General features: G+C 41.8%; 6 protein-coding genes, 1 long non-coding RNA gene and 1 other non-coding gene across 13 annotated transcripts; 4 read left to right on the forward strand and 4 right to left on the reverse strand.

Moving 5' to 3' along the window:
- The first annotated feature begins 61263 nt into the window (after positions 1-61263).
- LOC135322509 (uncharacterized) lies at positions 61264-68211 on the forward strand. The gene is made up of 2 exons (XR_010383098.1): positions 61264-61484; positions 66689-68211. It is a non-coding gene; the product is annotated as an uncharacterized LOC135322509 (long non-coding RNA).
- Positions 66588-80376, reverse strand: RBX1 (ring-box 1). Its single transcript, XM_010983527.2, has 5 exons — positions 80220-80376; positions 78212-78290; positions 73230-73300; positions 70278-70363; positions 66588-67550 (listed from the first exon to the last, which is right to left on the reverse strand). Exons 1-5 carry the CDS (start codon positions 80295-80297, stop codon positions 67538-67540), a joined length of 327 nt encoding a protein of 108 aa, XP_010981829.1. The 5' UTR covers positions 80298-80376; the 3' UTR covers positions 66588-67537.
- A 13976-nt stretch (positions 80377-94352) lies between these two features.
- On the reverse strand, positions 94353-140930 carry XPNPEP3 (X-prolyl aminopeptidase 3). Of its 4 annotated transcripts, XM_064491416.1 has the most exons (11): positions 140406-140930; positions 130409-130525; positions 129221-129368; positions 119968-120375; positions 117873-118075; positions 110387-110449; positions 109384-109497; positions 105943-106028; positions 100607-100787; positions 99441-99561; positions 94353-97958 (listed from the first exon to the last, which is right to left on the reverse strand). In XM_064491416.1, the coding sequence occupies exons 4-11, from the start codon at positions 120317-120319 to the stop codon at positions 97792-97794; spliced, it is 1287 nt and encodes a 428-aa protein (XP_064347486.1). In that variant the 5' UTR covers positions 120320-120375; positions 129221-129368; positions 130409-130525; positions 140406-140930; the 3' UTR covers positions 94353-97791. The 4 variants fall into 4 exon arrangements, with proteins under 4 accessions (XP_064347486.1, XP_010981832.3, XP_064347487.1 ...); XM_010983530.3 differs by lacking the exon at positions 129221-129368 and having other exon boundaries at positions 140711-140930; XM_064491417.1 differs by lacking the exon at positions 129221-129368 and having other exon boundaries at positions 140523-140930.
- DNAJB7 (DnaJ heat shock protein family (Hsp40) member B7) lies at positions 134244-135318 on the forward strand. The gene has a single exon (XM_010983529.3). The coding sequence runs from the start codon at positions 134338-134340 to the stop codon at positions 135271-135273; it is 936 nt and encodes a 311-aa protein (XP_010981831.3). The 5' UTR covers positions 134244-134337; the 3' UTR covers positions 135274-135318.
- Positions 140931-140981: 51 nt separating the features above from the next.
- Positions 140982-168939, forward strand: ST13 (ST13 Hsp70 interacting protein). The gene is made up of 12 exons (XM_031463329.2): positions 140982-141514; positions 146916-146973; positions 148864-148939; positions 151017-151087; positions 155128-155194; positions 159093-159177; positions 159307-159417; positions 161523-161625; positions 163061-163177; positions 164448-164496; positions 166045-166178; positions 166639-168939. The coding sequence occupies exons 1-12, from the start codon at positions 141405-141407 to the stop codon at positions 166765-166767; spliced, it is 1110 nt and encodes a 369-aa protein (XP_031319189.1). The 5' UTR covers positions 140982-141404; the 3' UTR covers positions 166768-168939.
- Positions 168940-172191: 3252 nt separating this feature from the next.
- SLC25A17 (solute carrier family 25 member 17) lies at positions 172192-235727 on the forward strand. 3 transcript variants are annotated; one of them, XR_004140357.2, is made up of 10 exons: positions 172192-172376; positions 190917-190977; positions 192787-192853; positions 194257-194408; positions 202620-202736; positions 203661-203806; positions 203892-203987; positions 205625-205707; positions 234727-234969; positions 235076-235727. XR_004140357.2 is itself a non-coding variant. In XM_031463327.2 (10 exons), the coding sequence occupies exons 1-10, from the start codon at positions 172323-172325 to the stop codon at positions 235186-235188; spliced, it is 1044 nt and encodes a 347-aa protein (XP_031319187.1). In that variant the 5' UTR covers positions 172192-172322; the 3' UTR covers positions 235189-235727. The 3 variants fall into 3 exon arrangements, 2 of the variants coding, with proteins under 2 accessions (XP_031319187.1, XP_010981836.1); XM_031463327.2 differs by having other exon boundaries at positions 234727-234881; XM_010983534.3 differs by lacking the exons at positions 234727-234969; positions 235076-235727 and adding an exon at positions 210534-227661 and having other exon boundaries at positions 172210-172376.
- On the reverse strand, positions 223462-223534 carry TRNAA-CGC (transfer RNA alanine (anticodon CGC)). Its single transcript has one exon. It is a non-coding gene; the product is annotated as a tRNA-Ala (tRNA).
- Positions 235728-267121: 31394 nt separating the features above from the next.
- On the reverse strand, positions 267122-270315 carry MCHR1 (melanin concentrating hormone receptor 1). Its single transcript, XM_010983540.3, has 2 exons — positions 269850-270315; positions 267122-268608 (listed from the first exon to the last, which is right to left on the reverse strand). The coding sequence occupies exons 1-2, from the start codon at positions 270118-270120 to the stop codon at positions 267629-267631; spliced, it is 1251 nt and encodes a 416-aa protein (XP_010981842.3). The 5' UTR covers positions 270121-270315; the 3' UTR covers positions 267122-267628.
- Between the last annotated feature and the right edge of the window lie 7298 nt (positions 270316-277613).

Consider the following 277613-nt stretch of genomic DNA (forward strand, 5'->3'; position numbering starts at 1 on the left):
TATGGCGAGCATCCTATACTTCTGAATCACCCCACATTTCACACTGTGTTATATAGTCCTTGCTTCCCCACAGCAGCAGGAAGGTGACCATGTGGTCCGTCTCTCTCTCTCCCCACCACCTAACCCAGACCTGATCCATAGTAAGAACTCAATTCAAACTTCTTGCACAAATTAGAGGACATCATTGATTTGTGAATCTTGTCTGGGTTGGGGGTGTCTCCCTGTCCATTCTCATCTGTTCTACTGCAGCAACAGGGACCTTATGACCCTGAAAAGGACATGGTCTATTTTACCTGTCCATCAAGGTGCCAGCCAGTATTCCTTTCTCCTGGAATCTTGAATATCTTGACCCGGATTATTTATAATTACAACCAAATGAGAATAAGCATTTGCATTCATTAATTATCTGGGAAACTGGGGCTCTAAAGCCAGTAAAATATCCTTTACGAGACCCCCCAAAGTGAGGCAAAGGGAAGGCTTGAACTCAAGTCTTCCAACATCACATACAGACCTCTTACCATTGAACCCTTAGGACAGGAAGCAGCTTCCTCATATCTCTGGCTCCTTGGACAGGAACTACCACAGAATTTACAGCCAATGATTGTGTGTTGAATGAATGAATGAGTGAATAAATGAATAAAGGAAGAAGAAAATTCTGTACAAAAACACACACTCACAAACACACACACTCACAATATCTTTTCTATAAAATAAGAACACAGAGGGCCAAAACACAAAGCAGCCACAGAACTGATCATTGTCCATGTGTCCATGTCCTTAGGTGTGGTGTCCCAGCATCAGGACTGAAGGGGACTGGCACAGCCTAAGGTAACCAAGACCTTGCACTTCTCATATGCTGAGCCAGCCTTTACTGGGCATCTTCTCCGTGCCCTGCACTTTGCTGGATACTGTGGATTCCAAGATGGAAAAGACACGATTCCTGTCCCCTGGGCACACCGTCTAGTTAGAAAGGAACTCATGGAGATAGTTCCTGGACAGAGTGGTGAGGCTCTCTCAAGGCAAACAAAGATGGATAATTGGTGAGCAAGAGCACCTGTCACACTGGTGCACCCGCTGCTCACCAAGGCTGGAGCATATGCTAATGAGAACAGCCAAGCAGCAGAGGACACTGAAAAATGGGCCTGCCCAGGCCACAAAGGACAATATGTGCCATGCTGGCAAGTTTGGGCTGAGACCGAAGTCCCGCTCTTTCGTTTGAGTTTTATTGTCATTTGATCTCTAAATTAGCACATCTGCACAGTAATTCAGTGGAATATTAAACTATGTTAATCATATGGCAAATAAAACTCTGACTGCAAAATAAGAAAAACCATGACCTAAAATTTGGTACTTGATATTCTAAAAGGTCTTCCAAAGGGTGGCAAAAGAGACAGACATGCAAATAAGATGTTTTCAGTGCTTTGTACCCCTAAGCTGATGGTACTATCGCCACAGTGTGTGGGCCTATCAGACTGTGACTCTACCTAAAGGATCTCAAAATAGCTCTGCTCTGCTCGCCGTGGCAGGCAAGCTTCTGCTCTATTCAGCAGTAGCTCATTCTTTACTATTGTTGCTATGTGACAAACTATTGGCTCTCAGTGTTAATCCAAGCCTGCAAGAGAAGGAGGGCGGGCAGAGGGCTGTGGGAGAAGCATCTTTCCTAGAATCTAATGTAACGAACGGATCCTGAGCATTTCTGAGGTACCCCCACGGGACCTGGCCCTGAAGATACAGATTTTCAGATCAAATCAGTGACCATTCATTGACCAGCTCCTGTATGGGAAGCATGGTGCTGGGCTCCGAGGATACAAAGAGAGACAAAATTCACATGGTTTCTGCCCTCAGCTGCTCACTATTTAGTAGGAGAGACAATCTTTTAAACAGGAAACTATAGAGGGAAGGGTATAGCTCAGTGGTAGAACGCGTGCTTAGCACGCACAAGGTCCTGGGTTCAATCCCTAGTACCTTCATTTAAAAAATGATAATAATAACAAATACGTAAATAAGCCTAAGTACCCCTCCCCCACCAAAGAAAAACAATAAAACCCCCACGAAACTACAATCTGATGTACAAGATGCAACGAAAGAGGCTTGGGTGCTATGTGGACACTCATGGTGATGAGCTTGTAGGACACCCAGGGACAGCTGGACAGATAGGTCTGTAGGGAAATCAAACTTGATCCTTGCCCTGGAGGATCTTGTAAAGGAGTGAAAGAAATAGAAATGTAAATATAATAGATCAATTACAGTGCTCTGTAGTGAAGGCTAACACTGAGGTTCACACAAAGGGCCTGAAAGTTGTGATGTCCCTCGAGGAGACAGCCTAGGGGCTGAGTCCTGGATGATTCAGAGTGGTTATCTTGGTTAAAAAAAAAAAAAAAGGAGAGAGAGAGAGGCCTAGGTAAAATAATTGAACAACTCCCCTTTGGCTCTGTAGTCCAGGCGCAGGTTGGGGGGTGCCCAGAGCCGGCACAGTGAACATTATAAAGCCCAGAACCCGGACAACGGTCACAGGTAAAGTGGCTCACTGGGGAGGTGAATGTATGGCATCACCTGGCGACGTAAGATGTCTTGGGGTGCGAACGTCACTGGAGGCAGACAAGGCAGGAAACTCAGTGTTCCACGCTCTGCCAACCTGACAAGCATCTCATTCCATAGGATGCTTCAGGTGCATCCCCAGGAGACTCAGGTGGACTACCTGCCTGGTCATCCTATCTGCAGCCTCTTTACAGGTTTATTCTTTTCAATACTTCTTGGACTCATCTTGGCATAAATCAAAGCCAGAGCAACTTCAAGTCAAGCCCAAGTCAATATTCTCACCCATCCTTGAACATCAATTAAATTCTGTGCTTTGACCCAGCTCAGCTTTCCAGGCAAGAGAAACAGACTCTACAAACCCCTGCTGAAGTCACTGTTGCTGTCACTTAAATTGTGTAGAACAACTAATAGGAGACTCATGAAGTCCTTTATTAATTTATCAAAAATGGTTTGAATTGGCATCGTATGTGGCAAACAAAGGGTTAACTTATTTAATCCATAGGACACTTGCAAATAGAGAAGGAAAAAAAAATTGGGCAAAAGAACTTTCCCACACAATAAACAGTTGTGGCTGACCAACCCTAATGGTGACTCCCAATAATTCCCACCTCCTGGTGCCATGCCTCTGTGTAATTTGCTCCCCTTAAGTATGAGCAGAAGCTGTGACTCACTTCTAACCCATAGAATATGGCAAAAATCATAGGATGTCAATCCCAGATCAACTGCATCAAGAGCAGGCATGCTGAGGGAGCCCACGTGGCGGGGAAATGTGGGTGGTCTCCGGAAAATGCAGGAGGCCATCACCCGACAAAAAGCTGGGGCTCTCAGTCATACAGCCTCAAGGGAAGGAATTCTGCTAACCCTCTGAATAAACATGGAAACAGATTCTTCCTCATATGAGCCTCTGAATGAAAATACAGCCCAGTCAACACCTTGTGCAGCCCTGGGAGACCCTGAGCCAAGGATCCAGCTAAGCTATGCCTGGATCCTTGACCCACATAAACTGTGAGATAATAAATGTATGTGTTCTTTTAAGCCACTAACTTCATGTTAACTTGTTATGTAGCAAAAGAAACCTAAAACAATAGATCAGGAAAGGAATACAAACAGTTGCTGTTGTTCCACATCACCCAGGACATTTGGTATCGCCAGACTTCTTAATTTCAGCTACTCTGGTGGGTATGCAGCGCAGTCTTGGTGTGATTTTAATTTGCATTTCCCTTACTGTCCATTTGGATCTCTTCTTTTATGAGGTGTCAGTACAAGTTTTTGTTCAGTTGTCCGTTGGCTTGTTTGTCTTTGTCTGATTGATGTGATTTGTAATTTCCCACTTTGTTATTTGTCCGTTAACTTTGCAAATGGATCTTAAGTTTATAAGACGCTTGCCCTCAATTATAAAAAGAGATGACAAAACTTCGATGGTATTCTTTTTGTTACTATCAGTTCGCCTATAGAGCAAGGCTTTTGAAAATATTGGCATGAATATGAAGAATGTATAGTAGGATATTATAGATGGGCATGTAAATTGGTGAGCTTCTATAAGATCAGTCTGGCAAAATTAACACACTATGAAATGCGTGTATGGTTTGACTCTGCCATTTCATTTCTAGGAATTTATTCTATGGATATACAGACGGTCCTCAACTTACGATGGTTCAACTTCAGGATGGTGAGAAAGTGATAGTCATTCAGTAGAAACCATAGTTCGATTTGAATTTGGATCTTTTCCCAGGGTAGTGATATTTAAGAGAATACTCTCGTGATGCTGGGTGCTGGCAGCGAGCCAAGGCTCCCAGTCAGCCACACAGTCACCTGGGTAAACAGCCAATACATTTACAACCATTCTGGACCCAGACAGCCATCCTGTTTTTCACTTTCAGTACAGTATTCAATACATGACATGAGATATTCAACACTTTATTATAAAAAAGGCTTTGCATTAGATGGTTTTGCCCAACTGTAGACTAATGTAAGTGTTCTGAGCACGTTTAAGGTAGGCTAGGCTAAGCTATGATGTGCAGTAATTTAGGTGTAGTAAACGCATTTTTGACCTACGATATTTTGAACTTACAATGGGTTTGTGGGGACATAACCCCATTTAAGGTGAAGGAAGATCTGTGTGTGAAGGAACATATGTGTGAAGTGACATGTTCAAGGATATTCAAGGTAACATTCCTTGTAATAGCAAAAGATTAAAAACTACTTAAACACCTAGTGGCTGGTGACGTCTTAAATAATTTATGATACATCTTTACAAAGGACTGTATCAATTAAAAACAAAGTTATATAGGCTGAAAAGGAATATATTTCAAGATACATTGTTGGGTAAGAAAATAGCCAGGTGTAGCATACTGTGTATAATAAGCCACCACACCTACAGTGTATATGAATTTGTGCTTGTATTTGCATAGAACATGTTGGAAGGAGCCTCAAGAAGATAGATACAGCAGGTGATTGGGAATCAGGGTGGAGAGAGACTAACTTTTTCACTCTATGTCCCTTTGTACCTTTTGGATTTTCTACCAGGTGCATGTGTGACCTATTAAAAGTAAGTTTTTAAAAAAGTAAGTTAAATAAATTAAAAATGTATTGAACTCCTATTAGGGGCCAGGCCTGTGCTAAATCCTAGAGATATGGTGAACAAAACAGAGATTTTGCCTTATGGGGCTCCAAGTCTAGTGACAAGTGACAGTCACTGAAGCCACCATTGTGGTGACATAGGATGAGTGCTATATTAGGGACACTGAGGCACTTTAGAGGAAAGTGACACTCAGCAGGGACTCTCATGGAGGCTTGCAGGTGGGCAGGCAGCCTGACATTCACGTGAGGAGCAGAAAGAACGGGGAGCCGGCCTGCAGAGATGGCTTACGGAGCCCACAGCCCCAGCAGAGGAAACGGCGTTTGTGGAGGGAGAGCAGAGCTGTGTCCATTTGAGGAAGTGAAAGAAGTTCAGCTCAGCCGGAAGCTGACATGAGTGAGCTAAGCTGGTTTTTAGAAGAAGCCACACTAGCAATAGGGAGAAAGGATTGAAAGGGGACAAGAGTGGAGGCCAGAAGACCTGTTATGAAGCTTCTGCCGTCATCAGGCAATCAGTGGTAGTGCCTGCCCTGCCTGTGGGGGACTCTGTCGTTCAGGCCTCTCAGTGATCTGGGGAGGGAAGTACTGTCCCGATGAGAGTCTACAGATTTGAAGGAGGTTAAGGACCTTGCTTGAAGTCACAAGATGTAGCAGAATCAGCATTTGAAACCATTTATCTGTCTGCCAAGTTCTTGCCCTTCACCCATCTCTTAAGGGTGACTCCCAGATGTCAGGTTTGGGCAAGTGAGTGGTTGATGATACTATTAGTTGAGAGAAGACACAAGAGAGGGAAAAGATTTGAAGAAGAAAATAGGAATCTGATTCTACCAGTTTAAGATCTGTGTAAGACCCTACCTGAATAGGTTAAGTACAATAGGCTGTTTTATATGCAAAACTAGAGAAAGTTCTGTGCTGGCAATTTGGGCATCATCAGGATGAAAAAATGCCTGAGGTCAAAGGAGTGGGTGAAACTAGACTGTGACAAACTAAGAAAGAGCAAACAGGAGCCAGTACAGTTTCTTTTAAGCAGGGAAGTCACATGATCAAATCTTGCCTGTAGGAAGACAACGGTGGCATCAATGTGGAAGACTGGTTGACTTTGAGAAACAGGGAGTAGAAAATCCAACACAGGTATCTGTGTTTTCATTTAGTCATCTCCAAGCATCACCAAACACTTCGTGCCAGGGCTCCCCAAGCCCAGGGAACACAAAGACAAACTAGAACCTGTCCTTGACCTTGTGGAACTTTGGGGCCAGGAACGAGTGAGATTCGTGAGCCTTGTGCTACGAAAGGGGTAGGTGGACACAGGGTGCCATGGAAGCACAGAGGAGGGAGAGGTCTAAATCCACCTTGGGCAGGGCGTCTGTAATTGATGTTGTGGCTGGAGGTACATCTTGACAGACAGGTAAATGAAACCTCGATGAGTAACAGCCAGAGCATTGCAGGCAGAGCCAGCAGTGTGCATGGAGGTACTGCTGATTAAAACGCCGCATTCAGTAACTTTGTGGGATTCGATAAGAGCGGGGCAATGGGTGCATGTTTGGCAAAGGGAAATAGATAAGGTTGGAGGTCTTGGTAAGCTCCTAAAAAGTTAGGGTGTGCTTAAAAAGGAGATTGCATTTTATTCTGATCTATGTACTACTCAACTTCCTCTAAGTTATGCTATATAACAAAAAAGTTTAAAATCTCATGGCATATGGCAACGTATACTTATTTTTTGGTCCTATAACACGAAGGGTGCAGGTTGGTGATCCCTCTGCTAGACGCAGCTGTCCTTCCCTGGTAGCTTGGATGGAGGCATTATCCTCTATCATTTTTGTGATAAAATTCGCCAGGAGGAAAGCAAATGCATTTTAGGCCAAGGAATTTTTTTTATCATTTCTCAGGGAACATATCAATAGGAGGAAATGGTGTTTTTCATTGGACTAGACAGTGTGGAGTTGGAAGAAATGAATTCTGTGCTGACAAGGTGAGTTTGCCTTTTTGGTAACTGATGAGAGAAGCAGCTACAGCTACTGCTGATTCAGAGATTAAACTGAATGCCTAGATTTTACATCTGTGTAAGAGTCCAGAGCGCCCTGATCGTCTTTGAAGGTGGAAGAAGGCTCCCCTGACATCCAACCAGACTGTGACACAGAAGGGAGCTGGGCTGGGACTGCTCTCCCGCCAGGAGGGGTGGGGAGCCCCAAGGGGCAGGAGTGGGGCTCAAAGTGAGGAGGGGCTCAGGGAGAGGGCTGTCAGGAGAAACAGGGGAAGTGAGAGAGAAGGGAAGGAGGGAGGATTCACATGCCAGAAGTGGGGGGGCCTTCACTCCTCCCCAGTCTCATTTTCTGGGGCCCCCATCTCTGCCTTTAAAATGCTGAGCCCCCAAAGCTTAATCTTTGGCCCTCTTACACCACCCTCTATCTCTGGGCAGGCATTCAGTGTCACCTCTACCTAGGTACAGTAAGTGTTTGTTGAATGAGCTGTGAATAAATGAAGGTGAAGACTTCTGGAGCAAGATGGCGTTATGAGGTCGTGTTCCCCCCACATTCCTAAAGTCCCAGTACCCAGTATCTCAGAATGTAGCTTAGAGATAAGATCCTTAAAGAGGTGATTAAGTTGAAACGAAGCCGTTGATATTGTGATATAAGAAATATAAGAATTGTCTCCAGTTTATGGCATAAGATTCCTAAAACCCTTGTAATTTTTTATGGGGGGAGGTAATTAGGTTTACTTACTTATTAATCTTCAGAGGAGGTGCTGGGGGTTGAACCCAGGACTTCGTGCATACTAAGCATGCATTCTACTGCTTGAGCTATACCCTCCTGCCCCTTGTAATTTTTTGAGTGGTAAGCGTGAGAGGAATGTGATTCATAAGTCCCTTTCAGTCATGTCTGAGTTTATGTTAATGAGGTGACTTGGTGGGTCCCCTGGATGGCTTCAGGATAGGACAGGGGTGAGGGTGGGGTCCCTCACCAGAGGAGCCAGCCATGTGATTAGAAAGTTGGAACTTTCAACTCCATCTTTCCCTGCTCACTTCTGGGGGAAAAGGGAGGGGCTGGAGATTGAGTTGATCACCAAAGGCCACCAATTTGCTCAACCATCCGTAGTGCAGTCACCGCAAAGCCCCTAAATGACCAGGTTGTAGAGCTTCCAGGTTGGTGAACACATCAGGTGCTGGGAGGGCAGCAGAGGGCATGGGAGGTTTAGCACCCCCTCCCCCGATATCCCACATCCATATGCATCTCCTCCATTCGCCTGTTCCTGAGTTGGATCCTTTATAACAAAGAGGATAGCAAGTAAACTTCTTCCTGAGTGAGCCATTGTAACAAATAATTGAACCTGAAGAGAGGGTCATGAGAACCCCTAATTTATAGTCCCTGTCAGAAGTATGGGAGGCCTGGGAATTGTGATTGGTGCCTGAAGTGGGGGACAGTCTTACAAGAATGAGCCCTTACCTGTGGGGCCTGGTGATGACTCTGAAGTTCATTTCAGAATCGATCGAATCCTTGGACACCCGGCTGCTGTCTCAAGAGTTGGAGAATTGGTTGTTGGTGTAGAAAAAAATCCACACATGTGGCATTGCAAAAACAGTTCAGAATGGCCATCTACAAGCCAAGGAGAGAGGTCTTGGCAGAAACCAACCTGCAGACACCTTGATCTTGGACTTCTAGACTCCAGAACTGAGAAAATAAATTTCTGCTGTTTATGCCACCAAGCCAGTGGGATTTTGTTATGGTGGTCCTAGTGAACTCACACCTATGTGATGAAGCCCATGGGACAGAGGGACCTGCGGAGGACCAGGCACCGCTGACAGAGGACAGTTGGATATGTAGGTCTCAGGCTCACAGTGCAGTCTGGACTGGATAAAATGAGTCTGGAGTTGTTGGACAGCAGAGTCTGTTGTCTCTGTCTCATATGGAGACTGTGAAAAGTGAGAAGAAAGACAATCAATCGTCAGTCCCTTAGATTGTCTGGAAGGACACTATTGTAGACTTCCCAGCATCCAGGGATTCCTCCTTCTTCCTACCGGAACCTGAGTTTTGTTCAGCTGTTTGCCCCTTCCTCATTCAGCCCCTGAAAATCTTGAACCGGACCGGATTCCCAGCTCCAGCAGCTGATCCTGTGTAATTTGAGCCAACAGGGCAAGCTCATTCCTCCTGCCAATGATTGCTTCCAAATTTTAGGTTTAAGCTAATCACCCACGGCCGTATCTCTGGTCATAGTCACTGTTCTAGGGTTTGGCAGAGACTGTAAGCAGCTCTCGGTATCCCTTCCTTCCTTAGACCTCTCAGTTTTTAGTTAGGCATTTGCCACCCTCCTCATAAAAACTGTATTTCCCAGCACCACTTGCAACTAGGTGTGGTCCTGGAGTAAGTTTTGACCAGTCAGTTGTAGATATAATTGATGAAGGAAGGTTCTGGGAACATGTGCTAAAGGGGAATGTTTTAATGATGTATTGCTGCATTAAAAATCACTCCAAAGCTGAGTACCTGGAAACAAGAAACATTTGTCTCTTGAAGTTTCTGTAGGTTAGGGATCTAGGAGTGACTTGGCTGGGTGGTTCTTTCTCAGAGGCTATAATCAAGGTATCAGATGGGGCTGCCATCATCTCAAGATTCTACCAGGGGTGTTGGTGGGATTTACATCTGGCTATCAGCAGGCCTCAAAAGGTCCATTTCCAAATTAACTCAAATGAAGCTCTGCATAGGACGGCCTCACAACATGGCAGCTGGATTGCCCCCGAGTGAGCCATCCATGAGAAAGAAAGAAATCCCCCAAGAGAGAACCACTATCTTTTCATGAACTAATCTTAAAACTAACATTCTACCAAATTTTCCTTAGAAGTGAATGAATGAGTCCAGTCCACTCTCAGGAAGAGGGAGGTTATACAAAGATGTGACTACTGGGAGGCAGGGGTAACTGGGAGCCATGATAGAGGCTGCCTACCATAGAGGGAATGTGCTCACCTCTTTACCTTTTCTTTTTGCCTGCTAGCTAGAAGACAGAGAAGGTGGCTGGAACTCAAGCAACCATCTTGTACTATGAGGTGATCTTGGAAGTGCATGGTGCAAATGGCACAGCAAAAGGATAGAAGGAGCCAGGGTCCTTGTCATTGAGAACCATTCTCTCCATGGTGTCTCTGGGTTTTTATTTAGAGAAATAAAAACTCTTAACTTGTCTGAGACATTGTTATTTTGGATTTTCCCATTTCTGCCAGCCAGACCTAATCCTAAGTGATCCAACTTCTCTTTGGTGTGGCCCTAGCAGCAACTCCATTTAGTAAAAGGGGCTAGATTCTTACTATTTTAATATTTTAGATACGATCATTACAAGGACTCACTCTTGATGGCTGTTCATTAAAATCACTTTCAGTCTCTTGCTCCTTTAAGTTCAGCCCCAAACTGTTCTATTTTCCCGTCCTTGACACATCCTCTCTTCCCTGTCAGCTATTTTCCCATTAACAGGCAGATACATACTTGAACATCTTCGTAGAACATTGGAGAAGAAATTGGTGTAGAGAAAGAAATTAAAAATCCAGAAAGGAATGAGGAGTGCCTGGCAGAACAATGCCTTAGAGCAGGGGTCGGCAGACCGCAGCTGCTTGCACTTGTAAATAAAATTTTGTTGGAACACAGCCCCACCCATTCGTTTACCTATTGTCTACAGCCGATTTCTTGCTACAAGGGAAGAAAGGCCAGCAAAGCCTAAAATATTTGCTATCTTGTCCTTTACAGAAAGTTTGCTGACTCTTGCGTTACAGGAGGGGGTGGGGGGGCGAGTGGGAGCACGGCAGTGTCAAAGATGCTGGTGAGGCTGGAGAGATGATGAGCAGTTCAAGAGAGTGACTGCGGGCCCTAGCCCAGGAGGAGAAGCAGCTTGACTAAGGTGAGGCTGAGAGCAAGGAGAAAGATTCAAGCGGAAGAAATGGGAGGGGGGCTGAATGCTTCTAGAAGGCAGGGGGAGTGGGACTGTGGGACAGCCAGCGGGGATGTTAGAGACTAAGATTTCAGAGGCGCTGAGACCCTTGGGACCGCAGTGAGGGGTTTTGACTGGCCCCCACGGTCAATCACAAGCACCAATAGCTCTCCGGCCCCTTTGCCTTCCGCTGCCTGCCCCTGCCTGGGGGCCAGTTGCTGAGTTTCGAGGAATAACAGGAGTGGATAGAGTGACAGGAGAGGACACGAGGAGACTCAGGAATAATGGTGAAGAAGTAGCTGGAGGCTGCGGAGTTAGAGCCCCCAGCCAGAGGAGGTGAAGGAACCAGGAGGAGCCTCTGCTCTTGTGGCTGCTGGGACACGGCCAGGTCCTGCAGGTGCCAGTGAAAGCAAGCTGCTGTCGGTGAGTGTCCAGGCTGGGGCTTTGTTTGCCATGGAAGGGGAAGCAAAGGCCAAGGGGAAAGGCAAGGAGGAGGTGTGATGGGTGAGGGAGCTCAAAATCGTGTAGCATTGAACAAAGCAAAGAAAGTCAAAGACTAGGCTGGATTTCCACAGACTTACTGCAAGATCAGTAACATGTAACTAGCCCTTTGCAAGTATTAAAATAATCAGTGACTAGCTACCGAGAGTACCTGTAAGAATTAGGATTAGAAAACTGCAAAACAAACAAAACAAGAGTTTATTTTTCTCTCCGGTAAAAGTCCAGAGGTAGGTGGTCAGAGGCTGCTATCAGAGACCCAGCTGCCTTCTGCCCCCTCGCTCTGCCCCGTGCATCTTCCTTTCCTGGTTGTCTTGCTTCCAAGATTAGCAGCCGTAATATTTCCATTCCAGTAAGCAGAGGAAGAAATGGAAGCAGGAGGTCCCTGTAAGGGCCCTCCCCAGAAGCTGCAGCTGTCATTACATATCCCACTGGCCAGAACTTGGTTACATTGCTGCCACCAGGCAGCCTTGGAAGTATGGATTTCATCCTGAGTGGCCACATGCACATCTAAATTTTATAGACCAAGTAGAGAACATATACTGGGAAACAATCTTCTCTGCCACATTCTGCCCGTATACAAAAGACGTGTATACAAAGGATGTATACAGAAGATGACCATGTTGCTGAAGGCAAGTTGGTGTGTCCACTGCACCATGAGGCCAGACTGAATCATTGGAGTTTGGAGCAGAGAAAGTTTATTGCAGGGCTGAGCAAGGAGGATGGGGTGGCTCACGGCCAAGAAAACCCCAAACTCCCTGAAGGGTTTCAGCAAAGCATATTTAAAGTCCAGGTTGGGGTGGGGGGTGGTCCACAGGGCATATGATCAGCTCATGCACAATTATCTGTTGGTTAATGTTGAGGGAACAGGAGGAGGTCAACACTATCAACCCCTGGGCGCCAGAAGGTCTGAGGACCACATGCTCTCCATCATCAAGTAGTTAATTTCTTCCCTTTGGTGGTGGTTTTAAGCATCTGAAAAACTCAGGAAATATACATGAGGTACTATTATCTGGGTACTTAAGAGAGGAGCTACAGCGGAGGATATGGGGGAGGGGTCTGTCCCTGGAAGGTCCCACAGGGTCCTGCTCAGTTAAAACCATCCATCCAGTTTGCATGGGAGAGTCATGGTTTACACTGTATACCATATAGCTATTAACAGAATTCCTTTTAACTCACAACTGAAAAAAAGGGAAAAGTGTGCTGCTCCAAAAATTACACATAAAATTATCATATGATCCAGCAATTCTACTTCTAGGTTTATACTGCAAAGGATTGAAATCAGGGACTCAATAGATACTTGTATACCCACATTCATAGCAGTGTTATCCATAATTGCTAAAAGGTGGAAACAACCAAGTGTCCATCAACAGATGGATAAACAAAATGTGGCATATACATGCAATGGAGTATTATTCAGCCACTAAGAGAATGAAATACCAGTACATGCTACAACATGGATGGACTTTGAAAACATGCTCAGTGAAAGAAGCCAGACACTAAAGGACAAATACTATATGATTCCATTTATATGAGCTACATAGACTAGGCAAATTCATAAAGACAGAAAGCGGCTACAAGGGGTTGGGAGACGTGGGAGTTACTGTTTATAGGCACAGGAGTTTCTATTTGGGATGATGAAAAAGTTCTGGAAATGGACAGGGTGATGGTAGTACAGAAATGTGAACGTAGTTAATGCCACTGAACACTTAAAAATTGTTAGAATGGTAAATTTTATGTTATGTATATTTTATCACAATTTTTAAAAAGTGGGGAAAAAAAAGCTTAAGGTATTTACCCAAGAGAAAAGAAAGCATATTGTCCATATAAATACTGGCTGTTCAGAGCAGCTTTATTTGTAACAGCCCCAAACTGGAAACAACCCAAATGTACATCAAGAGGTTAATGGATAAACAAAGGGTGGTGTACCCATACAATGGAATACTACTTAGCAAGAAAAAGGAATAAATTGACAATATATACCACAACATAGATGAATCTCAAAATAATTGTGTTGAGTGAAAGGAGGCAGATAAAATAGTATATGCTGTATTTATATATAAATTTATATTGAATTTATATACATTGTAGAAAACGCAGACTAATTAATGCACAGTGACAGAAGTAGATTGGTGGCTGCCTAGTGGTGGGGGCAGTACAAGGAGGGTTAGGAGAGAAGGATCACTAAGGAACACAAGGAAGCTTTGCTGAAGAGGTGAGATGTTTTCTTTATCTTGACTGTGGTGACAGTTTTCATGGATATTATACAGGTACAGACGTATGTCCAAACTTTTCAGTGTGCACACTTTAAATACATGCAGTTTTTTTGTGTATCAATTATACCTAAATAATGCTATTAAAATAAACATGCCTGTAATAATTACACTAACATGAATAAACAATATTAAAAAATAAATATTTTTTAAAGTGTCCTTGTTTGGATGATAAATGGTCACCCTATATATATATTCTTCCCACTTATCAAACACACTCACTTGCTCCCCAGTAGAGAAAACCCCCAAATCCCATTGTGTCCAGCTCAAAGTCCATAACCTATCCATTGGGTCCAGATATAGGTGCGACCTATAAGCTAAGAGACAAACTGTCTTAAATATATACTAGTGGAGGAGGAACAAGATAATCACAATAAAAATGACTGTTCTAAAAAATGAGAGGATGTGGAACACACAGCAGATGCTGGTTCACTGCAGTGGATAACGTCCTCTGGTCCTCTGACCAGGAACAGAGCAGAGTCCCTCCCCCAGGAGTAGATTGGTTACTGGTGCACCTGTCTGATAACCCCTAGCTCTGCCGTCTGCACAGTTTCCAGCACCGGCTTCCTGCTGGTGCAGGTTTGAAGCCTGGAAATGGCTTCAGGGGTTGAGTAGTCCCAGATTTCTTCAGACCAAGTTGGTGGTTTCTTTGGTAATACAGTAGTCCCCCCATTGTCCACGGTTTCATTTTCACGTTCACTTTCTGTAGTTTCAGTTACCCAAGGTCAAATGCAGTTCGAAAGTATTAAGCGTAAAATTCCAGAAATAAACAATTCGCAAGTTTTAAATTGTGCGCCGTTCTGAGTAGTGTGATGAAACCTTGCCCCATCTATCTTTGTCCCACCAGGGACATGAATTATCCGTTTGTCCAGTGTCTCCACACTGTATACACTTCCCACCCCTTAGGGATTTAGTAACCTTCTTGGTTATAGGCTCCACCATTGCAGTATCTCAGTGCTTGTGTTCAAGTAACCCTTATTTTACTTAATAATGGTTCCAAAGCTCAAGAGTAGTGATGCTGGAAAACAAACAGTAGATGTGTATATACAGGGTTGAGTGCCATCTGTGGTTTCAGGCATCCACTGGGGGGTCTTGGAACATATCCTCCACAGGTAAGAGGGGACTACTGTTTGACTGTTTAATCTTTCCAAACACTTAGCAGCCTTCCACACTGTTTGCTTCACGTGTGAACGACCACAGCCAAAGATCCCACCTAGACATAATTTTTGGGCCCAGATACTCTGGTTTTCTACAAAGGAGCCTCTGTCCTGAGCCAAATGCAGCCACCTTCAGTCCCTCTAAAACAAGATGGGAAGGCAAATTCCTTAATCCCATTTTTGCCTTCAGGCTCATGGCCTCTGGGGGAAAGTTAGTCTTATCTCTTAATACTGCCCCTAAGCCACTCTTCAAAATTGCTTAGGTTTGAAATACCGAGCAGGTGGCTTCTTTCAGCCCAGACAGTCCCCGTGTTCTGGAACTCTTGGACAATTTGGACTGTGGGCCGACCAGCAGAGTACATTCCTTTCTACCTCTGCTGAAGACTGGTGCACTTCAGTCTGTGCCCTGCCCACAGAGGACTCTTGGAAGCAGCAAATAGCACCCCACACACGCGAAGACTGCATTTTCCCTACCAGTTCTCCAGCCTTCCCGCGCTGCTTGTTTGGAAATTGCCTTCCACAGGCGGCCGGCACTTGTGACCCACGAGTGTGGTGTGAAGTCAAATGGCTGTAACCCATTTTCTTTTTTTAGGTAGGCTAGAACAGAAAATATCAGATGCATGCAGCCCAGGGCAGGAATAAAAGCTCCACTCCCCTAAATTCCCTGCTCAGCTGCTCCCAGCTCCCTGGATCACCCTGCATTGCTGGTGGGTGGCCTTCAGCCTCAGGCACCAAGTCAGTATCTGCAGACTGGGCAGAAGTTTGGCGAAAGATGAAAAAGCAGGTAAAGGGTGCACCAATAGTGTCATTTTCTGTTCCTAGAAGCTGCCGTACTTATAACACTTCAACTTATATCACACCAGCAAGGGTTTAGACATTTGGCCACATCTCGTGCAAGGAGGGCAAGAGATGTTACCTTTATTCTGGGTGATCGGGTGCCCATTTAGTTATAGTCCAAAGGGAAACATGGAGAGAGGATGTTAATTATAAGGCAAAGAACAGAATACGTGTGTGTATAGATTCAAGGCATCATGAATGGTAACCAGTTCTTTCTTTTCTTTTTACTTTTTTTTTTAACCAATTATTTCTTTCTAAACTCTCAGAGCTGTTCTCACATAGGAAGAAGATCTGTGTTCTTGGTCTGCCTTTGACCCATTCCTCTTCAACCCCCAGATATAGTGCTTAACCTTAAAAGTGGAGTCAAGATTCCTAGGTTCAATTCCAGACTACCTGACTTATCAGCCGTATGACTTTTGTTCGCAATTTTAACTTTGTTTCAGTTTCCTTGGCTATAAAATGATGGATACCAATATTACTACAGCAGAGTATTTTTATGAGGATGAAGAATAAGTTTGTAAGCAAGGAAGCAGAGTGCCAGGTACATGGTAAGCTCTTAATAAATGATAATTCTTATTTATTATTTAGTTGCTCCTTGATGCCTGAAGGCTTAACTTAGCACGAGAGTCTTCCAGAATGTGCCTTTGGTGCCTCTAGTCTGTCCCTTCCCCATTGTATGGTCCCTCATTTATTTTTTTTTAATAACCTTGTTTCCAATTAAAAAGTAATGCAACTCAACAACTCCACCTCTAGGAATCTATCTTAAGGAGAGACTCCCACGAGTGCACAAAGAGGTACCGGGTGGGCTGCCATTGTTGTAACAATGACAAATTGGGAAACAACCATCAATAGGAGAATGTTTGAAAATTATGGAAGAGCCAGTCTCTGGAATCCCACGAAGCCATTTAAAAGTCCCAGACTCCCCCTGACACTATACTCCTCTCCTGTCTCCAGCCTTCCTGAGGGTCTCACATACTCCACTCCTGTTCCTACCGTGGGACTTCTTCTATGTGAGCCCTCCCCTCAGCTTGGCATGTTCTGTCCCTGGTAGATTTCATTTAGATACGGCTTTCCCTAACCCACCTCTCCCAGTCTAGAGTCCTTCAGCCTATCTCTAGCACATCACCCTGTTTTTTCCTCAATATAGCACTTTTCCCTAATTAATTAATTTGTTGTCTGTCTCTCCCAACTGGAACATAAATGCCAGGAGAGTAGTGCCCTAGGCTTGTTTATCATTCTGATGAAAATCGAGCCTGCTGCAGAGCTGGGGATTCAATAAACATTCACTGAATAAATAATATTAGTTATACTTATTAAGTGCTTTCTATTTTTATTTATTTATTTTTGTTATTTAAAAAATTTTTTAGAAATTTTTATACAATTTTATTTATTTACCTATTTATTTATTTATGAGGGGGAGGTAATTAGGTTTACTTATTTATTTATTTATTTTAGTCTAGGTACTGGGGATTGAACCCAGGACCTTGTGCATGCTAAGCATGCATTCTACCACTGAGCTATATCCTCCCCTCTAAGGGCTTTCTATTTTCTGGGCATTGTCCTACATCCTTTATGTACATTAATGTAACTAGAGCCCTTACAACAATTCTATGAGGCATTTACTATTATTATCATATCATTTAACAGATGAGGCATTTGCCTAAAGCCAAGCAGCTAATAAGTAGCAGGGCTGAATTTCAACCCAGGGAGTGTGGGTTCCAGGTCTTGTCACCTTAACTCCTACACAACATTGCGTCTCAACTGTCAAGGACCAAAGTGCATAGAATGTAGCTAGAGCAGTGCTCAGGGCAAAATTTATAACTGTAAATGCCTATTTTTAAAAAGGAGAAAGATCTCAAGTCAATTACCTAAACTTCCATCTTAAGAAACTAGAAAAAAAGAGCAAATAAAACCCAAAGCAAGGAGGAGGAAGGAAATAGTAAAGACTAGCGCAGAAACAAATGAACTAGAGTCGAAAAACAATAGAGAACATCAGCAAAATCCAAAATTGGTTCTTTGAAAAGATCAACAAAAGTGATAACCTTTTCATTAGGCTGACCAAGAAAAGAGAGAGAAGATTAAAAAGACCAAAATCAGAAATAAAAGAGGGGACATAAACTACCAACTTTACAGAAATAAGAAAGATTACAAGGGGATACCATATGGGGAGAAGCTGGTCAAAGTGTACAAGCCTGGATGAGTAAGCCCTGGAGATCTCTTGCACAGAATGATAACCAAAGTTAATAATACCGTGCTATGTACTTGAAACTTGCTAAGAGAGCAGACCTTAAGCATCCTCACCACACACACATACAAAAAAGCTAACTATCTGGGGTGATGGATGTGTTAATTAACCTGATTGCAGTAGTCATTTCACAAAGTATACATTTGTCAAATCATCGTGTTGTACACTTTAAATACATACAATTTCATTTGTCAATTATACGTCAATAAAGCCGAAGAAAAAAGATAGGAAAAAAAGGAGAACACTCTGAACAACTGTACTCCAACAAATCAGTAATTCAAAAAAAGTGGGCAAATTCTGGAAAAGCACAAATATCGAAGCTGACTCAAGAAAAAACTGAAAATATGAATAGGCCTATTGCAAGTAAAGTCAGCAAATTAATAATTAGAAACTTTCTCACAAAGAAAAGTCCAGTCCCAGATAGCATCACTGATGAATTCTACAAAACACTCCAAGAAGAGTTAATACCAGTTGTGGTAGGCTGAATAATGACCCTTCCAAAGATACCTGTCTGTCACAATCCGAAAAACCTAAGAATGTTTTTATACGACAAAATGGCTCTTTGCAGATGTGATTAAGTTAGGAATCTTGAGATGGGGAGAGCATCCCTGATTATCTGGGTGGGCCTGATGTAATCACAAAGGTCCTCAGTAAGGTCTGCTTGCAAGGCTGGCCCTTGGCTAGTGTCTGGGAACATAGATTTCAGGACTGGTAAGATTGGCTCACTGTGCCTACACTGTTTGTACAGATAATGTGGTTTATGCTAAATATCTGATTTCCTTCTGGGAATCTGGAATTTTGGTACATGGTAGGCAAAGGAAGCCTATGTGACCAGCCTCTATTAAAAATCTTGGGCGCTGAATCTCAAATGAGCTTCTATGATAGACAACATTTCATGTGTTGTCAGGACTCATGGTTGGAGGAATTAGGTGTGTCCTATGCTAACTTTTTTGTGAGGGAGGGAGGCAATTGGTTTATTTTTATTTATTTATCTTTTTACTGGAGGTACTGGGGATTGAACCCAGAACCTCGTGCATGCTAAGCATGCGCTCTACAACTTGAGCTACACCCTCCCCCTCAGGTGTGTCCTATGTTGATTCCACTGAGAGAGGACTCTGGAAGCTTGTGCTGGTTTCCTCTGGACTTTGCCCCATGTGCTATTTCCCTTTGCTGTTTTTGCTCTGTACCCTTTCACTATAATAAAACGTAACTGATTACATACTGAATCCTGTGAGTCCTCCTTGTGAATCATTCATTCTGAAGGTGGTCTTGGGGATTTGAAAACCAATTAATGTAGTATATCACATTTATAGACTAATGGACAAAAACCGTATGAACATCTCAATAGATGCAGAAAAAAATCCAGCACCATTTCATGACAAAAATACTAAACAAACTAAGAATAGAATGGGACTTCTGCAGCCTAATAAAGGGAATCTATGAAAACCCAATAATTTTTTTTTGCTCCTCCTTTCTTTTTTTTCAATTGAGTTATAGTCAGTTTACAATGTTGTGTCAATTTCTGGTGTGCAGCACAATTCTTCAGTCATACATGAATATACATATATTCATTTCCATATTCTTTTTCACTGTGAGCTACTACAAGATATTGAACATATTTCCCTGTGCTTAAAAACTCATAATTAACATCAAAATTAAGAATGAAAAACTGAATGATATTCCTTAAGATCAACAACAAGACAAGGATGTCCACTGTCATCACTTCTATTTCACATTGTTCTAGCTAGGGTAATCAGGCAAGAAAAAGATATAAAAGTCATCCAGATTAGAATGCAATAGATAAAACAATATCTATTACAGATGACATGATCTTGTATAGAGAAAATCCTAAGGAACCCACTAAAAATCTACTAGAATTAATAAATGAGTTCAAGAAGGTTGCAGGATACAAGGTCAAAATATGAAAAATCAATTGTATTTCTATATGCTAGCAATGAACATTCAAGAATGAAATTAAGAACACAATTCAAGTTACAACTGAAACAAAAAGAATAAAATACCTAACTATAGTTTTAACAAAAGATGTGTAAGTTTTGACTGGGACATTGTGCTACACCAGAAATTGACACACTGTAATTGACTGCACTTCAATAAAGCAAACAAACAAACAAAAACTATGTGAAAAAGGAGAGTAAAAAATATGTGTAAGTTTTGTACAATGGAAAGAGCAAAACATTGTTGAAAGATTAAATCAGATGTAAATAAATGTAAAGACATCATATGTTCATGGATCAGAAGGCTTAATGTTTTAAGATTGATTGATTGATTTACAGACTCAATACAATCTCTACCAAAATGCCAGCTGGCTTTTTAAAAAGAAATCGGTAAATTGATCTTAATATTTAAATGAAAATGTAAGGAACCCAGTGGAGAAAAGGGAACCCTCCTATACTGTTGGAATGTAGTTTGGTACAGCCATTATGGAAAAGAGTACGGCAATTCCTCAAAAAACTAAAAATAGACTTACCATATGATCTAGCAATCCCACTCTTGGGCATATATCTGAAGGGGACTTTAATGCAAAAAGATACATGCACCCCAATGTTCATAGCAGCACTATTTACAACAGCCAAGACACAGAAACAACCTAAATGTCCATTGACAGATGACTGGATAAAACAGTTGTGGTATATTTATACAATGGAATACTACTAAGCCATAAAAATAAAATAATGTCATTTGCAGCAACATGGATGGACTTGGAGATTGTCATTCTAAGTGAAGTAAACCAGAAAGAGAAAGAAAAATGCCATATGATATCACTTGTATGTGGAATCTAAAAAAAAGAGACACTTCTAAATAAACTTATTTACAAATGAACTTATTTGCAAAAGAGAATCAGACTTACAGACATAGAAAACAAACTTATGGTTACCAGAAGGAAAAAGGAGTGGGAAGAGATAAATTGGGAGTTTGAGGTTTGCAGATACTAACCACTATATATAAAATAGATAAACAACAAGTTTCTGCTGTATAGCACAGGGAACTATATTCAATATCTTGTAGTAACCTATAATGAAAAAGAATATGAAAATGAATATATGTATGTACATGTCTACATCTAAAATTATGTAATATTGTACATCAAGTATACCTCAAAAAAAATAAAAACCTTTGTGTTTCAAAAGACACCATCAAGAAAGTGAAAAGATATGCCACAGAACGGAAGAAAATATTTGCAAATCATGTATCCAGAATACATAAAGAACATTTATAACCCAATAATAAGGACAAATAACTTTAAAGTGAGCAAAGAATTTGCACAGGTATTTCTCTAAAGAAGATGTACAGATCAACAATAAACACATGAAAACATTTACAACATCATTTGCCATCAGGGAAATGCAAATCAAAACCCCATAAGATACTACTTCACACCTACTAGGTTGGTAACTATCAGAGATAGACACTAACAAGTGTTGGTGAGGATGTGGAGAAGTTAGAATCCTCATACACTGACGATAGGAATGTAAAATAGTGCAGCTGCGGGAAACAGTTTGGTGACTCCTCAGAGAATTAAACATAGAGTTGCCATATGACCCAACAATTCCACTCTGAGGTATATATCCAAGAGAAATGAAAATATCAATCAACACAAAAACATATACATGAATATTCATAGAAGCATTATTCATAAAAGCTAAAAAGTAGAAGCAACATAAATGTTCATCAGTGGATCAATGGATAAACAAATGTAGTATACCCATACAATGGAATATTATTTAGCTATGAAAAAGAATGAAGGATGTGGGTATAGCTCAGTGGTAGAGTGTGTGCTTAGCATGCGTGAGGTCCTGGGTTCAATCCTCAGTACCTCCATTTAAATAAGTAAGTAAATAAATAACCAAATTACCTCCACCCCCTGAAAATAGGAATGAAGTACTGATACACACTGTAATATGGATGAACCTTGAAAACAAAACATCACCACTACAGTCACAAAAGGTCACATATTGTATGATCCCACTTATATGAAATGTCCAGAATAGGCATATTCATGGCAACAGAAATCAGAAGAGTGGTTTCCAGGGCCTCTGGAAGTTGGGGGAAAGTAGGAAGTGACTGCTAGAGGGTGCAAGTTTTCTCTTTATGGTAATGAAAAATGTTGTAAAATTGACTGTAGGAGTGATGGTTGCACAACTCTCTGGATACACTAAAAGCCATAGAATTGTTTGCTCTAAGTGGATGAACTGTGTGGTCTGTGAGTTATACCTCAATACAGTTGTTAAGAAACATCAAGGGGGCAATCAGGTGGGCCCCCTGGGAAGAGAGGCTGGAGCAGAAGAAGTAAACTGGAAGTTATTGGGCCACAGCCAGGGATGGGAGATCTCTTACTGGAGAGATGAGTAGAGGGGTAAGAGGATTTGGGATCAAGTCCTGGAACCTTTCCTCACTGGAAAGAGGAAAGGAGGTGGGGTTCAGGAAAGGAGGCCACATAGGTGCAGCCAGTGGGGTAGGAGGAACCCACGTGATGTGGACTTGCTGAGGCCAAGAGAGGGAAGTGTTTTGAGAAGGGGGAGGTGGCAATTGTGTCAAAGGCAGTGGAGTGGGCAGGAAGGTGCAGGCAGGAAGCAGGGCCAACCCTGGGGTATCGGACAGCTTGGGCAAAAAGCCCATGGTGGGTGGGGCTGAAGCCTCCCTCAAGCAGCAGGTGAAGGTGTGGTTAGGTTAAGGAGCAGGAGAAAAGGCACAGAGTTTGGTGTTCAGCACATGAAGGACAATCTCAGCTCTGCTGCCTTCTGCCTAAGTGACCTTAGGAAAGACACCGAGCCTGCTTCCTCAGCTCCCAAGTAGGGATAGTACTGTCGGCCTTTTAGGGTTGATGAGGAGGTTGAATACGGTGCCCTTTGCAAACTGCCTGACACACACAATGCACTCTGCTGTTAGAAGCATGGCTCCAGAGCAGGCAGCTAGCTGTGTGATCTTGGTCAGTGTCCCTAACTTCCCTGAACTGCAGTTTTCAGGAGGTTCAGCAGCATGTTAGTAAAATCAACCTCCTGGCTTGTTGCAACGAGTTAGATGAGAAAAATGCAAGGAAAGCATTTGGCAGGGGGCCTGGACGCAGCAAAATCTTCGCGAAGAGCTGGATGTTCCCTTCTGCTTTCAGCCCTTGCCCTGGTGCAAGCCGTTGTTGGGTGACAATCAGGGGTGATGGAGAGCAGATCCTTCTAACCAAGATTCCTGCAGGGATGGCCCAGGGCTCCTGAAGAGCCACTCAGCTCAGCCAGCCTGGCATCACCAGGCCACCAAGAAGATTCAGACTGGGAGCAGAGCATTGGGCCTTAGCTGGAGTAGGGTGAGTGTGTGCAGTTCGGCAGGGTGGGGAGCCTGTAGCCTCTCCTAGGCTTGTATTGGCTCCCAGGCTCGTGGCAACATGATCACCGCCTTGACCCCGAGAGGGAACAACTGCACGGGGGCCATCCCATGACTCGAGTCCCTGACAGAAGGCCCCCTTAACTTTGAGCAGCTGCCGCTTCCACGCCAACAGCTGGGCCCCGCGGGCCATAAATCACCGAGGACACGAGCCGAGCCGGCCTGCGAGGTCAGGGCGGCTGCTGGGGGTGGGGGTGGGGTCGCAGGCAGGGGCTCAGAAACCTTACCCCTGGCGCCCAAACCCCACCCATTCCATTCAAGCCAAGGGTAGTGGCTTTGATGCCTTCCTGGGCAAATTTTTCTTAAGTCAGCAGAAGCCTTTCGACACAACAGAAGAGATGAGGACGTCCAGGGGGAGGCTACTTGTATAAGCCAAGCTGGGAACTGAGAAGTCTGACATGAACGTCACTGGATCACACGCTGAGGGGCCGGCGGGGACCAGCAAGCCCGCGTCCCCAGCCGGAGGCCCCGCATCCGTCTTGCCTCTGCCCTGGCTGCCAACCCTGGGGCGCACAGGAAGCCAGCTAATCCTACGGATTCCCCTAACGCGCAAACACACACTCCCCGCCGCCTGGGGCCATCAGGCAAAGGCTGGGGGACCACAGCCCGGGGGCTAGGACACACGCCCCAGGGAATGCTAGTGCAGGACACCAGAAGACAGCCTGGATTTTTCCATTATCTGATGAGAATGCATTCCAGGCAGTTCAGCCACGTGTTTACTTTGCTCCCGTGTGATTTGTCTAGAAATATCTGTAATGGCATTTTCCCTTTAACATCGTAATAGGCAGTGGAAAGGAGAACAGTATTAACCATTATTTGCCATTAGATTCCTCAGGGCAAAGAATAGGCATGTGGTGGAAACAAACGTGGGTGTCAACTACCTTCTGAGAGCAGTCACCACAGTGTCTATATCTTGACAAGAATGAAAGGAGAGAGCAAACATGGAAACAGTTGTTTTAGGGTGCTGGGATGATCTGCTTTTGATTGTTCTTGGCAAACCTGACTTATGGGGTGGGGACGAGGGTAGCCCTGTGGCGTGGCAGTGACTGGGAAGGGCTTCTGGGGGTGGGGGTGATGCTCTGCCATCCATCTAGGTGTGCGTTGTTACCTGGGTGTGTTCACTTTATTCATCAAGCTGCACACTTATGGTGTGTGTGCTTCCCTGTATGTTATACTTCAATAAAGCATTTGCTTTAACAAATGTTTGTGAATGATATCTTCACAGCAAATCTAAACGATAAAGTACTTTCAGAGGTACTGATAGGGTGAAAGGGACGTTGGGGGTCACCTGAACCAATCCCACTGTTGTACAGACGAGAAAGGAAGACTCAGAAAGAAACTGGTCGCTGAGACCCACTGAATCGGAGGCTGAACCAGAACTGAGACCTCAGAGACCCCTCGCGCCTATTCCACCAAACCAGGTGAGACTGCCATAACCCAGATTAAGAAAACCTTTCAAGGACCGTGATTTTACTGATTAAAAAAAAAACATTTTCACATTTTTTTAAATTAAAAGTTTGATATTTTATTGCAACTAGACTTATCCTGTTGATCAATTTGTAAAGTATAGAAATATAGAATCACTATGTTGTATAACAGGAATTAACATAGTGTTTCAGGTCAAGTATACTTCAAAAACAAACTCACAGAAAAAGAGATCAGATTTGTGGTTACCAGAGAGAGGGGTTAGAGGGAAGGGGAACTGGAGGAAGGCAGTCAAAAGGTACAAGCTTCCAATTATAACATAAATAAGTACTAGGGATATAATTTATGACATAAAAATCAGCACTGCTGTATGTTATACATGAAAGTTGTTAAGAGTAAATCCTAAGGCTCCTCACAAGAAAAAATATTTTTCTTCTGTTTCTTTAATTTTCTATGTATATGGATGGATATTCAAGAAATTTATTGTGATGAACATTACAATGTTGTATGTAAGTCAAATCATTGTGCTGTACACGAACTTATACAGCACTGTGGCAATTACATCTCAATAAAACTGGAAGCAGCAAAAAAAGACGATATTTTATCTAGTTTTTGATTTGGTTATATGTGCAAAAGCTACAAAATTCAAGAGTTACAAAAAAGGTATACAATGCAAAGCCTCATTCCCGCTCTTACGGACTCTGTCCCACCCCGGCTCAGGCACCACTGCAGAGACGTCTGCGCTCCTTTCTGGAGACAGTCTGTACGTAGTCACAAGTTCCTTTCTTACTCACACAAAGGGAACATACTACGCACACCGTTCTATATCTCGCACCCATCATTTCATAACACATTGAACCCTGTTCATTTTAATACCCTTAGCCCCTGACACCACCCCTCTACCTACCTTTTTAAAGGCTTTAGAGTACTCCTTTTTATGGACTATTTAAAACAAATCTCTTATCAGCGGACATTTAGATTGTTTTTAACCATTTGGTATTAGATTATTGCTGCAATATATAGATTTTCTAATGTTATTTTATATAAGTATAAATAGATTAGAGGATAAATTCCTAGAAGTAGTCATTAGTGTATGAAGGGTGTAGCCGTTTAAAATTTTAGTAAATATAGCCAAATTGCCAGCCACAAATTGTGCCATTTTATAGTCTCACAAGCAAGGCATGAGGGCACCTGTTTCTCTGTACTCTTGCAACACAGTATTTTCAAACTCTTTGGACTGCGCCGATCTGATAGGTTTAAAAGGGTATGTCAGGCTGATTATGAAGTATGTTTGTCTTATTATGAGGCAGACTGAACATTGTTTCATTTGTTTGACTCATTTGCTTTTTCACAATAAGAACCATCTGTCCATATCCTCTCTCCATTTTCTATTCCATTTTTAATTGGGTTGTTGGTTTTGCATTATCAAATTTTTATTTGGAGGATATACTGTATAGAGTGGAAAAAATCACACCCATTCAGCACAAAGATCACATAGGCTTACATATTTTTACACTGTTACAACTAATTAGTAACAATATCTACCATGTATTGAGTACTTCCTGCGTGCTAGGCGTTGTGCTAAACAATCGTAGGGGTACATGAAATTTCTAGTTCTGCTTTTTCACATAATGTAGCAGGAGTGGTTTTTCATGTTGCGACATTGTCTTTATGATTCTCATTTGTCATGGCCGCTTAGCATGCTGTCAAGATTGTGTATTTCCTATCATGTAATTAGCTGTTCTCTGTTAACTTTCAGTCGCTGCTATTGCCTTATCATTTCTGATTAGTAAACCCTTCAAATCTATTTTAAAAATTAGATTCTTACATGGATGTTAGAAGTTGCATCTTACTTTAACATCAAATAAATATCCTTAAAATATTTAATCATTGTATTTAAAATGTTTGTCTTATGAAATAGAGGGAAATGAAATAGCCAAAGTAACTAGGATTTCTGGAGGGCACACATAAACACACAGGTGTACATCTGCACGTTGCTCTTACTGCCTACCACAGCTTCTTCCATTTGGTGAAAACTTCCCTCCGGATTTTAAATTAAAGATGGGAAATTATATCACTCTACTTGCTGTGAAAAGTTTTCATTTAATACGAACTTTATTTGTAAGCACTTTAAAAACTAAATCAAGACAAACACTTTTTAGTGTGACTGTCTCCTCAATATCAGTATAAAAAGCAAGTGCAATTTCCCTTCACATAACATAAAACTGTAATAAAAAGAATAGTTTTTGCCCTATGCTACCTTTAAAAGTATGGTAGTAAAACTGAAGCAGCTGCCATATGGAAAAGCTTGTTTTACAAAAAAAAAGCTTATTTCTTTTATTTTTCTAAGTGAAAATGCTTTTATAATGATGCCAAGTGAAAAAATAAAAAATAAAAAATTACATGTGCATGATTGAAATCATACTTAGAAAATTAAATATATCTAATAAAAGGGAAAAAAGACTATAAGGAAATACACAAAAAGATTTACAGTTGAATTACCAAATTTTCTTCTGTAAGGTAATACTAGTTTTACAATGAAAACCAAGAAATCTAAAAAAATAATTTTAAGGAAAAAAATCATAACAGCTATTGCATAATAACCTGATTTATGGGCCAGAACATTTAGGGAAGACTTTCTGGGGTCCACATGTATAGTGGCTCATCCCAAACTACATAGCAGGGCATTCATTGGTTGCTTTCACCCAGGCACGGCCGATTCAGAATTCAGCCTGGGCAGGACCTTTCCCCCTGGTAATAAAACAGGGCAGAACTGATGTCAAATGTGGGCAGGGACAGACCTGAAAGGGGCTTCTTCCCACTGGAGCTTAAGGTTCATCTGCTCTGTGGACAGACTTCAAAATGGGGACAACGTAACCGAGCACCACACACACAAAAAATCATTGTATTAAGTGGTTGTGGTTATAGACGATTCTCCGCTTCCATGTTATAGAGCATTTTTTATTTAAAAAGTGGGCAGAGATGAAGAGTTCCCAGAGACAGAGAAGAGTAGAAATCTGAGGAAGAAAGTTGCAGTGAAGGGGAGGGGGCAGGGTAGGCGGACAACCAAAAGAGTGAAGACCTCTCTGGTCATTGTGACCAGCAAGCCCATGAGGGCATGTAACTTGACTGTAGGGTAGGACCACCCCAGCCTACAATCTGTACACCTGGATGGGTTCAGCTGAGACAGACCAAATCCCGCCGGTCCTCAATACCCCAGATTAAAGTGATCTGCCCTTCTGAGCAGGAGCCTAGGCTGTTACGTGGGCTTATTTCTTTGCTGCCCTGGTAAATGGATGTTCAGCACCCCCCGCCTCCCTGCCTCGGGTCCTCTTATCAAAGGGAATCACCCAGCTGCTTCCCAGGGATCCTGTCCCCGAACACCCAGGACTCTGCTTGACTCTTCAAACCCGCAAACAGGTTGTAGGTTGCAGCTTTCCTTGTGCTGTGACTCTGAGGTTTTTATCAGTAACAAATTTGGTTGCCAAGGCAACCACGCAGTGGTTTAGTCTTCTGACACTCATCCACCTAGGCTGGTTTAAGCGGCAGGAATTTGGGGCTGTATTTGGTGTTTTGTAAACTCTATCATTAAATCCCCTTTACCTCAAAAAAGCACATAGAAATGGCCACTCAGTGGCTGTCCAGGTTCCTCTCCCCTCCTAGGTCCAGTTCTTTCTCTTTTCCTCCCAGCCTATCAGACAAGCGCGGAGATGATGAGAAGGAGGAGGGCTTGGTGTGTCCACGGGAGGTTCAGTGAGGATCCTGGGGGTGGCCCTTCACTCTTGCATTGCTCCTCACAGCTGGCTGTACAAACCCCTCCCTTGCTGATGCCACTGGATCAAGGTCACACAGCCAGGGTGGCAGAACTAGACACAAGTTCCAGCGTTCTGGTGTCCAAGCCATTGCTCTTTTTGCTGTGCCAAGAGGGGGAAGCTGGGGAATCACAGAGGAGGAGGGTCTCCGGGGACTATGAGACCAGCAGAGGGTCACTGCTGGGCTACCCCACCAAGGTGCCGGCCTCGCCAGCCAGCTGGGCTTCCTTCAAGCCCCGTGAGAAACAACAGGTTCCTGTAGTTCAGACTCACAGAACCAGGTACCTACCGTGCTGTGCTGAAATAATCCATCATCTGCCTGCCTCCTGGTAGTGAGGCCTGTTTTTGTTTTCCTAGCACCTCTCTTTCCACTGGGGGACTGACCCTATCCTGTCCCATGGTGGGACAGTCACTCCCAGGGCCTTGGCCACCACGTAATTGTGGGAGTGGGCCCCGCAGTCAAGGTCTGGACAATAATGGTGTCCAGTCTCCTGACCAGAGTGACTGGTCGAGGGGCATGTAGCTCAGTCTTGGCCAATCAGTTCTTTCCAGTCCATCTTGCTTAGGGACACTAGGAGGCACAGGGTTCTCCTTGCAGGTTGTGATCTTTGTGGGTGGAGGCTGGAGGCTGCCAGCAGCCGCCTTTCCCACCAGATGGAGAGGGTCCAGCTGTGGCTGGAGGGAATGAGACAAACATGCGAGGAGAAATAGGGACAAGCAGAATCAGGGAAAGGAGAGCCTTGCCCACGCCAGGCCATCTAGCCATGCCTACAGCCATGCCTGCCCTGGGCCTCACTGTTACCGGAGCAGTAAGTTATCACCCACTCTCTACACTAACTCAAGAGGAAGGCCAGGTATATTTCCTCTAGCTGGGTTCCAGAGTTACCCATGATTGGAATTACCAGTCGCTGATTATTATTTGGATAAGTGAAATGATCCAACATCAGTGAGTAAGCAGAGCACAGGGCATGGTGCTGAAGCCAGATTCCATGGGTTTCAGAATCACTTGCAGTAGAAATCTGGCTGTGTTACTTGACACATTACCCCTAAGCTTCATTCTTCTTGTCTGTAAAATGGGGATGACAGATACATGCACCATGGGTGCTCAATACAAGTACGATACAAGTGTGGATGGTTACTATCTCAGGATTGTTACTGTTTTGGCAGATTGTAATAGCACCTGACACCTGTAGTGAAGTCTGACTTTGTTAACTCTCAGTCCTTTTATGTTGTTAATATTTTCATTTGTATGTTTATTATATGCATGTGTGTTACGATTATAATTGTTGGCTACTATCACTTGCTACAGTGAACATTTTTGGAAGGCCCTGCGTTCAGTCCTTTCCAGGGCTGACCTCGCAGCAGGTGTGTGCGGGGTGGGAAGGGATGTTGACAAGCCCTCTTCACATGGCTGCCTCCACAGGAGAAGAGGGCACTTCAGCCAAATGCCCGCAAAGAACATGTCCAGCCTTTCTTCCTCCCTTTTTCTTGCTTCTCCCTAAGGGAAAAGGCGCTAACCCAATAGTCAGAGCTTGACAATCTTTTTTTTAGTGGGTGGGGTCACTCTAAGGTGATGGGCAGGTGCCCAGTCTCCTTCTGTTCTAGCTGCGATGAGCTGCATGGCACAGGTGGCTGGTCTCACTCTCTTGCAGGTTTTTTACCTACACCTGCTGGAATGTCCCATCAGGCCACATCGTGGGCCAGCTGCTTCTATTTCCAGCAGAGCAAGGAGGAAGGTGGACATGGGCCCGTGGCTGACAGGAAGGTCTCGGCATAGTTAACCCAATGGCCTGCACCACAGTTCTAGGTTGCCCAGGTCAACAGAGTACTTTTATCTAAAGTAACCTATGAAGATTCTGTACACGGGCTTGGCAAATACAGAAGAGAGGTTGAGAGAAAAACTAATGATTGAAGTAATGTTGGTTCCACTCACCGCTTACCTGTGAACCTCTGGCCAAGTGGAGAGAGAGGAGACCCAGACCTGCCCTTTCTCTGATCTGCTCAACCCCAGCCTCATTGCCCCTGTGCGTCTGGCCGTCTCACTGCACTAAATGTGGTTCTGCTGCCCAAGGATGGGAACTGTTCGTACAACATTAGCCTTCAGATGCAAGCTAACGACTTCCTCCGGTGCTGACCAGCGATGTTCTTTTCTAAATCAGGAGGGGAAACTGCTTGTGTTGGACTCACTGTGGGACAGGACAGTCCCCCACGTGGCACCTTCCCAGGGAGTCTGAAGAGCAGTTTTAACCCTGACCAACTTTCACCTCAACTACTAGCTTTAGCGTCTGCTCTCCTTTCCAAGGTAGCCTTTCGTGCCTGCTCGGTGTGGGAGCCCTGGAGGGGAGACGAGGTGAGGAGCCTCCCGCACCCCTAAACAGTGAGTTACTTGTGTTCAGAGAGGGTGAAGCCTCCTGCCCGTGGCTGCACCGCAAAATGGCAGAGCCTGGATTCAAACCCAGGTCTGCCTGCAAGCACAGCCCCTGCTCCTAACCACTTGACTGCCTCTGGGGCCTCATGTAGTAGTTTACTCAATCTTGCGCTACAGAAATGGCAAAGCGCAGACCAAGGAAGCTGGAGGGAACAGGTAACCATCCAGCAGAGCCTCTTCCCAAACGTGGCTCCCCTTTTCCCAGCATTACTTTAGGGGCTGGTCAGCTCACCTCCCAGACACCTCCAGGGATGGTAAGCTTTTTATTTCCCTCCAGGCCACCCATCTCATTGTTAGAAATGCTTCCTTCTAATCAATGGAGCTCTGACTGTAAGGTTCCAGCTCTGCCCTCTGGACCCCACCTAACCTGTTTGCCAAATCCACAGGACTGTCTTTCACTTACCTGAGGCCTGTGTCCCCTGGAGGCTTCATTTATGAACATCTGTTGTTCTTTTATATGTCAAATACAGAGACGCACACAACACTCTGACTGCCCTCACGATGCTCCCAGAATAGAGGGGGATCCAGTGGGGAACACAGAGACCAACAAATCACAGGGAAGAATAGAGTTAAGGGAGGCACCACAATGGAGGGGACACATGGAAGTTGCCATGAGCAGGGACTCCTCCACCGATGCAGCCCCAGCACTCCTGGCTCCCATCTGGGCTTCATCAATGTTGAATGAACAGAGGAGCTGGTGACGCCAGGGAAGGGTGTCCTAGGAACATGCTCTCCAGGCTGGGGCTTGGAGGAAAGAATCGTATTGGGCTGGGGAAGATGGAGTCTGAAAACCCCTGGCTTTGCAAAATCTAGATTACTTTTGACATTGAAAACTCAGGAGATTTCACATTAAAAACTGGTCTTGTGGCCTCTCCTGAAAAGCTGGAAGAGCTTGCAACACGGGGCCCCCAATTCCTCCCGGTGACCATCTCTTTCTGCTGAGCAGCGGCTCCCTCCAGGCGTGAGCCACAGTCCCCTCCCATCAGCTGCTCCCACTTACACTCTCCTGCCTGGTCCCCGCAGGCGTCTGTGTAGACTCGTGTTGAACCCGCCCACTTAAGTTTCCTCATTACTCTTATTTAGAAAGCTTTTAATTCCATGATTCTCAACTTGAAGGATGTGGGAAAGATAGCCTCTTACTTACTGGAAAGATTCTAACACAACTCCCTCCTACTGTCCTTCCTCTCCCCACGCACAACAAAGATCACTGTTGGAAGCCCAGCCTCACCCCTGCCACATTGGCAGCGCTGAAGTGTGGAAATTCCACCCACGAAGCTTCCCTGATCCTGCGGGAAGATGTGCAGATTCTCATCGCACACAACAGCAGTTACCCCCTCCTCTCTAATCATCACTAGTTTGTCACCTAGCAACACAGCATCCATCTGGGTAGCAACTGCTCACCAATTCATTCATCCCTTCAGCAGACACTGACTGAACTGCTCCCACGCCTGGGATCGGCAGGGACTCAAAAAAGATTTGTTGCATGAATGAATAAAGATATAGGGATGAATGAAGCCTGAAAGGAGATCATACTTGGAGCAAGTGGAAAACAGATTTTCAAAAAACACTTGTAACACGGGCCGTAATAGATATGTGTATGCATATGTAAATTCCAAAGAGGAAGCCACAGTCCTGTACAGGGAAGTCAGAGAAAGAAGAGGGAATAGTTCAGGTAGGTCTTGAGAGAGTGGCTGGAGTGTGCTAGGACTGGAAGAAAGACCAGGAGAAACCAAGTTCCTGGGCAAAGAAATGTCACAGGCAAAGGCCTTGGGGTATGGAGCTGCATGGCTTGTCTGAGGCCACAGGGAGGTTCAATATCAAGAGAGCAGAGGGTGTATCAAGTTTCCTCAAATCTGCATCCACAAAGGTGCAAGCCAGTCCCAAAGTTCAAACAAGATCAGAGTTCTTTTTAGACAGAGGGCAGACTTGCATCCCTGTATGGCCCACTCTGAGCCAGGGCCTGGACTGCCCCAGGTCAGGAGAATGTGTGCACAGTAAAGCTGAAGATGAAACAGGCAGGAAGGGAAAACAGGAACCATCCACGTGCCAGGCCCGGCCAAGATGCTGCCTTGGTGGTTCCCAAATACTTTCTTACTTTCTCCCCTCAAGGTGTTACACGGCCCCCAGGTCCTTCCTGCTCGGGTCCTGCCGGCCTCCCCTCCTTCAGTGTGTGCTCCCTCCTCACTCTCTCTTCCTTCTTACTCATGCTGCTCTGTTTTCCCTGTTTATTAATTCCTTTGTTCATGTCCAGGCAGGAAAACGGAGACCAAACCGGTGGTTTTAGCAGGGAGAAATTAATGCAGGAAAGCAGTTAAACAGCTATTGGTGGACCAAAGAGGCAAGGTTGGAACTCCTAGGTAACACTGCAGGGAGCAGCTGCCTCCCCTTGGCCTGCGAGGACAAGGGCGGGGGCTGGGGTGTAGAACCACACACCTGGAGGAGGGGACTCTGAAAAGCTACACCTGGCGGTGCTGGCGTCACTCCTCTCGTTTCCTCAAAGTGCTCATTGTTCGATGCACCCCAAGGCCCCCTGGTGCAAAGGCACCAAAGACTCTCTGCCCAAAGGTCTCTCTGCCACGGGAACATGCTCAGCCTGACAGTGGGCAGGATGGACACTCCCCTGGAGCCGCCATCAAATGGTGGGAGGCGGAAGTTAGTGAGTAAATGCCGCGCTTTCCTAACCCTAGAGCAGAACAAACCCGAGGAGTGCCATGCACACCTCCTCCAGGGAGTCTGCCACGGAGTCCTAGTTGCCCACAGCGGTAATACTCATTAATGTGCCCTGTATCTCAGCCACACCCCGTACATCAGCTTCCTCACCTTTCCTGTCTTGCTTTCCCACTACTCTCACTGCGGCTTCCTGGGATCATTTTTAAAATCAGCTACCTGCTCTCAAATTCCTGCCTAAGGCTCTGCATTTGATGGAATCAAAAACAAGATGTTACCTGAAGTGGTTCCGGGAATTAAGCTCTCTGAGTGGGGTTTTGGAGTTGGATCATTTGCCAGCCAGACGGCAACAAGGGCCCTGTTACTGACGTTGAGTGGGGTGGAGGCAACCCCCCAACGCTGGACGTGCTCCTCTGGTAGGTGAGAGCGGGGAACAGGTGGAAGAAGCCGCGGTGCCTCTGCAACAACTTTCTCACTTGGAAAACACGAGGGCAGTGGATTATTATAAGGATATGGGGCTGGTTGGCTGTTTCATCTGACTTAAAAGCTCAGAAGGAAGAAAATAACAGTCTCTTCAGTCAACTATCAACTCAGAGCCTGATGCAAAAGCCACAGAGTCTCCGCGGCGGCGTCTCCTGCAACCAGAGGACAGACGGTGCTGAAAATCAGGCCCAAGGTCTTATTTATGAGCTAACAAAGGAGGCTGAACTCAGCCCCAGCAAGTCTCCTCTGCTAGGAACTGGAAAGGGAAGGAGCGGGGCTCTGAGGCCTGGACGTGACATTTGAGTAGATGCAGCTGAGAACCCTAAACACCCAGATTCGCCCTAACCCTCTGGGACAGTAGGCCTGGCCTCCTCCTTCACTAGGGGAAAGCAGCTCCCCATCACCTGGAGACCAGGTAAAGGCCTCATTAGAGGCAGATGGACTTGTCCTCCTTGAGGTCTGCCCTTTCCTGCCCTCCAGGATTCTAGAACGAAAACTAGGGTCAAGTCTTACCAAAAAAGCTTCAGACCCTGGCTAATATGTTTCAGCAGGAACAAGGAGAACATTCCTGGGAATGGAACCTGTGAGTGATGGACCAGGGAGGGTGATCCCTGGAATCATAAGCCTGGAATGGAGAGAGTTTATTGATGTGGGGGGAGCCGCCTCATGATTCAGGATTTATATTCTGGCAAGGACTTCTGGAGCCAGTGCTGATACCCTCTGGAATGACCCCTTAAATGTTGGAAACCATGAATATTGTACAGAAAATCAGATGGAAATGCTAGCCGTGCTTTGGCAGTGTGAAGAAAGGGTGAAAAAGCTGGGAGATGTAAGCATGTTAGAATGGATTTATTACGTAAAACCAGTGAAGCTGACCATGATCTCTGCAAGACACTGTCTTCACCAAAGCAGCACAGAATACACCGATAAGAGGTCCACATTGTTGAGAAACTCAGTGGTAGTCACCCTCTGTGGGCCAGGGTTTACATAAAAGATGCAGCTAAGTGCCTGGGTTCCCTAGTCCAATATGCATAATGGGATTCTGAAATAGCAGAGGCCGGGTGGTAGCACTTAATCAACAGAGGCACGGTGGGCACAATGACTGGGGGGTGGGGAACAAAATGGGAATGGCAGCCAGGTGGCCTTTGACATAGAGATCTTGTGGTAATTGATGTTTTTTGGCAGATGGCTGTCACACATTAAATTGGAAAAGCCTTAATCTCTCACCTGTTTAGCAGGCATGAGCTGGTTCTGATGCCCAGAATCCATCAAATGAAGGAGAGGCCAAGTCCCCTCAAGAAAGGACCCTTAATGCCACAACAAGTAGTGTATACCTATGTAGCTTCTCCAGAAGGACTTTTAGTCATTTACCAGAGTAATTAATTGTACACCACTGAACAGAGGAACGCCAAGAGCTTTCAAGGGCTCTTAGATACAGGTCTGAGTTGACACTGATACAAGGAAACCCAAATACAAAGAAGTGCAACATAGAATCCTCTGGGCTCCAGACACAGTTTTGCAGCCCCCTTTGAAAGCAACAATTTGATTTGGTAATTGAGGTGAATCATCGCAGCCAATAGATTAAACTCTACCAGTTGGAAAGAGCCCAATGTCCGGATTCCAATTGAATGGAACCATAGCTTTGTCCCCTAATAGTGGGAAATATTCCTCCTTTGGGAACTGAGACCTCCTATCAAGCTTCAAGGTGTGGGAGCAGGAATTGAAAGAAGTACCATTGAGAGAAGCTGCTCCTATTTCAGACCTTCAGACAGCAGCACAAATAGATCACTGGTTGAAAGCACGGGTAAGACAGACCTCCATCCTTTCAGGGTGTTTTTCTCAACTGGCTCCAGAACAGAATCCTCTGTAGGTCATTCCACCATTCTTTCAGGCCAGCTGCTTCTAGGTGATGGGGTACATAGTAATATTACTGAATTCTATGCACGCATGCTCACAGCTACAGTTCTTTTGCGAGGAAATTATTCCCTTTATCAGAGGCATTGTTGTGTGGAATACCATGAAAGTGCAACAAGCATTCCAAAAGCCTATGGATGGTGATGCTGGCAGAAGCACTGCTGACAAGAAAGGCAGATCCTGTCCAGAATGCATGTTTATTCTAGGGAGGAGAGTCACTGTCCTCTCCACGCTGAAAGGGGTCCAGTGTAATCAACTACAGGCAGGTGGCTGGCTGGTCCCCTCAGGAATGATGGCATACGAGGTGAGGGGAAGTCAGTGTTGGTCTCTGCTGTTGGCGGGTTAAATGCTCAGGAATGGCAGTAGCCAGATCAGCTTGTTGAGGTGATGGCCTTGTTGTTGCCCAGGCATATTCTCCATCCCTGCCACACGGACCCACCTGAACCAGGGTGGCTGGGGAAAGAGGCTGACTGACAGCTGCAGAATATGTCATTTTGTCCACTTGATTATTGAAAGCCTCCTCTACAATAGATGTAGATGCCCTGTAGGGGGATTTCTCTTCACCATTGTTTTTCAAGAACGCTCATGATTGGGGTTGTAATGCTGATGGGTGACAGGGGAAAGGCTGATGGAGAACTTTTAATGGAAGGATCAGGCTGAAAACACCTGCTCAGTCACAAAAAGAGACAACCAGACTTTATGTAATGTAACAGGAAGTTCACAGCACTGTTACAATGATGCCATCAGCAAAATCCAGAATGTGGGAAACTCTGAAAAACAAATGATCTGGTTTCTTAAAAATTTTTTTTAAAGAGGGAGAGTATATGTTATAAAGTAAAGAGGCTTAAGAGGGCGGGGTGTGGGAAGGGACAGACTAGGATTTCAAAATTTGTAGATACTGACAGGCGTATGTAGAATAGATAAACAAGATTGTACTGTATAGCACAGGGAAATATATACAAGATCTTGTGGTAGCTCACAGCGAAAAAAATGTGACAATGAATATATGTATGTTCATGTATAACTGAAAAATTGTGCTCTACACTGGAATTTGACACAACATTGTAAAATGACTATAACTCGATAAAAAAAAGTTAAAAAAAATAAAAGAGGCTTAAGAGACATATCAAACAAATGCAATCTACGGACCTATTTGGATCCTGATTTTAACAAACCAACCATTAGAAAAAAATCACTTATGGGAAAATGTGAACACTGGTGAATGGATATTAGATGATATTAAGGTATTACTGTTAATTATTTTTAGGTATGATAATTATGTTTAAAAAAATGAAGTCCTTAGCTATTAAAGATTGAATCCTTATCTGTTAGAGGTCTGAATGCTGGAGTCTGTGATTGAAACAGAATGAATTCTGAGATTTGCTTTGTTTACTTACTTATTTTGGTTTTTTTGTTTGTTTGTTTTGGGGAGAGGTAATTAGGTTTATTTATTTACTTATTCATTTTAGTGGAGGTACTGGGGATTGAATCCAAGACCTTACGCCTGCTAAGCATGTGCTCTAGCACTGAGCTATTTGCTTTAAAATAAGCAGGCAGGTATAGAGGAAACAAAATTGCCTGTATGTTGATAATCATTGAAACTGCATGATGGGCATGGGTTTATTAGATTATTCTACTTTTGTATAAGCCTTAAACTTTCTGTATTAAAAGGTTGTTTTTGTTTTGTTTTGACGTTTCCTGACCTCATGCTCTCTTTGGCCTCATTTCTCTAGTTTCTCTTCATATCAAAATTCCTTCTAAGATTAATCACTCCCTCACTCCTGTTCTTTCAGTCCTCTCTGGTTTGGTTTCCAGCTCTGTCGCTTCTTTGAAATTACTCCTGCCAGGGTCACCAAGGGTGTCCCTGTTACTAAATTTGATGGTCAGTTTTTGTCCTCCTCTTCCTTGACCTCTCAGTGGCATTTCACACTGTTGGTCCCTTCCTGTTTCTTGGAACACTTTCCTCCCTTGACTTCTGAGAGACCACACTCTCCTGGTTTCCCTCCAACTTCGTTAGCCATTACCGACACCAATTCCAGGCCCAGGATTTTAAATACATTTCATGTTCTCCACTTCTGTACTTAAATCTCAAGCCCTGCTCTCATCTCTGGGAATTCTCTTTCAGCACCTATCTTTGTGAGATCTCCACTTGGATATCTAAATGGCAGCTCAGATGTAATATGGCTGAACTTTATTTTGACCTCCCCGCCCCCCATCTGCTCCTTCCCCAGTCTTCCCCCATCGCAGTTAAAAGCACTGCCATCCATTCAGCTTCCCATCCTTGAAGACTCTCTCCTTCAAGACCCCCATCTAATCCGTCCACAAATCTGGTCTCTTCTACCTTCAGTTAGTGCCTGAATCAGGCCTCTTCTCACCAGCTCACTGGCTCCTGTCTGCTCAGCCCTCACCGGGGGCAGCCTGATGTCCCAGGAAGCACTGCCAGGCCTTCACCCACTTCAGTCTTTCCACGCCTTTCACTGTTTAATCTCTTCTATCTTAATCTTTATCTCCACTCCTTTTAAAAAGTTTTCTAAACAAACAGTGGTCTTTTCATCAAAACCCGGTGATTGTTACAGGGGGCACAGCTGAACCTGACGATGTCACGCGTTTGTTTCACAATGACAGGTAGGGGTGGAGATTGAGGAGCAGACAAAACCAGAAAGTCATGGTTCGGTAACTGTATCTGGGTGATGCGCGACTGAGGGCTCATTTTACCATCGTGACTTTCATTTATGTTTAAAAAAAAAAAGTCTCCAAGATAAAATTAAACAGAATATCCAAGATTGCCAACTCCTCTGTAACTTTATGGACGGGAACTCTAACCGGGCTCTTCAGGTCAGACCTGGTTACAGTGATCTCGACAATTTAGTAAGGGTTTACTGTTATTGAGTGCTATTAGTGCCGCACTGATCGTCCCCGAGCTCCACCAGGGCGAGGGGGAGGGCTGTCCAGCCGGCTCACAGCTGCGGCTCCCGCGCCCGGCCGGGCGCCTGCTCCGGGCCGGCCGCCAGAACACCTTTACCGCGGCGGGGCGAGACCGCGGCTCCGCCAAAGCTCCGCCCCGGCGGAGGCCCCGCACGTGCAGCCGCAGGGACCCGGGGCGCCTCCCTCCCCCGCCCCCGAGACACGCCCGGGTGGCTGGATCGGGACTGTGACCGCGGGACGGGGGTCAGCGAGGGTTAAGGGTCGACGCCCGGACGGAGCCCTGGGGTTTGGGTGCGTGGGCCGAGGGCATCTCGAGCTGAAGCCAGAACAAAGGTTGGAAAGAGCAGAGCCGGAGGGCGCGGCGGCCCACCCCGCGCCGGGGCGGGAGGGCGGGCGCGGCCCGGGAGCGGCCCCCTCCGGCGGGAGCCAGGTGTCGGGGTGTGGCCGGCCCGAGCCGGCCCGGGCTTCCCCTCTCCGCGGAAGCGCGCGGGGCGCCAGCGGCCTCTGGACGAGCCGCGGGGTCTCTGGGCCGCCTCCCCGAGCCGAGCCCCGCGTCTCTGCCGCCCGCGGTCGCCTTTGTGTCGGGATCTGAGCGAACGAAACCGCCTCGGGTTTGCTTTCTGGTTCGAGTTCCCCTTTCAGACCCACCCCCACCTCCCTCTGCCGGGGCCCTCGGAGGCCGGAGGAGAGACTCGATCGTTTACAGCAGACGCGGACCCTTCCCGCGCTGCCTCCGGAAATGGCGCGGGCCCCCGACCTCGGCCTGGTCCCCCTGAGGCAGGTGTGCCCGGGCCGCACAGCGAGGCGGCGGGACTGTGAGGGTGGGTGGCAGGGCCCGCGGTCCCCGGCCCCGGGCCGGGTGCTGGATGGTCGAGTCCCTTCCTTCCAACCACAGTACTGATGAGCCCCCCTCCACCGCCACCCCAGTGATTCCGGGCACTGGGGTCGAAGGCACGGGGACAGAATGGACGGGGCACTGCCCGAGGGGCAGGCAGCGCTTGCACACGCCTCTCTGTGCTTCCTGGTCTGCAGACTGGGAATGGCATTTGTGTGCTGCGCCCGCCCTGCTGGGCAGGACGCCCCTCGGCCTCCTCGTTCCCGAGGGAAACGTGCGCACCAATCACGCACCAATCTAGCAAAGGTGTCATAATACGCTTCAGTGTGGGACAAACCCTGTTACACAGGTTTTCGCTCCTTCCTCCCATTAAATATTCTTAGGCTTCTGGCACCAGGCCGGTGCTGGGCGGAGGCTGCAGTGATGAAGGAAGCAGGCTGGGCCTGGAGAAGCCAATAAAAGAGCCGACTCTTTCCCTCCGGCCAGGAAGTGGGCTGTGGAAGCTGCCGGAAGCCAGCCTGCCCGGCCGTCCTGCCCGGGGTTCTTCCGTGTGACAGGGCCCGCACTCTCCAAGTGGTGCCATTCATTTGGCGTATTTGCTCCCTGACATGTTTTTAGGAAGGCCACATGGCCCGAACAGGCTTGGTGCTTCAAAATGTTGGTGAGGCAGTCGGGGTAGACTCTGAGAAGCCGGAACCTGACCCTTCAAGAGACTGAAAGAGCCTGTGTCTCCTCTGTTATGGAGAGCTCTGAAGGGAACCCCTTTCCTCCCCAACTTTCCTAAGTCCTGCGGTGCTTAGTGCTCGGTACCTTCGTCTTTCCCTCGGTTAGTTCCAACACTGTAGCTTCCTTGGTCTTGCCCAGGGCAGGTCCCCAGGGTGTTCAGTAGGTGAATATTGAGTGAATGGAAGAGTACCCCCCACCCCGCCCATGCACCCCACAGAGCTGTAGCAAATGAATAATCCCACCCACCATTCACTGAGTGTCTGTGTTGTGCTAGCTTTCCATGCCAAGTGCTGAGTTCATGCTCTTATAAAAGAGAGGACATACACGGGTCACTTGGGCAGTTCGGCCAAGCCCAAGCTGGACCCTGGCATTATATGGCCTCTGGAAGCAATGGGCTTCTCACCCTGCTCGGCCAGGCTCGCACAACTCCAGTGCAGGGGCTGGAGTCAGCACGGGGGCCTGGGCTGTCATTCTGGAAGCTTGCAAGACCATCACTCAGCCAGGGTCCAGATCCTACGGATTCTACCTAAATGTCCCTCCAATCCATCCAGGTCTCACTGTTTGTCCCCAGATCATCATACAAAGCACCCTTCCCCTCTGACTGACAGTTCTCTCTTTTCAATCCACCCCTACCCTGCACCTTCTAGAAAAACTAAATTCCATCCTTAAAACTCCTGGGAAGCAGGCCTTTTGCCCGATGAATAATCTGCCTTCTTGGGGTGGCTTATGAGGCTCTCGGCTGTATTTGTAGCCTGTTATCCAGCCACCCCACTGCAGGCTTTATGAGGCGGCAAAACCGAACAGTTCTCACTTCCTTTCCTTGCCTCAGCTGGGCCTTCCACCTGGGGTCCCACTGTCCACACCTGCCTCTCCAGGCGGGGCTGAACGGTCTAGATGCTGCCAGCTTGAAATCATCTGTTTGCTCCTCTGGTTCCCCTGCGGGTACTGTGAGCTTCTAGCCAGCAGGACTGTCATTTTGCAGACTCCCTAACATCCAGCACAGCGTGTGTTGGGTGAGTTGAATGAATGACAGAATAAGTGAACGAAGGGGCTGCAGATTGGACCAGCTTGTCCTCATGGGCTCCAGTGAGTTTCCAGGACAAGCCTCAGGCAAATAACCCTAGTCTGGTTACACTCCCACTCAACACAGCAGAGAAGATCATGGGCAGGTTTCAGGTGGGAGCTGCGCCGGCCACCGGTGAAGCTAGGAAGCCCCCGCCTCACCCCAGGGCGCTGCTGAAGCCTGTGTGAAAAGGCCCATGTGCCCTGCGCTTGTCTCAGGCCGCCCACTGATGGTCCCAGAAAACTGTCCTGCACCCGTAATTTCACTGTGTGAGGATGCCTCTAGGTTCCCTGTCAGACTTTTCTGCAGAAGGTGGGAAGATGGGATTTAATATTAGCTAATATTTCCCACATGCCAGGGGCATGGGAGAGGCCTGGTGCATCATCTCGTTTAATCCTCACTTTTTCATTTTACACATGGAGAAAATGAAGCACAGAGAAGTTCAGTAACTTGTGAGCATGCACAGTGTCAGAAAGTGTCCGAGCCAGGATTTGATCATAGGTTGTCTAGCTCCGCTATGGTATGTATTTAGGATAAATGGGAGGGCCTCTCACAACTCACTGCTTGCAGGGGCCACCGGCTACATGGTGATAAGCTGGTCTTCCTTCCCTCTCAGTGCAGTTGAGACCCTGCAGAATCAGAGGGAACCTGCAAAAGCCACCTTGTTACCAAGGCAACACCCCTGTCCCTGCAGCTGCGATGTTGCAGGCAGGATATCAGCCGCACCAGCACATGCATCACCTGAGAAGTTCAGGTGGCACCAAAGTGGCTGCACCTGCTGGGGTTCAGGGAGGCGAGTGGTGCCAGCAAGAGGGTGGGCCCACAGGTGAAGGGCCCTGTTACTGTCAGACTGAGGCAACTTCCAAAATACAAACGTGCAGAACAGTGCCCATTGTGGAACAATTGCTTTTCTACTCAAAAACCTTCAGTGGCTCCAAATGATCTGCCACGGGGGTGCTTTACCCCTTTGGGATGAATAGGATACGGACTGGCTGCAGTGTGTTTTCTCATCATTAAAAACAAACATCTGGATTCTGCCTCTGCAAATCCTCTCCCATCTGGGCTTGTTTCTTTCCCCCACCTACTGCCCCCACCGCTGACCACCACTGACCACCATTGACCCAGCCCAGACCTATTTTAATTTTTGCCTTGACCACTGTAATAATTTCGCCCTTATTCTCCCACTACCAGCATCCATTAGCTCCACAAGTATTTCTTCAACCACTTTTCTTCAACTGCTTGCTCTCAGCTGGAGGCAGTGCTCAGAGCTGGGGACTCCACCAAGTAGACCTGCCCCCACCTCCTGGAGCTGGTGTGCCAGCATGAATGCACACAACCCCAGTTAATGTCACAGCCAGTAATGCTGAGTATAAAGAGGTGGGGAGCTCAGGTGTCCCCCCAGAAGGACAAAGATGAACTGGGGGAGGGATCAGGTGAAGGGCAGAGAGTGGAGAGAAGAGGCTTGGGGCCTGGGCAGCACTGGAACCCAGAAGGCATCATACATATGATACAGCAGGCAATGGATGCCGGGCCCACCGCGGGCAACAGGGAGAGGCAATGAGTTTGTCCACGTTCTAACCTGGCCACCCCTCCTCCCCACAAGCTGACCATGATAGCCCTGGGACCTGATAGCACGCTCCAGCCTTGCTCTCCTTTGTCAAAACAGAGAACTGGGTGAGATAGTCTTTCAAACATTTGAACAAGTTTAAACCCTAGAGAAAGGTCAGATTTGCAACACAGAAAATTTTCTCAGGCTGGAGGACGGCTGCCCCAGGCGTCTCTTGCTTCTCCCTAATCCATCCCAGGGTACCTGAGGTTACAGTAAATGTCCCACACCCCCTCCCCCTTAACTTGGAATGTTGGACTTTCTATTTTTTCCTAGTAAATTGGAAATTGGGGCCCCTTAGGTGATCTGCTCCCTCTCACCTGTTTCCTAAAAGACTTTCCTCTCTGACACTCCTCCATTCACCTAACACTCGAATAAACTTTAGCTCCAGATCTAGAGGCTACCTCTTCTGAGAAGCCCTCCCTGACCACTCCTCTGGGCTTTCACTCTGTGCTGCAACTGTCCCCCTCCTACTGTCACACTGTAGTACCTTTGATTCTCCTGCAGCTTAGGTTCCAACGGAAGGAGACAGAAAAAACAAATAGGAAAATAATACATTATGCTCTGGGGAGGAGGCAGCAGGCAGGGTGGGAGAAGAGGCGGTAGTTTGTGGTAGGGTACTCAGGGAGGTTCTCTCTGAGAAGGGTGACATTTAAGACCTGCAGGAGGAGAAGGACTGGGGAGCCAAGCTCACATCTAGGGGAAGAGCAGTCCAGGCCAGTGCAGAGACCCTGTCTTGAAGGAGTACATCCAACAAGGGATTGGGCAGGGAGGGAGGAGGAGGCCCAGAGTCTGTAGGCTCTGAGACCTTTGTAAGGCCTTGGACTTTTACTCCCAGTGAAATGGAAACTTTGCTGAGACGTAGGGTCAGGAAGGACAGGATCTGACTTGAAGGAACCGCATTCACTGTGCTTGCCTTGGCCAGGCTGAGTCCTGAGGACAGAGAGAAACAGCCCCCAGGGGCTCCCAGGGCAGTGGGGTGCCCCCTTAACCAAGTCAGATTTGCTTTGTAGAAAAGCCACTCCCACCAGCACATGGTTGGACAGGAACACTTGGCCAGGCCTGTTTCCTGTGTCCTGATAAAGATTTATTATGTGTTAATGTGTAAGTTCCCTACCGGTCTCTCCTCCTTTTCTTACTCTTTCTCTGCTTGTCTTGCTTTCTTCCAGAAACATTTATTTCAAAGCCTGTTAGATTAGCAGCAGCACAGGATTATAACCCATAGAATGAAGTGTTCCCCAGATCCATAGTGATGTAAATGAGTGAATGAATGAATACATAAACAAATAAATACAGGGGAGGAAAGGACAGCTCTTTCTTACAGAAGGATTCCAATTAATAAATGCAGAAGGAATGAGGGAAATAGGAACTCACCATCAGAACATCGTAATAATTATCATGGCAGGAAAGATCCACTGATGGATGTGAAAATTAGGGGCAAAAGTTTGAGGAGAAACAGAATATCTGCATTGTCTAAAAGATATTTATTAACTATAAAAGGAAAAATAAAAAATGGACAGTGGAAAAACCTGGCAGACACCATCTTAACCAAGTGATTCAGGTTAACATCCCAGGGATAAGATGCATCACATCATGTGCCCCCTGATGTACTGAAAAACGGGCCACTTCTGCGTTATTCTTCCCACAGAACGTGTCACCTCCCTCTAGTAATGAGAAAATATGAGACCAACCCAAAGTGAAGGACATTCTGCCAAACACCTGACCAGTACTCTTCCAAAGTGTCAAGGTCATGCAAGATCAGAGTGAGGAACTCTTATGGATTCGGGGAAACTAAGGTTCCACGACAAGTTGATTCCATTGTGGGAGCCTACAAATGGAGTGGGGGTGACGGAACACTGATGGAAGAGTTGGTGAAATCTGGATAAAGCCTGTAGTTTAATTAATAGTATTGTGCCAATGTTATTTTCTGAGATTTGATCATTGGACTGTGGTTATGCAAGAGGTTAACCTGAGAGGAAGCTGGGTAAGAGGATATACGGGAAACTCTCTGTGCTATTTTTGCAACTTTTCTGTAAGTCTAGAATTATTTTAAAATAAAAAGTAAAAAGAGAAAAAACTTTAAGCAGCCAGTTATAACCCTGGCACCCAGCTTGTGATCTCTCAACACCATTTCCCTCAAAAGGAACCAGGGCTCCTGAGAAGATGGCTGGTTCTAGAGCCAGGGCCAAACACAAGAGGAGTCTGGAAGATCTGGAAACGTCAGCTAGCCAAGGGGCAGTCAAGACTTACAGGGTTAAGTCACACAAAGACGAGTATCATATGATATCATTATATGTGGACTCTATAAATGATACAAATGAACTTATTTACAAAACAGAAATAGACTCATAGAGAAAATAAACTAATGGATACCAAGGGGGAGAGGGAGGGTAGGATAAATTAGGAATTTGGGATTAACAGATACATACTATTCTATATAAAGTAGATAAACAACAAGGACCTACTGTATAGCACAGGCAACCATATTCAATATCTTGTAATAACCTATAATGGAAAAGAATCTGACAAAGAATAGATATATATGTATAACTAAATCACTTTGCTGTATACCTGAAACTTTGTAAATTAACTATACTTCAATTAAAAGAAAAAAAAAATTCCTAAATTCAAAAATCATTGGGGAGGGGGAAAAAGACTTCCAGGGTGTGGCCAAAGAAGTTAAGAGCTGAGCTGAAGAGATTTCTGCAGACCAAAGATGGAATAATCTGGTTTTTAAAAAAATTTTGTGTCTTTTTTTCTTTTTTTATAAGTTTTTTTGAGGGAGGCAGATAATTAGGTTTATTTATTTATTTTTAGAGGAGGTCCTGGGGATTGAACCCAGGACTTTGTGCATGCTAAGCATGTGTTCTACCACTGAGCTATACCCTCTCCCTCAAAGATGGAATAATTTGAACATCAGTAAAAATAATGTCTTAACAAAAGTACATCAAATGTTAAAATCCACGAATTCACTATGATACTAAAAATAATTTTTTAAAGACTCAATTTGTCTCAAAAAACTAAAACTATGACCCAGCAATTTCACTCTTGGGTATATTTCTGAAAAAAACAAAAACACTAATTCAGAAAGATACGAACACCCCAATGTTCATAGCAGCACTATTTACAAAAGCCAAGATATGGAAACAACCTAAGTGTCCATCATCAGATGAATGTACAAAGAAGATGTGGTATATAAATATACAATGGAATACTACTCAGCCATAGAAAAGAGTGAAATTTTGCCATTTGCAGCAACATGGATGCACCTGGAGGGCATTACGGTAAGTGAAATAAGTCAGACAGAGAAAGACAAGTACTGTATATCAATTATATGTGGAATCTTAAAAAATGCAACAAACTGCTAGTGAATATAACAAAAAAGAAGCAGACTCTCAGACACAGGGAACAAACTAGTGGCTACCAGTGGGGGGGGGAGGTATAGGGGTCGGGGCGCGAGAGGCACACAACTTTGAGTATAAGGTAGGCTCAAGGATGTAACGAGGAATACGGCCAGTATTTTGTAATAACTGTACATGGAAAGTAACCTTTCAATAATTTTAAACATTTGTTTAAAAATGAAAAAAAAATCTTAATTTGTTCTCTTTGGTGGGTGCTGGAGAACAAACTCACTATTTTGAAGTCTGGTTAATAAAGCCAAAGACTGAAACATTTTTCTTGCCCTTTATGATCTGTACCTCAGATGAATCAGACAGGTGATGAGGGGAAGTGTCTCTTCACAGAGGTATTCCCGCTAATAGGAGAAGAGAGAATGATCAAATTTGATGATTTTCATCTTGCAAACCCTTATGAATTAAAGGATGTAAACATTGAACAAGGCTGCTTATGCCACACAAAGAGAGACAGCAAGACATTATCTGCCTCCTAATGAAATCACGCAACACCTCCTCTGAATCAATCTTGTCAAAAAACTCTAATCTGAATCTAATCAGACTCTAGATTACACCATCCATTTACAAGCAATACAAAGGACAGAGAGACTTGTTAAATTATACCACAGGGATGCAATCAGCAAACTGGGGTGTGGTAGGATAAATGTGTTTGCAAAGAAAATAAAAAGAGATGGAGGGGGAAACTGTGGATTATCTAAATGATATCTCAAATTATATATATATATATATATTTAAAGGCCTTGGAGAGTTAGGGGGTAATGGCTCAGTGGTAGAGTGCATGCTTAGCATGCTGGAGGCCCTGGGTTCAATCCCCAGTACCTCCATTAAAAAAATAATAATAAAAACCCCATAAAGGCCTTGATTTGAAAGCTACACACTGAACTATTTCTAGGATTTTCTGCCATGGAATACGTCCTGGAGGGGTGGATGGGGCATTGCTGGTGTGGGTTGTTGGTTATCGGGCTGAGAAAGGTTCACTATCCTATTCTATTTTTCAGTATATGTCCAATATTCTACATAATAAAAAGTCTTTTAAGAGCACCTGAAATCGGCAACTTAGAGATAACAACTATTAACATTTTGTAGTCTACCAGTGCCAATTAAAAAATATATATATACGTGTATGTGCCTGTGTATTTTATAAAATTTGGATCATACAGCGTACATCCTTTGGGCAACCTGTTTCTATAACATATTTCCCTAACAGTGAATACCCTACAGCGGATCATGTTTAAGCCTTTGACGCCCGGTGCTGCAGATGCGGGGTTAAGCCTGATTTCCCACCTCCTAGGCAGCCTGTCATCTCAGGGAGTGAGCAGACTCCTGTGGCTGCGATATGGTTTTCAGTTGCCTTCTGAGCTTCTCTGGCAGACCCTGAGCTCCTCGGCCGCCAGCGCCTGGCAGAAGGTCCCGCACAGAGGAAGCTCTCTAAATACGTGCTGACTAAATTAAACAGGAAAGGAAAGCCACCAGCGTGCATGACAAAGTGTGTATGCGTTTAATCAACCCTCCAAACCAACTCCTTAGTGACTCTTTGGAAATGAAGCGCCAAGGCAGTTGAGGATTGGTTGGCCGAACTGTTTCCCCCTTTCCTCGGGCGGCACAGGAGGAAGAACAGAGGGGGGTGAAACCGGGGGGGGGGGGCTGCCGGGAGGAGGCACAGGGGAGGGACGGAGTGCGCGTTCTGGGCGGGGGAGGAACGCGAGCGGGAGAAGAGCCCCTCTGCCCCCCACCATCAGCTGTGCTCAGTTGAGAAAAGGGGGGAGGAAGCCTCAGGAGGGTGTCTGGGGCTGGCGTCTTCCCCATGTGGCAATCGTGATTGCTCCAGACCCAGCACTCGCCTCGCCCACACTTCCTCCCAATTGCCCCGCCTCTCAGCCTGCGCGGCTCGCGGCTCGGGTTGGCCCTGGGACGGCACCCACACCCACCTCCTCCTCCTTCGGGCTTGTTTACCTGGTGAGGTGCTGGATGCTGCCGGGTGCGCTGCTCTGGCCTCACTCGGCGTCGGGGCCAGGGCTGGCGCATGGGGAGCTGTTTTGTTTCTGCTGTGAAGGAGGGACATCAGTTGGAATGGGCTCCTGTTTAGTGGGGCTAATGAATTGCTGGAGAGAGGGAGACCCCTTGTTCAGTTTACAAAGCCCAGGGGACACTTGCTGCCCAGAACTTAGGACCTGAGCTGCTTCCGCAGGATCCAGACCCCTGTGTGACGGTCCCCAGTCTGCAGTATAGGGCCTGGCTTTTCAGCCATGGAAAGGTGGAGGAGGCTTGGGAAATAGTTACTGAATGAATGAATGAATGAATGAGTGAGTGAACAGTGTTGAATTACAGCTGCAGTGAGCACAGGGCAAAGTAGGAAAGAGCCAGAGTGCCTAAGTCAAGCAGACTGACCTGGGTTCAAATCCTTTCTCTGCCGAGTACTAACTGTGTGACTGGGGACAAGTCATCTAAAAAGTTCTGAAAATTCACCTGGGTTCCTCAACTGTAAAACGGAAGCAAAAAATTCTACTTGTTTGTGAGATTTAAGTGCGATGTTTGTAGAGTATGTGGCACAAAATAAGCTTAATAAATGGTCACTGCTGTTGTTAGTATTGTTTACTAATTCAACAAATATGCCTCAAGCACCTACTATGTGCCAGGTTCTTTCTAGGTATTCAGACCAGATTACTGAGTGAAACACACCAAGACCCTTGTACTCACAGGGCTTATATTCAGGCAGAGGAGAGAGACAATCAACAACAATGAGTAAGTGAAGTAGCAAGTTGAGAAGGTGGCATTTGAGTGAAGACTGGAGGTGAGGGAGGCAGACGTGCCAGGATCTCGAGGGAGAGTATTTACCCAGAAGGCACAGGCCAGTGCAAGCTCCCCAGGTGAGCCGTGCCTGGTGTGGCTGGGGGGAGTGAGTGGGCGATGACATCAGAGGTCAGGCGGCCAGATCACACGGTGAACTTGGCATTTACTTCAGGTGGAGGGGAGCCACTGCAGGGTTTTGAGCAGAACATGATCTGACTTACATTTTAAAAGGAAAACCTGGGCATAGACTGGATGGGGTGAGGGGTGAGGCCGGGAGAAGAGCTTCAGACATCCCGGTGGGGCAGTGGTGGTGAGAAGTGGCTGGATAATGGATGTTATTTTGAAGATGGAGCCAGCTTGGTTTCCTGAGGGTTTGGATGTGGAGTGTGAGGAAGAGAGGGGTCCGGGATGATTGCAGGGTGGGTGAGCCTGAACAAGCAGAAGGAATCAGTGGCTGCCGACTGAGATGGTCAAGGCTGCCAGGGAACCAAGTTTGGGGAGGACATCGAGAGTTGGGCTTTGGGTGCATTAAGATCTAGATGTCAGACGTGCGCACACAGGTATCCAACAGGCAGATGTGAAATTGGGAGTTGGCAGACAACTACGACTATTTCCCTCCACTTTCACACTTAGTCCTCACCCCGGCCAGTGGGAAGGCAGGCCAGGGATTGTTCCCCCAGCCTGACAGAATGGAAATTCTACAAAGAGTATACACCCCAAAATTGAAAACAGGTATTCAAGCAAACACTGGTACCTGTATGTTCATAGCAGCACTAGGTGGAGATAACGTACCTGTCCATCAATGGGTGAACAGATGTCTAAAGTGCGGGGTACTCATACAATGGAGTATCATTTAGCCATAAAAAGGAATGGAGGACCAATACACGCTACAAGGTGGAAGAACCTCAAAAACATTATATTAAATGAAAGAAATTAGTTGCAAAAGACCATGTATTTTATGATTCCATTCATATGAAATACCCAGAATACTTAAATCTACAGAGACAGAGGCAGATTAGTGGTTGCCAGGGGTTGGGGGAGGGGGAAATAGGGAGTCATTACTTAATGGGTATGGGGGTCTCCTTTGAAAGTGATGAAAATGTTTTGGATCTAATAGGGGTGATGGTTGCACAACATGGAAAATGCTCTAAATGCCACTGAATTATATACTTGAAAATGGTTAACTTTATGTTATGTGAATTTAATCTCAATTAAACAAACAAACCCCATATGAGGAACCTAATGCCAGGCTCGTGGTCCCCTGCACCAGGCAGTGGTTCCCCACTGCGATTTTCTCCAAGGCCCAGCAGTCTGTGTCCTGAGAAAGACTCTCACTGGTTCTCCATCCCCCTTGGACCAGAGTAGCCCAGAGAAGCAACAGGATGAATCCCCTGCAAGATCAGTTTAGGGCACCTGGGTTTCCCAAACCCTAAACCAGGAAATCTGGTCTGACAGGCAAGGGATTCGCATCTGAAATCAGCCTTACCCCGGAAAGCCTGTGGCTGAGGGTTGCTGGTGGCCCAGGGAAACTGTGCTTCCGGGTTTGTTCAGTGTTGGGAAGGAAGCAGCAGGAGCCACCAACCTGGCTTCTCAGAGCTGCCATGTTTAACCCTTTAGGGCCCGAGGCTCCCGAGCTGGCAGGGACTTTACAGATCATCTGTGAGGAAATGGAGGCTCCAAAAAGATAAAGACCTTCTCCCCAGTCACACAACCAGTAAACAGGGGAGCTGGGACCAGGAGGAAGGGATAGACGACCACGATATAGCGCCAGCTCCAGGAGCCTCACGGGGGCAGTATCTCAACCACCCTTTGGAACAGGTGTTATTAGCATGCTGGGCAGATGAGATTCAGGGAGGTTTAGGGACCAGGCCAGCCTCACACAGCTATTAAGAGGCAGGGCTGGCGGCTCAGTGTAGGTCTACCCGACTCTTAAACCATCTGTAATTCTTGCTAGGCCTTTGTCTGCCTTGTGCACATGTGTATCCCCAATACCGAGAGAATGGATGAATGAACCAAGCTCTTTCCAGGCTCCCACACCTCAGTCCAGATTCACCCTGCTCAAAGTCAACAGCCGCTCTGGGGCTATCGCATGGTTGCCATGGTAACTAAACTTTTAGAACTTTTAGAAATAACAGCTGCAGGCAATCCAGGATGAAACCAGTGAAACCTTCTCTCACTGAACTAAAGTTAAGGCTTTTCTGTCCAAGCTGACAAGGGTTAACACAAAGCAGCAAAGAGCAGAGACTGCCTACCTTTATTGTTAGTGATCATCCTGTTGACCAAGGACCTTTTGTTTGCTCCACCACCGCCACCTTCACAACAGATCCATGATTTGAAAAATGGCATCTACTGAAGACATCACTAAATTGTAACCTGCTCTCATACATCAGCAGTCACAGAACTTCCACTGGAGGTTCAGACTGGCAGGAGATAACTACCATCCCCCCACAGGGTTGACAGCATTTTAGCCCAAAGTCAGAAACTTGACAGTTTTGCTACATAGTACGTGCCTGTAGGGTTTTGATTTTTTGAAATATGGAAAATAGCTTCTTTAAGTTCATTCTAAACAAAATAAGAAATGAGGGTGAGGAAACAGCCACAGCTACAAAGAATTTTTAAAGTATTGTGATTACTATGCAAGTAAATGAGAAAGCCTGAACTAAATGGATGGTTTTCTAGAAAATCATAAATTACCAAAATCAATCCTTGAAGACCATTAAATTCTCAACAGATCAAAAATCACGTGAGAAAATGAAAATGTTAAAGAACTCTTCTCCCACACGCAAGGGGGAAAAAAGTACCAAGTCTAAACAAGACTTCAGGTGAATCCAACTGAAACTTAAAGGAATGATGAATAAAAATGTCACTCAAATGGTTCAAGACCCTAGAAATAATTGTAATAAAGCTACTACTGTTATTGACACCCCCCCATGTGGCAGATGAAGTTCTAAGTGTCTATTCATTTAACTCTCACAATAATCCTGTTAAGAAGATAAATTATTGTTCTCGTTTTAGAGATGAAAACACTCAGGCAGAAGGAGTGAATGAGTAGTCCAGGGCGACAGAGCTAGTAAGTGGCAGATCCAAATTTGAACCTAGTGAGTTTTGTTCCAGAATTCTCTCTCTTAACCACTATGCCAGGTCAACTCTTCCAAATTTCCTTTATGATGAACATTATGTATCAATACCCAAGTCTGTCAAAGATAGCACAAGAGAAAAACACTACAGAATGGTCTCATTTCTGACTATAACAGCAAAAATTGTAAACCCAATGTTAGCAAATAAAATACAGCAGCATATTAAAAAAATTATATACTAAAACCGAGTAGAGGCATACCAGGAATACAGGATGATTCAATATTAGGAATACCATTAAAATGATTCACCCCATTGACAAATCGTTGGAGAAGAATTGCATGATTATTACATAGATGTTGAAAAGTTAATTGAAAAACTTCAAAAACCCATCCCTGACTTATTTTTATTATTCTTAAAAATTTTTTTTAATCTAAAATTCTTTTGGAGGGGAGGTAATTATATTTATTTATTACTGTTATTTTTTTATTTAACTGACATACTGAGGATAGAACCCATGACCTCACACATGCTAGGCATGTACTCTGCCACTGAGCTATGTACCCTCCCCACCAACCCATCCCTGATTTAAAAGGAAAATTCCTTAATAAGTGGAAGGGAAGGATGCATCCTTAAAATATAATCACCCCCCTGCCCCACATATACATGCACATGCACACACGTACGTATACACCTCAAGCCAATTTGTAAGAATAAAATACTAAAAAACTTCTCACTAAAGTTAGGATGAAGTAAGGATATCTACTACCGTCACTTTTATTTGTAATTGTTGCAGAAGCACTTGTACCAGTGTAATTAAACACAGAGGTCTAAAGATTGAAAAGTGATATAATTATTATTTACAAGTCATATGATTATGTTTTAGAAAACCTACAAAATTCAACTGCACAGAGAGAATTCAGCAAGACATCTAGGCACAAATTTAATGTACAAAACTCAATAGCCTACTAGATGTAAGAAAAGGCAGACTTACATTTTGACCCAGCAATCCCAGTTCTGGGAATTTATCTTTCCAACTTACTTGTGCATTCATTCATTCATTCATTCAGCAATTATTACTGAATTCATGCACGTCAGCTGTAAACTGGGCCTGCCAACCCCGCAGACTGCCGACCCTGCCCTCCTCCTCAGCTCACCCTGCCATGCCCCACAGTGGTTATTTTAGACCCCAGCCTTCGACTTCACCTTCTGTTACACACAGAAACCGGAAGCCTTCCAACAGGATTCTCCCATCATCCCACCACCAATGCCCACCTGATTGCACCCATGATTGCCTCCCGAAGGGAAGATGTGTCTTTTTTCCATCTGCTGTGGTCTGGAAGTTTCTACCCGCCCCGCCCCCAAATTCATCTGATAAATCCTAATGCCTGATGTGTTGGCTTTAGGAGGTGAGGTCTTTGGGAGGTGGCATGGGCATGAGGGCACAGCCCTCGTGGTGGGATTCGCGCCCTATAAAAGAGGCTCCAGAGGGATTCCCAGCCCTTCTGCCACAGGACGTGAGGCAGCACCGGATACGGAGCCTGCTGCTGGACCTCCAGCCCCCAGGGCTGGAGGAGGAAACGTTTGTTATGTATAAACTAGCCAGTCTATGGTGTCTTACTGTAGCAGCCCAGGCCGACTAAGACGCTATCTAAGGCCAGTGCTCCCCACTGGGCGGGACCCCACATCCCAAATCCCACCCGTGGCTCCAAATCGGGCTTTCTGTGGCCTCTCCGACTCTTGCCAAGAGCAAGCAAAAGCCGTCATGTCTCTATCTCCCTCCCTCCACCTTGTGTCCCTTTCTAGCCTTTTCCCTTCCAGCTCTTTCTGAAGGGTTGTCTACACTGGCTGCGTCAGTTTCCTCATACACCACTTGATTCCCCCAAACAGCTTGCCTTCCACTCTCCTTTCCACTGAACCCTTCCCTGCAGGGCCCCACCGGTCTCCTCGTTGCTCAGTCTCACCGGCACTTCTAAGTCCTTAGCTTGTTTTGCTTCTCTGCAGCAGCTGACCTCCCGTGGACCTGCCCCGAGGCAGGCGACCTGCCGGAGGGGTCTGTGGGAACTCATGGCAGTGACATTTGACCTAGGCTGGAGAGGGTCAGAGAGGGCACCCTGGAGGAGGTAGCATCAGGGCAGAGCCTGAAAAGATGGCAAAAAGTTGGCCAAGCAGAGAAGGGGTTGGAATGAACCCCCTCAATTTGTGAAACTGCCAGCAGTTCAATGTCCCTGAAGTTGAACTGGGAGACTGGCTCTGGAGGACTTCGAAGGTCATGTAAAAAGGTTTGCTGTGTGCATTTTATTCTGGAGGCAGTGGGGAACCTCTAAATGACCTAAAGGAGAGGTTGGCGAGCTTTATATGTAAAGGGCCACATAGTAGGTACTTCAGGCTGTTGTAACTTCTCAACTCTGCAGTGCAGCCCCTAGGAAGCCATAGATTATATGTATTTATGCATGCATGTAAAGATTAAGACTTTACTTGTGGACACTGAAATTCTAATTTCATATAATTTTCATATGTCATGAAATACTATTCTCCTTTTGAATTCTTTCCAACCACTTAAAAATGTAAAACGCATTCTTAGCTCATGGGCTATACAAAAACGTGTGGTAGGCTGGGTTTGGCCCGCAGGCTGAAGTTTGCCAATCCTGGCATGACGTGATTAGGGCTGGGTTTTAGAACGATGGAGCAGAGTGGGAGTGTTAAGCTAGGCAAGGAGACTGATGAGCAGGGATCTGGGAGAAAAGATAAACCACCAGGTAAGTGGCCATGAGGATGGAGCTAAGGGAGGCACTCTACACAGAGAGGGCTTGGAAAGCTCCCCGCCACGCCCCACTTAGGGGCGATTAAATAGACCTGGTGCCTGTTTACCTCCTTACCTCACTCCCTGGGACAAAGCAAGATCCCTAATAGCTTGGATTTGGGAGTAGGCATCACCATGGTCTCCACAAAGGGGAATAATCCCATGCTAGCTCTGGACTGGTCCCTCGCGAACAAACGCTGGTGTCTTTTCACTACCACGAGCCCCCTAAGCCCCCTAGGTGTCCAGGGACCCTCTATGCTTGGGGAGTGCTTACATGGGTCGTGGGCTGTTGATGAGGTCTTCGTTCACGTGGATGCTTTGGATGGACCGAGCGAGGCTGCAGGGCAGAAGGACATCGCCAGCTGGGCAGCCAGCGGGCCGCGTGCAGGCAGCGCGTCATGGGAGGCGCTCCTCTGAGGGCAGGACGCACCGCTCCGTCTTCCTGGACACAGGTGGAAGGTGGCAGCTGTGCCCACTCAGGGGTGTGTGTCTGACGGCCCCAGGCATTGGCCCGCTTCCTGGGGAGACCAGGCACCCGGAGAGGATTCCAACTCCTGCTCTTTTCCTGGATCAGGAAGGCACCACCAAACTCCTCCCAACTCTCTTTCTCCACCCAAAACCCCGGCTCTTCCTCCCACCCAAGCCTAACTTTTTATCTCTTTCCAAGCTACTGTTGATGGATAAATATCTCGTCCTTCCCCATTAAAGGGGCTAACCGCGCCTAGCCTCAAAACCCAGGTGGTGCAAATCAGAACTCTGGCTCTGCCTTGGCACTTCCCCCAGCAGGACGGGTGGGCAGCTGTCAGGTCTCCTTGCCCCCGACACCCTCCCCTGTCCATCCAGACAAAGTGCCAGGGATACCAGTGCCAAAAAGGAGGCTGTGCTTAGCACTGATGACTTCCCTACCTCTAAGAGAGATGGGAGAAAGAAAAAATGGGCCAGCATTTCGAGTGGGGGTGGTTGCTGAGCAGGACGGAGGCCCTACTGGAGTTTTGCGTGCTAAAGTCAAAGCGAGAATACTCAGCACGAGGGGTGTTTCTCCCCAGCCACGTTCAGCAGTTCAGCAAGGAATGGGTTCAAACCACGGACCACAGAGCTAATGTGGAGGAGGGGAAAGATAATGGCCAGTTAAAAGACGAAGGGCCAGTGGCTTAGGGTTCCCAAACAAAAAGGAGAATTGTTATATTAGGAGACCAAAAGGAAGGAAATGTAGTTGAAGGGGATGTTGGATGTGGAGGTTCTGGAAGTGGTGCTGTTCTTGCGAATGACGAGGTCCAGGGCATGATGAGGGCAGCGAGTGGCCAAAGAACTGAGAGCATAGGGGTTGGATGGATTGTCTACATGGGTGTAGAATTCATGAATAATGAAGGCAGGAAGGAGTACATGTGGAGAGAGAGAGACAGTGAGCCCTGCGGATGAGGTAAGGGCCTGGGTGGAAGGCAGGTGACTTGCCAGCCAGGGCATCTAAGGGCCTGTGCACAGAAGGTGTCTGCAGAAGGAGAGAGGGACATGGCCGGGAAGAGGCAATGACCAGCAAGGAGGACACGCCTCCAGCCCTTTGGAACGTGGAGCTTGGAGGATGAAACAGCCCCTGTTTAAGGACTGAGGGGAGGCAGTGTGCTCAGGGGAGAGTCAGGCTAGCAGAGAAGAGGAGGGAGGTAGGGAGGGTCTTGCTGATGGCAGGCTGTGGGTCCTGAGGCGTGGTGGGAGCACTAGGCAGGTTAGGAAGAGTGTGAGACTGGGGCAGATTAGGGGATGTTCAGAGTGACATGAGGTTAGGGGTCCAGGTGACAAAGGTGGCCTGGGAGACATGGGCTTGGGGCAGTGGGGAGTGTGATGAGCCCCTACCCTCTGTTCCCTGGACCCCTACTTCTCTACTAAAACTCACTCCATAGGTGATCTGCCCAATCCCATACTCGGAACACTTGTCTATTAACGAGCCCCCAATCATACCTTCACCCCCAGCCTCTGTGTAGAGTGCCTGGCATGCGCATGTGATTGTCTGCTGGACACCTTCATTTGGATGTGTAAAAGACCCTTCCAGATGGAAGGCGTGACCCCGCAAACCCTCTCTTCCCCCAGTAAATGGCACATCGTTCACCCTACTGCTTAGGATGAAAGATTAGGCGTCACCCCAGAAATCTCTATTTGCTTTACTCTCCTCGATACGATTCAACACCAAGGGCTCAAAGCACTGGCTTCGAAGTCCACCCATACCCAGCATAGCTCACAGCCTCACCGCTGCTCTGTGCTGGTCCTGGCACAGCTCCCTGCCCGGCTCCCTGCTGCCACGTCTGCCCCCATGGTCTATTTTCACGCAGCAGCCAGAGTGCATTTTCCAAAACACACATCAGAGCAGGTAACTCCCTTCTTTGGGTCCCAAAACTCTTGGAAGAGTACTCCAAATCCATGACTGTAAGTCCTGCAGGATCCGGCTCCTCCCTGCCTTCCTGTCCCACCAGGCTCACCCTTGCTGGTGCCACCCCAGCCACCCTGGCCTCCTTTTTCTACTCAGACCCTCAAGTCCATCCCCAGCTCAGGCCTTTGCTGGGTGCTCGCTTCTCACTCCAAAGCCACCTTCTTGCTGACCATCCTGCCTCTCCCTCACCCTGCCTCTTATTCTGCTGTTTTCCTTCATATACATCAGTGTACTTGACGTAACTCAGTACTATGCTCATTCATCTGATGACTTTCTCTCTCCACTGGAATGGGTTCTTGGAGGCCTGAGCCAAACTCCACCTTTTCCAATGCTGTATCACCCCGCTTCAACTGCTCCCAGCTCGTAGTAGAGGCTCAGTAAGTATTTGTTGGATAAATAGATAAACTAGAGAAGGCTATTTTCTCTGATATGGGCTTCAGGAGCTCATTTTGAAAACCAGAGCTGGATATTGGCAGTTGCACGGCATGCATTCCTGACATAGCCATTCTAATTCTCCCCCAGGGTAACTGATCCTACACTAGGCAGAAAGTCCAGGAGGAGCAGCAGTGAAGAGCATATCAATGAATATTTTCTTTTTTTGGTTGATACCAGGTCTTGGGCAGGGAGGAAGAAAGAACGTGTTTCTCAGCATAGTAACAAACACATCCTTTTCCCAAAGGGCAGGGGCAACTTTCTGTTTTCTGTGGCATTAGCCACTGTCGTCTCTGAAAAGAAGGAGGAGGCAGGCTTGGAGCACAGACTTTCACTCCCACTGGTCAGGGTGGCAGGCGGAGGGTTGTGACTGCACATCAGCGTTCATCTGGCTGAACCCTGGTGGGGCTCGGGCACCTCTGCTTGAACTTGAACTTGGGGGAGAAGAAAGGTCATTTTTGTTTGAGAAAATTAAATATGGTAGCTTAAGGAGGTGGGCTGGGGATGGAAACTTTCAAGATGGAAAGAACCACATGTGAAAAGGCCTCTGGGAAATAAGGATGAGGAAGATTTGCTCTGAAGGGTGATGTTGCTGGAGAGCTGGGGCGAGTACCATAAGGAGAAAATGGCTCCAGCCAGACCAGGCAGGGCCTTGTGGGCCACGAGAAGAATTTTGGTCTTGATTCTCAGTGCAAGAAGCACCCTTATAAAAAAATATGATAACATTCGTCTGGGTCAAAAAAGATCCTGATAGAATGGACTGGAGGGGACAGAGCAGATGCAGGGAAACCAGGGAAGTTGTTGGCAAGTGTCTGAGAGATGATGGTGCCTTAGACCGGGGTAAAATGGACAGCGATGCATGGATGTGACAGGTATTTAAGAGGTTAAGTTGATGGAGCTTGGTGATAAGTCAGCTCTGGAGGATGAGAGAGCAGGAAAGCCAAAGGAGATGCCACCAAATACAAATGAAAACGCCCATGACCTAGAACTTGGCAATTCCTGTCCTTTCTGTCTGTCATGGAGAAACACATGTGTCCACAAGGGTTGTGAGTAAGAATGTTCTTGGCAGTACTGTTGTGATGGGGAATCCATCCTGTCCATTGGTAGAGAACCATTCATAAAATCATTTGTCTGTTCTCAGGGAGGATTTGCTGTGAAGTTAATGAAGTTTCAGCTTCAGGGCCCCTCACTTGCAGCAGCTCCTTCGAATGCCCAGGAGGGGATCTAGTAATTTCTCAATGTAACTTTGTATTATTTTTCTAAAGAGGTTCCCCCCCAAATGCATGAGCTTCCAGCCCCATAAAACTTGAATCTGCCCCATTATACTAGATAATGCCTGACAAGATGAGGCAGATCACTAGAGAATGGAGAGAGTGGAGGGTTTCACAAAGTGCAGGTTGGAATTCTTGCAGAGCAGGACTGCAAGTGACACATTGACTTGTCATCCAGAAGTTCCTGGTGACCTGGATGGGAGTTTCAGTGGAGTGGGGGGTGAGAAGTGGCAGGCTGCTGGGAGGGATGGTGGCAAAGTGGGGATCATGAATGTGGACAGTCATTTCAAGAAACCTGTCTGTGAGGGAGGAAGTCCCCTGAGGGAGGAAGAGACTTGAGCCACTGTGTTGAGGAAAAGAACCAGATAGTGCTGAGCACTGAGGCTGAGAAACAGCAATCCTGAAAATATTGTTCATTTGGTTGCCCAGCCTCCAAACACTCTTCCAATTTGGGGCATTATCTCAAGCCCCCGTCTCCCATCACAGAGGTAGAAATGGATTAGACATCACCGCCTTTCACCCATCCAGGGCAGCCGGTCAGATTTTTCTGAAACCTTTCATGTCTATTACCACTTGCTTCAACTAGAACTTCAGGAAGATTGGTCTCTGATCTGACCCAGGTTTGTTTGGCACGCTTGCATGGGGTTATTTATTGTGTGTTTAGTACTAACCCCCATCCTGTGCTCTGCTGTCCAGGGACCCCGAGTCCTGAAAGTCTGAGGATTCCTGGGCAGATCCCTTTCCATTGTGAGATAATCCACCAAATAGGAAGATTCTCATAACACTCAACACTTTGAGATTTTGTTCCTTGTGTAAGAGGTAAAGAGATTGGGACTATGTGCAAGTCCAGGCTAGCCTTTAACTAACTGTGTGCCCTTAGGCAAGACTCTTAAACTCTCTGAGCCTCCATATCCTCATTTGTAAAGGAGGATAATCGTACTCCTACTGGTGAGCAATCTGGGAGACTGGGTTGTTGTCACGTCACAGCCCCTTCTGAAGAAAGAGTCAGAAATGGTTCTTGTGAACAAGTTGTTGTTTTATTCCTTGGTCCTCAGAGATGGGGACAGAGGGAAGATGGGGGCCTGCGACAAAGGCAGCCAGCTTTGGAGGCCAGTGCCTGACAGGCTGGGCAGTGGGGAGAGCCTGCCCAGTAGAGGTGGTGACTCAACCAGCCACCCAAGCTTCTCTCGAGGATGAGTTCAGTGTAAGACTTACACAGAGACTTGGGCAGCAGAGTGACGCAGAAACCCAGGGATGCGCGGAGACGAAAGGCCAAGCAGAAGTCTGGGTGCGGGAGTGTGAAGCAGTGAGGGCAGGAGGTGGCTGGTGGTTGGGGTTGCAGAGGCTGCGGGTGCGCTGCCCCGTAGCCCTTGGTCCTTCTCCGCTTACCTGCAGGTGAAGGAGACGCTTCTCTGCAGGCAGTGTCCACCTCCAGCACCCCCATCACCCTGCTTCTCAGACTGCGAGGTTTTTTGGTTTGGTTTGGTTTTGTGTGTGTGTGGTGTGTGTGTGTGTGTGTGTGTGTGTGTGTGTGTGGTTTGTTTTTTGAGCTGCGGGGACTTGCTCAGCCCTTTATGCCGGGCAGCCCAGAAGGGTCAGCGATTTAAAACCTCCAGGGCGGTGGGAGTCGGTGGAGACCCCCCCGGAGCCCGGTGCTGCGTGGGCTCTGCGCTGGCTCCTCCCCGCGGGGCTGAGCCCCGCTGCCCCCGGAGGCGTCCTCACGTCCTTCTCCCTTTCACTTTCTGTCTCGCTTTCCTTCTCCCTTGCCATGCTTCTGGGAATCTCCTCCAAAATAAACAAGGAAGTTCCTGTCTCAGCGTCTTCTTTGGGGGAATCTGAATTTAGACAGTAGCACCAGAAGAGGGAAGCAGAAACGGAGGATCTACTTTGGGTGCTGAGAAGCAGCGGAGACCTGCTCAGGGAAAACCAGGTGAGGTTCTGTTGAGACATTGCAGTCTCCCCAGGCCGACTGCACAGGTAAGGATGATTTTCCACTAGACAAACCTCCCAGTGTGTGTCTCTGTCCTTCCAGCCTGCAGGCACCTGACCAGCCTTCCCCTTGGCATAGCTGCCATCTGTTAAGCTCCTACTATGTGCCGGCTCTGTGCCAGGCACTTCACTTGCAATCTGTCTCATTCTCATGACAACTGGCAAGGGAGGTAATACCCTCTTCTAATGAGCACTGTGCGTGGGACTGGCAAACAAACTACGAAAACGTGGGAAACAGCCTGTGTCCTTGAGGAGGTGAGCAAACTGTGGCACATCCCTGTGATAAAATGGATAAAATGGAACAAACCGTCCATACACAGGACAACTTGTTTAATCACAGAGGCGTTTTGTTGAATAAAAGAAGCCAGCCTCGAAAGGTGACACACTGATGACTGTGTTATAGGATGTTCTCAAAAAGATATCAGGGACCCAGGCTTATTTCCCTCAAAGACTGCCTCCTCTCCACCGGCCTAAGTTGCCTTTCAAGGGCCAGTGTGAAGAAACATGAGATAATGTCACGAAAGCCCTTTGTTAACAGTTAAGGGAGATACACATGTCCGGCCTGCTAATTAATCAGGGAATGTGGCTGTTCCTCTCAGTCCCAATGTAATAGACAGCGTTATTATCATTGGTTTGTACCCTCAAACCTGACCTTCAATATATTAAGAACTGGGGTTCTAAAAAACAAAACAAAGCAAATAAACAATCAAACGAAAGATAACAGGTGGACTCTTCGCTCCTTCTTCCCTAAAAGTCACGTCTTTCAATGAAAAAGAGCTATAAAAGGAATATCTGGGCATAGTTTAAAATAAGATGCCTGCTCTGGGTCATGGATGACAGCATTTCAGGGCGGGCAGGCTTCTGCAAGGGTCAGGGTGAGGTGAAGTCATCATCACCAAAGACCAGGCGAGGGTGGGCTGAACCCCCTGGGTGGGGAGGGGGAGAGTCAGGGTCAACTGTGGGCCTATGGAAGAGCACACCAGTTTGGAGTCAGACCAACCCCGATTCAAATTTCGCCTCTTGCATTCCCTACGGTGAGAACTTACACAGTCACTTAAACTCTCTGAGCCTCCGTTTCTTGATCTGTAACATGGGCCAGTAATAGCACTAATCTTATCCATTCTATTTTTGTGAAGATTAAGTGGATGGTAAAGTTCTAGGGCTGGCGCATCATTCACAGTCAATGAATAGTAAATCGTGATCATGATAAACATCGACAATAATCACCAAGCTTGTATAAAAAGATGACAAACATAATTTCAGGGTGAACCACAACTATCACAGGAATCAGAAAAAAAATACCTCAACACCATCAGTTTCATACCCTTTCCCAGTGGACCACCGAATCCTGATCGGACAGCTGGCTTGGTGGTCATGAACAAAATAAAAGCAAGAGTAGTCCATTTGTTCATTTCTTGGTTTATTTATTCAACCAGGGAAGGCACCATGGTAGGAACTGGAGATTCAGGGGCAAAAAGGACAGATGAGGTTTTTGTTCTCCCGAAATTTCAGAGCCGGGAGGGTAGACAGACGGCAAACAAGCAATCACGTAAGAGACCAAGACAATTTAAATAGCACTAAAAACTGCGTAGACAGGGAAATGGGTTGCTGTGAGAGAGTGAACTGGGTGGCAGGGAAGTCCTCCTTGGGGAGGTGACAGTTGAGGTGAGTTCTGGGACTTGAAGAAGCCAGCCAAGCGGAGATGAGATGTCATCAGGAAGAAAGGCAGGAGTCAGCTCACCTGGAGATGAGCTGCTCTGGGTGAGAAGTTTCAATTTTATTTAAGTACAGTGGGAAGCCATGGGTGGGCTCTTTAAAATTAGACGATGCAGGTACTTAAAGTTTTCGGGGCTAAGATCTCCAAACTGAGGGTAGCTTTGTCAATGTGCTGTTAGTGGTCAGTCTATTGGCGGAGGCTGCTGCTTCTGCAGAAAGCAGGGGTGAGCACTGCCTACTTTTGCTTCAGTGAGGCTCCGGTTTTAGGTTTCTAGGATCAGTCCCCTTTAGAAGTCAACATACTGATTTGGATGTGTTAACGCCCTCAGTCCCCTTACAGTCCGTTGCTGCTTGCCTGGGAGCCGCATTTTCTCTGTCTGTCTGTCTGTAGTCCAAGCTCTGATCTCTTCCATGTTACTGTCAGCAGGCAATCTAATCTTCCTCATTTCTTACTTTTCATGATATCCCAGGTACACCATTTTTATTCTTACGCCTCTTTTACAGATAAGGAACCCAGGCTCAGAACCTTGTTCAGAGTCACCTCATGTGTTGGTAGCAGAGCCAGGATTTTAACCTCAGCTCATTTGACCTCTCATCGTGGGAGGGTACTGGGGATCAAGAAGGCCTTAGGGAGAAATCCGAGCAGAAAGGACCGTGAAAATACACCGATAATGCTGCATACTCGGGAGGACAGGGCTCTAATGAAGCGAGATCTAATGACAGCAGAGGAGGTGCTTGGAAACTCAGGTGAAGCAAAAGCAAGGAGGGAGGGAAGGGCTCCAGAGCCTTAGAGCAGCCCCATCTTTACAGCAACACACAGCGGGCAAGTAATGAACAGTGAGGTGACTGTGACACAAGGAGCTAGGTACAGTCTCATGTGTCTCCACGGTGAGCTGAGGGGGCAGCGGCGATGAGAAGCCCAGCAACTGACTTTGTTTAACAACTCTTTTTTTTTTTTTTGGCCAACTTTTTTTTTGGCAGGGAGGTGGGGGAAGGGGCGGTAATTAGGTTTATTTATTTGTTTTTTAATGGAGGTACTTGGGGTTGAACCCAGCACTCCCACTGCCCTGAGGAAATGAGTGAAAAATGTTAATGATGTTACAATAAAATGGTGGGCCTTTCAGGAATGTTTTGAGAATGAGGAGGAAAAGGCGTGAGCTCACCTGGTAGGGACAGGAGGGGACCCTGGTGAGAGCTGAGAACGAAAGAACTGGCTGATGGTTATATAGCAAGGCGGGTCCGGAAAGCACGCTGGCGAGCTCGCAGCAGCACTGGGGATGCGGGAGAACCAGGCTCCGGAAATGGGCCGCCGCTGGGACCACAGCCAACGTGATGCCGCAAAACTAGTCTGGGAAGGTGTTGGCTACTGAGGCTGATAAACACCGGATGTCATAACTCATTCCGCCGTCTGCGCTGGGCCTCGGGTGTGCCGCCCACGGCCACAGTGGGCGTGTCCCCGGTGGAGGTGAGGGAACCCACCTGCTCCAGCTGCTGGGGAGGTTGGAGGGGCCAGGACTGGGCATGGTGGGACGTGGACTCAGCGCCCATCAAGGTGCGGATTTCTCAAGTAGTGGAGAGGGCATCAGACCAAATTAAAGACTCGTTTCAGGTTGTAGCAGGGAGAGTAATGACAGAGCAGTCGGGGAAGAGGGCCTGGGCTCCGTCAGTGGCAGTGGGAATGGAGGAGAGGGATGGGTTGTAGGGAGCGTACAACCGATCAACAAGAGTTTGAAGATCCCTTAGATGTGGAGGTGAAGGAGAGAATAGCTAAAAATGCCTTCTGAATGGCTGTGGCTTCAGGAGTTGGAAGAGGGGCAGTGCATTAACCAGGTGAGTTCACCCAGGGGGAGGGCTGGCTGTGTTTTGGGAAAATGATAGTTCAGTCACTTTTGATGTGTCGAGTTCGAAGTGTCGCACAGCCAGGGAGGGACAATGGACACATTTGGATGTCATTTTCCTGAAGACAGTGGCTATGCAGTGGGTGTGCTGGTAAATGGCTGGAGAAAAGCTGATTTGTAGCATTTCCCAAGTTCTGCAGTGTAAACACAACCACTCTGGCCAGTTGCAGGGTACCAACATGAGGTTACCAAGAGTGGATTCGGGAAGGGATGCCCACAATCAGCCATCAGGAGCCCACCTGGGGGTCCCGCACACTGTAGTGACTATGAGTGAAGCTGAAGTCGCCCAGACAGAGCAGAACCCCGAGAACAGACTTTTCAGGGGCAGAAGAAAGAGGAGCTGTCGGAAGGGATCTAAGAGAGAGTGGGCACTGCAGGATCGAGCCCAGATCTGGGCCCTGCCAAGCTCTCCAGAACCAGCTTCCACCATTCATTCCTTAAAGATGATCTCCTAGTAGACTGTGAACTATTTGAGGGAAGGGACTTTGTCTACCTCAGCGGTGTCCTCTGTAGCGCATACAGTACGCATTCAGCCTGTAATTCAAAATATTTCAGGGAAGATTTCTGCCCACCAGTTTCATGAGGCAACACAGGAACTGCATCTATGTTACAAGGAGACACTTTGGCTTCCTAGCACGTCTTTACGTAGATACCTCATTCAGTCTGTCCCTCGCCACCCCTACTCTTCTGGGAACTTTCATCCCACATGCCAAAGATGAGGTTCTCTCTTCTATGTGAATCTACCAATTAGTCCAGGGATGGGCACCTGACATGGCTGGGATTTCTGGAATCAGTACTTGGAGTTAGTCCCTCTCACGTGGCAGAAGCCGGCGGAGAGGAGGGGGCAGGAGAGGCGTCAGCAACCGGGCTTTTCCTGAAGCTGTTCTGTGAAGGAGCAGCGGGGAGGATCCCAGCAGCGGTGCCCTGGTTCCACTCGTCCATTCACAGGTCCAGCTCTGTCTCTAGCTCTTCCTTCTGTCCTAGCACACTGCCCCACAGCCCTCTCATAAATTCCCTATCACCTAAGCAGAAGCCGGAATTTGGTGCTCTGCAAGCAAGAGTCCAGATTAACATCCAAGCAGAGCCCGCCAGCTACGTAATGTTGCCTGTGTGAAGAGTGCTGTGTCCTTCACCACTGAAATACTCATGCAGTTTGATCGGTCACTTGAAAGGGGTTTAAAAGAGGGGTTTCTGCCGCGGCTGGGAGACCTAAAATCACCACCACAGCAGCAGCCGCCTCCTCGTGAACACTGGCTCTGCGAGATGAAGTGGGGAGGCTGGGTTTGGTCCAGGTTTGACTTCAGAGGTCTTAATCACTAAGTGAGAGGTTCTCAAACTTTTTAGTCGCAAGACCCCTTCATGAGCTTAGAAACTGAAGACCCCAAAGGGCTTCTGTGTGGGTTCTAGCTACGGACATTTACTGTCGTGGGAATCAAACTGAGAAATTGAGAAGATTATAAAAGAACAAAAACCCATCCCATGTTAACATAAATATTTTTATTTGAAAAGTAACCATTTTTCAAAACAGAAAATTAGAAGAGTGGCACTGTTTTACAGTTTTGCAAATCTCTTTTCTAGCTGACTTAATACAAGACAGCTGGATTCTCACGTCAGCTTCTTCATTCAATACGCTGCTTTGGCTGAAGGACATAAAGACCTGGCCTCACACAGTCATGCAGTTGGAAAAGGAACTTCAGGAGCCTCTCAGTTAAAGCCTAGACAGCCCTTGAATTTGTATTAGGACTGGCGGTTCCCTCCATGGCGAAGGCATTTTAAATAAACTGCTAAGGGTGGTGGTGGGGAAGGAAACTCGAATTCTCCTGTTGACTTAATTTTAAATGACATGGATTGCCAACTTGAGCTCATAGATTACTCTTTTGCCAGCCAAGATTACATATTAGATTTTTTCATGTTTACTTTTCTAAATTAAGAAGAGAAAGCAACATGTCATACACAAAGTTAACATTTGTACAGTGGTTTTACAGTTTGCAAAGCCTCTTTCTGTGACCACGTGACGCCATTTAGTCCTTAGCAGCCACTTTAGAGAGGAGGAAGGCTCAGAGCAGAGTGACTTGCCCCAGACTGCCACCAGTAACCAGGCTGTGGACCCGGCTTCCTCAGGACCAAGCGATGTGCTCGCAGGACGGCTCTGCTATGGTTCTAATGAACAAACACCTCACTTTCCAACCTAGGATGCGGGGACCCTTTATTTATGTTCACTTTTTTCACGTACACAAGAGACAGCATCTGTACTGGAATCCAACGGGACTTTTATTTGACACAGAATACAATACGGATGCAGGAAGAGCAAACTGAAAAGACAAAGCAGAAAAGACACGGTTCTATCTAATTTATAATTAAGTAACAGGAGGGCAAGTCGTTAAATGAATAACGAAACAGTTGAGCTTGATGGAAGAATTTCTTGTTCTAGTGCCCATACCTAAAAGACAAAGTAAACTAATGAACTTAGTATTTCCTGTTTGAGACTATAAAACCTGCTTAAATATATCAGCAAATTTGGTTAAGACTTTGAAAAGTGACCACAGGTGTGTTCCAAGCCTGGGCTGGTTTCATCACACTGACCTTTCTAACATCTTACCGACCACTCACTTCCCAGTGATGGGTCCCCCCCAACAATGCCCTGGGACCCAACTGTACCCCAGGACTCTCCCTCCAGTTACCAGACAGATGCGGGGCAGCAACAGGGAGCCGAGAGGCACAAGTCAGAGCTGCTGGTTGTGAAAGGGAGCTCCACCTGTTGGCCCCAGTCAGTGGCTCAGACAGCTTGAGCTCTCAGCCTCCCCCACCAGCGGAGCGGCCCATTTTCACCTCGGCTCCAGTACTCAGGCAAGTTGAGGGTAAGGCAAATACAGAAAATAGTAATGGACCAGCCTTCAATTTAAAAATCCACCACCAGTTCCAATCATAGCCCTGCTTACATTCAGTGCTGAACTGTGGAACAACTTCGTACAGATTTCAGGTCCAGGTTTCTGATTTCCCCACATGCCAAAATTTGGCTCTAACAAGATTGTAAACAAGGCCAGGAACTTTCTTCTACATATAAATAAATGGATTTCTTGAATACAAACCCTTCATTATTATCTTAGTATTTTGTCATGGTTCTTTTTTGGGCAGTTAGCCTCTGATTAAGATACTCTGTTCTATGAATGGAGACCAGGGCACCAGAACTGTGCGTCACTGCTTTAATCATGCCAAAGGACCACTAGATTCTTTAAGCACTTCTCAGAAGAAATCCACTTAAATATTGTTTAAGAAATTCCTCACAGGGTAGAGCTCCAGTATGTGTTAGTGGGCTGGAGAATAACCCAGAAGCTGCCAATCAGATTAAAGCATGCTGTAATTTGTTTCTCATGAATTTGTCTTCCCAAAGCACTGACAACCATGGCAAAGGCACCAGCTGGATAAAGCGACAGTCCCGAAGCCCAACAGGAGGGAACCCTCGCACCCCCACTCCTGAGGCTCCGCCCTGGGCTGTGTAACGGGCTACGTGAGGCAGTTTAGGTCCAAAGCGGAACCCAGAGCCTGCTCCAGGGCAGAGCCAATTACAAAAGCCTCTTGAGAACTTACGAAACTGCTTCTGCCTTGACATGTTACATGTCATGGTTCCACTCAGAACACAAGCTCCCCAAGGACAGGGAAGGACTGTCTCAGACATCCTTACGTCTCACACGTCACTTAGCACACACTCCGCTGACTGGAGCGCGATGGTATGAGTCAGATGCTGAGTACTTGGCATGTTTCTTAAATAACCGTTACCAATAAGGGATTTCTTAACACTTCACTAACTAAAGATCCCTATTCATTGTTTTTTAAACACAAGAATATCCTATTCGTCAAAACTCATATTTAAGTAAAAATCCCCCTTCCCATTAAAACTTTGACAAAGAAAAACATAAACAACAACAAAAAAAAAGAGAAAAAAAGAAAAAAATTTGATAAAGAAAATCAAGGTTCAACAGATGAAAGAGCATTCCACAGAAAAATACGAGGCATAAAAACACATGAAAAGTAGCCTTAACCTTCCTCAAAATTTTTAAAAATGCAATTGAATACTAATTTTCACCTGTCAGAGTGGCTAAGATGGAGAAGTTTGAGAACTTCTGCACTGGCAAGGAATGGAGAATGAAGCATTCACTCCACTGTTTGTAGGGAGTGTGAATTAGTCCATATTCTTGGGAAAGGAAAGTCTGACACTATCAATAAAAACGCACACTCTTCGAGCAGGAACTCCTCTTTTGGGAATTGGTGCTACAGATATACTTGAACATATACAAAGACTCATGTGTTAGGATGTCCATCCCTGCACATGGTTTCAACAGCGAAAACCCGGAAACCCAACTGTCTATGAACAGGGACCGATTCAATAAATAACGGTAATCTACATTAAAAAAATGCTCTGCAACCATTAGAAAGGAGAGAGCTTGATACGTGTGGGTATGAAAAATCCCCAAAATGTATGAACTGAAAAAGCAAAGTGAATTACTGTATAGGATGCTCCCTATTTATGTTAAGAAAAAAATCCTATGCATATCCACTCCATGCAGGCTAGTACACACATGGAGACCCTCGGGGAAGCAGCAGAGAAGCTGTTGCTGACGGTACCTCTGGGAGAGGGGTGAGGAGCAGGTGAGACTCGTTTTCTGTGTACACCCTTTGACCATGTGAATTTCTGAAAATCTGCCATGTCCAGTTTTATTTACATAATAACAATGATAATAATAATAATTTAGTTGCGATAGCCATAAATGTTACATCAGAACTAATGAGCAGGAGATAAACCAGTGAAACACTGGTGGGCAGAATTCTAGCCCAAAGCGAAGATACCAGACATCAGTTAGCCCCTGCAGCCTTACAATGGATGTGATTTTGGAAATAATTAAGTTTGCAAATCCTCGTATTTCCTACTTTTTTAGACCCTAGACGGTAAGGAAACTTTAGGCTGCAAGCTTCTAAAGTTGGTCTCGCCTTGTGCATTTTCCACACAGACGGGTCCTTGTCAAACGAACCCAAAGCTAGTTTATGACACAAGGCATGTTCTGCGTCTCCATCTTCTAAGACTATGCAGCCTCCAGCCTGAGGTGAGTCAGAGAATGGCAGTGACCACAAAGCCCAACCTTACAACGCCAGAACAGCCGGAGACACTTACTTTTGGAATTCCCACTCTCTGTTGTCCAACGGACACACCTGCCGTGTTTTGAGCCAGCGGGAGATGCAGTGGAAGTGAAAGGCATGCTGGAAGAGAAGACACAGTTTATTAAACACACTTCTGTGCAAGCTCAGCCATCTACTGACTGCGTCTCAAGGGCAGCGGGTGGTCACACTGGGCTAGAGGAGAACAATGGAAGGCGACAAACCACGGGAGACAAAAGGTCCACACCTGGTCACACCTTGGTTACGTATGAGGAAACGTCCAATGAAACACTGGTTGGAAACGTCATGAGTACAAAAGGAAGAAGTTATGTAGGCACGTGGTGGATGTTCTGGCCGTGAGATCTCCTTTTCTCTCAAGGGAAGATGGGTTGGGGCTCCTTGGTCCTGTTCGGCCTGGAGGGGGGTTTACCTTCCTTGGACACATGCAGGGAGGCCCTCGATCCCTGGCAGACTTTAAACGCCCCCCCTTCTTGGTCCCCAGCTGCCCTCCCTGCCTTGGAGAAGAGGAATCCCAGGACTAGAGGCTTCTCCTCGGCCCTTGGGAGTGCACCTCCCCAACATTCCCACACCCAGCTCAACTCTGTTTAAAGGTCTTTACTTCCAGGTTTCTTCATACATGTATTGATATTACAAAAGCTGGGTACTCAATAAAGCCTTTAATGGGTGAGGGGCTCTGTCTTCAAAGGGAAAGAGATTAAAAAATTCGGGTAAAAGGAAGTATTATAATGGGCACGCTGCACACAAGCAGCTGAAAGCACCAAAGGGCTTTATTTCACCATCAAGACAGGAAGTAAAACGGCAGAAGTACCAAGAATACTGGTAACTGGCAGGGAGCGAGGAGCTGGCTTTCAGATTTGGGGAAAAGGAAACTCCACGTGCGAGTTACTGACACGCAGATGCTGATCACAACACCACTGCCCTGGACGTCTGTTCTCCGCCCTTCTGCTCACGTGTCTCAGTCTTACCAAGACAGAAGCAGCAAGCGACCCCGCATCCCATCAAGGAGGAGTCGGCTGAGGTGGGGACAGGGGAGAAACGCTGACACCCTGACAAGACAATGAAAGCTTTGCAGGCTTGATTTGGTAACAGCCTCAAAGTCTGGTCAGTGCATCTCCCAAAACATGCGTGGGACTTAAAGGAGAATCCTAATGTGGATTATCATTTGTGAACTGTCCTTTGACAAAACAAAAATAGAATTCAGTAATGAAGACCAGAATTGCACCTAGCGCACTGGGCTACTCAACAGGACACACGCTCCCAGAGCGGCCGCCTCCTGGAGGATCCCCGTCCTACTGATGCTCATGCAGCTCACTATGAAGAAGAGAAAGAACATTTCCTAAAGGCAGGAAGCTGAGGCACTGCCCCAGGTGGTGGAGACAGGCTCACCTCAGGCCATTTGGGACACCCTTCCCCTCCCAACTCCCCACCAGCTCGGAAGACGGAGGGAAAGGGGGCTGCCAAGAAGGCTGGTGACAGCATCCCCAAGCGTCCTGTTCCCAGCTGGCTCCTGTTAACAATCTAAGACATACCACTGGGTGCACTGAGCAGTCTCTAACTAGCGCCTCACACTTTACACGAGGTCTGTAAACATCTATGACCTCATCTGAGCCTCCAGCAACCCTGGCAAGCCAGCACGACAGGTATTATCTTCATTTTACAGACAGGTAACTGAAACCCAGACGAGCTAAGGGACTTGCCTAATTCACAGAGCTGGTGGAGAAGACCCAGGACTAGAACCCAGCACTAGTCCAGAGGTTTCCGGCCCACCACGCCGGCTCTTCGTGAAGGCAGACTCTCTGAGCTAGACCCCCTTTTCTCTCCAGCACAAAGGGACATGGTTCTTAGTATCCACCTGGATGCCAGGGAGAGCAAAGACCCCAATGGGTTTTATTTCCTATCCCCATAAATGACAAATGCTGTCCCTTGGCCAACACACACTACTGTGAAACTGCCAAAGGGCCTGGACAGCATGAAGAAGGTGCCTCCAGGTGTGGGTGGGGAAGAGAGCCTCAACCTGATGGAGAAAAGTACTGACAGCTACTCTCTCCTCAGGAAGCACCACCACCCCACGTGGATATTTATTTATATTTATTAACAAATACACCTACTACGGGCAGCAGGTGTTCTAACTGCTTCTTAACATAAAATCATTTCATCCTGATTGAACTCTATACAGTCCGCTATCAGCTCCATCTCACATGAGGCTTATAGAGGACAACTCCCTGCCCAAAGTCACCTAGTAAATAAGTCACAAAGCCAGGGAATGACGGTCTGACTCTGGAGTCTGACGTCTCAGGCCTGTGTCATGCTGGGAGTCCTCTGTCCCCCTGGCACAGGACGCCTGGACAGGACAATTTTAGCTCATCTGACTGGGACTATGGCGGTATAAGGATGAATTTTTAACACATGCTAGAAATAACATATTTGATACTTGTCATCCTTCACAGCTGTCACACCCTGTCCGTTCAGTCCAACCGTGCCGCACAAAACATTTCTGGCATGAGCTGTGTTTTAAAAAAAAACCCAATCCTAACTTAGTACATTTGCCACACTTAACACACACATGAACACTCAATTTATTCACCGAACTTCGTTCCACAAGACACCTGGCCTTTAAAAAAAATCTGTTAAGAAAGTAAAGATTTCCACTAACAATATTCCAAAGACTGTGCCATAGAAGGCAACTCCCAAAAATGAACCCTCAAAATGTTGCTGACAAAAGTGGGTACACTTTATAATCAAGACAAACCAGTGCCTCTGCAATAATAATTCTTACCCCATGACAGGAAAATAGTACAATGATTTAAAATCACTTTTAATGTTTGTGTACCCTGTGGGAGAAAGGTGGGCTAGTCATTTTTTTCCCTAGTGATTTTCAAGACTGGTAAAGCAGGGAAAGTGGTAATGTGTTTACAAGCCATGCTGATAGGGAAAGATATTTCCTTACGTTACAGACTCCCCACGCCACGGTGCACTCTTCAGAAGTAGCAGACGCCTGGTTAGCTTGACATTCTATGCCTGTGGGAACAAGAGCAACATGATCACGGGACCCCAGGAGCAACAGCCTCTGAGTCTACAGCCGCCCTAACTGCATAGGCACACGGTAACATAGCTGGGGTGGGGGTGACAGTATAAACCTGAGCAAAATCTCAAGGGGTTAATCATAATTGTTTTTTAATGAACGTGGAAAGGGGTGAAGACAGAGGCAGAGAGTTGACTTAACGTGGAAAGGGGTGAAGACAGAGGCAGAGAGTTGACTTAACAGCATGCTTTGCAATCTTCCTATCCTTGTTCAAAGACAGAGTGACAAAGGAAAAGGCACCTTTTAATTCTGAACATAACCTGACTTGTCCAAATGAAAGTGATTCCTCCTAACTTGGTAAATTTATTAAATTCTTAAAGCCACCACATAACTCTCACTGTTCCAAGAACTGGCATCTTCTCCCTGTTCTTGGTGAATGCTTCCTCTCAGGCCCTCACGACACCCAGGTCTGCCCACAGGAAAGCTCAGCTGGGTGACAAGCTGCAGTCTCTAGAGGAGTCAGGCAGGCACGTGTGAACTGGGACAGAGCAAGTAAGAGGGCGTGAAGAAGCCTGGGACAAACTGCAGCGCATGCTCTGTGTGGCATCAAAACTCAAAGTCCTTAAAACACTGTCAACACAGCAAATCTGTGAGGCCAATGGGTCAGAGATTTGGGGCCCACGACCTAGTGATGCTTACTGCCCCTGTGGTGATTCTGCCTGGTGAACAGAGCAAATTACTGCAAATGTACCCAAACATCAATTTCATAAAGGAGGAAGTGGGGGTGCTGGAGTGAAACAAAAATCTGACTGAGATCAAGAAAGGACGAGTAAAGCTCTACTGGGGATAAATATTCAAAGAACAAGAATTACTAATGTGTAATTTGCTTTCTCTGAAGGTGGTAACTAAATGGAGTCTCCTGTCTGAAGAATAAAAAGCTTCAGGAAAGACTATTTAGGAGACAATTACTGCAAACTTCAATAGGTGAAAAATAGTAAAACTGTACAAAGTATGCTGAGATGTTAACGGGTGTATCTGGAAGAGCTGTCCCATGATTTTTTTTCCGGCCCTTCAGAAGAATGAAAGGCAAAGGGTCTGAAATCACAGAACTTGCTTTTGCCACCCAGGTTCACACTACAAAGAGAATTAACTAATCTTCCTTCTGATAAAGGTGGATAATCCAGGGTCCACGCAGTATATTCAAGAATGTACTGGGGCAGTGAATGCACCATGTTCAAAGAGATGGCAGAGAAAAAGCAATGTGATGTCCTTCAAGTTGGATCCTCTCATTTAGATGAGGACAGCGTATTAAGAAATTAGCTAAATAAGAAGCACAGTAAATAACGAAACACATTATCATGTCTAAATTTTCCTAGGTCTATGTATTTTTAAGGGGCTGTCTTTCTATGCCAAGTGCAAAGTAGGCTTTCAGTACTTGAATAAGCAAACAAAACCACTTCTATAAGACAGAATGGAGGCCAAATATATATGTATTCTTTATCAGAAAATTCCTAACAGAGAACAAAAATATATTGTATAGCACAGGGAATATAGCCAATATTTTATAACAACTTTAAAGGGAGTATAATCTCTAAGAGTATTAAATCACCATTATGTTGTACATCTGAAACTAACATAACACTGTAAATCAACTATACTTTAATAACAATAAAAAACCCCCAGAAACATATGAGAGACAGGACTGCAACCTAGAACGTCAGCTAAAAAGGGACAAAGCTTAAAAAGTTACTTAACACAAGTGTACAACGTTCCCAAGCCAGAATGCTTTCAGGCTTTTGGTGCAGAGAGTGAGTACAGGGTTCAGTCATTAGTTCAAACTGGGGAAGAAACTGTTCACTGTCAGCCTAGAGCAGAAACACAAGCAGCATGTAACAGGTTCCTGTCAGACCCCTGCAAAGACAGACGTTCATTTCATGCGATTTATAAAGCCTGAGGACTTTCATACTTCAACACAAGAGCATTACAACCCAAGGACTCCCAAGGAAGCACTGGCTTCTTCTCAGAAGTGAACAGGTTTCACACTTGAAAATATCGATGGACCTGTGGTTTTAGGAAAAGACTAACTTCTTATGGGCAAAGGCTGAGACTAAGCACCTCTGGCTGCCTCCTTCATCTGGAACAAGATTACCTGAGGCAACAGAGAAAATTACGAGCAGATTGTGTATTTCAGCAACTCTTTAAAACAACCAAGAAATGGGGCAACACAAAATAAGTATGAAGTTACAGTAGGAAATGTATATCAATTTGGATTTCAAAGAGGAAGTCTTCAGACCAAGAATGCTTTGAGGCGAGTCCAACTTGAGTACAGGCATAATCACTCTTATTTATTTACAGCCATGTATGTAATTATGCATTTAATGCCAGACCAGCATTTATTAGAAAATGGCCACTGCTAAGTCATTTTCTTTCTTTTTTTAAATTGAAGTATAGTCGATTTAATGTTGTGTTGATTTTTGATGTATAGCATAGTTATTCATTTATATATATATATATATATATATGTATGTATATATACACACACACTCTTTTTCATAATAGGCCATTACTAGGTATTGAATATAGTTCCCTGTGCTGTACAGTAGGACCTTGTTGTTAAGATTCTTATTTTCATCTTTAACAAAAAGTCTTTTTACAAGAATCATTACTCATGTATTTTTGAAAGGAAGACAAGCCCAGTTGTGGTAACCAGATTTTTCTTTAGTGTCTGTAATAAACAGAAGGATATATTTCTTAAGGGTAAAGACCTGATCTCAGTCATTGTTTTCTCCTGGAGCCTAGCAAAATGCCTAGAATATAAACAATCATCAAATGAATAAAAGATATGACTTGAAAATACTTTCATAATTGTTACAGGAATTCAATGTTCTACTTCTTCATCTGATATTTAAAACATATGATAAAGCAGGCGTCTAACTAAAAGCCCACCCCTATGCCTCAAGCTTTCAACAGTAAGAGAAGACAGAATATCAGTGATCTTTGTCTGTCACCATCTTTCCAAGAAGTGCATTTTCTTGCATCCAGAGACACACAATGACTTAAAACGCAGAGGTTAAAAAAAAAAAAAAGCCAGGACTATATAAAATCATTAATTATTTACAGAAGAGAACCCCAAGAAAGTAAAATTTTCTCTGGGCACAACTCCTTGTGGAAATGCACAGCAAAGAAATTGGCAAGCAAGTAATCAAAAACCCCACCCATGCACATTTAAAACCGTGCATGTGTTTGTCAGTGATGGGTTCCTTCTGTCTATGTTAAACATCATGGTACCTCCTGATCTGCTCTGACTGTTGTGTGAAAAGGTAAACAGGGTTGAAACTCAAAGAAACCAAGGTCAATAAACTGCCAATACACCCCCTGATTGCTTTCCAACACAAAATATTTGATTTGTGCTTTCCAGGTTGCAATGATCACAGACTATTCCCTTATTTTGTGTTTTTATTATTCACTGAGCAAATATCTAGTGAGAACCTATTATGTACTGGACACTAGGCTAGATGCTGGGGATACAGCAGTAAATAACATGGACTTAGAAACAACCAACTAAATTAAGTGACTGCTATAAAGGAAACTATAGGTTGTTTTCTTGGAAACATTTAACAAAACTCTCATAGCTTGTGTCTGTGTGTATGTAAGTATGGTCAGGGAAAACATCATTGAGCAACTTCAAGGTGCGATCTGAAGACCAACTAACGGGTTAGTTCTGCACTGTCCAATAAAGCAGCCTCACGTGGCTATGAGCACTTGAAATGTGGCTACTCTGAACTGAGATGTGCTGGGAGTGTAAAATACATTTCGAAGATTTAGTACAAAAAAAAAAAGTAAAATATTTCACTTTAAAATACTGATTACATGTTGAAATAAAATTATTTTGGATATAGTAGGATAAATAAAATACAAGTTGTTTCATTTAACTTTATTAACGTGAGTGTTAGAAAACTTTAAATTACGTCCGTGCTCGCATTTGTGGCTTACATTTAGATGGGACAGTGCTGGGTCAGACAAAGATGGGGGGAGAAGAGGCGGAGAATATTCCAGCAGAGGGAACAGAATACTTAAAGGCACTAAACAAGAGCACGGACACTTCAAGAACAGAAAGAAAATCAGAGGAACTACCAGAGTAAGCAAGAGAGTGGCTGGAGATAAAGCCGAGGGGGCAGGCAAATGATTTAAAAAATAAGTTATAATTTCAATTCTAGAAAGGTGAAATTTCTTTACCCCATTTCTGATCTCAATTACAAACCATTTTAGTATGTGGGTGAAAAAGTAACTTCAGCTGTTCCTGGTAGGATCAATATTCTTGCCCTTATTGCTACAAGGATACTAAAGTCCATCAACAGCTACAATCAAACCTACTATGTATTGACCACTATGTGTAACGAAATATGTGGAAATTTACATGGGATTTCTTTACAGCAATTAAATGCCTATTTAGATATTGGCAGTGATGTCCTCTTAACTATATTTGAGCCTAACACCGAAAATCCATACTCCTTAGGCTTCTTTTCTTCATAAATCTTCCTGAGCAGAAACTAGTTCCGATAGAATATTTTAGCTCAAGTTAATTTTCTTTCTTTCACTATTTCTGCCTTTGCGTCTGAGATGAGGAATAGAGAAGAGAGAATCAACAGTACCTCTGTGTCCACACTCATTCTAAATGTGGCCTTGCCATCTTTAGACTGAGTAGATTTATTCTGAGATGGGTACGCCTCCCAGGACATCATAAAAAACTACTTTACTTCAAACAAACCAACGGACTAGATGCAGAAGACCCCAAATGCTCTGACTGTACTTTATATCTCCTTGTGAAGAAGAAAATTGGTCACATCAGGATAGCTGCAATCTCTGTAACCTTCTCAACTTCCTCCCGTCCCCCTCCAATTACTTACAAAGATCCATAATGTGGTTCCTGCAGATGGCACAGTTATCAACCACAATATCCCAGGCCCAGAGGGCTACTGCATTCCACTGCAAAGAGAAAAAGGGGAAACAATGCACTCTGCTCTCCTTGTAACACAAGGATCCACATACACATACACACAGTCTCACTCTCTCTCTTTCCAGTTTTACGCTGCAGTTCTCATCTTTTTGGCCACAAGGACCACCAAACAAGAGAGTTTCTGGATATTACATTACTCTTATTTATTATTTCAGACAGCAACAGTAGGCTACACGTATGCTCACCCCCATTCTCCAAATGTCTTAAGTATATGAACACAGAAATGAATGTCATCTTTTAATTTGATTTCTTCCTACAGCTTAATTTAGTCAGTCCTATCAGTGTAAACAAATCAAGAATAATTTATAAGTACCTGTTTTAGGTTTAATAATCACAAACGTGAATTACCGTGTAGGTTACCCTGGCAGTTGCAGAAGAGCTCAATTTCTGCATAAATAAATATCTGCTCTTCAAGGCAACTTTGGAAGCAGAAATGGGGAGGTGAAAGCTAGGAACAGAATGAACTAAGATGATGACTGGATCATAAAACGGGTAATCGTGGGATAAGCTGGATAACTAATTACCCAGTGTCAGTACACAGAACAAGGTCATCACTAAATCTTGTAAGATTACTTCACAACAAACTCTAGAATTCACTAGAATTTTGTTTAGCTCCAACCATCAAATAAACTGATGTTCTCAACTTTTACATGTTCCGACTGTTACATTTCCTTAAGATAATTTCCATAAGTTTATCTAAAAGTGGTTATTTAAATAATTCAACCTTCTGCTTCTGCAATTGTAAATATTCCAAACTCCCTTTCATCCACTGATTTGGTGCCACTTCCCAAACCTTCATCTCCCTCAAGCCTAATTCTCAGTGTCTAGTAACTTCTTCAGCACTTTTCACCCGAGAGCCTCAAGTTGGAGGAAAAAATCCTACTCTATTCTTCAATATGGCTGCTGGCTGAAACTGAGCATGCAGTGCTCACAATGAAACGCCAAAAAGCACTAGCGGGGGAATACTGTCAGGGTTTAGCCAGATGTTCCAGGAAAAACATCTTCACTATTTCAGTCTTCATTTTCGATAGATCTGTTTTATCTTTGGTGGGAATCGACACTTTTCTCCCCATCTTCTGGCAAACCCCTAATAAAGCATTTCTTGTAAAAAAGACACGTTTCACATTTCTGCTTTCCCACTTTTACCAGGTCGTTCGTAACTAGTACTCAACCCTCCCTAAATGACACAAGATTTAAGCTCGCATTTTCTTTTTAACAAATTCCACCATGCCTTTGTTTGTTTTTTTGGACAGGGGCATTCTGGATATGACAACAGGACTGGGGCGGCTGTGTGACAAACCAACAGATCTCTCAGAAGAGACAAGAGTTACACTCGAGATACTTTAACTCGGCAGGGGCGAGGGCCAGACAGGGCTAAAAGGCTTCGATTAGACGAGGACCGGGTCGGGATCCCTCAGAGGGACCCCAAGCTTCGGACAGGGGCGGGGCACGGAGATCACCAGCCCGAGTCCTCAGAAGCCTCCAATGCGGTAGGACCTCAGGATCCCGGCTTTCGCCGCACTGCCCCATCCTCCACCCACCGCAGCGCTCCGACTCCCCGCTCCAACCACCCCACCCTCTCCTTCCCCACCCCTCCACCATTCCAGTGACAGCTCAGGCGCTTGGCTCCTGCAGCCAAGTCGCAACCCCGCGTATCTCAATAAGCACCTCCGTGATTGGCCCCCCAGCCTCCTACCGAAACCAATACTGCCATTGACAGTGGACTGCAGTCACGCCGATCAACCCTAAGACCCGCCCACCGGCTTCCTTTCGTGGTACCCGATCCCAGGAACGCCCTGAAATGAAGCCCTTTCCTCCGCGCCTTGGTCATCCTCGGGCCTGCCAGCCAGATCCGCGCCTCTCTAGCTTCCCTGAGGAAGGCGCTGGCGAGACCCAACCTTTTTCACTTCAAAGCGCTTCTTGCCCGCGCCGCTGTTGGTGCCGCTCGGGGTATCCACATCCATCGCCGCCGCCATTTTGGAAACACACGATCTGTCGTCCGGCCACTGCGCCTGCGCGCCAGCGCAAGCCTCGCTCCCCCGCCTCCCGCCCCGGCGTCTCCTCCCGCACCCCACCCCTTACTGGCGCGCAAGGGGCAGGTTGGGGCGGAGCATGTGGCCACGCCTCTTAAAGGCGCTGGCGCTCGTGCCACCCCCAGCCCCCTCCACCTACCCCGCGTCGGCGGGGAGGAGGCGGCGGCCGGAGCGGCTGGGGCGGCGCCGGGCGGGGCCGGGTCGACGTGAGCGAGTCGGGTGGAAACGTTCGAAAGGACTCGCTCTCGTAGCCCTCCCCCGGGAAGCCCCCGGCCACACTCCCTCGGCTGGGGCGGCGGCTGCTTCCTCTGCCTGGGCCGCGACCTGCAGCCCCGGCCCCGCCTCGCTTTCTCCGCTGCCGTGCAGCTCCCGTGCCCGCGGGTCCTCGTCGCGTTCTTCCGGGGAAGGGGCGAGGGTGGGCGTCCTGCCTCCTGCAGCCGAAACCCAAGACCTCACTCTGGTCTTCCGCAGATCCTGAGCCGCTTCCGAGCCCGGCCCGAGGTGCTAGCCTCCCTGGGAGGCCTGAGGCCGGGAAGAGCCGGGGCCCTGGCACCGTTTGGTTTCCTGATTCCAGTTCGGGAAGTACTCAGGATTCGATGGGGAGGCCGGAGCTCCCCCAGTGCCCTCCGCAGGGCCAAGTTGAGCAGGCATTCTCCAGCTTTGCTTTCACCTGCCCACCTGAAATAGGTGGAGGGAGGAGGCTTAGGAGCCCGGGTGAAGCCATCCCTAGACTATCCCAAATACCAGTCCGACCTGGAATGGCTTTGGGTTAAGGGTCACGATTTCAACGTCACTCACTTGAGCACACATTTCCCATTCATCAGTTGGCCATCTAACTATGAGGTCCTTTCTCCTTAATTTTCGGTCCTCTTTCAGTCGCTGTACTTCTGTTTATGTGTACTTGTATTTATGTGAGGCATTCTGCCATTTAGCCTTACTGGTCATTGCTTCACAGCCAAAGCACTTGAACTTCCTGTCACCTTCCCATTTTTAGATCAGGCCCCCATTTAGAAAAATCTAATGTTGCAGAGGTATGACAGCTAGATCACTCTTAAATCTTGTATTGGCTTATTTGAATTTCGTCTTAAAAGAACACTGAAGAGTAATGGATTGTTGACTCCATTGTTAAAATAGAAGAAGTGGGATTTGTTTCCGTGTCTTTATCATAAACAAGAACAACAAATCTGTGAAAACACCACCACAGCTTTAACTAGACCAGGAGAGAGAAAAATTGTGAGTCCTTAAAGCATTGTAGGAACACTACAAAGTTTTTCTAAGCCCAAGTTTTATTAAATTAATGATTTCATGTTAAGAATTCTGTCATGTAATTTATTGTGTTCCTGCAGGAATACTAGAAACCCATAGTAAATTAAGGTATTGAGGGCATATTTAGCCTTCATTATACAGATTCGTTGAGTATGTACCCGGCCCTTTTATAAACAGGAGAGACAGTGATGAAAGAGTCAAACTTAGGTAGGGAAATAATACACAAGTCAACAAATAAGTACGTCAGAAAATCTCAGGTATCAGTAAGTGCAAACAAGGTCGTGAGACTGAGGGGAGATGGAAGCAACATGAAACTGGGTGAGTAGGTGAGACCTCTGAGGAGTAACATTTCAGCTGAGGCCCTTACAATGGCCGAAAAGGCCCTGTGTGATTTGCTTCCCATTCATTTTACTGTGCTTTTCTTCTTTAATGGTGCATGTACTTTCTAACATATTTTTTCATTTACTCATTTGATAGATTTATTATTTTTTTGTATGTTCCATCAAGAGGGGATTTGTTTGTTTTCTTTATTGATAACAAATACTCCTAGAACAGTGCCTGGTAAATTGTAGGTGCTCAGTGTGTGCTGAAAGAATAAATTTGAAGCTTACTGAGCAAGGGGAGTTGATAAGAGATGTCGGACAGGCAGGCAGGGATCAGATCAGGTAGAGATTTTATTGCAGATATTAGGGGCGGTTCCAAAAGCTATGAAAACTTCATGTACTGACCTCTCCTTTGGAAATGGACCTTGCTATGGTGATTGGACCAGGCATTCTGTATAGTAGATCCTGCTGCATAAACCTAAGAAAACTTTTTGTAGACTCTATACAGATCCTTCATAATTTTACTTAGTTTACAATGCAATAGGTTATAATTTTACTTTAGTTCTATTCCATCCATCCATCCATTCATTCAACAGATATTTCTAAAATACCTACAGAACCTGCTGTGTGTCAACTACACCATGCTGATCTAGATAAAAAAGGCATCTGATATTTTAAGTACTTGCAGAAGTCCCCTTTCAGTTTTGACCTTAAGGTGTGTAGCAAGAGAGGCAATAGTCAGTTAATGATAATTCCAGTGAATTTTAGGAAAGGGGAAGTACAGGGTGCTTTGAAGCAGAAACAATCTGGTGGGTGGGGGAAGTCCTCTTAGAGGAAATAGTTTGAGATTGAAGGATGAGCCAGACAAAAAGAGTGGGTACAGTGGTATGCTGGTAAATGTTAAAAAAAACAAACAAAAGGGGAGGGGATAGCTCAGTGGTAGAGCACATGCTTAGCATGCCTGGGGTCCTGGGTTCAATCCCTAGTACCTCCTCTAAAAATAAATAAATAAACCTAATAACCTTCCCCCTCAAAAAATTAAAAAACAAAACCCCCAAAAAACCCATTATAGATAAGTCAATATGGAATTCTAAAAATGTTTTAAGTAACCCACAGGAAAGCAGGAATACAAAAACAAGAGAAGTAAAAAATAAAGAGAACAAAGAGAAAACAGTAAAATAAAATAACAGACTTATCAGTAATTACCTTAAATGTAAATGGTCTAAATATACCAATTAAGAGACAGAGATTGGCAGAGTAGATGAAAAAATGTGACCCAGTAGATGCTGTCTACAGGAATCTGACTTCAAAAGTTATGATATAGGAAGGGTGCAAGTAAAAGGATGGAAAAAATATATATCATGCAAACATTAATCAAAGGAAAGCAAGAATGACTATATTAATAACATTTAAGTAGACTTTTAGAGTAAAGAATATTACCAGAGAGAGGACAAGTCATTATAAATGTTAAAGAAGTCAATCTACCAAGAAGACATAGCAGTCCAAAATGTATATGCATCAAAAAACTGTGCTGCAAAACATGTAAAGCAAAAACTGATAGATCTGAAATCCACCATACATGTGGATTTGTCTATTACATGTGGTGACTTCACCATTACAGTGGTGACTTCAGCACCTCTCTTTCAACAATGGATAGAACAACTAGACAAACAGCAAAAATATAGAACTCAACACTACCAACCAATGGGATCTAATCAACACTTTCAGAACACTCCATCCAGTAAGAGCAGCATACATATTCTTTTTCATGTGCTGTGGAGCATATACCAAGATACCATATGCTGGGCTGTCAAATGAATCTTTAAAAATTTTAAAGAATTGAAATCATGCAGTATTTTCTCCAACCACAGTGAAATCAAACTATAAGTCAGTAAGAGAAAAGTAACAGAAAATTCTCTAAACATATAGAAACTAAATAACACATATATATGTAATGGAATACAACTCACCCATAAAAAAGAAGGATATTTTGCCATTTGCAGCCCTTCATTCACTTTTTTTTCACTTCACAAACCAGAATTTTATAACTGGCATGAACATTTCCATTGCATCAAAAACAACAAAATACCTAGAAATAAACTTAGCCAAGGAGGTTACCTATACTCTGACAACTGTAAAACACTGATGAAGGAAATTGAAGATGACACAAAGAAATGGAGAGATATCTTGTGCTTTGGATTGGAAGAATCAACATGATCAAAATGGCTGTACTACCCAAAGTAATCTACAGATCCAATGCAACCCCTGTCAAAATACTCACAACATTTTCACAGAACTAGAACAAACAATTCCAAAATTTATATGGAGCTGAAAGATGGCTTCTTTTACCACTTTTATTCAATAGAGCACTGGAACTTCTAACCAGTCCAACGGGGAAAAAAATATGTCAAAGGCATATAGATCAGAAACAAAACTGTCCTATTTTTAGGTGATACATACATAGTTTGTGTAGTAAGTTTCAAGGAATTTAAAAAAACTCTTAGAACTAATATGTAAGATCAGCAGGGTCACAGGATACAAGACAAGCATATAAAAATTAATTGTATGTACAAGATACGAACGTAACAAATTTAAAACAATATGCTTTTTTTTGGTCTTTTTTTGCCTTTAACATTTAAAAATAATTGAAGTATAGTTGATTTACAACCTTGTGTTAATTTCTGGTGTACAGCATAATGATTCAATTATACATATATATTCCTTTTCATATTCTTTTTCATTATAGACCATTACAAAGTACTGAACATAGTTCCCTGTGCTATACAGTAGGTCCTTGTTGTTCAATATGCCATTTAGAATTACCAAAGAAATTAAACTATAAATCTAATTAATGAAACATGTATAGGACTTATATGCTTAAAACAACATTAATGAGAGACATAAAAATAACTTTTCAAATAAATAGACAGTGTTCATGGAGTGAAAGACTGAGCATAGTAAAGATGTCTATTTTCACCAAATTGATGCAGTTTGACACAATTCCTAAAAAAATCCCAGCAAGTGTTTTTTTTTTAGGTTGCAGACAAGATTACTCTAAAATTTATGTGGAAAGGCAAAGGAACTAGAATATTTAAAATAATTTTGGAAAGGAAGAATAAAGCGGGAGGAATTACTTTACCTGCTTTTAAGACTTACACAGCTATAGTTATCAAGACCGTGTGGTATTGGTAGTGGAACAGACATACAGATCTATGGAACAGAGCAGAAAACCCAGGAAAAGACCCACCCAAACTGCCCAACTAAATTTTGATAACGGTATAAAAGCAATTCAGTGGAAAAAAGAACATTTTCAACAAATGGTGCTGGAGCAATTGGACATCCATGGACCACCGAAAACAAACCAACAAACAAAACCTTTGACCTGTTCTCACACCTTATACAAAAATTAACTCAATATGTATCATGAACTTAAATATAAAACATAAAACTATACAACTTTTAGAATAAAACATATGAGGAAATATGCAGGTCTTAGAGCCAGAGAGTTCTTGGACTTGACACTGAAAACATGGTCCATAAAAGGAACAGTTGATAAACTGGACTTTATCACAATTAAAAATATTTGCTCTGTGAAAGTCTGTTAAGAGGAGCTACAGAGTGGGAGAAAGCATTTGCAAAGGTAGGATATGACAAAGCACTAGTATCTTCAATGTAGAAGGAAATCTTAAAACTCAATAGTCAAAAACCAAACCAATTAGGAAATGGGCAAAAGTCAGAGATATTTCATTGATGAGTATGTACAGATGGCAGATAAGCACAGTAAGAGATGCTCGACATCGTTAGTCACTAGAGAAATGCAAATTAAAACCGCAGTGAGGTATCACTACATGCTCATCAGAATGGCCAACTTAAAAAGCTGTGACACCACCAAATGCTGATGAGAATTTGAAGAAACTGGATCACTCATACATTGGAGGTGGAATGCAGAATGGTACAGCCACTTTGGGAAACAGTTTAGCAGTGTCTTTAAAAGGTAAATGTGCAACTCCCATAGAATCCAACAATTGCGCTCCAGAAATGAAGACTTCTTTTCACTTTGAAATCCATACACAGGTTTTAGCAGCCTTATTTACCATAGCCCCAAACTGGAAGGATCCAGATGCTCTCCAATGAGTACTGATACATGCAACCACTAAATGACTCTGAAGGGAATTATGCTGAGTGAAAAGAGCCCATCTCACAAGGTTACATACTGAATGATTTTATTTGTTTAACATTCTTGAAATGACAAAATTATAGAAATGGAGACCAGATTAGCGCTTGCCAGGGGTTAAGGAGGGAAGGGGGTGGGAGGCAAGACAGTGTGGCTATACAAGGGCAACCTGAGAAATCGTTGTGGTGATGGAAATGTTTGGTATCTTGACCATATATCTATGTCAGTATCCTGGCTATGATACTGTACTAGAGTTTTGCAAGATGTTCACATTGGAAAAAACTGAGTAAAGGGTATTGGATCTCTGTATTATTTCTTACAACTTGCAAGTAGAATCTACAGTTATTTCGAAATAATCAGCTTAATTAAAAGAAAGTGCTAGGCATTATTTTAAGCTATAGACAGGAATGGATAAGGCATTATCTCTGCCTTCAGGGATCTCGTAGTCTACTTCGTGAGGGGCTGAGCACATCGCTGCGTTGCTCAAGATACACACAGGGTCCACAATTTTGGACTTCCCGGAATTTCCCAACCTTGTTTTGGTAGAAATGTTGCCTCCAGTTACCCTTTTTCCTCCCTCACCATCCATTTGCAGCTGATCTGGACCAGCTGCAAAATTTGCAGTGCCCTGCGCAAAATGAAAATGCAGGGGTCCTTGTTTAAAAATGATTAAGAATTTCAAGACAGCAAGAGCCAAACATAACCCATGTGCGGGGCCCTTCTGAGCTCAGAGGTCTATGTGACTGACTGCAAAGGTCATGGTCTTGTGGTGCTGGCCCTGCTTGTGATTCTGGTAGGATTACCAATCACCATCTCACCTCCTTTGGCAGGAGGTGGTCATAAATCATGCAGGAGTGGTCATTCATAATATCTCATTGCCCTGGTTCCTTCTACGAGAATCCTTTCAAAGGGGAGTCATATATAATGAAGCAGGGAGAGATCCCTCTTTTTCCTCTGAGATGAGTTATTCACTGAACAAATATTTATTGGGTATCCTCTATGTGCCAGGCCCCGTGTTACATGGCACAATGGTGAACAAGACTGGTATAGATAGTCCTAGCCCTCATGCAGCTTATATCTGACAGGTAGAGGCAGACACAGCAATGAATTACACATTGGGTTAAAGCCAAAATAAAAGAGAAAGTGGAGATGCTGTGAGTGAAGATAACCAAGGTGGCCAGATATCTATGATTCCTATTCTAGAGCCAAGGAAATTGAAGGTAAGAGAAGGTTAAGCAAATTGTCTTAAGATCAGAGAGCTGGCAAACGGCCATGGAGAAATTCTAACCTAGGCGTGTCTGACACCAGCTGCACCACGCTGATTTGGAAAGCACTTTCCTGCACTCAGAAGGGAAGCAGCATAGTGTAGCAGAGTTCTTAAGGGCTCAGGGTCTGAGTCGTAGCTAAACTCAAATGCTGGCTTGGACAAGTTACTTTGACTTCTGTAAAAGTCTTGCTGTTCTCATTTATAAAATGAGGAGTGACAAGGATGGCTGCTGCAGAGATTAAATGAGATACCACACGTGGAAGGCACAGCCTAGCACATCACGCCTGCTAAGTGCTCAGTGAGTGTTAGGTTTGCAGGTCAGTTTCAAGTCCAGAGAACTGAATTCCATCCAGATCTTCTACTGACTCTAGGAAGCTGTGTAAATCACTTCCTCAGGGAGCCTGTTTTCCTCATCTGTAAAATAAGGATAATGGCGCGCCTCATCATCATAAGCCTAAGTGAGATAATAACGTAAGTGAAAGTGTTCTCCAAAGGTGGCAATTCTATTATAGATCTCTTGGGGATCTCCTCTGACCAGTGGGCCTGACTCCCTTCTCGGATGCAGCGGTCCCTCCCTGCTCCACGCCACCGCTATAGCTGGCGATACTGCGTTGTAATTCTTTACCTAATTCTTTACCCGCCAGTGTCTCCTAGCAGACCAGGAACTCTGAGGGAGGGGCTGTGTGTTCCCTCTTCACCGTTGTCCCCTTGGCACCTAGCTCAGTTGCAGGGAGGGAACGTGGAACGACTGAGCAAGGGGCCTGCCCCCTGGGTGTTTGCAAATGGGGCACTGCGCTTGGGGTCCCCCCATCTGACAGCTTCGTGTTGCTACGCCCCTCACGTATTTCACCCACAGCAAAATTTCAGTTGCAGGGAGGCTCTTCTGCCAGTAGTTTGTTTGTAGAGACTACAAATCCACATTTGCTATTAAAAGGAAAGGTCTGTAGGGTTCTATGTTGACCCGTTCTATGTTGCTCCCTACTGCATTAAGATGTCTGTTTATTTGGGATACATTTTGTTATAAATTATTGCATTTTGTAGTTATGCTGTGCTGATGTGTGCTCTTGTGAGATTCTTGAGGCTAAGATTTACTGTGGAGGGAAACGGACAAGTCATCTCAAAACAAGAAGGGCGTTCAGGCCTTTGGTCAACTGCGTGTTCCCACGTTCCCTATGGAGCTGCCTTTTGGGTGGGTGTGGATCTGGGGACTCCAGCTCTGTCCTCACCACTTGCCTAATTCCCTCTGTTCAGGGGCTACACTTGAGCAGTCACCTTTGGGGCAATGCCAAGGATATCTGTATAATTTTCCTTAAAGCTCAGAATCAACACTTTAAAGTTGAGAATGATCATGTCATTCAAAGAGTTTGGGGACAATTTTTTGGGGGTATAATTTTTATAAGTAATATATTGGATGTGAGCTGGCTGGGAATGTAGCTAGATCTTTTACATCAATTCCTATGAAAATTCTTCCTTCTTTTCCTATAACTTGGCATTTTCCTGGAATGTAAGCTTGACATAAAATGATGTCATCCCATCAAAAATTCCAAAGTAAAAAAAAAAAAAAAAGTGAATTGGGGATTGTTTTTAATCCTCTCCATGTACATTTTTAAACATAAATAACTGATGCCTCTCAGAAGATGCCATTTGGTTGTACATTAGTGTGTCAGGGAGTATTTTAGTTGTCCAAAAATGATTTAGGTGAATATGGTCAAAGTGGTTGCCCAGGACCAGAATCAGATATAAGATGGATTCTAAACGGTTCAGAATTAAAAGTTGGGAAGAAACTAGAGAAGGAACTCAATCAAGAACATATTTCATAATTTCATATATGTGAAACCTAAAAAAAGGACACAAATGAACTACTTATTATTTATAACTTAGATGATTGATTTCTTGAATATGTATAAGCACATTTACTGTCCTTTATGATTGGATTACAGCATTCTGTTGATTCTTGTGGTTGGCTTTATTCCTTTGATAACTATGTAAGTTTAAAAAGCTAAAGCTCTAAACTGTTCTTAGAAACAATGAACAGTACATATATGTAAAATTTTAAAAATGTATATAGAAATAAAATACTGTCTATGAAAAAAGCCAAAACAAATAAAAATAAAAAATAAAATGAATTATATAACAAAATAGATGCAGACTCACAGATAAAGAGAACTAGTGGTTACCAGTGGGGAGGGGGAGGGGAAGGAGCAAGACAGAGGTATGGGATTGAGAGACAGAAACCACTATGTATAAAATAAGTGAACAACAAAGATATATTGTACAGTACAAGGAAATATAGCCATTATTTTGTAATAATTTCAAATGGAGTATAATCTATAAAAATATTGAATCACCATGTTGTACATCTGAAAGTAATACTCTAAGTCAGTCACACATCAATAAAAAACAAATAAATAAAAAATGTTAAAAGCAAACTCATTTCATAATTTCAGTGTGATCTTTTGCAAGTTACAAGGCGTGTTGCATCAATTAGCAACTTGATGAAAAACAATAAAATGGTGGAAAAGCTGTTAATTTTTAGATGTTTGAGTCAGGAAGTTATCTAAGCTTGTTATTTTCTTCTATATCAGGAGAGCTTCAGATTTATACCCTGGTCTTGTACATTAAATAAAAAGACTCCTGGACTTGGTTGGAAGAGGGTTTATACACTGTTTGACTTAATTATTTGTACACTCATAAAATCATAAAATCACAGAATCTGTTTGCCTGTAAGGTCTATTCCTCACCCTTTCCCTGTGTTGCTTCCAGAGAGCTCAGCTCCTGTCAGCAGGCGGGCCTTCTGTGGCCTAGCTTCTGCAGTTGACCTGGTTCCTGGTCTTCAGAAACTCCACTTGCTTCCTTCATGCCCCAGCCTGGAGGCAGAGGCTTCCTGCTGTTGCTCATCTTGGGGATGTCTCACCATCCCACTCGGCTGCTCTTTCAGTTCCTGTGAAACCCATTCCTGATGTTACACTTTGTATTTAAATATTTAGGGTAGCTTAGAGGGTTCACAATGAGTTGACATTGCCCTTGAAAATGGAAGGGAACCTATTTAGCTAAGTTTGAGAAGGTAATGATACTGAAGTCTTGAAGACAGTGGAGGAATGGACTGTGGGAATTGACGTGTTGTGATAAACACCCTGATCTTGGAGCCAGGAAACTTCTTCAAAAGCCTGACTGCATCAACCAACTGTGTGATTTCAGGCAGGTCACTCCATCTTTTTAAGACTCCTCTTATAAGGGGGTTGGACAAAGTCACTAACATCCCTTTTACCTCTAAAATTCTGAATCTATGAGAGAGCTGGTTCTGGCCCCACCTGGTAGAGCAATGTAAAATAGGATGGTCTGCATGACAGCTTTTCAGATATTCGGAGCCAGCCATCAGGCTTCCCCTTATCTCTCTCTTCACCCAAAATAGCCTCCCCTCTTTCAACCACTTCTTATAACACTATTTCCTGGTAACTCTCACCTGGGCATGTCTTTTTAAAAATAGGTACCCCAAAATACACACAATTCTTCAGACATTGTCTGATCATTGCAAGGTCCTTGAGATTACAAACTCTTGTTATTTGGTGATAATGATTTAGCATTTTATTAATTCTTATCTTAATTACTTATTGTCAACCTCAGTCTGCCTTTAGTCCTCCTTGCCCACAAGGTAATATAGTTAAATACTTTTTTTATTGTGGTAAAATATACGTAATATTTACCATTTTAACCATTTTGGAGGGCTTAGTTAACCTCATTTTAATTTTATTTCTTAGAAAACCTTTTTTGTTTCAGGTGCTGCATAATTTGACATCTGTATACATTACACAGTAATCGCCACCACAAGTCTAGTTGCCATTTTAACCGTGTTTAAGTGTAAGCTCAGTGACATTAAGTATATTCACATTGTTGTGCAACCATCACCACCATTCATCTCCAGAACTTATCACTGTCCCGGATTAAAATTGTTCCCCTTATACAGTAACTTCTCCTTCCTCCTTCCCCCGGACCCTGGCAACCACCATTCTACTTTCTATTTCTATGAATGACGTAAGTGGAATCATGGAATATTGGTCCTTTTGTATCTGGCTTATTTCACTTAGAACAGTGTCTTAAAGGTTCATCCATGTTGTAGCGTGTATCAGAATTTCATTCCTTTTTAATGTTGAGTAATATTCCACTGTATGGGTATACCACATTTTATTTATCCATTTATTTGCAGATAGACATTTGGGTTGTTTCCATCTTTGGGCTATTGTGAATAATGTTGCTGTGAATGTGGGTGTACAAATATATTTGAGTCCCTGCTTTTAATCCTTTTGAGAATATGCTCAGAAGTGAAATTGCTGGATCAAATGATAACTGTAATTTTTTGAGGAACTACCATATTCATATTTTTGTCAAAAGCAACTCTTTCAGGTTTCTGCAGGACTCTGAACCTGCTCTAACTACTTCATGTGATGTCAAGTATAACTTATTATGCATAGCAATCTCTACTATAAAGTAGAATCATTCACATATAACGTACAGTACACTGCCCAGATTATAATCACTGCAGGATTCAGTTATAGTTTATTAGAGATTTTAATCTATGTAACATGCAGAGAAGCATAATCAAACGCTGAGCAATGAAATATTAAGTAGCATTTTTCAAGATGATTACTTCTATAAACATTTTTGATATACCATTGTAGGCTTCCTAATCTCAACTTTCCTAGGGGAAGAAAGATAGCATTTAATTTAGGCAACTACCCAGAATCACTGGGCTTTAAAAACTGGTGGAAACTGGAATCAGTATTTACATAGTGCCACATTTTTATGTTCAAGGTAGCTCTACTCAGTACAATTCTAGATTTTATAACCCTAAATTAAATACCCTAAGTGATGTGCCTTGAAATTGGTATGCTGGGAGATACTGATCCCTTCTGTCCCTCATGTCCAGATGGATGGAGCTTGGAGCAGCCAGAGCCCCCTTACCTGTCCCCTTATCACCAGGAGCCATGGACTCACTGAAATATGGCCAAGGAGAGGTGCTACCATCTGGTCATATTCAGCACTACCACCTGGTCCAGTTCAGCAGCAGGTGCTGAGTACACTGTTGCTCATTAAAGACAAGGGAGCCATGGAGTTGCTGGTGCAGCTGGTGTTTCAGGTGCCTAAGGTGCTAGGCCAGGGCTCCTTGCAGCCTGGTTTCTGCTTCATGTACACTGGACACTTCTGACCTCTGTGGTCAAAGCTATGGGCTGGGTGACAGTTCTAAAACTTCATGTGCATTCTGCGAATTATAGCTTAACTTGAAATAGTTGACGTAAACGATTTGAATTTGATCGGAAATCCACGTTACAAGAAATTTCACATTGCGTTTGTCAATGAAAGGACGTTATTAGATTCTTTAAATTCAGTTTCAATTGTAAATTAGTGAGATTTAATGCATATACCATAAAATTCCTCTTAAAGTATACAATTCAACGTTTTTAGTATACTCACGGCTGTGCAGCTGCCACTACCATCTACTTCCAGAACATTTTCACCACCTAAAAAGAAACCATACCTGTTAGCAGTCACTCTCCATTTCCTCCCACCTGCAGCCCCTGGTAACCACTAATCTCCATGAACTTGCCTATTCTGGACATTTTATATAAACGGAATCATACAATATGTGTCTTTTATGACTGGCTTCTTTGGCTTAGAATAACGTTTCCAAGGTTCATTCATGTTGTCACATGTATCAGTGCTTCATTCTTTTTATGGCTGCATAATATTTCATTGTATACATGCACATTTCACTTATCCATTCATCAGTTCAATCATAAATTTTTTTTGTGGGGGGAGGTAATTAGGTTTATTTATTTTTAGAGGCAGTACTGGGGACTGAACCCAGGACTTTGTGCATGCTAGGCATGCACTCCACCACTTGAACTATACTCTCCCCCTCAATCATAAATTTTTGAATGACCATAAAAATAGTTTTAAATTTTTCGTCGCAATACATGGGCAAATAAGTTTCTTGTGGATGGTGACTATGAAGACTCTGAAGACACTGTCCCCACAAAGTCTGGATCAGGAATCGTGTGTAGGTGTTTCAGCCTGTTATCAAAGAAAATCATGCTATCAGAAGTAAGCTAAGTCTTTTATAGACATTTAAAAATTATCTTTTGGAAGTGTTACACAAATTGTAAATATTTCTATAAAACTTTGCACAATTTTTTCTTCTAATTACATAAAGGGTACGTAATTTTTTTTCTGTAAGTCACTTGTACACATTCCTAAGTCCCCTTAAGTTTATTCCATTGTGCCATACAAAAAAAATATCTTTCTATGTGTGCCAGGAAGTGAAAAATGTTGGAAAGCATGTCTTAGCTTCAGATTTTCAAGAAGATTCCTAATAGGAAGAGATGGCTACCCTTAGGATTTATATGGCTTCCCATGAAAGTTCACATATTTACAGTTGCATAAAATTCATCTTTCATAAAATCCTCATGGCTGTACTGTACTGTCTGGAGTGCTGCAGGGGCTGTCTGGGGACCATTTTATGGAGAGTCAACCTTTCTCCCCACCAGCTTTCTTGAGCTGTAATTAACAAAACTGCAAAATATTTAAAGTGTATATTGTGATGATTTGATACATGTGTACATAGTGAAAAGATGTCCCCCATCTAGTTCATTAACACATCCACCAACTCACATATTTACCTTTTTTTTTAATTTGGTGAGAATATTTAAGTCCTACTCTCTTAGCAAATTTCAATTGTACAATACAATGTTACTGTCTATAGTCACCATGATATATTTTAGATCCTTGATTCAATCTAATCCAGTTTCTTCCCCTTCTATGACTGATAAAATTATCTCAAGTTTACTATCATGACTTTGTGACAGTAGTTAATAAATACTTTGTAAAAGAAAATATTTTGTAAAACAAAAATGTTGTCACATTTAAAGCTATAAATGCTAGACTCAAAAATAACACACACACACACAAAACCATACACTCTTATATTGTTTTATAGTTTATTTTAAAAATGATAGTAACAAATGCTCTTCCCTTTTGGGAGAATGACATATCTATTCTCAGTCGATAGAGCCTTAACAGGTAACAGCATTTTGTTCAAACTGAACTTATATAATTGCACAAAAGTCATACAAAGCATTAAAAAATGCTCAAAAGATTGCAGTTCTCCCAGATCCTCATGGAGCACATCCCAATAGGCCTTGGCCTCAGTGGGGACCCCTGATCTGAATAATACTGATGCTCACTCCAAGCTCCTCAGTGAGGCACAGGCGGAGGGGAGAGCAGTCGGGAAGACCCACGTGCTTTATGACGGTGGAATTCTGTTCTGCCATGAGGGTTTAATGATGCATTCACCTTCGCATATCAGGATTGTCAAACACTTCAGATTGAAGTATATTTGCGCAGGCTTAAAATTTATCCCTATCAGCTTAAGTTTTGGGCTACAGAGCCCACTTCAGAAAACTAAAATTTAAAAAAATTAACCACACCATGAAAACTTCTTCTAAGCAGGGGCCTTTATGCTGCCATCATCCTGGGCCCTCAGTTTCTAACGGACACACACAAATAAGTTACACTATCATCAATCATATGCCGGGCGAGGGATGACAGATAGGGTCAAACTCAAATCTAAACTGTTTTATGGAAGGCAGTTATTGGAAACACTGTTACAAAGGACCGTGAGGTCACAGCTAGACTGGGGGGACAGTCACTGTGCTGTGCTTGTGATCTGACATGGACACGGGACAGGGAGAAGAAGCACTCCTGCATCATATCTGCAATCTTTCTAAGATTAAGAAAGCTGAAGAAGATGTTGGTTATATGAGTTTTGAAAAATATAACAAAGCCAAGTTTTCTATTTTGAAGAGTTACAATGTCTTTCTACAGGGATTAACTTATTTTACGGATCTTAATCCCGATTAAGATATAATGTCTAGAGCAAGAGTTTTCCATTTCTGACCTTACAAAAATTAATGAAAAGAGAACAATGTTTTGAAAGAAGACACACAAAGAGAACTTTAAGTCACCATGAGAAGTACCTTCCTAACTTGGGGATGACTGTGGGAAGAGAGAGTTATTACTTCATATTTCTACTGCTGTGTTTCAAACAAAAAAGAATCCTGGTTTCTTGATTAGAGGGAAAAATGGCAATTCCTGAAAGAAAACCATAAAAGTACGCAGCAGAGGCCATCCAGATACACTTCTTTCATTTAGATGACATTGTTAATATTTCAGCCATATCTTCCATTCAGGGAGAAAAATTCTGGTGTAACATTTGAAAGATTTTTTAAAGGTTACAGTTTCCACTAGGAGAACCTGGTGTATATGTAAAGTATATATTATACTGAGACCTGGAGGGAAATGTGGGGTACATCTGTGATGTGGCTAAGAATGAATGAGATTCCTGCATTGTGCACAATTATCTGCTCAACAAATCCTGAATACATCAGACAGTCCCCAGACCACTGCTCTGAGGTGTTCACCACGTCATCTCTTGATGGTTCTGACAGTCTGATTCAAATGTTAGCTGCTGTGGTTAATCTGGGACTCAAACGACAATATGGCTGGGTCAGGGACTACAAACCATCAGAAGAATTCCGCAAGAGTCATTCTTGCAACACCTGCAGAACTTGCCAGGAATCTAGCTGGAAGAAGTCTGTTTCATTTCCAAGTAGGCTGTTATACATAAAAGCCACCTAAGCTTTTATCTGGAAAGTTGAAGACACAGAAAATGATTTATAGGAAGAAAAGGAAATACTGTATTTCAGGATTGTAAATCAACAAAGGAAACCCAATTCAAGAGAAAGGTTGTTGGGTCACAGAGGCCCAGGAGCGAGAAGCCGGAGTTGTGGGTTTACTTTCTGTCCTCTCCTTTTAGAAGGTAACACAGGACTGAGAAGCTGGAGGAGGCACCAAGGGCAGGCACAGGGATGACAACTGCAGCCGTGCAGCCATCCATTCCCACAGCTGCTTAGCAAAGCCAAGCGTCTGTGGCTGAGCACTGTCAAGACATAAACTGTATCACTCTGATTTATACCATTACCTTTGCCTCCTGATGCAGTCACTGCCTGTCTGCACTGTGCCTCGGGTTTTTCTGACAAGACAGGCAAATCTCTGGCCCTGCAGGGAGCGTTAATCTCCTATCCAGTGCTTCTCTAATGCAGATACATGCTCAAAAAAACCCTTCAAATTTATGCTCTAACAATCAGAATGTTTTGTGCATCCTGGCATCATATTCAGGTTTAAAGGAGGTGATCACACTATTTCTTAAAACTTCCTTCTATGACAGAAGCTCTCAAATAAACCATCTGCAGTCATCTGGCCCTGTTCACTTTGCAAACTGATTTCTGTATAATGACATCCAATGCCAGGTCGAGAGAAATATGAGCCTTTACCAGTGCCCTCCCAGTGCTAACGTCCAAGAAAGGAAAGGATCACAGGGTGTTTACCGTGACTCGGTGGGTTCCATATTTTGTTTTTATCGGCACTAGAGGAAATCACAGAATGATAACCAGGGTGTCTCTCTAAATACTGGGTACCGTTCCTCTGACTTTAACAGGATAAGCAGAGGATCTGCCCTTGGCCAGGGAAGCAGCCACAAGGGTGTGCTGTGAGGGTCAGTACATTAAGAATCTATACAGAAAGTGTGGATGTCTGGGAAGAAAATCATCTTGAGGTCAAGGACAGATGAATGGGGGTCTGATCTTTAGCAGACACATATATACTTTTCTTTCTTTTCCATTTCCTTATCAAGAGTCTAAACACCTTCCAGGTCCCAGGCAACCAGATAGTAAGAAAGGCTCAAAACGGTTTTGTTCGGTAGCTAGGACTGTTGGACTCTGGCTGAATGGTGGGACCGCAGGACGCCAGTGCCTGAGGGCTCCTGTGGCTCCTGCAGACACATGGGCATCTGAGTAGGTAGGTAGGTGGCTGTTATGGAAGGCATGTACTGGCCACCCACAGTCACTGACAGGTGGCTTCTAGTGCAGGCAAGGACCTTGGTGATTCGCTCAAAATATAAGCATTACAGAAAAATCTTAGATGGATTTTGGCAAAAGTGTAGAAAGGGAAGGACCTGGAGAGAAGGAAGAATTTTCTGTATGTTTAACTGTGCTAACTGGGATGCATAAACATACATAACCAAGATCTTTCTTTACATCTTAAAATTAAACTTGTCTGGGTCATTAATTCTACAGAATTAATGTTACTAAAGTTGCAGTAACATAAAGTCCAAAAATTCAATTTTCCAGATTTCTAGCTACTTAAAACAAAAAAGACCACATAGACAATTATATACACTCATACAGCGGCTGCACTCCCCAGTGGAACACACGGAGACCCCACCGGAAGCACAGGTGCACAGAAGCCAGCGTCCACCCCTCCTGAACCTGAGACGCACATGGGCCGCAATGAAGGTCAAGAGGCCTTACTGCATATCTGCTCAATGTCATTCATCTCTTTGGGACAATCTGCAGAAAGGATGAGAGGTGAGTCCTCAGTCACCACTACATCATCCTCAATTCGTACACCAAGACCACGAAACCTCTCTGGGGCGTCTCTGTCATCCTCTGGAATATAAACACCTGAGAAGTAGAAAAAAGAAGGTGCTGTTCAGAAGTAGCAGCGCCTGGATGATCTGGGGCAAGTAAGTTAAACTCTCTGTGTTACAATTCATCTATAAAGCTGGGATCCTGACGGTACCCACCTAATAGAAATGTGGAGACTAAATGAGATAATATGCATAAAAAAGTCTGGTACATAAATGGTCAGTAAATGCTGCCTACCGTTACTAGAGCTATCGTGACATTACTGTGTTTGCTGGACTACAAGACCTATACAACTGCAGCAATGGTGACCGTGGTTCTGTTGTGTCCCAGTGCCGCAGGCAGGCCGCTGAAGTTACTTAATTGACAAGTATGTAGGTACATATTGGGAACCAGTAAATTATATAAATGCATTCTTTCTCTGCCTAACAGTCCCTTGGAGAAAGGGCACTTCGGTAAAATAAAGACATAATGCATTGAAAAATGTATTTAAAAAATACTATTTAGATATTATTAGCCTCAACAACCAGAAGCTGCAGAAATACTCAAATAAGCCATAAATACAATTGATGTATGTGATGTAAGGAGGGAAAAAGGAAGATTTTAATGAACATTTGAAAAATTCTAAGAGGCCAAGGTTCCCTTTCTAACCATTAAGTCAGACAGACCAGGTTTTTTTATATTAAAGAATGGTAAACTTCCTTCACTGTACTCACAGCTGCTATTCTGTGATAAAAAGACAAAGAGCAGCAAAGGAAAATGTAAAGTCTAAGGAAGCGCCCAGGTGCCAACTAGACTGGATTCAATGGTACATAAGGCTACAGACAGCAACATACGCCTGGCCTCAAAGGGTGGCATAAAAGATGTGTTCCAGCTATAACTTAACATAATTTGGAGGTGAAAACACTTGATATTTGAGATTGAGATCTGCTTTCATGACAAAAACAGCATCAGTGTTTAAAAGTGACTTGTGATTTCCCTTCACACTTCACCACGGCCACCACTTCACTGAATGCTGCTCAACATTCACACCGTTCAAGCCATGGAACCATTAGATCGCCAGCTTTCCCTGAAGCTTAGGAGAAAGGATTTGGATACCAAAAAAGCGGAACAATGAAGGCATTTCAGTGCAGTTTGCAGAGGAGCTGCAACTGAGAACATGGGGAGTCTGAGTGGCCCTGCAGGAAAGCACTGAGCAGCCCACCACTATGGCGTGGGAGACTAGTTCAAATTGGCCCCAGCAGAGGCAGGGTTAAAAAAAGATTTGTTTCTTAATACCTACTTATAGAAAGTATTCCCCGCCTGTTATTTACTGGAGGAATCAAATTAAACAAATTGTGCGATGTTGAAGAAGAAAGCTCAAGAAAAATCAAAAAGTTCCCTTCTACACTGGAGAGATTCATTTTCCTACATCTCCTAATTTGATTGCTTTGGCTCAGATAAAAATAGAGTGTTTACTTTCTATCTGACAGTAGAATTATGTGTTCCAATGGACTGGAGGCTGCCAGCACCTCCCCTTACCTGGCTCCACTGTGATCACCATACCCGGCTGTAGAGGGAGGGAGCGGGGCATGTCTGGAGTGTCATGGACATCCATCCCCAGGTAATGGCCAACGTGATGTGGACAGTATTTTCGAGCAGCCTGGGAAAGAGTATCACAGTGTTATTAGAGCAATGACCCCTTAAGGGGAATGTTGGGCAGACATAAATCTGAGATATGTGTTCATACCCTCCCCGCCCACCCTGGTTCTGCCACTTATGTTTAACCTATCTTTGGGCTGATGCTTGAGACCTGATAAATGGCCACCTCTTGCATGCAGTTCTGCCAACGGCATTCTAAGTAATCCATGTTTCCCTCCCTACTATTGAATATACTATCCACGTGCTAACCGGGGTAACCCCAGTAATGACTATGGCAAATGGAAGTCTCTTTCCTTGGGGGAGGGAAGATAATTATGTTAGAACAGCTTTCTTTTCAATGTGCACACGTCCCTCTCAGGAAGCCTACTCTGGAGACCCTAAGTATCGCACAGCAACTTGTGGAGTAGGCGTGAAACATCAAATAACACAGTAATTATTAGGCACTTGCCAGCCTGGATAATTCTATCTGCTGAAGATTTGTTGGCATGAGCAGGAATCTATAGCTTCTTTTTCTGTTGATAAAAAGAACCCCTGCAGCCTAAACTTGGAGATAGGAGATGCCTTAGTGGTCTGTTTGGCTTGACCGCCTGGCATCTTAATTTAAAGTTGAGGCTTTAAATTTTTACTGAACACCACATTTTGGATGCAGATGAAATTCCTTAAAGACATAGCAATGAGGATATTGTTAAAAGTCTCAACAATGTTACAACAAATATGCTCCCCTGTGACCCCTATCTTTTCAAAATCACTCCAAAAGAATTAAGAGTTAACGTCTCCTTTTTTTGTCCTTTTCCACCCTCTTTGCAACAGACTTCATTTTACGTTTTCTGAAGGTGGAGCTAGTTACACAGGATGCAATGAGCCAGAATGTGCTGCCATCTTCTGGGAGAAATAAATACTGAACTTTTGTTTTACTCTATCAAAAAGTCCCTCTTGCAGGTGAAGAATCACAAACACCATTTCCAAGTCTAATTAGCTTTACATAGGATAGAAACCAAGCGCATGTCAGGTGTTCTTAAGAACAGGGGTCAAAAGGAGTGAAGTACCTTGAAGGCATTACTTTCCTTACTGGTCTTCACGATCCCCAGTTCCTTCAGCTTCTGCCCTATCAGTGTCAGCATCATGCTGTAGATGTTCTCCAAGCTTGTTCCAGGGGAGCACAGGCTCAGGCAATCTCTCTGGACCTCTAGAACAGCTTCATAGAGTTCTGCCTGAGGCGCCGTGAACCTGGGGACAGGAAAACCAAAGAACTTGAACTTGGAATTATCTGATATTGCAGGAAGTTTGCTTATAACTTGATTATAAAAACTTCAAGACAGTGATGATGGGGCATTGTTGATATTTAGTCAATACCAATACATCATTAATGACAGGAACTTAATCCTGCCTAGATGCGCAACAGAAATAGCAATAACCCTTCCAGCTGGGGCAGCAGCCGATAATACATGGGGTAAAGCTAGAAGATGCACCCAGCTATGAACGCAGTCTGAGGGCCACACTGGGCTCACCCTTGATCCTTCCCACTTTTTTACCATTAAAAAAAGACAACCAAGACCCAACCAACCAACCAACCAAACAAACAAAAACCTAGAGCCTAGGGATCCGTTTCTCACAGGCAAAGCAGATGTCATGATATAAACTAGTCAATACTTTGGCTACTAGTAACTTACTAGTTCCTAGATAATCTCAGAGTAACAATTTCTTTAGCAATCATGGGGGGAAGTAAGAAAAAAAAAATCAAGCTGGGGTTGGTATATGATATATATATTTTTTTAATTTTTTAAAAAAATTTTTGGTCGGGGGAGGTAATTAGGTGTATTTTTAAATTTATTCTTTTGTTTGTTTTTTGTTGTTTGTTTTTTTGGTGGTGGGAGGTAATTAGGTTTACTCATCCTGAGAGGAAATACTGGGGATTGAACCCGGGACCTCACACATGCTAAGCATGCACTCTGTCACTTGAGCTATACCCTCCCTCCTTATGATATGTATTTTTATACATTTTTGATGGGATTGTAAATTAGTACAGGCAGTTAAATCAAGGGCCTTTAAGATTCTCATAAAATTTAAGTCTGTAATTCTGCTCTAAGAATCCATCCTGAGAAAACATTTGAAATTCAGAAAAAGCTGAATATACAAAAATGTGATTTTTAAAATAATGATAGCGGATACAGTCTAAATGTCCCCTAATAGTGGTTAAATACAACATAATGGTATAATAAACACCTATGTATCCATCGCCCAGGGTCAGTCACTGGCAGCACTGTTAATGTTTGTATCTTCGGTGAGAGTACCCATACTCCACTCCACCACAGTACTAGTAAACATTTTTTAACAATTCTTTTTAATGTAAATTTCACATACACTGAAATGCACAAACCTGAGCTGTACAAGTCTGACAAATGGATGTGCCGAGGCTGCTGAAGCTGAGGACACTGAACCCCTAAATTTTGCTGAGTCTTCTTTGTTAGTAGCAGCAGCCCTTCCTCCCGTCTGAGGAGGTTAACCTTGTTTTGACTGAGAACCTACAGTGTCTCTCCTGAGGCAGTTGCCTTGGTATTTGCTTCTAAACCTACAACTAGATGCTATTCCCAGCAGGTCCTGAAAAGTTAGGTACAAAGCGTGACCCATGATGAGAGGCATTACAATCCAAAAGGAACTGCATGACTTTCCCTATTTATACAGACAAAAATCTGGGAATATGTGCAGAAATGGGTATTAATGTGTGGGATAATGGTGGAAGAAATACAAAGTTGGATCAAGCTGAAGTTATTGATATGGGTCCACAAAGGAGAGGGTCTAGATTCAATGCTGAAGCTTGTGGAGTCAGGCTCTAATGGTTTATGAGGTTGACTGGCTGAAACATGGATCAGAAGGTAGCCTACACTAAATGAATTCAAATGCCAGCACTACTGTGCTATACTGGAGAAAGAATTCTGCCTCAGGGATGCAGTATCAACTTTTGCTTGAGTTTCCAGCCTGCAGTTCTGCCCTCCAAAATTCAGACATGCCAATCCCATCACTGCTTAATTCCTTAAAATCAATCAACCAATCATCAGTCAGGAACCTAACTACCTACCTATACATACACACATACATAATATATGGAGGACTCTGATTGATCCAGATCCATATCTGATACAGAACACTGCCAACCCCCTAGGACACTCCCCATGCCTGTTCCTAATCAATCCCCCACCTCCAGAGGGAAATGCTGGTTTGATTATTTTTACCTTACTTTTTGCCTATTCTAGAACATCATGTAAATGAAATCATACAATATGTACTCTTCTGTGTTCAGCTTCCTTCATTCAGCACAATGTCCATGGTATTACTTCAATCAGTAGTTTGTTCCCTCTGTACTGCTAAGTGGTATTCCACCGTATGAAGAGACCACAAGTTGTGTCTTCATTCTCCTGTCGTTTCCAGCTTTTGGCTATTGTGAACAAAACTGTTAGGAATATTCTTGTATAAGTCTTTTGTGGACATACGTTTTCATTTCTCCTAGGTCAATACCTAGAAGTGGATTTGTTAGGTCAAAGGACCAGTGTCTATTTAACTTTATAAGAAACTGCCAAAAACTTCCCCAAAGTGATTATAGTATTTCCCACCACCAAGAGCAATGTATGAAAGTTCCAGTTGCACTGCGTAACTGCCAACACTCGGTGTGGTTGGTCTCTTTTATTTAAGCCATGCTAGTGGATGGGTAGAAGTTTAATGTGCATTTTCCTCAATGACTAACAATGATGAATATATATAGTTGTTCACATAGTATTATCCTTTGTTATTTTCAGGTTTTATTGTGATATCCTCTTTCATTCCTGATCATACAGCTTGAGTTCCTACACAACAATTTGTACCCTATCTGCTGAAAATTTCTTTTGCCGCAGATAAAACCTTTGGCTCACACTTTTCTTCTCTGGGCATCTTCAATATGTTATTCTGTTTTCTTCTTGCAGAAAGCATTGTTTTTGAAAGTTTGATAAAAGTCTAATTTCCTTTCCTTTATTAATCATGTGTTCTTTTTTTTCTAGATCTCAAAAGGAATTTTTCTTTTTCTTGCAGGTTCAGAATTTTACTAGACTATGTCTTACTGTTTTTTTCTGGGTTGATATTCTCAGGTACATGGTATGCTCTTTCAAAGGTAGTTTCAAATATTTTTTTCTAATTTCAGCAAAATTTTATTGAATTATAGTTTTTAGTGTTTGTTCTGTCCCCTCGCTCTAGTTTTCTTCTTCAGGGATTCCTTTATATGTATATTCTAACTTCTTTGCCTATCTTTAATATTTGCCATTTTTCTTATAATCTTTTTCTTTTTATTTCATTTTGATTCTTAAAGTTTTCTTTCGTTTCACCATCTATTTAAGGTTTTATTGTGCTTCGTTGCTGTTGGGTACCTTTAAGTCTAGACTTTTTTCTGGAATGATTTCAAATTTTATTTCTAATTCTTTCCTGAGTTTGTCACTTCATTTCTAAGATTTTCTAATTCTGATTTACATTGTTCTTTCATGTTCTGAATGTTCTGCTTAAAAATTTTAGGTTGTTCTGAAACAGCAGGCCACTTTTTTATTTTGTAGCCATGTCTTTGTGGCATGCTTTCATCATCTGTAGGGATGTTATTCTGCTCCTTATTCTCTTTTTGCTTTTAATAATTCTGTGTGAGATTTAACCTTGATGCTTTTTTTACTTGCTTATTTTATGTGAAATCAATTTTCTTGTACTTTTAGAGTGAGGCAGGATTTAGGAAAGATTTATGCTTCACAGAATGTAATCTGCTTTTTTGGTGTAGTGGTAAAACATATGGCAACTGCTTTCTGATTTTTCCAGGTTTAGTTCCTCCCCTCCACTGGGATTTGCAGGATCTCATTCCTTCCTCTCTCTAGTCCCTAACCTACTCAGTTTTAAATCTACTTCCAGCAGTTCCCCTTAAGTCTGAGCCCCTGTCCTAGAAGGGAGCCCAGCACCTTCAGACTTTCTTGAGCCATTGGATTGGCAAATCCTTCCTGTTTTCAGCTTCTGTTCTCAGAATGGCTCATCATCCTTTTAGTGAATAGTTGTTGGGTATTTTGGGGTTCTCGTATCATTCTCATAGCACCCCCTACAATTGCTGCCTCCTTCTGCCTCCCACACAGATACTGATACCACCCAGGCCTTGTGGCTATATGTAGTGTGTTCATAACTGTTTGTATATTGAGGTTTTAGTGACACTCCATCATGTAGTATTTGGTTTTGCTACCTAGTTGCTCTATTCTTATTGGACAATTTGGAGAGATTGAAAAACTATTTTTTGTTGTCATCTCCCCAGTATCCCTGATTCTTTTTATATTTTTTTATTTCTTACTCAGATTCTCCATCTGTTCACACATTACACTTATATCTTCCTTTAATTCCTTGAGCACATCTATTGTTAGCTGCCTTAAAGTCTTTGCGTGTTAATTGGAACATTAGGGTTATTTAGGATCTGTTTTTATTGACTATATTTTCCCTGATTATGGGTCACATTTTCCTGATTCTTCTTATGTCTAGCAATTTTTTAACTGAATATTGGAAATTAAGAATAATACAATGTAGAGACTCTAAAATTCTGTTACGTTCTTTTGAAAAGTGATTTTGTTAACTTGGCTGGATTAAAACTGCAAACTGCTCTTAGTGAGAAGCAACTAAAAGCTCTGCTCAGTCCATTCAAATTCTAGCTGCTGGTATTTTGCTCAGCCTCCTGGGGTCTCTGCCCAACTTATAATGTAGTGATCAGCCAAGGATTTTGGAATATTTTATATGCAAATTTTCGGTCTCACCCTCTCTGCAGAACCCTTTCTTCCAGGATTTCCCCCCATCTTTCTGGTTGTTTGCTAGTACCTAACTCTGTTCTTTGATACCTTATGCCCAAATGCTGTAGCGACTTCCTGCTGCCTAAATTGTGCAGATTGGGGAATGCCCTCAAGCAAAAATCTCTAACATCTTACTCATTATAGCTCTTCTTTCAGGGAAAGAGTTATGCTGCAGTTGCCAGTTTTGGGAAGCTCTCTGGTGCCTCCAAATACTAGTTTTTAATATTTTGTCCAGATTCTATAATTATTACCTGTGGGGGGTTAATATGGCCAAAGTATTCTACCATAATCTAAATATTATTTATATAATCAGAAAATAAAAACTTTAAGTTTATTTTTTTAAAAAATGTGTGTGCAGGTGTATTAACTAGGTGTTTTTAGGTGCCTGATCCTGAGATAAATGAATAAAACACTCTTGAGGAAAATAACCAGGAGTTCTGCAAAGGCAGTTAACCTGAGCTAGAGGGGACCTGTCTATTTCTCTAGTTGTTTATTCCAAATATATCCACATTCCAACTCATACTCCTAAGAAGCAGTGGGATCTGTAGAAGCCCTACCTGCCATTGACAGGCCAGGTTCGAGTGATGTCACTCACGTAGCAAGAAGACTCACAACCGCCATCCAGCAGCACCATTTCCCCATCCTGGAACAAAAGTAAGATAGGCAAAAGCAGGTGACTTTACGACTGTCGGTTGTTTCTTCTTCTAATTTAAACTCTTTATGCCTTTCATTTTATTTATTAAAAAAAAGGGTCTAATTTAAAGTAGATTAATCTTCTCTGATTCCTTCTCACAAGAAATAGCACCTAAGTTTTTCAAATGACTTCACATTGGCTAAAGTAAGACGGCACTGTATAGCAGTTATGTGCATTGGCTCTGGAACCACAGTGCTTGGGTTTGACTTACTAGGTGTAAACATCAGCACAGCATAAATGTTACCATTATCACTACTAATAAAAAAAATTCTATACAAGTTGGTATCCAGGGCCTTTATTCAAATGCAATTACCTTTAACCATTTAACTTTAGAATATCATTTCCCTTTCTGCTCTCCATCAAAATACATGTGGGGGCAAAAAAAGCCCTTTGGGTACATCTCAGTTTTACTACTTGTCATGTTACACTGAAATTTTCTATTTACACCCTTGAAGATAGGCCATATCTTATTCATATCTAAATAAGCACAGAAACTTAGCGCACAGAATAATGGCCAAATAAGTATAAACGTAACAATGGCAACTTCTAAGAATGAAAGTAGCGTTTTTCTGGCAAAATGATAGAATAGATTTTAGAAAACAACTAGATCGTGAATAAAAACATATTTTATGAAATGATGACATTACATCATGTAAGAGACGTCTTAAAGACTTTTTTTTTAATTTTATTTTAATAAAGACAACCCAGAACTGAAACTAGAACTGGGAGCAGTGATATGGTAAGTGTTACAGTTTACAGGAAAGGAGGTGTAGCAAAGTGGGGAAAATGAACCGGAGATCATTGCATTAACCCAGGATGCTCACAGCAGATAACAGGGCCCAGGTCATTAGGACCCACTTCACTTCCGGCTAAAGCATAGGCAAATAACAGTTAAAGGAAGTATCCCCCCAATTTGGGCTTGCATGATTTCCCAAAAAAACCATGAAGCAAATATGAGCTCATAACCAAAGGCTGTCAAGTATATGAGGCAGTAGGTCACTGTGAGTGACAGTCAGTAGGAACAACAAATACCAAATTTAGATATTCCAGGATTTCAGATAATGGAATGATCAGATATCGAATAGCTATTATGAGATGTTTAAATAAAGAATGGAATCACAAAGATTAACAAGAAACAAGAGACCACTGAGACTAGGCAGATTTGAAAGGAACCAAATGGAAATAAAAACACGTGCTGAAATAAAACACTCAGTGGATGGCTGAAGTAGCAGATTAGACAAATGAGGAGAAAATTTAGTTTCCTGAGAGACAGACCTACCAACTAGAGTGTGACAGAGACAGACAAGGCAAATGCAAACACAAAAGACAGTTTAGCTTGCTAAAAACAGAGAGCTCTGCTACATGTCTAACTGAAGCCGCTGAAGGACTGAATGGAGAGGATGTAGGAATGTAATGAAAGTGAGATCTCTATCCTTGAATAACCAGACAAGAAGGAAGGATGAAAATGAATGAGTTTAGCATCCGATTTAAGAAGCTAGAAAAAGAACAGAAGAATAAACACAAAGAGTAGAAGAGTAAAATTAACAAAGGCCAGGGCACCAGGTAATGAGATGATAAACAAAGTCAAAACAGCATTAATGATGTGAAAAGTTGGTTTTAAACGACTAGTAAAAACCAACAAACCTCTAGTGAGATTTCTTTGCACAGATCTTCAGCATACAAATTTAAGTCAGTTTTGTCAAATGTATACAGCCGTGTAACCACACCTCACACCCCTAACCCAGTCAATGCTGCATCAGAAGCAACCACTGATCAAATTTCTATCACTATAGATTAGTTTTGCTTATTTCAGAATTTTATATAAATGGAGTCAAATAGTTTGTAATCTTTTGTGTCTGGCTTATTTTTTTCAGCATAATGCTTTCAAGATCACTCATGCGGTTGGAGTGCTATAGTTTGCTCCTTTTTAGTTTAAGAATTTACCATGTGGCAATATCCTGGTTATGGACCCCTGGATTATTATGAGTAAACTTGCTATCAACATTCTAGTACAAGGCATTTTGTGGACATATGTCTCAATTTTTCTCGGAAAAATACCTATAAAAGGAATTGCTAGTTCATAAGGAATATGTATGTTTACATTTTAAAGAAATGGTCTATTAAGATCTATTAGAAAAAAAGAAAAGGCAAAAATATATCAAGAATGTAAAAAGGTACATAACTACAAACACAAAAGATTAAAAGATAAGAAGACACTATGGGTAAATTAAAATACTTAGACAAAATGGCAGAAAAATATAATCTACCAAACTATCTCAGAAGGAAGAGATATATAAATTGATATAACCACTTTGGAAATGTTTGGTATTTTTTATTAAAGTTGCACATATGCTCATCTGATGACCCAGCAATTCGATTACTAAGTGTCCTTAGACAAACTTGAGAACTTATATACCATGAATAATATACAAGAATGTTCACAGAACATTGCTTGTAATAGTAGAAAAATGTGTATTGTCATACTTGAGTTAAAAAAAAGTTAAGTCCCCCAAACTACATACAGAAGTATATAACTTTCATATAGTCCCTAAACAAGCAGAACTAATGAAGATTGTCTGGGGGAATCATGTCTATAAGATAAAACTACTGAAAGAAATCAAGACAGTGACAAAAAGTTAGGGTATCAGTAAGTGCCCTTTGGGAGAGGGGCTGTAGGATGGCAGAGCATAAGGGTACCTAAGTAGATGTAACATACTGGTAATGCTCTAGCTCTTGAGTTGACTGGTTGGTTCACGGGTATTCATTTAAAAAAATTATGTTGTGTAATTCACACATTTGCTATATTTATTCTTTTGAATTTACTGCATATTAAAATATATAATTAGAAGTAGACTTATTAAAGGAATACACAATTCTCTGTTTATATAGTCACTTGGGGAGAAAACCATAAAAGATAACTTCCCTCACAGCTAATAAGGTATCCTTAAAATCTGCCTGCTTCCACAATGTGCTTGGCCCACTGCTGCCACAAGTCCTTAGAGAAGCAGTGTTATCAAAGGAAATGAGCAGAGGCTTTAGAATAGAATAGATGGTTCAGCACTAATGAATTACCTAATTTTTTAAAGTTTATTTTCTTCATCTATTCAACAAGCATGTTAATGACTGCTCCTACCTCACAGTGCTAATGGAAGGATCAAATGAGATAATGCCTGTAAAAGCATTTTATAAACACCATGATTTATGAATGGCAGTTATTCTGTGAAAGCTGAGGGTGAAGGGACCGTGAGTTTTCTAAGAGGGCATCTGGACCCAGAGGGAGCAGCACTGAAAGCATTTTGTGTACCTTGATGAGTTGATTATTCTTCACATAGTGCAAAGTGTTTGACCGATTACCTCCAGCAACCACAGGCGGGTAGGCTAAGATGTCTGCACCACGGGCCCGGCATTCAAATTCAAACTGAAAAACAACAGCAAAGTATGACTAAAAGTCTAAACTGAAGAAAGGATTTCTTTAGGGCTGTCCCAGCCCAGGCTCTCTTCAATGGCCCATACGTCTACTCAAGTACTGAAGTCATTACTAGAAAACCAGCCGTCACATTTAACTGAAATTTTATGCTATAATTTCAGTCCATTTCTTTTTTTTCAGATGTACAATTTGATGAATTTTGATAGATGTATATACTCAGTCTATCTTTTTCATTCTCAGCCCAATACTGTTATTCAAATCTATTATTAAATCTGTTCTTTCCTTCTGAGTGCTCTAAATTTCCTATGATTTTCAAACTGTTAAGTCAAGAAGAGAACACAGAAAACCTACGATGAAGGCTGAGTACAGAGATAGTCATGTAAAGTTACTGTTTGTTTATTTTTATTTAGATCAACACTGGAATACAGCTTGCATTTTGAACAACAGCTCTCAATGAGCAATTTCAACCTTTCAAAAAGCTACCAACCTACAGACTCTGGAACTATAAAAAAGGATGCTAGGCAAGTGGTAAACTCTACTAACTTCATTATGTCCTAGGACAGAGCTGGCGACTGTTTCGTATCTGATATCTACCATATTGCCTCAGATTCTCTGCCTTTACATTTACTTGAACAGTATTCTTCTTACCTCACATTTGTGAAAGTCTTTCCTTCTGTATCTGTTATACTTTGCAATTTTCTCCTTTAGTTGTGGCTCTTCACATTTTAGGCTCATCTAATAAATTACCTGTGACATTTAAGAACCAAACCCTCTCCACTGATATCCTGCTCACTTCCATGAAAGCCAAATGGATGCCATGTGCAAATCAATGAAATTACATTTGCCTCCAGCAAAACTTTTCCAGCCATTTAAAGCTCACCTTAGCGTAAAGAAAGCCTTCCTCCACAGGGGCTTTACTAGCAAACATGGTCTCTACGAAAGCCTGCAAAGAGAAGGAAGGATGAAAAGAACAGTCTCATTTTAACTATGTTGCTTATTCAAATATTCAAAATACTGGAGCTCAAACGAAAAGCACGTTTCTCCTCAATTTTGTTGACCTGAAGCTGTGACTTTGCAGGCATCATAATATAGATTTCCAAAGAGGAAAAAAGTGCTTTCAGGAATAGTTGACTAGACAGACTTAGTGGCAGGGCACCCAACCTTCCCAGTTAGAATATACATTGTAAGCTAGAATAAGCTACATGGAAACACTTGTCATTTAGGTTACAAGATGTTTCAACAGCCCTGGAATATATGAAATTATGGATTGACTGGTCCAGTCTATAGCAGTGTTTCCCATCGTTGGCACTATCAACATTTTGGGCCAGATTATTCTTCATTTGGTGGCTGTCCTATTCAACATAGGATGAAAGTAGCCTTCCACAACTGTGATAATTATATTGCCAAATGTCCCCTGGGGGACAAAACTGCCCCAGTTGAGAACCACTGGCCTATACAATAAAGACTTTAATTCTCTGTGATAGTCACATTATATGTGTTACGATTTTTTTTTTTTAGTATTTATTTACTTTTAATTGAAGTATAGTTGACTATATGTTTTCTATTTTTATAAATATACATGTTTATAATTCACCTTGTTCTAGAAAGGATTTTGATTAACTTACATGGATACATAAAATATAACAGGAGAGCATAAATTCATGGTAGAGTTAAAGAAAATCAAGGTTTGAGGGTAATGGAGCTAGGAAAAAAAAAAAATGGCACACCATAATGACCTTCACAAGTACTATGGCCAATGAAGACAGGGCACAAATTAATCCCTGAGTTTTCTAGCAGTCAACGTGGAAAGAGAAACTGTCAGCTATATAATTTCCAATGTCTGTGGGATAAAAACAAATCAGCTACACAGAGATATGATTATATGATATTACAACTACAGACTTCTCTTGACTTCTTATTCTGAGAGTAAATGAATTGTGGAAGGAATGTTTTTAATAACTTTTCTCAATACAAGGTAATGACATCATCATAAAGCCCCAGAGAGGAAAAGCAAGTGGGAAGCAATGGGATTATCTGCTTGGCCGCTCCTTTTTCATATTCTGATCTTTCCTTAAATGTGTCATCCTTAGAGAGGCCTTTCCTGACCACCCTATCTAAATCAGCACTTTTCATCATGCTTTATCTCTTTCCATTGCTTTATTTTTCTTCACAGCATTTAATTCCAGCTGACTATATATGTCTTTGAGTTGCAAGAATTCTTTACATGTTGTGAATACTAGACCCATATCTAAAAAATCCACTGACAAATTCAAGGTCATAAAGATTCAATTTTATATTTTCTTCTAAGAGTTTTATATAGTTTTAGCTCATAGGGTTAGGTCATTGATCCATTTTGAATTAATTTTTGTATATGTTATGAGGTAGAGGTCCAACATCATTATTTTGCATGTGGATATCCAGTTTTTCCAGCATATCTGAATTATTATTAATTATATAAGGTTAAGGCATTATTTTGAAAGAAAAAAGAATGATTCTGATAAAGGGGATGAAAATAAACTATGAGCTTAGGTGATTGCCAAGCCACCACTAGCTTGAAGTAGCATTGGCTTTGAAATCAGTGGAGTCTGGAAATGACAGAACCTGAATGTTAGGAGCTAGCATAAAATGGATTGGAAGAGAACTGCAAATCGATGGCAGTTCAGCTAAAAAACTCTGGTGTGGTTGTGGCTTTCAGCATTGGCTGAAAACAAGCTCAGAATCTTCTTTAGATGAGGTTCACCCTCTTTGGGCTGCAGGGGGAGCTCTAACCAAAGGAAGCTGGGCCACTACAAGTTTTGACAAACCAGCTAAGCTTGTGAGACACACTACAACTAAGATAATTCAAGTAGGGCAAAATGATAGATGGAGGACAAAAAAACCACAGAAGGGGTTATTCAGTAAAGGAAATGGGCCATTTTTTAGATTTACATGCAACACCCTGATAAACTTCTGCTAAAAATGGCTCCTAAGAATTTAAGATCAAGGAGCAATGTCTCTGGCTTTAAACACTGTTGAGTGGAGGAGAATGTTAGAGCTCACTTTTGTTACAGGGAAACCCCCAGTTGACGAAAATGGATTAAGGGAGGGGTCCACCATATATATCCAGAGATGGACAACTGCTCTGCCTCTCCCTTGTCTTATAAATGGACCCTGGTCTTCATATCAATCTTCTTCCAGGGTCCCTGGCAGGGGATTCAAGACCTTTTACAAATGTATACGTGAATGACTGGAGGTAGAGAAGAAATTCTTTTAGAACTACTGGGTACAGGAGCATAGTGTACAGTAGTGCTTAGGGCTGAAATTAGACACTTAGGGATGACAGAGTTAATTCAGGGGAACATGGGGATGCTGTGACAGGGATAAAAATTAAAGTCTGGTTAAAAGCTGGAATATATGATAGAACAATATATATTGTGGTGTCTCCCTTACCTGAATGTATAATTGATATGGAGATAACGTTTGAATGGAAATTCCTCCCCTCTACTGAGTAATATACATATATATACATAAGAGAATAACTAGGATCATCCCTTTATCCTGTACTCATCAAACAGGCAACATGGAGCCTTTAGAATTAACCTAAGCCAACTCAGCCAGAAAACCGAAAACTCTACAGGATACCTGGAAGGCAGTACTCCCCTGAATAAAGAAATTTCATGTGCAGTTATATTAGTGTCCATAAACTCACTGAGACAGCCCAGTGGCCTGTGAGGAAGGCTAATGAATCAAGTCACTAACAGTAGGCCATCGGGAGAGGGGGGCTCAATAACACCACATCCTCAAGACACTCAGCTGTCCCCAATATGGTCCAGACTACTCAACGGATACAACAAACTAAAGGAGACCAGTATCCCACACTGATCTCGCTAATGCATTTTTCTCATTATCAGTCACCAGTGAAAGCCTGCAACAATTTACATTCATGTAGAGTGGTTTCCAATGTACATTTACAGTATTACTTCATGCCAGAAAAGCATTCCAATAAAAGGGCAAGGCCCAGAGGCGTTCTATCATAAAATGGAAATGCACTATATGGAGCATGTCACCAGGGTACCCATGGGCCTTTTTTCTCAGATCCTTCCTCTTCACCAACTGCCCAAGGATGCTAGGCAATTGGTCTGGTTCACCAATGGTAGTTTCAGAACTGAGGGCAATTTGGTACTGAAAGCAGATGTTGAGTCCAGCAGAAGGTGAAATCCCTAACAAAAAAGGTAAGAATGAGTTGATCCACTAAGCTGAATTACATGCTATGTTCCTAGCCATGACAGAGGAACCGGACACAAATAAGAGCCTTATTATGTGGGTAAATACTGACTACTGGGCTGTTGCCAGTAGACTTGCAATTGGTCCAACAAGCGGGCCACAAATAACTGAACAATAAAAGATCCCCACATGTGGGCCACCACCTGTTGTAAATCTCTGCGGAAATTCTAAGGGCAAATCAAAGTAGGACATGTTGATGCTCACCAAAAAACCCTATGCTAGGGTTTGAAGGTGACTGGAATAACAAGCTGATGGCCTAATTGGATCTCCTGAAATAGCAACAAAGGTCCATGAAATGAATGGACATGGAGGAATTCAACCCAGGCAGATGCACTGGACAATGGCATGGACCACTGGCTCCCACTGAAGCTCATATTGTTAATAAAAATTGCCCCTACAGCTAATAGTATAGCCCCATTTTTCTGTAATTATCCAATCTTTCCCCTCGTTATTGGGAATGGACTAGCTCAGTGGCTGAAACAGAACATTCTACGTTAGGGGGAAAGGTGTGGGTTAAAATTAATGATAAATGGAAAGGCAAGACTGTTGCTGAGGGAAAGGGAACCAATAAATGGGTGCCACAAAAGGGAAAATTAACATAATTTTGGTGCCTCAAGAGATGCTTAAAGCAGGAGAATAATATTTCTCTTAGCTTTGACTCAGAAGCCCCTTGGGGCGAAGGGCTCTGATTGAAATCTCCTCCTCTTCTCAAGAGCCAAAAAGGGAGCTAGACAATACACATTGTCTAACAAACACACTTCCCAGAGTGCATGTGTCCTCAAAATGGATGAAGAGACAGGAGCTCTGTGTATGACTATATGAAGGTACCTAGCTTCTTTGATCCTCATTTCATAGGGTGGATCTATCATAGAGGATCTGCGTTAGGAAGCAAACTGTGGGACTATTTAACTGGTTGAACTTGAAAAACACTGATTTAATAATAAGGTAGGGGGGAGGGTATAGCTCAGTGGTAGAACACATGCTTAGCATGCACGAGGTCATGGGTTCAATCCCCAGTACCTCCATTTAAAAATAAATTAAATAAATAACCCTAATTACCTCTCCCCCTCAAAAAAACAAAAAATAATCTAAATGAACATTATGTAGCCATTGATTGTATGATGAAGATTTAAAAAAGGTATCACAATATGATGGTAGAATGACATGTCCCATCTGTCATAATAACATTATGTCTAAAAATAGCTATTTGCCCTGTTACTGTGGGTGAATAGGCCTGAAGAGGAGGGACATGTGGGACACTGGGATTACTGACAAAAAAAAAGAGAACTAAGTGAAACTTAGTGAGGCTACATTCCTGAGAATTTTGAAATTTGTTGTGGTTGGTCATGAGAAGTGCTATAGAAAACTCAAACCAAAGTCTGTACAGGAGTGACTACTTCTCATATGATCTAGGTCTGGAGGGATTACTGCTTCGGGGTACCAAATTTATTTCTTAATTATACTAAAGCAGTTAGTAATTAATGGCAACAACACGTCTGGTGTTGGCCCATCTGAAATGAGAGCTGGGCTAGGAGTGTTGGCCACGCAGACTTGCTTTCAGTGAGGAAACACCTATGATTGAAAAAGACTACTAACGTGAATAGGGTGCCCTGAAGGTATCCCATTCCAGGAGTAAGGACACGTGTGGCAAGCCACTTGAAGGATGACACAGTGCTCACAAAGTGAATCTTTTAATTAGAGCACAGACAGACAACACGCCCAAATCAACCCAGGAGTGGGAACAGAACACGCTTGCATGCTAACATAAGTGAGGTCATTAGATATCTTAATTCAAATGGAGTCCAAGGCACCCCAAGCACTACAGCCAGGGATTCCCCAGCAGAAATCCAGGGTATGCAATTATGGGAGAGTTACAGGCCCTGCAGTCTACAGAAGATGTTAACTAGAGGATGCAATCTGTCCAGGTGCTCTTTACTGGCTTTAGTGCCCCAAATGAGTGCTAACCATTCTTTCCCTATAGAGCAGTTTGTGAGTACTGGACAAATTTGAAACAGCACTACAGTGCTTCCTGTGGCAGATAAATGGGTTCTGTTGCAGGACTCTTCTCCCTGGGCACCAGTATCTGTCAAACCACATAACCTGGGAGAAGGAACGTGGCTATGTACTCAAGATGTTTTGACTTCTGAAGTAACAGATATGGCCTCTGATTTATACTCTAATGAGAAATACTACATGGTATATGGGAAAAGGTAGACTGGGTGGAGAACAACAAAATAATTATACCACTATTTTGCCTGATTTATCCTGTAACTACAAAGGTATTATTATAAGGAGTCGTAAGTAAAATTAACATTGTAGATACTAATAAAACTTATGATAATAATTATACTAATGATCAAATATAATGGCAGACTGCATTAAAGCCTTCTCAGGATGTTATCCCCTATGTAGGAGAATTGGCTGGTGAATATTTACAGTTGATTCATGATAGATTATGATTCTTAATAAATCAGCAGACATATGCCAAGAAGGACAGAGAGATATAGATCCAAGAAGCAAAAGAATTGTACAGTTTGTACACAAACACGAGAAAGTACAAATGGATGGTTTGGCTATCTGTTTAAATCTATACCAACCCCACATTAAATACTGTAAATGTTTGGATTCAGCACGTGCATTTTGATTGTCTAATCTAATTATAAGACATTGTAAGGCAAGTAATTATTATTAAACTAAGCATTTTATCTTATTAGAAAAAGCCTTAAAAATGGATCAGGGTGGGGTAAACTGTTAATTCCTGGAATTAGTTGGAACTGTTTTGCTAAATTTCTGCATGGTAATATTTTGGTTAAGGCATGGCATGAAACATACTGATTAAAAGTGTTTCGAGGGCAATCAGCACATGAAAAGATGCTCAACATTACTAACCATTAAGGAAATGCAAATCAGCCATAAAAAAGAACGAAATTTTGTCATTTGCAGCAACATGGATGGACTTGGAGGGCATTATGGTAAGTGAAATAAGTCAGACAAAGACAAATACTGTATGATATCACTTATATGTAGATCTAATAAATATAACAAACTAGTGAATATAACAAAAAAAGTAGATTCACAGATACAGAGAACAAACTGTGGTTACAATGGGAGAGGGAGGGGAGGGGCAACCTAGGGGTTGGGGAGCAGGAGGTGTAAGAGAGGCTACAAGGATGTACTGTACAGCATGGGAAATACAGCCAATATTTTGTAATAACTGTAAATGGAGTGTAATCTTTAAAAATTATATTAAAGAAAACCCCCAAATCAGATATCACTTCATACCCATTAGGATGGCTGCTACTGGAAAAAAAAACAAAAACAAAAAAACAGAAACAACAACAGAAAAACCCAGAATGTCATGGATATGGAGAAATTGGAACCCTTGTGAATTGTATCGTGGTTCCTCAAAAAGATTAAACATAGAATTAACATTTAATCCAGCAATTCCATTTCTCAGGATATACTCAAAGAAAGTTAGGACTTGACCAGATATTTCTACTACAGTGTTCTCAGCAGAATTACTCACATTGGCCTAGAGATGGAAAAAACCCAAATGACCACCAACAGATGAACAGATAAACAAAATGTTGCATATACATACAATGAAATATTATTTAGTCTTAAAAAAGAAGGAAATTCGGATATATGCTACAAACATCATGGATGAATCCTGAAGACATTATGCTAAATGAAATAAGTTAGAAACCAAAGGACAAATACTGGATGACTCCACTTATATGAGCTGCCTAGACTGGTCAAACTCACAGAGTTAGAAAGTGGGACAGTGGCTATTAGGGGCTAGATGAAGAGAGGATGAGGATTTACTCCCTAATAGGTACAGTGTTTCAGAATGAGATCATAAAACCATTCTGGAGAAGTACAGTTGTGGTGGTTGTACAGCAATGTGAGTATATTTAATGTTACTGAATTGTACACTTAAAAATGGCTAAAACATTATTGTGGTGAAATATATATATATACATCAAAGTAGAAGCTAAATGTCCATGTGCTGTGAGGTTGCTGCACTGCCTCAAGGTGCCCACTGAACCCTAAGTGATGAAGATTCTTTAATTTTGAAGGAGCTTTTTCAGTAGTAACCATACCTGTGATGTCAACTTCCCAGCAATCCGCATTCGTTCAATTTCTGCAGGAGATTTGATCAGCCTGAGGCGCTGCACCAGCTGCTGGACAGCCCGGACCTTGTTCTTGCTCCTGGCTTTGACCTCTGTCAGCTGCTGCAGGTAGTCACTGTGGAGCTGTGTGTGAGCTGGCCTCATCCAGTCATACCACAGTGTATGTGTCTCGGCTCAAAGTGAGAAACCAAAAAAGATTTAAAATAAAACACCACCTGTCATAATGACTTGAACAAGAATCAAAACTATAAAATGTGTAGTGCGGAACTCTAAAGGGTTGAGCACAAACTCTCTCAGGACTAAAGTAATTGAAGGATTTGATGAGAAATCACTGGAAAGGTCATTCACTGAAAATAGCAAGATATTCTGAGACTGAATATACAGCTTTTCTGCCTTCAAACTGCGATGTTCTCTATAAAGGTGACAAATGAGACAGCCTTTACTTAAGCTTTGATTTTATTATTTATTAACTGTTAAAGAACAGTTATGACAATTAGTTCTCCACACCACAACTGAGCTAAAGGCATTGTTGAATAACTGAACACTCAGAAAAAAGTACTCAGCTCATGATCTTATGGGTAAAAATATTCCATCCCTTACAAACAGTACTGGTGAGAGGAGCTCTCGCAGTTGGTAACATAAGCTCATGCACACGTATCCATGGAATCTTTCCTTTCCCATCTGCCATGTCTCATTATAGACAACCACAGGTCACCTTCTCACTTTAGAGACCCAAGGAAATGGTCAATTTTTCCCTGATACAAGATAAGAAGGCTCGTTACGAAAATCTTTTCCACTTACACCAGGTCTCCACTTGTTCCCTTCTTTTTTCCTGACAGAAACCTGTAAGCAGTATTCCCAACAACCTAAGACTGAAGGGTTGTATGTTTTATACAAAGTACTTTGGCTCAGACGAGGAGAAAAGTCCGAATATTTCTGACTGGATAGGTACTAGTGATACAATCTCTTAAATATTTTTACTTTAAAACAAAAATGGTTTTCAATGTATATTACATGTAAAACTCCAAGCTTGTCTTCAGTAGAAATTTAACTGTTGTAGTTTCTAAAAAGTAAGACAACCTCTACTACCCGATGTCCGCGTGTGAAAGCACAGACCAACTGTCTCGGTTTTACAGTCTTACTCCATGACTGCAGAAAACTACCTTGGAAGTCTCCTTTAGAGACTGACTTCAGAAATGGTTTATAAACCATACAAGAATATCAGACTAAAATTTTGCCATCATACATTATTTTGTCTAAAATCAGTATTTTCCAACTTGATCATCTATCTTATTTATCAAATTTGGCTCTAAGTGACTTTTGGACACTTGAAAAACTAAAATGCTCCCCAGAGCTGTTATGATTATGATCACTCAATGTTTTGGGACTTCTTTTCTGGAACTTTACAAGAACCACTAAGGATAGTTTATAATGTAGTGTATATTCTGAAAAGTTCCAGAAAAGAAGTCCCAAAACATTGAGTGATCATAATTTCACCAGAATAAATGTAGGGAAAGTGACTATTTTGAGAGGCAGGAACTCAAATGTTTATATGAACCACCTGAGAATCTTGTAAAGAGCAGATTCTGATTTAGGAGGTATAGAGTGAGGGCCTCAGATTTTACATTTCCAGTACCTATCATGCATTAGTAATTCTAGTATGCATCACCAGGTGATTCTGATGCTGGTGATGAACAGATAATTTTTCGAGAATAATGCCTCTTTTCTGAAGACTTGGCAAAAGAAGTAGTAGTCAAAGGTCAACAGACTAGTCAGTGATCTTGAAGAGGGGCCCATGCCCACTCTCCACTTTAAAAGAAAATTCTCTCTCTGGGATTTCAAAGTAGGATAGTTAACAGTCTCTGTGGATGAATAATCTAATGAAGATTTAGCAAATGAATACACGAAGTCTTTAAAGTTCTGTGGAAAAGATTTACATTCTTTCCATGGTGCTCAGGGAATGCTGCTATGATAATCATTTTATGAAATGAAGAACTTTGTCTAAATAGGCAAGGAAGGTCTTAATCACAATATGGCCTGTGATTTGACTTCCGTTCCCACTTACCTTTCAGTTTCGGTACTAGATGTTGGAATTCTTCCAGAGTATAGGCTTCGTCCACTCCAGTTAGAGCTACTGCTCCATCAGTGCCAGATCGGGGGCCATCCCAAAGTTCTCGACTGGGGTCTCTCCGAGGCACAAAAAGAATGGCCTTGTGTGCTGGTAACTGCTTGCCGGGGAGGCTTTGAAGGACCAGAATGCTATCAGGCTCTTGGAATCCACACAGGTACAGGAAATTGTTGTCTTGATGGAAAGTATAGGGAATATCATTGCTCATGTAGTACGTAGGGTTGGACAGTAGAACCACTGTCTGGTCTGTCCCACTCTGCCCATGTGCTTCCTTGTGGATCAGAGACATTAGTTTGTGTCTGCGAAGTGCATATTCCACCTGGGATAGTCCTGGTGTCACCTCCCCTAAAAATGACAAACAACAATGATGTTTCATATTTCTATAGTGCCAAAGTACTTAAGATAGCTTAATACCAGATGGAGACACCTAAGTTCATTTTTTTCTATTTATACCAAATCTCCTCATAGCACATGGCAAATTAAGGATAATCCAGGTTTCAAATTTCTACTCCATTGCAAAAATTTGGAAGAAATGATAGTTAAATGTGGTCCTGCCTGAAAACTGGGATCATGACCTATTAAGGTCTCTTCCAGCTTTTTGGTTCATTCTTTTACTCATTCAATCCAATATTTGTTACGTATTACTATGTGGAAGGCATTGTTAGTCAAATAATCCAAGTTGCCGTTAAATTTTAATATATAAGGTGATGAGAATGATAACATTATCTGTGTATGACTTCCCTAAAAGAATGCAAGCTCCAAGAAGATATAGATTTGTATCTATTTGCTCAATGTTATATTCCCAGGGCCTAGAATAACAACTGACATTAGTGGGCATTTGATAAATATTTGTCAAATGAGCTATAGTTTTTAATGTAACAGTGTTTAAGGCCAAAAAGTTCTCCCCAATTTCAAGAGCTAGAATAAATTTCTCCTTTTGAATTTCTAAGGCATAATAATACCTTTCTAATAGAGCTTTTTACTTTTTACTTTGTATTACCAGTGAGCTGGGTATACATAACCTCTCTGAGGGTCAGGGCCATCTTTGTAGCCTCCAAAAACTCTAGTAATATTATTTACCTCTTGGGGCTGTCATGAGAATCAAATTTGATAAAGCATATGGTTCTTAAGGATTTAAAGATGCCCTAGAGAATCTTTTAAAAGTTATGGACTTATTCTGTTTACTAAACTGCACATAGGCACATACAAATTTTTGACATACTGTTTTCAGAGTCTCAGATTCCCTTCAGCTCACCCAAAAAAACCCATATTAAGAAGTTTTGTTATGAAGTGTTATGTGTTAGTTCTTAGCATTAGTATTTAGCAGACTGCCTGGCTGCTAGCTCAGTGATGAATGGGTGAATGCTTCACTTCTGAAATAGAGATTATGCTTGCTTTCACTTTAGGTTTCCAAAGAAAAGAACTATTAAACAATCACACACAAAAGCTGTATCTCTAAGCCTACACTTAATAATAGTAAAACAACATCTAATGCTTATTGAATGCTTAATACGTGTCTAGTTCTATTCTAATTATTTACATGTACCAACTCGTCTAATCTTAACAATGACTCCAAGATGTGGGATACTATTATTATTCTCTGGCAGTAGCCAGTCTCCATGTCAAGTATGGAAAGACAGCCATGAAACACTGCAGTATAAAAAAACATAAAGAGCAAGATGGACACCATGTTATCTATGTTAAAAAAAAAAAAAGGAGAGAGAGAAAAGAATATTTTTTTAAATCACAATATTATAGTGGTAATCTATGGGAATGAGATAAATTAAAAATTTCTATTTAACAACATTTTTTATATTATTTGAATTTTGTTTCAATGAGTATATACTTTTATAAATAAAATACAAATATAAAGAGAAAAAAGAAACTAAAAAAGAGAAGCCATGGATAGTCTACTCCATATTCATAGCCTAAAAATGGTTCTTTATTGTCCATTAGATCAAATTCCAACTCTTAAGCCTAGATCTTAATGTTGTCTACCAGGTGACTCCAATTTATCTGGCTAACTTTTTTGGGTAACAGCTTTACTGAGATATAATTTATATACTATATAATTCTCCCACTTAAAATCTACAATTCAATGTTATTTTTGGTATATTTGCAGAATTGTGCAACCATCACCCTAACTGATTTTTAGAATATTTCATCATTACAAAAAGAAACTCCATGCCAATCAGTGGTTACTCCCTGTTTCCTCCAAATCCACCCAACCCTTGACAACCGCTGATCTATTTTCTGTCCCTATGGGTTTGTCTATTGCAGAGATTTCATATGAATGAAATCATACAACATGTGGTCTTTGGTGACTTGGCCAACTTTTTTCTTATCATTCTCCCAATTATTCTGAAATTAATTCCTTCTTACGTTTTATGTAAGTCAGTCCAATCTGTTCTTTCCCTATGACTTTGCTTACAATGTGTCCCCTTTCTAAAATTTCTTCTTTCTCCACAACAATTCCACTCCAAGATGCTGGCATCAATATATGCTTGTTTTTAGACTTTCCTCATTTAAAAGGCTTTCTTGATTAGCCCAGATCATGTTGATTTATTTCTTTAAATTAGTTTTCTTCACTTCTCTCTCTCTATATATTGTAGTTGTGTATAAATGTAATCACACCACACTGAACTCTTTCAATAGTTAAACATTTACCCCCCTTTCCTCTGTTGTTTGAGTCCTCACTCCCCTTCCCTCCTTCCACCCACATAGCACCTTGCCCCTGTTTGTAAGTATGTAACCATTCCTATTTTTCTCAATACTCATACAATCACATACACATACACCTGCATTAAGGGTTTTTTGAGTCACTAGTGTTTCACAAAAATGGGATACTACACAGTCTTTTCTGTATGTTGCTTTCTAACACAATACCTCATAGAACTCCCTCCCACCAAGTCATCCCGCACAGCTCCTATTCATTCTGCTTGATGTCCCCATAGTATTTCTTGAGGTTATCATAACTTACTGACCCATTTCCATACTGGTGGGCATTCATATTATTTTCAGCTTTTTGCTGCAATAATAAACACTTTTGTAGTTACATCTATAGGGTACTTTCATGCGTTATATACTGAAGCTTTTATTTCCATGGTATAGTCCTAGGAGAGAAACTGCTGGAGCAAAGTCCTTCAAGTTTTCTTAGTACTCATGTTCAGTACATGTAACTCAGCTGTTTATGATTACCTTGGAACTGTCTAGTTGTTTTACCTAAGCAGAGTTTATCTCTCCAGAAAATTCTGTAGTTTGTGACCCATTAATAATTTCAATTTAACTTTTATTTATCTATAATAGAAAAATTTACATTTTTATTGAGGAGGCTGATAAGAAATAAAAGAAATAAGTAAGAGAGGGCCTAACTGGTCAGTTTGAATTAGGCAAAGCAGCAGAGTCAGTCTTAGAAGAGCTCATACCACATTTCTTTCTCGCAGGACTGAGTTGGCTAAGAGTCCCTTAGGGCTCTTGAGCAGAATACTGAACTATGTACCAGAGCAAAGAACAGCTTAACTATTTATCTCTCTGATAAATATTCATGTTAAGTCTGCCACTGTTACTCAATATTCGAAGTTTCCCAATTTACCCAAGTAGTAAATACTTTTATAAAAGCAGAGACTGGTTATAATTGGTGGTTATCCAATCTCTCCTTTTTATCTTTTTACTTTGTCCCTTTCCTGCATTTTGCTGCAGTCCATGTAATAAAACTAAATTAAAAAAATCAATTCATTTTGTGTGTTTTCTTCAAACTTTGGAAGATAAGAAGAAAACCCATAATATTAATGACCCTAACCTATGTATTATCTCTCATTTTCATTAGAGTATACATATACATACATTAGGAAGTAACTTCTGCAAAAAGATAAAAATTTGGAAATCAAAGCAGGGATTGCAAAACCATATTTTACACCCTTCAAAGCATTCCTCTTTGCTAAATCTAATTTCATACAAATGACTACATGAGAAATATTTAAAACACTGGCTACATTTTCCCCAAGCTTACTAATTATAAACACTATGGAGGGATTATTAACTAAATGTTTCCAAACTTCTGAAATTTCAAACAAAGAACTCTTGGTCACAACAGAAAAATTATCCAAGGAAAAACACACCTTTTCTTATCATTTGAAGGAGGGGGAAAAAGCGATAAAGCAATGAACTTTAACCCTAGAGGTAAACCTGGCAGTTGTTTTGGCCTTTGATCACAGAACTAAACATTACAGTCAATCTAGCCTGAATTTCTTCAGATAAAACTATATCTAAATAGACATTCTGGCAACTTTGTCAAATTGTAAAGTATTAAGAAGCAAAGCCAGTATTTCATCAAGTGGAATCAATTAAGGATAGAGGGGCTACTCTAATAAGCTTATTTAACCAATCAAATGCCTAGATGTCACAGTCTGGACTCTGCAAATAGCAAAGTCCCACGATCAATTCTGAGATTTTGCAGCCAAGAAGAAAAGCTCTTCCAGGACACTTACGACTGGGCCTCTCAAGAGAGTAAGAAAAATGTTTTTCCTATTTTACCAGCCAAGGAGAAAAGCCAGAGAGGAAAGTTTTATAAATACTGAAAATGGATGAAAAGATGCAAGTCTTCGCCACAGTCTAGGTATGTATGTTAATTATTTTCTGAAACTAACTAGGTTAGGATTTTAACATGGTCTGATTCTGAAGCAGTGTCCTTAAATTCTGTTTAGTATTAGTTAGTTTTCATTGTATATAAGGAAGTAGTTCATAAAATGATCTATTACTATATGGTATGGGGGTAAAGAAAAAGCTAACACCTGTTTCCTTTATAAAGTAAAACAGACCCCTCTGAAAAAATGAAATGACCAAAATAAATAACTTAAAAATACTCTAAATGGATTTTATTTGCATATGTTGACCAAAACAAGCCAGACAAGAAACGGTCCATACTGTATGATTCCACTTACATGAAAGTCAAGAATAGGCAAAACAATCATGTTGATAGAAAACAGAGCAGTGGTTAAGGATGGAGGTGGGGACTGACTCGGGAGGTATGAAGGAAGTTTCTAGGGTGACAGAAATGCTCTCTACATCTGGAACAGGGCACAGGTTACATAGCTGTACCTTTGTCAAAACTCACTGAATTGTGTATTTAAGAACTGCACAATTCACTGTATGTAAATTTTGCCACATTTTTAAAAAGTACAGTTGGCCCTCCATATCCACAGGTTCTGCATCTGGGGGATTCAACCAACCACAGAACAAAAATATTTGGGGAAAAAAAAATCCAGAAAGTCTCAAAAAGCAAAACTCAAATTTGCTGGGCAAGAGCAACTATTTACATAATATTTACAACGTATTAGGTATTATAAGTAATCTAGAGCTGGTTTAAAGTATACAGGAGGATGTATGCAAATACCACGCCAATTTATGTAAGGGACTTGAGCAGCCACAGATATTAATATCTGAGGGGGTCCTGGAACCAATCACCAGCGGATACCAAGAGACAACTCTAAAGCTGAAATAACTTTTACACTAAGACTTCTCTCAGTTGAACTTCTTACCAAAAATATTATAACAAAAAGAGACTTCAAAAAAATTCCCAGATAGTATTCTTTGGCACAAGTGTTATGTGCTGTTTTGTGGTTAAGTGTGGACTCACACTTTTGTGAGTTGGAATTCTGGCTTAACAACTTACTGAGTGACTTAGGGAGAACTACCAAACTGCTCTGTGCCTCAGTTTCCTCATCTATAAAATGGACAGTAATAGCACCCACTGCACAAAATGTCAGGAATATTAAAGAAGTTAACGAAATACTTAGAACAGTAAGCACTATATAAATATTAGTTATAATTACTACCACAATAAAGAATATACACTTGAAGAGGTTGTCATTCTGGTAATCCAAGGCTAGGCAGGATCTTGAAACAGTAAAATTTGCAGGGACAACCACTATCCCTAATCAAAATAATTATTTACATAAAACCCCGAACATCTCTGGCTTTTTCACACAACAAGAAGAATGAGTTTCAAGTGATTTAAGAGCTTTTTTAAATTCTTTTCTGGGGCAGATTCTTGCTAATCTCTACCACAGAGAATTTCTGGATACAAATGAGAAATATGCACAAAGGTTAAAGAGAGAAATAGACAAGTATATATTTTTAATGTACCAGTATTTAAACCACATGAAAGTTAATATATTTCAAAATTGTCTTTCTCCTCTCAGTATTAAAAAAAAGAGAAATACTCTATAATTCTGCACTAGACAGCAATTTATGGAATTTCTATAAGCTAGTTATCAGTATAATGGTACCTTGAAATGAGTAGCCAACATGTATCATATATACAAGTTAAATATAGTTTTTTTCACCTATAAACTTATATATGTAAAGACTCCAGTCTTTACTCTGCATTCAAATCTAATCACAAGATGAAGATGAGAGGAAAATATATAACTATGTCAATATGAATATACACTTATTTTAAAAATTCCATAGGTACACAGGGAGTAGGAAAAATATATATTACTTTATAAAAACAAGTAGACTTCAAGGTGAAATATCTAGGAAAAAAATAAGTCTAAATTTAAAAACTCTAGAATACAAAACTTTTTTAGACTACTACTCTGCCTATCAGGCATAATCTACAAAATGTGTTTTGAAATGGCTAGATAAATGTAATCATTCAGTAAATGTTTGATGGTGGTGATTTAAGAACTGAGTGTTTGGGGATGAGGACATCAGAGAGACATGGGGAGGGCACACTCTGCTTCAAAACATGGCCTGTGGCTAAAGATCTGGCTTGCCTCCTTAAGTCAGTAGGCATCCCATGTACCCAGCTGAGTGAGGACCCATTAGGCCAGTGGCCTGCATCAGAAACACCTAGGGAGCACTTCAAAACACATGGTCCAAGCCTTTCCCCTGAGATTCTGATTCAGCAAGTCTTTGGGATCCTGGCATGCATGTATAATTTGAAAAAGCTCACCCAATGGTCTAGACAGATTCAAGTCACTTTCAATTTTTTATTTCTTGGACATATATTTTTATGTTTATAAAAACCTCACCCTACCAAAATAAGTCTTGATCTTTTAGTTATTAAAGTCAATCATGTTTAACAAAACTTAAAAAAAAAATACACCCCTTGCTTAAGGCAGAACTACAACTGAATTATCACTGAAAGATTGATACCTAACTGATTCTGAAACCTTTATGGGAAGGAGATTTGAGAATTATTATCTACAACCCACTCTAGAATCAATCTTTTCATCATTTAAAATATACTTGACAACAACTATATAGTCTCAGCCATTATTTGACGAAAAGGGACAAAAAGGTACATGGTAAAAGCATTCCCTCAAGTTGTGGGCCATACACTTGTATTCTGATTATTTCCCAATGAATCTATTCACTGCTGTAGTTGACAGAAAACCAAGAAGTGGTTCTGGATGTCAGACAAGTCATTCTGACAAGCCCAACTTTTTGAATAGCCCTTTCTTAAGCTCCAAATTATATCACATATTCCAAAATTAATTTTGTTCAGGAAGGTAAAAATTTTAGAAATTAAGTTTTTTGGGAACAATGCATAAGGCACTAATTCTTTCTATTCCCTGGAAGGGAGTTGTTTATGGAGCTGAACATCTTACAATGTCAGGGAACTATGTAAGTGTCTTTCTTGTACAGATATTATAAAAAGCAGATTCACAGAGACACCGCCTTGGGAAAGACCCCTGTTCTCCTTACTTTGCTGCAAGTAATAACTCCTTCCTTCGCCCAAGCCGGGGGAGTAGGGGTGGGGAGGGGTGAGGAGGTTCACGGTTCGTAATAGTATACAGCTCAGAATGCTATTTGCCTTCTTATATGGAATCACTTTTTCCCCTGGGTGATAATAAGTGGAAGGCATATTAATGATCAAGGAGGATGAATTGACATTTTCTGTCTCTACAGACACAATTCTTAACAGAGATGACAATGTCATAAAAAGAAGAAATGGTCTACAATGCTCAGATTTCTTTAAGAAAAGGGTAAGCTTTAAAAATCACTAAGAGGACTTGGGGGGAGTCAATCTAACTCTGTTTCCATCTAAAGCAGTAGTAATCACAGCCCGCACAGAATTCTTTTATCTCCCATGTCATTCTGCTGAATATTTTCCAAGTTACTGTTGCTTCAGGAAACTTGGGTAGATATGGCCAAAAGAAATACAAGGAAAACAGCTCCCCAAAATTCAGAAGGAACTGTAATTCCAGTAATTTCACTTCTAGGAATTTATTTTAAGGAAATCGTTGATCAGTATACAGAGTGTGTATACATGTACACAATATATATATACATATACTAAAATCTCCATAGTGGTTTTGTCTGAATGGTGGGATTATGAGTAATTTTTTAAAAATCATGCTTATCTGTATTCTCCAATTTGTCTATAATATACATGGAACCTGTAAAATAATTAGGAAAGGGACTGAGATACTTTTCAAAAGTTTAAAGTACTGGCAAGTATTGGAAAATATGCCAAATATGAAACCTTTTGGTCAAACCCCATAATAGAGACATAATTTTATACCCCAAACTAACAAACTGACTTTGACTTTGTAAAAGAGATTTTTTAAAAAGTATTACATGCCTCTTAATTTTTCTTAATAATTTACTCTTCCTCCACCCCTCAATTATTTTAACACTTCTGTAAGTTTTGCATCTCTACATGGAGAAAGACAAGTGATTAATACTTTGGATACTTACACAATTTTGGAGACAAAAACTGTATCTGATGGTTTTTTTTAACACTGATAATTCTGTTTTAAAATTCCATCTACTTTTATCCCTTCTAACTTACCTCAATGTCCAAAACCCTATTATCAAAGAGAATAAAAATTAAGGCAGACATTCCTCCCCTATCCCCATAGTTTATATGAACATATGTATGAACATGTATGTGTGTGTATTTGTTTGCATTCATTTCTTACATAGTTAACATGCACATAACATAAATAACAAACAGTCTAGATACAGAAGCCATCATCTTGGCAATATGGTTACTAGTTTCAAGGCCTGGAAAATGCAGCTCACCATGTAAAAGTATCTCATCACGAGAAATCAGTAATTTTCAAAGCTGGTTAAACTCAATATCAATTCTACTGAAAAAAAAAATTGAAGCTACAGTTAGGTTGATTGGGTAGAGAAATACTTAAATTAATACCTACTGTATTGCTAGTAAGCTTACCTTACAGCTTTGAAAACCTCTGATTTCTTGTGTATTTCAGTGGTGAGCTGCATTTCCTGAGTCTCAGTCAACTTCCCAGCAGGAATTCCAGTCTGATGAAGAATCAGCAAAAGGAAGCCCTCACTGAGAGACACACTGGTATCATTCACTGAGTGGAGACAGTGAAAGAGCAACATATTTCTAAAGGCAATTTCGATTATTACTATGTGTACTTACACAGTAAGGACACATTTAACTTCCCATGGCAGAAGCAACAATTAATCTCCCTTGAAAACCTGACTGTTTTTTCTACAGAGCATTTGGTTTTACTTTACCTACCTCTTTGGGATGATATTTACTCACCATAGTTCATCCCTTAACTGTCTTTTTTAAAAGAAACAAAACCCTTTAGGTATGAATTTGAGCAATAGCTGATGATACATCTTCTAGCAGTAACACTGGAATCTTACAGTAGAAAAAAAAATTAATGAGGTAAACCTTTATCAACTTTTTGCATCACCTTTATCACTGTAATCACATCTCAAAGCTGTGACAATCACATCTGGAAATCTTGCATAATCTATATGGAGACACTTTTATTAATATTTTGAAGTGAGCATTTAACACTTTCAAGAAAAACATGTTTTCTAAAATGTCTTTAACAAAGTAGTTCACAAGGAATCAACAGTTAGAATACAGTTCTAGAAACTATGTTTTAGAAGTAACAGAACTTTTGAGGGGGGATGGGTGTAGCTCAGTGGTAGAAGTGTGTGCTTAGCATGCATGAGGTCCTGGGTTCGATCCCCAGTACCTCCATTAAATAGTAATAAAAAAAATAATAAATTTAAAAGAAAAAAAACAAGAAACAGAATTTTTCTTTAAAAACATCTTGAAATACATATTTTTTTACTGATACTTCTGAATTGTAAGGCTTATTGTATTTATTGTTCTAGACAATGCTGTCAATACAGTACTAGTAGCCACATGTATTTGTTTAAATTAAAATAAAATAAAATAAAACAAAAAATTGAGTTCCTCAGTTGCATTAGCAATGTTATAAGTATACAGTAGACACCTGTACATAGTGGCTACTATATTGGATACCACTGATCTAGAACATTTCCACTGCTGCAAAAATTTCTATTAGCACAGTTCTAGATAAAGCACCGACAAAGAGAGAAGAGAGTCACTACAGTTAAAAGGCCTCACCTGGTCTGAGGAGGTGTGGGTGTGTAAAGGGGCTGGGCTGGCCTAGGTATCGGTTTGGAATCCTCCTCTCTGGGATGGGCTGCAGGGAGTACCTTCGCTGTGAACATGACACACATCCTGAAGAAAAAAAAATCAGAATGAAATGGAACAATGTATCTAGAAAGCCCTCACAGTATACACACATTTATCTATCTCCAGCAGGATGCTTTAGAAAAACGCAAATTAGTATCTCCTTCAGTATTTACATGGCGCTTCCTCAGTGCCAGCCAGAGCCTGGGTTCCACTCTAGGAATACAGAAATAAGATCATCTTTACCTTTAGTGACTTGAGTCTACTACAATATAATAGAGGTATATATACATACACTATGATTAACGTATAAATGAGGAGCGATGGAAATGAAGGAAGGCAACAAACAAAAGCAGGGGAGGGGTTGGGAAGTATTTCACAGAGGTAGTGTTACACTGTGTCCTAACATTCAGAAAAAGAGAATTAACCTTTTTTCTTGAGAATATGTGAAGCTTGAGAAAATATGCACACACTATCTCACTCAATTGTGGAATGTTAGAGCTAGATAAAATAATGTATGAAAAATGCTTAATCACAGTTAGCCCCCAGCAAGCAATATTATTAGCATTCATTCAACAAGCTTTATTAAGCATGTGATTGGAATACATGCTGGAAAACACACAAGAATAAAACAAGACTATCTGCTGTGGCCTTCAAAGAATATATAGCCTCGTGGAGGTGAGACAAACAAAGCATTACAATACTACATGGTGAACGCAGTGATGGATTCATACACAAGGGTTTTGAGAGTGCAAAGACTAATACAAGTCTGTGGGATGGGTACAATAACAAACAGGCACACGGTGCTCTGGGGAACAGAGAATCACACGTGAGGCATTTGTGTGAGACTGTAGAAGTAGGTGATGCCTATTCTGAATGGGAATTAGTCAACTGAAAGCGACAAGGGGAGGGGAAGGTATCACGAATAAGATCATGAAAGGGAAGGCATGGAAGGCACCACGTTGATGTGTGCACGTGCGTCCGTGCAGGGGTAAGAGAAGGAGAGTTTCAGGTCAGTGTTGCTGCTGGAGGGAGATGGAGAGGTCAGGAAGTAAGGCTCAGACCACTGAAGGCTTTGTCTGCCAAATTAAGGAATGTCATGTGAGGGAGGCATTTCATCACTTCTTTTTTGGTACAAACAAGGAATCAGACTCAGAGAAGTAATTTGTGCAATGCTATACAGTCAGTACTGGGGAAGCTGGGATTCAAACCCAGGTTTATTTAACTTCAAAATCTTTGCTCTTATCCCTCCACCCTGCTGCTCAATAGATCGTCTCTGCTGAATCCCAACAACACAATTAGTACTAAACAATCTCCTTGTGAACATACAATCACTGCAACAGCCGAATGTGGTTAAGTCTGGATCAAGTTAAAGGTTTTCATGGGGATTATGAAGTATGAATGACGGTGTGTGTATCTGAAGAGTTAAGTCTTAAATGTTAACTGTGAATTAAATTTACATTCACCGAGGATTATTGAGAACTTCTTGAATAATTAAAAAGACAGAGAAAATGGTACAGGTTTTCAGGCAATATGAAAATACAGGTAAGAACAGTGGAAATTGAGAAAAAGGAAAAATATTAAACAAGTATTTCCTGGAATCTATCTTAGAAAATGTACAGAATTAAAAAAAGAAAAAAGAAAAAATTGTACAGGCATATTAAGGAATATTCCCAGTCTATACACACTGAAAGTTTAACAAAGATGAGGCAATTTACAAAAAATACAGAGGAACTTACTAAGTGACACCATAAGAATGCAAATCAACACAGTCCAGACTGTAGAGGGCACGGTATAGCTCAGGGGTAGAGTGTGTGCTCACCATACATGGGATCCTGGGTTCAATCCCCAGAACCTCCATTAAGATATACAAATAAAAACCTAATTACCCACCCCCTCAAAAAAAGTTAAAATTAAAAAAAAAAAAGAAGCCCAGACTGTGGGAGACACTACAGGACAAACTCCGTTTCTTTCACATAAATTCCAAGGCAGGTAGGGGTGGTAAGAGATGGAAGAGGGAATCTGTAGATTAAGAAAACCTCAAAAGACATTATCAATCAATTGTAACATGTGGACCTGATATGGGTCCTGACTCAAGCAACAAACTGTAAAGCAAATACCCATTCACACTATTTATTACATTTATGAGATCATTGGAAATTTGGACAGTGATTGTATATTTGACGATATTATGGAAGTAATATTTATCTTTTTAAGGTGTGACAGTGGTGTTGCAGTTATGTTAAAAAGGAAGAAACTTATCCTTTAGAGATATAAATTGAAATATTTACAGATGAAGTGATATGATCTCGGATTTGTCTCAAAATATAGGGATGAAGTGGATTGGGGAGATGAATGGGGATTTGGATGAAACAAAACTGGCCATGAGTTGATAATTATTGAGTCTGGGTGATGGGTACATTGGAGTTTATTATACTTCTCTGTCTCCTTGTGTATATATTTAAATGTTTACATAATAAAAAGAAAAAAACAGAAAAAGAGATGAGGTGAACGTAGAGAAAAATGAAGGAACTAAGTATGCACTCTGGAAGGCAATCTAAGACAGTTAAAGGCAGCATGGCATAGCAGAAAAAACTGCTAGTTCTAGTTTAATTCTACTACCTGTGTGATCTTGGCATGATTCCTCTGCACTTGTTTCTTCACCCGTGAGATAAAGCCAGTATATTAGGTAGCGGCTTTCAAGTTTTTAAAACCAAGACCCACAGTAAGAATTATATTTTACACAATAACATAGTATATACACAGACCATTTTCTATATATGTATAGAAAATGTATATGTATATATTATGTATATATATATAATGCATATAGATGCATATAGAAATTTCACTAATACTATTCTATGACTATTATTTTTGCCGCCCTATTTCAAAGTTTGTCTCAGTGCACTAAAATATTATTGCAGTGTCTTGAACGGTGGCCTTAAAAAGATATGTTCATGTCCTAATCTCCAGAACCCAGGACTGTTAGTTTATTTGGAAAAGGGGTTTTTGCAGGTGTAATTAAGGAACTTGAGATAAGATCACCCTGGATTATCTGGGTTGGTCCTAAATCCAATGACATGTGTCCTAAGAGAAATACAGAAGGAGATTTGAGACAGAAGAGGAGGAAGGAAGACAGAGACAAAAAGCAGAAGCTGGAAGATGTAAAGAACGGGTTCTCTCTTGGAGACTCTGGAAGGAGTACAGCTCTGCTGACACACAATTTTGAACTTCTGGCCTCCTGAACCGAGACAATACACTTCTGTTGTTTCAAGCCACCATGTTTGTGGTAGTTTGTTACGGTAGCCTCAGGAAACTAATACAATGACCTACTAAGGTTGAAGTAAATGTCAACTGCTTGAAAACCTTTTCACCTACTTCATGAATTTTTCATTTTTTCCAAACCAAAACATGGAAGAACTGAGAAGAAAGATATTAAGGTTCAGTAATCCAGAGGTCAGATTACACAAGGGGAATGCTACGGCCATCAACAACCGGTCCCACTGGTTTATGAGGCACTGTCCGAGGCTTCCAGGAAAACATGGGGGAAGTAGTCCAGAGGGTTCAGGATGGTCTGGTATGACTCTGGACTAGCTCCATTTGGAAGGTCTGGTCCCTATCCTAACCCCAGAATGACACCATAATGCAACCCTCTCTGACATAAGCTTGTAACTCTGCTTGCCACATAATCAGTGTCCTAATGTCTCCTAGCAGTGGCCCGTGGTAATAACACTGTCTTCAGCGTAAAAATGTGCCTATTTGCAGTCACTGCCTCTACCACCACCACCAGCAGAGCCTGAGCTGAGAGGAAACCACGGTTCTCACTACCCAGACGACCCCTTTCCAATCGTTAAAACATGGTGGATTACTATGAAGTTCTAGGAGTGCAGAGATATGCTTCACCTGAAGACATTAAAAAGGCTTATCGAAAAGTGGCACTTAAATGGCACCCTGATAAAAATCCAGAAAATAAAGAAGAAGCTGAGAGAAAATTCAAAGAAGTAGCTGAGGCATATGAGGTATTATCAAATGATGAAAAACGGGACATTTATGATAAATATGGCAAAGAAGGATTAAATGGTGGAGGCAGGAGTCGTTTTGATGATTCTTCTGAGTATGGCTTCACATTCCGTAAGCCAGATGATATCTTTAAAGAAATTTTTGGTGAAAAGGACTCTTTTTCATTTCATTTCTTTCAAGACTCACTTGAGGAACTTTTAAATAATCCAAGAAGCTCCTATGGAAGCGGAAACAGAGGTACAAGATCCTTTTTCTCTGCATCCAGTGAATACCCAGTGTTTGAGAGATTTTCTTCATATGATACAGGATATACACCATATGGTTCATTGGGCCAAGAGGGCCTTAATTCATTCTCTTCTCTGGCATTTGAGCATAGTGAAATTGGCAACTACGTATCTGTTACAACTTCAGGTAAAATTGTTAATGACAGAAATACTAATACAAAGAGAATTATTGAGAATGATCAAGAAAGAGAAGATGAAGATGATGGTGAGTTGAAATCCTTTCTTTTAAATGGTTTGGCAGATGAAGAGAGCTCTGCAGAAGAATGCAGCTGGAGAAGACAGTCATTCAACAATTATTCACCGAAGTCCTACAGCCCCAAACATGTATCTCAGTATACTTTTGTGGACAATGATGAGCAGGGTATACCTTGGGTCACCAGCAACTGGAATCCCTCTATTTTCTCATCGGGATTCAAAGAAGGTGGTAAGAGGAAAAAAAAGAAGCATAAAGAGGTACAGAAGAAGAAGTCAACCAAAAGGAATCGTTAAACTGACTCTTTAGACACACTATGTTCATATAACATTTGAACACAACTCTTTGTGTGTTTTGGTTAATTAGAGTTTTGTAGATAATATTTGTTTAATACTACAGTAAGATTATATTTTTAACGTTTTAGCAGGATTGTAGACATCTGATGAGTGGCTGTTCGGATTAGGTATGCTAGAAAAAGATGAGTTTGTGGTGACAGTGATGTCAAGAATTTAGAAACCAGCAAAGATTATTTTACTTTTTGTTTCTGAGATAAATGTTTATATACCATAAAATTTTTCTTTAGTAGAGTCTATGATCTATTTTATTTCATTCTTTTGATCTAATTAAAACTACTACAGCAGCTAAAAATGTTATTAAGATACACAGGTTTAGACTACATAATTATTCATGAAATGACTTTTTCCCAAGAGCATTTCACACATGAAGATACTATAATTAAAGTATAAAAGTATTTCATGTTAAAAATAGCTAGACTTATATTTGCACAACCATATTCACAGCAGCACTTATCACAGCAGCTGAGAAGTGGAGCCAATCCAAATGTCAATTTATGGATGAATGGATAAATGAAATATTTATACATATAGGTTTATACACACAGTGGAATATTATTCAGTCTTAAAAAGGGAGAAAGTCCTATCACATGTTACAACATGGATGAACTTTGAGACATTATGCTAAGTAAAATAAGACAGTCTTAGAAAGAAGACAAATAATTTAATTCATAATTCTACTCAAATGAGGTATCTAAAGTCAAATTCATAGAAACAGAAAGTGGAATTGTGGTTACCAGGGGCTAGGGGGAGGGGAGGGAAGTTGTTAATGAATACAGTTTTGAATTTGCAAGATGAAAAAGTTCTGGAGATCTTTTTCACAACTGTTTATTTAAATATGATCAACATGATAAATTTGACGTTACATGTATTTTACTACAATTTTTAAAAAAAAGCCAGACTTACCCTGGATTCCTCAGAGCAATTTGGTTGTATCATGTGTGGTAGGCCATCAATGAATCACACCAGATAAGAAATTTTCTGTTTTCTATTTTCTTTTTGAGTATGTACCCAGGATATACAAATACATTACTCTAAAATACCACCTTTAGCCATCATAATTTAGGGTTATAATGAAAGAAAAATAGATAAGTTATAGATACATCCAATATTAAGCAAGTTGAGCCCAGTGTTTGCATGCATTTGCTTCTCTTAAATGAACTTAGTTTAATTTTAACACAATTACTTCTTAGTTTCCTGCAATTATTGCATTTTCAATGTATATTGCTTTTTTAGCCTATTACTTTTGTTCTTTCATTCATTCAACGGTATTTTTTGAGTACCTACTGTTTGTGAAGTAGTATTCTAGGTACCTGGGATACAAAAACTAACAAATAGCAAAAATCTTAGCTATCAGCTTAAACTGGAGAGAGACAATAAATAGTAAGTAAAATATAATGTTAATCATAGGTGCTGAGGATAGGGAAAAGTGCTAGTTACATCTGATCACAGATCTAAAGGAAATGAAGGAGTTAGTCATGTGGATATCTGGTCAGAGAGTATCAGGCAGTAGCAGGACTAGCAAGTGAAATGTCCCTAAGGCAGGCTGTGTAAGGTATGTTTGGAGGAGACCAGTGTGGCCAATTATGAGAGCAAGTAGACAAAGTAAGAATGGTAACAGGAGATCAGATTATGCAGGGACTGCTAGATTACAGTATGGACTATGTTATAACATGTGAAACAGGAAGCCACTGGAGGCTTTGAGCAGAAGAATGACATAATCTGACATATTTAAACAGGCCTACTCTGGCTGCCATCATTGAAAACAGACTCAAAGAAAGCAGTAGAAGCAGGGAAATCAGGCTATTGCCATAATCCAGGCAAGAGATTGTAGTAGCTTGGTCAGAGTGGTGGAGGTGGTAGTGGTAAAGAATGATCAAATTCTGGATACATTATAAAGGTAGGTTCAAAGAAAATTTGTTGACAGATTGGATGTTGGGTATGACAAGAGTCAGGGTTTTGAGTCTCAGCAAATGAAAGAAGGGAAGTACCATTAATCTGAGATAGAACTGCAGCTGTTAAATTTTGGATATGCTACAGTTGAGATCCCTGAATTTATTAAGCAACAACAAAAAAGAATTTCCTGCATTGACTTGCATCCTGCATGTTCCCTGTCACTGAATTCTTCTTTTAAGCAAAAAGATCTTATTGATCGTATTATTTTAATATTTTATCTTAGAAGTATGATTACTGTAAATTTTAATGTGACCAATAGATGGGAGTAAATAATTTAACAGCATGAAAACCCCATCACCTTTGGCAAAATACAATTCACTGGTATATAGCAATGCAATAAATTTGGAAACCAGAAAAAATTCTAACATCTACTATTTTTAAATGACTGCTATAGTAAAGTGGGAGCTTCTGTTTTGTTTTGATTTTTAGCTGGTAGGTAGGTGGGGAGGAAAGGTCATTTATTCTACAAGAGAGACTGGGGACAATTAGCATTTAAAGCTTATTTGCAGAAAATAAAAGCTTAGAGTATTTTAAAATGCTACTTATATAAAGTGCGATATTTAGTAGAATTTATCTGTTATCACATTTGCGGCACTAATCAGACTTTAAAAATGCAATTTTTCAACACAAAAGCAAAAAACCAGTGTCTTTGAAAATTTGAGAATGCAATGCCATGCCTTCCAGCCCATTTTTTATGTCTATTCTTAACAGGTAATTAAAAATTCAGATTTAATCTACTCAATAGTTTAAAATTATTCAATTGTTTCCTCTTGCCTAGCGGAAAAAGCTCAATGTTTCTTAACATAATATACAAGGCCCTCTGTGAGCCAGCCACCAGCTTTCTTCCCAGTTTTATTTTCTATCACCTCTTCTTACACATCTCATGCTTGAGCCCAATGTTTTCCAAAATGTGTTCCAAGGGATATCAGTTCAAGACTCACCACAAAACAAGGGCTCCATGGTCAAATATGTTACATATGAATGTCAAATACATTTCCCTCTTAGAGACTTAGGATTAGTCTACTTTGAGCACTATGAAATGTATCATTCCTATACTTATTTGACCACAGAACCCTTTTGGTGTAACACCTATTAACATGCCCAGCAACATATTTCAAAAAAGCTCCTCCAGGCTTACTAATGATTGCAAAGTCTTGCACAGTCATTCTGTTTCAGACTTCTGCGACTTTGCGTATGTCCTCTCTGCCAGGATGGCTCTTTTACTCTAGTTTGCTTGGTGAAGGCCTTTTTTCCAAGTCTCAAATCAAATATCTCCTAATCTTTAAAGACATGCACACATTTCCTCCTTGCCCATTTCTGCACCCAGAAAGTATCTGTCACTTTGTCCTTCTCCCCACAAGTCTGTTATATTATAAAAATTTGCTTTTTTGTCCATTTCCCATGATGGTAGAAACTTTGTGTGCTTAGTGCTCAACGCTAAGTAAATTAACTGCAAACAGGCTTTTAAAAATTATTTTCCACTTATTCTTTAATATTTTTAATGTTTCCTCATCTCACAATTATATTTATCTTAAATGATTTCATCTTTTAAAATATAATTTATGTATTATTGTTTTATTAAGCTTTTCCTCAGATGACTAGATGGTGTGAATATTTCAATTAATGAAAACAAACTCTTAATTAGCTAGTCAAAGCTTTTTACTTTAGGAATGCATGATTTTCACAGAAGAGAAAGTTACCTATGGTACTCAATACTCTGCACCTAGAGGATTTCTAAAGAAGGGCAACCAGGAGCCACAGACATTCAAAGTTCTATTTATGAGCACCTAAAGACAGTGGAATTTTCAAATTCTAAAACTTGGTAAAATTCCAGAATAACATATATACAACCCATTACTGCTTTTCTTGAGCTCCCATCTCACTTCAGTCAACCTTCTAGTACCATCCTTTGTCATATTCTCATTTCTCTGTTGTTTCTCTATCATCTGACTAAACTATGAGCAACTCCCGGGTGGTGGAGATTCATTCTCAATACCTACTAAATCAAAAGTTACTGAGTGAAGATACATTCTTTCTGGCTCAATAAAAAGTTCCAAAAGGACTCTACTAAGTCAGAGTAAGACCTAACAGAAGTATAATAGAAAAAGGACTAGATGGCAATCAGACAACTAACATTCCTGACTTGCTACTTGTGACATTGTGTTAGTTTCAGTTCCCCATCAGTAAAGTATTTGCTCTAACTTACTGGACCTGTGAAGATCCAAGGAGAGCATTCATTCGTTCAGAAAGACTAGATATGTATTTATGATGTTAATCTAAGAAGTATAGTTAAATTTACTTATTCCATTGAGGCAAAATGAAGCACAATGAATAACATTTTTCAAAGATCTTGGTGTGTATAATCCAGTACCTAGTCCTAAACCTTGATTAATCAGGTTTTACACAAAGCCTCAATAAATACAGGGAAAAAAAAAAGTCACAAGCGAATAATGGTTCCAATACTAAATCATAAGTTGTGGCCTCTGTGATTAAGGTTGACTAACTGCACATCTATTCACCTACTCCCACGCAGAGGGACAGCTTTCTGCAGCTTAACTATTAGAAGCAAAGAGCAAGTTCTGTGCATTGGACAATGATTACTTTTTATTTTTATTTTTTAGAGTAAGGAGTGAGTCTTATTATAATTACCATTCCATGTTCAATAAATTCAAGAACACTGACAAAAAAGAAACATACGCCAAGACATAGCTTTGATGTCAAATACAATGTGCTCTGGTTCACACATTGTTCACATCTTGGCCCAAAAAGCTAAAATATGATCCAATGACAGATCTGCCTGAAAGGTAGATGATTCAGCGTTCACTGATCAAGCTTCATACTCATCAGATTAACTGCTCGCGACAGAGTTCACCCTAAAAAAACGATCCCCCATACTCCTGGACTACTCCACAAGCAGGGCTTTCAGACAGAAAAAGCCTCAGGAGCATTTCCAAACATTACCTCTTCTGAGAGGAACTACTCAAAAGATTTGTATTACTAAACATGTTTCTTGTACATTCTGGAGCCAGCTCTCATGTGAAGTCTTTGAGAACACGAAAATACCATTTTAGGTTAACCTAACAGAAACAAGAACTACTTGATGTGAGAGACTCTGTCACCTGAGCAAGTGTGAAAACTGACACAACTTCCACGAGTCCGAGTTATTTTGAAGACAGCCCCTCTTGGAAGATAGCACACACTTTTCTCTCTGCAGTGATTTCGACCTCCCAGAATACCTCAACGACAGAGAGAACACAGGGCCCACTCTGTTTCAGGAGCAGCCGGTAGAGAAGAAATCCGAGGAGCACACAGGTTTGGGAGTGGAGGCCCCAGCAGAAGGGTCCGTCGAACCAGGGATCGCCTGAGACCAACTTGGATCCCCCTGGTGCGCCTCAGAAGGGACACTGTGGGAGGTGAGTCTAACCTGAGAGGCTGCGGGCGCTTGCTACGGCGGGAAGAAGCTTAGTTGTTGAGAGTAACCAAGGCATGACTGCCACGCTCACGCGTCAGGGAGAAAAACAGAAAAACAGTCGGAGAAGCTGCCGCCCGCAGGGATGCGTCGTCAGGAAACCCAGCCGAGAGTCCTCCCCTTCCGGCCGGCGCCGCTTGCGGGGCTTTCCTCCCGTGGCGGCGCAGAGTGTTGACGTCACGCCCGCGGCTGCGACCACTGCTCCAGCCTGAGGGCCCTTTTGGCGTCGTGACGTCGTGTTCCATTTTACGGCCCCACTCACAGAACGACCTCTTCTAAATGACTCCCTGCAGGGGACTGCTCCCGCCTCCTTGAAAGCACCGGGTAGGGGCTTGATCCATTAAGAGAGCACTGGTTCTGAGTTAATATAAGAATGCGTGAGTGGAGAGGCAGGCAACAGCACGAACAGCCACACTTCTAGAAGGTTCTAGCTAGTGCGCAGGGCAGAGGTAGAGGGAGTAGGAATGAACCGGCGAAGGACCCGGGGTCACGAGACCGTTGGGTGGGAGGAGCCAGGGGCCGGGGAAGTTCTAGTCTGTTCTGCCTCGCGGCAGCCGCCCCCTTTACACGGTCACGCTGAACTAGCGCCCGGGCCTGGAATCGGGCCGAAGCTTCCGCCGCGCCCGCCGCCTCCCGCCGCCTCCCGACCATGGACCCCCGCAAAGTGAGCGAGCTTCGAGCCTTCGTGAAAATGTGTAAGCAGGACCCAAGCGTTCTGCACACCGAAGAAATGCGCTTCCTGAGGGAGTGGGTGGAGAGGTGAGACCCGGGCCGGAGGACCGTTGTGGGTGGGAAGAAGGACGGCCGGAAGGGGAGCTGGGCCGGGCTGGCGCGGGGCGGAGGAGCCTGGAGCTCGGCGGCGAGGCCAGTGGAGTCACCGTCTCTTTGTGGCTCGCTCCCTGGCGAGGAAAGGGAGGAGGCTTGAAGGGGCTAATGGAGGTTCGGGAAACTTAGATAGTTCCGAGGCAGGGAAAGCAGAGGCAGCGCTGGGTTCCCTGCACCCTGAGGTTGCCAGGGGTGTGTCTTGGGCGAAATACAAAGATGCAGACGGTTGCGGGAACTTGGGCACTGTAGACGTGAGGAGGAGGAGGGGTGAGAGCTGCTGGACTTCGCTTTCGCGTAGAGTTGTTTTTCTTGCGATCTCTGGTATCTTGGGATGACAGGAGGCAGCTCCTTTACGCACTGTGCCTTTGAACAGTGTCGCAATAGTGATTGCTTGTTTAATAAGTTACAATAAAAGTGATGGCTGTGTTTGATTACCTCTGCATTTACAGCGATTCTAACTGCGTAGAATTATTTTGGGAGCCATTTACTGTACCTGTGTAGTGGCAGTGCTATCACTCCAAACACTAAGAAAAATGATTTTTCAAGGACCGGTATTTGAACACGATCTATTCGTGTTATTTTTATTTCTAGAGTACTTCGCTACGTGCATGAAATTAACTGAACAGGCATTGTGCCAGATGCTAGGAAGCAGTATAAGTACAACCTACTTAGGATACTGGTGAATAAATACGGAAATTCGTTTTGATGTTTAGCATGTAACAGAGGTTAGTATTCTGCGTATTGGAGGGAAACGTAAGGGAGAAAGGAAAAATTTCTCCGAGGTGATTTATTTTAAACCACTACTACTGGTGAGGAGTTTAGAAGAGACGTACAAATTGCACCTCGCTGTGATAAATGTCGACAGTGCAAAGCACTGTGACCCGTAAGAGGTACTGCCCTAAACATTTTCTATTTATTTTACTAACATGTTTTATAGGGGAAGATGAACCCACGATTCGAAAGAATATTTCTTCCAGTTAGCTTGTTCTAAGCAAGAAACCTAAGCTCAGATCTGTCAGCGTTGCCGCTAAGAAGTTTTTCAGTCCTTTTTTTCCCCCAGTTTTTTTCCTCTAAGTTTCTCAGTCCTTTTCCCCCAACCAGTTTGCTAGCTACTGTAAGATTTTTGCTCTTGTTATTCATTTGAAATTTTGAGAGCGCTTATGATTAGTTACTGTCGTAATTTAATAACGGTTGTTACTAGCTAAGAATACTGTTTTGCAAATTCTGCTTTTTAACAGAAAAAAAAAAGCCCATAAGATGTTAGATTTTCAGGACTAGAAATTTCTTCTCTATTGAATAAGTTGTTCCAAAAGCTTCACTTAAGATACTTGTATGCTTTTATCCTCTTGTTATCTACTCATTAGAGGAAAAGTCTACAATTAAGTTCCTAAAATTCAAATTAAAGCGGACATGATACTGCAGGAAGAAATAGCTGGCACCAAGAGAACATTATACTGAGTGGATACATTATTTTGTTCCACTCCTAGAGAGGAAACGAGGACACTGAAGAGAGTTAAAACATACCTAAAAACAGTGTTGTAACTTGTGCTGGAGTGATTATGACTATGTGGAGAATTCCAATTTAAGATCTGGAAAATACTGTCAAGCATTATTTCCAAAAAATAGCCATGTATCTTATTTTTATGTTTCCCATAGATAATTCCAGTTTTCCTTTTTGGTTCCATGTATACATACCTTTTGGTATCCTAAATTGTTGGTTTACATATGGCTTGAAGGATTTTTGGTGTGTATAAGCGATTTATCCTGAACCTTAAATGGAAATACTAACATACAAGCTTTTGTTCTTTGTTTCAGTCTAAATCTAAACTTACATTTTTGTAATCGCTGAGGTGTATCAATTCCTCTCTTTTCTGCCTTTATAAAACCGTCTTCTTAAGGCAGTTTAAGACTATAGAAGATTGGGCAGATGTGGAGACTCTAGGCCCAGGAATATTTCTAAACCTAATAGTACTTGTAAGGTTCCTCAAGTAGAAACCATTTCAGGAGTTCCTCTACTCCATACTGAGTCAGTCATGGATACCCAGTCTTAGATATAAAAGAATAGTCCATTTGCTTATTTGCCATAATTTTTACCATTGTTTATGGCTTAAATTATTTGATTTTTAAGAATTTGTTAGTTTAACAAATTGGACAAAGAAAAAGAAGAAAAATAACGTCTCAATAGTCAGGATCAGGGAAAGTACAGTCTTTTCAACAAATATGTTTTGGAATATTTTTATTTTTCTAGAGGGAGAAGCATTTTTTTGGCTTTGTTTTTACCCATTTGACAACTTTGTCTCCTTTCTATCTTGTACATGCTTTTTCATTTCATTTCATGGTAATTTAAGAACAAAGGGAGTATCTTTGTATTCTGGCCTCCAGCACAGTGCTTGGCACCTGGCTTTTCAGCGAATATTTAAATGAAGTGAGAAGGATGCATTTCTACCCTCATGAATTCAGAATATAGTACTCAGTTTTTTGTGCATGGGTGTAAGTAACTACAGCACAGAGTAGATTGAATGTTACCAAATTAAAAGAATTATGACTGAAATCTTGTGTGATCCCACATGAAGTAAGCCTCTATACTACTCCTACTTGCTCACATAAAAAACTACTGGCAAAGTCCAATTTGCAATTTTTGACAGGGAACTAGCTTGTTTTAATCTTGGAAGCATTAAATGAAACTTGTTTTAATCTTGGAAGCATTAAATGAAACTTCTGTACCTATAAATTGGTGTTAACCTTCCAGAGCTAGAGTTTGACATGCGAGAAACTTTGAATCTAGTTTATGAATAAAGCCTCTTGTGTTTTCTCCCAAGTTTTAAATTTTTAAATTTTTTGGAAACAATTTCTATCTTGCAGACAAAATGCAATTATAGTACAAAGAATCTTTTTCCTGAACTATTTCCAACATTATGTCCCCAACACCATTTACTGTGTGTTTTCTACAAACAAGGACAGTCCTGTGCAGTACAACCATCAAACTCAGGAAGCTAATACTGATGCAGTAATATTATCTAACCTCTCATGTTACATTTCGTTGTCATGTGTCTTATTAATCTCCTTCATTCTGAAATAGTTCTTCAGTCTTTCTCTGATTTTCATGACCTTGACAATTAATATTCAAATACAGACCAGTTATTTTGTAGAATTTAACTCAATGTGGGTTTGTTTGATCTTTCCTTAGGATTATAGTTAGCGTAATACATTACTTGGCAGGACTGTCACTTCCTAGAGTTTTCATGTGAATTAGGCTGTTGTAACTGTGTTTGCATGTCACCCTAAATACATATCTGGGTGCTGCATTTTGAAACTTAGGAAAAACACTTTAAAAAGTCTGGTGTTCTCATTAAAATTTAACTGCAAAGCTGGGGGAAAAAGGGGTGGGGAGGGATAAATTGGGTGTTTGGTATTTGCAAATGCTAACTATATATAAAATAGATAAATGTTTCTGCTGTATAGCACAGGGAACTATATTCAATATCTTGTAATAACCTATAATGAAAAAGAATATGAAAAATAGTATATGTACATGTATGTATGACTGAAACATGTTGTACACCAGGAATTGACACAACATTGTAAACTGACTATATTTCAATTAAAAAAAATTTAACTGCAGAGAACTAGTACTTGATTACTGTGCTTTGTCAAAATTTTTTAGTAGGACAGAATTTTAAAGAGTTGTCGTGTTTGTGTGCTTGTTCCTTATCACTAAATTATTTTACTTTCCTGAATCACATACTTAGATGTTTTGGATCATTTAATGATTTAGTGATTGGCACATGGGAGCCATTTTTCCTTATCAAGGATGCTGAGTAACAAGATTTTTTTGGTTACTATCACATTAAATAGAATGGTAAAAGTGCATATTTTTCTTAATTGAATGGTACTTATAAGAAATTACAAATTTTGTTTCTTATTACATTAGCTATTTTGCATTTATACATTTGCTTCATGTTGGCTTCATCAAAAGATACCATGAAGTGAAAAGGCAAGCCACAGGGTGGGAGAAGATATTTGCAACTCGCAAAACTGACACAGAGCACATATGCAGAACATTCGAATATACACCTACAAATAAACATCATGGACACGCTAATAGAAGGCTAGACAAGAGCTGAACTTTACAAAAAAAGACTTTTCAAATGGCTAACACATAAATGAAAAAAGACTCAGACTATGATGAGATACCACTACACAGCTATCAAGAATGGCTAAAAATTTAAAAGATGGGCAATAACTAAGTGTTGGCCTAAGTGTGGAACAACTGAATTCTCATATACTGCTAGCGTAAATTGGGGAAAGAACTTTGGAAAATCGATATTCATTTAAATCCAACTTAACGCATACCTAAGACTAGAAATACCCACCAACTGAAGTGAACGTAAGCCTGGATATGATAACTCTAGTTACAAAGAGTCGATCTTAAGGGTGTTGTGGAGTAGGTTTCTTTCTGTTTTCCAAGTTAACATCTCTTTGTTTTACATAAAAGTTAATGGCCTTTTAAAAATTATTTTTCCTAAGGCACATTTTAGTTAAGTCTTTATGACTTCCAGCTTTAACTCTTGTGGAGTGCCCTTAATCCACTGAACATTTTAGTCATTGGACTGTTGCTCATAGCCCACATGCTTCAGATACTGCCCCAAAAGGAGTATATGATGCTAGTTCTTTGTGATCTTTTTTCCTTGTTTTAAAGTTGTTTGTATATAACTCATGGTGTTGGCCTGGAATACTTGGGAAGGAAGGACTTAAAAGACCAAGAAGTAGTTCTAATGGGTGAAGTTTAGAGGGAATGAGGCCAAAATCTACAATGTGAAGGGCGTATGAATATAAGCAAGAATTCTTGTAGGTACTAGCAGTCAGAAGAAACAAACATTTTGTATTGTTATACTGTGACTTCATAGTTATTTTAAACTGTCTATTTGAATTAAATTGAGCCATTCTTACTAAATGTCAAACATCAAGTTTTGGGTTTTATTACACATACTGAATTCTAAATTAACGTCTTGTACAAATAATTTTGTCACTGCATGTTTCTCTGCCTCTTTTCCTTTTTCTCTGGGAATGGGCAGAGAAGCTGTGTAACTATGCTTATTAGGCTTATTGAGGCAAGGAGAGGGTTAAGAGTTTTATTAACCAGTATGCAAAAAAATAAATTTTTAAGTTGAAAAAACTTAATCATAATACTGAAGATTCAAATTAATTGAGTTTACTCTCAAAGATTTGAAAAGGTAACTATAAATGCCTAACTTTTTCCCCAGCATTAATGTTGTTTGGCTTAGTGAAGTTTAATTTTCTAAACAAATGTCTTTTTTTTCCCATTGTCCTCAAGCATGGGGGGTAAGATACCACCTGCTACTCATAAAACTAAATCAGAAGAAAATACCAAGGTAAGTACGAATTTCATTTGTATGTTTAGTGATAAAGTACCAAAAGGTTTCTTAGGGATATTTTTTACCTGCTGCCCTCAAATTACCACTTCTCATTTCCCCAGGATCACTTGGAAATAAGATCTTTGTTAAAATCTCTTTTGGACATCAAATCTCTGGAATCTGATTTAAAACTGAAAATGGAGGGGTAGGGGGAAGGGTATAGCTCAGTGGTAGAGTCCATGCGTCCAAGCAAGCACAAGGTCCTAGGTTCAAGCCCCAGTACCTCCGTTAAATAAATAGATGAATAAACTTAATTACCTCCCCCTGGAAAAGATTAATCAAAAATATATAAATAAATAAACTGAGAATATGGCACTGGATGTTCACTATGTTATAGAATAAATGGGAATAAATGCTGTATGTATGTAATATGCCTGACCTGTAAGTGGTAAGCTCTGGGATTGTGTGCATTGTAGTGTTCATCATTACTTTCTTTTTAGCATGTAGCATAATGTTGTTGTAGCTACTTTATTAATATTTGGAATATAAACAAGAAAACAGCCCAAATTAGTAATTATCAATTTTTTCTGCCCTACCTAACCTGGAGGATATTTCTGAGTGTGATTCATGGTGTTGCTTTAGCATATTTGCCAAAAGGATGTGTATAATCAGGAGATTGCCAGTAGCTCAAGTTTAGAGGTGGGGATGAGGGGGGATAGTCTCTTAAAAATGTTCCCTTCAGTGTTCTTATTTTCCCACCTTCTGTCTTCATGACTAAAAGGTTTTTTTTTTTTTCAGAGTTTTCTGATTAGCTGTCTTAAATGGTTAAGAAAATTTGCTGTTTTATTATTCAGCATATCTTTGAACAGTGAAATGAGAGAAGTTAAGTAAAAGCTCCAAAAAGCAGTTATTATTTTTTTAGATGAGTCATTTGTCAGAGTTTGGTAGATTCTGAGCCCTAGATAGGATATTTTGCCATGTGATAAACATATGTGAAGACAAGATTATATTTAACCTTAAATCTTTGCTAAAATTTTTGTAATAAAAATACTATGATTTAGAATTATGACTAGTCTTATTCTCAGTACATGCTAAAGCATTTAGTACCTTGCACATGGTAGGGATTCAACAAATATTTTGTAATAAGATGGGGCTCCAATTCCAATTTTTAAGAAACTGAGTAGCAGCCTAAATAACTGGTTATGGAACTTATGATATACAGTTGAATGAATAGATTTAGGTGGGCTGATCATGGTATATTCTCTGAGATGCACAGCATCGTTAAACAAACAAAGGCAAAGTGTAGAGTTGTGTTATACTCAGAATTCAGAAAACCGCGTCAGTTACTTAAAAGGATGGGAAAGAAATTTTCATTCATCTGTATACTTTTAAGTTTTTTGAATTTTCATCCTTTGTGTGTTACAGTTCCATAATCCCTTATTTGCAATTCCAAACTCAAAAAGCCTTGAAAATGTAAAAATTGTTAGTAAACTTTTTTGGCACTAAAACATGGTCCGAACAGACTATAGTCTTTATCCCACATTATGAATGCTCAAGCTTTATTTTATAGAAGTAGTAGTGTGTTTGATTATGGAGAGTTGTGGACTTCAGTGCCCGTTACATAACGTATGGTGTTTCCACTTTATTAGCTTCCTAAAATACAAAATTTTTTCAATTCTGAAACTCATTGTCTAAAGGGTTTGGATGAGGGACTGAACCTGTACTTCATTTAAAAAGAGAAATAAAAATAGAAAACTAAAATTAGCCTACCAAAACAAAAGACGAAAGAGCGTTAACAAGTGAGATGCCATGTTTGTGAATAGTTTATATATAAATCTGTATAAATTAATAACATATATTGGGTGTGTTATTAAATACTGATAACATTGTTTGCCTTCCCTTTGTTAGGAAGAAAAAACAGATAGTAAGAAGGCGGAGGAAAACATAAAGGCAGACGAACCATCAAGTGAGGAAAGTGATCTAGGTGAGATGGTAGTTTGTATTTGGTAACCTCATGATATGGTCCTGTGTTGATTTTTACAGAGTTAACTAAATCAGTGCTATTTAATAGAAGTGTAACTTGAGCTACATATGGAACTTAAAATCTCTAGTAGCCATGTTTAAAAATTAGACACAGTTTAAAGTCAAAAAATATATTTAAACCTATATATGTAAAGTGTTAATAACATTTCAGCATTGTAATCAATATAGAAAATTTTTTTTCAGTTTTATGTAGAATTATAGTTCGACTGCACATACACATTATATTGCATGTAAATACATATAAACAGTATACTGCACATTTTTTTAGTTTTCATGTATGTACTAATTATTGTTTCTAAGAACAGATTAGATCTTTAGCTTTTTAAATATAGAAAAATTATTAATGAGCTATTTTTCTTCTTTATTCATACTGGGTCTTAAAATCCAGAGTGTATTTTCTGTTTATAGCTTAATGCAAATGTTACATTTTTGTTGGAAATACTTGATCAGTATTCAGACTATATGAAGTTTGTAGTAGAAGAAGTTGGGTCACATACACAAGTTTTTTTAGACATGTAAAAGTTTTCCAGTAACCTAATTGAATACCAAAAAATTATTTTTCCTTTAGTATTTGCATCTGTGTGTATAAAACTGGTTCAGTTTAGAAGAATTGGTATCAGTGCCACAGATTTGGGGTTTTATTTGTTTGGTTTTTTTTATGCTGCAAACTGACGAATTTCTTCATAAATTTGGAAGTCCTTTGAGACAATAAATATATATCCCAATTATTGGGCAGTCTTAATTCACAGAACTAAACTAAAAACTAAAGAGAAATAATTTGAATAATTTTTCAAATTTTGAATCAGTTGATCTTTGATATGCTAGGATTTGTTGTTTGAAGACTTAATAAGATCTTTTAATTTTTGGAAAATGTGTTTTAGTCTTAGATGATTCTTTAACAATTACCATAACTATAATAATTTTTAAACTCCATCTAGAAGCATTTTATGCATGAATGAAGCTGTTTTATAATTAGAGAGTTTATAACCTCAGTTCCTGTTAAAAACTGATTTAAAATTTTTGTGTTGGATGTTAATTCTGATTTCAGGTAGCTAATTTTTTTCATTCTTTTTTTACTGTTAAGAGGAAACTGCTTTTATCAAATTCACTCTGTTTGCTAAAAATGTCTAATATTGTCTTGTTTTTAAAAATTTTTAATATATGTTATTTTGTTTTGCTCTCTTAGCAAATTATAGTTACCCATCATGAAATTTGCAACATAACTCTAGTCTCTTTACCATTTTGGTCAAAGTGCTATCTTTGAGGCTCAATTCTGCATTCATAGTATGCCTTTTGTTGAAAATTTATCCATATTATGTTTTCAAAAAGAGGAAATAGTAAAATAATTCTTCCTGATTAGCAGCAGAGTATCACTATACTTGTGCTATTTGCATAAAATGTTTTTTTCAAAACATTATAGTATATTGATGTGTAGAACAAAATATTTGAATCATTTTGTTGACACTAACTAAATCAGTGGTGCATCTATGTGTAATACAGTAGAAATTATGTTCTTGCCAGTATTCCTGATACAACATGATAATAAATATCTTAAATGATGTGACTGTTAAAATGAAATGTAGTCTTGGAGGAAGTGGGTATAACTCAGTGGTAGAGTATATGCTTAGCATGCACAAGGTCCTGGGTTCAATCCCCAGTACCTCCATTTAAAAAAAAATTTTTTTAAATTGTGTCTCTGTGATCATGTCAAGTTCAGTGCCTTAAGCTGCTCAGTAAATACTTGTTGAATAAATGGGTCAAGCTGCCACAGAGAATTAATTAAAAAAAATGAAATGTAGTCTTACCAAAACAATGAAGTTGTGTTTAACAGGGAAATATTTTATGGTGTATCAGTTTAAATAAAATTAACAAGGTAAAATACTTAAATTAACCTAGAGTAAAATATTAAGTTCATCAGTTGCACTAGTCAAGGTTAATCAATTTTTAATAGTCTCACGTGACTGTGGCTGCATATTGGACAGCTCAGGTCTTATTGTCATTTTTCTTAACTTTGACAGAAATTGACAATGAAGGTGTGATTGAACCAGACACTGATGCCCCTCAAGAAATGGGTGATGAAAATGTAGAGGTAAGTTCAAAGGCTTATTTTGTGCTTGTTGTAAGGAATATGAAAGCCTACCTATTGCAGTTATTTTATGATATAATTCTTCCAGGAAAAGCACATATTAAATCTTTCTCTGACTTAAGGCATTTAGGAAAGCATTCTATTTCACTACTTAAAATATTTGTGAAAATTCCTGTTATTTTTAATCACACTCTTAACAGTTTCTGAAATACCTGTTATTTTCTGTTTGCCTGCTCTTTAAATTTGTGACTGGTTGGACTGCTCTTGAGACTGTGGAGTTCATCTACCATATATTTATTTCTACAAGTAGAGTTGCCTGTTAGTGGAATATCAAATGCCAAATTGTTTTCTAAAATGGTTTTGTCAGGCACAAAATTGCTCTCAAGGTGGTTAGAATCGGTTTTTGGTAGGGGGACTTGGGAAAACGTAGGTGTTTACAATTGGTGGTGGTGCTGCAGGGGTCGTAGCACATTTACGTGTACGCAGTGCGTCTGTGGTGTTAAAATGGAAGGAGTGAGAGGCAAGGGAAAAAGTCTAAAGAGATTCTTTGGGGGTTGATAATAAAATAGAGCTTGAGAAACACTGTAACATACTAATTACAGCTTAAAAGATTGATCTAGATTCTTAGCAACACTTGATATTGTCATATATCATCTTTGCCAGACTTAACTGTGTGAAATGTTATGTTCTCGTCGCTTTTAATATGCATTTCCTGATTTGTAATAAAGTTGACATAATCTAATGTTTATTGGTTATTCACAGGTATTTGTGAAGTTCTGGTCTGACTTTTCCTATTTTTTCTCCTGGGTTGTTTATCTCTTTCATGCGGACTTGCAGTTCATTTTATATTCCATGTACTAACAGTTTGTCATCTGTCTGCCCCACGTATTTTCTGCTAGTTTGTGATTTGTCTTTACTTCCTTTGCATTGTCTTTATAAACAAAAATTTTTAATGCAGTTAAATTGATAATTCTTTTATATGCTTTGTTACCTCAAGGTTATAATTGCTGTAAATAGATTGTTTTTTTCTTCTAAAAATTTTATGTTCACCTTTCATCTTTACCCATCAGCACCAGTATTGAAAAATCCCTTTCCTCACCAGTGCCAAACAGTGTGTGGGTCTGTTGTGGTGTCCTCTTAACATTCTGTGCACTAATGACACATTTGTACAAAGCTTTATACTGAGGCTTATTACCTGGTAGGGCAAGGACCCTCCCCCAACCAATCCTTCAGAAGTGTTTTTGGTTGTTATTGGCCCTTTGTTCATCCATGCGCATTTTAGATTCAGATTGTCCAGTCCCTCTCGCACCCCATTAGAATTACATTAAATCTAAATCAACCAAAGGGAAGCTGCATCTCCTCACTGTCTTTGAAAACTTAACAACATGTTCTCCCTAAAGATGTACATCTTTGTTAAGAACAAATATAAATACTTTTGGTGACTATTTGTAAAATAAAATTTTTTAAACTGTGTTCTGTGTCGGTGGTGCTGTGTCACCTCAGCGTGTCTAGGTTCACAGCACTTTTTATTTATCCTACTTAGGATTTATTGGGCATCTTAAATCTTATGGTTGTTAACTTTCTTAAAGCTCTGGAACATTTTCAACTAGTATCTCTTTCAAAAATGGCCTGTACTCTCATTCTGGAGCCCTAGTTAGGTATATTTTAGACTTTTTCTCTGCTGAGTTCCATCTCTTAATCATTCCTCTGAACTTTGTATGCTTGCTTTGTCTAATTGGCTGTCCCATTTATTTTTGAATTTGAATGCTTGTTTTTCATTTTGATACTTCCCCTTGGGTTCTTTTTAAAGACCGCTTAGTTATTTATAAATCTCTTGCTCCCTACTCATTTTCAGAACTTGTCTTTATTCCCTTAAACACATTAAATTCTTTATCAAACTCTCTTGCTAGTCTTATTTTTCTGTTATTTTTTCTGACTCTTGGTCATTGAGACACTATATTTATTCGTGGGTAGTGTGAGAGTGTGTGTGTTTGTTGATATTTTGACTATGAGTTCTTTACCTGTGGAAAGTTTTTGAGGCCGGAATAGAAGGTTGTTCCTCCAAAGACAGATTGTTTGCTTCCATCAGGACTTTGAGTTGGTGCTCCCAACTCAAGGACCACTTTAAATTCTCAGCATAGTTTTTTGGTTGCTTGTTTAACTAAACAAGTAATGTGAATTCCACTGGAAAGGCTGGCATCTGCTTATGAATTTTCAGGAGAGATTTCTTTTTTCTCCTTTCTATGGCTGTCCCTTTTTTTGAGCAGGTTTATTTTTGTTTACCATTATGCTTGCAGATACAGGCATTTGGGGTTCCAGCTTTGTTTTGGAGGACGTCTGATTAGACAATTTAAATTCGTTTCACCTAAATCTAGACTTTGTTTCATGTGTCCTACACTATCTTCAAAAACAGATTTGAGGGGTCACCAGGTTTGACACCTTCCATGAGGGTGAAGGCAGATGGAGCACATGGCGCCTCCCTGGATTTCAGACCTTCACGTAATCTTTGTTCTTCAAAGATTTCTACATTCTTGGGTCAAAGATAGCCTTTAAAAGGTATTTTTTAGGCTTGTTCAGGGTATCATGTCCACCATATTGTCATAAACTGAAGTTACCTTTTTAAAAATTATCTTGGCTCTGTAGGATGTCTTACTGTCTGAAGAAGTGTATTTTCCTATGTTCTTTTAAAAAGTTTTTTTAGTTTGTCCAAAACTTGCAGGAATTGCTTCGAATTTACTGAGTAACTTGGGGGTAATTGTTACAGTCAGTTGTTTCATGAACATGATATGATACATATCTGTGTCTCCCAACCCCATGAAAGTCTTGTGTGGTCTTAGAATGGTATCTTGTTCTGTTATATTTTATAGTTGATTTTTACTGATGTGGAGGAACTCTGGGTTTGTTTTTTATGTTACTCTTATATCTGAGAACTTTATTGAATTGTCTTAGTAGGTCTAATACCTTGTCAGTTCCATTGCGTTTTCTAGGTAAATATAAATAAAGACAGTTTGGTACTTTCCTTCCAATTCTTAAACCTATCAAATCATTTTCTTAATGAACCAGCCAGTTCTTTCAGTGATATTTTTACACAGTGATGGTGATGGAGTAGATTTTTTTTTTTTTAAAGAAACTGCTTCTTTATGGGATGTTTGCTACAGGTTTGTGTTAGCTAATAATTGTACTGTCAGCATCTTGTACGGTGTTTGTTCTGTCTAGTGTAGGTGTTCAGTAGATCTTTATTGGAACAAAAGAATGAGACATTTGTCTGCTGAAGATTCAAACTTCTTAGAAACTAGCTGTTTCAATTGCAAGGAGACTGGGTTTTAGTACAGGCATGCCTCTGAGATCTCATTGCCAGTAAGGTTCCAGACTACCACAGTAAAAGTTATGTCAACCCTATACTGTAGTTTATTAAGTGTGCAATAGTATTATGTTTAAAAAAAAAAACCTTACCTTAATTTAAAAATACTTCATTGCTAAAAAAAAAAAAGTGCTAACCATAGGAGCCTTTCCAAGTCATAGGAGTAGCATCACTGATCACAGATCACCATAACAAATATAATAATGAAGAACTTTGAAATTACCAAAATGTGATACAATGACACGAAGTGAGCAAATGTTGGAAGAATGGCACCAATAGACTCACTCATTGTAGGGTGACCTTCAGTTTGTGAAAAGTGCAATAGTGTCTGCAAAGTACAGTAAAACAACATATGCCTGCACTTACGAGTAACTAGAAAGGAGTTGGTAAAACTAGGGCAAAACAGCCTCTCAGATCAGGATGGAGGGAAGCAAAAGTCATAGTGTAAAAAAAGTCAGAGTGTAGGGAGTGAATTTATTGTTTGGTGTGAAAGATTAAAGTACGTCCTGTGTAATTTCTTTACTTACCATTTATCATAATTGTCCTCTTTGCTCCCTGACGACTAAAGAAGAATGAATGGAAAGGTGGGTTGTGACTACCACATTCCTAAGAAAGTCCGAATTGCTTCCTCCTCCTATTTGCTTTTCTGCTAGTTCTAAGGTGATCTTCAATTTCGCCCTAGGTAACCGAGGAGATGATGGATCAGGCAAATGATAAAAAAGTGGCTGCCATTGATGCCCTAAATGAAGGTGAGTGATATATATTATGATCTCTATTCAGTTCCTCTTTTTTTTTTTCCTTTTTTTAAAGTATAGTTTCATTATATTTTAATGGGCATTATTGTTTTAAAATTGCATACTGTTACCGTTTTACAGATTAATGAGTAACCTGAGGGCTAGAGGGGTTTGACGTGTCCAAGATCTCACTGTGCCATACTGTCAACTCATTATTTCTGTCACTTATTTTGGCATATTGTCTCATTTTATAAAAAAGAGTTTTAATTTATTTTTTGGGGGGAGTAATTAGGTTTATTTTATTTATTTATTTTTTTAATGGAGATTGAACCCATGACCTTGTGCATGCTAAGCATGCACTTCTACCTATATTCTACTTCTAGCTATACCCTCCTCCCAGTCTCATATTTTTAAAAATTTACTTACTTATATATTGCCTAAACAACAATTAACAAAATGGAAATGAGGTAGCCTCCACCTAATAGGTCACATTCTTATTTTTTCTTACATTTTTCCAAGTTTTGTTTATATGTAAATACAGCCCAGTTCTAATTTTAGGAGAAATGCAATTTTATAGTATATCCTAAAGGAATAAAACACTAGTATTCTAAACTAGAGATTGTAGGTTCAGGTCCCACTTTGGGTTGGAGAAGCAGGAATATAGTTAAACCCTGCACTTAATGGAGCCCTAGTTTCTGGATTTGAATCCCAGCTCTGGTACTTACTAGCTAGGTAAACATAGAGAAGTTACTCTCTTTGCCTCTGTTTTTGTTTCCTCCTTTGTAAAATAAGGATAATAGTACCTATCTAATAGTGTCACAAGGAATAAATGAGTAAATATGTGTAATGTGCCTGGGATAGTACCCAGCACTATTATTAAGATACTGGTAGTGTTCTTATTAAGACCTTAGTATTTTCAGCTGTCATATTATTTGTGGTATTTTTATCATACTTTCTTAGTTTAATATATTTATTTAACAAATATTTATTGAAGGCTTACCATGTTCCAGGCAGTTTTTAGCTGCTAGATCTACAGTGGTAAACAAAACAGACCAAGTTCTTTACCCCATGGACTCATATTACTGGGGAACAAAAATAAGCAAATTTATAGTATGAAGTTAAATGGTAATTGTGAAGAGAAGTAGAGCTGAGTAAAGGGGTAGTCAGTGATGGAAGCTATATTTTATGTAGGTGATCAGGAAAGCAGCTCACGAAGTAAAGGGAGCAAGCCATGTGAAGAAGAGCTTTTGAGACAGAGGGGAGAACAAGTGCAGAGGCTAATTGGGGGAGCGTGGGGGTGATGACATGTCCAAGGGAAAGCAGAAAGGCCAGTGTGTTTGGAGTGTGCTGAGCAAAGGGGGAAGAGAGGTAGAGCTGAGGTCAGAGAAGTGCCTGGCAGTGGGAGATGGCTGCTGGAAAAGTGCTGAGGAAGACAGGTGGTTGACAGCGGTTGGTAGATCACCAAAGAACTTTGTAGATCATGCTGAGTACTTAAGATTTTATTCTTAAGGATGATGAGAAGCCACTGAGGGGTTTTTTGACTAGGAGAGTTACTTTTGAAAAGGATTATTCTTGCTACTTCATGCAGATCAGATTGTAGGGGGCAAATAAGACTATGTTAGTTTATGAGAGATGTAGAAGCCAGGACAACAGTTGATATGCCAGAGATGAAAATACCTGTGAGGGAAGATGAGGGGAGCATCTGGGAAAACAGACTATCACCTTGGTAACCTTGGTATTACCCCTATGTAGGAGAGATGAAAGGTTTTGTCATGGAAGTTGTCAATTGTAGGTATGTTTCTTAAAAGGTCTTGGCAAGCCAAGTTGCCCGTTAGAGGAGTTGCGGGTCTCACAAGAATTGGCCTGCCCCTGTGTCCTTACTGTATTCAGTCATTAGCTGGGAGCAGCTTATGGACTATAGCCTTGAGCCTAAAAGATGGGGGGTTTTTTGTTTGTTTTTTTTTAAATTTTTTGTGGCAGGGGGGTGGTAATTTGGTTTATTTATTTATTTTTAATGGAGGGACTGGGGAATGAACCCAGGACTTATGCATACTGAGCATGCACTTCTACCACTGAAGACGGGGTTTTCAATCAGGTGTGCTCACAGCAACAAATCTAAGGTGTATTTTCATGGCTCCACGGAGGGAGGGAAGAAATTGAGCTTTATTTTGTCCGGGTGGCTAATGATGGCTTGCAATGGCCAAAGGTTCTCAAACTTCCTCTATTTATAGTGTTCTTACCATTTTTACTTTTTCATAGCACTCCTAGGCCAAAAGAAATAGATTAAGTTTTACTTTCTAATGTAGTTAGTTTCAAACAATTTAATAAGTACCTATGTCCTAACAAGTTAGTGATTGTTTGAAGAAAATAATACACATAAATTGAAAGAAAACATTTAATTTCTAAATAACTGTATTTATTTTCTAGTAAGCTGTGGATATATGTTGGGCATTAGACAGCTTCTCAGATCTTAGATTGGAGACTGCCACCCTCATTGCCTACTCCACACCTGTTTTTGTACATTTCTTGCTTTTTATCCTAGCAACTACTTAAAAACACAGTTTTTTCCCAAAGATATTATCAAAAGGAATGTAGTGATCTAATGTTGATACTGTGAACTACATCAAGGCAGTAGTTGGTTCAGTGCTGGACAAACTGTCTGTGTCTCTGGTGCACTGTGTGGAAACCTTGGGGCTAGGTGATAAGGTGAGGAGTGATTGGATACACTTTGAAAGTAGAGATGAAAGGATTTAGGTTTCATATTGGGGAATCAAGAATGACCCCAAAGTTTTGGGCTTGAGGTAGATTAGGAGTTCCAAACTACAGTCTGTATTTTTTGTAAAAACTTTAACATAGCCATATCTGTTCATTTACGTCTTGTCTGCGGCTACTTTCCCACTAAAATAGCAGAGCTGAATAGTTACGATTGTTACAGTCTGCAAAGGCTACAATAATTACTAAATGATCCTTTCTAGAAAAAGTTTATTGACCTCTAAACTAGACTGAATGGAGGAGCTATTTATTTAGTTGGGAATGTAGGATTAGGGAACGAATTTGCAGATGGGGTAGGAATTAAAGAGTCCAGTTTTGAACATGGTAGGTGTTACTTGGTAAGAGTTGCTTGTTAGACATCCAAGTGTAAAAACTTCTATTAGTTATCTGTAGTAGTAACTACAGTAGTGAAAACCATTTTTCTGGGTTGTTTCATGAGTTCTTCTAAGGTCCTTAACACATTAGTTAATTGGGTAAATATATTTTTCATAATGAAATGTGGCATTTACTTAACAATTCTCTCTTGTCTCCCCATGTTTCCTGTGTCCAAGAATTAGACTTTGTGCAAAGAACTGTTCTAATTCTATGCTATCTTTATTTCTTAAATGACTTTACTGAAGGGACTAATAAACACAAGAAGCTAACTATGAGAATGGAATACAATAAATGAATTTAAAATATAGGTTATAGTCTCCCATCTGTTCTAGTTTTCTTGAATTTTTGTATCAGCTCTGAATTTAGTATAGTTATTTTTTCCTTTATAAGTTTATAAGTTTAATTTTATCTTTTTAACTTAATGGATAAAAGAAAATTTAATTAACAGAATAAAATTGATTTATCCTTTAATTTGATCTTAATTAGAAACTCCTACTAAGAATGTGGTATTCTACAAAAAAAAAAAAAGAATATGGTATTCTAATATTTTTTAGGGGGTTATATTACTCAAAATTGTGTGTCTTGAGTCATTTGCAGTATAGACGTGGTGAAGATTTGTTTTGAAGAGCCAGTTTTGTATATTAATTTAGAATCTAGTCTTTTTACTGGACTAAAAGGGAGATGTGAAAGGCTGATTTGATGAGAGATCAACAGTTTTTATTAATATATTTTATCCTCTATTTCTCAATAAACTTTTTCACTTTAGGTGAACTACAGAAAGCCATTGACTTGTTTACAGATGCCATCAAGCTAAACCCTCGCTTGGCCATTTTATATGCCAAGAGAGCCAGGTGAGAACTCTACTAAACAGAAAAGCTAATTTATGCTTATTTGTTTAAACGATTGCTTCTGTGGCAATCTCAAAGATGTTACATTTCATTTTGAAATGAAGATTTTCTAATATCATACTTATTTTTTAGTGTCTTCATCAAATTACAGAAGCCAAATGCTGCCATCCGAGACTGTGACAGAGCTATTGAAATAAATCCTGATTCAGCTCAGCCGTACAAGTGGCGAGGGAAAGCACACAGGTAAATAAAGGAACTTAGTTTTTTTCACAGCTTTTTAAATTTAAATCTGATGTTTTAATATACTTTCTTTTTAAAAAATTGTCTAAGGATTTAATTTTAATGTAAAGCATGCTCAGTATGAAGAATTGAGAGAATATCATAAGGAGTATAAAGGAAAAGAAAAATTCTTTTCACTCCTTCCATTCAGTGAATTACCACTATTAACAGTTTTTGGCCACATGTAGCCGAATGTAATAAGGATTTTTCTCAGTTATCTCCAAGGAAAGAGAGTGGCTTTATATCACTTTTACAAACTTTGTTATTTTCAGACTTTGTCTTTGTAACTTAACATTAAACAATACATTATAGAGGAAGGAATACACTAGCTTCAAAATACTTCAGTAAGGTCACTGGAAAAATCAGATAAGGGGGAAAATACAGAGGTGAATTTAACCCAGATTAGTATTCAAACCTGGAATCAAAACATACAGATGAGTATTTGTGGTTTGGGAATGAAATACCAATGCCATTTACATCTTACACGGATTGAAAAGATACTGTGCTTCAAATGTGAATGGATATGAAGATGGATACACTTGGGACAGCAATATTAGGTGACTCAAAGTGTAGCTTTATTGATTATGGAGACAGACGTCAACAATATAAGTAAAAGGTTGAAAATTTTTGTTAATGCTCTTTGGATATTCAAAAGCTCTTGTATTACTGTTGATTGTCTTGAGATCCACCCCACCCTATTAGTCTTTCAGCATTTCTTTGCCTTCCAGTACAAGAGCTCATCTTGTACTTTGACTTGAAATAAACCATTTCTCCAGGAAACTGGTTTGTTTTAGTGGAGATTATTTTGTAGAAACTGAAGTTTGGTCACTAGATACATTCATTGCTTCCAGGATAGCATTGCTTCTGTCATTTCAATGAACAGAGTCAGAAAAAATTTTTTAAATAATGATTTTAAGGAAAATAGTTTAGAAATTTTGAGTTTATACTGATAGTTTAAATTAAAATTCAACACTAAAATGTTTTTTTCTTGCAGTTTGTATTTTCAACAGTATTCTTCTAGAGTCAAAATCTTGGTCCCTAATATATTTACTTATGTTATCCTACAATATACATAACATTGTTTCAGAATCATACCTTAAAAATAATGTACCCTCTGAGTAGAGTTTAATGGGTTTTTTGGCAGTTCTTATCCCTCAGTTAGGAAATGCAGTCAAATTACTGGTTTTAAAATTACTTGAATTAATTTTTCCCATGTGGTTTACGTTGCCTCTGTGATAAAACAGCCTCTTTTTAGTTCTGTTTGTATTCAGGGTTTAGGTTTGCTTTATTCTGTGACTTTTCTGATTTAATTTCCTTATTTGGGTATATAAAACATTTGTCTGTTTAAAGAGTCAAAACTTAGTTAATAGGTATGCCCTGAGTTGTTTTTTTTGTCAGAATTTTAATGAACTGTCATCTTCTTATCCTTAAAAAGCAGTTGGCACATCTATTTAAAATTTAGAGTGATCCTTGGTCTTTAATACAAAGAATGACTTCCTGAACCCACTTAACAAATAGTGATTTATAAGAATGTTTTAAATCGATGACAAACATCTTTCCATTCAGATTTTCATTGCACGTTTTATATTCTCATTTCTGTTGTTATCTCCTCTACTCCGTTTTTACCAGTCTTTACCAACCTTTGGTTTCTGATCCATCCTGTCTCTCCTTTTGTAATAAAATGTGCACACGTGTATTGTTACTGTTTTCTATCTTATGTAGAAGGTGACATACTGAATACACATCGTGTTAACCCTGTCTTTGATGAGTTGACTCTACGTAATTTTTTAAAATTTCATGATATTCTGAATTAAAACAATTTTTAAAGTTTTTAAATTTTTTTTTTTTTAAGTATAAGAGCAGTTTCACAGTTACCATGGAGGAAATTTAAACTTCTAAATTTTTATAGAGTGGAACATAGTAATTAAGTTGGTTCATGAAAATTTATAGTTCAAAATTTAACTTAAACCTTTCCTGTAACAATCCTTTATTTATAAGGAAGAAAAACACCATGCCACATAAGTGAATGTATGTAAAAGTTTCCTAAAATTACTTTAAATCTATTTCAGACTTCTGGGCCATTGGGAAGAAGCAGCCCATGATCTTGCCCTTGCCTGTAAACTGGATTATGATGAAGATGCTAGTGCAATGCTCAAAGAAGTTCAACCAAGGGTATGTTAAAGTACAGAAAGGGGGATCATTACTGTAATACTCCATGGCTCTAGTACATATTCCAGTAGTAACTTAACTGTAAAACATGCAAAGAAACAAACATTTGGAAGTTATAATCTGTATCACTTAAATTTGTGCTGAACTTAGGAAATCTCGTTAGGTTTTCATGCTTTCATTTCGCAAGCAGTGTTACAGCAAGCTCTATTACTTTGGAAGCCTGCAGAATTATAATCAGAAAATTAGAAATGGAAAAGGGGGCATCAAGTTTACAGCAAGGAAAGAAATAGAAAATTTATAAACTATGACCCATGGTTGAGTCTGGTCTGTCCTTATGCGTTGTAGGTGTATACAGCGACTATAAAACACGAGGGCCCTGTGGAGTTAACAAGTGTCAGCCTTTTAAAAATGATAATTCTGAATCCAAAAGCTAGAATATTTTGTTTTAAGGTAATTTCTATTTAAAATTTGTTAGTTAAAATTACTTTAGTGGTAAATCTTTCAGCTTTGAGGGAAGTTACATTATAAAGAATTTACTCTCAAAGACTTAAGATAGTGGAAATTTTATTGAATTTAATCTATGAGATGATTTTGATTTTCTTTTCTATTTTTGTAACAGGGCCAACTCAGTAAGATTATTGTGTGAGATATTTTAGAACACATAGTTCTTAAAAATAATCATAAACAAGCTAAAGTAATGGTTAAATATGAATCACTTACATTTATTTTATTCTGTGAATAAATAATTGATTATAAATGTGTGGCAGGGACCATGTACTAGTGCCTCGTGCACATATTTTCTCTTGATCCTTATAGCAGTTCTTTAAGACTAACTTCTCCCTGCCCGCTTATTTTATTGATGAGGAAAACTTAAATATAGTTAAAGTGTGGGAAATATCTGATATGTGTTCCCAGTCTCTGCCTTACTATGGCAGGTATCAGGCAAGATTTGTCATGCAATTTGACATTTATTCGTCATCCTTGAACTAGTTAATTAATGGAGATTTATAACGCTTCTAACGTCAAACCCCGAGTTAGGTCTTTTTCTGTAAGATAAATCATAGCTCATTATTCAGAACTATGTGTTGAATTAAAACCTCTCCACAAAGAAAAGTAAATTTTTGCATAAATTTTATTTTTAAATTTTTTAATACAATTTTTAAAGGTTACACTCCATTTACAGTTATTACAAAATACTGGCTATATTCTGTGTGTTCAGGACATCCTTGTAGTCTGTGTATTCTGTCTTAACACGCAGTAGTTTGTACCTCCCACTCCCTGACCCCTGCATTGCTCCCCGCCAACCACTGAAGTCTGTTCTCTGTATCTGTGAGTCTGTCTGTTTCAAGAGAAGTGATTCTTTAACAAAACCATTGATTTGTGTTGACCTTACTCAGCTTTTGGAGAGGATATCTTTCTATGGCTCCTTTTTCCCTAGGCCCAGAAAATTGCTGAACATCGGAGAAAGTATGAGCGAAAACGTGAAGAGCGGGAAATCAAAGAAAGAATAGAAAGAGTTAAGAAGGCTCGGGAAGAACATGAGAGAGCCCAGAGGGTAAAGTTCTATAACTCAACTACTAAGGAGAAATATAGTAGATTAGAGTTTTTTGGGTACCACTCTAATTCCTGGCCCTTTTATTTAATGCTGGCTGTGGGTCTGTACAGTAATACTACTACTTAAAGGGAATTTTCCTTCCCTTCATTGTCTCTTATTTGTGGGAATATTTTTAGTCTTCAGATTAAGTGAATTTATATTTCTCCAATTCATATTCTTGTTTGTGTTTTCCTAAAATCAAGACTTTGCCTAGTCAAGTCTTAATTCAGAACTTGCCAGTGTTGTTTGTTTACTTTAGGATGTATGCCGTGATATTTTAAGTTTTATGATTCCTTCTGTTTCAGTCGTGGATTCATAGCTATTTCAGATTGACTCTAGTTACTTTTTAGTTTTAGTTGTAAATCATACTATATAAAATTTCAAAGAAAAAATTATCCAAAATTCATCTACAGTATTGTTGCTACTGTTCTCAAGTTTTCTGCTAGTTTTCCTTCTTTCCTGTATTAGCTTCTTGTGTTGACACTATCAGTTTTCATCTACTTATTTCATGACACTATCAGCATTGTTGGAAAAGGATAGAAGACTGTATTATAGTTATATAACATTACATCCTAAGTTTTTGTCATTTAATACTTTTAGGCAGTAATCTTAATTTTTTAGGGTTGTCATTCATAGTCCTCAGAAGTAATTTTTACATTTGTATATTTCCTTGATGACTTCATAATTGGTTGAGAGAAATTTGTGTGTATTTCCTTTTGTTTTGTCTTTAAGAAAACAGCAAAAACAAACCTGTAGACCTCCAGTTGCATTTGTTGTTGAGTTATGCAGGGGAGAGTATGGAAACAGTGAACCTGGGAAACAAAAGCATGGTAGTCTTAGTGCTCTAACCATGTGCTTTCATTTTGGAGTTTTAAAAACAGTAAGAATGTATTTATAATTTTCATAAGCATGGACAGGCATATCAGTACTGTGAATTGCTTTTCAGGTTTTTTTCCCTTCTCCAAGTAGATGTGCAACACTGCGTGAAATCATTACCAAAAGTAGTACTTAATCATTGAGAATCCAATTGAAAGTTGTTTTTGGTGGGGGATGGTGGTATCTCCTTTAGTCCAGTATTGCCATTTGAAACTTGTCATTATAAGTTCTCTAACTAGCTTATTTGACAATTTTTATTTTATAACCAATTCTGGTTTTGCATGGTTAGAGAAGGGGTTGGACAGCAGACTTTTCCCCCTCACAGTACCTAATTTCTTTCTTTTTTATATTAAAGGAGGAAGAAGCCAGACGACAATCAGGAGCTCAGTATGGCTCCTTTCCAGGTATTTTAAAAGAAAAATTAGAGCTCTTAATATTGTAAATAATAGGAGAATATTTTGATTTGGGGACTGAGGTATGTATATTATATTTAGTACTATTAGTCCCTGGACCACTGAAGAGTCTTAAGAATGTTAACCTATAGAAAGTTTCATTTTTGTTAAAGATTTTGTTACTGGAAGTAAAATATATTATTTTCCTCACTATGAGCAGTATAGTTTTTAAAAAATAGATAACATTTTGAGGCTGAGCATTGTATTTTATTAAAAGACTAAGAATTTGTTATGATGTAAGTGTTAAGTATTAAAGTATTCCTAAATTGCCATAATGGAATTTTGTTCTATTATATACTGATATTACAAGAGTAGTAGGTAAAAGCATGGAAATCATTAAGCACAAAAAATGTTTTGAGTTCAGTGTAAAATGAATATATATTCTTCCCTGCAAATGTCAAGTGATCAGAAATTTCTAGTGAGGCAAAGCCTTAAATGATAGCAGAAGCCTTTACATAAACACTAGAAGAGATCTTTTTTAAAGTTCGTAATTCTAAGGGAAATCAGCTTCCCCACGGTAACTAGATTTCTCTTAAGTAAGGTTTAGAGTCAGCTACACACCACTTACGCTTTCATGCCCCTGCTTAGAACTTTAGGTACATGTTCAGAGGCCAGATAAGGTAGTCTATTCTGAAAGGTCATATGCTGAACAACTGAAAAAAGAAAGAACATAGTTTGGGGATGACTTGGAGAAAAAGCAATAAAAATACATTTTAGCTCATAGCTTGCTTTCTGTTTAAATTACAAATAATGATTATGTCAGGTATTTTTGTTTTGGCAAATTGGACTAGTAATTAATTGTGATTTCAGAATACTTCCAATGGACATAAAGGCTTATGGTAGTGAAAAACTGAGAGAAAATAGTTTAGGTTTGTAATCTGAAAATATGCTGGGAGAATTAAGTCCTTTTTGCTAGAGCATTGTTCTCAGTGTAAAGAAGAAACACCAGGGGTGCTTGTTAAAAAATGCAGATTTTCAGTTTCACTTTCAGAAATTTTGATTCATTCTGGAGTGGAGACCAAAAATCTGTATCTTTTTGTAACAACCATTTCAGGTAGTTCTTGAAGGAATAATTGCTCTAGAGGAGTATAGATTTTTTTAAGGGAAAAAAAAAAAAAACTAAACTCTTGGGAATTAACTTTAAATTGAAACAAACCATATTAAAGAATGAGAAGATAGGATAAAATGTGACTTACTAGACTTCATAATTTTATAATTCCAAGGGACTGTTAGTTTTCTCTGTAAGACTGGTTTTCTTTTTCAAGTTTTATTACTAGGAAAAAATTATACAGCCTTATTTTCTTAAGAGAAAATTTGATTTTAAAAATTATGTTATATCCAGTTACAGTGTTCAGACTACTTTGTGTTTAGTAGCCCCCTTGTTCTTTGTGCATGCATGCGTGAGAGAGTATGTTATTTTAATCAGAAGGAAATAATACATTCTCAGACTACTTGGGAATATAGTTGGTGTCTATACAGATCTTTCATTTATTCTTACAGGTGGTTTTTCTGGGGGAATGCCTGGTAATTTTCCTGGAGGAATGCCTGGAATGGGAGGGGGCATGCCTGGGATGGCAGGAATGCCTGGGCTCAATGAAATTCTTAGTGATCCAGAGGTTCTTGCAGCCATGCAGGTAAGACTTGGAAAAACAAAGTTGAACTTTAAATCACTAAGGCGTTTCTTTCATGATTCTGTATGGAGATAGGGTACTCTGTTAGTCCTGTTTTATTGATCTGAATTACCAAGTAGCTAATTATGCAATTGTGACATTCACTTTTTTTTTCAGAATGAGCAGTTTAAGTCTTTAAAAAGTGGTTTGTAGGGAATACTCTGTAGTAGTTGGTAATTACATCCAGTTGTCCTTTGTATCAAAATTATGTCCTTTTTTTCATTTTCTAAAGTGACATAATTGAGTTTGACTTTGAAGTGCACATTAATATTTACACTTTGGTGACCTGTCCAAACCTGAGTTAACTTGGCCATAACAAAATTATAGGTCTAAATGAAGAGATAGGATTAGGATAATAAACTTGTTGACCCATAGAACATTTTTTTTTTATTACTAAAAAATTTATGTATACCTTTCTTTGCAGGATCCAGAAGTTATGGTGGCCTTCCAGGATGTGGCCCAGAACCCAGCCAATATGTCAAAATATCAGAGCAACCCAAAGGTTATGAATCTCATCAGTAAATTGTCAGCCAAATTTGGAGGTCAAGCATAATGCCCTTCTGACAAATACAGCCCTCGCTGAAGGAAAAGCTACTTAGATCACCTAATGGATGTCGCAATAATACAAACCAGTGTACCTCTGACCTTCTCGTGAAGGAAGCTGGGGTGCTTTGAAGATAATCCCTACCCCTCTGCCCCAAATGCAGCTGAAGCATTTTACAGTGGTTTGCCATTAGGATACTCATTCAGATAATGTTTTCCTACTAGGAATTAAAAACTTTAAACAATTTTTAAACCTTAAAAATATTTAAAACAAATTAAAAGGGTGTGTTAATCCCTACATTTTTCTTTAGTAATCATTTTGGTTTTTTCTTTGAGTTAATTAGGCAAGGAAGATACATCAGTATGGAAGATGTATTCAAGTTTGAGTGAAACAAAGATTTATTACTGGGAGGCAAATATAACATTTAAATAGGTAAAGTTTGAGTTGGATATATGGTAATAGGCATTTTGGTTTGTCTTTTTATTTGGTTTGCTTTATTATTATTATTATTATTATTTTATGATTTGCTTCCATAAAACTATTGGGACCACCAGTATTGCAGTAGGATCTGGGTAGGGACTGGAAGTACTTGGCAGGGCAGCAGCAATCTTACTACATTTTATATAATATGTACCCTTGTGCAGATGCATTTAAATCTTACACTGTGGTGAAGGGATGATTTTTATAATGCAGTAAAATTGAATTACTTAGCTCTGTTCTTGTCTTGATATCTAAAATAAATGTTTCATATTATTTCCACGTAGGGGAAATAAGAGAATACTTTTCTTTTTATATTTCTTTGTTTAAAATGTCCTTTTCAGATCAGAAAATGCCCAACTCTTTGTCTGCTTTTTACTTGTTTTCACTATTTCCCCCTTACTTTTCTTGGGCTGCAGATGGTCCTTTTCCTCTGGCATCATTTCTGCTATCATCATTCACAGCATAATTGTGCAAGCATATCTAATGCTGGGTTTAATTTACTATGTAATATATATAGTGACTTATGCAGGGTTATGCCTGCATTATTAGGAGCTATAGTTTCTTACTTGGTCAAGAGATTTCATATTTAAGTATTAAATTTCCACTTCAGTGAAATCTTAACAGGTCAAAAAATGTTGGAAGAAAGAATTCCCTTTGGTATTTGGTCTCCTATTTAAGAAATACTGTAGTTAGAGTTTATCTTGTAGTATTAATCTTTGCATTTTGGAGAATATGAGGTTTGAACTAATTGATACACATAGAAGGGAAACTAACTTCTTAATCCAGCATGAATTTAAAAATTGATGAGATTCACAGTGGTTCTTTATTGTGGAGTTGTTAGCATTGTGAAAGATTCATTGTTCTATTCAGCTCTTAAATTCTGCAACCATGTCCCACCTCTTTTTACTCTCCTTTCCTCTCCTTCAAGGATAAAGAAAATGGTATTTATCTGTTGTACATCCAGTTCTTACAGTAAACGAGGCCGTAAGTCCAGGCACTGTACTAGGAATTGCTAGGTTTCTGCTTGTTTTATTTCAGTTTAAAGTGCTAATGTTTAAAAGCAATTTCAAGGGATGAGACCCTTTGTACTTTGCTTATTTCAAGAATCAGTGGTGGGAGCAGTGAAGTAAATTCCATGGAATACATTTCTGAAATCATAAGTTGATTCAGGTTCTTCCCCTTTGCTGTACACAAGCAAATAGAAATGCATCTGTTAACATAAATGAGAAAAAGCTGTATGCTGGTTGAGCATGCTTCTTTAACCCTTTAAAAATAACTCAGCATATAAACTTGCATTTGAGCTTGCTGGTGTTCTTTTTGTTAATGTGTGTTCTCGTTTCTCAAAATTTCCAGTGTGCTGTGAACAACTCTAGACCAGCTGCTTCTGGATTCTTTATTTGATTTACTGAACTACATATTACCTAAGTGCATTCTAACGTTGCACTTATTACCATAAGTGGGTAAAAGTAAAATTGGGCTTCTGAAAATGTGTCCTGTGCTTTTAGACTTTTAAGTTTCACAAAAAACAAAATAGTCTTCATTTTTGTAGAAACTTAGTATCATTTCTAAGCCAGAAATGTTTTCTTGTGCTAATATTGATGCTATAAGAAGGAAAAAAGTAAAGGAGTTTTTTTCTGCTTAAAAATATATAGTTACTGGATATTTCTAGCTATGTGAAAAATAAAGTGGTTTCAAACTGGATATTGACTCTTCCCACCACCACCACCACTCTTTTTTTCCCCCAGCACATGTTCTGGTTTTGGGGGGGGGGGGGGTTGGTTTTTTTTTTGTTTTTTTTTTTGTTTTTTTGGTCTCTGTCACTCATCCTAAGGTATCTACTGAGCACAGTAGACTTTATAGATTACGAAGTGTTGATAACAAGGACCCCTAAAAATATACTAGCCTAAGTAAAGTCAGATAGTAGTCCAAAGGGAAGCAGTTCTCCTGTACTCAGAATGGAGCTTCCATTTCTGCGTCCAAAGATGCTTGCTCTGGTGCTTATCTTCCAGCCTGAAAAAACAGGAGAGGGCACCAGGGAAGTGTATGTTGAGATGCTGATGCTATACATGGAATCAGCATTCTGTCCTCATCCCATTGGTCAGCTTTGTTTTGTATTGAGATGATAATTAGCTACAAGTAAAGCTAGGAAGTAAGTCATGTGCCCAACAAAAAGTTAGTACTACAGAGAAGTGGAGAGAAGACTCAGAGTAACAACTAGCAGCCTACTGCAGTAGAAAATGCTGGCCTAATGGGATAAGGGAGAATCATTTGAGATTTACTAATACCTAAAATTAGCGCACCCACATAGGCACAAGTATCAGGTGAGTAGTACTCAATCTGGGCCAAGCACTTTGTAATCATCCTGCAAGTGTTGACTTGCTTCTAATAATGACCACGGGGTGAGTACTTGTCCCCACTTTATATAGATGAGGAAACTCAAGCACTTAGGTGAAGTGCCTGGGACAACATAGTTAATGGTTTGTGGAACTGAGATTCTCCTCAGGCTTGTGACTTCAAATGCGTTCCTCCTAAATTCTATGCTCTGCTGTCTCTCTCTGTGTACAGGGTTGCTTCTTGTTCCAATGTTAAGAAATTGAAAACCCAACTGTACATTTGAAGGGCATTAGTTAAATAAGTTCTGTCACACAGTGGTGTCATATTGGGTGTACCTATGTGCACATCCACTGGGGCTTCTAATAGAGACATAGCATAATTGAAGTGCTTAGTCCACTTGTGACAGGCTCAGTAAGAGGGACAAGAAAAAACTAGTTTAAAAAGTTATAGTGCAGTAGCTTTAGAAGTTCAATACCAATATTTACAACTAACATAGCATACTTTACATGGAGTACATGTAGTTTCTTTTTGGGGGTGGGGTGAGTTCCTTAAAGTTAATAGGCAAATAGAACGATAGTTGTTAAACTTCAAAAAGGTCAAATCTAAAATGACTAAGGCATATTGAGTTGGCAAAAGTTCTAAAACTGGATTCTAAGTATTAGGTGGCTCAGAGTAGCAAGGAGGTAAATGGAACCAATATAAACCTGTGTTTAAGCTCTGAAAATCCAGGTATCTTGTATATAATTAGGATATCCTTAAGTAGTTTACTCAGGTCACTAGGACATTTTCAGGTTGAGGTGTAAGTATTTGGACTATAAATATGCTAGTGTAGAAACATGAAATGATCAGTTTTGGCTAGGTTCTAACTCATACTGATGACGTGTGTGAACAGAATGATGATAAATTTACGTTTCTGTAGTGTGGGTCTTCATGCTTACATAATTCAAGGGGCCCTCTAAGAAAAACTAAAATTAGGAATGCTGAGATGTAAAAGTGTTTAGAGCAAGAAAAAAAAGATACTTAGAGATTGTAAATAATCTCAAACATCACAACTATGGAGATAGTTTCATTTGATAAATGATGTATGTGTGTAACTGCTACGTTTGCTGTTGCCTACTCTTGAGTACATGACTTAACAATGTCTGGTAGAATAGAAAATTCCATCTTGATCAAAATATTTTTGATAGGTGGGATGCAAAAGATTTCACACAGGGACATGTTATATGTGCTAGGTCATGCCCTACGAATCAGAGTTCTGATAAATCATACCGGGTTGAGTCACCATCATAAAGGGGAAGTATCCATAAAATACGTTTCTATATCTGTATGCTGCGTGATCCAGTTCTTGAGAGAGCTTCCAATTTAATTAGGAGACCATGAGAGCTGGGTCCACTGCTTAAATGTAAGCACCGGACAGATTTCTGTTTCAATACCAGAATCCTATCTTCGTTTGCCTTTTGGATCCACGCCTTCATGTCATGACCCTGGGTGGGGTGGGGGTGGGTGGGTAGTGTTCCTGGAAGCAATTCCTACAACAGGACGTCTAGCAGTAACTTATATTAATACATAGATATCTGTAAATTCAACTGTGTCCCCAAGTTGCCTTTAATTTAGCTGGGGTCACTGTAGCACCACCATAAATGAAAGGCAGTTTAAGTGGAAAGGGGTCCTAAGCAATCGCGATTAAAATATTTTCTGCAAGTTGCTTGAAAACATGACCAAGTAAACATTGCTAGGGCCCTCTTCTGGGAGTGAAAGTCATAAAGGGGGTAAAGCACTGGGCCTGGTTGTAGTAAGCACTCAAGGGCTGTCAGCAAGAATAGTATGGAAGTAAACTTGCTAGTACGGAAACTGGCGGAGACACGTGACTATGGTGTCCAAGTAAAAAAGTTGAAGGCCTGGAAACATGGTCTCTCAGTGTGTTCTGGGTGAGTGGCTAGAATGTGGTTTTTCTAGTTCTGTGTAGTTTGGTTTTTCACTTTGGAATATGGAAAAATGTTTTCTTCAGTATTTTATAAAGTAAGTTTACATAAAAATTAACATTTGTAATCCATACAGCAAGTGGAGTTATTGGTATTAATACTGTCATTTCACAAAGGAGGAAACTAAGAGGTTAGATCATTTTCCTCGTTGCCAACTAGTTTGTTCCCACTTGCATGTGGTCATTTTGATCTGAAGCTCAAGTTCTCTTCCTACCAGAGTTTTTCAGAGGGGAGAACCTAGCCCGATCAACATTTATTTCCTTTTGACTAAAATGTGACAAATTATTCGCAAGAGAAAAGAACCAGTTAAGTCTCAGAGAAACAGAGACCTGAGTTCCCTTATCTTGCTTGTTTTCCGCTCGTCATTTACGGAAGTGGAGAAAAAAGGCGTTTGTCTAGGTTTCCTGAAGTCCCTAGTGCTGGAGTAGGTGTGAAGCACGGGTGCCCACGTCCCGGCAACGCGAGCGAACTCCAGCCTGACCCGTGGGTACCGCATTTCCGGCTGTTCCACTGCCCCGCCCCGCCCAAGCCCCGGGGGCCAATGAGAGGCAAGGGGCGTTCCCAGGCCCGCCTTCCCCTCATCCCTCTGCGGCCTTCCGCCGGGAGACTGGGCTTCCTGCGAACCGGAAGTAATTGTTCTGGAGGCGGGCCTGTGAGGGTGGAGCTTGTGACGCTGTCGCCCAGGTCTCCGGCGCTTCTTTACTCACTCCGTTGGCGGCTGCTGCTCCTGCTGGAAAACTGTGGCGAGGTCTGCGGGGAACCGCACCTATGGCTTCCGTGCTGTCCTACGAAAGCCTGGTCCACGCCGTGGCAGGAGCCGTGGTGAGGCGGGGTTTTCACGCCCGGGCCACTGCGGGGTGTGGGGCTTCTCTGGGTCCAGACCCGGGATGTGACTGAGGGGTGGGGATGAGAAAGAGAACATGTGGGTTGGAGTGTCCTGTCGTGACTGCGGGACGAAGAGAAATGGGGCATAGGCGAAAAGTTGCTGGAAGAATTTGGGGTGAGGGCCAACACTCACCCTCCGCCCTCCGGCCACCGCTCTGGCCTCGGAATATCTGAGATGTAGGCAGCGGTGGTCCCACCCACCCACCGGAGGTCAGGAAGAAGATAATTGCGGTTTTCTTTGCTTTCTGAAACGTAAAGGACAATCATTCTCCTACTCCACCCGCACCGTACACACAGTTTGTCTAACTGGGCTAGAGGAAAACCTAGGTGTGAAGCTGTGTTGTTTAATCGCGTGCTTAACTACAGTCTGTTTTCATACACCTGCTGCAGACAAGTGGCAATACCTAGTCGGGATACCCCTGGCCAATGTAATTGGCAGAAGATACCTCTTTTACTATTATCATTCTTAAAAATCAAGATCAGAGTTGCTGTCTACGCAGGTGTGGTTTACTGTGAGGAATGTGATTCTTGGGCTTCTGGTTGCCTCACTTCATTTGACACCACTCCCTTTTTCTTGAAACTTTCCACCTTTGGTCTGAGTAACTTCCTCTTCCGGTTCTCGTCATCTTCTCTGACTGCTCTTCTCACATCCTTCTCTAGTTGTGAGTATGCGCCTGAAATCATTGGGACTTCAGAGGAATATCACTGAATCCTCTCCTCCTAAGGCCCCCAAAACTGCATTGAGAGCTCGTGTTCTGTGCAACTAATGGGAGTTGAACCCCAACTCCATCATGTGTTAGATAGGTGGCCTGTAAACCTCACTTTACTAATCTGTAAAGTGGGGGTATTGACACCCACCTCACAGGTATGTGACTAGCTCATGGAAGTGCCTGATTAAGGAGTCTTGGTTCATTCAATTAGACCAGAAGAGCCTTACAGCCAGTGTAAAGTCACTGAAATGGAAGCTTGCTTGACATGCCCTAGGATCGGCATGAAGGCCTATGTGTTTGGAGTGGAGGGAACAAAGAGACAAATAGGCTTCAGGGACCAAATTGTGTGAGACTTAACTCTGAGTGTAAAAAATAGGTAACTAGGTATTAGAGGTTTTGAATATGCAGTAACTTGCTGATTTACATTTTAAACGTGATCAACCTGGTTGCTCTCTTTAGAAAAGATTGTAAGGGAGCAAGGACGAAAGCAGGGAAACTATCAGGGAACCAGGATGGTAGCATTGGAGGCGATGAGAAGTGATCATTAACCTGGAATATATTTCTGAGATAGAGCCACCAGGGTTTGATGGTAGATTGGATATGGGGTATAACAGAATGAAAGTTGGATGACTCCCAAGAGCTTTTGGCTTGAGCAACTCAAAGGATAATATTCCTATTTACTGATACGGTGAAGACTGTAAAGGAGCAACTTTGAGGGGAAAAATGAGAGTTTGGTTTGGGTTTTTGACTAGTTAAGTTTGAAATACCTAAGAGTAGTTATGAGACTAGATGAGCTCACCAAAGAAATGAGTGTGGACTGAGAGAAAAGTCTCAAAGACTTAGCCTTGGAGCATATCAACATTAAGAGATTGGGGAACGGAGATAGCATCAGCAAAGGAGACTAAGGAAGGGCCAATAGGGTAGAAGGACAAACAAGAGAAGGTGGTGTGCAAAACTGACGTGGAGAAGGGTGTAGACCAACTGGCTCAGATGCTGCTGATGAGTCAAATAAGATAAGGACTGAGAATTAACCTTTGAATTGATCCACATATTTATCAACATGTTAAATCCAATGGCTAACTGAGAAGACCTGTTTTGGTAGGTTGGTGGGTTAAGTAGCTGGAGTGCATGTAGAGAGAATGGAAAGGTAGGAAATATTTGTTTTCCTTTCTTTCTCTTAATAAATGCCATTCATTCAACATCTTTACTGAGTGCTTTCTACGTGCCAGGCACTGTTTTAGGTGCTAGAAATACAGTGGAAAACAATCATTTTCTTAGTAAAGTTTGCATTCTAATGGGGCAGTCGGACAATAATTGAGTAATCAAAATATAAATAATTTTAGATAGTGTTAAGTTCTATGAAAGAAATAAAATAAAGGTTGGCAAACTTTTTCTTTAAGGAGGCAGATGGTAAATATTTTAGGTGTATGGTCTCTGGAGAAGCTATTCAATAGTGTCATGATAGTTTGAAAGCACCCATTGACAATAAGTAAATGAATGCACAGAACTGTGTTTCAATAAAATCTTATTTACAAAACCAGGCAGTGGATTAGACCTGGCCTTTGGGCTATAGTTTTCTGAGACTTGCTATAGTGACTGGGGGGTAGAGGTAGTATATCTCTATTTAACCTGCAAAGACATTTCTATTTTTTCCTCTCCTTGTTGCCTGTTTTTCTCTTGTTAAAAGCTCTGCTTAAAATTATGCACCCTGAATTTGCAATGGTTTTTCTTTCTCCCGTAATCTATGTTAGATTATCTAATAGATATACTTCCGTAAGAATAATTTTTTTCTATTACTTCCCCTCAGGGCAGTACTGTTCTAGCACATGCCTGAATGAGAAATTGCATTGTGTTTTGCTGTTTGTTTGAACTATCATGCTGAAGAGTGGTTCTCAAACTCTTTTTCAAATTTCTGTGTTAAGGATAAACCATACAACATGGACCCTGCTTTCTTCTGGTTGCTACCAAAGGGAGAAAAATTTAACCACAAAAATGTTACTACATTTGATGATAAATTTGATGAGAAAAACTGCATTGCTTTTAATGGTATAGTATTGTGGTAATCCCTCATATTTAATTACATGTCCCAGCTGTGATGTTCAACCAGAGCTTTGATGTGATCAAGGAGAGCATAGTGGTTAAGAGCACTTGATTGCGTGAGAGCCTGACTTGAGCCAGGCAGCCTGGGTCCGAAACCTGGCCATTTCCCTCACCAGCTCTGTGTCTTTTGTATAAACGCCAAGATTGCCTGGAGTAGTTAGTTGCTACTTCTCTCCAAAAGATTGTTGGATCATTATTTAAGATGTGGATTTACAACCTTTCTGAGCTGACAAGTTTCATATTTGCTTATTCACTTCCTTCCAAGTTCTACACTTTCTCCCCTCGAGTGTGGTGTTGTGTTTTATACACACACACACACACACACACACACTCTTTAAAAATTAAAATATTTTGAGTATTTTATGGCACACTTTGGTGTTAATTGCAGATAAACTCAAGTATTTGAAAAACAGAATTGTGCTGTTTCAGGAGAATGCTTTATCTCCAGTTGATGACTATTGTATAATATAATTAATGGCCTCACGTGTACATAATTCTCAAAATTTTGAGTATAATTAGATTTATAATTTTATATTTTTGACTATTAGATTAACTTTGAAAGGTAGATTTTATTTGTAGAAATATACATTTGTAATTAAAAGATTTTTTTAGTCTAGAATTTGGAAAGTGAGATTGGGGCAATTAGATGCTGAAACAAACTTTAGAAGTATAATGATAATAATTAATCAGTAACTTCCTTGGGACTTCTTTTTTCCCTACTGGTTATTTGAAAATTAAAAAAAAATGAAATTACATAATTTGTTTTAAAAAATTACATTTCATTGAATAAATGCTGACTATTAAAAATTCAAGTCATACAGAAATATGGAAGAGTTCTCCTTCCACTCTACCTATTATTGTTCTGTGACTCAAAACCCAGACACTCCAGTCCTTAGAATTCTGTAAGAAGGCTTATTCAGAGCCCTTTTCTCCAACTGATAACAAAAGAGAAAATTAGGTGCAACTGTATGACTCTGTAGCTCATACACTTAACAGTACAGTAGACTTTTTACCATGTAGACTCACTACCTGCCTTTTAGAAGTAGAAACCAAACAGAACCTGATGATTTTCTGTACAAGCCCTTCATAACAAGTGGTTAAAAGTGTAGACCCTGAAACCAGACTGCCTGAGTTCAAATCTCAGCTTTGCCGCTTATCACATGTATTACCTTGGGCACAAGCCCTTCTGGATAGAAAGGTCAGTGGAAGAGCCCGTCTCCTCAGGAACTCTTCCTAAGTGTGGACAAGACCCGTGGTGGTACCTAGAAAGAAGTGGTGGGCTGTACCTGTGGAGGTGATGGGAAGCCCCCAAGGTTGACATATTTAGACCTGGTCTTGAAGAAGGAGTTGAAGTTTGCTAGGTAAAATGAAATAGGAGGGCAGTAGACTTTTAGCCAGAGCAAAAAGTGTGTTCAAAGGCTGTAGTGTGTAAGTCAGTATTCAGGGACCTTCAGCTTAGCTGGTGTAAAAGGTAGGAGATGAGTAGAAGAGTGTGACTGAAGTTGGAGAGCCTCATGTACTACACCAAGAAGCTTGGGTTAAAGTTTATCAGAAACAGTACATGTCAAGAAATGGTTGTATCTTCCTCATTCTCTGTGTTTATATACAAATAGGTTATTTTTTTATTGTTGTTTATATGACTAGAGTGTCACATCCTGGGTTTTCTTGGTGTGTTTGTTTCAGGATATAAAGCATTTCCCATGTGTGACATTTAGGGTTTTCTGGTTGCAAGCTGGAGAAACAGACTTTGAGTGATTTAACAAAATGGAAGTTGACTGACAGGCTCTTTGGGAGTTCCCAGGATCAGTGGGGAGGCTGAAGACTTGGACTAGGAATGAACCAGTAGCCTCCAAAAAGATTTCTGAAGCATTCAAAGTGTCTAGGATCAGTGGATTCTGTCCCTGTTTCTTCTGCCCCTACAGCATTCTGCTCAAGATTCAGAGCTTGAGAGTCCTTGTTAGCTGTGTTCAAGGTCATGTGCCCACCCCTTGTTTGTAACAGGTGGGAAAAGGAAAGGTCTAGCAGAAGGAGCCTTCAGGAGCTCACCTATTGTAGTGGAGGGTGGGCACCAGGATGTACCAACCTACCAAGATTGTGCACCATGGGAAGAGGTAAAGAAAACCAGCCTACCCTTAGGAAAAGGGAATGATGCTGTGTGGCCCAGAACATCAGATACCCACTATATCATGCCATTAAAAAGACTTGAGAAATCATTGGGGTTTTTTAATATAAAATACTCTATCATATGATTATTCCATAATTAATGGACATTTGCATTATTTCTAACTTTTCATTATGGTAAATATTTAGTGTAATGTAAATGTTAATAAGACCTCCAACCACTCCATTATGAAGAAACTATGGGATTGTTTGGTTAAATGACTTCCCAAATGTCACTCATTGATTTATAGATTAGATACAAAAACCTCTATTTTAAGATTCAGTTTAGTTAACTCTGATTCTAATTTGTTAAATGTCAATAACCTCACAGGTTTCTGTGAACATTAATAAAAATTACTTAAGTAAAACAGTTTTTATTACTATATAACACATAATAGGGGCCCAATAAGTGAAAGCTATTAATCATTTTTGTCCACAACTATGTTTTCTAATATTTTTATGCATCCTAACTTGTTTGAGTTTAGATTTAATAATACTGTTTAGTACTTAGAATTCCTTAGCTTCTCACATCTATAACAACTTTGATAGTTAGGCAGTATAATGAGTGGTTAAAAAGTGTAGACCCTGAAACCAGACTGCTTGAGTTCAAATCCCAGCTTTGCCACTTATCACATGTATGACCTTGGGCATGCCCCTCAACCTCTGTTGCCTCAGTTTCCTCATCTGTAAAATGGGGAAGATCATAGTACTCACTTCATAGGGTTGTGTCTGAGGCTCTTGGACAAGTATCTTTATTCTTGTAATGAGACAGGAAAGTGGAAACAGGGGTGTTCAGTGACTTTGCCAGGGTTACCAGGAAGTTACTTGGTTATAGGCCTGGGGCTATATAGAACCCAGGTCTCCCGTCTCTGCTGCTCTACCACTGCTGTGCATGGCTCCCTTCTTCACACTACTTGTCCCTTTCCTCCCATCCCTTTGTTTAGTTCAAAACTAGCCTCTGAATATCTTTAGATTATCAGAAAAAAAAGTGACATTAAATATTAAGTATACATACATATAATCAAACTGGAGGTACTTGGACATTAATTGTTCGTCAGGAACATTTTAAACCACATTTCTAACCATTTAAATGTTCAGTTTTCTTTGGAAAGGTTTTCTTTTCCACAGCTGGCTCATCTGGACCCAGAGTTTGAATCTAGCTGCTCAGATTCTCATAGAATTAAGTTAGGTTGGTATATATCTGAGGGCATTATAATACTTTGGTTTAGAAATCTTAAAAGGAAGTAATCAGAAAAAGTCTTTCTTGTATTGTCTTTACTTCCTTGCTGTTTTTTTTAAGACTTAATTTTTTAGAGCAGTTTTAGGTTCACAGCAAAACTGAGAGGAAGGTACAGAGATTTCCCATATATCCCCTGCACCCACACATGTGTAGCCTCCTCCATTGTCAACATCTGCCACCAGAGTGGTACATACGTTACAACTGATGAACCTACGTTGACAGGTCATAATCACCCAAAGTCCATAGTTTATAGTAGGATTCATTCCTGGTATTTATTGTACCTTCTATGGGTTTCGATAGACTTTATCATACATATCCACAAATACGTTACTATTTGGAATATTTTCACCGCCCTAAAAATCCTCTGTATTCTGCCTGTTCATCTCCCAACTTGCCCCCAGTAAACTTTTTAGGTAAAAGGGTCATTTCAGTTCAGTACTCTTAATCTTAAAGGTTCTTATGCAGACTTTATTGGAATTATTTTTCTAACTTTAATTTGCTTCTTTATGCCTAGGTTAGAAAAACATAAAGAAAATTGTATTGCCATACATACAGTAGTCTATGATTTTATTTTTTTAAAGAAATAAATATGGTATAATTGCTAAAAAGAAAAAGGTTTTGGAGTAAAATATAACTATCCATATCATATCGGATCATTTCTGTTTTCTTTCTGAACCTGAGTTTTCCCAGCTATAAAATGGGAACAATAACACTTCACTTACTGGGTTCTCCTGAGAAGTAAATGTGGTTAACACTTGTGGAGGACCTAACGCAGTGCCTGTAATAGTGTAGTAAGGCCATAATTCACTTGTTTCTTTTTCAGATATATTCTTAAAATACAGTGTTTGTACCCAATTTCAAAAATTGAATGGAATTGAAATTTTCTCTCATTTCATATAGCCAACACTACCTATTCACTTGTAGAAGGTGGTCTCACCTTTTGCTCTGGATATAATGAGCTTTCTCACTTTTCCTTTTTTTCTAACTACAGCATCAACTGCAGTTGTACATAGTATTTCCTGTATTGTGCTGCTGGTCTCGGGAAAAGCTGAGACGTAGCTCGTCTCTGCTGCTTTTGATATTGCTCCTCCCCTCTTAGCTCACCATCTCCAGTTATCTTTTGGGACTTTGCTCCATTAATTTTCACTTCTTTCCTATTGCTTTCATCTTCTTCCAGTGTTCGCTTCCCTTCAGCCCTGCCCTGTGATAAAACCACACCAATCTGGTCTAGAGGTGCCCTCTTCTTAGGGGCTGCTCATTCTCCTTCCCTTTATACTAAGTTTATTTAATGACTGTTTTGTACTTACGGCCTCTCCTCCTCATCTTCCTCTGATCACTGGAACCACAGGCCGTCGCTGACTTCCTAATGGCTTAGTCTACTGACTCTTTTTCCATTCTTATTTGATTCTACTTCTTTGTAGTATTTTACCTTGTTAACTCTCCTACCTTCTTGAAACTCCTTCTGAAAGAGCAGTTACTCTTTTTTTTTTTTTTACACTAAGTAACAATTACTTTTTGGGAAGGGTCTTAGGTAACCATTACTAATTTTAAGGCCCTGATTAGTATTGAGCCCTAGTGCTAAAAGGTGCTACATGAAAAGGATACATGGGAAGCAACATTTGTTGAGTTACAGCTGTGTCCCTGGTGTGATGCTAGGTCTTTGCATAAGTTAATTCTCACTTCTCACAGGAACTTCCACAGTTAGGTATCGGTCTCAAAATTACAAATGAAGAAACTGAGGCATGGCGATTTGATGTAACTTATTATGCAGTATGTACGATAGCGGGGGGTTGACCCTTGGTTTGCTTTATTCCAGAGCCCATGCTCTTTCTGTTACACACTCAGGTGTGTTTTCCATTAGGCCTTTTGTTTAACTTGTGTATCTGTGTATAGGTGTGAGAGTTAGCTTGATTGTTATACAAGGGGAAAGACATTCAACTCTGAGTAAGTGGAATAACGTTTTTGAATATGAAAGCCTAAGTGGCTTTCATCTTTGGAATTTCATTAGCTCAAGATCTACCAGTGACTGTAACTTTAGTTGTTTTTCTTTCTTTATAAAAGAATCCTTCTGTCCAGTAATGCCATGTACTCCGTTAGGAGATGTTGTACACCGATTTCAGTGGTGCTGCTGAGACTCAGCTGCCATTTCTAGATGCCTCTCTGGAAACAGACTTTAGAAATAGCATGCATTTTTAAAAATTATTTTTCATCCTTTAAGGGTGAATTATCATTTTGAAAATGATTGAATTTGGTTGATAGGCCAACCCAAACATCATTGTTCATGCTTAAAGGGCATAATACTCTGCCTCTGTGTTTATGTGTGTCCCTGCCTGTTATTCCCATAAGATTGCACATGCTTGGGAAACCAAGTCATGACCAGATTTACCCTGCTGTTTCTTCTGACTTTGTGGTGTTAAGCTCAACTCCATGTGTGTTTGTGTTGGCCAAATTGAAAAGTAGACTGGATATTTATTGACCTTTTATAGGGGAGACATAGTCCAGAAAATGAATAAATCATCTGTTTTGGCAATGTAACCTGAGATGTAGGAGCTGGTAAATTATTAAGGAATCCAGGTGCTGGCTATGGGCTTGTTCACAGTAGAGAGAGCCAGAAATGCCCAGGAACTTAGGCTGAGAGATTTATACGACTCTGCTTGCCATTTGTATCTCTAGCTGTGATCTCTCTCCTAGGCTACAGTATGGTATTGCCAACTGCCTGAAGGTTTTTTTTTCCTGTTTAATCATTAATTAATTATTAGTTAATTAATTGTTGGGTTCCTACCCTTGAGGTGCCATAGCCTTAACAAGGAAGACAAACTCATTAACAGTTAAACACAGTACAGTGATTGCTGTAGTAGAATTTTGTACACAGGATGCATAATACCATTAGAACCCAAATGGGAGAGTACTTAATTCTTCATCATCTGAAATTCACTATGTCCAAGACTGAACTAGTAATTTTTAAAAAACTATATCCCTCTTTTCACTTTCCTGTTTCTGTCAATGGCATCTTCATTCTTGTGACTTTCTCTTCTCTCTTACAATCCATATCCAGTAAGTCAGCAAATCCTGTTGATTCTTTTAAAGTTCTGGTAGATATCCCTTCTCCATTTTCCTACCTGCCACTCAAACTGATTCAAGTCCTTAGTGTTTTAAATGAGATGTACTTTGCTAAAGTAGTGTTTGTATTTGTGCTCTGGTCTTTCAGGTTGAATGCTCTTGAGGCTACTTGAATGGCCCCCTAAAAGACCTTTGGTGTCTTTTGATCAGATACTTATGTACAAAGGGCCTAAGTTCAGATTTCTGGAGTTTTTCCTCCCTGATTTTGATTTTCCTATTTTTTTATATCCAGGGTAAAATAGTAGCTATTTTATGTTTGTTTTGATTTACTTCTGTTTAGTGTTTGTTACTCTACAAAATTTTATAATTTTTTTGGAGGTAGGGGGATTGTTAGGAATCCATTTCTTAGTTTATTTGTTATATATGAAGGAACATAGAAGGGTGTTAAATGCTATAGGGTTATAAATTCAAAATGTGAATATATTACCAATCTGCCCTTTTACAATCTTATCAAGACATAAGAACAAAATAGAATAAACAGCAAAGGAATAAAGACATTCACAAATATGTTAAAATATTTATTTGCTAGGACTATCAGTAGTCCATTGTAAAATACTTAAAATGAGATTTCTGTTTCTAACTAAGGAGCTTATCACACCTTCTCCTGAAAACCTCCCTTCATAAAACAAAATTTTTTTAAAAAAACAATAACTTCTTAAATGCACTGATAATGTGACAAGAAAGTAAGGAACTCTCAGAACTAAAGAGTGAGCGGTCAGGACCCAGAGTCAAGGAGGGCAGTCTGCCCTGTAGGAATTGCTTAGCCAGGTAGACAGAGCTTTAGATTTGTAGCTTCCAGAGATACAGGGAACAAGAGAAAAGGCCCATTCTGTCCAAGACAAGAAGTCCAGTAGGGAATCACCCATAAACTTGGAATCCCAAAGGAATATGCTAAAAGGGAAATGCGAAATAATCTTACTCCTTGCTGGGAAAATCAGCTGTCTCCAACCTTGGTGCTAATTTGAGAGAGAAAAATCACCATTGACATTTTGAAGCCATAAGCCCTCCCTTAGGTTGCACCCTGAATTCTCATTATTTATATGATTTGGAAACCTACAGCCAGTAACTTGGAGTGATTCTAGGTTGGTGGGCCTCCAGAGTGCCTGGCAGAAATCTTTTCCAGAGATACTTATCTTTAATGAGGTCTAAAAAATGCCCTAAAATAGAAATTTAAGGGAAATGAGGAGCTCAGTGAAAACTTACAGAGAAACAAGGCATTATGAACAAGAACAATAGACAGGAGCAACAGCAATAGACAGGAGAAGATGAAATTTTCAGTTGTAATCTAAAAAAAGGCTAGAAAATATGTAAAGGAACAAGACACTAAGATTGGCTAAGCAGATTTGAAAATTAACCAAGTAGAATATTTAGATATGGAAAGTAAAATAACTGAAAATTTAAAAATTGATTCATGGTAGTCATGGGAACACTAAATATTGATTTAAGCAAAAATCATAACTCTTAAAATGATGACACAGGAGGCAGAGAAGAATATGAAAGCTAGAGTCTTACCCTCCATAATAGAAGGTAAATAATGGCTAAAATTGATGAACCAAAAGATATCAGGATATTTTAAAATTTTATGGAGATGTGTAAATTCCAAAAGAAATAGCTAAAAGAAAATAATCGTCTCTGGGGAGGCAGATGGAGTAAAATGGGCAGGAACTACTTATTTTGTCATTTATATTACATGGCTTTTTAAATTATGTGCATGCTTTACTTTGATCAAATAAAATTTTAAATTTAAACATTTAATGCATAGCTATAAACTGATAATTGTTGCAGCTGAGTAATGGGTTCAACTTCAAGCACAGGTTTATCAACATATTAGACACAGCTGAAGGTAGAATTAATGAGCTGAAGGATAATGGCACCTGATTCTCATTTGCAATGATCTTAGGAAAACTGTGGAATGTTTTCTTCATTTTGCTGAGAGATAATGACTTTCTGCCTAGAATGCTATATCCAAGGAAAAATTTAAAAACATACATGAAATAGAGACATTTCCAGGCCATCAGAAACAATGTTCTCCTGGCAAGATCCTCACTAGAAGAAATTCTAAAGATTGTTCATCATGCAAAGGGTGGGTGATCCCAGATGGAAGGTATGAGATGGAAGAAGGAAGAAAGAGTAGAGGAAGTGGTGAATATTGTATATGGCTAAATGTGAACAAATATTAACTATCAAGTAATAAAACAAATTAACTGCATGTTTTGTGGACATTAAAAAGAAAAAAGAAGTTAGAATTAAGATGTATAACAGTAGCATGAAAGTGGGTGGGAGTCAGCAGAATTAAATTTATATTGTTCAGGAGGAGGATAAACCAGATGAATATTTTTAGAATTGATAAGTTAGGAGTATATGTTATAATTACTAGATAGCTTGTAAAAGAATTAGAAACTACATATGCAACTTCCAAAAATTTATTAGAAACTGGTTAAATAAGAAAGCAGGAAAAGGCAGAAGAGGCAACATAGAGCATTATGACATGTAGCACAAAATAAGGTGCTAGCTATAAATTCAAATAACTGTTAATGATTCAGTTTAAAAAGTGTGTGCTAGATTGGTTTTTAAAAAGAAAAAACTCTATAAAAGATACGTCTAAAAAAGATACAGAAAGTTTGAAAGTAAAAATGTGAGAAAAGACATGTCAGACAAATAGTAATCAAAACTGTCAACATCAAACAAAATAGACTTTATAGTAAAGTGACTACTAGAGATCAGGAGGATGACATCATAGAGAAAAAAGGCCCAGTATGTCAGGAAAATAATTTTGTGTTCATCCAGTAATACAGTTTAAATATGTTCAAAGCAAAAATTAACAAAACTTGAAGAAAAAATATATAATCTATCATCAAAGTGGAAGATTTAAATGTATCTTTCAGTAATTAATAGAACAAACAAGGAAGGAAAAAACTAAAATATAGAGGATTGAATATATATTTAACAAACTTGATCTAGTAGATGTATACAGAACATTGTACCCAACAACTGTAAAATACACATTCTTTTCAAGTCAAACACAGGAAAGTTGTGAAAACTAACCATTTACTGGGCTGTAAAGCAAAACTTAAATTTTGAAAAAGTTTTGAAATTGTACAGAATATATTCTTGAGCCACAGTGCAATCAGGCTAGCAACCAATAACAAAAAAGGTAAGAAAATATATATATATATATATGTGTGTGTGTGTTTGGGAATTAGACACATTACTGAATGATTTGTGAGTTAAAGAAGAAATCGTAATGGAAATAAGAAAGCCTTTAGAACTGATCAGTAGTACAGACAGTGTGTACTAAAACGTGTAGCTACATTGAAAATGACAAGTCATCATTGAAAAAAATTGAAGACCTGAATAAGTGGAAAGATATTTCCTGAATAAGTGGATTGGAGAACAGTACTGTTAAGATGGCAGTACTCGCCAAAAGGATCTACAGGTTCAGTGTAGTCCTTATCAAAATTTCAATTTGCTTTTTTGCAGAAATTGGTAAGATGATCCTAAAATTCATATGAAAATGCAAGGAATCCAGAATAGCCAAAACAACCTTGAAGAAAAAAAAAGAAAAACCCAAACTTGGGGAATTCATATTTCCCAATTTCAAAACTTAATGCAGAGGTACAGTAATCAAGAGACTGGTACTGGTGTAAGGATGGACAGGTAGATCAATGGAACAGAATTGAGAGTCCAGAAAACAAACCAACTAATTTGCGTTCAGTTGGTTTTTGGCAAGGATGCCAAGGAACATCAATGGGGAAAGAACAGTCTCCTCAATAAACGGTGCAGGGTCAACTGGATCTCCTCATGCAACAAATGAAGTTGGACCCCTACTTCACACCACACAAAAATTAACTCAAAATGAACCACAGACCTAAATAAAGGGATAAAACTACAAAACTCTTAGATGGAAACATTGGCCTAACTCTTCATGACTTTGGATTAGGCAGTGATTTCTTACATATAACACCAAAAACACAAGTAACAAAAGAAAAAATGTCTATTTAGGTCTTCTGCCCATTGAATGAAGTTCTGATTCTGTAACATGGTTGAGCCTTGAAAGAAGCTAGTCTCAAAAGGTTACGTGTTGTTTGGCTCCATTTACACGAAATGTACAGAATAGGCAAAACAGAGACAAAATCGATTAGTGGTTGCCAGTGTGTAGGAGGAAGAGAGGATGGTGAGGGACTGCTAATAGATACCAATTTCCTTTTAAGGTGATAACAATGTTCTGGAGTTAGATAGTGGATATTGTACAACTCTGTGAATATATGAAAAACCACTGAGTTGTAAGGAAAACAACTCGTCGGACACAACTGAAATACCTAGAAGGAAATGAGTAGCTTTAAAATCAAGTTTGGAAAAGAAGAAAGACTTAAAAATCAATGAGCTAAGCATCCATCTTAAGAAGTTAGATAAGAATATCAAAATAAACCCAAGCAAAGGAAAAGGACGGTAATAAAGAGAAATTAAGAAAATAGATGATATAGATACAGAACATCCTGCCAGGTAGTATGTTTTCAGTAATTATTTGTAGAGAATGAAAATTTGGTTTCCTGTGTGTGTAGGTATTTACCGTATACACTTTTACAAGTGGAAACATGAAAAGTCACTTATGTCTTAATTGGAAATAGGTTGAGGATTGAGGTAGAACAGGGAGCAGAAGAACTTGTAGCACAGGAGACCTCGGATCTAGCTTTGCCTCTGCCATCCTGGCTTTGGGCAGACCTCTACCTCCCAGGCCAACGCCTCATTCACAGGGGACGGTCTGCACCGCTGCTTGACCTCTAAAGGCTTTTCCAGCTCCAGGTACCAGTGCGTTGTAGGAATTAATTTGTTATGCCAGCACCAAATGGTTAAATGCCAGAGGGTGTTGTTAGACTGTTGTAACTAAAAATGTTTGGTTTTGGTGAGATTTAAGATTGCTTCTCTGGAAACAGAGTCTTCAACTGTAGTTGTTGTCAGCAATAGAACTCCCACTCAGATGGTTAGAATTCTGTGGGACTCCAAATAATGGATTGATTTGTATACTTCGCTGGTGCAAACTTATTGTACATTGTAGTTATCTTCCCAGTATTTTGTCCTTTCAAATTTTATGTAAGTGAACAGACACTCTTAGATTAAAAACAAAACACTGGGTATTTATGAAAAAGGGAATTTAATTCAAATTCTGAAAAATCGTATGATTATATAGCTTGGCATAAGATTTGCATATATAATAAATATTTTCCTTCAGGTAATATTGCTTATGAAAACAGTCATCTGTGTGTTTGCTTGGTGAGGAGACAAATATAGCAAGTCCCCAGAGTCCCCAGTGTCCCCAATGTACAGAATAGCTGTGTTCTAAATTTACCTTTAGCATTTGGAATACATTTTCTTAGGGATGTTAAGTTTACTTGTAGGTGAATACAATCATGCATTTATTGACAAGCTCAGGGCTTATGCTATGCCAGGCTCTGTGCTGGTTGTCTAGACTAGTCCACAGAAAAATATTTGACACACAAAATAGGTCTCATATTACTATATTACCTTTTTAAAAGTATATTAGTGATATTTTAAAAGATTTAATTACAACAATGGTTAAGTGTGGACTCTGGAGCCAGACTGCCTATATTCAAATACTGGTTCTGCCACTTGCAAAGTATATGACTTTAGAAAAGTTGTAAAACCTCTTAGTACCTTTTTCCTCATCTGGAAAATGGAGAGAATAATAGTACTTACCTCACTGGGTTGTTGTGAGGATTAAATTTTTAAAAATTGAGGTGTAATTCACATAACAAAATTAACCATTTTAAAGTGTACAGTTTGGTGGTACTTACTGTATTCAGTGTTGTGCAACCACTACCTCTAACTCATTCCAAAGCATTTTCAATGGATAAACAGAGTATAGTATATACATAGAAGGGAATATTACTTGACAATGAAGAACTGATACATACTACAAGGTGGATGAACCTTAAAAACACTGTGCCAAGTGAAAGAAGCCAGACACAAAAGGTCACATCTTGCACGATTGTTTTTATATGAAATGTCCCGAATAGATACATCCTTAGAGACAGAAAGCAGATTAGTGGTTGTCAGGGCTGAGTGGAGGGGGAAGTGGGGACTGTCTGCTTAATGGGTACAGAGTTTTCTTTTCAGGTGATAAAAATATTTTAGAACATGATAGAGGTGGTGGTTACTCAATATTGTGAGTGTACTAAATGTCACTGAAGGACGTACTTTAAAATAGTCAGTTTTATATTACGTGAATTCCACTTCAATTAAAAATAATAATAAAGCCCCTCTATCACTTAGACTGGCAAAAAATCCTCAGGCAACCAACGCCAAAGAGCCTGAACCTTGTGGGTTTCTACTCTTCTTTCTTGCCCCAGTGAAGTTTAGCTAGTTTAAATTTTGAAAAGTATTTTATGTTTTATGGAACAGTTCTAGGTACTCTGTAGTGTGTGGTCTAGGCCAACATATTGCTGGAAATGGAAACTGCCACTTCAGCCTTAACTTTTTGATTCTCACATTTAAACTTAGGTTTTCTGACAAAGCCTTGAATAAATTTGTGTGTGTGTGTGTGTGTGTGTGTGTGTGTGTATCCTCTCCTTAAAACTAGTAAGCTTTTTATTTCCTTGCCACTGCACACCCCTCCCTCTTCCTGGGCCTGTTTACTGCTGCTGGCCTCCGGGGATTGTGGTGAAAAGGGGGCATTGGTCCTGGCAAGGTGTGACAGTGGGAGCCGGATTGCCTGGCTGTTTGTCATGGGGCCAGCCAGTCACCCAGAAAGTCACCCCAGAGCTCCCTTCTGCTTCCCAGTGCTTGTCCCCACCATTTGTAGTAATTCTCTTTATTAGTTTTCTATTGCTGCTGTAACTAATTACCAGGTTGGGTGGCTTAAAACAACACAAATTTAATATCTGGTAGGTCTGTAGGTCAAAAGTCTGATGCAGGGCTCACTGAGCTAAAATTAAGGTGTCAGCAGGACTGCATTCCTTTCTGGGGGCTCCAGGAGAGAATCCATTTCCTTGCCTTTTCTGGCTTGCCATTCCTTGGCTGATGGCCCCTTTGTCCATCTTAAAGCCAGCAATGATGGGTTGAGTCTTCACATTGCCTCACTCCCACCTACACTTCTATTTTTAAGGACCCTTATGATTACTTTGGGCCCACTCAGATAATCCAGAACAGTCTTCTTTTTTAAGGTCAGCTGATCAGCAACCTGCCATATAATGTGTTCACAGGTCATGTGGATTAGGATGTGGTCAACTTTCAGGGGATCATTATTCTACCTGCCGTATTTATCTTCTGTGCATTTTGGTCTGTGATTTCTTCTTTCAAAACAGCCTCACTCTGCTGTCAATTTCTGGTCCACCAATCAGACCCCTCTCTGCTTTTCTACACAACACTTTTATATATGAATCTTTTTTGTCATTAGTGATTGGAATGGGGAGGAGGCAGAAGTGGGTTTTGAACTGTATCAGTTCACCGTCTTGATCCAGTCTTTCTAGTACTAACACATTTTAAGTGTTTTTTAGATTTACAGATTTGAATTTTTTTATGCCAGTCCTTGAGGAGGCGATAGACCTTTCAGTTCTTTGGACTTACTGATCTCTTTATCTTGGTATAAGTTGTGCTTTAAGATTTCAGGATAGGTAGGGCAAGGACTTCTAAGTTAGGAAACTTGGATGTCTATTTAAGCTGGCAGGGAGGAGGGATGGAGGTCTAATTGTTTGAAAAAGTAGTTTCCAGGCAGGACTTTTCTGCCTTGACTTGCCCTGTCTATGCAATACCCTGCATACATATGTTCAGACCACGTGATGGGAAGTAAATGCCACAACCTTAATAACCTTGAAAAGTGTTCTCCAGCTTTCCAGCCCCCATTTTTCTTGGAAATTGCCTGTAGGGGGAGCAAGGATGCCAGAAGCACAGATTTGTAGACTATAAACCTTTGCAGATCGACTGTTTCTTGAGATGTTAAATATTAATCTATTTCTTTTTAGGAAAGAACAGCTATGTGGAAGTCATCAAAACAGCATACATAACTGAAAGTAGAGTGAATTTAATAAACATTTAAGAATCTCTGATATCAAAGAGAATGAGTATTCCTACAACCCAGAGGAAGAGTTAGATTTCACTGTAATATCAGTGCTGTAAGAGACATGTAAACAAATGTTGTGGGGACATAGAGGAAGGAAGGAACAGCCAGTTGTAACCTGATGGGTAGGGATGGTAACATTTGATCTGAGTTTTGAAGAATACTAGTAGGAGAGTACAGTGTTCTCTCTTGTCAAGCAGGCCGACCTATTTAGATAAGGGACCTAGGAAATTTCTGTTCTTATCTATGATGTTGACTGAGTTTCCAGTTGTTACCATGATAAAAAATATTGTCTGTAACCGTTATTAGATCAATAGCCTAATGCTTGATCTTATGCCTGAGAATATACAGCAGTGGGTCTGCATCTAGGCTGAGAACCATAAACCCACCTGGAGATTTCATGTGTATAACTTTATTCCTAACTATATGCTAATGGTTTTTATCTGCCATAGGGTCTTAGCAATGTAAAGACTGTTGGCTTCTTTTTTTTTTCTACTGATAATTTTTGTCATCGCATTATCCTAGATGCATTATTTGTAGAATTTGTAGCAAAGATACTGCCCCTATTTTGTTTAACACACAAGCAAACAACTATTTTAAAGAACAATATGACTCTGACACTTCTTACTTTGTGTGAATATATTGATTGAGCAGAGCGTATGGAAGTATGTATTTGTTTGGTTACTAGATATTTTGGTTTCTGGTGGTATCAGAGAAGGCTTAGGAACAGTAACTGACCAGTAAAAGTTTAAAAGTCCATTTACCTACTGTCTTTGACATGTGTCCTGGGTTGTAAACCCCAAAGTTTGTTATCTCGAGGGGTCCTACTACATTTTCTTTTTCCATATCAGAGAGAGAGAGGAAAAACATTTTGAAAATTAAGTATTTCTGTTCAAGTATATAACTATAGAAGTTTGAGCAATAATGATCCCAATAGATTAAAATATTGTGTATATTTGTTCGCTGAAAATTTGATTTGACTCATTGACAGTAATGAACTTTTGTTCATTTAAAAGTTGTGGCTCATTATTTTTGTGATACTCTAATGGCTAAAGGCTTTTCAAACTTTTCAGGGAAGCATGACAGCAATGACAGTATTTTTTCCCTTGGATACAGCTCGACTTCGACTACAAGGTGAGTGTCTTATGTCATCATATTTGTGTTCATATGGTGTCAGGAAGCAAACATTTCTATAGTAAGTTCTAAATTAACATAAGGGTATTCTTTTTTGTTAGAAATCTGTTGTCTGTTTTCCCTGACTTTAAACACATCGTTGCTGTTTCCTAATTAACAGCAAAGCATTCATGGGTGAGTCATAGCCTCAGTCATTTTCTAATCTGAGAAACCCGAGTGGGCTTGCATTAGTAATTTTTGAATCATTACAATTCGTTATAATAAACAGTACAACTTTTTAAAAGTACAATTTGCAGAATTTTTTCCTGGGGGTAGGTTTTCTGGAAAGAGAACACAGAAAAGGAAACGTGGTGAAGCCAAGACCGTTGTCATTGCTCATCTAGGCATATCGTCCTAGTTGGCCTCATTCATTTTATAGGACTTGCAACTTTCTACAACTCTTGCTTGTTTTTCCCTCAATATATTTCACTTTGAAATTATAAACCTATGCCAGAACTTGCATGAAGAGATGAGTGAGTTTAACTTTGAGTAACTAATTCCTATGTTAAAACCCTCATGACTACTATTTTAAATTAACTTTAGAGGTTTTGGAAAGGTGATAATTTTATATAGCTCAAAACCCAAAATACATAAAAAGATACACAGTACAGTGAAAAAATCTCACTCTAGTCTGCCTCCTTTTCTCTCCCATCTAGATAATGTTTTTATTAGTTTCTCAGATAGCCCTGCAGAGTTTCTTTATGGAATAACAAACAAATAATACATGTTCTTAATTTTCTCCCTCTCTTACTCAAACAGCATACTTTCCCCACTGTTCTGTACCTTGTATTTTTCACTGAACAGTGTATGTGGGATGCCTTCCAAATCAGTGCAGTGGGGGCTTCGTCGTTCTCGTTTTTAGCTGTGGAGTGTTCCATGGTGTGGATGTGACATAAACCGTTTACCCTCCCCTGTTGTAGATTCTTGGATTGGTTCTTCTCTTTTGTAGAATAGACCTGTTCTTATACCATTTTGTTTCTGTAAGTTCTGTGGGATAAATTCCCAGCAGTGGGGTTGTTGGATCAAAGAGTAAATGTGTTTATAATTTTGATAGTTATTGTCAGATTGCCTTCTCTAGGGGGTTTCCTAATTTGTTATCCCATGAGCCATACAGGTACCAATTTTAATTCTTAAGCACCTGGTTCATTTTCCCATTTTTATGTTTTCAAAATATTCTTCAAATGTGAGTAGGAAGTTTGAAGTTAATTGAGGTGGGTTTTGTTTTCATTGAGAATGACAAGAAAAGCACAGTTCTCATCTTTTTGAGACCTTTCAGTTTTTAGATTAGGAAACAGCACAAGCTAAAACTTTGAAAACTTTTAACCTTGACTCTGCTGCTAACTACATGTGTCTTTTATAGACGTGTGTGTCTGTAGCCTATTCTCTAAAAAGGAGATGGTAATTTATTTCCTCTCTGCTTTATAAGATGTTAAGATAAAAATGAGAATATATGACTGGAAAAAACCAAGAGAGCCCTTTGAAATATATAAGTAATAAATTTCTCCTGTTACATCTTTTACTTTGGAAATGAATTGAATTAAAATGTCTTTTGGTTCATGAATAACAGATGAAACCCAAGGGATCTACAGTTGGGAACTTAGCACATGGGAATGCAGGAGTAACACTGAGTTCTGAGGCAAACAAGGGAGCTTAAAGATAGGGTGGGAGATTGCTTGTGTGAGGTAAATGGCATTTCAGTGAAACTTGCTGATGCTGGAGATAATAATTCTCAAAGGATTTAGTTTGAACATATCCTCTTTGGTCTTGTAGTTGATGAGAAAAGAAAGTCCAAAACAACACACATGGTGCTCCTGGAGATCATTAAAGAAGAAGGCCTGTGAGTACTGCGTTGTGCGTCTTTGTCAGATAAAGCAGCTCCTGAGCAGGTTCACGGGCCTTTCTATCCATTCTCATAGCCTTACAGTGTTGTGAATTTGTAATTGCCTGACTTGTAAGTATATAGTTGTTTTCATTTCCTCAAAGTTCTGTGGCCAGCCGTTTTGATTTTTAGATCGTAGAGTCTTCCACGAAACCAATGCTTTATTTGTACAGTAAACTGAAGAAGGTAATAATTGTTTGGTTCATTCCTATCAGATGTATTCAGACATTGTGTACCTTTTTAAAAAACTTATTCGGAAACAATTTCAAGTTTACAAAAGCTGCAAGACTGAAAGTAGTACAAAGAATACCAGTATATGCTCTACCCAGATTCCCCTGTTGTTGACACTTTTTCCATTTGTTTTCCCATTGGTACTTGTGCTTCCTCCCTCTCGTCTTCTCTCTTTACAACCAGACATACACAGACACACACACACCACACAGACTGTCTCAGAATTATTTGAGAGTAAGTTACATACCATACATCAAAGCCCTTTACTCCTGTGACACTGACATTTTCAAAGAATATGGGCCTTCTTCACCCCCCCCCCTTTTTTTTTCTTAAATAAAGTGTTTCTCATTTTATGCTTGCCTCTTGTTTCTTCATGATTAGATTGAGGCTGTTCATTCTTGGCCAGAATAATGCATAAGTGAAATTGTATCCTTCTCATGGTGTCACATCTGGAGTCACATATTGTCCACTTGGTCTTCATGGGTTAATTATGTGAGTTAGCCACTGAATATTTTGTTTTTCCTCTCTTGCAACTGTAAGCAGCTTATGAGGAAATACTTAATTTAATGTCAGTATAGACCCAGATTCCTGTTTTTTTTTTTCAATGATTAACAATTGATTACTATACTTAATTATTTTGGTGCTCAAATTATCCCAGATGTGGCCAGGGGATCCCCTTCAGTCTGGTTCCTCTGCCCTCATAACATGCCCCCGTCACTTTTTTTGTACTTCTATATTTACTTCATTTTAAATGTTCTTGCCTTGTAATAAAATGTGAGTAATGCTATATGAATCAACAACCATGAGGAAATTGTCTCTAATTTTACGTTGTAATTTGCTAAAGGAAATCAAAGGGGAAAAACCAGTCCTTGAATGTGTGTTTTTAATTTGGTGTCATTAATGCTAGAAGAGATTTCTTGGGCATCCTTCAGAATGTAAGATACGCATACAGTTTGGAGTGACAGTAGTGAAGGAGTGAGCTTTGAGAATACGCGAGTGGTGATCAGCCTTTCCTAGGACTCAGCTCATTTATGCTCATGAATAACAGATGAAACCCAGGGAATCTGCAGTTGGGAACTTAGATGGCTTTTGTCCAGCATCTTACTTTGCTTACTGTGTTCTTCCCCTAGCCTGGCACCATATCGAGGGTGGTTTCCAGTTATCTCCAGTCTCTGCTGCTCCAATTTTGTCTATTTCTACACTTTTAATAGCCTCAAAGCAGTCTGGGTCAAAGGTCAACACTCTACTACTGGAAAAGATCTGGTAGTTGGATTTGTTGCAGGTAACAAAACTTTCTGAATGTAAGATGTGTTTATATTTTATTGTTTATCTCATGGTCTGTATATCCTTTAAGAGGTTATTTTAACACAAAGTAATGCTACAAAGAATGTAATTAGTTTTCTGACTTGACTGTGTGTGTGTTAAAAATGCACATCATAAAGTTTACCATATTAACAGTTTTTACATGTACATTTCAGCAGTAGGTTTATTCACATTATTGTGAAACAGACTTCCAGAACATTTTCATCTTACAAGTGTGAAGCTCTATACCCGTTAAACAACAACTCCCTTTTCCACCCTCCCCCCAGCCCCTGGTAACCACCACTCTACTTTCTGTCTCTATGAATTTGACTACTGTAAATGCATCATATAAGTGGAATCATACAGTATTTGTCTTTTTGTGAATGGCTTATTTCATTCAGCGTAATGTCCTCAAGGTTCATTCATGCTATAGGAAGTAACGGGATTTCCTTCCTTTTTAAGGATGATATTCCATTGTATGGATATACCACATTTTGTTTATCCCTTCATCTCTCGATGGATATTTAGGTTGTTTCCACCTCCTGGTTACTGTGAATAGTTGCTGCTGTGAACATAGTTTGTGCAAATATCACTTTGAGTCCCTGCTTTCAATTCTTTTGGATATATACTCAGAAGTCAGAATGCTAGATCATATGGTGTTTTTTTTTAGTTTTGAGAGGAACTGCGGTACTGTTTTCCACAGCGGTGGCACTATTTCATAATCCCAGCAGCACTTATTTCTGGTGTCTTCACATCCTCACCAACACTTGTTATTTTCTGTTTTCTTGATAGTAGCCATCCTAATGAGGGCAAAGTGATATTTCACTGTCGTTTTGATTTTCACTTCTCTGATGAGAAGACATTTCTTCAGAGTTGATATACAAATGGCTAACAAGTATATGAAAAGATGCTCAATATCACTAATCATCAGAGAAGTGCTCTCGTGAAGTGTATATATATATTGTATATATATATTATATATATGTATATATATATGTTATATATAATTATATATATATATTATATATATATATTCCCCCCCTTGCTAAAGTCTCAGTAAGAACAATTCCTAGCATGTAGTAGGAGCTCAATAAATATTTGCTGAATGAGCAAAATTTTTGTTGAATTAGTCAGGGTTTTATTAAAGAGATGGGAGAAAAAGGAGATCTATTTCCTATGATTTTTTGTGTTTATCCATTTTAGTCTGTAACTAAATTAATTTATTTAAATGTTGCACATAGAGTGTTAGTACTTTGTGGAGACACTTTTTAATATGTTCTTTGAAAAATTACTGATTTGAGAGCCACACAATTGAATAAATAAAATGTCTATTTGAAATGAAAATAATTTGATTGAAAAATAGCTACCAGGCCAGGAGTATTCATGGTCCCCAAGTTTTCCTCTTTACCTTATGAGACCACTGCTGTTCTTTAATTTGGTCTCTGAGCCTTTCTTCTGCTTAATACTCTCATTTTAGTCTTAGGTTGATTTTGATATAATTAATTTTCACTTGCACCAACTTTTTTTCTAATTGAGATATAACTGACATATAATATTAGTTTCAGTTATACAACATAGTGATTGTTATTTGTGTATATTGCGAACTTGTGAGAACTTTTAAGATCTATTCTCAGCAACTTTCAAATATACAGTTCAGTATTATTCACTATAGTTACCTTGCTATACGTTACATCATCATGAGTTAATTATTCTGTAACTGGAAGTTTGTACCTTTTGACCTCCTTCACCCCTGTTCCCTGCCAGACCAACTTCAACATAAACAGTATAACACACAGGATTTCACTCCCTGAGGAGATGAATGAATAGTTAGGTAGGTAACTCAGGCTAGAAATCTGGAAGTCCTCAGAGAGGGTGCTCTCTTACCCTCCATGTCTGCTTGGTCATCATGAATCGTCCATCAGTCTGTCTCTTAAATATCTCTTGAATGCATTTTCTCTTCTCCATATCCATAGCCATGTCCCCAAATCAAGTGCCATCATCCCTCACCTGGACTGTTGCTCTATTCTGATCTTCTTACCTCTGAAGTCTTCCTTACTAATGCACTTTACATGGTTCTGCCCAAGTAGCCTTTCCAGAAGAATAGTTTTCAAACACTGACATAACTCAAAGAACTCAAGTTTGAGCTTTCTTCACTTGGAAAAACAAATCAGAATAGATCCAAGGTTATCCTGTAGAGAAGAAATCTTCTTTTTTATTTAACTGTAACAAATGGCAATCTAGTATGATCTCTTATACTTACACTTAAAAGTATTTGTAATACCTTAATTTTAATACATTTTAGTTTATTGCAGCTCATATGTATTTACATTTAAAAGGTTATGATTTTAGTTATAACTGTTTAGTCCAGGACTAACTCATATAAGTTTCCATGAAGCTACTAATTTCTGAAATGTATGATTAAATCTTTCCCTTGTTGTTTGTCTGAAGCTGTTTGTTTGCTGATACTTTGTTATCCACTAAGTACACATCATGCCTTGTTCTCTCTCACTGTGCTCTGCTCACTTCCTTTCTAATTCTTACACAGTTTGTAATTATAAGAGATTCTTCCATACCTAGAACAGCTAGACTGGTATAGTAGGGCAGTTAGATTTAAAAAGTCAGTGGAAGTAGGGAGTATCATAAAATGCCTATTATATATCTAAATATTTTATTTTCACCTCAGATGTATGAATACATACTTCTCCAGTTTTTGTGATGAATGGCCAAGGCATATCAGCTCATTGATGAGTGTTTTGTCCTTTTTTTCTTATATAACCATACCTATGATGCTTTCCCTGCTGTAACAGATACAGGTGACATAAGCAGGCTGAAGAAAAGACACAGTTGACTCTTGGTGAGCTTAAAACCCAGCGGGGTGGGAGTGGAAGGGCATGGGCACACTGGTCACATGTCTTCATGTGCTGTGGCACCATAAGTGTGTCCCGTAACGGGAGAGAGGTTTATCTGGTGAGTCCAGTATGTGGAACTGGTTAAAAGTGATCCCCGTGTAATAATGTCATTCTAATTCACTTACATTCTGAAATGTTTTCTTGAGCTTGTGAGAAAAGAATGGAGTTATGCTTAACGTGCAGGGAGAGCCCATAGGTCTGTGTCGATTCTGAACATCATCTATTACATGTCTTTTCAGAGAAATAGTTGAGATCTGCTATTCTAAAATCCCAATCTGGTTATGTTACACCCAGGTTCAGACCCTTCAGTGTCTGTCGCTTGCATATGGGATGAAGTCACGGACACCCTTGGCGTATGAGGCCCCTCTCGTACACGTGCAGGATGCGAGCCTGACATGCAGGACCTGCTGTGATACTGCTTACCTCTCTAGCTCTCTCCTGTGCCCTGCCCCGTGCCAGACTGATTCCTCGAGTAGACCCAGCCGTTTAGTGTCTTCATTCCTCTACAGCCACTCTTGTCTGTCTGAAGCAGTCTTACTGCCTTTTTAAATATTATTAACTCCTATTCATCCTTTTATTCTCAACTCAAGCTCCTCCTCTTCAGGAAGCCTTCCGTGTTTCTCAAACCCACCACCCCCAGGTTTTATTCTGTGTTAGGCGCCTACGCTTTGTGCTCCAGCACGTTGTGAATAATCTATACTCTGTCTGTGGGCTTACTCTACTGAATAACAACAGTCTGCCTGTTATGTCTTTATCTTTTCCTAGACAGTGAACTCCTTAAATTTAGGCAGAGATTACATTTTTTTATCTCTACATCCCCAGTGTCTTAATGCAGTGCCTGATACATAGAAGGTGCTGATTAAATGCTGAGTGAATGAATTCAATTTAAAAGACCACTCCTCCTGTAATCTTCCAATTGTGTCACGTGGCATCTCTAGACTTCTGGTTGCCCTACCAAAAGTCTTGAATTGGTCCTCTTTCTCTCTGACCCCACCTCCAATCTATGAGCAAATCCTATTGTCTGTTTCTTCACGTGGGGTCTAGAATTCAGCCCCTTTCCCCACCACCACCTGAGTCCAAGCCACCATTAAATCTTACCAGGATTATCTTCAGAGCCCTGCTTCCTCCTTTGTCCTCTTCAGTATGTATGCAACACAGCAGCTGCTGTGACCTTGTTAAAACACAAGTGAGATCGTATTATTTCTCTCTTCAAAGTCCTCCAGTTCCTTCCCTTCTCACTCAGTAAAAGCCAGAGTCCTTACCTGGTCCTACCAAGCCCCATTTGACTTGGCCTGCCTACCCTTCTCCCCACTCACACCACTGCAGGCCGCACTGGCCTCTTCTCCCTGAACACTCCTGGTTGCTTCCCCCTCCAGGCCGTGTGCCTCCTGTTCCCTCGGCCTGGTTCCTGCATGGTTCACTCCCTCACCTCTTTAAAGTCTTTCCCTGAATGGCCACACTGTCTAAACTGGTGTCCTTTTCCATCCCTCTTCTCTGCTTAAATTTTCTTCTTAACCCTTGTGCTCTCACATACTGTGTATTTCACTTGTTTGTCTTGTCTCACACCTTTCCAGTGGGACCTTCAGAGGACAGGAGTTTTCATTTTTTAATTGCTGTGTCATCAGCACCTACTTAGCACATACTGGACACACAGTGCATACAAGATGAGCAGACCATGGCTGAATGGCTTGCAGATAAGCATTGACTTCTCCTAAAATACACAGAAAGTCATTTAAGAAGTGCTAATTCATACCTCAGGTAAAAAAACATCTGCTAGCTAGTTTTACATGTGTTTCCAGTTGACTTAAGAAGGTAGATTTAATATCAAGAAGAGTAAAATTTCTAACAGCTCTGAGAAGAAACAGGCTATTGGGGTGAGACTGAATTCCTATCTTTTGAGAAATTCAAAAATAAAGTGAATAAACGCTTGGTGATTGGGTTAAGTTAGTGGTTCGCAACTGAGACTGATGTTGATCCACAGGGGACATTTATCCATGTCTGGAGGCATTTTTGGTTGTCACAGCTGGCAGGTGCTGCTAGCATCTAGTGGGTTGAGGCCAGGCTGCTGCTCAACATCCCACACAGTAGCACCCCCGGCCCGCCCCAAACAAATGATATCCCGCCTCAAATGTTAGTAGTGTCCCAGTTGAGAGACCCTTGATCAAGTGAATTTTATAGTCCTTTATAATTCTGAAATTCTCTGATGGTAGGTTTCCCTTTTTCTGAAGATAGGGAATTCCTTGGAAATTACTTTCGTGAGTTTTAAACTTCTCCTTATAACATGTTTTTATACCTTAATACCTGCATATTTTTACAATAATTAGAATGGCTTTTTCCCTTCCTGCTGTGAACCCTGCCACTGTATTACAATCCCTGTAGGAGTGAGTTTCATTATCTCCAGGGAAAACCGGAAACAGTATTATTATTTTTCTAATTCTTTCTAGAAACTTAGAGATTTATTATTATTTATTGTATTTTCACAGGAAAAAAAAAAAGCCATATAGCTTAATATATACCCTGGGGAAGAATTTGAGAACAGAACCTTACAGATAACTTAAATGAAGATGATACTGGCTATTTTTATGAAACTGGGGTTTTTATCACTAACTCCTTTTGAATGCAAATGGTGTTATCATTGTGATAGTTGAAATTAACTTCCTATGCTGAGACCTTAAACCTGGTAAGGCAGGATTGTTCCTGCAGTGTATCAAGCTGCATTCCTTTGTAGGGAGCCAAACACTTAGGTTTGTGGCCCTGTCTGCCACTGCAGTGGTCACTGCCCATACATCCCAGAAGTGCACAGCCACTTAGCATACTACATTTTTGTCTTCTCTCCTCAACAAAGGAGACTCATTGCTAAAAAAACTGTTCTCAAGATTTCAGAAGTCAATAGCTGTGTTCTGATTTTTCTTTGAATCAGTGAATGATTTTAGTGAGTATGTTCAATTGCTGTTCCCCATCTCTGAATTTTGGTTCTGTTTTCTTGTAAATGATTTTTTATGAAAGAAGAAAGAAAATAGAATCATTCGAACTAGAAGAGAAACAATCTCCTATCCTTAGGTAGGTCACGTTTTCCCACCTTAGAGCTGAAGTAACAGCCACAGCTTGGAACTGGCAGGAGACATCTGCACGTAAACAAGCGGACGGCGTCTTTATCCTGCGGCCACATCCGTCCTGCCTTAGCAGGAGTCTGACTTGCTCATCATGTTCTTCTGTAGCTTGTTTTTCCTCCACGGAAGGCTGTCCTTAGTTTGATTGTATAGGTTGCAAGTTTCCAGTAAAGTTTGGATCCTCAAATATTTTCCCAGAACTCATAAAATGATAGTGGTTAAAAAATACCTCTCCATCTCTTTTGGCTTAGAGGATGAACAAAGTACTTCACTTCTCAAATAAAAGCTGTGAAATATAAAATGTTTTTGTAAGGACTTTGTACTCTCTTCAGATGATAATAGTGCATTTGCGTGCTTGACCTTGTCCTTAGAATCCTCTCAGTCTTTCAGCTCATGTTGATAGTGGGGATATGTAAGCAGAATTTTAAATAATAGCTAAATCTTAATGTTGGCTGCATTGCCTTGGAAGTGTTTTGTGTGTGCCTACCTCTTGAATAGAACATGAAGGGAACTTTGATTTCTACAGAATTTGTTTAATGGGCAGGCTGCTTCATATGTTTAGAAAGGTGGGTGTACTGTACCTGTCTCCGGTATCCACAAAAGCTCTAGCTCTGAACCCTCCCGTCGTCTTCATCAACAACAACAACACAAAAAGCAGTGGACTACTTAAGCACTTTCTAGTCTGATTTTTCTAGCTGTTGATTTTTTTTTGTTAAGTGATGTGTACTTTGTATTGACTAGGGATACATTATAAAGTCTGGGCAAATGGATGTGTGTTGATATTCCTCTGTCTTGGCCTCTTGGGCACTGCTTTTTTAAAATGAGACTAGCAAGAATCTCTCAGTAAGACTTTTTCAGAAAATAATCAATGCCTCAAGTGACAACGTATAAGTACATTGAATCATGGCTACAGATGACTCCTTGGTGTTATATGTAAAAATATAACAAGTACAACTCATAAAATTATTTGATAATGCCTTTTATTTTGAGAAATATATTCTCATAATGTTCCTAAGAGAGAGGTTCCAAAATATCTTACTTTTGCAGCTGTATACAACTAATGAAAAACCAGAATTTGGATTTCCTGGCAGTTTCACCAAGCTTATCCTTAGTATGTTCTGAGATTCCTTAAATCAAACATTTTTAATCCTGTTGTATTTAAGTGGCTATTAGTAAAAGAAAGTTTCTCTTCCTTATCATTGTGCCTCTTGGTTCTTCAAAGCATGTCTGGAGCCAGATAGCTTGATGTATGGTTGTTTGCTGAGTTTGTTCATTGGTTTACTTGTTCAATATTTTACTTAACAAACATTTATAAAGTGTATACTACTGTGTGTCAGGCACTTTGTTACAACTCTGTCTGGTATTTTTCTTTAATCATTTCAGGACTGATGAGGAATATTTTATTATCTCAAGAAGGTGTTAAATTGGGATCATGTATTTTCACAAAAGAAGCACCTGGCTCATTGTATTGTTCCACTCTGAGGCCACCTTGGGGGGCCAAGATCCCCATCCTTAAGCTTGTAAGGATTATGCTTGTGAAGCTGTTTCAGGTGTTTTTGTGACAGTTCATAACTGCTGCTTGCTGCCTGCCTATCCTAATCCCCCAAGCCATGAGGAACTCTTCCATGAGCCTCTAGTCCATGTTGAAGCACTCTCAAATGTCACCACTTTCTCCCACCTGTCACCCATTGTACTAGATCCATACTCACTTAAAACCATGTGAGCTACTTATATGAGAGTTATAAATGGTGTGTTTTATGTGATATTGTCATGGACTTATTTAGCATGTGATCAATAAGCCACTTCCCCTGTCTTAAAAAGCTGTTTTTAAAAATTACGTATACTTAAAACAGTATCAAAATTGCTACTTTGGATGCTCTATAAATTGACAAACAGATTGCCTCCTGTTATATAGGTGAGGAAACTCATTACTCTTTTCATGTGGAGAGTACTATTGCCAGCCATTCTGCCATCAGCTAGGCTTCTGAATTGCTTCTAACAGTACTGGCTTGTGTTGCACCCGGGCACAGAGGGACACCTTACCTTAGGTCTCCTAGGAGGTCAGTGGCAGAAGTATAGCTGGAAGATTGGTGTGTAGCTTTAATATAAGACAGCAAAGCTTCAAAGATTACATTTTGCTTTCCCTTTGTCTCTCCCTCTTTCTTTCTAAAGGGGTAGTGAACGTGCTGCTAACAACTCCACTCTGGGTGGTAAACACCAGGCTGAAGCTGCAGGGGGCAAAATTTAGAAATGAAGACATTGTACCAACCAACTACAGTGGTATTATTGGTGAGTGTCTCTTGGTCGAGTTTCCGTGATAATGCTTATAACAGACAGCCTCACATCTCAGTGTCGAGAAGTAAGCATTTGTTTTGTTCATGTGTCTGTGGATTGATGGGGATTTGACTCATCTAGGCTGACTCCAGCCTGGGAGCCTCAGCTCCGCGTGTCTCTCTTCCTTCTCCTGGGACCAGCCTGAGCGTATACTCTTGGTGATGGCGAAAGCAGAAGAGGACGCGCCCAATCGTACAAGCATATCTCAAGCCCTGTCTGTATCTTGTCTGCTGACCTCCTCTAGACCAAAGCCCATTCAATTTCCAAGCCCCAGGAAGAGGGGGAGAAATATCCCATGGAGTGTAGTGGGAGGGGGTGAATATTTCTGAAGAATAATCTGCTGCACCTTTTTTCTTCTAGTGTTGTCTTTGGATGAAGATACCAAAGTAGTGTAGGATATCTTTGAGCTTCTGCTTTTTAATATATCACATGCCAGGTTCTCCTTTCTCATGTTTCCATCTTTGTAATGAAAACAGTGGTTTTCTTATAAGGCAGTCCTATAAAACGGACTCCAGGAAACTATCTTACTGTTTTCTGTACTAGACTTTGTTGTGAAACACACAAGCCATCAGTTCCCAAGTCTGTGTAATACAGAGTTCCCAGTGGTGATGATTACTTAGGAAAATTTGACATGTTAACCCCAGGTTTGTCAGGAAGAGTTGCCTGTGATTGAAGTTGGTCTCTCAGTAACTTGGTGACTGTCAATATCTGATGATTATTCAAAAGTAGTAACTGATTAATTTGCCTCTAAAATGTCATGGCAAGAAGGAAATCTGGATAGAACCGGTATGGTTTGTGTCCTGGGTACATTTGAACAGAATTTGTGTTGTTTTCTCTGGTTAGGGGATTGTCATCACAGGTCCTTGATTTCTTGCTTAGATGCTTTTCACCAGATCATTCGGGATGAAGGAATCTCGGCTTTATGGAATGGCACATTTCCTTCCTTGCTGCTGGTCTTCAATCCTGCCATCCAATTCATGTTCTATGAAGGTTTAAAACGGCAGCTTTTAAAGAAACGAATGAAGGTAATCCCTGATTTTGAAAGCAGCAAATAATCTCTGACACCTTCTTGTTTAGATTGATGTAGTTCATTCTTTCTTTGCTTTCCAGCTTTCTTCTTTGGATGTGTTCATCATTGGTGCAATAGCCAAAGCAATTGCCACCACGGTTACCTATCCCATGCAGACGGTACAGTCAATCCTGAGGGTGAGTCCCTGGATTTAGTCAAACAACATTCTAAAATACGTGGTTTCTCTGTGTGAAGCAATGTTAATGAAGTAGTCAGTTGTTAAGCCAGAGCATTCCTCTTCCATTTTTCCGTTTGTCTGACATTTTGCTAACCAGTCGGGCTATCAGTTGGTTTCCTATTTGGCTTGGAACAAAGTTTACATTTGCAATTTCTTAGGTAACATGGTATCTCAGAAAACCCAAATATGGAGGAAGGTTCTTTAAGGACCTCAGGAAAATGTAAGTTTCCTTCCTTTCGTTCAAGTTGATTTGTTTGGTGTCAGGGTAGATTATCCTTTACAAAATCTTGATTCGTTTAGTTCATTCAAGAGGAATTAATGATTTAGCTTTTCTGAAGCACTTTCAAATTTCTAGTTTTTCATTCATTCAGTTATTTATTCATTGAGATACGTCTCTTTTAAGCACCCACTCTGTGTGAGGAGCTGGGTGCACATGATGAATAAAAGAGTCCCCGCCCTTAGAGGGATAACAGAGGAGAGAATGAACAGATAAATAAGCGAGATATAGATAATTACAAGTTCAGGAAAGGACTTACAGGAAGTGAACAGCATCCTGTGACTTAGTGGAGAGCAGCATGGTGGGGAGCTTCCTAAATGGCATGACTGGGAATGGGCTCCTTTGTGGAGCCACGTGTAAATCAAGACTTAAGGGCAGCTAAGGATCCAGCCGTGCCAAGTGCGGGAGGAAGAGTATTCTAGATGGAGGAAATGCGATGTGTCGAGAGCTTGGTGAGTCCTAGGAACTGAAAGGAGGCCATTGTGGCTGGTGGTGGCTCGGGGAGATTGGGAAGTAGCAGGGAGGCTGTAGGTGAGGACAGTGGGAAGCCTTGCAGGGCTTTAGACTGGGGCGTAATGTGGTCTGATTAACAATTTGAGAAGATTACTGTGACTGTTCAGTGGAGAGATAAGAGGAGGCTGTTTCAGTAATACAGGGGAGACATGATGGTGGCCTGGACTTGAAGTCTAGCAGTGGAGAGGAGAGACCAGGTGAGGACAGATTCAAGGTCTGTTTGGGAGAAAAAATTCAAAGAACTTGCTGATGAGTAAAATGAGGGTGAAAGTGAAAGTATTTCAGTTCAAAAATATGATTACCTTCTGTTAAAAGTATTTTTACTAGTGTACTATTTTTAAATTGGTAGCTAACATAAAGGAATTCAGTAGCGTTCAGATAAATTGTTTTGACACTTTTGTAGTACAGAGATTTAATGTGAAGAGCTTGGACTACAGAGATTCTAATTGATGAGTGTTTATCAGAACTTCTTAAAGAACTGAAAGCCATGCCATCAATATCGACATCATCACGGGCATGGTTTTTAATTTTGAGGTAGAATTTTCCCCTACGATTCTCTGTAAAATGAAAATTCTCATGCTTGCTTCACTGAAAAAATGTTTCTTATTTTCACTTATTTCATTGAAATATTTCATTTATTTCATTGAAAAATAGAGTATTAATGAAATCTACATACTAATTGGATATTTTTATTACCTTATGCTGTAAGATATTACTCCAACATAATTTCCTTTACAGGTAGAAATTAAGAAAAAGGAAGCAGTAGCAAAGAGTAATTATTTGATTTTTTTTTTCTTCCTCCTCAGTTTGGACGTCACAGACTAAACCCAGAAAACAGAACCCTGGGGAGTCTTCGGAATGTTCTCTATCTTCTTCACCAGCGAGTAAGGTGAGCTTTGTAGATGTTTCACATTCTGTCCTCTCTTAACAGCCATCTCTGCCAAGAAGTGGTTGTGTTTGCTTATCTTGCACCACTGCCTTGGCAGTGGCAGCCCAGAAACTTCTCCCTTGCCTGCTGTGCTCACAGATTTCTCACTTTTGGGGCTTAGTGAGATATGACAGCATTTTGGAAATATTACAGAAAAGTGCAGGGCCTTATTCTTTGTTCGTTACAAATATTCAGGACACCTTCAGAAGGGGAATGCTCCTGTGAAATCCTGCCATTTGTGACAACATGGCTGGACCTTGTAGGTATTATGTTAAGTGAAATAAGTCAGGCGGAGAAGGACAAATACCATGTGATTTCACTCATGTGGAATCTTTTTTTTTTTTTCATGTGGAATCTTAAAAAAAAAAAAAGCTCATTGAGGCAGAGAACACATTGGTGGTTACCAGAGAGGAAGAGGGTTCGAGGGCAAAATGGATGAAAGGAGTCAACTGTACGTAATGGATGGTTATTAGACTTGTGGTGGTGATCAGTGTGTAGTGCACACAGATGTCAAATTATAATGCTGTACACCTGAAACATGGAATTAAAAATGAGAGAGAGCCCTCCTATAATCTAACGTAGAGACCATCCTGCTGAGTAGTGCTCCGTCAGTGGCATATCCTGTGACCTCTCGTAGATAGAAACAAGCAGCTATCAGAGAGCCGCAGTCAGAGTGGGAAAGCGGGGGGAGCAGGAAGAGTTACAACAACTTCATAATGGTGACAACAGTGGTGATGGTGATGACAGTAGCTAACATTTTTGAGTGCTCGCTGTGTGGCAGGCACTGTGCTGAATGCTCTGCATAGGCAAGCCCACCTAATCTGAACAATTGCCCTGTGAGGCAGGTACTATTGTCATTTCCCTGTTTCATTTAAAGAAACTGATCCCTCGGGAAGTCAGATAAGTCAGAGCACCTTTGAAGCAAAAGCTGCTATAACTTTATTACTGTTCCTAGATGTAAGATATTTTGAAAATAAACTTATTACAAAGATAGAATATGCTTGGGATTAAAAAAAATCAAAGATAAAGAAGTGGTATAAAGTAAAAACTAAATGCCCACCATAACCAGTGTTGGCAAAAATGTGAAGCAACCAGAATCTTCTTGTGCTAGTGGGAATTCAGAATGGCACGACCACTTTTTCCAAAGAATGCAGTTTGACATTCTGTTAAGTTAAACCGACACCTACCATAGACCCAGCCATTCTCCTTCAAGGTATTTACTGGAGAGAAATGAAGTATATCTACACGAAGACCTGTACATAAATGTTAATAGCAGCTTTCTTTGTAAGAGTCAAAAACTGGAAACACCCCAAATGCCCATCATCAGGGGAGGAGGTACAATTTGTGATATATCTATACAGTGGAATACTATTCAGAAATCAGAAGGAAGGAATTACTGATACATGCAACAACATAGATAGATCTCAAAATAATTATGCTGAGTAAAAGAAGTCATACAAAAAAGAATTCATACTGTATGATTCCACTTATATAGAACTTAGAAAATGCAAATGATCAATAGTGACAGAAAACAGATCAGTGGTTGCCTGGGGCCAGAGTAGGGGAAGAGGGGGAATGGTTACAGAGGGAGATGAGGATAATTTTGGAGGTGATGGATATGTTCACTACGTTGAATGTGGTGATGGTTTCACGAGTGTACATCAGTCAGAACTCATTAAATTGAAGTCATTTAAATGTCAGGAAAGCTATAAATACATGCATCCTTACTGTTTTCTCTCTCTCCTTTCCCTTTTCCAAGAGGTAGTCTCTGTTAACAAAAAGTGTATAGATTTCCAGAATACTGCATAAAACATACATTTTTGGGTATTCGTTTTTATACAAATGGGATTATATGGGAATATTGCTTTGCAAACTTGCATTTTTATAAACTTAATGTTATAAAAAAATAAGTAAACTTAATGTTACAAACAAGCCTCCATATCAATATCTATATTAGATTATTTTTTAATGACTGCCTTGTTTTTTGTTACATAACATACCATAATTTATTGACTAATACACTTATGGTGAATATTTAGTTTGTTTCCAAGTTTTGCCTTTATAAAGATTGATAAAAGAATAGCCCATAAATTCAGCTTTGCACACCTGAGTGATTGTATTGCAGAGAAAATTCCTTCAAGTAGAATCACTTGGTTAAGAAGTTTGAACGTATAAAATTTTGATAAGTGTTGCCATATTGATCCAAAAAAAGTGATACCAATTTCCATAGCAATGTGAGAGTTAAGAAAGATGTAGTTAAGAAAATTAAGAACGTAGTGTTAACTAGAAATCTGCAGGGTTATATAATTTTCAGATCCAGTGTGTTTTCACATCTCTCATCTTGTTTGGTTTTCACTCAACCTTGTGAGTGTGGAAGGGTGACTGTATTCCAGTTTTTGCAGATTAGGAAACAGATTTAGAGAAGGAAAGTGATTTGCCCAGCACAAGGCAGATGGAGGCGGAGCCAAATGTTCAAACTCATATGCTCAGTAAGCACTCAGGAACTTATTAATGAATGAATGAAGAACTTTTCTTCATCCACTAGAATGTTCTACAGTGATGGAAATATCTGTGCTGTTCAGTAGGGTCACCACTAACCACATGTGGTTGTTGAAGCACTTGAAATATGGCCAGTACAACTGAGGAACTGAATTTTTAATTTTACTTAAATTTAAATTTCCACATGTGGCTAATAGCTACTATATCGGACAGGAGAGTATACCATGCCTCGCCTCTCCAGAATTCTGATTGATTAAGAATCACCTGAAGTGCTTGTTAAAATACTGATTCATGCCTCCCCTCTGGGGTGGGACCTGGCAATCTTCATTTCTAAACAGACGCTGGTGATTCTGATGTGAGTGGATATAGAGAAAAATTCACACCAGTCTATCTTTCCTTTACTGCTCACACAGGACACTTCACTTTGGGCACTTCTGGTCACCAGATGTGGGGGTGGGTTCCTGCGCCAAGCAATTCTGTGTAATACCAGCTGAGTGCCCTAAAATTTAACTCAATTCTGACAGTGTCTACCTGGAGATAGCATTAGATCCCACAGGTTCAGTAAGGGCTCACTCCCATGATACTGACCCCCATTTCAGGTGACAGTCACAAGTAGTAGGTCCCCAGGTTACACAGAACTTCTGTCTGACTTGGCTGCAAATTAGAGGTTGCCGTGACCTCCTCTCTCTTGGATTCGATTGTTTGCTGGAGCAGCTCACCGAACTCAGGGGAACACTTATTTATGTTTACCAGTTTATTAAAGGCTATGATAAAGGGTTCAGGCTAACAGCCGGATAAAGAGCTCTGGGAGGCTCCTAAGCACTAGGGCTGCTGTCCCTGGAGTGCTGGGGTGCGTCTCTCTCTTGGTACGTGGGTGTGCTTACCAACCTGGAAGCTCTCTGAACCCTATACTTTGGGGATTTTTGTGGAGGCTTCATCACATGGGCATGATCCATCATTAACTCCTTTTGCAGCCCCCTTCCCTCTCTGGAGAATGGTGGGTGGGGCTGAAAATCCCAAGCTTCTGATCATGGCTTGGTCTTTCTGGTGACCAGCCCCACCCAGGAGCCCTCCCAGAGCCTTTAGAACGAAAGACACTGCTATCACCCAGGAAGTTAAAGGATTTAGGAGCTCTGTGTCAGGAACTAGGATCAAAGGCCAAATATTAGAGTAAGAAATGCTCCTAGTGCTCTTACCACTTAGGAAATTACGAGGGTTTTAGGAACTCTGTGCCAGGAACTGAGGAAGGAGACCAGTATATGTTTTTTCTGTTATCTCACAGCAAACCTAATCTTGAGAAACACTGCAGTGGACTTTCTTGGGGGAACGTAATTCAAGTTGGTCAATGAACTAGAAATCATGAGTTAAGGCTTTCATTCCCATTTATGACATGATTTGTTCCAAATAATAGATTTTCATACATAGCAAATATATAAAACATAGACTAGCTTCTGAATGGAGCACTCGATTAGCTTTAATATCTCAGTCTGCCTGCCATATGTAGCCCTGGACTTGCTGATGAGATGAACTCACTCTCAACAAGGAACTTTGGAGGCGGCATTTCCTCTGAATTCTTGGTCCTAGCTGGAGCATTCTTCATGTGGTTGGAGCAGTGGTTCTAAAGGGCTGGTCTCCAGGCTAGTGTCATCCTCCTCCTCACCTGGGAGCGTGTTAGAAATGCAAATTCTTGAATCCCATTCCAGACTGAATGAATCAGAAACCCTGGACTGGACCCAGCAGTCTGTGGTCCACTGAGCCTTTCAGGCGATTCTGGTGTACGCTAAATTTGAGAACCTCAAGGTTAGACAGTCATATGTATGGGAAGACTCAGCATTGGATAGCTTTTCATTTCTGTCACTTTCTCTAGTTCTGTTGAGGCTAAAATGATGTAAATCAAATGGCAGCTTTCCTACCACTTAGGGACTGTTAGGTTGAAATAGCCAAGTTAGGAGAACATTAAAGTAAAGCTCTAAAAAGTTCTTTGTCATATCCCAGACTTTGGCATTAAGATGATTTTAGGATTTTAGGATCTGCACCCTATCTGTGGGATATTGTCAGCATTCTACAAATTAATGGTGGCTATGAAGAAATACTAAACATTCACCAGTCCCTGAATACCTTTAAAGATAGAAAATACCTAAACAACAGAAGTCTGTTAATATTTAAAACTTCCATTGCTTGTTTTGATCCTAAGGATAAACCTTTGCAAAGTAGTTTGTTTCTTTAAAACAGGAGTTGACTTTTATAAAGAAAATCTTCTGTTTTTTTCCAAACCTCTTCCCTTTTAGGCGTTTTGGAATAATGGGGCTCTACAAAGGCCTTGAAGCCAAACTGCTGCAGACAGTCCTCACTGCTGCTCTCATGTTCCTTGTTTATGAGAAACTGACGGCCGCTACCTTCACGGTGATGGGGCTGAAGAGCGTGCGTAAGCCCTGAGAGCCCTTCCACTGCCGAGCGCGCGGTGGTGCCCAGGACGAGGGCTTCCTTCTGTGTGTCTTTCACTTGCTCCTTCCACTGAGAACTTTACCCTCATTGGCTTGAAACACATCTAAGGTTAAACATGGGATATAGCCGGCCTGACCCATTACCAACTTAATTTTGATGATGGTTGGTTGAATTTTGTGGGGGAGGTTGGACTAATGGCCATATGAAAAGAAAACATTATTGAAAACCTAAAAATGACAGTTTGTGGGGTTTATTGGTTTCTTGAGGGGAATGGACTATGACCCTCATGTATAATCTTTTCCAGTGAAAATCTTTCTTAAATTTACCAGCCATTCTGTCTCCCAGGACCCTCCCCCAGGTTCTAGGACAAATTTGCTACCATGTAATTCCTCTCATATACTTTTGTAAGTCTTCATCTTGGCACTTTCCTTGCTAAAAATGTTATGGCTATGCCATGGGCATGACTTTTTTTGTTGGGGTTGTTTTCTCCTGCTTAAAGAAAGGTGTCTTCTTCAGTGTGTGAGCTATTTATTTTGTGGGGGAAGTGAAAATTATTAATCCCAAATGATTCTCTTTTAAACTATTTGTAAACATCACTTATTCTTTAGTATTTGATGTAATTAAAAATATTTATTTTGAATCAATTTTTTATTACAAAACTTGAGGTTTCATAAATTCATCCATACAAACCCCAATAAATTGTCAGCACAAAAGACATTCTTAGACGTTGCCCTTATTACAGTATTACATTGGGTTTGCAGCCAGCTGATAAGAATCACAGAAAAGGGGGAGGGAGCAGACACTTTGTTTAGGCTCTGGAATATCATCTTTCTTTACAAACTCCTGGGAGAGGCTGTATGTTTTAAGAATAAACATCTGATTGCGGTTATTTCTTTTTGGAAACATTCCTTAGAGTCCTGCTGCTCAGAGCGTTGTGTCTCTGAGTAGCATTGACATCACCTGGGAGCTTGTTGGACATGCAGTCCCAGACCTTCTGGGTCATATTCTGCATTTTAACAAGATACCCAGGTGATTTGTACTCTCATTAAAGTTCAAGGGACCTTAGGAGCCCCTGACCCCACAAGAGATAAAATTGGTTTCAATTATAGAAACCAAAACAGATTGTTCTCAAAGGAAAGATAGACTAATGTATTAAAACAACCTCTGAAAAAGCTGGGAGTCCTAGTCGTCATTTACTTTTGCCACATAGCACGTATTGAGGTTGGATGGACTTTTGTTATGTGGCCAGGAATGAATTTAGACATCTCAGGGCACTCAAGAAGCAAACTCTCTTGACATTAGTAGAACAACAGCTCTTTGGGTTCTTAACTTGGTTTTTGTCCCTATAACAAAATGACAGGTTTTTCATTTATAAGTCTAATTCATTCAGAGTCAGAGAGAGTGGTAATGAAGTGTCTATGGACTTCAGTATTTAAGTTCAATTTTGAGAGTGGAAGTTTCCTTTCTCTTATTTCCCCTCTGGTCCCTGTGGTAATTTCAAAATATGTGATTATTAAACTAGTAGTAATTGAAAGATTGTTATGTTGTTCCAGAAAGCAAGACTTAAGAGGAACTAATAATCTGGAACTAGACTGAACACTCCCCTGTTTAAGCTAGAGAATTAAAGACAGAGGATTGGCCCTATTACTACTTTTTTTTAAATTGAAGTATAGTCAGTTTGCAATGTTGTGTCAGTTTCTGGTGTACAGCATGTTTCCATCATACGTATACATACATATGTTTGTTTTCATATTCTTTTTCATTATAGGTTACTACAAGATATTGAACATAGTTCCCCACAGGAAAAGAATGATCATAAAGGTGCCATGTGTACTTTTGTTACTGTTTTAACTATGCTGTTTGCCTTGGAACTTGAATTTTGAACTCAAGGTATTATAGGTTGATTTGTTAAAATAATTTCCAAGTCAAGTTATATAGTTACATTAGATGTTTATGATGTGACAATGTATTTGATGCTTCTTTTTTTCTGATTTTATGAGGGAACAATTTCATACTGAGGTTTTGTGTCCCCTTTGGAAGCTACCAGACTCACTACATAGTTGAAACTAGGTAATGACTCACTCAGTTTTGTAACCTTTGACTAATAATAACTTATGTGAGAAAGCTAAGGAGTTGAAACCTATGCTAGGGAAATGGAAAGATTTTCTTTTTGAGTCTTTATGCAGTTTCTTTAGAATGTGAGGAGTAAGAGCCTTAGAGATTTATATTAGTGTCACTGCAGTAGAAAATTTAATTTCTGTAAGTATTTAATCTGTGTGTTGAAGTGGACACTAATATTTCCACGCTTGTTTCTTTCACAGTTAAGCTTGAAACGCAGAAATAGGATTTACCATAAGAACATAAGCAGTGGGCGTTAGAATCTCGGGTTTTATTGACTAGCAAGTTACGTCATCGCCTTGTGCTTCAGCTCTTTGATAAGTGGAGATAATAATACTCACTACCCACTTCAGAGGATGTTTGAGAGCGAATGATGTCAGCTAAATCTTTTTATGATCGTGAGAGAGGGAAGATGTGAGTGAAACTTATGACAAGCCTGGATTTGTCTAGCAATTTATCTTCCTGAAGCTTGTACACTTTCCCATTTTATAGTCCCAATATCTCTGTGAAATAAGTAGGGACAAGTAATAATGTCCCCATTTAATTAACAAAGAAATTGAGACAGTGGTTGGAGCCACTGTCTTGCCTGGTTGGAGCTGGAACTAGAATTGAGTTTCCTATAGTCTAGTATAATGATTATGAGAACAGGTTCTGGAATTAGACAGACCCAGGTTCAACCCTGGTCCTGCTCTGAGCAGCTGTGGGAACAAAGCAATTACTGAACTGGTATAAAACTCAGTTTCCTCAACTGTGAAATGGAGATCTTGATAAACCTACCTCATAGGGTGATTGTGAGGATTAAATGAGATCATAGACATAAATTGCTTAGCACAATGCTTGCCACATGAGAAAAGCTAGATAAATGTTAGTGGTGGCCATTATTATATTATTATTATTGATGAGGGATATGACTGTTTGAACAGATATAAATGCGGTTCAGTGGAAAGCACTGTGGATTCTGAGCCAGACCTGGGTTCAGATTTTCATTCTATCACTTAAAAGCATTATGGGGCATAGACAAGTTATTTCCTCACCTTTCTGAGTCTTTATGTGTTTATCTGTCCAGTAGAAATGATTATCTTGCAAGGCTGTTTTATATTTATTTTTTATTTTTCTTTAGTCCTTTAATCTTGCAAGATAATCATTTCTGTTGGACAGATGAGGATGTAGATATAAATACATACATGCACCTGGCACAGTATATGACATATATATGGGCTTAATAAGTGGCGGGGTTTTCTATTGACATGTAATTGACACATAACATATCAGTTTCAGATGTACAACATGATGATTCAATATATGTGTATATTGCAAAATGATCACCATATTTAAGTAACTAAACATCTGTCAAAATGTCCATCAGATAAATGCCGTTTGAACCAAAAAAACCAACTAGGTTTTACTTTGGGGCCATGTTTCCTCTTTCCATTTGTTTTAATTGTGAACATGTCTTTTCTGGGAGGCTTTGGTGTATCTTCAAAAGTGAAGCCAAATCCGGTAATTTTATGTTTTATCCAGTGTTCAAAGTAAGTCCCCCAAACATTTATCATTAATCAGTAAAATATGAACTGGTTCAATAGCAGAAAATCACTGACTGAACTAGTGTCTCATCTTGGCTCTCTGGAAAAGCTAAAGAATAGTGACTTCATGGCTCCAAATGCCACACTTCTCTGGAGAGCACTCCCTCTGGACAGGTAAATTACTTACCTGGCTCGGATGACTGTCACTAGAATACGAAATATATATGAAGGCTCACTTGTATGATATTTACATATGCAGTAAATGTAATTGTACCCCAACAGGGTTTTTACCACTATACAAAGAAAAGGCCTTGTGTTAGTGCTGATGTTCGTGGGGCACACGTAGCCTCTGAAAATGATGTTCATTGGGACATAATGCACAAGAAAATAACGTATCCATGGGCTAGGTGAGAAAAGAAAAGAAAGGAAATTACTATGTAAAGACAGAGTAAAGAGGAAATTAGGAGATGGACATGAGGATCAAGGGGAAGGAGGGACAAGGTACCAATGCCTAGCACAGCACTCAAGAAGACATGCTCAAAGAGTATGTGACAACTGGGCATGAACTGTGGAACCCAGCAAATGAGATCCAGTCTGTAGTGAAGGGGAAAGGGAAGGAAGCTCAGTTTGGAACTAACCATGAGAATGGGTCATGGAACTTCCATGCATTGAGTACCTAGTAATTTACATACATCTTGATATCCTTATAATAACTAAATATATGAGGTTCATTCCCATTAACAGGTAAGTTACTTAAGGCTTCAAGAGTAACTTATCTATGGTCACTCAGTGATTGGGGGGTCAGGATTTAAAATGTAGGCTGACTCCAGAACTTTCTACTTTGCCTCAGTACATCCCTCAGTTGTTCATAAAAGTAAGCCTTCTGAGCCAGTGCGTGGTTCCCTTTTATAACCTGGAGGCGCACATGATTCGAGACGTGTGATTCTTTTTGTGATGAACTATCTGAGCCCCATATGATGCTACCAAGCTCAGGGGAAGCCTGTGGCCTCTGGATCCAAGGGTGGCTTCTTAAACCCATGCTGTTAGGGGCCCCAGTGCCTGCATTTATACTTTGTGGTGTATTAGGAATCTCTTCCTACTATTCTTGCTGAACTCCTGCCCAGGTCAGGCGTCAGATTTCCTGAAAGCGTTTCTGGAGCTTTCTACCCACCCACCTTCAAAGACCTCTGTACTCCTATACTATTTCGTGCAGATGTCTATCACTGCACCTGCTCCACTGAGTTTTGAATTGCAGTAGTCTGTCTGTCTCTCTATCTTCTCCTGGATACCAGGTTCTTTAAGGTAGCAGAATGTCTTGCTCATGGTAGGCACTCAGTTGTTGCATGAATGTTTTTGGCTGAAGATGGTGCTGACCTTTCTCCAATCAAGTGTATCTGTTAATTAAGTTTACATGTTCTTAGTGGGGAGGGTGTAGCTCAGTGGTAGAGTGCATGCCTAGTATGCTTGAGGTCCTGGATTCAATCTCTAGTACCTCCATCAAAAAAAAAAAAAAAAGTAAATAAATAAACCTAATTACCTCCCCTCGCACACACACAAAAAAGAGTTTACATGTTTTTAGAATTCTTGTAGCCTGGCATTTTCTTGGTTGTTGATTATCAGTTTTTCATATTTCTTTCCCTTAGACTAATCAGTTCATACTTTTTTGAAGCATACTTTATTTTGCTATTCAGTTGGCTTTTTTAATCTTTAAAGATTCATTATTTCTTTGCTTTAATTGGACTCACCAAAGTTATCTGCCATAGTAGTATTGCTTATCTAATTCTTTCATGTGTACTTCATTCTTGGTTTTCTTTAGTTTCTGTAGAACCTATTGACAAAGTAGATGGCCAGCCAAATAAGTGACTCCATATGTGGGTGCTATATGGAGGACCTTATTAAATTGCAAATTCCTATTCTAGGAAAAGCATTCCATTCATTTATTCAAGAAATCATTTTTTATTACCTCCCATATCCAAGCATTACATCAATTGTTGAGATTATCGGATGTGTAATACCCAATCTCTGCTTTTACGTAGTTCACTGTTCTGCATGGAGTCAAACAAAAAACAGCTTGGAATTCTACCACTGATGAGTTCTGATAAGAAATGTGAATGTTCAGGAGGTGCTTTGGGAGCATGGAGAGGTTGGGCCCAGCTCTGTCTTGGTCTGTGTAATCAGAAGGCAACATTTGAATTAGAACACACCAAGTAGTGGGTAGAGCACCTTCCTAACAGAGGCAGTAAGTAGCATTTGCAAAGTAGAAAGAGGATGACGCCTTACTGTACGTTGGTTTGAATTAGATCCAGAAGCTTCCCAACCTATATCTCTGAGGGGGACACATGTGAGAACAGGGGTCACTGAGAACCTGCAGCAAGGGAGAGGAGATGACCAGGACCCTTATCCTACTGAACTGTTTTGTCTGCAGTTAGATTGGGGTCTAAACAAAGAAGATACATCCCCTGCATGCTATGAATTTAAAATCCAATTTTAAATGTACTTTGAAAATTAGACATAACATGAATTGCTTAGTTCTGCCTCTGTGAAGATTGGCCAGCAAGCGGTGTAGGCTTACTGTGAGTTGCTGTTACTGTCAAGGTCTGGAGGTATACTTTATCTTGATCAGTGGGGACATGTTTCCTTAGAAAATAGTTCAGAGCCCAGTTGAGGCTAAAACCCTAAGTGCTTTATCGTGCATGTGTAAGTGTGTTAAAAATTATGAAAGCAGTGATGACTTAAGGAAAGGGGAATTTAAAAACTGAGAACGTCCTCTCTATTTCTGTTTCAATTTGCAGCAAGTTTATAGATGTGGCATTTACAGATTTTTTTTTCCCTAGTGCATTCATTCTCACTTTGTTCTTTCTATTATGAGAATTATTTTCATTATTTTTATATCTTATAGATGGGGAAATTGAAACACAGATCTGGCTCAGGTCACATAGCAAAGGTTTGGGAGTCAAAAACAGGAATTCACACCTCCTGATGTTCTCTCCAGTAATCTCTCACTGGCTTGTACTGCTGGGATGTATCTATATATTCTATTTTGGTTTAAAGTGGTTTTTTTTAGTTTTAGAAAGGTCTTTTACAAAAATAATATGCAACCATTAAAATTTTTCAGAGAATTCTGAAAAGAATGAAGAGAGTAAAGATATATTCCTGTATACATGTGTTTTTATATATCTTCCTATGTTCCTACTGCCTAGAAATAAATGCTAATATTTTAGTTTCTCTATTTTCAGACTTGTTTAAATGTATACATTTACAGGTATATTTATAGACAGGGGTTTTTTTAATTGAAGTAGAGTCAGTTTACAATGTTGTGTTAGTTTCTGGTATGCAGCATAGTGATTCAGTGGTACATATGTATATTCCTTTTCATATTCTTTTTCATTATAGGCTATTACAAGGTATTGAATGTAGTTCTCTGTGCTATACAATAGGACCTTGTTGTTTATCTATTTTATATATAGTAGTTAGTATCTGTAAATCCCAAATTCCCAATTTATCCCTCACCCCCTACTTCGCCCCCCCATAACCATAAGTTTGTTTTCTATGTCTATGAGTCTATTTCTGTTTTGTAAATAAGTTTATTTGTGTCTTTTTTTTTTTTAGATCCCACATATAAGTGATGTCATGTAGTATTTTTCTCTCTTTCTGGCTTATTTCACTTAGTACGGCAATCTCCAGGGCCATCCATGTGGCTGCAAATGACATTATTTTATTCTTTTATGGCTGAGCAATATTCCATTGTGTGTGTGTGTGTGTGTATACCACAACTTTTTTATCCAGTCATCTTATAGTGTTTTTTAAATGAGATCAAACTATGGCTAGTTTTGTAACTTTTTCATCTCAAATATAATTTGTCAGTAAATATGTCATGATTAAGAAGTTGTTACATAGACTTGCATTGTATGAATGTATCATTATTTAGTTAGACTCCTATTGATGGACTTCTAGGTTGTGTCTAATTTTTTGCTATTATAAATAATGTGATAAAACCCTTAATATATGACTCCTTTTATGTTTTCTGATTACTTTTTTAAGAGAAATTTCCAGGAACCCAGTTACCGGGTCAAAAAGTATGCTATGACATTGTGTTATTAAATTAAAACTCCACCCCATCTAGTCCTTTATGTTCATTGTCATTTTGGACTCCATTTGATAACATTTTCTTTCGTCACCTCTACTTTGGCAAGCTGCAGGAGAAATTGCATTTTAGTGTGATAGGGAAGAAGCATTGTACGCCAGGGGCTGAGCTTTACATACTTTTTCATTTAATTCTCATAAAAACCTGATGAAATTCTGAGTTAAATGAGGTATATCGAAAGTAAGTGTTATAGGAGTTTAGATTTGCTGAAAGATTTCTTTCCGCAGATGGTTGGGATCATTAACTGTCACACCCTGAAGTATGATCGTTTATTGAGCACCTGCCATGCACCACTGCCATACTAGATGGTGCTGTCTCGTATCTTATTTAATCCTCCTACGATGGCTGTAAGCCAGTGTTCTTTCTGCAAGTCTCTGCATCTTCACTCCAACCACCATGAATATGGGGTTACACTGGACAAGTGTCTCTGTAGAAATGCTTTATGATTGTGATGGTTATGAATATCAAAGTGACTTTTACAATTTATCTTTCTTGACTTTTTAATTTATAAGTAAGCTGTTTGATAGGAAATGGCTGGTTTTGGTTTTGGGTTTTTTGTAGTTGCAGATATGAAGAAACCTTTAGGCCACCAGAGGGCATTGCAGTCGGCCTCTCTCATCTTTATTATAAAACCACTGCTGTCAGGGATGCCTGGTGAAATTTGTTTCCCATTAAACCAAAAGCAGAAGCATTCTTAGACTCGATGAGCAATCTGAGTAGGACCTGTGGCTTGAACTTGGTGAAACACTACCTTGAAATACCCTTTTATCTGTAAAAGCAAAGAGCAAAGTAGGTGGTAGTCTGCTGAAATTATACTCTTTTACTTTTTCCTTTTCCCAGGCATATGCCTAAATTTGTCACCCCTAATTTATAACCTTCTTGTGGCCAGATAATAAAGCCAGCAGCTCTCAATATCAATAGAAATTGAAGGCAGAGAAACAACAGGCACAATTTTTGTCCAGTAGCATCCACCAATTTACTGGTCTTTATTGACACTAATAAAAACTTGCAAAATTGACTGATCCACAGTTGAGTAACTGCCTCGTTTTTGTTTACCATCTGATAGAAGCGCCAATAGGTAGGAAAATGATTAAAAGGCAGAACAGCAGGGAGAAGAGGTAAAAGGCATTTTGACAAACCATGAATTTAAAAATCAGTTAAAATCCTTACTAAACAAATGGGGTGTTTTTTTTTTAATGTAAACAGATAAACCTTCCCACATAATTTGAAATAAAATTTTTAAGTCTTGAGGCTTCTAAGTTGTGGCCAGCTAGAGCTCCCATTGATCTGTGCCCCAGGAGCATTTGAGATACTAATTTATTTCACAGATATTTTTTAGTACATTTGTACTAGGCACTTATTAAGCACTGGCGTACAAATATGAATAATGACTAATCTTTATATGTAGTTTATAAAACCACCTGGCATCTACTGTCTTACTTGGTACCCACTTCATACCTCTGAGTTGAACTGGGCAGATGATATCTCCATTTTATAGGTGGGGAGATGGATTCAGATGGTGAAAGGACTTGTTCACGGTTACACAGCTAGTGACAGAGTTGCACTCGGACAGAGGTCTTCTGACTCCAAATCCCATCCTCCCCCACAACACCTTTTTCTTTTTTTTAAATGGAGGTACTGGGGATTGAACCCAGGACCTCGTGCATGCTACGCATGTGCTCTACCACTGAACTATTTCCCTTCCCTCTTGATTACTTAGTTTAATAAACAACTTAGCAAATAAGTTCAAAAGCTTACTAATATTTTCTTTTTTCCAAGCTGGAAGGTAGATTCAGTATGCAAGCAATGAAAAAAAATTAGATTCTTTTGCACTACTTGGTTGACATATTTACTGGGACTTTAACTCTTTCAAGCCTATGAGTCCCTGCATCTTTCCCTAAGGTATGTTTTAAACAATAATGCCCGTGTAAAGAAGAACAGGCCTGTCGTTTGAGTATGGAGTTTGGGTAAGGATGTCCCTAACACAAAGGTCTCTGTGTGCGTTTCATTTCTCTGGTAGTTTTGGGAACATAATACCCTGGCTAGAGCTCTATCAAGTAACTTCTGTATGGTTATATTTCTCTATTTACTTACCTACCTCTCTCAGTAGGTTAGAAGCTCTGAATCCTCATCACCATTACTATATCCCAGGCCTTACTAGGAGTACTCTGTAAATATTTGTCCAGTGAGTATATATATTTGAGTATATATATTGAGGGAGGTGGGGTATTGTGTTGAATTTAGGTTTGTCTAAGCCAGAGTACGTAGAGTTGCCATCTCTGTGATAATATTGTATTTTGATAAAAAGTAAGACATAGCTTTCCTAAGATTTAGTGTCTTAGTAATTTCAGCACACTAAATACAACATGGTAGATGTAACCCTACCTTAGTCTAAACTGAATAAAGTGTCAGCTGTGTCCAGGCAGAAGGGAGCCAAGAAATAAGTGCATAAGCTTAGGAGTGTGTAAGCAGAAAGAATACTGTGTGATGAAAACAAGGGTGCTGGTGTCATCCTTGTCCCATTATTCCTCTGTTGCTTCTGTTCCTGGAGTGCAGTTCTTATTTTTGTGTCTCCGGTACCCGACAGTTAGACTTAATAATGGTCCTTAACAAGTACTGTTTCCTTGTACCAAAGATACTGCTGATCAAGAAGTCAACAAAAAAAAAAAAGGAAGAAGAAGAAGTCAACAAATAATTTTTGAGCATCTGCCGTGTGCCAGCCACTTTGCTGAGCAGAGGGATACACTGGGAGCAAAACAGATGGGGTCCCTGCTCTTGTGGAACTTGAGTTGGAATAGAGGGAGACAGACAGTGAGCATGGAAACCAGTAAGGTGATTTTAGGTACAGATAAGTGCTGTAAACAACATAGCGTAGGGAGCACATGCATCTAACGTACTCCAATGATATTTTAGTTACCGGCATCCACGTGAGAGAGCCTTCATACAGTGTGTGCACGTGCTGATGTGAGGAAGGCGGGAGAGAATCAGAGCAGGAGAACACCAAGCTGTGCAGAGGTGGAGAAGGGCTTGAGTGCAGCGTAATGTCAACAGCCAAGGGGATGTATATGTGATATTAAGTATATGCATACGTTATTATGATAACTGAGACTCTTCTCTCAGCTTTGGGCCTTTGTATTTGACTGTGCAGCAGATGATACAATACTACCCTTTCTCTGCTCAGACTTCACAAACTCCATGTTTAAAGTTGATTCGCCATCCTCACAAGCAGTATCTCCTTTATCTGAGATGCTGGATTGGGCTTTGCACGTGCTGAACCAAATTCCAAAATACTGATTCCAGCCAGATTATTGGGAAGCCATAAACAGGGCCTTCCTGACCATTCTATGTCCAGCATGCAGTGTCTAGAGGCTGCTGTGATTCTACACCCACTCATGAGCTTGGTGCCCTGATCCCCACTGACATCAAGGTATCAGACTTCCCCAGATCAGAGCCTGGTTCAGAACTGAATTTAGACATGACCAGTGAAAACTAAAGTACGTTAAGCAAACATTTTTTCATTTTTCTTCTTTTTTTCTTTTCTATTTTTGTTTATGAGCTCATCCTTAGTGGTGGTGCTGCTCTTTTTTGTAACAGTTTTATTGAGATATAATTCACATTCCATATAATTCACCAATTTAAGGTGTACAATTCAATAGTTCTTAATATATTCACAGATATATGGCACCATCACCACAGTCAATTTTAGAGCATTTTCATAATCTCAAAAAGAAATACTATACCCTTTGGGTATCACGTCCTCATCTCCTGATTCCCTGCCTCCCACTCTCCATTAAGCAACCACTAATCCATATTCTGTCTCTGGAGTCCCCTGTTCTAGACTTTCATGTGAAGGGAATCATACATGTGGGCTTTTGTGGCTGGATTCTTTCAATGAGCATAATGCTTTTAATATTCATTAAAGTTGTAGCATGTGTCAGTACTTTTTATGGCTGAATAATATTCCATTTTATGAATATACAACATTATTTTATCCATTTATCTGTTGATGGATATTTGGATTGTTTCCACCCTTTGGCTACTATGAACAATGCTACTGTAAACATTCAGGTACAAATTTTTGTGTGGATATATGTTTTCATTTCTCTTGGGTGTATACCTAGAAGTGGAATTGCTTGGTCATGTGGTAACTCTGTGTTTAATCATTTGAGGAACTGCCAGATTGTTTTCCAAAGTGGCTACCCCATTTTACATTCCTATAGGCAATGTATGAGAGTTCCAATTTCTTCACATCCTTGCCAGCACTTGTTATTATCTTGCTTATCCTAGTGGGTGTGAAGTTGTATTTTATAGTGGTTTTGATTTGCATTTTCCTGATGACCAATAATGTCAGGTTTCTTTGCGTATGTTAATTGGTCATTTGTATATCCTCTTTGGAGAAATGTCCACTCAGTTCTTTTGTTCATTTCTTTAATTACATTTTTTAATCTTTTTATTATTGAGTCATAAGAATTCTTCACATATTCTGGTAAGTCCCTTACCAGATACATGATTTGCATGTATTTTCTCCCATTCTGTGGATTATATTTTCACTTTCTTGAGAGTGTCCTTTGAAACACAAAAGTTCTAAATTTTCATCTAGTCTGATTTATATGTATTTTCTTTTGTTGCTCACATCTTTGTGGCATGTCTAAGAATCCGCTGCCAAATTCAAATTCATGAAGATTTACTTCTATGTTTTCTTCTAAGAGTTTTATAGTTTTAGCTCTTGCATTTAGGTCTTTGATACATTTTTAGTTAACTTTTGTATGTGGTATGAGATAAGGTTCCAACTTCAATTTTTGTTCAGTTGTCTCAGCCCCATTTGTTGAAAAGACTATTCTTTCCCCATTGAATGATCTTGGCACCCTTGTTAAAAATCACTTGACTATAGATACATGAATTTTTTTTTATAACATCACTTTATTTTATTTTATTTACTAATTTTTTTTGGTTGGGAGGAGATAATTAGGTTTATTTATTTTTTAATGGAGGTACTGGGGATTGAACCCAGGACCCTGTGCATGCGAGACCCGCACCCTACCACTGAGCTATACCCTCCTGCCTAGACACATGAATTTATTTCTCAGTTCTATTCTATTCACCTATGTGTCTATCCTTATGCCAGCACCACACTAACTTGATTACTATAGCTTTGCAGGAACTTTTAAAAGTATGAATCCTCCAACTTTGTTCTTTTTCAGGATTGTTTTGGCTGGTTTAGGTCCCTTAAAATTCCACTTGAACTTTAGAATCAACTTATCAGTTTCTCTAAAACAAAACAAAAACAGCTGGGATTCTGATAGGGATTGCACTGAGTCTGTGTATCCACTTGGTGAATATTTCCATCTTTGGATCCATGAGCATGAAATATCTTTTCCATTTATTTAGATCTTTTAAAATTTTTTGTAGTTTTGTAGTTTTCAAAGTATAAAAGCATGGTATTCTTTTGATGCTGTTGTAAATGGAATTGCTTTCTTAATTTCACTTTCAGATTGTTTGTTGCAAGTGTATAGAAATACAACTAATTTTTGTATATTGATCTTGTATCCTATAACCTTGCTGAATTTATTTATTAGTTCTAATAGTTTTTTTTTTTTTTTTTACTGAATTCCTTAGGATTTTCTATATACAAGATTGTGTCATCTGAACATAAAAGACTTTTTACATCTTTCTTTCCAATCTGGATGCCTTTCCTTTATTTTTCTTGCCTAATTGCTCTGGCTAGAACTTCCAATACAATGTTGAATAGAAGTGGTGAGAGCAGATATCCTTGACTTGATCCTGATCATAGGGAGAAAACAGCCAATGTTTCACAACTGAGCCTGATGTTAGTTGTGGGGTTTTTTGTAGATTCCCTCCATGGTTCTTTGCTTGCAGTTAGTCAGTTAACTTAGACTAAGCACCTGCTTTGTAGTCAGTACTTTTAGCTTTTCTCAGGAATATGTGAGAGTACACTAACACACTGTTTTTCTAACGTCATTTGCAATGCTACTTCTTTAGGCACTAAAATGTTTTCACTTATCACTTTGGTTTGTTTAAACCATTTGTACAGAAATCTTACAAAATGCTAAACATCCCTGATACTTTAAACATAATCAAATACATATGACTTAACCATTGCTTTAAAACCTGGGCATCACTGTAGTGTGTCACTGTGTTGGCTAATAATGTAGTAATACCTTTGGGAGATTATTGGATAGTTTGGCCCTTCAAAACAATCACTCCAAACTGCTGTGTGTTTTGCATTTCTGTATCTGCTTTTTACAAATACAGATTGTCCTGTCCCTAGTTGTTAATTGGCACGTTTTCTGACCTTGATATGTCTGCTTCTGAGAACATTATCTTCTAATAGGCAACTTCTAATATGCTGAGGACCAGTCTGCCAGAAAACCAAGATATTCAGAAATTTTTGTAAAATAAGAGTAAATGAACTGTGGAAGAAATTCTCCTGTTGAAAAAAGTGCATGGAATTTTCAAAACCTTGTTTGGCTGCTTAAATGCCTCTTATTTCCTAGGTTCTCAGCTCTGTTGTAAATGAATCAGTGTTGAGTGTGCGGTGTTGCTGTATCATAAATAAAATTATTTTTTAAAGGCTTTTTCTAGTCCCCTCCTCCTCACCTCCACTCCTAGTCAGTTTTCATTAGTTGAACTCTCCCTGTTTCTCTTACTTCTCCAGTATGTAAATGTTCATAGCAGCCTTATTCATAATAGCCAAGAAGTCAAAACAACCTAACGGTGAATAAATAACAGTTGTCATATTAGTTAGTACAACAGACTACTATATGCAGGAATGAAAGTGAACAAATACAGCTGTGTGCGCTAACATGGATGAATCACACCATATTGAGTGAAAGAAGCTAGACATAAAACGTTACTTAATATATTATTACATTTAAATAAATTTCAAAAACAGTGCTAGAAGTCAAGATACCAGTTATCTTTAGGGAGGTGGGTAGGCACAGTAAGACACCACTAAAAAGGCAAAAAGGTAGAAAGTGAAGAGATGAAAATAGACATACCAAGTAAATATTAAACTAAAGGAAAATTGGCTGATGTTAAAGGAAAGAGCATTTTGCAGGATAGGAAAAGTCATGAGGTAACGGTAAAATGGATAAATCACCAGGAAGAGATAAAAGTCCTAAACCTAGATGCACCTAATAACATAGACTCAAACGCGTAATACAAAGTTGGTCAGAAGTACAAAAAAAAAAAAAAAAAAAAAAAGTGACAGATCCTACAATCAAATGGAAATTTAACACATTTCCTTCTGAAAATTAGATAGCCTAAAGAGTTTAAGCAATATCTCATAATTAATCACCCCCAAATTAGAAAATACATTTTCAAGCACATTTAGAACACTTATAACAATTTACCATCACATACTGAGCTGAATTCTGCCTCCCTGAGGTTACTCCCTTCCAGTCATGTCTTCTGGTTCTGTCTTCTGTCTGTTCAGTGAAACTGTAAAGAAATGTTACTCTTCCAATGACAACCCTTCCAGTTTTTAAAGACAGCGTATATGTGCCCAGTGAGTCCTCTCTTCTTACTAAACATTTCCATTTTTCTTTGTACTGTTCCTTCCAGGAAATGGATTTACTTTCTCTCTCCCTCCAGCTTATTCTTCTCTGCATATATCCATTTGACTGCTCTCTATATCTAGAGCATATCTCTCATTTTTGGAGCTCTTGATCTCCTAGATGCTAGATGCTTCATACGCATTGCTTCACTTAATCTTTGTAATAACCTCATGAGGCAGGTGGTGATATCTTCATTTTACAGATCTACAAAGTTGGGCCTAAAGAAGTAATCTCAGTGTCACATGTCTGGTTTGGCCAAATAGGGGTGATAGGAAGATTACCACCACATCTGGGTGGATGGTGGTGCCATTTATTGGAATAGAAAACATTGATGATCATGATGAAACAGGCAACAAAGATCTCCCCTTGGATGTTAGTAGACTTCTGAGAGTGTCCAAAAGTGGTCTCTGTTCCTGAATGAAAATCTGCTGCCCTCCCAGTGCTCCTTCTGTCTGTGAGAGGTACCACCACTCACTCAGTTGTTCAGATAAAAAACCTTATAATCATTCTTTCTCTCTCACTCCACTACCAGCAGATCCTTCCAGAATATATTGCAAATCCTGCCATTTCTCCCCTTCTCCCCCTCCACTGCCAAGTCCAGGCCTCCATCACGCTTGTCTAGACCACAGCCATAGCTTCTTAACTGATCTCCCTGCTTCTACAGTCCCCCCATGCACTTTCTCAACATTGGAACCACAAAGATCCTTTTATATGTAAATCAGATCCTGTCTTTCTCCTGCTCTCATCCCTGCAGTGACTTCCAACAAAATCAGAATCAAGTCCAGAGCCTTTGCACAGCCCCCAAAACCCTTCGTGATCTCAGCCCTGGATACCTCTCTAACCACATCCCATCCTTGCTTTCACACACACACACGCGCGCGCGTGCACTTTGGCCATGTTCATCAGACTCAAGCAAGTACCTGACCCGGGGTATCTGCACTTGCTATTCCTTCTGCTGCTTTCCTACGTTGTCACCTCACTCAGTACCACCCAGGTGTCATCTCTTCAGAGGCCCTCCCTGACCACTCCATCGAAAACAGCACCAGCTACTCCCTGTTCCCTTAGCTTGCTTTATTTTTCTGCATAGCATTTATCACTACTTCTTGACATTTTATTATATATTTGTTTATCTACTCATGGTTAGTTTCTCTAGGATTAGCTTCTTGAGGGCAAGACTTTGTTCAGTTCAGCACTGCATCCCTAGTGTCTAGAACAGCTCCCGGCACATAGAAATCACTGTGTAGGTGTTTGAGTGAGTGGATATTACCTCGCTGTTCAAAAATCTTCAGTGGCTCCTCATTGCCTAGAGCAGGGTTTTTCAGCAATGACACCACTGACATTTGAACTGGATAATTCTTTGTGGTGGAGGCCTGTCTTGTGCGTTGTAAGGTGTTAGCAATACCTCTAGCTGCAGTCCCTGCTAGCTGTCTGTAGTACCACCCCCAGTGACCGTCAAAAACGTAGCCATATGTTGCCAACTGTTCCCTGAAGTAGAAACCATCCGTTGAGAACCTCCAGCCCAGAGCAAGCCAATCTCTAAATTAGATTCACCTGCGGAGCTTTAAAAAAAAAAAGCCAATCCCAAACCTTATCAGAGGCCATAGGGTCAGGATCTCTTAGGCTTAAGTGTAAGGCGGCTGGTCACCAGGTACCAGGGACTTGCTGGACTGGGTGAGAAACCCGAAGCCCTTTATCAGCTGGGCCCTCCCTGACTTTCTAAACATCGCTTCTTCTGTCACCTGACCTCCCACTACACTGTGCTGTCTGGGAATCCCTTTCACTGCGTGTGTTTCTCCTTCCCTGCAGCAGACTGCTCAGATGCCACTTTCTCTTTCTTCATTAGTGACAAAATCCCTGTATCGTTGACTCATGACGCATTTCCCAAACTTCCTTACAGATGATGGTGGCCTCCTCCCCTTCTCCTCTGCATCCTTCTTAATTGGCAAAATTTACACAAGAATACATTCTGGTTTTACAGGCTTCAAACAATACAAATGTACATCTTTGACCTGCTGTCCACCCAGAAATAATTACCATCAACAGTTTGATATATAACTTGACAGTACCCTCCTATGAATTTAAATCCGTTTATTTCCTACGTAGTCATCCTTTTTTTATCCAGTGTTTTTGATTCCTTATTTCCTAAATAATGTTCATCCAGCCTTTTTTATTGAAGAATTTCAAAGCACTTTAAAAAATATATCCCTTTCTAAGGAGATGAAATCCCGAAATTTTAGGTTAGAAGAGCCTTGTGGAATGTACTGCCCTTTTAACTTCAATCACGTCTCTCCAGAGTTTAAGTTCTTGTTTTCCAAAGAATAGTGAAAATCTGTTTTTCTCTCTTAGTCCTCTAGTAGCCAGGTCAAAGCTAGGTCATCTTGACTATATTATCTTCAGAGAGGAAGCACCTTACCTTACTTAGGATAAATGCACCCACTGGCTAAGTAGGCAACAGGGCTACAGATTTAAGGGTGACCTATAATTTCCAGTCCAAAACACTTATCAAATATAGAGCATGGCTGTATTCCAGGCATTGTGGAGACACTGTGAGGTATATGAAGAAATACAGGGCAACTCTTGCCCCCAAGAAGCTTACAATTTATTTTGGAAAATGACCAGCAATACAAGATCATTTATGTTAATGTAAAAGTAGTGTCTGTAATCTTTCCTATATTGTAATTTCTTCATACGTAAATATCTCATCATTGCAGCTAAATTGTAAACTCCGTGAGAACAGAGACTGTATCCTGTGTTTCACTACATATTCCCACACAGCAGCTCTCAGTTTGGGAGTTTAATGTTCCCGAGTTTAAGCCTGTCCCTTGCATGAACAATGAGTTTATTTTGAGGGGGAAAAAATAGCAGCAGTTGCGAGAGGACATCTGTGCACTGTCAGGAGTCATGATCAGCAGGACCGGACCAGCTGCAGAGCATAGACGATGTCCCGTGTTCTTCCTCTTCCCGTCCCTCCGCTCCAGCCAAGTGGGCAGAAAGTTGAGACGGAAAACTCAGACTCAGCCATGAGAGACACAGGTGTGCTGTTGGTGACCTCCCTCGGCATGTGTAACTCCGAGCAGAGAAGAAGGCTGGGGTTCCGTGGCTCACATGGGACTGTGGTCCGCACAGTCCCGACACCTGGCATCACCACCCACTGAGCGACAATCAGGGTTGTGTGCAACCATCACATCCCCCTTATCGTGCTTTCTTCCCGAGCTAACCCACCCATTGAATGCCAAGTTCTACAACCAATCCTGTTAACAGCAACCTGAACTTTGAAAATTTTTTCTAATCCATTCCCTTTACACCGGGCAAATTTTGCCTGTATTACTCCCAATTGTGACATGATTTAAAATTTCATACCTTCATTATACAGATTTCCTCACGGAAGAAGACTGGGGCAAATTAGATAAATGGATGAAGCGTTCTACTACCCCCAGAACAACCATTGTTAACACTTAGTGTATTTCTCATTTATTTGCCGGTGTGTGTATATAAAGCCAGGATGGAGATGTACGTAATTACGGTTTTAAATCAGAGTGCAATGCGCAGTTTGGGGTGCTATTTTGTCACTCTGCCCCAGATTATACCTAGTTCCCCATGTATGACAGGGTTTGGTAAACGTAATTTTTAACGGTCCACCCCATTGTTCATGTAAACCCATGAGTGCTGGAGGGACCTCCACCTCTCACCAGTTAGGAACCAGAGAGGGGTGGGGAGAAGACCCAGAAGTCTTCTGTCCAAACTGCTCCCCTCAGGAAGAAGAGTCAAGGGCATATCAGACTCGGTCTCATGGTTGAGACCCCAGCTGGCCCCAAGACTGCTCAGGCTCCAGTCTCAGCTCCACCGCGCACTGGCTGTGTGACCTTGGGAAAGCTATTTTGCCTTAGTGTTCCCATCTGCAAAGTCAAGATGATGTAGCTGCTTCTTCCTAGGGTGTTTGGGAGGATTGACTGAGTTAATGTATGTAAACTGCATGGAAGTGCCTGGCAAATCCTAAGTGTTACATAAGTGTTGGCTGTTTTTCTCAGCCGTGGTTGGAGATCCTGGAGTGAGATTGGGAGACTGTAATATTTTTATTTTGTATGCCTCTACTGTGATTTAATAGCTTTTATGCCTTTAGATGAAGTCCTCTGTTGCAGTTAGGAACAAATGTGTTGTTGCTTCAGTATGAATATTAGAATTTAATTTATTTTGGAAGGAAAGGCAATAGATTCAAGGAAGAAAAATTCTCTCATAAACTTAGCATATCATTAATTTTTTTCCCTCAAAAATGCCAAAAGCCTGATTCCTCTTGATAAATATGCCACAGAGCTCTCCTAGGGCCCTGAGACCCCAGTTTGTAAAAACCTCTCATGTGGACCTTTATGTGAGCTCCCAGAAAATCATATTTGCTCCCAGAAAATCATTCCCATCTAAGCTGCTTTCCCATGGACTCAGACAAAAAAGTGAGTTATTTTTTTTAAATCGTCACTGGGTACAGTAGCAAGCACACTGGATGCAGGCTCAGGAGACCTGGGTTCAAGTCCTTGCTGCTTCCTTAGTTCTTTCACTGATTTTCTAGGTGGCTTCTGGCAAATCACATGACGTTGTTGAAGCCTGGTCTTTCTCTTCTGTAAATGGGAACGGGTTTTGTACATAACAGCCTTGGAAGGATGCTAGAGAATTAGGTTAAACACATAAATATGCAAGAAAGTGTAGCAGAAATGAAAAGGCCTCATAGGGGTATGCGTTCTTATTATTAGATGGGGTAACATAAACTTGCTGCTCTGAGTCCCCATCTGAGAGGGTTTTGTTTTTTCACTCTCCTGCGTGTGCCTTCTGGAAGCCTGCAGTGTCCGATAGCTGGAGATGTATCACAATGAACAGATAATTGCAGGGTCCGGCTTTGTGTTTCCTCTTGGCTCTTGCAATGGACTAGCCTGTTATTTCCATCCAAGGGAAGCAGACCCATTATTTTTATTGGCTCTTCTTCTGTCACGTTCATTAATTATAAGTTCCGAGGGAAAACATCTCTATTTAGGCAAAGATCTACGTCTCCTATGACTAGCATGGCCTTTTTAGGGCACCTACTGTGTGGTGTGCTCCCTAGGAAACAGGCTTGTAGCTATGGTAACTCAAAACTCCTCTGGGCCCACGGTGCGCATGAGGCAGCCGCAGGGCTGACTCTGTTGATTTCTCTCTTCTTTGCTGTGGTTCTAAATCCCCTGGGGACATTGGTGGGATTTACTGAGAGCTGATTCCCTTGGCTTTCGCTGCATCTTTTGTCCTTTTATAATATGAGATGTAAGACTAAAGATCGTGCACAGAGAATCGCATGTTTTAATACCCTTGTGCCAAGGTGATCTATGGTGCTGAGCACAGCACCCTCACCTAGCGGGAAAGGGGATATGGTTATTTATTTGTCGAAAAACATTCATTGAATGAATGCCTTTTAGATGAGTGTGAACCCTTTTGTAACATCCACATCTGCAAAGCCTGTTTTCAGGTTCTTTTGCACCAACAGTAGAACATACATTTTGATTCTTACAGTGAAGAGGGAGCAGCTGTGGTGGTCTGTCTTCGCCTCTCTTGCCCAGTCCTCCTTGTGAACTGCAAGGATTTGCCAAAAGGCTGGAAGGGGTTGGGGTGAACCCCCCACTGCCGCCAGACCTGAACGGGGGCCCAGTGTCACTTGATCAGCATGTGTTAAGCATTATAACAGCGTAACAAGCGTGTGCTAAGTGCTGGGAAAACAGAAATAAATGGGACCTGGCCTCTGTCTGGGCTTCCTGATTCAGTGGGGAACACAGACATGGAGTGAGTGGCTACGAAGGGGTTGTCTGGGGCGTCACAGAGTGCGGTGGGGACACGCAGCCTTGGTCTGGCCTTCCAGGCCTATGCTCCACAGCCCTTCTCTTACACCTGCTGGTCCCCTGCCTTTCCACTTGGACAATTCTCCATCTGATCTTCCAAATTCAATTCAAAGGTCACCTTCCTGACATTCTGCCCACCCTGAACCTGTTTTCTCAGAACCCTGCATTAAATTGTTGGTTTGCTTGTCCAGATCACTGGTTTTTGACTACATACTATGTTTAGCACTGTACTTAGCACAAAATTAATCAGACCCCTGAGGATTGACTCATCTGATTCACACAAAGCAAACTCACAAGAATCTAATCTATTAACCAGAGAGTCATTTTCCTCATTTCCTGGGGGAGAGGGGACACAAAGGGGAGAGCAGAGGAGAAGGCTGTATGTTTCCATGGTCCCTTGTGGGCTCCCTTCCTGTCTGATGGGCACCTCACTTCCACAGCAGGAGCACATGGGAGCCTTTTCCCAGCTGGACTGAGAGACCCTGAGGGCAAGGGCAGGGTCTTCTCAAGCAGTGAAAGAAGAGAACAGGGATTCGACTTGAGGGTCACATCGATGTGGTGGTTAATTTTATGTCAACATGGCTAGGCTAGGGCACCCAGCTGTTTGGTCAAACACCAGTCTAGATGTTGCTGGCAAGATATTTTTCAGAGGTGATTAACATTTGTATCAGTAGACTTGGAGAAAAGCAGATCACCCTCTGTAATGTGGGTGGGCCTCATCCAGCCATCTGAAGACTGTAGGAGAAAAGACTGAGGTCCCCAGAGGAGGAGGGAATCCGGCCTCCAGAACCGCCTTAGGACTCAGGCCTGACTCCTGTCAGAATTCCCAGCCAGCCAACCTTTCCTGCAGATTTCAACTTGCCAGTCCCCAGAATCGTGTGAGCCAATTTCTTAAAATAAACCCCTCTGTATAAATACATCCTTTTGATTCTGTTTCTCTGGAAACCTGGACTCAAACACTTGATCTTACATGGGGACTTATACTGGAACCACAAGAATTAGAACTCGGAAAATTGGGGACTTTTGACCAAAGCCATCAGATCTTAAGCTTTTAGACTTGAAAGCACTCTAAAAGGTTATCAAAATTACAGTTTCATTTCATGATTGAGAAAACTAAGGCTCAGAGAAGCCAAGTTTCCTAACCAAGGTCACCCATTGGAGAAGTAATCATAATAGGCAGGACGGGTACCTGGTCTTGTCTCACTTTTTATATATTGAAAGGACAGCAGAGAAAAGGGAAATAATGTCTTTGCACTGTGCCTCGATTTTTATGATGGCATAAGTAATCAATATCCTTTCAGGATCCGATTTATGCGTAAAAGAGTCATTCGGGTTCCAATATGGAGAATAAAAATGTGGAGGGGAGGAATTGTACAATTGGACATTATAAATGGTTATTCTTTTCCATGTTGAAATTCACCCATCAGAAGCTGAATCATCCATGTTAAGTATTGTTCCGAACAAGTGATGAAATTTGGCAGCTTTGAGCAAGAGACCAGAAAAATTGTTGTAATATTTTGGTTTATAAAATTCTTGTGGGAGGATCTGGGGAAGATGATGGAGCAGGAAGCACCAGGAATGTCTCCCCACCCAGACAACAGTTGCACTGGCACGTCTGTCTGGTGTAACGATTTTGAGACTATGGAGTCTGCTGAAGGCTCACAACCTTCAGGCTTTGGCTCAGAAAGAGAACTTATACAAAAAATCGTTTTTCCAATTTTTTTTAATTGTAAAATATACATAACATAAAATCTACCATTTTCATAATTTTAAGTATACAGTTCAGTGATATTAAATACATTCATAATATTGTGCAACCATCAGCACCATTCATCTCCATAACTCTTGCCATCTTGTAAAACTGAAACCTATACACTTTAAACACCAGCTCCCCGTTTCTCCCCCGGGCCCAGGGCAACCACCATCTACTTTATGTCTCTATGAATTTGACTCCTCTAGGTACTTCCTATGCATGAAATCATACAGCATTGTCTTTTTGTGACTGGCTTATTTCACTTAGCGTCATGTCCTCAAGTTCCATCCATGTTGTAGCGTATGTTAGAATTTCCTTCCCTGGTGCAAAGGAATATATGCTTTCTGCTTCCTGTATTCTGCTTTATATAGTAATTTCTTATAAGTTTAGGTATGAGCTTGATAAATGTGAAGCAGATGACTCAGTCCCTAAGAACCTGATCGGTTTTGTTTGCACTCGAAAAGGTCTCTTTCTTCATCTGTTCATTCATCTGACAGACATTGACTGAGCACCTATGCTAGGACCAGACCCTGTGTAGCGCTCACAGTACAAAGAGGAATAACTTGGTCTCTGCCCTGAAGTAAAGGGGGCCCTGCGTTAAGTAAGGAGGTGAACTGGAAAACCTTTAAAGCTCCTTTTATGATAATAGGTTGTGTAATTTTATAAAAATCACAACTTCTTGGTGCTGGCAAACTCCGCCCTCTCTGGGGCTGGACCCAGGCATCACCTCCCTTGCCCAGCAGCCCACAATTCCTGACTTGCCTCTGTTGGGGCAGATGACGAGGGAGCTGGGGTCCAGTGGTCCCAAAGAGAATTCATTTTGTCACTGATACAACAGGGAAAGCAGAAATTAATATAGTGAATATCGCTTTTCAACCAAGTTTGCTAGAACATCGGGAAACTCCTTGTTTTGGAATGACAGTATCAACGGCCATTAAAGTGAGCATAAGGTAAGGTAGTACTTCGTTTTGGTGTTGGGGTTCTCCTGTATCTCAGACCCTTTCACTAGTTCTCTAGAGAGCTGTCTGGATGTCGTCACTTCCCTGAACATTTTTTATTTCATTTTCAGCAGACACACCCTTGTCCACCACGGCGTGGCTCCCAGGAGAGCACTGGGCTTGCTGCCGGACAGAGGGAGACTGGCCCTGCGCCTGGCCACTGGCAGGAGAAAGGCTGTGAAATCAACAGGCCTCAGTTTCCAGCCTGGTTCTGCTCCATTTACGTGTGAGTAACTTCGACCAAGTTAGTCCATATTCCTGACCCTCCATTTCAACATCTGCAAAATGAAAGAAGCCACACTCCTCCCAAAAAGGTAAAGGAAGGACCATGGTGGGTCTTTTCCCAATGGTACCTTGATTTTAAATTGGGGACCCCTCACTCTTTGCCGTGTGACATCCAATGCCCCCCCCCCCCTCTAGTCACAGGAATATGTCTGCTGCTGGAATATACCTTCATCAGAGCTGATGGGAGACAGAGAAACATGGGCGGGGAGTTCTGGAAGGAAAAGCTTCTCTCCTCCACGTGGTCTTGAATGAGGAAACACCTGACCCCAGGAGCAGCTGACAGCCCTTCAGACTGTAAGGGAAGAGCCTGCCTGGGAGTGGAGCCGGTCCTCATGCCTCACCTGGAGCCAGAGCTGCCCTGGACCATTCATCTAAGGGAGACAATAGACCTGCTTTGTTATTTCAGACAGCTCAAGATTAGTTTTCTGTTTCTTGCAACATCATTAAGTCCTAATTGATCGTAGCAGGTTGAATGGTGGTCCTGCAAATGATATGTCCACAGCTAAACCCCTGGAATCTGTGAATGTGACCTTATTTGGGAAAAGGGTCTTTGCAGATGTAATTGAGTTAAAGGGTTATCCAGGCAGGTCTTAAATCCAGCGACATGTGTCCTTATAAGAGACACACAGAGGAGAGACACAGAAAGATGGATACAGAGATTGGAGTTGTGCAACCAGCGTGCACCTGGAGCTTCCAGAAGCCGAAGAGGCAAGTCTCCCCAGAGAGAGCACAGCCCTGCCAGCACCCTGATTTTGGACTCTGGCCTCCAGAACCACAGGAGAATAAATACCAGTTGTTTTAAACTACCAAGTCTATGGTCATTTGTTATAGCAGCTGCAGGAAACAAGTACACTGATCAATGTGCATTTAGAAATATTAATGTCCTTTTTTTTCATACATTTAACTTCTTTCCATGCCTTTCCCGTTCCCCCTTCCTTAAAGGGGTTGAGATAGTCCAGGCTTGAGCCAGGCTGCCTCAGTTACATACCAACTAGGTCACTTCCTTGCTGTGTGACTTTCAGCAAATTACTTAGCCTCTCTGTGCCACAGTTTCCTCTTCCATATAACGTTTCTACTAGGACTAAATGAGCGAGTACATGTAAGTACCTGGCATGCAGGAAGCAGTGCATGTAAGTGGTGGTTATGATGTCTTCTCCCCTGCTCTAGGGTAATTTTCTTCCCTCATCAGAATGCTAATCTTTCATGGTAATGAGCCCAGTTTTGTTCCTTGCCTAGAATTTTAAAATTATTATTTCTTGTGATTCATTCACCTCATTATGCTTCTAGGCCATCGAAATAGGGAAAATGTCATTCAGAAAAGTATAAACTAACCAAACCCAGTGGGATCTTACTAAGTAGCCAAAGTTAATGATTAGAAGATTCAAAAGTCCACACCATTAGTGAAACAAAGACAAAGAGCCTGATTTAACTAATAAGCTGTTCAGCACCATGACTTCTAATTGGCTCTGCCTCTCCAGATTTCCCTTTGAAACACTTATTTCACAGGGTATAAATAATTTAATTGATTTTCAGAATAACTGACTTGTTTTCAGCATGTACTTGTATGTTTGTTTGGTTTGTGGTGGGGGCATATGATGGGAGAAGGAAGGGTTGCTAGGTTTAAGGAGCCTTCTGACTATCCTATTTTCCAAATTTTAAAGTCAGCATTTGTTTCCAAAGCAATCATTGTCTCTCTTTCTTCAAGGGAATTTAAAAGTAGGCCTTATCTTAAAAATCACTTAGCTCAGAACGGCCCAGCGGCTCTCATGATTGTTCTCCCTCCAGACACTGGCAATTTCAGAAAGTGTTTCATTTCCTAGGACCACTGGACTTCCAGAGCTCTCCTCCCATGCTGCATTAGCAGCGGAGTGTCCCTAATTCTCTGCCCATCTACAGGGCCTGCTCATCTTAAGATTGGACTATGTTCTTTTCCTTTCACTGTCTTTCCTTCATATAAATGAGAAAGGAGAGAAGGACAAAAAGGGCTGCTCCCCAAGCCAATTCCTTTACCATATATGCAAAACCAAGAGCCTTTGATGGTACACCTCGGCACGGCTGGAAGCCTTGATTTAGACAACATCAGACTTCCTAAAAGAGGGAGGCTTATCTGTGGCTCTCCCCTAAGACCTTCATGGGCAATTACTGAAGCAAGTGAGAAAAAAAAGATTGCTACTCTGTCATACAAAAAACAAAACAGAAACCCAACTGGTGCCATTGTACCAAAGCCATCTTTGAAAATGAAGACCTAACTTGGTGCACTGTGATACGACACCTGGAGGCTGGTATTCAGTATAACCGGTGAATTACTCGTTTTGAAAAAGACATTTTAATGGCTCTGTGACGTTGGTAAATTCTGACTTCTGTCCTTGACCTGGCTGGCCGCGACTGGGTACGCTTCCACGATGCAGCAGTGAAGCTTTGAGATGACACCTTATCCTATTCTCACCGGAAACCTCAGAGCAGGAGGCCAGCCATACCTTCACCTGGACTGAGAAGCATCCTCATGGTGGAGTTAAATGGTGGGCGAGCGTGAGGGAAAGAGGGAGGATGCAAATGAGGATGTGAAGAAGAGGAAACCAAAGATCCCACGTTAGGGAGAAAGAAGTACAGGCCTGTAACAGTCCCAGTGTCATCCCTCAGCCTGCGCGTGTGGTTTGGGTGATGTTAAAGAGACAGGAGGCGTGCGGGACAGTCAGATAACATTTTCCTAAAATAATATAATTCTAAAAACAGGTGGATTGCAGTGAGCAGGGTCAAAACTCCTGCTTAAATTCTTTTCTCACTATTCTTGCCTTTTCCTTGGACTGGTGGTGTGGTGTCTTGGAACAGGATGTGGTCACCATTTCTGGAAAGGCTGAGGTCAAAAGTGAACATAAATGTTTTCTGATCTCTTACTTTCTGCCTCTCCCTGGCCTGCAGGCTGTCCGGTGGTGTGGGGAGATGGGAGATGGGTGGGGTCAGTGCAGCTTGTGTTTGGCTGCACACAGTAGAAACCTAACCACAGTGACTTTGCCAAAAGGGAGTTATTTTTCTTATATACCAACTCTGGAAGTAGTCGGTCTATGATTGTCATTTAGACTTCCTATTTATTTGACTATCTTTATCATGAGCTTCTCACCACGTGGTCATAAGATGGCTGCTGAACCTCCAAGCATTGCATTCAAGTTCCAAGCAGGATAGTTAAGGGCAAAAGGTAAAAGAAAGATGTAGCTGATTTTATCCCTTTTCCACAAGCTTTTATGCCATTGTCCATAACTAATGCCATCGCCATCCCAAGGTGCAAGGTAGATGCTACCCCGAATAAGCCTGGGGTCATTAACAGGGAAAAGAGATTAGAATGTGAACAGGCAATTAGCAGTGCTTCTTACACAGAGTCCTTAACCTGGGCTCCATGGACCGTCAGAGAGCTATGGGGAGTATCCATGGAAACATTTGCACAGATCTGTTTGTGTGTGTTTTTCTGTAAATTCTCAGCTTTTATCTCTTCAGATAGTTCCTCTCTTCTATTCTCTTCCATCTTCCCTTCTTGGACTCCAAGCAGACAAACATTAGACTATCCCACTATCAGGTTATTCTCTGACATTTTCCATCTCGTTGTCTCTCTGTGTTGTATACTGTGCGATAGCCTCACATCCAATTTACTCATTTTCTCTTCAAATTGTCTATAACCTCCTGCTTAATCTGTCCATAATTTTTTTAATTTTTAAAAGTTCTAGTTAGTTCTTTTTTTTTTAATTTGCTGGCTCACTTTTCAATAGTCTCTTGCTCATCTTTATTCTGTCTCTTTTCTAAAATTTTATATAAGGTTATTTTACATATTCCAGTATCTGAATAGGTTTGAGTCCCAGCCCTGCCACTTATTAGTTATATAACCTTGATCAAAGCATTTAATCTTTCTGAATCTCATTATCACAACCCTAATGTGGGAACAATAATAGTCCCTATCTCATGAATTATTATGAGAATTAATGAATCCATGTAAACATAGAATTTAGAACAATGCCTGGCACATAGTAAGCACTATATAAACTTGTACAGTTTTTATTATACTTAGTTATTTCGTTCATTGCCTGCCTCAGCCTCCTGGAGTGAAAGTCTTGGGAATCTTGTTTGTTTTGTATTGTTACATCCCCCTTACCTACAATAGTGCTTGGTACAAAGCAAACACTCAGTGATGCGTTGAGCACATGAGTGAATATGAAGAACCTTGCATTCAAGTTAAGGATTATGCCCCGATTAGGGAATATGCATTCTTTCAAACCCATATGGAACATCCTCAAAAATTAACTACATACAAGATCGAAAGTTAGTCTCAACCAATTTCAGTGAGTCGGTGTTATACAGACCAGATTCCCTGTCCACCAATCAAATGAGTTAAAAATGAATAAGCAAGAGATCAATTTTAAAAACATGTACTTGCAACTTCTTTAAACACCTCTCTCAGTGGCCCTTGGGTCAAAGAAGAAATCATAATGGATACTACGATTGTTTAGAACTGAATGCCAAGGGGCATGCTTCGTATTAAAACTTAGGAGATTCCGTAGAAGCCATACTTCAGGGGAAATGTTTGGGTGTAAACGTTTATATTAGAAGGGTAGGAAGGCTAAAAGTAATGAGATAAACATCCAACCCAGTCAACTCAAGGATAGGAAAAAGAAGTGGATGACAGGGAGAAAATCGGTAATTAAACCGGGGACCTAAGCGCAGAGGCCAGGGTCACCCGTCAGAGGCCACTGGTCTGATACCTCTGATGGGCGCCCTGGACACCCTCTGTCTGGCTGCAGGCTGCTGCCCTGGGGGCCTGGGGCTTCTGAGAAGAACGAGCAGACCAGGCCACACCGAGTCCTTGCCAAGCGGCCCGGGTGCTCCTGCCCACCAGGGGCCGCCCACGTTGCTCCTGCTTTCTTTCCCACCTGCCTCCCACTAAGAGGCAAACGCTTCTCATTGGAACCCCGTTCAGCGGTGAACCACGCATGTCCCCTTCCTCATTCACCTCCCTGCATATTCTCTCCTCTCCTGAGGTCACCCCCCTAACCCCGCAGCCTCCTAGGAATCCCATTTCTCAGCCCCCAGCCCCGTCAGACGTAGGGGTCTGGGGATGGGTTTGCATCCTCCTGCATCACCGCCCACAGCCAGTTGAGCTCGCCCCTCCGTTCATCTCCCACAGGTCTCCTCCCCTTCCCCTTCCTCACCAGCCCTGCGTCTCTGTCCTACTTCAGACCTGATTGCGTCTTTATCTTGTCCTGATTATTTTAAAAGCCTCCGCATGGCTTCTGTGCCTTCAGCCTGGCCCTTCCTTTCCATTCTCCACACAGCGGGTGCCCAGAGCAATCTTTCTGGAAGCAGAAATCCTGTGGCCTCCTTCACTCTGGCTCACGTGTCCTGGGAGGGCTCCATTAGCTCCCCAGGCCGTCAGGGGCTCCCTCCCTCCTCCTGGAGCACCCAGAGCAAACCTCGGCCCTGTGACCTGTCACGTCCCTGGCATGTCTACTGACCTTGCTGAGGGGGACCGTGCGGGTGTCATTGGCTGTTCAAAGTGCGGTCTGTGACCGGCAGCTGGGGCATCACACGGGGGCTCCTTAGGAATGCACAATCTCCCTGTCCTCACCCAGACCTACAGTCTTAATTTGCACTTTTAAAAGACCCCAGGTGATACATTTTCACCGTAAAATTTGAGAAGCTCTGATGACCGATGAGAAGCTTCTGCCAGGCGAGAGGGCAATAGAATCTGAAGTTCAAGTTGGCCTCTCCCTCGCCTTTCTTTTGGGGAGCTGGGCGTGGGGGCGAGGGGGTGGGCTGTGGGGACAGCCTGTTGAGATGACCCGCGCACATTCTAGACGGAATACAATCAATGCAAGCTTTGAGACTTAGATCTGGAAGAGAACTGATCATTCCGGAAGCACCAGCAATTTCAGGTTGATGCTGTACCACCCTGATCGAGGCAGACAGATGCCAGGATGTCAGCCCAAGCGCCTGTCACAGCACCGACTAAGAGAACTGCTGAGTGCTCACCCCTTTGTTGAAGCCCAGCATGAGGGCAGTGCGGCAGCAGGAGGCCGAGGAGAAGGGAGCTGGTTCCGTCCTGACGCCAGGAAATTGCCCCGGGAAGATGGATCTGCGTAGTCATGTCATTATTAGACCAGAAAGCGCTTTGTGTTGAGCCTTTTGTGCATGTTTGACTCAACCAGGTTGTCCCACCCAGTACATTCTTAGCACTCCTGCCACTCAGCCGGCAGTCACAGGCAGTGACACTGGAACAGCAGGCCCTGAAGCCTGACTTCTGAAAGGCTCCAATGGTCTTTTATTGCTACAAAATACATCTCCAGGGCAGATCTAAGCCCTCCAGTGAGAGGCTGCTTGGTGGTGTGGCGGGGAGGACAGGGCTGTGACATACCCTGTGGGGACCCGAGAGAGCCCAGCAGAGGGGAGCAGCCCATGGTGGGAGATGGACAGAAATGACCCCACACGTTCCCTCTTTCTCCCTGGTGTTCTCATTCCTACAGCTGAGGAAGCCGAAGCAGGCATCCCCCAGCTAAGGAACAGCAGAGATGGTATTATGGGCTAGATTGTGACTCCCCTCAAAAAAGATATGCTGAATCCTACCTCTAGTACCTCAGGATGTGACCTTATTTGGATATAGTTTTGTGGCAGTGGTAATTAGTCAAGATGAGGTCATCCAGGGTTAGGGTGAGCCCTTGATTGAATGCGACTAGTGTCCTGTGGCTGTGTGACAACAGAAGCAGATTGGAGTGATGCATTTACGAGCCAAGGATGCTGGCAAACACCAGAAGCTGGAAGAGGCAAGGAAGGGTTCCTCCTGGTGGGTTTCAGAGGAAGTGTGCCGCTGTCAGCACCTGGATTTTGGACTTCTAGCCTCCAGAACTAGGGGGCAATAGATTTCTGTAGTTTGTGGCACTTCGTTACAGCAGCCCTGGAAGCTAATGCACATGGGAGCGTGGTTTCCCCATTGCTGTCACCCGGACACAGAGGGGCTGTTCGGGATCTTCAGCTCGATAACATTGCTGCTCATGTGCCCACTCCAGGCCCCTCCCATGCACGTGGGAGATGGTCGTCATGGAGGGAGGGTCCACAGTGCTTGGAGGGCTTCCAGGGTGGAGCTGACAGCTGAAAAACAGGAGGGCCAAACTCCTGCCTGGAGGGACCCTGTAAAGCCCATGACTTCATAATGAAAGCCAGCAGGTGAGAGTGTCGTAGCCAGGCCCCAGAGGAGCAGAACCTGAGACTGTGCTCGTGCAAGGGATTCACAGAAGAAGGGCTCGCAAGAGAAAGCTGTCTGGGGAAGCTGCTGGAGAAGGATGTGGTTTCAGGAGAAATCCAGCCTCAGCCTAACCCGTAGGGGAGCTCTGGAGCATAACTTGTCCCACAGAGGTGCTTCCCCCCAAAAGGCAAGGGGCTGTGGTGTGACCATAATCTCCCAGCATCTCCTCGGCCAAGAGCAAGGCTTTAAAGGAGGGCACAGGTGTGAGCTGTTAGCAGCCAAAATCTGCAGCAGCTGGGGATGCGGGCGGCCCAGGGCAACAGCAGCCGTTCAGTGCCGGGTATCGGAATCCTGACTCTGTCTCCCACTGGCCGTGCTCAGGCAGTTCCTGTCTGCACAGTGTGTTCACCTGGTGACGAGAGGAGACGGGGCATTGGGGTGAGGCAGAGAAGGAACTAACTAGAAGTCAATCACGGTGTCTTCTTTTTCTGGTGTGTCTGTGGAGGCGTACAGGGCGTTGGAGAAAAAACAGTTGGTGCTGGCAGAATTCCTCACGGTTTAATGATCAGTGTTCCAAGAACAACACAGCCTTTGACTTCTTCCTCTGAAACTCATTATTTAAACAGAATTTTGACGAACGGTCAAAATAACTTAAAAAAAAATTTGGATCAATTAAGGAGTGCAAGTTTTCTTAATAAGTCACAAAGATCCAGGGGTACTCGGAGCACATCGTCACCTGTCTGAAGTGATGTGATGCCCTCCTCCTTCCCTGTCCCTGTGCCTCAAAAATAAAACCAAAAAAACCAAGGCGTCCCTTGGTTCTGCGTTCCAGGATAAAGTTGAGGGCTCAAGCCCTTGCTTGGTTGGCAGCCAGCGCGGTAGGGTGAGTGGGAGCAGGGGCGAGGAGACCCGCATCTGTTCACAGGGCAGGAGGTCCCCTCCGGGCACTTGATTCTGGGGACCATGCAGAGCCCCACTGCGGAGCTTCTTCAGGGCTGCCTGCGGGCCCTGGTCCCTGCTTACTCATCTCGTCTCAACAACTTTATCTGCTGCCTCACTATCTGGGAGTCCAGCCAGCTTCTGCCCTCATCTTGCTGGCGATGGAAATGAGGACGGGGCTGGACATAGACCAACCACAGATGCTGGACTGGCCTCTCCGCACAACCCCTCCACGGTGCCCCCCATCACACACCCCTCCGGATACCCCTATCCCCACTCCCCCCAGAGCTTCCTCACTGCTCACCCCGCAGGGCTCCAGGGCTCTCCCCCACTTCCCCACACCACGTCTTTGCCTCGGGTTACCCAATTACCTGGTTGGTAACCAGACCGAACTCGGTTAGTAATCATGCTCCTCTCCACACTCCCCAGTTTCCCTCACACTTTCACTCATACCCAGGTGCACGTGGCTAACATACATCTGCCTTACTCTCCCTGGGCACGGGCGGGGAGGGTTGATATATTTTTGCATCCATCAAAGTGCTAAACTGAACAATGAAGCCCCCCAGGGAAGAACTCAGGCAGTGACCAGCAGAGAAGGGAGGTGGAAGAAGAGGGGAGTACATTTTCCTGGAGCCCCTAGAACCACACCTCAATTAGTGATTCATTTCACAATATGTACCAAGGCATTTTGGGGGAAGGGGTATAAACAGAACTGGCAAATTTTAATTTATGTTTTAAGCAGATCACACAGGCGCTCTCTTGCTCTCAATTCGTACATCAAGCGAGGCCTGAATGAACCAACTCCCAGCGGCGTGAGTGTGGGAGTGCGTGCGTGTGTGATGGGTGTGTGTGGTAGATGTGTGTGATGGGTGTGTGTGGTAGATGTGTGTGACGTATGTGGCGTGTGTGTGAGGTGTGTGTGGGGGGGATGGCGGTGTTTTGTGTGTGGGATGTGTGATCTGTGGGTGGGAAGTGTGGTGTGTCTGAGATATGTGTGTATGTGTGCGCAATGTGGGGTGTGTGTGTGTAAAGGAGAACCTTCCCTGGCACTCCAGCTGGCACAGGATACTCACCTTTTGTCAACACCCAGGCACTTATTCCATCTCCAGCTCTACCATCCCAAGCAGCTGCTGGGAAAACTGGGACAAGTGGGGACATTCAGTCTCTCGGCACATGTTTATCGAATTTCTGCTGCAGGTCAAAGATGCCTGTTTTGCATTCATTTTTGTCTGTGGTGTGAGGGAAGGTCCAACTTCGTTCTTTGCACGTGGATATTCTGTTTTCCCAACACCACTGATTGAAAAGACTCTTCCTTCCCCCTTTGAATCATCTTGACATCCTTGTTGAAAATCATTTGACCATACACAAGGGGTTACAAAGTTTTATTTCTGGGTTCTCTAGTCCATTCCATTGGCCTGTATATATGTGTTTATGCCAGTACCACATTGTGTTGATGACTGTAGTTTGAGGTCTCAAGCCTTGTTCATCTTTTTCAAGATTTTTTGGACTATTCAGGGTCTCTTGAGGATCCAAATGAATTTTTGGATAGATTTTTCATTTCTGCAAAAAAACGTTGTCAGGATTTTGACAGGGATTGCACTGAGTCTGTAGATCGATTTGGGTATTAAGGACATCTTAACCATGTTAAGTCTCCCAATCTATGAACATGGGATGTCTTTCCACTCACTAGTGTCTCCTTTAATTTCTTTCAGGAACATTTTGTAGTTTTCATTGTACATGTTTCTCACCTCCTTGGTTAAATTTATTCCTAAGTATTTTATTCTTTTTGATTCTATAGTAAATGCAATTGTCTTCTTAATTTCCTTTTAGGATTCTTCATTCTTAGTGTACAGAAACAACCAATTTTTGTATTCTGCAAGTTTGCTATATTTATTAGTTCCAGCAGGTTGTTTTTGTGGAAAAGTTTTTGAACTTCCAGTTGATGAGGAAAGTGGTGGACCTTAATCAGCAATATAGACCTGCCCCCCAGATTCTCGGCAGAGAACGCACTGGGCAAGTGGCTTTCATGGACGACTGAAGCTAGAAGGATGTGCGGGCCTTCCATTCTTCTGGGTAATCTATATGTGGTCCTTAACTTGGCCATAAAGGAGTATCTATTTAGAGCCCCTGGTATAGCCCCTCTCAGATTATTTTTGCTTTCATTTTTTTTTTTTTACAATATAGAGAATTTTTATTGTTTACTTTTTCCTTCTAATTCAGTACTTTTAGGCATATATGGTCTTACAAGAGAAATCAAGAAGCCAAAAATACATGATCGTGATTTCATACATCCTTAATTTTTCTGAACCTGATCATATATTCAGCAATAAAATTCAGAATATTATATAAAACTGTGTCTTAGACTAGATTTCTATTTGGACTGATTTAACATACGGTTTTAGTAACTATTATTCAACATGTTAGTAAATTTTTATTTTGAAAATAGCATGAAATAAATTGGTTTCATGTCTTAAATGGATTATTTAATGATGCTGAATACGTAACATACTCCTGTGGTACAAAATTCAGACGGTACAAAAGGCTGGATAATGAAAAGTCAGTCTCTTACCTCTATTGCCCTCCACTTGGTGCCTCTCTCCAGAAGCGTTATTACCAGTTTATGCTTCCGTCCAATAATGATGTGGGGTATATATATACAAGCATTCAAGTACATATATGCTTTTTTTCATTTATAGACATTGTTCTGCCCCTTAATTTTTTTACTTCCCAATATATCTTGGAGATTGTTTCATATGAGTCCTAAATTGCTCCCCTTTCTTCTTAATAGCTATGACCACTGGATGCTGGTACCTTAGTGTATTTGATGGACATTTAGACTATCTCTAATTTCTGATACCACAAAGCAGAATGAATATTAGGATTACTCCTGAGTGACATTTCAGTGCCACATGTCATACTGAGGGACATTATGAGAATGATTATTATTGTGTCTATTGTCATGGTGCCCCTGAGGGCATCTGCCACCTTCTACATCTCAAGGTCATCTGTAGGTGGACCCTGGAGGAATCCTCCCAAGTGTCAGTTCCACAGTTAAGGTGGGGTCGGGTAGAGCTCAGCGGTAGAGTGCATGCCCAGCATGCACGAGGTCCTAGGTTCAATCCCCAGTACCTCCATTAAAAAAAAAAAAAGCTAAATAAATAAACAAACCTCATTACCTCCCCCCCCCCAAATAAATTAAATTGTACAAAGTTAAGGTGGTGCTTCTCCTGAGAGGTTCTGGATTTTTTCATCTTATGGACTCTGTGGTTCATGTATTTGTTTGCATTTCACTCTCTGGCGACCAGGGTTCTCAGAACCAAGTTTCTGGGCCTTGTTACGGATGTGTGCAGGGCTATTTATCCTGCATTTATGGATACTGGTCTTACTCCTGGTTGCATCATTTCCCTTCTGTTTAGTTTCCTTTCACTTCAGTCCCCAAAGCCATCTGTTTTATTCCTTGACGTTGCACACATTTTTGTAAGCCATCTCAAGTTCTTCATGTACTGAACTGTGTATAAATAAACATATGCATACGTAAATATCTCCACCATACAAAATAAAATACAAATTTGAGTTAAGAACCCAGAGGCAGACTTGACCTCTCTTCAACCCACCCGACCCAGGGAGACACAGCGGCTCCCCCTCCCGGAGCCTCTAGTGGGATCCCCTACCCCCTAGTAAGTCCTCTTCTGCCTCCTCTCTGGCCCGAGAAGTCTGCTTTCCATTTGCTCAAAATGCATCAAAATGCATCAAAATGCCTCCAGGCCCTCCTGCCCAGACCAAGGCTGAGGAGAAATCTGACTCTTTGTAAAATGTTCACGTGCAGCAGGGTGGAGGGGGAGGCGAGGTGGGGAAGCAGGGGAGGAGGAGGGAGGACTCTGGGCAGCTGCCCCGGCCCTACATCGTGTCCCTGCGGCTGCCCTCCCTCCAGCCGGTCTTCCATCTGCCCGCCCCAGCCGCCGCATCTCACCCACCAGCGTTCTTTTGCATCAGTGTGAGAAAGCAATTTGCATCCAAAACCAGCAGGATTAAGATGGATGGAGGCAGCCTGCCTTCTCATCTCAGAAAACTCCTTTCATCTCACGGAGGCCACTGGGCAGACGGCAGGTAGCACAGTTGTGTTTTAATGTGGCCCCTGCAGGCTGAGTTTCAGATTTGTGGTCCATTGGCCTCAGAGACACCGAGTGAGTGAACAGCTGGGGATGCTGCAGTCTGAGGACCAAACACCCTTGAGCCCTTCCCACGTGGCCTCTAGCTCCTGCACGGGGCAGCTGTTTTAAGTCACGGGAAGGTCCAGGTCTGTTTGCAATGCCTGGGGTGGGAGTGGGGCACCTGAGCAGTGCTGTGGAAAGTGGGATTCAGGCCTCAGCTGCGCCCCCCAGAGCTGAGTGCCATCTCTGGCAACCTCAGTGTCTTTACCTGCAAAATGGGTATTTAGTATTACTGGGCTCACAGAGTTGTTGGGAGAATTAAACAATAATAGCCAGTGCGTGGATGACTCTTACTACATGCCAGTCATCATTCTAAGAGCTTTACATACAATAACTGGTTTAATCCTTACAACACTATTAGTTATTGATGTTCTTCAGAGGAGGAAACCAAGGCCCAGAGAGCTTAAGCAATTTGTCCAAGTTTACAAAGCTGCTGAGTGACAGAGCTAAGATTTGAACCCAAGTCATCTGGCCCCAGAGTCTATGCCCTGAAGAGCCAGGGCTCTTATAAGACTTGTCTGCAAAGACCCTGGGGCGGTGCCTGGCACCCGGAGTCTCTCGTCAAAGGTGGATCAAGTTCTGGTGTCTGAGCCTCTGAGCTGGTTTCCTGGCTCCACCTGCGAGATGAGAGCCAGCAGAGGTGATCCTGGTGATTCTCTGGCACCTCCCCTCCTCCGCCCCCTCCCCAGGTTGGCAGCCCTTCCGGCCCTCCAGGTGCTGCCTCCACTGATGCCCGTAGCACCCTGGGCTTGGGTGATCCTGACTCTCTGTTCACGTCTCTGTCTCCCGTGCTCTTCCGCTGGCAACTCTTCCCTCCAATCTCCCAGCCCTTAACATAGTTCTTGATAGAGAAGAGGTACTTAGTATTTACTTAAAGATTGTTACTCCTTTGTCTTGCCCTGGAGCCAAGAGGTTCCCCAAGGAAGTGGTGAGCCTGTCGCTGGCTGATGTCGCCCTCCTTCTCGTGGCCTGGGCCAGAGACAGCCCTTCCTACTCTGTTCTGCTTGGCCTGCTCACGTCTCAAGCAGGCTGTTTCCAGGGCCTTTAAAAAATATCTTTATAACTGTTATTGTTTTCCAGGACGAAAGCAAATCGTGCTTTTTAAAAAGGAATTTGAACATTACAGCAACTTGGAGAATGAAAGTCTTCCATACCCTGCTCTCTCAAGTGTGGTTCCTGGCTTGGCATCACCTGGGGACCCCTCAGAAATGTGGAGTCTCAGGCCCCTCCCGCCCTGCCCTGATGAATGGGAATCTGCATTTGACTGGATCCCACTGGCTCACAGGCACCCAAGTGCGAGGAGCTGGTAGCAGCCCTCCTCCTCCCCAAGCCCAGCTAGGATGACACTGTCCCCAGTTTCATGTGCACTTTTAAAAAGCACACTTTTGTAACCACTTTCAATAATGATCTGCAATTTCAGGCCTCATCTAAAACCAAAATCCTCGTCAAAGTCCTTCAGCTGGAAGCTTCCACTCCTGCCCCCTCTCCAACCCCGGCAGCCATGGTGATGGCTCTAAAACCACAGATCTTTGCCACAGATCATATCACTCTCCCGCTTAGAATGTCTGCCTTTGCCCTGGGAACACTGTCGCCCTCTGCTTCCTGCCTGTCACTCCTGACACCTTGACCTTCTCTCTTGTCCTGCTCTGGGTCTTGGCCATCTCTGCTTCTGTGCCTGGATGCCCTTTCCTCCTTCCTCCCCGACTGGTTCCTTTTCATCCTTCATGTCGCAGCTTAAATGTCACCTCCCCAGAGGTGTGAGATGAAATGACCACGTGGGGAAAGCATGCCTTGCCCGCCAGGGCTCTTTATCACAGCTGGCATCTGTCACCGGCCGTGGTCAGGACTGGCTCCCTGAGGCAGTGTGAACCCCACGAGGGCAGGGACCATCCTGCCTGCTCGCTCTCCCTTGGACCGAGTGCTTGGCACAGCGTCTGCACGTGGTAGGTTAGCGCTTAATAAGTATCTGTTGAATTAACGTCTGCTTCCTGGATATCAGGCATAAGATACCATCACCCTGTCTGTATTGGCTTATTGAAATTATAAAAATAATAGATGTTAATTATATATATTTTAAAATTCTGCAGGAAGGAATAAACTGAAAAGTAACATCCTTTCCCCCTCAGTTCCTTCCACCTGCAAAAGCAACCACGGACAACAACTTATTTTGTCTCCTTCCAAACTTGCAGAACCCTTTAAAAACCACACACAAGATCATGCTGTAATGATTAATTCTGTTCTACAACTTGCTTTTCTTTAAAATTGTGGTAAAATCCACATAACATAAAATGTACCATCTTAACCATTTTTAAATATACAGTTCAGTCGTGTTAAGTATATCCAGGTTGACCTGCAGCCGATCTCCAGAACTTTTTCATCTTTCAAAACTGAAACTGTACACCTGTGAAACTCTAACTCCGCATTTCCGCCCCCCCACCCCGGTCCCTGACAACCACCATTCTTTCTGTTTCTATGAGTCTGAACGACTTGCTTTTTGAACTTAACAATACATCTTCCCACGTGGGCACGTGGGCTCTAGCTTGCTCCTCCTGACAGCCGCATGGTATTCCGCAGTGGCTACAGCTGATATTTAACCAGTGCTGTGAAGGTTGCTCCCAGCTTTAGGCCACGGCAAACAAATGCGGCAGTGCCAGGGTTAACCCCCCAGAGCCGTGAGGTCAGAGGGCACACACTTCCATTCTGCCCAGTTGCTGCCCAAAGAAGTTGACCAGTCGACCCTCCCACCCACAGAGGAAGAGAGGGGGACTCTTCCTGATGCAAACCAAGTAACTGCTGTCCCATCCCAGGGACAGGCGGACAGGCCTCGAAGGGAAAGGAGAAGCCTAGGGGGTGAGCTGTTGGCGAGACGGGGAATCAAGCCGCCAGACATATACACAGGAGGAAGTCAAATTCAAAAGCCATATAATGAGTGGACTCAGGAAGGAGCTGGTTGCTGTGGCAACCTGATTCCCCTGCTGCCGAGAAGGAGGGGGTTCTTCTTCCTTCTGCACCTGGCAGGAGCACTCTCCCCCAACATTACCTGAGAAACACAGAGTTCGGCGTCCTTTTCGTGAGGTCGGTGCACAGTTTCTGACGGTAATGCCTCCATCACTGGCACAGTGCGATTCTCGCATGTTCTCTCTGGGCAAGGAGCTGGCTGAGCCCCGTTCCCGCAGGGGCAGAAGCCCTGGCTGTGTCGCCTAAAACCCTGATGAAGTGCCACACACACACACACACACACACCTGCCCTCAACCTGCGCTTTGTCTTACTTGATACTCCAGGAGGTGCCAGGTGGGCCAAGCCCCCAGGGAGACTGCTCTGTTCCCTTCACCAGAAAAGGTTTTCTAGATTTCTGTTTTTGAAGAACACCAAAGGTCAAGGTCAAGGGAAGCTTGCTTGAGCCTCTCAAACCCATCTCATTCTGAGCCACTTTGCTTCCTCCAGGGTATTTAACCCTGAAAATGCAGATTGGAGCAGAGCTGGGAGAGGGGGCGGCAGATGGGTGGCAGAGTTAAGAAAAGTTCTTTTCACCTGTTCCTGCGTCGGGCTCCACGCAAGCCACGCGGTTTACATGGCCAGGTCCAGCCCTTCTATCCACTCAGTAAAAGGTGGGAACTGTTATCCCCACAGTCGTAAGGATGAAATCCAAGCTGACACGTGCTTTGCCCAAGATCTCAGCACACAATATGACCCAGCCTCTGCCTGGGTCTCAAGGTTGTGCTCCCTGCTCCCAATGGAGACGGTTTAGAGATGCCAGCCAGTGGGGAGGGGGTGGGGGTGGCGTCATGGCAGCTGACTTGAAATCTCCCCTGGAGCAAAGGGCTCTGTGGGGACTTGTCCCTTCACCTGACAGTCCTCTCCTCCTTTAATCAGGCAGCGGGCTAAGGTGGGGAAAACAGGGACATGGAGGTTCAGATCCGTACCAGCCGTGGCTCCTGAACTTGTCTGAACCCCAGCCTCAAAGCAGAAATAGGGGGAACCGGTGTCTCTGGGTTTTGTTTGTTTGGTGTTTTGTACAAACACCTAGCGCTGTGGGGTGGATTAAGTGAACCAAAGGGACGGTGCCCAGGCCATCACTCTTCTATTAAATTTTAACAGGCCTGGGGCCTTTTCTGCTCTCCCTGCCCAGGGCTCCCTGGGGGAAGGTGCTTCCCCTTAGCAGCCTCCAGGGTATATGACAGTATTGATTTGTTCCCTTGAAGTTGACTTTTCTATGTCCTCTCCCAGAGGCAACCATCCCCGAGCCATTCCCAGGAGAGTCTTGTTCCACTCACACGTACACTTCATCTCCTCATCCAGGCTCCCAAGAGCCCTCTGCCATGACACCCCCTTGCCCGCCCCCTCTGGCAGCTGCAGAAATGTTGCTCCGGGTGCTCAGTGCTCCCCAGCCGTTGGAGCACTGCCTTGGTGATGGTGGCCTGGGTGGCAGGAGCACAGATGAATATTCAAGGAGAAATGCAAGGACAAACAGTGCTTCTCAGTTTCCTGTGACTAATCCGATGAGCCCCTGCCTGGCTGCTGGGAAGTGGGAAGGGATCCTCATTTGCCAGTTCACGGTGCTACAGCGTCTCCCAGTTTAAACAGTCTCTCTTGGATGACCCAGTCTCATTGGCTAAGTGCTCAGTCCTCAAAGTTTCCTCTTCTCTCCGCTGCCACTGTCCACAACGGTGGTGGCCAGGTCCACTGAGGCCCTGCTGACACCCAGTGCTGGCATCATGCCCCGTGCATGAGGGCCCCACGAGAGTGGTCTCTTTTTCCTGTGCTGAGACTCCGGGGCCCCTCAGTTGACATCCTCATGTCCCCATGCCAGATCCCAGAGTTATTTCAGGATCCCCTGCAGCCCTAGGGAGAGCCTCAGTCGTCTGGCCATTTCCCTACCAAAGATTCTGTCGTGTCCAGAGCTCTCTTCCCCTCTCGTCTCCCCAGGCAATCACATTCATTCTCACTGTCTCAACAAAGACAGCAGAGTCAGCCTGGGTTGCAAAAGGCCACATCATTGCAGATTTGGGGGCTAGAATGGGTCTTTGACTTAACCTGATGGTAATGGAACAGGACTATCATAGGACAAAAGGATGTGACAAAAGAAACATAATAATTTAAGAAGATTTCTCTGGTCTTGGTGTTTGGGATGGATTGGACTGGAGAATAGATTAGAAAACTGGCGGCCCTTTGGGGAGTTACCGCTCTAACTAGCCATGTGGTGAGGAGGGGTTAGGCTAGGATGCCGCCAAGAGAGACGGTGCAGGAAGAAGAGAATTCATGTTTCATGGGGCCTGTTCTATTTTATGCCACTTTATTCGTGCTTCACTTATCACAACAACCCTGCGAGGAATATAGTCTTACCTCCATTTTACAGGCTTAGAAAAGCTCAGAGAGGTTAAGTGACTTGTCCAAGGTCACAGAGCAAGTTAGTGGTCATACTGGGGTATAAATCCAGCTGTCTTTGAGTCTAGAAATCAGATAGAAGGAATGAGTCTACAAAATAATTCAATATAAAGCTTGGCAAGACTTCTTTTTTTTAGGACTTTATGATGGAACAGATATAGGGGATGAAGAAGAGCAAGGGACACCATGCCCTGGAGATAAATGGGGAATTTTGGAGGGTGGGTCAGTGTGGGTGGTCAGCAGTAGGAAGATAATGAAAATATGGTTTCCCTCATCGAGTGTGGGATGGAGGAAACATCACATGGACACATGGAAACACTGGACTTGGGTCATGAAGGGAGGCAGGGGTCTGAGAGGCATCAGTAAAAGCGGGGGCGTGGGTGACCGAGCGGTCAAGGAGCTAGAAATGAGGACAGAAGGAAGGTGGTGACAGGTGATGGTGGCAGTGCCTTGCTGCTTTACCTAAAAGGTGTTGCTGCATTTAAGGGTCCCTTCCCCATTTCCTTCAGAAAGATACCATCTTCTCTGATTTCTTCCTCTTAACTCCATTCCCAAGGGGGCAGGGAGAGTCACGGAGGCCCCCAGAAAGAAGGAAGCCCCCAGCAAAATTCTGTCAGCCAGGCGAGCCTGGGTGAAGCCAGCAGGGGAGCAGCTGCAGGTTACCTGGCTCGGCTGGGGTGGAGGGTGGGCACCCGTCTCAGGTGACTGGTAGCAGGGGTGGGGGCGCTGTCTTAGGGAGCACTAGGCAACGGGGTGGTAGCTGCGTAGTTTGTGCTCCAAATCTACTTGCCGGACAAGTCAGAACTTTGTCACGTGTTGGTAATGAAGCTGGCATTTGAGATTTCAGCTTTTTTTTTCCTAGTGAGATCCAGGAGAGGCCAGGTAGAAGAGACAGCAGAACCGTTATGAACCAAACTCTTGTTTTTCACTTTTGCAATGAGTGGGTCTGCCCCCAGGCTGCTGTTGCAACCCGATTTCTTTCTTGCTACCCGTTGCCGAGTATACTCCAGGAGGACCTGGGAACACCGTGTGGATCCAGCGGAGACAGCCCCTGGTTCCTTCACACCAGGGCGTCCATCAGCCTGCTCAGCTCGCTCCAAGCACAGGGCTCTTGCACAGATAAGGCCCCTCCCCTCTGACCCCTCAGGCCTTGGTGGCTGAAATGTCACTTCTTTAACCAAGTCTTCCCTGACCTGCCTGAGCAGCTTACCCCCCACCCATGCACTGATTCTCTCTTACCTCCCCTTTGTAATTTTACATTTTCCTGTAAGATTATCTGATTAACATTCACTCCCCACTGGGGTCGGAAGCTCAGCAAGGGAGGGACCCTGACTGTGGGCGGTGTGCCTGCTCACAGCCTCTCGGGTCTCTGTCTGACTTAGCAGTCAGGCAGCCAGATTCCACCTCTCACTAAGGCTCCGTTACCAGGGCTCCTCCACAGGCTCTGGGGAGGAGGTTATAATCTCTCCAAGCTTATTTGCAGTGTCTTATGCGCATGTGCAAATGTGCACTTGGGGTGGGGGGAGAGTCGGAGTTTTCATCAGATTCGAAGTTAGAGATCCTTTCCTGTGCAGAATCCTCCACAGTAATCGCCTGCGTCCTGGCTGTCCTTCAAATCTTCCTCGGTCCTCCCACCTGCCCCTTTGCCCATTCTGTTCTCCACGCAGCCCTTTCAAATTATTGAGACCCTACTTGGTGGGATCTCTGCTGTTTTCATTTGCCCACCATCCTTCTTTCTACTGATGGTAAGCTAAAGTCTCTTTTTCTTTTAGGAACCACAACACACACACACACACACACACACACACACACACACAGCATGGGGCTGCCAGTGAAACAAGCCCACTAGAGTGAACGTGTGATCTACACTAGCCAACAAGACTGCCCCAGTTCCCTAGTTCTCATGCTTGGTTGGGTGGAAGTGGGAAGGGCTGTAACTCACACGGGACCACCCAGAAGCTTTTTTGGGGAGAAGGTGGTGAGGACATATCAAGTAACAGGACCGAAATCCTGGTTAATTCCTGGAGCTGCTGCCCGTGAGGACAGCGTGGGTTCACACATCTGCTGGTGACTATCTTTGCTGCCACATCGGGGGACATCCCTTGAGAAGGAGGCCGACAGAGAGGAAGACTGAGCCAAGTGATGGAGAGAGAGAGGGCGTGAGGGAGAGAGAAAGGGAGAGTCCGTCCTGACAGCAGGGCTGGAGCTGTTAGATCCAGTCGTGACTGAAAGCCTTCGTGAGCCCTGAACTCTTCCACTTAAAAGGCCAGAACGTGTTTTGTTTTTTTTTTTTCTCAAATAAATTGAGTTGGATTTCTGTCATTAACAACAGAAAGGGCTCTTACCTCTTAACGTCTTAGCTTGGACTGCTATAACAAAATACCGTAGACTGGGTGGCTTCCACGACAGACATTTATTTCTCACAGTTCTAGGGGCTGAAAGTCCAGGATCAAAGTGCCGGCTGATTTAGTTCCTGGGGAGAGCTCTCCTCCTGGCTTGCAAACAGCTGCCTTCTCACTGTGTCCTCACACGGCCTTTCATTGGAGTGTGCATGTGGAGAGAGAGAAGCTAGCTCTCTGGTGTCTCTTCTTATAAGGGCACTAATCCAATTATGAAAACCCCACCCTCATGACCTCATCTACACATAAGTACCTCCCAAAGGCCCCATCTCCAAGTTCCATTGCATGAGGTTAGGGCTTCAACACATGAATTTGGGGGTATGACAAGTCAGCCCATAACACCAGGACACCACCTTAATCTTTAAAATGTTCATATTGTTCTTATCAGGACTTCTTAGTTGCAATTAATAGAAGACATAACTGAAGCAGCTGTTAAAATAAAGGGGATTTATTGGCTCCTATAATGAAACAGTTCGAGAGTACCCTAGCTTTAGGCAAAGCTTGACCGTGGCGGTGTCCGCTGACCCTCACACTCTTCCTTTCAGCTCCAATTCGTCTGAGCTGGCTCCGGTCTCAGGAGGGCTTTGCCCTAATGACCCCAAGGTGGCTGCCAGCAGCTCATGGAGGTGCGCTTCTCAGGTCAAGTCTAGAAGGGATGGGAGAGGCTCTACCAGTAGATGTGAACAAAGGAAAATAAAGACTTTCCTTCCTGGAAGTCCTGGCTCATGACTTCTTACATCCCATTGGTCGCTCTTAACTCCCTGAATGAACCACCAAGGCCAGGAAGATGGGATACGGTGATTGGCTAGAACAGTCGGGGCCCATCCACGAAGCTGGGGGTGGGGTCCACATTTCCTAAACTAGGAAGGTTTAGGTTGGGAGTTTAGGATGTTATTAGGAGGGTTAACAGAACAGTTGCTTAAACAAATTGCCTGGAAGCTGGTGTTGGTTCAGCAAGTCAGTGACGCCCTTGGGGACCCATGCTCTTTCTGTCTTCCTGACACATCAACCTCAGAACATTGGTTTTCATTCTTGTCACCTCGTGATCCCAAGAGAGTGGCTGCAGCTCCAGACGACACATCTGAATTTAAGTCAGGGAGAGAGGAAGAAGAGCCCAGGCGATACCAACCGAATCTGTGTCCTTTGGTCAGGAAAGCAAAACTTTTCCCAGAAGTCCCCGAGCAGACTTCTGTTTCAGTCCTGTTTTTGTTTTGTTTTAAACATATTCCTTAAGGAATCACACAGGTAAAAGGGAAACAAAATTTTGCATTTTCCCCAAAGTGGACAATATTGCATCTTAGCGTTTCAAATGAAGATGTCAAATACCAAACCGAGTGACACATTGCACACATCTCTCCTCCTGAAAACTCGGTCACATATTAACTTTCACTGCAAGGGAGACTGGGAAAGTGGGAAGTAAGTTTGTCCAATAGGCTTAGACTAATCATGACCCATCCCCTGGGCGGAGAAGGGGCATGTGTCTTGCTGGGGTGTTCCCAGTAACGTCAGCAACGTTCCTTAAACGCACCCAGCTTTCCCCACCTCCTACGTATGAGCTCAGGTTTTTCCTGCCTGCCTGAAACTTCCCCATCTCTGCCTGTCAAAGTTCTGTCTACCTTCAAAATCCTTTCCAAATGCCCTGAATTCCCAATGGGAAGTGAAGGCTTCTCCAGCCTCTCATAGCAACTTCTGTCCTTGTTCTGGGACTTAATTCTGTCCTCTGGCTGGTCCCATACATGAGGCACAGCTTTGCGGCCAGACAGGATTTAGCTCTAGGGGTCCCTTCGATTGGTGGGTGACAACCTCTCTAGGGCCTCAATTTCCTCATCTGTAAAATGGGACTGATGATAGAACCAGCCTCATAGAGTCACCGTGAAGATTAAATAGGATAATTTATGCCAAATATTTAGCCTAGTGCCGTCCCAAAGCCGGGACTTGATAACTGTTAGCCTTTCTTTCTTTCTTTTTTCTTTTTTTTTTTGGTGGGGGGAGGTAATTATGTTTATTTTTAGAGGAGGTACTGAGAATTGAACCCAGGACCTTGTGTATGCCAAGCATGCACTCTACCACTGAGCTATACCCTCCCCCCAGCCTTACTTATTATTATCAACAGTTCGCCCCACCCTGTCCCTCAGGCTCTGCCCCCCTCAGCTTTGCATACACTGCCATTTTTCTTAAAATTGAGATAGAATTTACATATCATGAAATTCACCCTTTTAAAGTGTACAATTCAGGAGTCTTTAGTATATTCACAGAGTTGTGTAACCATCACCACCACCTAATTCCAGAACATTTTCATTGCCCCAAAAAGAAATGCTGTCCCTGCCAGCAGCCCCTGGCAATCACCTGCACCTGCACCTCAGCCCCTGGCAATCACTGATCTGCTTTCTGTCTCTATGGACGTGCCTGTTTTGGACATTTTCATATAAATGGAATATGACTTCTTTCCTTTAGCATTATGTTTCCAAGGTCAATCCATGCTGTAGTGTGTCTGAGTCCTTTGTTCTTTTTTTGCGGCTGAATAATAGTCCATCAAATGGATTTACCACATTTTGTTTATCATTTAATCAGTTAATGGACATTCAGCTATTATGAAAAATGCTGCTCTGAATGTTTGTATACAAGTCTTCAGGTAGACACCCAAGAGAGGAATTGCTGGGCCAGATGGTAACTCTATAACTTTTTGAAGAACCACCAAACTGCTTTCCACAGTGGCTGTACTGTCTTACCTCCCCTCGAGCGGTGACTGAGGGCTCCAGTTTCTTCACGTCCTCAGCAGCGCTGGCCATTGTCTGGCTGACTCTGCCACTTCCAGCCCAGTGATGCACGTTGTAGGTTTTCTGGGGCTTCACTCCCCTGAGGCTCTGCGAGGCTCATAAGAGGCACAGTTTATCCACTGGTGGCATGAATGTGACACCGTGGATTTGAGGAGAACTGTTATTTTCACATTCACTCTGGGCCTTACTATGTGTCCGCCCTGTTCTGAACCCTGGACTCTATGTCTTCATGGAGCCTGGGGTCTATGGAGGCACAGGTAAGTCAACAGAGTGCGGAATGGCTGTGTAATGGGTACAGTCCTGGGGGGCAGCCCCGGGCACGGTGGAGAGATGATAGCAATTTCCCCATCGGAGAAGGAGGAGGCTATTCAAGGAGGGCTTCCTGGAAGAGGTGCTCCTGACCTTTGTCTGAAAGATTAAGTAGGAGTTACTCAGGCAAAAAAAGGATCTATTCATCCACAAAAAATGACAACATAGTGCCATTTGCAGAAACATGGATGTCCCTGGAGAATGTCATTCTCAGTGAAGTAAGCCAGAAAGAGAAAGAAAAATACCATATGATATCATTCATATGTGGAATCTAAAAACAAAGAAGATAAATGAGCTTAAATATAAAATAGAAACAGACTCACAAACATAGAACACAAACTTGTGGTTGCCGGGGGAAGGGAGTTGGGAAGGTACAGACTGGGATTTCGAGACTGGTGTATACTGACAGGTGTATATAGAATAGATAAACAAGTTTATACTGTATAGCACAGGGAAATATATACAAGATCTTGTAGTAGCTCATGGTGAAAAAGAATATGCAAATGAATATATGTATATTCGTGTATGACTGAAGAACTGTGCTGCACACCAGAAATTGACACAACATTGTAAACTGACTATAACTCAATTTAAAAAAAAAAAAAAAGGAGATAGTGTTCCCGGGCAAGGACAAGAGCACAAGGAAAGGTGTGGAGATGGGAACATGGGGCTGTGCTGTGAGGTGGTGGGAGGAGATGAGGAGAGATTCACTTGTGAGGGGACAACAGAGAGCCCTGGGTGTGAGAAATCTAGGTTCCACACTGGAGAAAGAACAGAACAGAACAGATGGGAGGTCTGCCTCAGCCCCCTCTTCTGTAAAATGGGGGTAATAATAATGTTACCTACCTTGTAAGGGTCTTGTATGCATTTAGTAAGCTTGAACAAAAAGTCTGTGCAGCACGTGAGCTAGTCCCTGGCACCTGCCCAGTAGATGTTGGCGTAACTGCTGCTGTCTGCCTGGAGCTTGGAACGTGGTGAGACGTTCTCTGTACGTTCCTCTCTGGGGTCAGAGAGAAGTGAATGGGTGGGGAGGGGGAGTTCACAGTGGAGACATAATGCTTCCATTGTAACCATCAGGGTGGAGGGGGGCGGTGGAGGGACAGTAGACAGTTCCCAGAAAAGGAAGGTGAACTTGGCAGACAAAGCAATAGGCGTCGCCTTCTAGGAAGAAGTGATCAAGTGATCAGTTAACAATTATGGGGGGGAGGGTACAGCTCAAGTGGTAGAGCACATGCTTAGCATGCACGAGGTCCTGGATTCAACCCCCAGTCCCTCCTCTAAAAGTAAATAAACCTAATTATCAGCCCTCTCCCCAAATTAAATAATAAAATAATAAATAGATAAAATAGTAAAAGAAAAAGAAAAAAATTATGTACTGAATACCTACTGTATGCAAGGCAATGTGTAAAAACTGCTGAGATAGGAAGAAATACACCTCCCTAACCACAAGTTGAGTTGGAGAGACAAGGCAATAACTCAGGTAAATAACTCCCCAAGTCACAGGACAGAGCAAGATTAGCCATCTCGTAAGTGGCGTAGCTGGGCAGTTGGACAGGAATCCAGAGAATGAGTAACTCATGGGAGGCTAGAGAGGACTGGGGAGCTTCGTGGAGAACCAGGGAACTGAGGTGGAGTAGAAGGGTGGGTAGGATTCAAGCAGACACAGGGGAGGAGACGTCAAACCAGATGGAGGAAACCACAGGGCAGGGGGCAGGGCTTTTATTTGCAATCAACCAGAGAAGAAGGGAGTTTGGAGCAACCCATGGAAGTTAATGAAGGACAAGAAGGGAAAAGTGATAATAATTAACAACTACTATTTACTAAATGCTAGACAAAGTGTTAAGTGCTTTCTGTATTTAGCAGAAAGAAAAATCATCTTCTAAAAATTCCTCTGCAAAATAGTTCTTATTGCTCCAGGACAAGGGTCACCAATATAAATGCTTCCAGGAGCCAGACATAACAAATGTGACTCAGACTGAGTTTTAGCAGTATGGAGTGGTGGGGACTGCAGCAAACTAGGGAGCGATTGCTTCCCCTAAAAGGGGTGGTCACTCCTCAGCCCCAGCCAGCTGTAGTCTCTAATGACCACCACGATCTTATGTCCCCATGACCTGGCACGACAGACAGACAGACAGGCGGCAGAATCCCCAGGCCCTTCGCCGACTCAGTCTTTTCTGGTTCTGGGCTCTCCCCTCCCGCCCTTCTCCATTATGACATCCTGAGCCCCACCGTTGCAGGCTGGCTCGACCTGGCCCTGGCTGCCTTGGGGGGAAGCCGCCTGCAGAGGGAGAGCTGGAGCAGCCTGGGGAGGTGGTGCAGCAGTGATCTGAGCCAGGGGCGGCAGGTGACACCCAGGACCAGCCCAAGGCCACCACCGAGAAGTCTGAGAAGGGGCTGGCCTGCCAACAGCAGGTCAGGATGGAGGCTGTGGTGGGTTTATGTGGGTGTTTCAGGTTAAGGTGGCCCCGAGGAGCCCTCAGTGGCATATCAGTGTCTCATTTAATCATCCCAGCAGCCCCATGGCGTAGGTGTAGTTCTCCGCATTTTACAGATGAGGAAACGGGAGAGGAAGTCACTTGCCAGGGCCACAGAGTGACCAAGTCTAGGGACTTACCTGCACTGTCCTTCTGGGGAGAGACAGGGCAGAGTATTTCTAAAGAGAGAAAGAGCTAAAAGGAGGGTGCTGGAAACAGATGTGGCTGAGGGATGAACACTGGATTTGCTTGGCCAGTTCTTGGGTCGTTGTGGGCCTTCTCAGAGCCTCCTGCACAACGTTGCCCACATAGGCTGGTCTAGAAGACGGCTGCCGAGGCTCCCAGCCCCGGTTCTCCACTGCTTGCTATGGATGATGCATTTATTTTAGAATCCTTGATCACTTGAGCTTTGGGGCTGGGCGGGCACCCCGTGAGAGGCAGAGAAATCAAGAGTGATTAAGACACAGCCCCCAACGCAGGGGCAGCTCACACTCAGGGGAGGAAGCAGAAGTGCTCAGAGCGATTGATCCTCCTCGGGGGAGGCCAGGTCCTCCCAGACGAGAATTCATCAGTGAGTCCAGAGGGTGTGTCAGTTACTCCCTGGCTGCCGACCATAACAAAGTACCACAGGCTGGTGGCTTAGGAAACCAGACATCTATTCCAGCTCTGGAGGCTGAAAGTCTGAATTCAAGGGCCAGGCAGGACTGTGCCTGCTCTAAGATGCTGGGGAAGGATCTGTTTCACAGCTCTCTCCTGGCTTCTGGTGGCCTCGTGTTCCTTAACTTGTAGGTGCAGCCCTCTGGTCCTCTGTCTTCAAATGGCGTTCTCCCTGCATCTTCAGATCATCTTCCCTGAGTCCATGTGTCCAAATTCCCTCTTTTTTTAAGGACACCAGTCATATTGATTAAGACTCGCTCACCTGGACTTGGATAAATCCCTAAGTCCCTATTTCCAAATAAGGCCACATTCTGAAGTCCTTGGGGGGTTATAACTTCAACAGATCTTCTTTAGGGGATTCAATTCCACCCACAACAGAAGGGTAAGCAGGAATTCCACCTGGGAGAGGAGAAGGAGTTCTTCAGGCCAGGGAAGAACAGACAAAGGCCAGGAAGTGTGAGGTCCAGGGTATGATCATTGGGCGGGGGGGGGTGGGGGTGAGGCTGGGGCCAGTTTGAGGATAAGGATGTGATCTGAGGGGAGATAATACAGCATGTGGACTTTGGAATCAAGCACATCTGGGTTTGACTTGGCACCGCCACTAGCTCTGTGACCTGGGACAAGTCACTTAACCTCTCTGAGTAATAACTGACCCATCTGTAAAATGGGCATAAAGGACTATCTACTGCAAAATGTTGTTAGGAGAATTGTATTACTAAATAAATACAGTACTTAGCATAGTGCTTGGCATAAGAATGACCTCAAAAAAAATTGAAATTACTCTTTCTTTTTCTTTTAACAAAAGATGCTGCCCTTTTGTGTAGCCTGAGATCAACACTATTCAGCACCAAGGGAGGAGACAGCTGCTCCACCCCACCTCTGAACATCTGGAAAGTTCTTCCCTTGGTTGTCCTCTGAGAGTTAGGCTGGGGCACTCAGGGCAGGTTACCCATCACTGTTCAAACAGAAATCCCACCTCAGAGGGGAATCACCTCTCCTCCCCCCTCACCATGACCACCACCTCCCATTTCCACAATCTCAGAATTTAGGTATAATTAGCAAGTCACTGCTAATTATAAAATTAGGTCTGGCCTGCTCTCACCAACCACGGTGGGATGCTGCCTTGCTTTTTCTGACCTCCTCAACTCAAGCTCACAGATCAGGTTGACTCATTGCAGATCACAGGCCTAGAGGGAGGAGGTTTTGGAGGACGTGTGGTTCTCCAGCCAGATGCTCAATGAAAAAAAAAATCTCTTTTTGAACAGCAGGGAGGAAGAATCTAGTTTAAAAAAGTTTTTCCTAGTAATAAAGCATAAAAAATTATTACTAATTTGTGTTAAGTAAAATATTTTTGCTAACAATATAAAGGAACCCAATTTTAAAATGGGCAAAGGACTGACAAAGGCTTAATTTCCAGAATATACAAACAGCTCATAAAACTTAATAACAAAAGAACAAACAACCCAATCCAAAAATAGGCAGAAGACCTAAACAAACATTTCTCCAGTGAAGATATACAAATGGCCAACAGGCACATGAAAAAATGCTCAATATCGCTAATTATCAGAGAAATGCAAATCAAAACTACAATCACCTCACACCTGTCAAAATGTCCATCATTAAAAAGTCCACAAATGATAAATGCTGGAGAGGATGTGGAGAAAAGGGAACCCTCCTACACTGTGGGTGGGAATGCAGTTTGCTGAAGCCATTAAAGTTCTTTAAAAAAATAAAAACAGACTTATCATATGATCCAGCAATTCCTCTCCTGGGCATATATCCAGAGGAAGCTCTAATTTGAAAAGATAAATGCACCCCAATGTTCGTAGGGGACTATTTACAACAGATAAGACACAGAAACTACCTAAATGTCCTTTGACAGAAAACTGGATAAAGAAGCCGTGGTATATATACAATGGAATACTACTCAGCCATAAAAAAGAATAAAATAATGCCATTTGTAGCAACATGGATGGAACTGGAGATCGTCATACTAAGTGAAGTCAGCCAGAAAGAGAAAGAAAAATACCATGTGATATCACTTATGTGTGGAATCTAAAGAAATTACACAAATTAACTTATTTACAAAACAGAAACAGACATAGAAAACAAACTTGTGGTTACCAGGGGGTGTGGGAGGTGGGTAGAAGGATAAATTAGGAGTCCAGATTTGTAGATACTAACTACTATATATAAAATAGATAAAGGGGGAGGGTATAGCTCAAGTGGCAGAGCGCAAGCTTAGTATGCATGAGGTCCTGGGTTCAATCCCCAGTACCTCCACTAAACATAATTATAATAATTAAATAAATAAACCTAATTACCCCCCCTGCCAAAAACATACATACATACATACATACATACATACATACATACATACATAAATAAAACAATAACTGAAAAAAATAGATAAACTACGTGTTTCTACTGTATAGCACAGGAAACTATATTCAATATCTTGTAGTAACCCATAATGAAAAAGAGTATATGTTTGTATATGTATGACTGAAACATAGTGCTGTACACTAGAAATTGAACATTATAAACTGACTGTACTTCAATTAAAAAAAGGAAAAAAGAAAAAAAATGGGCAAAGGACTTGAATGGACATTTCCCTGAAGAAGATAGACTAATGCCAATAAGCACATGAAAAGATGTCCAACATCACTGATTACTAGGGAAACATAATTCAAAACTGCATTGTGACCACTTCACACTCATTAGGAGAGCTATAGGCTTTTTTTTTAATAGTAAATAACAACTGTTGACAAGAATGTGGAAAAATTGGAACCCTCATGCATTGCTGGTGGGAATGTAAAATGGTACAGCCACTACGGAAAACAATTAAACACAGAATTGCCATGCGATCCAGGAATTCCACTTCTAAGTGTACACACAGAAGAACTGAGAGCAGGATCTCAAACAGGTGGTTGTCTGCTCATGTTCATACCTGGCATTATTTATAATAGCCAAAAGGTAGAACTAACCTAAATGTCCATTGACAGAGGAGTTGATAAACAAAAGCTGGGACACACATACAATGGAATATTATTCAGCTTCAAAAAGAAATGAGACTTTGATACCTGCTACAACAGGGATGAACCCTGAAGACATTATGCTGATTGAAAAAATGCTATAGGACTCTAGTTCCATGAGGTACCTAGAGTTGTCAAATTCATAGAGACAGAGAGTAGAATGGTGGTTGCCCAGGACTGGATGGGAAGGAGAGAATGAGGAGTTAGTGATTAATGGGTATAGAGTTTCAGTTTGGGAAGTCGCAAAAATTCCAGAGATAGGTGATGGTTGCACAAAAATGTGAATTACTTAGTGCCACTGAATTATACACGTTAAAATAGTGAAATTTATATATATAAAATTTATATATGCATAAATCTTTAGCACATATATATTTCAAATATATCTCAAATACATTTTTTATCATTAAATTTGTATATAACCTTTTATTGTGGTAAAATACACATAAAATTGACCATCTTGACTATTTTTAAGTGTCTAGTTCACTTATTATGTAATATATATTTTACCACAATAAAAAAAATATATAACTGATGATGCAGGAAGCAAACAAACAAAAATACCACTGCTAGTCCCTTCACTTGGCAATCTAGGCATTATTTCTTTAGTGAATATCAGTATGTAGAAAGGTTCCACGCATTCACTTGTAACTTTGGTTTGGCTAACCTGTGAGTTAGGAATAAGTCCCTTGGCTGTGCAATCCTTCTATCACAGGGCTTTTAGAGACAGAATCCTCACAGCTGGAGAGGAAGTATTTTCTGGGGAGTAGATCTGGGTCTGGGGAATGCTTTGATGGGGCCCAATGGGAAAGAATATTTGTTGGACACGGTATAGAAAAAAGGAGTGTCAGCTGCAGGCCCCCTTCACCCCCTTCTTGGGTCCTCTCTGTATCTCATGGTGGTCCCCACAGTTCCCTGGAGTTCCCACTACCCACAGCCCCAGGTTCAGTGAGGAGCAAAGGAAAATTCCTCAGAGCCCCCACCAGCCCTGTGAACTGTCCACCATTCCCACCACCAAGTCATGTGTTTCTCCTTATCCAGTGGCTCCTCCAGTGTGTTCAGGTTACTACTGGGTCAGGATGAGGGAGTGATGTGCCAGTAACAGTTCCCTTGACCCCGGTGATAATCTCCCTGCCCTGTTTTCTGTCTCCAGCTGCCAACTTCGCCGCTTCTCCCCATCCTCTCCCCTCTGCACTCTCACCCACTCACTTTCCTGTCCCAGCCCACTCTGCTTCAATTTCAGTTTTCAATACAGGGTTGAGAGTCACTGGGGACTTCAGCAGGTTGTTCGCCCGCCCACTCACCCACCTGTAGACTTGGTCGCTTGTGTTTCCTGGGAGAGGCCATCTCATCTATTTCCTCTCCCAGATTTCTCCCAGGACAGGGACGGGTGTGAGGGAGAGAGACCCTGGGGAAACATTTCATAAGCAAACCAGATGCAGAAAAACCTCCTTTTCTGGAATCAGTGGGTAGGAGTTGCCTCAAGGCTTCCCTAAGAATCTTTTTCTTTTGTTGGATGTGCATCTAAAATGGATCTGGAGCTTACCCGTAACACCTAGAGATCCCACTGTTAGCAAGTAAGGAAAACTATCCATCAGCTCCGTCCCCTGCACCACCCTCTTCCACCTCCCTGTGCACTGGGTGGAGTGGAATGCACTCAGGAAATACTACAGCTAATGATGATGATTAAAAAGAGCTCCCCAAGACCCCAAAAGCTGCCCAGAAGGTCACTACACAGGCTACCTGCGGCAACTCTGCAGTGAAAAATAACCAGCAAGAAGAGGCTGTGCTGATGCACCTGCTTTAAGGATGCATCAGGACAAGTCAGGAGCTCGCAGTTTGCTCCCACTATCTCATCAACATCTGCTGAGCGCTTCTTGCAGGACTCCTGGCTCCTGGCCCCTCGCATGAAGAAGCTGAGAAGCAGCAGCCTTGGCCGCCGCCCAGAGGCCCCGTCTGTAATCTTCTTGCTCAACGTGGCTCACGCCGGATCTTAGCAGCAGCAAGAGGCAGGCTCTGGCTGCCCCACGAAGCCAGCCAGGTGACCGGTGACTCAGCGGGGGAAGTGAGGATGGGAACATGTGAACAGGGGCCTGGGGGGTCGGCCCTGGTGACAGCCAAGTGCTTTTGAGCAGAAGACAGGAAGCTGAGTCCTGAGAATAAACCCAGCAGCAGAATTTCAATCTAATGAATTCACAGTAATTCCCTTTGTGTCACTGAATCCTCCCTGTGGGTTTAGACAAGCAGATCCCCTGCTTCTTCTTCTAAAATGCAGCCTGAACCAACGTCTGGATTCCACAGCCAAATGACCCCTCTTCCTTTTCGGCCGCCCACCGCTACCCTGATCCCTACTCCCAAGCCCAAGCAATTAAACAGGAGCATCCAGAGAGACGTGGGTGGAGATTTTCCTTTATTCGTTTTTATTTCGCAGAGAAAGGGCTAGAGCAAAAAGATGATGCCAAACACACCAGCCATCAGAATGACCCCTGCACATGTGGGACACTGGTGGCTGCTCACTCTGGATCTGTTGATTGATAAATGTACCCCATGAAGACAATGTCCCCATTACTGCAAAAGCCCCCTGGCCAACCCCCCCCCACACTTTTCTTAATTTCAAGGCCTCCACCCCCACCCACCCCAGGTAGCCTTGTCATTCCCAATAAGTGGATCTCCTAGCAAATCGGGCCTTCACCCCTGTGGACTCAGAGCCTCACCCCCGCAAAATAAACATGCCTCCCCTAGAGATAAAGGGAAAGGGAAACGGACACAGGATGCTGGAACACAGAGACACGGCATGCTTTATTTTTCATCATTCTCCAGCTTGGGAGAAAAGCAGCCCTCCGTCATACCAATGAGAGATGGGAAAGACTGCAGAGGCCCCACCACCTTCATCTCCCCAGGACCCTGTGCCGTATGGCCCCGCTACTCACACCCCAGCCCTGCCTGTTCTTAAATAAATCCGGCCAGAATCCTTCCACCTCTCCTTTTGGGAAAAAGACATTTGGAAGTTAGCAGAAGTAGGGCTCAACTAAACATTTAAAGCAATCTTCTTGCTCAGTTCTGTTCAACCCAAAGGTCTCCTCCTGCTCTCTCAAAGAGATTTCTGATCCTTGAAGCCCCAAATCTGGCTCTGGGCCTCCCTGGCAATCTGTGGGTCCTATAGTTGCAACCACCCCAGCCTCCTGCGTCCTCCCCGAGGGGTCTTGGGTTTCTCTCAGCATCTCTCCCCATGGTCTGTCGTAGCATCCTGACACGGAGGTGCCCAGTGTGGCAGGGGGCATGTCAGGCACCCTTGCTTTCTGTCCTCTCCTCATCAGCCGTGTGGGCGTTGCTGACGGCTCGGACCTGCCCCTGGGCCGCAGGCTTCACCGACAGAACCAAGCGTTTTCGGAACGTCTCACAGAGCACGATGTACACAAAGGGGTTGAGGCAGCTGTTGGCGTAGCCCAAGCTGATGGCTGCATTATACAGGTAGACAAAGGTGAGCGTCGGGCGGCTGATGGACAGCTGGGTCAGCTGGAGCACGTAGTAGGGTGCCCAGCACACAAAGAAGACCAGGCAGATAGCGATGGCCGTGCGGGTCACCCTCTTTGTCCGCAGCCGGATGCTGCGTTGAGAGGCGGGAGCGACCGAGGATGTCATGCGCTGCAGGATCCTCACGTATGCAGCCGTGATGACCACAAAGGGCAGGGCAAAGGCCAGGAAAAACTGGTACAGGGTGAACCAGTACAGGTCAGTGTCTGGGTTGGGCAGGCGGATGCCGCAGCCCACTGTGCCCCCTGGGAAGGGGATGAGCCTGGCGTAGAGCCACACGGGGGTGATGCTGATGAAGGAGAGGGCCCACAGGAGGCAGATCACCAGGGTGGCCACAGAGGGCTTCCGGAACTTGGTGGAGGAGATGGGGTGGACCGTGGCCAGGTAGCGGTCAATGGCCATGGCAGTCAGGATGTAGGTGCTGGTGAACTGACTGTTGGCATCCATGGCCGTGATGAGGGTGCACATGGTCTCTCCAAAGTGCCAGACACCATTGCCCATGAGCTGGTGGATCATGAAGGGCATGCCCAGGAGAAAGAGGAGGTCCACCACCGAGAGGTTGATGATGAATATGTCCGGGACGTTGCTGAACCAGTGCAGCTTGGATTTCTTCACCACTGCAAAGATGACCGTGGAGTTCCCAATGATGCCCAGGAGGCAGATGGTACCGAACACAGAAGGCATGATGATGTTGATGTAGGAGATGCTCCCTGTGCGTGGAGGCGGCCCTGGGGACAGAAGGAGCAAGTGTTGACCATTTGACAAGGACTCTGCTCTCTGGGGGCTGACATCCTGCTGGCGTGCTCAGCTTCCAGCCACGTGCCTGCTTACCTCCTCATCCTCCCTGCCATTTCAGCTCAGGTCCCACCACTCATCTGGAGTCCCCCCTACCATCCTCCCTCCCCACACGGCTGCTAATCCTGCCCCCGTGCCCTCCTGCACTGGTTCCCTGGTCAGTCCCACCAGCGTCTCCCACACTACCTGTTCCTTGAAGGACCAGTCCTCTGTCTCCTGCGTTTTCTCAGAAGTACAGAGTTGAGAACCACAGCTGTCTGCAGAGAATTGTTCTGTGGGCCTCTGGGCTTTACCAGGAAACATCATCAAAATAGCCAGCATGACACGAAAGTGTGCATGTGGGTGCATGCCTGTGCGTGTGGTTTCTCCTTTCCTGTTTGCAGCCCTGAGCATTTCATTTTAGGAATCGCTGGTGGGAAGCCACGCACTGATTCTTGGGCATCTCTGGAGGTGACTGTCTCGTGGAGGCGTTCGCCCCTCAGGGCCACAGCTCTCCCCCGCCCCCCGCCAGTTCCCTCTCAGGGATTTCCATGATCCCTGTCTTCTGAGCCTGGGCTTCCTGAGTGGCCAGAGACTGAAACTGTGTGTTGCAGCCCAGCTGCCTGAGAATTTTTTCCATACAAGCCTTTCCTCTTTTTCCTTCCTTCTCTTCTCCTTCAAAGCTAGAATCCCAGGGCATCTCAGCTATGGAAATGTCAGGACGCTTCATTCGCCAGCAAAGTTAATCCCCTCACGGCTCTGAGTTGTCCCTTCCCATGGCCTTTCCCAGGAGGCAGTAAGGGTGTTTCAGACCCCATAACCCGCAGTCCAAGTAAAAAGCCAAGAGGATCAGTGAGTGAGTAAGCCTCGGGCTGAACCCCACATACCATCCTACAGCTTCTTTGGCTTGCTTTTCTAGCTTGGAATTTTTTTCTGCAACACATCTGTGGAACTCCTCAGCAGTCTGCCCCTGTCTCCCTCGAGGCTGGCCACCATGCCCTGCACTTCCCAAGGTGCCTTTGCCCTCTTCTTTGCCCCTGCCCCTTCTCCCCTTCCCCCCTGGGCAAAGCAGACTGCAGATCTTGTCTCCAAGAACTGTAATAAAGTTTCCCAAGCAGTTTGGCTCAGAGGTGACGCCTTCCCACTTCCCACCCCCAGCGCAGTGGAGGAAGGATTCCCCTCCAACCCGTCTCACCGGCCGAGGTGAGGTTATCCGGGCCATCCGAGGTGTTGCTGGCGTTGGGGCCGGCGGGCAGCAGCGAGGCTTCCAGGTCCATCGTGCCGGTGCGCGTCGCCTGCGCGCCCGCCCGCCCCCGCAGGCTGCGGCAGCCTCCGCCCGCCGCGCTGTCCCGCAGCCCGAGCCCGAGCCCCGCAGTCCGCAAGGGGGTCTTCCTCGGCCCCTGCAGCCTCCACGCCTCGGAGCCCCACCGCTCTCCCCTCCCTCCTTCCCCGGCTCCCACTGACATCACCTAGACACATCAACATTAGGAGGCAGATCCTCGTTAACCTCTTCAGTCCCGCGCCGCAGCTCCGACTTCTAACTGCCTGCAGAGCGCAGCGGGCCGGAGCCGGGCTCAGGCAACCCCATCAGGCATGAGGCTTCCTTCCCTCTGGCACCTGGGGCTGTGTCTCCTGTGCCACGGGGAGTGCTGCTTGCTTCATGTGAGGATGCGAGTCTCTGCAAAGGCAAATGGGCTGCCTCCCTCTGGAGGAAAGGAGCCTGGCGAGCCCCTCACCCCAGGTACCAGTGCCTGCGCCACGTGGCCAGGCCTGGTTGGGGGCGCTGACTGTTCCCAAAGCTAGGGAATGCCACACTGGACCCAGCATGCCCGCCCCCAGGCACCTGGGCCCCTTCCCAGTGCCCTGACGGATTCCACCCATGTCCCTGCCTAGACTACCAGCGTCCTTCAGAAGCTGACGCGTTGTTGGCACTCAGAGGAGACTCAGGTCACCCAAGTTGGTGATGGCCAGGGTCTTGGAGACCAGAAGGGGACAAACTCCCTTCTGCACAGCATCAGCATGGGCCAGGCTTACAGAGATTTTAGTTTTCTAAATGCTCTGAAATCCTAAAACCTGGAACAACTTGAGACAAACTTCAAAGCAAAGACTCCCAAAGAAATAATCAGGAACAGGCTTTGAGCGCAAAGTATTGAGGGAATTCTCAGGAGGGGCTTTCTGCTGCCAACCTCCAGCGCCCCTCTCAGCCAAGAGCTGCCACCTCACCCCCTGCCAGATTGGGGAGGTCAGAGTAAACACAGTCTGATCTGTACACGCTTCTTCAGTCTTACTTATTTGCTTCATACAACAAATATTTATTGAGTACTTACTACTTGCCAAGCACTGTTCTAGGTTCTGCAGTGAAAAAAACCAATAAAGTCCCTGAATCCCTGTCCTCATGAAATTATTTTGAAGTTGGGGGTAAGGAGAGACAGAAAATATACCCCCCCCCAAAAGACAAATTATGATATTGATGATCAGTACTATGAAAAACTTAAAGGAGGGTGAGGGGACCAAGGAATACCAGAAGTAGGGGGAGGTTGCTACTGTACATAGGAAGGCCTCTTGGGAAAAGGTCTGAAGAAAGTAAAGACACATACTTGGAAATATCTGGAGGGAGAGTGTTCCAGACAGCAGAAATAGCCAGTGCAAAGGCCCTGAGGCAGGAGTGTGCTGGTGTCTTTGGAGAACTATAGTCGTGGCTATAGTAGAGCAAAGGGGAGATTAGCAGGAGATGACATCACAGAAGAAATCAAGAGATGGGCAGATTCTGTCCAGCCTTAGCCATGTCATAAGGACTTTGGCTTTTCCTTTAGGGAAAATGGGAGTCACTGGAGTGTTTTCAGCTGAGGAGGGACATGATGAAACATGTTTTAAAAGAATCAGTCTGCTGCTGGGTAGCAAGGGAAACAAATTGAAAGGATATTTTAGTTTGGGTTCTCTTGAAGGCAGAGCCTGAGACAAGGACTTACGTGCACATGGCTTTTCTGAGAGATGACCCAGGGAGCAGACATGAGGGAGTGGGGACAATGAGACAGAAAAGGAGAAAAAGACAAGAGAAGGGTGCATTATCAACGTCGCTGCTGTGAGCAACAGGAGCTTGAGTTTCCCAGGATGCTTGGAAAGTGCACAGACTGCTTCCCAGAGTCATGTGCATGCAGGATGGGAGGCAGGAATGTTTACCCAGTTGCCTCGACCCCCACTGGTTGAGTGTGGCCCCTGGGGCGTTATCTCTGCACTCCGGGTGCACACGGAGAGGAGCCTCCTCTTTAGCATCAAGCTTCCATGGGGCCGAAAGCAAGAAGGTGTGCAGCTCACACTCGAGGCAAGAGGCTGTTCGGCACAAGGTGAATCTTGTGATGGAGCCCAGAGGGCTCTGATGGCATTGACATCTTGGGCAAAAAGCAAATGGACACAAGGTGCGTGCTCAAGGGAAGACACCACCTGCACAAGATCAGCTGACCTCACACACAACTGTCTGCTGCACTGGAGTCGAAGTCAGAGGTGGCCGAGGGAAATGTGAGCTGGGTGACCAGAAGCATCCAATACATAATACTATTGCAATAATCCAGTTGAAATATAATCCAGTACCTTAGATCAGGGAGGTGGGGGTGGAGAGGAATGATGGTTTCCTGTACATTACATAGAGTCAGGAGGACTTGCTGAAGACTGGATGAGAAATGTGCGAGAGAAAGAAGCAAGGATGATGCCTAGGTTTTTGGCCCAAACAACTGGCAGAATGGAGTTGTCATTTCCTGAGTTAGGGAAGACTGTGGGAGGAGAAGATTTGGAGGAGAAATGAAGAGTTCTGTTTGGATTTGTTACATATGAGATGCCTATTAACATCTGAGTGAAAATGTTGGGTAGTAGTTGGATGTGAGTCAGAAGTTCTGGGAAGAGGTCACACCTGCAGCTGTGAAGTTCAACTGATGACACAGGATGAACTCATGGAGAAAGTGATGGTGACAGGAGGAGCTGTGAGGGCTCGGCCCTGGGCATTTCAAAGTTTACAGGTTGGGAAAATGAGCCTTACAGCCGACTACTACACTGACAGATGAATGGATAACAATGTGGTGTGTTTATATGCAATGGAATACTACTCTGCCATAAAAAAGAATGAAATCATGCCATTTGCAGCAACATGGATAGACCTAGAGATTCTCATATTAAGTGAAGTAAGTCAGACAGAGACAAATATCATATGATATCACTTATATGTGGAATCTTAAAAAAATGATACAAGTTCTATTTACAAACCAAAAGCAGACTCATTGACATAAAAAACAAACTATGGTTACCAAAGGGGAAAGGGTGGAGGAGGGATAAATTAAGCGTTTGGGGATTAACAGATACACATTACTATATTAAAATAGATTAAAAGAAAACAAGGAGCTACTGTAGAGCACAGGGATCTATATTCAATTTCTTATAATAACATATAATGGAAAATAATCTGAAAAGAAAAAGTATATATGTATGTATATGTATAACTGAATCACTTGGCTGTTCACCTGAAACTAATATTGTAAATCAACTACACTTCAATAAAAAATGAAAGTGAAAAAAAAAAAAAAGAGAGAGAGAGAGAGAGAGATGATGAAGTCCCCATGCAAGATGGTAAAGATACAGTAGATGACCCTGACAAATAAAAGCAGGCTTTCTGGTCCCTTCTGCTTCTTGGAATGGAGGAAAAGGCATCTGCTGGATCAGCAACTGTGCACCAGGTGTCAGGGGCTGTATTTGTTTCCCCAGCAATGATACCACATCTGAAATAGCAGATGCAATTGGAGTCACCCCATCATTAAGTTTATGGTCATCCACTGGCTTTCCCTCACCCTCACCCGCCTGCTGCACTGGCCCGGCTGAGAGGGAAGTGGGAATGTGACAAAATCAGCACTCTGCACCTCAAAGGCCTTGATGACACTAGTAATCTCTTCAGTCCCCAGGGGGTGCAATATTGCTTTTGGCTTATCACTTCAATAAGGAGGGGTTTCCATTTGACTTCCCTCCTCATTAGATCCCTTACTCTGCCAGTCCCAGAGCTGATACAGTAATTCCGCCAATGGCTGGGGATATCCCTTCCAGCTATACAATCGGGAGCAGGGAGACAAATAGCCCCGGAGAGCCACAGGGACAATTGTGAAGTCATTCTAGTCAAACTCCGTTTATTACTTGATCCACCTTAACTCCCACTCCGACCAGGAGAGCCAAGTGACTAAAGTCAGAGCTCTGTTCACCAGACTTGAAGTTTTTTCAGATGTGCAAGTCAAGGAGGAACTTAGGGGGTGGGCTGCTCATATATTTTGGTTTTAGGGACTCTGTGATCAATTAGCCACAGCATTCTCTGCAGGACAGATATCCTAGTAACTCCACCGGCCCCGCTTATTATAACAACCATGCTCACTTCCCCCTGGAAATGAAGTGCTGCTACTTGGGTTCTCCTGCCCCAGGGTCCACACATCCCCACTGAAATGATGAAGCCCACTTCAACTGCTGCTTTTCCCACCAGCAGCTCCCACCACTCACAAAGACCATCTACCTTATGATTCTATCGATACGAAATGCTCAATATCTATTGAGATGTAAAGTAGATTAGTGATTGTCTAGGGTTAGGAGGAGGGTGGGGGTCGCGGAAGGGAATGGCTGTTAATGATTGGGAATCCTTCTCTGGAGTGATGAAAATATTCTAAAATTTATTGTGGTGATGGTTGCACCACTCTGTGAACATACTAAAAACCATTGAATTGTACACTTCAAAAGGATGTGTTTTGTTGTATGTGACTTTTACCTCAATGAGTCTGTTTTGAAAGGTTGGCAGGGGTAGGAGGACTGTGGCCCCAAGGAGCGTTGAGAAATGTGTGGTCTCTTCTTCTGTCCTCAGGGCAAACTGTCTCCCTTTTCACCCTGCCTCCTGGGAACCTCACTCAGCTACATCTTGCCAACCATTTGGAGGATACTGGGGCTGCCTGCTGGGAACCACCTTGAACACTCTTTGCTGAAAGGGACTTCCTGGGAACACCTTGGATATCTGAACTGCAGTGTGAAGTTGGGTTTCAGCTGATTCTGCTGACGATGCTGCAGTCAGTACTTGGATGAGTTTACACCTTGGCTCTGCTGCTGACTTGCTGTGTCATCCAGTAAGTCCCCAACCTGCTCAGTGCCAAATGGTCACTGGAGTAAAATGAGCCTGCCTCGGGATTCTCCTGGCTGTGGGCTTTTTTTTTTTTTTTTTTTTTTTTTGAGGCAAAATGACAGAAACTAACATTTATACAGCCTTTTTTACACACGTGCCTTATCTGAGCTGACCACGTGGGACAGATCTGATCCCCCATGCAGATGTGGAAACGGCGGTTTGAAGAGTTGGGTGACTTCCCCAGAGCCGACCAGCTGGCATGGTGGTGCTGGGCCCCAACCCTAGGGCTCCTGCTTTTCTGACTCCAAATTCTGCACTCATTCCTCTTCTCGGGGCTCCCTTTTGATGACACTTTCTTTCTATGTCCAAAATGCCTGTGTGGAGGAAACAACTTCACTTTCAAATTGGTCCCAACCCCTGAGTTTTCAGCCCTCGGAGATAGCCCCTCTTTGGCCGTCTGTCCCTCTTTGGCCATCTGCCTGCTGGTGGCCTCTTGCCTGCTTCAGTTCTGCAGCAACTGGGCCCTGATTTCACCCAACTGAACAGGACTGCCTCACCCTGTGATGGTGGATAAATGTTTGCAGAAAGGTTAGAGGTGGGGGGTGGAATGAGAGTCCAGTTCTTTTTAAAAAGAACTGTAATCCCCAATTTTTTATGATGACACACAGGACTGCTCCTGATCTGCCCTCTGCCCACCTGTCAGGCCTCTGTCCCATCACCTCCTATTTCTACCCTATGCCCAGTGTCATACTTAAATAGCTTAGCATTTCCAGAAAGTGCCACACACTCCTACAACTTTTGTAACATTGACCCTTCAGACCTTCCTTTGTTTGTCACTTCCGAAGCTGTTCTTCTCCTCCAGGAAGCCCCCCACCCGCTGGCTCCCTCCTGCCCCCTAACCTGCCCTGCACCAAACATCCAGCACAACACTTATCAGAGCAGATGCTGCTGCCCACCCCTCCCCAGCTCCCCAGGTCATAGCCAGGCTGGGGCACCCATCCTCCAGCTGCTGGGCCTGAGGGCTCCAAGGGCTCACAGCTATGCCAGCTGTCCCCTTGTGTGGAGAATTGCCCTTGGCTGCCAGGGCGGTCACCACCCCCCATTGCCTGCAGCCAAAGCCTGAAAGGGGAGTAGAATAGGCCAGTCCCTTGGGCTCAAGGGGAACTGTCCTGCAGCGCAGCTGTGTCCAGAGCCCCCCGCCCCCTCAGTGCATCCACACGCCCTCTGAACAGGGTCAAGGCTGGCCTGACCTGGGACCTCCTGCTCAGCAGTGACCTCCTTCACTCCCGCCTCAGGGGTAGCTTCCTTCAATAAACCCCGGATCCCCTCCACCACATTCCATTGTGATGAACATGTTTCTTATTGTGTCCCAGGCTAGAATCTGTGCTCCCTGAAGGCGGGGACGACATCCTATTTATTTCTGCATCCTCACCTCCTAGTTGGGGACCTGACAGAGGGCAGGTGCTTCGTGTTGAGTTCCGTCCTGTTTCTGAGTGGTTGTAAAAAGCACTCCTGCGCAGCCCCCTGCCGCATGCTGCTCCCTGTCTCCCGCATCTGCTCTCCTCCTCTGCTGCAGGACCCCCTCCTAACCGAGCTTCCCTCCTCTGTTCCTCTCCCGACCTGCCTCTTGCACCATCCTGCTCCTTGCAACTTGGATTGAAGGAAAGAGATGGGCAGAGCTGGAGGAGGGCTGCCGGGCAGGGTAGGGGGTGGGGTGGTGGCACTCTGCTCCTGGGGACGGGGGACCAGGGACCGGGCAGCATGCGCCTGTTGGCAGAAAGTACCCACAGCCCCGGGGGGGCGCCTTCTCCTGCTGCTCCTGACCTCCCCCCTCACTTTCTCTCTGTGCTTCTTCACTTCATAAACGCTTTAGGAGCTCACTTCATAAACGCTTTAGGAGCCATGCTGCTCCCACTCTTTTTCATTCACTCCCACCCACTCACGGCCCCAACCCACGTCACCGGAGGAATGTCTTGCCTCAGAGGCTGATTAACTTTCCAGGCAGCATCCAGCACACGTAGCAGCTGAGTCAGTGTCATGTCAGCTGGCCAGCTGGGGAGGGCGGCTGCCCGTGGGGCTGATTCAGATGGAGCTGGTGGGTCTCAGCAAAGCTCCCTGCCCTAGACAGCATCAGAGGAGCAGGGCCAAAGCCACCTAGGGAGGGGCTTGCCCTGGGGGGCTCATCTCACCCAATTCCCCACAGTCAACCACCCATTGTTTTTGCGCCCCTTTTTGCGCCCCATCTCCATTCTCATTTTCCTCTGGAGACCCAGCACCCCCTGGGCTTCCAGGAAGGTAACTCAGCCCTGGGGTATAGTAGTAACAGACCCCAAAACCACAAGGATTGGTCCAGGGCTAGGCAGGTGACATGTCAGAGCCAATGAGCAGCACTGAGACTCAGGTTCAAAATTCTGGGACAAAGGCGCTCACTCCTTTCTGCTGGACTTGAGACCCGAGAGGATGTGGGGGTTAGACTGGCTGGTTCCAGCCTGCTACCACATGAAACCTGAGACTGAAGCCATTCCTATAGAAGAAAGAGAAAGAAATGTTGAGAAACCGAGACCTGATTATATCTGAGAGTCCTGAATCCAGCCATACCTGAAGCTGGATTAACACAAGGACTTTTGGATTTCTGTAGCTCAATATATCCCTTTTGCTTAAGTCAGCTTGGGTGGAATTTTCTGTCACTTTCTTGTTCTTTCAGATTTCTAATCAATACAGGTATTTACTACCCTATTTAATTTTAAGACATACATCCCCCCACCCATTTCAACATTTCTGATGTTAGGAGTGTATCTGACAATCGATGGCAGGGTCCTGATGGAGACA

This window comes from Camelus dromedarius, chromosome 11, assembly GCF_036321535.1.
Source record: "Camelus dromedarius isolate mCamDro1 chromosome 11, mCamDro1.pat, whole genome shotgun sequence".
Taxonomy (NCBI): domain Eukaryota; kingdom Metazoa; phylum Chordata; class Mammalia; order Artiodactyla; family Camelidae; genus Camelus; species Camelus dromedarius.

Excerpts from the sequence above, each read along its gene's own strand:
- DNAJB7 (XM_010983529.3), top strand. The coding sequence starts at position 134,338 with ATGGTGGATTACTATGAAGTTCTAGGAGTGCAGAGATATGCTTCACCT.
- RBX1 (XM_010983527.2), bottom strand. The coding sequence starts at position 80,297 with ATGGCGGCGGCGATGGATGTGGATACCCCGAGCGGCACCAACAGCGGC. Across the intron at positions 73,301-78,211 it reads GAACCACATTATGGATCTTT|GCATAGAATGTCAAGCTAAC; the intron begins GTAAGTAATTGG and ends TTGTTCCCACAG. Across the intron at positions 70,364-73,229 it reads TGGCGTGGGGAGTCTGTAAC|CATGCCTTTCACTTCCACTG; the intron begins GTAAGGAAATAT and ends CTTCTCTTCCAG.
- SLC25A17 (XM_031463327.2), top strand. The coding sequence starts at position 172,323 with ATGGCTTCCGTGCTGTCCTACGAAAGCCTGGTCCACGCCGTGGCAGGA. Across the intron at positions 192,854-194,256 it reads ATCATTAAAGAAGAAGGCCT|CCTGGCACCATATCGAGGGT; the intron begins GTGAGTACTGCG and ends TTCTTCCCCTAG. Across the intron at positions 205,708-234,726 it reads CTTCTTCACCAGCGAGTAAG|CAGACACACCCTTGTCCACC; the intron begins GTGAGCTTTGTA and ends TTTCATTTTCAG.
- XPNPEP3 (XM_010983530.3), bottom strand. The coding sequence starts at position 140,774 with ATGCCTTGGTTACTCTCAACAACTAAGCTTCTTCCCGCCGTAGCAAGC. Across the intron at positions 130,526-140,710 it reads AAGCGCCCGCAGCCTCTCAG|GATGTGTGTCATGTTCACAG; the intron begins GTTAGACTCACC and ends TTTTTTCTTCAG. Across the intron at positions 110,450-117,872 it reads CTGGGAAGTTGACATCACAG|GCTTTCGTAGAGACCATGTT; the intron begins GTATGGTTACTA and ends TTCTCTTTGCAG.
- MCHR1 (XM_010983540.3), bottom strand. The coding sequence starts at position 270,120 with ATGTCAGTGGGAGCCGGGGAAGGAGGGAGGGGAGAGCGGTGGGGCTCC. Across the intron at positions 268,609-269,849 it reads GGATAACCTCACCTCGGCCG|GGCCGCCTCCACGCACAGGG; the intron begins GTGAGACGGGTT and ends TTCTGTCCCCAG.
- ST13 (XM_031463329.2), top strand. The coding sequence starts at position 141,405 with ATGGACCCCCGCAAAGTGAGCGAGCTTCGAGCCTTCGTGAAAATGTGT. Across the intron at positions 141,515-146,915 it reads CTGAGGGAGTGGGTGGAGAG|CATGGGGGGTAAGATACCAC; the intron begins GTGAGACCCGGG and ends ATTGTCCTCAAG. Across the intron at positions 159,178-159,306 it reads TTATATGCCAAGAGAGCCAG|TGTCTTCATCAAATTACAGA; the intron begins GTGAGAACTCTA and ends CTTATTTTTTAG.